Source organism: Pelobates fuscus, chromosome 7, assembly GCF_036172605.1.
Source record: "Pelobates fuscus isolate aPelFus1 chromosome 7, aPelFus1.pri, whole genome shotgun sequence".
Taxonomy (NCBI): Eukaryota; Metazoa; Chordata; class Amphibia; order Anura; family Pelobatidae; genus Pelobates; species Pelobates fuscus.
The window spans coordinates 1,068,632-1,356,989 of NC_086323.1; the positions used below are offsets into that span (position 1 = coordinate 1,068,632).

A 288,358-nucleotide genomic window follows, 5' to 3' on the forward strand; every position below is an offset into this window, starting at 1 on the left:
AATTTGAACAAAGAATGAATTTGGCATTTCATCTTTATTTCTCGGAAAAAGGATTTGTATAAAATCCTTTTTGCTGGAAAAATACTGATTTCGAAATGTTCTTGTTAATTGTCCAATATATCGGTATTTGTAAATATCTGGTTTTAATCAAATATGTGATACGTTATATGACGAAAGATTATAACTAGAAACAGCTGTTTATAACTTGTGAAAAACAAATGATGTCACTAATGCTCATGGCCCCCACCGACATGAAAATGGGGTATAAATGCATATGACTGTATAATACATTTTGAATTGGTTATTGAACAAGTCTCTGCTATTCATTTCCAATTTCCAGAGCTCTGAATGAGTTGGCAAATATCCATCATCCACAAAGGGTCCGGGCTGATTTTATCCCCAACAGTACCCAGTCGGGGTGCCAGGCGATCCGTTACATTGGTGGCAAGCGGTGGGATGGCGTCCTAGTGCGAGGTAAAGCAGCTCGGAGACACAGTTCGTTTGGAGTTACAAAGTGAGGGCGACGCTAGTGTTCATACAGCGTCCCTGTCTACATAAAGATTTGGGAAAATGGGGTTTGTGGACCCCTGGGCAACACACACACCTGAGGAAGAGAGTGAATTAGAATGGAGAGATATTGCCCAGAAAGAACTATGGTACGATGCCCTGGAGGAAGTCCAGTATCAACGGCAGCAGCGCCTTCCGGGTGTCACATACCAGTTGGAGGAACAAATGGCCTGGCGGATGCCGCTTCTGGGAGACCAACCCGGAGGAGAGCGGGTAAGACAACTTGAATACCTCGTGGAAAGGGAACTGAGCCTGGACGCCTAATACCGGGCACTGTGGTGGTGCACTGTCCAGCCAGAAACATGGAGGGCAGAGGGCATCCAGCCGGAAGGGGAGAACTACACTAGCCCTGGCCTGTTGTGGAAGGCCTTAGTGGAAGATGTCGACTTTGGCAGTCCAGCAGAATCACGGTACTGGGCTATTTTGCATTACTGAGGTGAGATGTTACAGGGCCCGAGATCTATTGGACTGGGAGAAGACCTCCGCCGTTTCGCTGCCATGGAACGAGAGCTGGAGATGGACTATGTAGAACTATTAAATTCATGCCAGCCGCAGAGCATGGACGCAGACCGGGAAAACTGGGTGGCGGACCCAGACCTGCTAGCCTACAGCTGGGAAAACGTGGCTGAGGTACCCCCTGCTTCCCTACCAGCTGCAGAAGTAGGGGAACTCATGGACTGGTCCTGGAGAGACCCACAGATGGCAGGTGGAGATGGGACCGAGATCTCTCTACCAGCCCTACAGGGATGCTGGGCAGTCGGCCCAGATCCCCAGCGGCAGAGCACATTATTGGAAGGGGAGACAGTCGGTCCCCCTCTCTACCAGCAGAGAGAGTATCAGGGAGAGGAGCCGGTTACCCCCTCTCCCCAGCAGCTGAAAGCGTGTAAGGGAGAGAAGTTTGTTACCCCCTTTCCCCAGCGGCAGCATAGCCCACCAAGGGGAGACAGTAAATCCCACAACAGTGCAGATGGGACCGTAGTCTCTGCACCTGAACCACTGGGAATATGGACAGTCTGTCCTGGTCCCCAACAACAGGACAATGTATTGGTAGGGGAGGCAGTTTGTTTTCCCCTACAACCAGAGAGGGTGTCGCAGGGAGAGGAGCCTGTTACCCCCTCTCCCCAGCAGCAGCGTAACCCATCAAGGGGAGACACTAAGCCCCTCACCAGCGCAGATGGGACCGTGGTGCTTGGAGTCCTCAGGAAACGCTAGGAGCATCCTTTAATGGAGGTACCCAGTCGGGGTGCCAGGCGATCCGTTACAGACATGACTCTAAACTGGTACAAGCCATACAGGGTGATGAAGGCCGACTTGGGGATAGCCTCCTCGGCCAGGGGGCTCTGCCAATAGCCTTTGCACAAGTCTATGGTGGTCAAATCTAGTAGTTCATCTATCCGGGGCATCGGGTACGCGTCTAACATTCCGGTCGTTTAGTCACCAGTACACACAGAACCGGGAAGTCCCATCTTTCTTAGGTACAAGGACTATCGGCGAGGCCGACGGATTGTCAGAGGGTTCGATGACGCCTAGCTGTAACATTTCCTGTATCTCCTTATGCATTACCTCTCGGACTGCTTCAAGGATACGGTAGGGAGGTTGTCTGAGTGGGGCTTGCTCGGAGGTCTCTACTTTGTGGGTAGCTAGAGTGGTGTACCCGGGCTCTTGGGAGATGGTCTGTCATCAACTTGTAGGGGCCCTGACATGCTGCCTGAAGTTTGTCCTGCCTGGTAGGCTTCAGTACCATGACTTTTTGCCCCACCTGGAACGTACGCTAAAGCGTACCCCGATCGTACCAAACATTCTGTCGCCCCTGGGCCACCTGGAGATTGTCCTTAACCATCTTAGCCAACTGCTCCATGCGGTCCCGGAGTTCCAGTACATACGGCATGATGGGGGTCCCTTGGTGTTCCATTTCCCCTTCCCAGTGTTCCCTAATGAGATCAAGGGGTTCTCACATCCTTCTCCCATAGAGCAACTCGAAAGGGGAAAACCCAGTAGATTCCTGCGGCACCTCTCAATAAGCAAACAAGAGGTGAGGCAGGAACCTCTCCCAAGCATTGGTAAAGGTCCTCAGCATCTGCTTGAGGGTATCGTTGAACCGCTCACAAAGACCGTTAGTCTGGGGGTGGTAAGGCGAGCTAAGTATGGGCTTAATACCACAGACCTTCCACAGCTGTTGGGTTTGGTCTGTGGTGAATTGGGTTCCCAGATCAGAAATGATCTCTTTGGGAAACCCCACCCTAGCGAATATCCTAACCAGAGCCTCGGCAATGGTCTCTGCATGGATATTCAAGAGGGCAATCGCTTCAGGGTAGCGGGTGGCGTAGTCCACCACGGTATGGATGTACTTCTTAGCGGATGGACTAGATCTAGCCAGGGGTCCCACTAGGTCGACTGCTATCCGGCTGAAGGGTTCCTCCATAATGGGCATAGATAGCAGTCAAGCTTTAGGGTGGTCACAGGTGTCAAGTGTCACAGGTCTTGCATGTCCCTAGAGACTCCTGGCCAAAAGAAGTTCTTGGTCACCTTATGGGACGTGCAGATACTCTCAAATGTCCTGCCAAGGGTATGCCTAATCCTAAAAAGCTCCAACCGGTAGTTCCTGGGAACTACCAGTTGGTGATTTCGGGATGGGGCTGCCCCATCACTGTGGATTTTGGTGAGTCGGTATAGCCTATCCAGTTCCCAGGCAAATCTCTCACCCCCTAATCCTCCTTGCTCAGTGTCTGCCTTAACTCTGAATTTATGCAATGTGGGATATCCCAGGATAACGGTGCTGAGTCTAGAGTCACAGTCAGGGTTTGGTCTCTTACCTGGGTCTCTCTGGCATGTGAGTCGTCTTCCGGAGTCCTGGCTTACAGGCGAGTGGCGACATGGTGGGCTTCAGCAGGTTCGCTGGGGATGTAGGCAGAAGTTAGGGGACCCAAGTCATTCCCCAATAAGACCTCAGCGGGCAAATCCTTCATAACCCCCACGTTCATGTGCCGGATCCAGCTCCCCAATCTAGATGAATGTGGGCAGTAGGTAGGCGGTACACAGCTCCCCCAGCTACCCAGGCGGCCAGGGTGTGTCCAGTGTGTCCCTGTTTTTTTACAAGGTGTCGCTGGACCAAAGTAAGGGTAGCTCCAGTGTCTCTTAATCCATGTGCCGATTGTACCCCAGCCGGTGGTGTTGTCGGGTGTCCCCGGTGGCTGCTTGCACCAGATCAGCCTCATGCAGTACTCCCCAATATTCCGCTGTGTTAACCTCAGTTTCCAAGCAATGGGCTGCTGGAGCTGGGGCATGGGGTGGTGCAGTGCTGGGGCGTCCCCATTTAGGTCTGGGGGGCTATAGGGGAAATCACTCTGAACATGTCCCAACTGTTTGCAACAGTAACACCACACCCCATTCCTCGGGGATGACTGCATACCGGACAAGCAAGGCTTTTTTGACTGTAGGGTATCTCGGTGTCGGGTATAGCCCTAAATGCTTCAGCAGCTCTACCCGATAGCTTCCGGGCCAGAATAATGACCCATTCGTCAGTGGGTACTTTGTGTAAGGCACATTGTATTTTAAAATCTGCAAGGTAGCCAGATTTCCCTGGTTTCCTGGAAATTTTTAAAAGCTGAGAATGGTACCTTCTTCCGCTCTATTGGGGCTGAGGCACTTTCTACTGCTGGGCTCGCTGGACACTGGATCTCCATCAGGCATAGCTGGTACTGTCGCTTCTTCCGAGCCTCAGCATCTGTGGAGGCCACCACCTGGCAAATGATGTCTGCATGGGGATTGGGTCCATACAACGCCAATCGCAGCTGAATGGTTCACAGCAATTCGTCCTCCGGATTCAGGACCACTGGTTCTGGCATAGCGTTGGTTCGGTCCATTTACAGCAGTTCGGCAAGTAGTTCTCTTTTCGTACGGTTGTTCGCTGTTTGACTGTGGCTCTCCAACAGATCCTTCAGGGTTGATTGCTTCAATCGTGGCTGTGGCTCTCCAACAGATCCTTCAGGGTTGATTGCTTCAATTGTTTGTAGCGATTCTCCATCCGCTTATTCCATTCTCGGATCCAGTTGCAGCATCTTCTCTAGGGAAAAAGAACCATCCCACCTTAGCCACCAGATGTGGCGACCACCCCGATGGGAAGAGGGGTTTTGCCGCCAGTGATGTTCTTTTTCCCCTAGTGTGAGGGATACTGTAATACAAAGCAGGAACAGCTCTTAGAAAAGCTAGTGATTTAGCACTCTAAGCAGAAGAGAGACATCTGTTAAAGCTTTCTCACACAAACATGCTGTGGGACAACTGGTTTTAACGGAGCCACACAGCCTTTTATGTCAGTCCCCATGCAAGGGGTTTCCTATTACATATTCCAGGGGCATTCCCCACTGGACCTGAGAGTAGACTACAGTTAAACGTACACATGATTACATTGCCTGTCAGGTCCAGGACACTCCCATTCAAAACAGGTATGATAAGGTGAATGGTGTTGTTTGTGAGGGTGTTTATATTTCTGCTAATTTCTTCAGAGAGGCATATGACATTTTACCCCCAGGGTAGTATGCAACATAAATTAATGTTTAGATATGGGTCCCTGGGGTGGAGCATTTGGAGAGTAGGGCGGGCCGGTGCTCCACTCCTCAGTTTACAAGCAACTGGGAGACATAAGGTCCAGGCCAGGAATTCAGGCTGTCTCCAACCCATTGCTCAACCGCAGGTAATCAGCTGCAGCAGTGGGAATAAAGCCCTCTCTGCTAGGCAGGTAAAGGGGGATTTTTGGTTTCTCCTTTGGAGGTTGGAAGCAGCAGGCTGACTGAGCCCTGGGGTGCAGAACGTTTACAGTCAAGGTGACTGAGCGCTGGGGTGCAGAAGTATAGCAGTCAAGGTGACTAAGCGCTGGGGTGCAGAAGTATAGCAGTCAAGGTGACGCAGCGCTGGGGTGCAGAAGTATAGCAGTCAAGGTGACGCAGCGCTGGGGTGCAGAAGTTGGCAGTCAAGGTGACTGAGCGCTGGAGTGCAGAAGGATAGCAGTCAAGGTGACTGAGCACTGGAGTGCAGAAGTATAGCAGTTGAGGTGACTGAGCGCTGGGGTGCAGAAGGATAGCAGTCAAGGAGACTGAGCGCTGGGGTGCAGAAGGATAGCAGTCAAGGTGACTGAGCGCTGGGGTGCAGAGAGTTGCTAATAAATAAGGTTGGTGAAACCGGTATTTTGTTGAAGTTTAATTCTCGCTAGAGAGGGAAATTGAATGTTAGTAAGCGCTCAGATGAGCTAGGATTTTGTTTGCAGGGATTTCTGTTACATTATTATTTCTTTCATTTGCTGCTGTCTCCTGAGTGAATTACAACAATAAAGTTCCTGGATTTATATTAGATCAAAAGACTGCGCATGTTTATACCCTAGAGGACCGTGCTAATTGCAATACAGGATCACACAGGGTAATCTCTCCCCTGTGCCTGAGAGATAATTGAGTCAGGAACTGTACTAAACTCAATTATCTCCAGGCACATAAAACATACATTTTTACAGTATCTTGAAAGTACCCCCAAAGCTCCTGGAAACCCCACAAAAGTCACATCCCCGATAGCCCCGATCTGGGTGACCAACATATCCAAAAATCACCCAGATCGGTTCGGGATTTCCACGTAGGTTATATTTGAACTGACTGCACACGGGGCTCCTGCCCAAAAGAGTTCCATAAAATCAGGTTGTGTGGTCGGTCTCTTTTGGGAACATGAAATATAGTAAAAAGTACCGAATGTAGCGGAACGTGGGTATTCTCAGTCTATGTCTCTCGTTTGGCCGTCGCTCCCACTGAACGTCTTTCAAGTTCCAAATGTTTTACCGAACTTTGATGGAAGTTCTAGCGGTGTTCGCGCCATCAAGTGTCCGATTTGAGTTCCATACACTCGACGGCCAAACCCTGCTCTGTTTGTTCACGGCTAAAGATGGCCACCGCCACGTGTTTGTATGCCAAATGGCGACCACCCTTAGAACGCTTGCAGTTTAGGAGTGTTAATGAGGGACACACTTCGTATCCAGGTGGTCTTGTTGTTCTGGAGTTTGTTCGGTAGGTGAACGAAATAACAATAAAACGAAGAGGAATGCAATGTCCTGAACATATAGGAGAGTGAAACAAAGTAGTTATAATCCAGGGACCGGCTCACCCGTCACAGACGCCATTCTCACCCCCTGCCAAGATCAATCTATATTGTCCTGTGCGGGAGGCTCTGAGAATGATGACTGTACAGGGAGCAGTCACTAGCAGCTCTAAAATGAATCAAGAGGGTGAAGTTCCTCTGATTTCATTTTTGGAATGACTATCACTGTATGACATGGTTCCTATTTGTAACACATTTATGGACCATTCACCAATTACGTGAATGGAATTATTGCAAGACAACAGACTAAGATTCTTACTGATACAGGAGCTTCAGTAAAATGTACTGACCTACCACTAAGTCCCCCTTCATGGTCAAAACAAACATTTCTTGTAGGACTTGGGGGATCCCAGACCCAGGCTTTTCTCACGCCACAAGCGACTTTGATTTTAAGTGCTCAGTGGAATAAGAAAATTCCCATATAGCAAAGTAAGAATACTGAACATAATATGCTGGGTACAAATATAATGAGAACAGAAGGGATACTGATAGAGAAAGCCTGTTTTCAAATGCAATGCTACCTCAAGACTTTCATAGCTCTCCAACATATTTCCACAAGACCTTAGCAATGGATTCAGAAGCATTCTCTTCTCCTTCCAGTATAATGCAATATGTTTATAATATCTTGCAAAAAAAAAAAAACTGAATGGCTGCGTCTCAAATGTGCCCCTTCAAAATCCACATATACCTGGCAAAGGTACATACGGGGATATTGCTGTACTCAGCCGACATAGCTGAGCAACATATGAAGTATTATACAGTCATAGCACACATAAAGTTTGCAAAATATACTGCGCAAGCTCACTTTGTGTGTCAAAAAGGCAGAAAAAATTACCACTACACCTGGTACAAGCTAGCGGAAAAATGATCCCACGCTAAGGTTCAAAATATGCCTTTTGAAATACCCTGGGATGTCTTCTTTAACCCCTTAAGGACCAAACTTCTGGAATAAAATGGAATCATGACGTGTCAGACATGTCATGTGTCCTTAAGGGGTTAAGAAATGGTATGGCTTTATGGTGTAGTTGGATTATATAGCCTGGTAAAATACTCTAAAATAGCACATGGGCACAGCGTAAAAATGTAAAGTTTGAAAAAAACTGGAAGGGCTGTGTCCCAAATGTGCCCCTCCGATGTCCACATATACCTGGCAAAGATACATAAGGGGGTATTGCTGTACTCAGCAGACATAGCTGAGCAACATATGAAGTATTATACAGTCATAGCACACATAAGGTTTGCAAAATATATTGATACCGGAGAAACTGACGGAAGCCAAGCACAGAGAGATGGACACAGGTTTCTTCAGGAAGGAAGAGATTCTTTATTCGGTTCACCGATCGGGACTCAGAGGGACTAATGTCACCAAAATACAACAGGTTCTGAGCCCCGGACAATAGTGCAGGCTCCTTATATAGGCACATAACTCCTCCCATATTAAGCTCCACCCGCACATTCTCATAACCAATCAAAACGAACAAGAACTAACTTCCTGCTTGACCGCATGGCTTGTCCAGCACAATGGAGGAGGGGAATACTACATCCGGTATTCTTGCACATGCTCCGTACACTACTGATCGTATCTTGCCACGTGCTACCAACCGACCGATACGTCAGCATATGCACGTACACATGCCACGTGGTAATCTCGGCCTACTAAATTTATTTTTACCGAGATTACACCACATTCCCCCTTTTGATGCCTCTGATATTTCACAATTACTTGAGGCATCACTTAACCTTGGTTTGCATACACCTCAGGTTACCATGAACCAGACCAGACTTTTCTATGATGTGAATCCCTCAACACTCCTCTTCCTGCATTGGTTCTCCCTGATTTAGAGCCTCATATTTATATATGGCCATTATCTGCGCTGCAGCCTTTCTCTCTGCTATATTTTCTATCAGGCTCTGCACAGACCTAACTACTAAAGGAATAAGACATGGCAGGAGTTGACACAACATTAAAATCAGCATGACTCCGCCTACCAATGCCTTAAGCCCTCCAAACTGCTCATACCAGTTACCAAACCAACTACTTGGATTATACCCTTTCCATATCTGAGTAGGCACATGCGCTAGTTTAACCATATGGCTAGTAAGCTCAGCTATTGCTTGCCCTTCGTCATCTATTTGAAGACAGCAATTGCTCAGGTTAAACTTCCCACATACACCTCCCTCTACTGCCAATAGGTAATCCAAGGCCAATCTATTTTGGTAAACTGCTGTCCTCATTCTGGTATTATGCTTCGCTAGAAGATTGAGCGCTTGTGAGGTCTCATTAGTAATTATCTCAACCACCGCCTGTAACCTTATAATGCGGTTGAGCATATATATTGGGGTCCTATACCCGAAAGTACCATCCTCTGCCCAAGTGGCTGGCCCATAATAATCTATAATATGCTGGGGAGGCCATTCATCATCTTCCCAGGCGCCTATCTCTATGGGTCCTCTTTTCTTCCTATGATTCACATCATACACTTTAACTCCCAAAGTCTCACCTGTTTCAATAGGTAACAAGAAGAAGGATAGTTTGAGCATACCTAACACACATGTCCCTTCCCAGTCCTGTGGCAACTCCGAATAGGACTTCTTACCACAGATCCAGTACAAATTTGCTGGGGCTTTCCAACTAGATGTGATGGATAAGTCAAACCATACGTCCCTTAAATTGGCATATCTTGCAAACGGGTTAGATGGTTCTGAGACATTTGAAGCTGACCACCAAGTTGTATTCTTTGTATCAACATCATAAGCTTTTTGCCCTAGACAAGTTAGTTCTCCTACAGAAGTATTAAACATAATTCCTTTCCTTGCTATGCAAACATAACCTATGATGGAGGTTTTTAATCTCCACTCAGATTTACCTCTAACACTCATCTGATAATCGGCTTGTGAAGATATTAATTGTTCAACTGCCTCAGAACCGGACATTACCTCCTTTGCTTCCCAAGGCCATTGGTCTCCCATGTTAGTACCTCCACACACATAGCAGTTGGTTATATTAAGACTACCAGCAATACTCTCAGCTAAATCTATGAACAGGTTTTTAGCGTTATGGGGGATCTTATTATCTACACTCATCTCTTCATAAAAAGAATGGAATACCTGATGAGTTTGGGATGTTACAGTCTCTATCCCTATAAACAATATTGTCCCAGGGTCTAAACCCGTCCCATATATTTGAAACCCAAATAAGTTACCATATCTATCTAAGAATTGGTCAGGATTATTTATAAGAATATGGACTGGGTTGCATTCCATAGACTTACAGTATGGTTTGGTAGGTGTAACGGATCACCTGGCACCCCGACTTGGTACCTCCGTTAATGGATGCTCCTAGTGCTTCCTGAGGACTCCAAGCACTGCAGCAGACACCACAATCAGCAAATCCGAGAAACCTTTTAAATTCTCCCAAGCATATGAATGCTGTAGACCATTGAATAGGAACCATACGAATAGGCTTGTACTCCTAGCAGTCAACTGGAACAGCATGCAATAAATCCTTCCCCCCAATAATGAGACGACACATCACTTTGAGGGTAAAACAGGAACTCTAGACTGGCTCATCCAGCCTGGCTTTTATTACACTTGTACACTTACAGGCCACACCCAGGGGGAGGCATAAAATAACCAATCACATACATGGTACAACCCACACATCCCCTCCCCTCAGATAACAGTAAACCCAATTATACGGCACACCTTTTCAGCCAAGTTCTGGATGTACCCCAAAACCCGGGGGTACACCTTTAAATCCAGCATCGCTGGATAGCCCTTATTCAGGGGGACAACATATCCAAAATTCAAGTCATTCGGATGAATGGTTCGGGAGATATGGGGTTCCAAAGATTTGACCGACCGCATGGGTAAAGTATCCGAAAACAGTTCCATGCATTTTGGCCCTGCGGTCGGTCACAAACAAGGGAATGAAAACAGGCGAATTGCCTGTGTTATAGAGCCTGGAGAGGGTTTGAATGAATTCCCTTGTTTGAGGGGTTCTTTCTACCGAACGGCGGGCCATTCGGTAGTTTTTATACGAATTTCTGGAAGTATGGAGGTCTCAGCGGTGTTTGCCTAGTCAAGTGTCCGATTTTAGTTCCAGACACTCGACGGCAAAACACCGCTGTTCGGTAGTTTAAGATGGCCGCCGCCACGTGTTTGTTTCCCGAATGGCGGCCACCCAGAGGACAAAGAATACATTACACTGATTGCCAATTACCCGTTTGCAACATTGTTGCAAACTGTGATTGGAGGCACACTTATTCCTGGGTGGACTGGTTGTTCGGTAGTTTCACTCAATATAATGAATGGAGTGATTCTACCGAACAATCAGGTGAATGCTGCATACATATCCCAGGTTAAGCTTAACACACAAATACACATATAATATTACAGGCAGTACACTAGAATATGTAGCACAGTCTTAAAGGGACAGTAGTCCCAAAAGTCCCAATATGTCCATAGATGCTGTTAAAAGGGCCAGTAGCAGCAATATACAGTACAATATGCCCCAAATAACCCAGGGGCCATAGTCAGTAGGTAGGAGGCTAGCAAACAGGCTTCTCCAGGGCCCAGTGGCGAGGTTGGTTTCGCCACAGTAGGCAACTTAGTAACAATCATATCCTGGTCTGCTGTCTGTCCCCAAGTTGCCCACCCCACACAAGACCAATATGGGCAATAATTATATTCCCTATCTGGGCATCTAGGACTTACATACTTGTTTTTACTACTGGGACAAATATATTTATCGTTAGACCCATACGTTCTCTCCCACCGAAGATCCCCACATACATTCCACGGCTTTCTACCACTTGATATCGCTTTACATGCATCAAATAGCAGAACACCCCCGAAGAATGTACGGTTTCTAACTCAGTTTTATTTATTAGGGTTCCCTGAGGATCTCCATTCCCGAGGGTCAACCAAATTGTACGAGGTTGATACTCCGGATTGAAGCACTTAGGTTCTCCTACTCCTAAATGGCATACACTATATTCTATATTTAGGTATCTACACCTAGACACATCACCTTTACACTCATATTGTGAATGCCAAATTAGGGTCTGGGAAATATGATTACCTGTTCTAGTAGTCTTAATGCAAACCTCACAGCTAGGAGTGTCGGTACCTCTACCTTTCTGAATATATAAAGACATATAAATAAACATTATCATTAGCACATCTTTCGTCGGCTGCATCCTCAGTCTTCGTCCGTGCGATGGCACCTCAGCTTCCAGGATGTAAGGGCTGCAGGGAATGGAGTTCTGCTCGTCTTCACAGGGGTCCCTTCGAGACTTTCCTGACTTTTAATAACACGTTGGTGAGCGGACAGGCGTTATTATGGCCATCTAAACACTCACTTACCAATCTCTGTAACAACAATAATTGTAATCCACAAGTTTTCCTCGTCACTCCGACTGAGTCGTGCGCTTTAACCGGATCTTGCAGGGATTCTCTGGATCTGTTGTAGCTTGCCAAGAATCTACTGCTGCTGGTTTAACCCTGGAGTGATGAATCCACAGAGACACTTCGGCCACTTTTATTGCTGTAGGGGTAGACAAAAGAACAACATAAGGACCCCTCCACTTAGGCCCTAACGGTATATTATTCCACTCTTTAATCCACACTTGGTCTCCTGGATGGTAACTATGAACAGGGGGATAAATATTCACAGGTAATCTATCTTGTACCCATTTCTGTACCTCCTCCATAGTCTTACCCAACTCTACAACCTGCTGCCGAGTAATTCCTTCTCCCAACTGACTCAAATCCCCCCTTAAGTTACCAAGTACGGGAGGTGGACGCCCATACATGATTTCAAAAGGAGAGAGACCCATCCTTCTGGTAGGTGTACTTCGAATACGCAACAGAGCTATAGGCAAAAGCACATTCCACTTAAGTTGGGTTTCCTGACACATCTTTGCCAACTGATTCTTAATAGTTCTATTCATTCTTTCTACTTTACCAGAACTCTGAGGTCTATATGCTGTATGAAGTCTCCACTTAATACCAAGCATATGAGTCAGTTGTTGTAGGCACTGATGAACAAAGGCTGGACCATTGTCCGATCCTATAGAGCAGGGTAGTCCATATCTAGGTATTATTTCTCGTAGCAGGAATCGCACAACTTACATAGAAACATAGAATGTGACGGCAGATAAGAACCATTCGGCCCATCTAGTCTGCCCAGTTTTCTAAATACTTTCATTAGTCCCTGGCATTATCTTATAGTTAGGATAGCCTTATGCCTATCCCACGCATGCTTAAACTCCTTTACTGTGTTAACCTCTACCACTCCAGCTGGAAGGCTATTCCATGCATCCACTACCCTCTCAGTAAAGTAATACTTCCTGATATTATTTTTAAACCTTTGTCCCTCTAATTTTAGACTATGTCTTCTTGTTGTGGTAGTTTTTCTTCTTTTAAATATAGTCTCCTCCTTTACTGTGTTGATTCCCTTTATGTATTTAAATGTTTCTATCATATCCCCCCTGTCTCGTCTTTCCACCAAGCTATACATGTTAAGATCCTTTAACCTTTCCTGGTAAGTTTTATCCTGCAATCCATGAACCAGTTTAGTAGCCCTTCTTTGAACTCTCTCTAAGGTATCAATATCCTTCTGAAGATATGGTCTCCAGTACTGTGTACAGTACTCCAAGTGAGGTCTCACCAGTGTTCTGTACAATGGCATGAGCACTTCCCTCTTTCTACTGCTAATACCTCTCCCTATACAACCAAGCATTCTGCTAGCATTTCCTGCTGCTCTATTACATTGTCTGCCTACCTTTAAGTCCTCAGAAATAATCACCCCTAAATCCCTTTCCTCAGATGTTGAGGTTAGGACTCTATCAAATATTCTGTACTCTGCCCTTGGGTTTTTACATCCAAGATGCATTATCTTGCACTTATCCACATTAAATGTCAGTTGCCACAACTCTGACCATTTTTCTAGTTTACCTAAATCATTTGCCATTTGGCTTATCCCTCCTGGAACATCAACCCTTTTACATATCTTAGTATCATCCGCAAAAGACACACCTTACCATCAAGACCTTCTGCAATATCACTAATAAAAATATTAAAGAGAATGGGTCCAAGTACAGATCCCTGAGGTACCCCACTGGTGACAAGCCCAAGCTTCGAATATAATCAAAGATTGCAGTTTATTGATAAGCCTTTTATGTGCAACAGTGTCAAAAGCCTTACTGAAATCTAGGTAAGCAATGTCTACTGCACCACCCTGATCTATAATTTTAGTTACCCAATCAAAAAAATCAATAAGATTAGTTTGGCATGATCTCCCTGAAGTAAACCCATGTTGTCTCTGATCTTGAAATCCATGTGTTTTTAGATGTTCAACAATCCTATCCTTTAACATGGTTTCCATTACTTTCCCCACTACTGAAGTAAGGCTTACTGGCCTATAGTTGCCCGACTCCTCCCTATTACCTTTCTTGTGAATGGGCACAACATTCGCTAACTTCCAATCTTCTGGGACTACTCCTGTTAACAATGATTGGTTAAATAAATCTGTTAATGGTTTTGCTAGTACACCACTAAGCTCTTTTAATAGCTTTGGGTGTATTCCATCAGGTCCCATTGACTTTTTTGTCTTTTCTTTTGAGAGTTGAAATAGAACCTCTTCCTCTGTAAACTCAAGTGTAATAAATGACTAATTTATCCTTTTTTTTAACGGAGGTCCCTTTCCTTCATTTTCAGCTGTAAATACCGAACAAAAATATTCATTGAGGCAGTCAGCTAGACCTTTATCCTCTTCTACATACCTTCCTTCTTTTGTTTTTAATCTAACTAATCCTTGTTTTACTTTTCTTTTCTCATTTATGTATCTAAAAAAGGTTTTGTCCCCCTTTTTTACTGCCTGTGCTATTTTCTCTTCTGTGTGTGATTTGGAAGCTCTTATAACTTGCTTAGCCTCTTTCTGCCTAATCTTATAGGTCATTCTGTCTTCCTTACTCTGTTTTTTTTTTATAATTACTAAATGCTAACTTTTTGTTTTTTACTATTTTGGCCACATCTGCGGAGTACCACAGTGGTTTCTAGAATTTTTTGCTTTTACTGACAAGCCTAATGCAATTTTCTGTTGCCTTCAGTAGTGCAACTTTTAAATAATCCCATTTCTTTTGGACTCCATTTAAGTTGCTCCAGTCTGATAATGACTCCTTTACACATATTCTAATTTTAGAAAAGTCTGTTTTTCTAAAGTCTAAATTTTTTGTTTTTGTGTGGTGTGACTCAGTCACTGTTCTTATATTAAACCACACTGACTGATGATCCCTGGATCCTAAACTTTCACCTACAGTAATATCTGATACCAAATCTCCATTTGTTAACACTAAATCTAGTATGGCCTCTTTACGAGTTGGCTCCTCAACGACTTGTTTTAGAGACAATCCCAGTAGGGAGTTTAGAATATGTGTGCTTCTGGCACAAGTAGCTATTTTTGTTTTCCAATTCACATCAGGAAGATTAAAGTCACCCATGATGATAACTTCCCCCTTCATTGTCATTTTAGCTATTTCTTCAACTAGTAGATTATCTAACTCTTCAATTTGTCCTGGGGGCCTATAAATCACACCTACACGAATTACTGTGTGATTACCAAATTCTAACGTAACCCAAATGGACTCTATGTTCGTCTCACTAACCTTTATTAGGCTAGATTTTATGCTATCCCTCACATACAGGGCCACCCCTCCCCCTTTCTTGCCTTCCCTGTCTTTTCTATATAAAGAGTACCCTGGTATTGCTATGTCCCAGTCATTTTTTTCATTATACCATGTCTCAGTAACAGCGACTAAATCTACACTATCAGTTGGCATTATTGCCACAAGTTCATGGATCTTATTCCCTAAACTGCGAGCATTTGTAGACATGAGTCTAAGCTTCTCCTGCTTTCTCTGTACGAGTAGGACATGCTTCTACCCACACAACTACTAGTAGGTAGCGATGTCCACCAGATTTAGGCATAACTGTATAGTCAATTTGTAGATCGGACATAGGGAGTCCCCCCATATACTGAACTCCTGGTGGTTTTACTGGTCCTTGCCTTGCATTATTTTTAGCACATGTTACACATCTTCGTACAATGGCTTGAGTTAAGTTGGACAATCTTGGTATGTAGAAATGTTTTCTGAGAGATTCTTCTGTACTATCTCTTCCAGAATGCGTCCCGTTGTGATAATTTTGGACAATTTCTACCGCTAGTGATGCTGGAATAACTATTCTCCCATCTTCTAACTGATACCATTTGTTCTCCAGGTACTCCAGGTTCAGTCTTTAACCACTCTTCTTCTTGGGCTGTATAAACTGGAGTCCATTGAGACAGTGGAGTCGGTATAAGAGCAGCTATATGTTCCACATATTCCTGTCTTCCTGATTCAGCGGCACGCTTAGCTGCATTATCTGCCATCCGATTTCCTTTGGTTACATCACCATCGCCTCTCAGATGCGCTCGACAATGTATAATACCAACTTCTTTTGGTTCCCATACTGCTTCCAATAGTTGTAGTATTTCAGCTGCGTACTTGATTTCTTTGCCCTCTGAATTCAATAGTCCTCTTTCTTTATACAAAGCTCCGTGGGCATGAGTGGTTAAAAACGCATACTTGGAGTCCGTGTAGATGTTCACTCTTAAACCTTCAGCCAATTGTAACACTCGTGTTAGTGCTATCAATTCTGCCTTTTGTGCTGATGTTCCTTTTGACAGTGGCCGAGCTTCTATCACCTTGTCTATCGTTGTTACTGCATATCCTGCATAGCGAATCCCTTCTTTCACATAACTACTGCCGTCTGTATAATATTGGACATCAGGGTTCTGGATGGGAAAGTCACGAAGATCTGGTCTACTTGAAAATACTTCATCCATCACCTCCAAACAATCGTGTTGACTTTCAGTAGGTTGCGGCAAAAGGGTAGCTGGATTTAAGGTATTGACAGTCTCTAAATGCACTCTTGGGTTTTCACACAACATTGCTTGATACTTGGTCATACGGCTGTTACTGAACCAATGATTGCCTTTGTAATCCAACAACGTCTGTACTGGGTGTGGGACTCGTACATAAAGTTCTTGACCCAGAGTGAGTTTGTCGGCTTCAGCTACCAGCAGGGCGGCTGCAGCTACGGCTCTTAGACAAGGTGGTAGACCACTGGCCACTGCATCCAGTTGCTTAGACATATAGGCAACAGGTCTTTGCCATGATCCCAAGTACTGTGTCAATACTCCCACAGCCATTCTTCTTTGCTCATGTACATACAGGTAGAATGGTCGTGTGTGATCAGGTAGACCTAATGCTGGGGCACTCATCAAAGCCTTCTTCACATCTTCAAATGCCTTTTGCTGTTCTGGGGTCCATAAGAAGGGGTCGTGTTCTGTACCCTTGATAGCTGCATACAGTGGTTTCGCCAGTATCGCATAACTGGGAATCCATATCCTACAGAAGCCTGCTGCCCCCAAGAACTCCCGCACTTGTCTTCTATTCTTGGGCAGGGGAGGGCTGGCAGCCTTAGGCCTGGGGGGCAAAACCAGTCAAGTGGCCCATTGCGCCACCAAATCAGTTCACCATCCATGCCCACCTTTTTCTGGTTTTATAACGGATATTGATGTTATGCTAATCAGTAGCTCTTTGCCATACCCGCTCCTTCATGGCTCTGACTTTCAATGTTGTCAGAGCACAGGCTGAGAATCTCTGAGCCTGTGCTCTGACTCACTAACTGAGCGCCGAAACCACGAGGGAGAGGATATGATCTGACTGCACCTACTGCTGGTGCGCACCAGTGGACCACCAGCGAATCGTTTAAATTAAATATGCTGGTGTACCCAACTTGTGAGCTGTGTTGGCCGCCGGGCGCCTCTGTTGTCATGGCACCCTGCGTGACCGCACAGCTTGCCCACCCCAACGGCTGGCCCTGCTGACACACACTGATGTTACTACTTAGACATCCCTCAATATTAATACAGAGATGAGAGTAAACACCAATAAACTGTGGAAACAGAGCTGATCCCCCCAAATTTATAAAGGTTTGCTTAGAGGATTTATTCAAGATTAAATCATGCCTCCTCCTCTCTCCCCCATGCGCTGCTCTGTAGGCTGGGAGGAAGTGAAGAGTAATCACAGTCTCCCAGCACAACGCCACCTGTGGCTGCATGGGGAACAGCTGTTTAATGTAATGCTTGCAGGACGGCCAGCTGCCGCAGAACCTCTTTGTTTCTGTCTCTGCAAAGGGCTCCAGGCACTGCTTGTTTTGAGTGTGAGCCACTGTAAATTAGGGGCAGAGGGCACTTGCACTGCGGTCAAGACGGGTCTGGGCAGGAGGAGAGTGCAGTGCAATCAGTGCACTCCCCTCCTGTGGGTCACCAGTAGACTGCCCGGTGCAAGGATTTTTGCCGCCCTAGACAAAATATAAATTTGCCGCCCCCCCCCCATGTGACATCACAATGCCCCACCCATATGATCTGCCATATGAACTAACGCCAGTGCTGCACACAGTGTGTGTTTACATTAAAAAGCCTGCAGGGACCAGCTATAGACACCAGAACCACTTCATTAAGCTATAGTGTCCCTTTAATGTGAGGTAAATTATAGATTAGTGTCAGTAATAATATACTAGATTGCCTACTTACAATTAGATGAGGATGATGATGGGCTGCAGTTTGGCTCCACTGGTCTGGTGTAGAACAGGACCTCTGGAGGCTGTTTGCAACTGTGGTCACAAAATTCAACGTTCTGGAAGAATTGGAAGCAGCTGCATTTTTTGGGGGCCTCTTACACAGCTCAAGGTCTGGGCCCCAGTGCCTGACGGTGAGTATGCCCATAAGGCCCACTCATAAGTCCACTTATATGTTCCACCCACCCATGAGCTCGCTCACAGGGAGTGGAGTGTGTAGGGGATGTGTTATGTGTTATCTAATGTGTGTGCTTATGGTATGTAGTGTATAGGGATACCAGTTTGTGCAGGTGATGCAGTGTGTTTGTGTGTAGTGGAAGCAGTGTGTATTTGTGTATGAGGGATGTATTATGTTTTTATGGTTGTGTGTGAGGGATGCATTGTGTGAATCTGTGTTTGTATGCATAAGGGATGCAAGGTGTGTGTCTGTATGTGTGTGCATTGAGTGTAAGAGATGCATTGTGTTTCTGTGTGTATGTAAGAAAAACAGTGTGTGTGTTTGCATGTGTGTGTAAGGGTTTGCATTGTATGTTTCTGTGTATGTGTGCAAATGATGCATTGTCTTTGTGTGTAAGGGTTACATTGTGTGTGTGTGTAAGGGAAGCATGTTCTGTTTCTGTGTATGTATAGGGATGCATTGTGTGTTTCTGTGTATGTATAGGGATGCATTGTGTGTTTCTGTGTATGTATAGGGATGCATTGTGTGTTTCTGTGTATGTATAGGGGTGCATTGTGTGTTTCTGTGTATGTATAGGGATGCATTGTGTGTGTGTGTGTGCGCGTAGTGTTAAAGAGCTTCCTGTCTTGCCCCCTGTCCTATAGAGCTGTCCCTTCTGTCCCTTAGAGCTCTCCCCTGCCCCTTAGTGGTCTCTTCTCACACTCACCCACCCTCCCTGTGCTCTTCTCATCCCCTCTCCACCCTCCCTGTGTTCTTCTCACTCCTCCCTCTGTGTGTTCTCACCCCCCTGTGTTCTTCTTACCCCCTCCTCCCTGTGTTCTTCTTACTCCCCCCTTGTTCTTCTTACCCCCTTCTTATTACTCCCCCTTCTTCTTACCCCCTCTTCTTCTTCTTACCCCCTCCTTCTTCTTACCCCTTCCTTCTTCTTCTTACCCCATTCTTCTTCTTACCCCCTTCTTCTTCTTACCCCCTCTTTTTCTTATCTCCCCTCATTCTTACTTCCCCCTTCTTCTTACTCCCCCCTCTTATTATCCCCCCTCCCCTCTTCTTACTCCCTCTCTTCCCTCTTCTTACTCCCCCCTCCCCTCTTACTCCCCCCTCTTCTTACTCCCCCTCACCTCTTCTTACTCTCCCCCCTCCCCTCTTCTTACTCTCCCCCCTCCCCTCTTCTTACTCTCCCCCTCCCCTCTTCTTACTCTCCCCCCTCCCCTCTTCTTACTCTCCCCCCTCCCCTCTTCTTACTCTCCCCCCCTCCCCTCTTCTTACTCTCCCCCCTCTTCTTACTCTCCCCCCTCTTCTTACTCTCCCCCCTCCCCTCTTCTTACTCTCCCCCCTCCCCTCCTCTTACTCTCCCCCCCTCCCCTCTTCTTACTCTCCCCCCCTCTGCTTACTCTCCCCCCTCCCCTCTTCTTACTCTCCCCCCCTCTTCTTACTCTCCCCCCTCCCCTCTTCTTACTCTCCCCCCTCCCCTCTTCTTACTCTCCCCCCTCCCCTCTTCTTACTCTCCCCCCCTCCCCTCTTCTTACTCTCCCCCCTCCCCTCTTCTTACTCTCCCCCCCCTCTTCTTACTCTCCCCCCTCTTCTTACTCCCCCTCCCCTCTTCTTACTCTCCCCCCTCCCCTCCTCTTACTCTCCCCCCTCCCCTCTTCTTACTCTCCCCCCTCCCCTCCTCTTACTCTCCCCCCCTCTGCTTACTCTCCCCCCTCCCCTCTTCTTACTCTCCCCCCCTCCCCTCTTCTTACTCTCCCCCCTCCCCTCTTCTTACTCTCCCCCCTCTTCTTACTCTCCCCCCTCCCCTCTTCTTACTCTCCCCCCTCCCCTCTTCTTACTCTCCCCCTCCCCTTACTCTCCCCCCCTCTGCTTACTCTCCCCCCTCCCCTCTTCTTACTCTCCCCCCCTCCCCTCTTCTTACTCTCCCCCCTCCCCTTTAACTTACTCTCCCCCCTCTGCTTACTCTCCCCCCTCTGCTTACTCTCCCCCCTCCCCCTCTTCTTACTCTCCCCCCTCCCCTCTTCTTACTCTCCCCCCCTCCCCTTTAACTTACTCTCCCCCTCCCCTTTAACTTACTCTCCCCCTCCCCTCTTCTTACTCCCCCCCTCCCCTCTTCTTACTCTCCCCCCCCATCTTCTTACTCTCCCCCCTCCCCTCTTCTTACTCTCCCCCCTCCCCTCTTCTTACTCTTCCCCCCTCTTCTTACTCTTCCCCCCTCTTCTTACTCTCCCCCCTCCCCTCTTCTTACTCTCCCCCCCTCCCCTCCTCTTACTCTCCCCCCTCCCCTCCTCTTACTCTCCCCCCTCCCCTCTTCTTACCCCCTCCCCTGTAGGTGGCCGAGCTGCACTCCAGTCCGCGGTCCCGGCCGGAGTGATAGGAAGGTGCTCAGTGTGCACCTTCCTGTCAGTCCGGCCGGGTACAGGAAACAGAAACTCCTGTTCCGCGCGGAACAGGAGTTTCTGTTTCCTGTACCCGGCCGGACTGACAGGAAGGGCACACTCAGTGTGCACCTTCCCATCACTCCGGCCGGGAACGCGGACCGGAGTGCAGCTTGGCCACCTACAGGGGAGGGGAGGGAGGGAAAAGCAGCTGCAGCCGTCTGAGCGCTCTTTACAGAGCGCTCGGCGGCTGCAGCATTTACAGGGCCGGCCCGCCGCGGCCGGTCCTAAAATAATTTCGGGCGGCCTGGGGGGCAATTGCCTCCCTGCCCCCCGGCCCAGCCCGCCCCTGTAATATTGGTATTTGGCACACAGCTTCTTTTCTCTCTGGCCCCATTATTCTTTGACCTTCAGAGATATGGAATCCCAGATATTTGACAGTTGGCAGACACAACTGAGCCTTCTTCCTAGACACCTTGTATCCTGCCTTCCAGAGAAAGTGTAGATCGTGTGTTGCTTGCTGACATATTTCCCTTGTAACTGCGGCTATCAACAAGTCATCTACATATTGTAATAGTACACACTCTCCTGGGATGGACTTGAAATCCAGTAAGTCTTGACTTAAAGCTGAACCAAATAGGGTAGGTGAATTTTTAAACCCTTGGGGCAGTCTCGTCCAAGTCATCTGGCGTTTCGAGCCCGTTACAGCATTTTCCCATTGGAAAGCAAAGATACATTGGCTTTCTGCAGCAATTCAGAGGCAAAAGAAGGCATCTTTGAGGTCTAAGACTGTAAAATAGGTAGCCCCGCCCGGAATTAAAGCAAGCAGGTTATACGGATTGGGCACAACTGGATGTATACTTACAACCGCATCATTGACTGCTCTCAAGTCCTGCACAGGGCGATACTCATCTGTACCGGGCTTTTGAACAGGCAGCAATGGGGTGTTCCAGGGGGAAGTACAGAATTTTAGGATACCATACCGTATGAACTTATCCAGATAAGATTGAATATTCTTCTTAGCCTTCTGCGGGATATGATATTGCCGTAGGCTCACTGGATAAACCCCAAGCTTTAGTTCAATTCGAATGGGTGGAATATTGCGGGCCAGTTCTGGTGGGTTGTTCTCTGCCCAAACTCCTGGTATGTTGAATAAGGATTCATCACTCTTAGGGTTTTGGTTAGTCAACGCTGTATAAAGTCGCCACTCTTCTTCCTTTGGCACGGATAATGTCATAATACCTGAGGGTCCATTAAACTTTAAGGATGTTGTTCCATTTGGTAGGAACGTTATTTGCGCTTGTAATTTTGATAGCAAATCACGTCCCAGCAATTGGACTGGACATTCAGGCATATAAAGGAATTGATGTTTCACTACGTGGCCTCCCAATGCACATTGTCGACTTTTAAGAACCGGTTTTGCAGCACTTCTTCCAGTTGCTCCTATTACGGTGATAGTTCTTCCAGATGGAGGAGCAACTAGATCAGTCACCACCGAATGTTCAGCACCAGTATCAATCATGAATGCACTCCTTTTTCCCCCTATTGATACTTCGACCATAGGCTCCGCTCGGCCAAGGGGGATGGAGCCCGGTCGGTATCAATAGTCATCCATGACCGTGTCAGCCAATCCTACAAAGTCCCTATCTTCTCTATCGCGGGACCTTTGCGCTGCGGGATAATATCTATCTTCCCTAACACTACCTCTGTTATTACCATTACTCCCTCCGGGACCTCCTCTACCTCTAAAGTTTCCATATCCTGCCCTTGGTTGGTCTCTCTCGTACTGCTCTCTTTTTGGACACTCGCTTCTCCAATGCCCTTCTTCTCTACAGTATGTGCACTGATTCCTACTCAGGGGTTCCCTATTCCACTTGCTATCGCCTCTATCCGGGCCCCGTCTATCTACGCCTGCGATCGCTACCGCTAACATATCAACCTTTTTACGCATCTTGCGCTCTTCCTCTTTCTTACTCTCTGATTCCCTATTCATGTAAACCTTGTTAGCTACCTCCATTAGTTGGGTGATGGACATTCCTACGAACCCTTCTAACTTTTGAAGCTTACGCTTAATATCTCCATAGGCTTGGCTGACAAAGGCAGAGTTTACCATTCAGGAATTCTCAGGGGCTTCCGGATTAAAGGGGGTATACAAGCGGTATGCCTCCAATAATCGGTCATAAAAGACACTGGGCGGTTCATCACTTTTCTGTATCACCTCAGCCGTCTTAGACATATTTATAGCTTTCTTCCCTCCGGCTTTCATGCCAGCAATTATAGCGTCTCTATAAGCTTTTAAATGTACCATATCTGCACCATTAACATTCCACTCGGGATCAGCGTTAGGATAATGGGCTGTGGCCCACGCTGCTGGATTAGCTTGGTTTAATGTACGGGCTTCTTCTTCCAGCGCTTTAATGGCAGCTTGGTTTATCCTAGTCCTCTCCTCGTTGTTAAACAATGTCATTAGTAATTGCTGGCAATCAGCCCAAGTAGGATTATGCGTCTGGACTATTGAGGTGAACAGGTCGGTCATGGCTTGTGGTTTGTCGGTGTACGAGGAATTATGGGTTTTCCAATTTAAGAGATCGGTAGTTGTGAACAGGACATATACGAAGACTGAGTCAGCATATACCATTTGACCTTCATCATTAAGGTATGCTGAGCCGGGAGCCAAACGAAGTGGCATTTGATAATGTTTAGGCTTTTGGGTACCGGTCAGTTGTCGGGTTAGTACAGGGCTTCGTTGAGGGGCGTCGGTTAAGGGTTCCAGTCGAGGGGTAGTGAGGCATGGGGATGTAGAAGCTTTATTGTGGGGAAGGTCGGTGAATAAAATATTCCGAGCCGGGCTAGAGGAAGCCTGACCGGAAGCTTGATATGGCGCCAAATCAGGATATGTGGTTTTAACGGGGGTTGGTACCGGAAGGGGAGGTTTAGTAATGAGGGGGATGGACTCTGAACTAGAGGAGGAAGTAGATGGGGACAACGGGGAAAGGGGTGTAGAACTTCCTGTATCACTTCCTCTTCCTCTTGAGGAGGAGTAAGGGGGCGGCATAGGGATCTCGGACTCAGGGGGCGTGTCCAAAATGGGCGTAACCATGGCCCTAGTGGACAAACGAGTCCTGGCCACCATGAGGCGACATTGCTCCTCGTGGCATATTCGGATCCATCTTGGCGAGTCGTATACGGCCTGCCTCCAACAATCAATGTATGGAAACTGTCCGTAAAGTTCAGGCCTACCTGATACAGCCACATGTACACGCTGTACCAGATTAGGATCTAAACTGCCACGTGGCGGCCATGCGGCAACCAAAGTAGGCCATTCCCTATTACACAAAGTGATCAAACGTGCAGGAGACATTTTAACCCCAAAATCACATTTTGTAAATCCCTTTTTAAAATTCTTTAACATGCATCCTAAGGGATCCAAAATCGTCGAGTCCGACGCGCCCATACTTAGCAATGGAGCGTCGTTTCCAACGAATACTACACACGCACTCTATTCAATGGTCACACCCGTTCCCTCGGCAACAGCACCACGTGGTACAGTTACTAAGTGAAGCGCACACAACAAAACACTCAGGGAATTCCCGTACACACACAGCTGTTACACCAGTCACTAAATAATAGATACTATGCCCTTTGGCGAAACTATACCGTCACCCACGCTATAATTCCTATATATGAATTACCCGTCTATAACATACCCCAGTAACATCGTCTTTACAAACAGCAGTTACAGTACGGTTAGCATAGGTCAAGTACAATTTAAGGTCACAGTACAATTAATAGTGGTTATGGTGTTAGACATGCAATAGACGACAATTATTAGTATTCATATACAGTGTCAGTAAATATACAGGGTTATGGTACCGTGCACTATAATACAGCTACACACTATTAACACTCTCGCTAGACGGCAGAGCTCACGCTATCTAACAAGATATACACGCTACTAAACAATCTTTAACACATATACAATCCCAACTAATCTATTGGCCAGTACCTTGATGGACTACCTAAAACTATCTACATCTGTTTTGGTTAGCCACACTGCCCAAGCACCACACATAGCGAACTAGAGGGCGGAATTTACAACAGAACCCTCTTAGTCTATCTACTCTATCAAAAGTCTAGTGGGTTCCAAATTTACACGCCTTCCCACTTAGCCAAGATAGGTTGAGAGCTAGCGGACCGAATTTACACAGACGCCGCTTAGTCTCCCGGTCCCTCCGACCTAGCGAACAAAATGTACACCCTAGAACGCTAGTCTAGACAAGACACCGGTGTCCGGCTAGGGCTATTTACACAGAACCCCGCCTGACTCCAAACCAAATTAAACGGTCTTACTAAAGAGCGTTCAATTGAGCGGTGCGCCTTCGCTCCTTCCCTCCGCTAGAGGGGGCAGATTCCGTACACAAATAACCCCTTATGGGCCTACCGCACAATCGGTATACCCCTAGTGGGTCCACCGTCTAAAACAGCGGTCGTCTTACCTCCTCGTTCCTGAACCTGAGTTCACACTCATCGACGGGGACACCCCAGCACTTACTACGTAGAGGGCGATGATCTCCTGGACAACAGACCAGTGGCGCCGAGACGAAGGGAGGTCCACGCAGAAGTTCAGGGGTGCAGCCGTAGAGAACGTGGGCAAAGATAGACTGTCTCACGCCTCTGCTTCTCAGCTACCGTTGAACGATGAGCTTCCCGGCCAATGCACCAAATGATACCGGAGAAACTGACGGAAGCCAAGCACAGGGAGATGGACACAGGTTTCTTCAGGAAGGAAGAGATTCTTTATTCGGTTCACTGATCGGGACTCAGAGGGACTAATGTCACCAAAATACAACAGGTTCTGAGCCCCGGACAATAGTGCAGGCTCCTTATATAGGCACATAACTCCTCCCATATTAAGCTCCACCCGCACATTCTCATAACCAATCAAAACGAACAAGAACTAACTTCCTGCTTGACCGCATGGCTTGTCCAGCACAATGGAGGAGGGGAATACTACATCCGGTATTCTTGCACATGCTCCGTACACTACTGATCGTATCTTGCCACGTGCTACCAACCGACCGATACGTCAGCATATGCACGTACACATGCCACGTGGTAATCTCGGCCTACTAAATTTATTTTTACCGAGATTCCACCACAATACTGTGCAAACTCACTTTGTGTGTAAAAAAAAAAAAACGCTTATTACCACTACACTTGGTACAAGCTAGCTGAAAAATGATCCCACGCTAAGCTTCAAAATATACCTTTTGAAATACTCTGGGATGTGTTCTTTAAGAAATGGTGTGCCTTTGTGGTGTAGTTGTAATATGTAGCATGTTCAAGTGCTCCAAAGTGGAACACGGACGCATCAAAACCCTCCATGAAAATTCACACTTAAAAACCTGAACTTGTTACGTCTCTTACAGCAGTGTAACTTCACAAAATAGTGTCTAGGTCATACATTGGGCATATTGTTTTACTCAGAAGACTTAGTTGAGCATAATTTGGGGGGTTTGAACTTAATGGCACATATGAAATATACAAAATGCCCAGCAAAAATGTAATCTGTAAGTAAAAAATGCCCCAAATTACTTTTTACCTCATACTTTGGCATACATTGGTGAAAAAATGGGGGCATGTTAAGGCACAATATGCACCATATGAGATACGCTGGAGTGTCTACTTTTACAAATGGTTGGCCTTTGTGTTCCTTTTTTTTTTAACAGTCAAACTGCCATAATACCCCAAATTAAAGCATAGGCCCATTAAATCCGTCTCTCAAAATTCTACTGTAAATACTGAAAAGGACAGGTCTCCTATATGGCACTGTAGCTTCACGAAATAGTGCCAAAGACATACAATGGGGGTACCGTTGTACTCAGGAATAGCACTTTTGTACAGGAATAGCACACACCAACTTACAAAATACACGAGAAGTTCTTTGTTATAAGTTTGTGTGCCAAAAAAAAAACAAAACACGATTTTACTCCAATATTTAGCAGAGATTGGCGGTTGAAATGGCTACGTAGAAAGTGTCAAAAGAGCCGTAGGACAATAGCCTGTGATGTCTACTTTATATAAATATATACTTTTGTGTGGCAATTTTGTTTTCTTTTATGGCTATTAAGCTTACAAGACAAACATACCAAATTCTAAAATCGCTCAATTTATTTTCCTCCTTATGCTTTGTGACCTGTAACTACCAAAAAAAACTTAAAATCCCAGACACATTATATATTCTGTAAATCAGAACAACTAAATGAATTTATTTTTAATTACTTTCTTTAACCTGCACTAATTATGCACACATTATGATTGCAAAAACTGTAAAAATAAAAATTTTTCTATATATTTTTTTTTTATAATAAATAAGCATTTATATATATATATATATATATATATATATTTTATTTTATTATTGCCATTTATATAGCGCCAACAGATTCCGTAGCGCTTTACAATATTATGAGAGGGGGATTTAACTATAAATAGGACAATTACAAATAAACTTACAGGAACAATAGGTTGAAGAGGACCCTGCTCAAACGAGCTTACATTCTATAGGAGGTGGGGTGTAAAACACATTAGGACAGGAGTTTACAATCAAATAGGTGGGCTGCCCTTTAGGAGAGGGCAAGAGACAGGTATGTGAGGTAAGGGTTAGTCTTGGAGGCCATAAGCTTTCCTAAAGAGATGGGTTTTAAGGCACTTCTTAAAAGATGCAAGACTAGGGGAGAGTCTGATGGCGGTAGGCAGGCTATTCCATAGGAAGGGAGCCGCCCGCGAGAAGTCCTGCAAGCGCGAGTTGGCCGTACGAGTGCGGACAACGGACAGGAGGTGGTCACGTGCAGAACGGAGAGACCGAGAAGGGACATACCTATGGATCTGTGAGGAGATATAAGAGGGGCTAGAGTTGTTCAGTGCTTTATAGGTGTGAGTTAGTACCTTGAATTGACTCCTATAGCATACAGGAAGCCAATGTAAGGACTGGCAGAGGGGTGAGGTGTGAGAGAAACGACTAGAGAGGAAAATCAATCTAGCAGCAGCATTCATTACGGACTGTAAGGGTGCAGTACGGCTATTGGGGAGACCAATCAGGAGAGGGTTACAATAATCCATGCGTGAAATTACTAGAGCATGGACAAGCTCCTTGGTAGTATCTGGTGCAAGAAAGGGGCGGATGCGGGCTATGTTTTTAAGATGGAATCTACAGGATTTGGCAACATGCTGGATGTGAGGCTCAAAGGTGAGACCAGAGTCAAGTATGACGCCAAGACAGCGCGCTTGCAAGGATGGACTGATGTTGGTACCACAAACTTGGAGGGAGAGCGAAAGAGGAGGATCAGTATTAGGAGGAGGAAAGACAAGGAGCTCAGTTTTTGAGAGATTGAGTTTCAGAAAGCGAGAGGACATCCAGTCAGAGATGGAAGAAAGGCAAGCAGTGACACGTTGCAGGACGGCAGGGGAGAGGTCCGGGGAGGAGAGATATAGCTGGGTGTCATCAGCGTACAGGTGGTAGTGAAATCCAAAAGAGGTAATAAGTTTGCCAAGAGAGGCAGTATAAAGAGAAAATAGAAGGGGACCAAGGACGGAGCCTTGGGGAACTCCAACCGAGACAGGGCAAGGGGAGGAGGTATCATTAGAAAAGGAGACACTGAATGAGCGTTGGGAGAGATAAGAGGAAAACCATGAGAGGACAGAGTCACAGAGACCAAGCGATTGAAGAGTTTGAAGAAGGAGAGCGTGATCAACGGTGTCAAAGGCCGCTGAGAGGTCAAGAAGAATTAGTATGGAGTAGTGGCCTTTGGATTTAGCTGCGATTAGGTCGTTAGTAACTTTGATAAGGGCAGTCTCTGTAGAGTGGAGAGGGCGGAAGCCAGATTGAAGGGGGTCAAGGAGAGAGTTGGAATTGAGGAAATGAGACACACGGGTAAAGACAAGTCTTTCCAGAAGCTTTGAGGAAAAAGGGAGCAGGGATATGGGACGGTAGTTAGAGGGGGTGGATGGGTCGAGGGATGGTTTTTTTAGTATAGGTACTACAGTGGCATGTTTAAGGTCAGCAGGGACGATGCCAGAGGAGAGCGAGCAGTTGAAGATGTGTGTTAGAGAAGGCACGAGACAAGTGGAGAGAGATCTAATAAGGTGAGATGGGACAGGATCGAGCGGGCAAGTGGTGGGGCGAGAGGAGCAAAGAAGAGCAGCCACCTCTTGGTCAGTAGCTGGGGAGAATGTCTGAAGGGTAGGAAAGGCATGATCTATGTGTGATTGAGAAACAGAAAGGCAAGTGTTACGGTTACCCTTAGGCTAGCTGAGAGCTGGACCGTTTAGTTGTCTGGATTCCTAGTTGCTGAAGAGGGGAGAGCCGAGTTCCATAGTATTCCATATGAGTCCTGTAAGTGTGGAATCATCCCACCAGCTATAGCATAGCTAGGATACCTTTTCTACCCACAAAACGAGTCAAAGCAGCGATTTGAGGGTCAAGTAAGAACTGAGGACTGGGTTGACCAGCCTGCTTTTTATTGTGGTTACATGTAAACAGGATACTCCCAGGGGGAGGCATAAAATCACCAATCACATATTGGATACCTCCCACACATCTCCTCCCCTCAGATAAACAGTTAACCCAATTATACAGTACATATTTTCAACCAAGTTCTGGATGTACCCCGAAACCAGGGGGTACCCCTTTAAATCCTACACCGCTGTACAGGTCTTGTTTAGGGGAGCAACATATCCGAAAACCAACCCGTTCGGATGAACGGTTCAGGAGTTAGGGGTTTTCAAAGTTTTGACCGACCGCACAGACCTTCTGGCCGAAAATAGTTCCACACGTTTAGGCCTTGCGGTCGGTCTCCGTTCGTACGGGAAAACTCCACGAACCCATGGTCATCCATAGTTATCCTGGAGGTCGCTGTACTCCCCATGCGGAGAGTAATCGTCCTACCGAACGGTGGGCTGTTCGGTAGGTCCAGCACGAAGTTATGCTATCCTGGAGGTCTCAGCGGTGTTCGCCTGGGTGCGTTTCCGTTTTTAGTTCCAGACGATTGCTGGCAAACACCGCTGTTCGTACGTAAGATGGCCGCGAACACGTGCAAAGTCCCGAAATGGCGGCCACCTATACGCTTACACAGGGGATTCGTGCTGAACCATACCAGCGACTGCACATAAGTCAGAAAGGCGAAAATAGCATTTAAAAGTACACAGTGCAATAAGGTTTTTGTAACAGTTTTTGTAACAGTGCTCCCTTTTTGTGGAACACTCTGGCAGACACCGTCTGACCCCTTTTCGGGGCAGACTAAGGCTGTCCAGACCGCTGGTTATGCTGGGCTGAGGTCCGTTTGTCTGGACAACCCGTCCGCATTGCCATTCTGTTTCCCGGGTCGGTAGGAAATGGTGAAATTGAAGGGTTGTAATGATAAGCTCCAACGTAATAACCTGCCGTTATCTCCAGAGACCCGGTTTAGCCACACCAACGGGTTATGGTCGGTGACCAGAGTGAACTCTTGTCCATATAAATAGGGAGTCAATTTCTTTAATGCCCACACCAAGGCCAAACACTCCTTTTCAATCGCTGCATAGCTGACTTCGCGGGGCAGGAGCTTCCGGCTGATGTAGGCCACTGGGTGCTCCCCTCCATCTTCACCTACTTGGCTAAGGACGGCTCCCAGCCCGAACATGGAAGCGTCTGTATGGACGATAAAACGTTTGTTAAGGGCTGGGGCCGCCAAGACAGGAGCATTAACCAAAGCATTTTTGAGGGCCTGAAAAGCCGTTTCACAGTGGGGAGACCACAGGACCTGTCGAGGTAAGTTTTTCTTGGTCAAGTCAGTCAAGGGTTTGGCAAGTGTGCTGTAGTCGGGTACAAATCGTCTATAGTACCCTGCTGTGCCCAGAAAGGCTAAAACCTGGGTTTTTGTGATGGGGGTGGGCCAGTTGGCAACAGCTTCTATCTTGGCCGGCTCTGGTCGCTGTTTTCCGCACCCCACCCGATGACCCAGGTACTGTACCTCGGCCATCCCAAAGTGACATTTTTCTGGTTTCAGAGTCAGGCCAGCCGCCCGGATCTGATCCAGAACCATTCCTACGTGAGCTAAGTGGTCCTCCCAGGACTCACTGTGAATCGCTATGTCGTCCAGGTATGCACAGGCAAAACCCTGGAAGCCATCCAGGAGTCTATCCACCAAGCGCTGGAATGTAGCGGGGGCGTTCTTCATCCCAAACGGCATGACCTTAAACTGGTATAGGCCGAAGGGGGTGACGAAGGCCGACTTGGGGATAGCCTCCGGGGCCAGGGGAATCTGCCAGTAACCCTTACAGAGGTCGATAGTGGTCAGGTAATTTCCCCTGGCTATGCGATCAAGTAGCTCGTCTACCCTGGGCATAGGGTAGGCGTCTGTTACTGTTTTTTCATTGAGTCTCCTATAGTCTACACAGAACCGGGTTGTCCCATCTTTCTTGGGTACCAGGACAACCGGGGAGGCCCAGGGACTATCGGAGGGCTCAATCACCCTGAGTTGGAGCATCTCATCTATCTCCTTCTTCATTCCGGCTCTAACTGCCTCGGGGATGCGATACGGGGGTTGGCGTAAGGGTGTTTGTCCGGGGGTATCGACCTGGTGGGTAGTTAAGGTGGTGTACCCTGGTTTCTGGGAGAACGTGAGGTGCTTGGCCTGGAGGAGTGTATTGAGCTGCTCCCTTTCAGTGGGGCTAAGTCGGTCTCCTATCTGAACCTGGGTCACTACCCCTGTGGGTGGACTCTTTTCCAGTAAGTCGGGAATGGGTAGACTGTCGGGGTCTTCCTGGGGAGGACAACATACGGCGGTCACGTTCTCGGGTCGCTCCAAGTATTCCTTGAGCATGTTTACATGGAATGTCTTCCTGAGGTTGTTGTCGTGACAACTGGCTATAACATAAGTGGTGTCGCCCCTTTTTTCTACGATCTGGTATGGGCCCTGCCATGATGCTTGTAACTTGTCGGTCTTTACCGGCTTAAGTACTAACACCTTTTGTCCTACGGTGAAGATTCTCCTTCGGGCCCCCCTATCGTACCATACCTTCTGTCTTTTCTGGGCCGACTGGAGGTTAGCCTGCACTGATTTGGCTAGCTGCTCCATGCGGTCCCTGAGTTCCAATACGTATGGCACAATAGGGACACCGTCCGTTTCCGTCTCTCCTTCCCAGTGTTCTCGGATCAGGTTTAGGGGGCCCCGTACCTTTCGTCCGTAGAGCAACTCAAAGGGAGAGAACCCTGTCGTTTCCTGGGGCACCTCCCGATACGCAAATAGGAGATGCGGCAGAAAGCGTTCCCAATCTCGGTACTCCTGTGTGAACGTTTTGAGCATTTGCTTGAGGGTTCCGTTAAACCTCTCACAAAGTCCGTTCGTTTGGGGGTGATAGGGTGAACTCAGGAGGGATTTAATTTTGCACACCTGCCAGAGTTGTTGGGTCAATTCTGCTGTGAATTGGGTGCCCCGGTCGGATAGAATTTCTTTTGGAAATCCTACCCGGGAGAACACTTGTACCAGGGCAGTCGCTACCGTATCCGCTTGGATGTTGGACAGGGCGACTGCCTCGGGGTACCGGGTAGCGTAGTCTACTACGGTAAGGATGTAGCGCTTACCGGAGGGACTAGGGGTGGCCAGTGGTCCTACTATGTCAATAGCAACCCTGCTAAAGGGTTCCTCTACAATGGGCATATTGACTAGATGCGCTTTAGGGTGATCGCCTCGCCTTCCCACTCGTTGACATACATCGCAAGTATTACAGTAATTCTTAACGTCAGCGTGTACTCCTGGCCAAAAGAATGTGTGGGTAATGCGGTGTAGCGTACGTGTTATAGCTAAGTGACCTGCCAAGGGGATGTCGTGTCCTATTTTGAGGATTTCCCGACGGTATTTGTGGGGTACTACCAGCTGTCGCCTACGTTGTCCCTTTTTCTCTGTCAAGCGGTATAGTTTCCCTTTTTCCCATAGAAAAGTTTCGTTATCTGCCCCGCTCCCCCCTGTCTCTGCTCGTTCCCGGTATTTTTGTAAGGTCGGGTCAGTCCTAGACTCGGTCTCAAAGGTAACTGGGGTGTCCCAGGGTATGGGGTCTAACAGGTCAAGAGAAGTCGGGGTTGGTCTTACCTGGGTCTCCCGCACTGGTGAGGGTTCTCGGTCCGTCCGGGCTTGTGCTCGTGTAGTCACTGGGTTCGCTTCATTGTTATATACTGGTGCATAGGCAGAAGTCATGGGGCCCAAATCGTTGCCCAGTAGTACTTCAGCAGGTAAATGGTCCATTATACCCACGTTCACAGCTCCTTTCCCCGCTCCCCAATCAAGATGTACTTTAGCGGTCGGGACTTTGTACACATCCCCTCCCGCCACTCTAACGGCTACGGTCTGCCCTGACCGCTTGTGTTCTGGCACCAAATGACTTTGTACCAGTGTTATGGTAGCCCCTGTGTCTCTCAACCCCTCGGTAGATCGCCCTTCGAGCCATACCTTCTGCCGATGGTGCTGTCGGTTATCCGAAGCCGCATATACCGGGTCTGCCTCGTGAAGCGGCCCCAAATATTCCTCCATAGGGGTCTCCTGGTTAACACAGAGGGCTCGGGCAGGACGGTAGGGCCCAGAGGGGTAATTGTAATTCCTGGGCGTCTGGTGTGTGCCAAGCGGGCAGTTGGCCATGAAATGTCCTGGTTGCTTGCATCGGTGGCAAGTGGGCCTAGGACGATCAAAATTGTTATTGGATGACCCTGAGTGTCTGGGGGGTCCGGCGGGTACTGGGGCCCGGAACTCCGTACGAGGAGGTGCACGGTAAACCTCTCTGGGCTCAACCCGTGCTGGAGCCCGGTAGTTTGTGGACTCGTGAAGACGTGAATCATAATGTTCATCAGCTAATTTGGCCGCTTCTTCTAGAGTGGAAGGTCGCCTGTCTCGCAGCCACTCCTTCCCTTTTTGTTCCATGCCATCGTAAAAATGTTCTAAGAGGAATAATTGTAAAATTTCCTCACCAGTCACAGCTTTACTTCCGCTCATCCAGTGATTTACCGCTCTCCGCATTCGGTGCGCCCATTCCATATGTGTATCGTTAGGCTTCTTTTTCGTGCCCCGAAACTGCCGGCGATACGTGTCTGGAGTCACCGCGTATCTTTTTAGCAGAGTCTCTTTAACTCGTTCATACTGTGTCACTTCCTCAGCACCCAAGGTACGAAAAGCTTCCAGGGCTCGCCCGGATAGCTTCCCAGACAAGATCGTGGGCCACTCTCTGGTGGAAATCTGGTGCAGGGCGCATTGCCTTTCGAAGTCTGCCAAGTACTCATCAATTCCTGTCTCGTTCTCCAGGAAGGATCGGAATGCCGCAAAGGGTATTTTAGGCTTCCCAGCAGTTTCAACAGGAACGATTACTTGTGGGGCTTCAGCAGTGCGTTGTGCGTTGGCCATTTCAACGTTGTAGGCTCGGGTCTTTTGTAAATCCGCGTCTGCCTCCACCATCAATTGTTGTATCAGTTCTATAGATGGGTTTGGCCCGTATAAGGGAAGCCTCCCCCGAACAATTCTTGCCTTTGCATCATCATCCGTGATTGGTGTTTCCGCCATTGTGGAGCTTTGATCCAGTTCTGTCAATTCTGCGATCAGTTCCCTCTTTGGCCGGTTGCTGGCGTGCCTTCCTCTGCTTTCCAATAAATCTTTCAGGGTTGTACGTTTCAATTTTGCGTAGGTGCTCTCCATCCGTTCCGTGCCTCTCCTAGGATATCCAGAATCATCCCACCGCTGCCACCAAATGTTACGGTTACCCTTAGGCTAGCTGAGAGCTGGACCGTTTAGTTGTCTGGATTCCTAGTTGCTGAAGAGGGGAGAGCCGAGTTCCATAGTATTCCATATGAGTCCTGTAAGTGTGGAATCATCCCACTAGCTATAGCATAGCTAGGATACCTTTTCTACCCACAAAACGAGTCAAAGCAGCGATTTGAGGGTCAAGTAAGAACTGAGGACTGGGTTGACCAGCCTGCTTTTTATTGTGGTTACATGTAAACAGGATACTCCCAGGGGGAGGCATAAAATCACCAATCACATATTGGATACCTCCCACACATCTCCTCCCCTCAGATAAACAGTTAACCCAATTATACAGTACATATTTTCAACCAAGTTCTGGATGTACCCCGAAACCAGGGGGTACCCCTTTAAATCCTACACCGCTGTACAGGTCTTGTTTAGGGGAGCAACATATCCGAAAACCAACCCGTTCGGATGAACGGTTCAGGAGTTAGGGGTTTTCAAAGTTTTGACCGACCGCACAGACCTTCTGGCCGAAAATAGTTCCACACGTTTAGGCCTTGCGGTCGGTCTCCGTTCGTACGGGAAAACTCCACGAACCCATGGTCATCCATAGTTATCCTGGAGGTCGCTGTACTCCCCATGCGGAGAGTAATCGTCCTACCGAACGGTGGGCTGTTCGGTAGGTCCAGCACGAAGTTATGCTATCCTGGAGGTCTCAGCGGTGTTCGCCTGGGTGCGTTTCCGTTTTTAGTTCCAGACGATTGCTGGCAAACACCGCTGTTCGTACGTAAGATGGCCGCGAACACGTGCAAAGTCCCGAAATGGCGGCCACCTATACGCTTACACAGGGGATTCGTGCTGAACCATACCAGCGACTGCACATAAGTCAGAAAGGCGAAAATAGCATTTAAAAGTACACAGTGCAATAAGGTTTTTGTAACAGTTTTTGTAACAGCAAGGAGGGGAGAATTCTTTCCTTAGCTGTTCAATCTTGTCAGTGAAGTAACATGCGAAGTTATCAGCAGTAAGGTTAGTTTTGGGGGTGGCCACAGCAGGGCGAAGAAGAGAATTAAAGGTGTGAAAGAGACGCCTGGGGTTGCGGGAACATGAACTAATGAGAGTGGAAAAATAGGACTGCTTGGCAAGGGCAAGGGCTGCACTGTATGAACACAATATGAATCTATAATGGAGAAAGTCTGACTGGGTGCGAGACTTCCTCCAGGAGCGTTCAGCACAACGGGAGCATCTTTGCAGGTAGCGCGTTGATTTAGTATGCCATGGTTGGGGGCGGGTCCTCCTCGAGGTGCTTGTTTGGAGTGGCGCTGCAGTGTTCAAGGCAGATGTAAGAGTAGAGTTATATATGGAGATGGCCAGTGAAGGACAGGAGAGGGAAGGGATGGACAGCAGTTGTGAATCAATATCAGCTGACAACTGTTGGAGATCAAGAGAATTAAGGTCCCTCCTGAGTTGAGGGGGGTTAGGCTGAGGTTTTTGGGTGAGGGGGTATGTGAGAGCAAATGATAAGAGGTGGTGATCAGAGAGTGGATATGGAGTGTTGCAGATATTAGATACTGTACATGCATAAGTGAAGATTAGGTCAAGGGTATTGCCAGCTACATGGGTGGGAGAATCTGCCCACTGTGATAGCCCGAGGGAGGAAGTCATTGAAAGTAGTTTGGTGGCTGCAGAGGTCAAAGGTGGGTTTATAGGAATATTGAAGTCCCCGAGAATTAGGGATGGAATGTTAGAAGAGAGGAAATAGGGTAGCCAGGCAGCAAAGTGGTCAAGGAAGAGAAGAGGGGAACCAGGGGGGCGGTAAATAACAGCAATGTTAGCAGAGAAGGGTTTGAAAAGGCGAATTGAGTGTATTTCAAATGATGGGAAAGAGAGAGAAGGGGGGGTGGGAAGTGGTCTAAAAGAGCAGTGAGGGGAGAGGAGAAACCCAACACCACCACCTTTACATTCAGAGTTTCTTGGGTTGTGGGTAAGTTGGAGACCACCGAAGGACAAAGATGCAGGGGTGGCAGTGTCAGAGGGGGAGAGCCATGTTTCTGTTATGGCTAGTAAATCTATAGAACGAGAGATGAAGAAGTCATGGACAGCAGTGGATTTAGTTATATTGCAAACAGAGCGTGCGTTCCAGAGGGCAGTATTGAAGGAGGATTTAGAGGAACATGAGATGGGTATGAGATTAGTGTGGATCCTTGGGTTAGTATGTGCGGAGTTTGTTGCGAGGGGGCCGGGGTTAGGAGAGACATCACCAGCAGCTAGGAGCAGAAGGATAGAAAGGAAGTGAAGGTGGGAGTAGGATTTGAAAGTTTTGTAGGAGGGTATTTATGTAGAGGATTTGGGAGGAGTTGGTAGTTGGTGGAGATAGGCTGGAAAGGTATGTGTAGAGTGCATGGGATGAATAGAGAGGGGAGGGGAGTAAGGTGGAAGTAATAATTATGGTGTTGCTAGGGACAGGTGAGTGAAAGGATAGGGATATTTTAGTGATGGGAGAAGTTAGTGTTAAAGTGAAAAATAGAAGGGAGAACATTAGAAAAAATGTGTATTATATAGATATGTAGATCATATATACAAACACACAAATATCAATGAGTGATTAAACCAATGTAAGGATGCAGTGTGTTAAATAAATTCAGGTGAGGAGAGGTTTAGTGATTTGATTGGTGTGTTAAGGAAACCAGCTGATGTGCACTATCTATAAGTAAGTTGTCGACCATGGGGTGGGATGGTGTGGGTGGGCAATCTTCCAGAGATGATACCTCTGCTCTGAAGATTCAGCAGGACTTGGTATATATATGTGACGAAGTGCCCTTCGCCACTTGTGCCTGGAGGGGACTACTGGCTAGCCTCCTGCCTTCCGACTATGGCCCCTGTTCTGATAGCTGTATTTTACCCTGCAGAAAGGTTTATTTGTGTATTTCTGCCGGGGTGTTCGGGACTTTCAGTATGTGAGAAGTGCTACCCCAGATAGCTATGCCATGGAGCCTATTCGTGTAACGAAAGACTGTGGAAAAGACTTTGGCTCCATGGCAATTGAACTGTATGTAGGTGATCTGAGCGCCATTCAATAATAATGTGTGCTCAGATCTAAGCTATCTGGGGATATGTTGCATGTATATGTTTTATGTAGTAATTGTAACATTGTGTAATTGTATGTATTTTTGTAACCATGTGGTTAATGGAGTCTTGCCTCATGTTTGGGGGAAGGGATACCTACACTCTGGGGATTGCTATAATCACTTACTCCCCAGAGTAAGCTCTCGCAATGGCTTGATTTGTTCCTGCTACGCTCTCTGGATTTAGGAGAGGTTCACCCACTGGGAGCTGGATCCTGGTCGTGGATTCAGGGTGGGTGGAGACGGCGAGACCCCGGCGCAGCTGTATCGCTGGAAGTGGGGTCTGCAGTGCTGATGGTGCCGGTTGGAGTGCTTGGAGTCCTCAGCGAGCACTAGGAGCATCGATTGGCGGAGGTACTCAGTCGGAGTGCCAGCGTTCCGTCACAATATATATATATATGTTACATCACATTAAAGCCCTTTCTGTCCTTTAAAAAACCGTATATAATATGTCGGTGCAATAAACGAGAGAGATGCGAATTGCAGTTGAACGCAAACAGCAAGAAAATGAAAAAATTACTTGTCATTAAGCGTAAGACAAGCTTCTGAAGCTGTGTCCTTAAGGGGTTAAAAGCAGAACTGAATAGGAATCCTAATCTTTATCTTTTATTACAGAACCATCAACCACTTCAAAGTGGTTATTCTATAAAAGAAGGGTTGTTATGTTACAGTAATCCTAATGGCCAACAACCAAGGCTACTTCCCCACACCATTTACAGAGGCCAATTACACAACAAACACATGCTTTTATGTGTCACATTGGACAGAGTGCATTAGACGATCACCTTAGACTGAAATCTTATTGTCCTAACATAAATTCAGCTCTACATTGGATTCGGGATTGCCTTATTTGCTCCCAAGTATATCCATGCCCTAAAGGGGAAAGGCCTATGCATCAGAGAGTGCCAGTTGCAGACTACACTGTCCAAGGGGGTCTCAAATATGGCCCTACCAAATTGTAAAATTGTATCTACTCTACTCTCTGTTTGAGGAGGCGGGAGTTTGAAATTTTTAGCAAAATTCGCCATGTGATGCAAATTCAGAAGAGCCCTATGTAATCATAGAAACATTGAGCATAACAGTTATAGAAATTCAGAGTGCTATATACGTGGGTCCATGTAGACCAATGTAAATTATACAACAGGGCTTGTTCCCCAGATAGAGAGTTATCTACTAAGAACTGATGCTCCTTCTTGATCTCTTACAGATTTTCCCAAAAGTACCGAGATATGGATGTCACTTAACGTGCTGCTACTCACCTGGAAATTGATGGAACAGCTTGTCACAGGCCAAGGCAACAGCAGCTTTATCTATGCAAATACAGCTCCATCGACCAACGACATAAAGAGTGGTTCCTAATTAAACACCATACAGGGAACAATAAACCTCATACATCGGGATGGACTAGGATTTGGAGCAGTGACAATCTACAAGTTCCATGTGTAGATGTGATATTTGATTTTGAGTGGGTGATCAAGATGTTTTTGGTTTAAACAACCTGATTCTATCAAGGGATTCTGGAAAAGACAATAAGGGAAATGAAGAACATTTGGAATGTATATGGACTGGTTGAGGAAATGGGAGGAAATATTAATATCAAATGCAATGTGTTTAAACAGCAAGAGAGTATCATGTAAAACTAATTATAGTGGGGACATTTAATCAAAATGGAATAAATTGGGAAAACAAAATAGGACACAACAAGGGTGGGAAGGTGAAGGTCTCGTTGAATGTAGAGGAAGAGATAGAGCCTACAATGCTGACTCCTCCTTTCACCTATATTCATACAACACCTTCTAATGGATAATGGGAGCAGACCTGAATGTCAGGAGACTAGAGTGGTCATTTCCAAATACGTTCACTGAGACCTATCCCTATAGTCAGGAATGTTACTTTCTAATCGATTAGACTAACAGATTGGCTAGTTTCATCCCACTTTCAGAACTGTTCTAGGGTCACATGCACTATTACTTAGGCTTTAGTCAGATGGGTGACAAGAAGCAGGACTAGGAATAGGAGGGTTGTCTTGGGTACGGTTCTGGGAGGTGTGGGCACCTAGTTGGGTTTTGTAAATACAATTGATATATCTAGTATGACTGCAACACTCCAGTCTGAGGGTGTTATAGTCCAAAGGGATATAAAGTCAGAGAACCATCAATACTTTAATGGAGGATTGGACACAAAAGGTAATAAAGACACATAGTACAGCAACACTACACACAGAAGAAATATTGTCATGGGATTTTGTACGTTAGTCTATGTAAACTGATCTAAGATCACGGCGTAAACCTTAGATGAAATAGGTTTTCCTATGATAATAGCGATCTGTGGATTAACAGTTGGATGGGATGTCAGGGTAATACCTGTAGGGCCATTTCAATGGAGCCATCTAGTGGTGTTTGTAATTAATACACATCACTTTAACTTGTCCGTACCTTTATTACTTACCATCAACATAACTCTGGGCCCCCCATTAATAGAGCATGGTATAACTGAGGACACCCTTTGGCAAGAATAGGTTGTTCATTAAAAGTAATACAACATTTACAAACATATTCATAATGAGTTCTCCCACCAACAACAAGACATTTAACTGAACATTTATTTACTGACATGGCTAGTTCTACCTGGTGAAAAGAAAACAAAGCAACTCATTTTCAAAGCAATAATCATGGAGTACTGCTGTGGAAAATGTATTAATTCACCCATTTATTATTGTATTGTGTATTTCGATAGCATGCATTGTTATTCAGGTTGGTATGTGTTGTTACTTGAAGTCATTGATTGTTAAATATATTATCTCCAATATGATATGCACATGGTAGAGCTCTATTGAGGTAGTGGGCCGGGCATCCACATAAGTAGATACACTGCAGGAGGCATTCTGTCTCTGACGTTTTCCTGTCCGCCAATCAATGGATTGAATAGTGTGACGCCAGTAGCTCCACCCTAAGCGTACCGTTTCCTATGGACCTACATCTAAAGGGGGCCCAGGAATGGCGCAGTTTGGTTAGGTTGTATGGGCCACTTTCATAATGGAAACACTCAAAATAGCATAGCAGACCGTACTGCTCAGTGGGGGGACTGATTAACAGCCAAACTGTATGCCAATAAAGTGTTATTGTATACAGGTATTCAAGCCCCATGCTACCCTTAGGCAATAATAGAGTCATCTGTGGGCACATGGCCTTTCACCAGACAAAACCAGACATTCCCATCCAATGCAATCCCTTTCCCCCAGAAGGCACTCTGGTTCTGTTACATCCTAAGGGATTGACCGAGGAAGGTGTGCCCAGCAGAAGGAAGGGCTAACCTGTTAAAAGCCCTGGGAATACCACAAGCTCTCTCTTACTCTCTCCTGGAGGGCCCGCAGCACACACTTACCTTCCCAGCAGCCCCCCTGTGTAAATCTCGAGAGTCCTGCGGCTGTCAGAGCATTGCCACGGGTTACCATGGCAACGCTCCGCACAGCACACAGGCCGGGAGATTTACACAGGGGAGCTGGTGGGAAGGTAAGTAAGCGCCTGCTGGGCAGGTAAGTAAGCGCTTGCTGGGGCCCCTCTGTACTGTCCATGTCACAGGACCACCAGGGAATACTAGACCCCTCCTCCCTGACCAAGTAACATACAGGGAGGGGGAACAAAAAAAAAAAAAAAAAAAAAAGTAATGAACATATTTCACTAGTGCGGATTTAGATGATTTAGTTTTAAAGTGCAGGTGTCATGCAAATATGAGACAACAAATGTTCATACCTCATCATTTGCTTTGTTTTGTATATTGCATATTTCATGGTTGGATGCATGTTTAGATCATAACTCCATCACTTCATACATAATGGTGTAACAAGCAATTAGAATGTGTTTCCTATGTTACCATTTTTTATTAAGCACTCCACTTTTCATTGTACTGTTTGTCTTTTTGTTGTTTGGTGTTTATTTTAATTTTAAAAAAGGCCCGCCCTCCCCTGAAATTACATACCTACCTACAGAAACACTCTACACCAACACACTCTGCATTCATTATATACACACACACTACACAAACACACACACTCTGCATTCATTATATAATCACACACACACACACACTCTGCATTCATTATATACACACACACTGCACAAACACTCACTGCATTCACTATACACACACACACTAAATAAACACACTCTGCATACATTTTATACACACACTACAGAAATACACACACACACAGCGCCCCTGTCTAAACACACTGCATCCACTACATGTGGCATGTATATCTTGTGCATTTACCTTTAGAAAAAGTTTATTTTTTCAAAATGGTAAATGTACAGAATATCGGCAAGTTATTGGGTATCGGCCTGAAAGTTCACAAATTATTGGCTCTAAAAAAATCAATATTGGTCGATCCCTAGTACTAACAGAGCAATGAGAATGTATATGTTACACACAGATAGTAACAGAGCAATGAGAATGTATATGTTACACACAGATAGTACTAACAGAGCAATGAGAATGTATGTTACACACACAGATAGTACTAACAGAGCAACGAGAATGTATATGTTACATACAGGCCGTACTAACAGAGCAATGAGAATGTATATGTTACACACAGATTGTACTAACAGAGCAATGAGAATGTATATGTTACACACAGATAGTACTAACAGAGCAATGAGAATGTATATGTTACACACAGATAGTACTAACAGAGCAATGAGAATGTATATGTTACATACAGGCCGTACTAACAGAGCAATGAGAATGTATATGTTACACACAGATAGTACTAACAGAGCAATGAGAATGTATGTTACACACACAGATAGTACTAAGAGAGCAACGAGAATGTATATGTTACACACAGATAGTAATAACAGAGCAATGAGAATGTATATGTTACACACAGATTGTACTAACAGAGCAATGAGAATGTATAAGTTACACACAGATAGTACTAACAGAGCAATGAGAATGTATATGTTACACACAGATAGTACTATAAGAGAAGGTGACAGTTTGGGATACAGTGCCGACCCTTAACATAGTGCTATTATTTTGCAATGGACAGAAAAGGCTCTTTAATTATAATGACCAGGCAGGGTATACATTGAGGTACCAGAAAGACGATTTAATCTCATGGCAATAACTCTGATGAGATGTTGTATTTGCTCAATCAAATCCAGAATTTTCTTTGTAAGCCCTTGTTGAGAAAGGAAGGTGTGAAACGCGTCCCGGAATTTCACACTTTTTTGGGAGATAGTCTTCTGGATTGTCTCTCCCCTGTGTGACAGTTGCAGGTAGTACAGCAAATTGAGATTTTCCAAACATTTTCTTTTTTTCTTTTGCTGGAAAATGAGTGTCATCTACTACAATCTTTTGATGTGATATGCCTGTACTACCTTTAGCACTTATGAGGGGTGCAGTGACAGCATGATACCATGACTTTTTGATATGCATACTTTATCAATAAATGTGCACTCTTTTCGTATAGATAATTTTTCTGTGGATTATCAATGCGTGCGGACTTACATGCACCTATTGTCACACATTATATTTGCTCAACGCATAATCCAGCGAAAAGCTTGATCCTCCCTGATAACCCAGCAAAAATATTGATCCCCCGATGAACCAGGCAAGGCTTGGACACCCACCCCCGATAAACTCTGAAAATATTGACACCCCCCCCCCCCCCAAATAAATGCGGGAAAAGCTTCACCCCACTATTGATAACCTGGAGAAAAGTTTAGACTCCCCTAACCCCCGATAAAACAGCGAAAAGCTTTATTTGTGCAATAACACAGTGAAAAGCTTGATCCCCGATAAACTGGCGAAAGGTTTGATCTATTTCCGCTAATAACCCAGTGAGAAGCTCCATTCACCCCCTATAGCCCGGTGAGAGCCAGTTGGATTGGAGTGCCGACCTTATGTTTGGTGCCAAAATCACGGTTGGTTGCCACTTGTGTGAAAATGTGTGCCATTCACATTGGCTAATTACCAATGTGGCCATATTAGGAGCAAGGCTCTGGTCTCCATTTATTTTCCCCCGATGACGGTGTGCTCATACTCGGGCTTTTGCTTCCCACTATTTTTACCCATGGGTAGCACTTTTTTTCTTTTTTGCACTTCTGTAAATCAGATTAGAATTTTAGGGCCAGTGGTTTTGGTAAGCACTAATTGTAATACTATGGTGCTGAGGTACACTAGGGGCATTTGAGAGTTCTATTTTGTGACATACACCTTTTCATTTTTCTGGGGGTATTGGCGTTTGTGTTTTCTTTCCGCCTTTTTTGGTTGGTGGTGGGGGAGTTTGTCCATTAGTATATTTTTTCTATTGTTTTTAGTACCTATATCTCTACCTATTGTGACTTACCATTTATTCCAGTTAGGGGATGTGGTTTACATAGGGATTGGTCTAAGAGAGAAGATAAAGTGGTACCCCTGCCGAGATATTACCAGACTAGCCCACTATTGTGCACTGAGCTTTTTAGCATTACCTTAGATTCAATAAACCATACAGTTTCTTTCTAGTTTTGATCTGCCTCCCCTGGGCCCCTTGTGGGACCCTTCTTAGAGGCTCCGTTCCCCTGATACCTCTGTAATATACAGTTTTCAGAGAGAGTGAATGAACGTCTTTCTGTTGGGTTTATAGTGTATAGAAGATCCCTTATAATGTTTGCACCAATATTTTAGAATTGATGTTTTAAATCTTTTAAAAGGACACACGATTTGTCATACATTTCTTTCATTCTGTTCATTTAATTCAACCATCAGCTACTTGTTCATTTATGTATTTTATGCGATAAACGTACAGCTTAGACATAGGATAGATTATCTGAGCCAAGTGAGTTAACGGAACAATGACATGTAAAGTGCTGTTGGATTATTGAAGAATATCTGTGAACACAGCTCATTGAGAATAAGAAAATTAGGGCAGTTTCCACAAATCCTTTACAAAACAGGAAGATATCAGTTAAAGGGACACTATAGTCATCTGAACAACTTTAGCTTAATGAAGCCGTTTTGGTGTATAGAACATGCCCCTGCAGCCTCACTGCTCAATCCTCTGCCATTTAGGAGTTAAATCCCTTTGTTTATGAACCCTAGTCACACCTCCCTGCATGTGACTTGCACAGCCTTCCATAAACACTTCCTGTAAAGAGAGCCCTATTTTGGCTTTCTTTATTGCAAGTTCTGTTTAATTAAGATTTTCTTATCCCCTGCTATGTTAATAGCTTGCTAGACCCTGCAAGAGCCTCCTGTATGTGATTAAAGTTCAATTTAGAGATTGAGATACAATTATTTAAGGTAAATTACATCTGTTTGAAAGTGAAACCAGTTGTTTTTTTTCATGCAGGCTCTGTCAATCATAGCCAGGGGATGTGTGGCTAGGGCTGCATAAACAGAAACAAAGTGATTTAACTCCTAAATGACTGTGAATTGAGCAGTGAAATTGCAGGGGAATGATCTATACACTAAAACTGCTTTATTTAGCTAAAGTAATTTAGGTGACTAGAGTGTTCCTTTAAACTAAGTGCATACGAGGTGGATTGTCAGCTAAATGAACATTGAATTCTTTCTGGGCAGCCAGACTTTGGCACCTCACTCATTGCTTGGTTTGTTAATGAGTAGGGAGCAGCAGGTCAGCGCGCCATCCACTTTCGCCAATTCGCTATTTGCCACGGGAATCAACATGTGGTCCTTCAGTTTTTCGAAAACCTTGAAAATAAAATGAAAAATTAAGTTATCTTGTGGTTAATTACGGTCCATATGTTTTGGTTCATCCAAATCAAATTCCCTGTAATCCATTGGGCGAATCGCTTTAATGAAAATCTCGCTAAATATTTCCCCACAATAAAACTATGGAAGTGAGATTATGTCATGCTGCTACTTCCCATTGTTGGGTCAGGTGTTCCAGTTGTCAGACGTGTTTCAAGGTTTAGGTAGTGACTATACGGATTATCGGTGGTTTTGGAGAGATACCTTGACACTCTCTGGGAACTCCTCAGGGGCGCGGTGAAGAAGGACATGTCCTTTACTTGGTATGTTTAAATAAATGCAGTTTGCAGCCGCGTCATCTGGGACGGTCAGTTTATCATACCGGTGATCACTCATCTGCTGCATGGTCTACAAAAACCAAACATTTTAACACAATCAGAAACCGCATATTTCTTCTGCCTCATGTAGGAATCTAAATACAATACGACATTGGTCTGGGTGAAAAATATACTTTATTTTTGTTAATGGCTTTCTGTAAATAGTAGTCCCTCTGTTCTTAGCTGCAATTTACCTTGCTACTGCATATAAAAATAATTTTAACATGTCACTCTATCCTACACAAGAGTGTAATAGAAACTAAACTAACAAAATAGCTAGCACTTTATGTGAAATGGCCGAGACGCGACATCAGAATAAGTGAGGTATTACTTTGTGACCTTTATTCACCCAGTTGTGCGGTTTTCAGGTTTAGAACTTCAGAAGTGGTTTTTGCCATTTCTAAGCTTTGCCTCCATCTAGCGGCCAGTCTTTTTTAGTACCACTTGAATAAAAAGTATTTCCTGTATAAATATAAATTCATGTTTCATAAACACAGGTAGGCAATTTTTATTTTAAATCTTGCTTCCCTTGCATATTTTATTTTTGTTACCCTTAGGACCAGTTTGTAGCCACATTTCCATTGGAACAGGAAGCACAGTAGCCGATATGGAGGGGTTTGATGTTCCTTGTGATTTCCAGAGTGGGTAGAATGGCAATTAACCATATTTCGGTTTACCCATGCAGTACGATATCACTCTATCACTAGAAATGTTACATACAACGCTGTGTCAGCTGCACTGGGACCCTGTCTGCAATCCTCTTTGTGAATAGTTACAAAGTATTAGATCTATTGTAAATAGTTACAAAGTATTGGATCTATAGTAAATAGTTACAAAGTATTGGATCAGTTGTAAATAGTTACAAAGTATTGGATCAGTTGTAAATAGTTACAAAGTATTGGATCAGTTGTAAATAGTTACAAAGTATTGGATCAGTTGTAAATAGTTACAAAGTATTGGATCAGTTGTAAATAGTTACAAAGTATTGGATCTTTTGTAAATAGTTACAAAGTATTGGATCAGTTGTAAATAGTTACAAAGTATTGGATCAGTTGTAAATAGTTACAAAGTATTGGATCTTTTGTAAATAGTTACAAAGTATTGGATCAGTTGTAAATAGTTACAAAGTATTGGATCAGTTGTAAATAGTTACAAAGTATTGGATCAGTTGTAAATAGTTACAAAGTATTGGATCAGTTGTAAATAGTTACAAAGTATTGGATCAGTTGTAAATAGTTACAAAGTATTGGATCAGTTGTAAATAGTTACAAAGTATTGGATCAGTTGTAAATAGTTACAAAGTATTGGATCAGTTGTAAATAGTTACAAAGTATTAGATTTATTGTAAATAGTTACAAAGTATTGGATCAGTTGTAAATAGTTACAAAGTATTGGATCAGTTGTAAATAGTTACAAAGTATTGGATCAGTTGTAAATAGTTACAAAGTATTGGATCAGTTGTAAATAGTTACAAAGTATTGGATCAGTTGTAAATAGTTACAAAGTATTGGATCAGTTGTAAATAGTTACAAAGTATTGGATCAGTTGTAAATAGTTACAAAGTATTGGATCAGTTGTAAATAGTTTCAAAGTATTGGATCAGTTGTAAATAGTTACAAAGTATTGGATTTATAGTAAATAGTTACAAAGTATTGGATCAGTTGTAAATAGTTACAATTAAAAATAATAGATATACCTTAAGGTCAGTTCCATTTTGTGAATGTGATTTCGACCTAGACAATACATTTACAACGAGTAGCCATTTAGCTCCAGAAAGTATGAGTAAGTGAGCATGTGAGCCGGTTTACTGAACAAGTATCACCTATTTGTGACCTCAACTCCCAATTTAGAACTGTGCTCCATATAGCTAGTTCAAGGGTGGATCCGGGGGGGAACCAGGGCAAGTTTCCCCCCTACCCTCTGAGAAGTAATAGCGGAGATGGCCATGAGCAGACAGTGGACAGCAAGGGATCTCTGCACAGCCAGGTAGGAGGAATCCAGAGAACCTGCCACAGTCAATATGTTTTGGTTGCTCTGCTAACCCCAGAGCATTGTTGGGGTTACCAGAGCAACATTTGGAAAACCTTGCAGGTGCCATTCGGAAGAGGCATTCTGCACCCGATAAGGGGGCAGGCAAATGGAATATCCCGCCGGGCCACAAGAGATCAGGATTTCCCCTCTCCCTGGACCAAGGTAAGCCTTTTTACTTTCCCCTTATCACCACCGCACCACACTGCATCCCCTCTGCCCACACCACAGCCCTTTGTCCACACCACAGCTACTATCCCCCAGATTGCAGCACCTCTGCGCACACTACAGTCCCTGTCCCCCTCCCACCCCCACCCATTGCACAGCGAAGAACTTGTGTGTACCAATGAGATTGCCTGTCAGGAAGCTCAGTTGTACATGTGAGTATACTTGCATTTTCCCTTAAAGTACCAACATGTTAAATTATATATATATATATTAAAACTGATTTTCTCACCCCTCCTGGGTGGCATGTTTATTCCTCATTCTAAGGTCCTCTACCAGAGGCCTGGGAGTTTTGAGGGTTCTGCGCAGTATCTTTGCTGTTCCTAGAACTGCACTCTTCTGGACAGTGATCTCAGATGTCCCACCTGGAATCTGTTGAAGCCACTCCCCCAAATTGGGAGTCACAGCCCCGAGTGCTCCTATCACAAATGGGACTACTACTGCCTTCACTTTCCACATCCTTTCTAGCTCTTCTTTCAGTCCTTGGTATTTGTCCACCTTCTCATGTTCCTTCTTCCTGATGTTATTGCCACATCCAACATGACTACAGTCTTTCGTTCCTTGTCTACCACCACGATGTCGGGTTAGTTGGCCAGCACTTGCTTGTCTGTCTGGATCTTGAAGTCCCACAGGATCTTAGCCCTGTCATTCTCAACTACCCTCAACTACCCTTGGTGGTATCTCCCATCTGGACTTAGGCAAGTCCAATCTATATTCTGTGCAGATGTTTCGGTACACAATCCCAGCAACATGGTTTTGTCTCTCTCCGTGCATGCTGTTCCTGCTTACATCTTGCATCCGGCTACTAGGTGCTGTACTGTCTCAGAGGTCTTTTTGCACAGTCTGCACCTTGGGTCTTGCCTGGCGTGGTAGACTCCAGCTTCTATTGATCTGGTGCTGAGTGCCTGCTCCTGTGCTGCTAGGATTAGCCTCAGTGCTGTCTTTCAGTCCTGCCTTTTCCAATCACTGGTAGGATTTTGTCATGTCAGCCACATCCACTATCTGCCGGTGGTACACCCCATGTAGAGGTTTGTCTTGCCAAGGAACCTCCTCTTTTTCTGCATCCTCAAACTGTGGAAGTCTCAGACATTCTCTGGGTTTCATCCAGGACTGTGGCCTTGACACTCATCAGGCCCCGACCTCCTTCCTTCCGGTATGTGTACAGTCTCTGGGTGCTGGATTTCGGTGGAATCCTCCATTCATAGTGAGTATTTTCATGGTCTTGACATCCATGTTGACCAGTTCTTCTCTTGGCCAGGTTATTGTTCCAGCTGGGTACCTGATGACCGGTAGGGCATATGGGTTGATGGCTTGGATCTTGTTCTTGCCATTGAGCTGGGACTTCAGGACCTGTCTGACTCTTTGAAGGTACTTGGATTTTGCTACCCTCCTTGGTTCTTCCTCATGGTTGCCATGTGTTTGTGGCACCCCCAGGTACTTGTAGCTGTTCTATACATCTTCTATTTGGCCTTCTGGAACTTCAACTCCTTCTGTCCTGATCATCTTCCCTCTTGCTATCATCCGCCCGCACTTCTCTAGCTCGAAATAACATTCCAATGTACTTACTGTATATCCTAATTCCTAGCTAAGTTGTCAAACTGTCCTATAACGATCTAAAACTATTATGAGGTTGGAAAATAAAGTATTTTGGGTGTGAAGCTTGCAGTATTTAAAGATCGATAACCGTGGATGTATTTACTCTGACCATATGCTTTGCTTCATTGCGCGGTTTTAACTGCTCGTCAAGAGTGTGTTCTAGCAGACTGACAACAAACAAGTGTTCGAAGCCAGAACACATTCTGATTCTGTCAATCTGCCAAATTAAAGCTTCCTCATTAAACATACATCCTGGCAACGATTACAGATGTCATCATAAAATTTAACTTGGGAAACTAATTGATGCAGAACCTTAGAGAAAACTTGTTCTCCTGTCCAAGAAAACACAATGCATTAACCCACAGAAACTGCACTCTGGCAATGAAATAGTTACCTTCAAGGCTTTCTGAGCCCCTTCACTGGAGCCAATCACAATGAGGTTTGGTCCGGCCATGCTACAGAAACTCTTCAAATGAAGTGTGTCACACACAGGAACTGTGGACACAGCGTAATCCTACGCAAAAAAAAAATAAAAAATTGATTAATACCGTTAATTGGTAATTAAAAGAGGAATGGGCAATGGTAATCTCTTCTAGCTGACCAGTTGCACAGTGGCAATAAGGCAGGATGGGGGCATTTGGGCAATTAATATGCACCGCACACACCTTGCTGTGCCACATAGCGTGATACCATGTGTACCGGTATATTGCAGGTGTAACTCAATGAGGATCTGATTCATTCCAATCACATTACAAATTTGAAAAAATATGCTAAGTTTGTTACTATTTTAAAGTTGGACAGACTAACCTTGAAGGTATCTGCTAGAATCTCTGCCCCTCTCTGATTGGTCCTTTTCGACAAACCCACAAAGAACTCCTTTCCTGGAAAAAGCAACAATAAAAAAAAAATGAGACATTTCGGGGCTTCCGCCAATAACAAGAGACTATAGCTGTAGCGATTTTACATATTGCAGTATTTGTAGTAAAGGAAGTGCCTATACCATGGACATTGGTTAATATAGAGCAGGACGTGTCAAATAAACAGAACTCTGCGGATCTCGTGGTTTTCAATGGATTTACTGACCAATAACAAGGAGAATAAAGAAAGCACAGTGTAGGTACCTGTAAACAGCACGTCGCCCCCATCCAGGGTTGCATTTTCATCAGTCATCTCAACAACATTTAGCTGAAGGTCTTGAAGAGCCTTTTTCACGGCTTCAACCTGGACAGAAAATGCCTGCTGTTAGAAACACACTCTCCATCCTGCCAGGAATGTCTTGATTTAGTCTCCTGATAATTAAACTGATGGATCACCCAACTCTATTAGATACTGGAAGTGCCTCCTCCCCTCTAAAGTTTATTTTACAGATAATACATTAAAAATATACAAAACTTAATTGTATGCCGATGACCTGATTCTGACCCTAACCGACCCTGTCGAATTATTGGACACCTTAATAGAAGAAGTGAATAGTTACAGTTCAATTTCAAACTATAAAATACATTTAAATAAATCAACCTTCCTAGCTATTAACATCTCAAGGGCCAGTAGACTCGGTATAAAGGAACAACATAATTTTAACTGGGCTAAAAACCAACTATCACATTTGGGAATAATAATCACTGATGACTCGGCAGACACTATGCAAACGAATTTTTAGATCAACTCATGATTCTTTAAAAAAAAAAATGGAGTCAGATCTGTTCGCACTTTGGCTTTTGCATAAGCCCACACAATACCTTTTGTGCAACATTTATGTACCTGTCAATTCTGTCAATCGTAAAATAAAGAATTTAAAAAAATAAAAATAAAAAATGGAGTCAGATCGAACTATCATGGTGGGGAAGAATTAATCTGGTCAATTCGTATCTACTCCACAAATGGTCCTACCTCTTTCGCATGATCCCACTATGAATCCCCCAACCATGGCTGGATATGATACAGCGTGATATAGTCAACTTCATATGGAAGGGAAAAAGACCAAGAGTTAACAAAAAATTATTGATGCAAAAGAGTAGGAATGGGGGTATAAATTTTCCAAACGTGAATATCGCCTATCTCGCCAATATGGTGTTCCATATTTATAAGACGCAACTCTTAAGTTCTGAGGAAGAGGTGTGGTATCAATTAGAAATGGAGATGTCCGAAGCGGAAAACCTGTACCAATTGATCTTGGTGACCAAAAGGGACAAAAGAGAGTTAAGAAAGCGTGCTCTTTAAATAATTGTTTGAAATCAATCTTGTCAGAATGGGACAGGCTGAGAAATAGCAGCGGTATTGGTAATAAAATACTAGGAAACTTTAACTTCACAGTTATAAAGACAAGGATGAGGGATATAGATATGAATTCATGGACAGGAAAATGCATTAATTATATTAACCAGATAATCGTAGAGGATAGGATCAAGCCTTTTGAGGCGTTAACACAAGAATTTTCTTTACCTCAGAAGGAGTGGTTTAATTATCTAAGGATTAGGGGTTTTATCAAGCAATATTTGCTAGCTCGACCCACAGAGGGTTTAGAAAAATTGGTCGCACTATTAAAAAATGGAAAAGTGGGGGCGGAGCTAAGCCACGGAGCTGAATGGCCGCATGCTGTCTGAGCTCCGCACAAAACAGCCATTTACACCATATTTCCAGCGTCCAAACTCTGCACAACGACCACCAAATAGCAGTGCTGGCTGTGGCAGACGAGATGGGGCGAAAAACTAAAAAGTCCAAACCGGACAGGCCACGGCAAAACCCTAGCATCGGAGATCTCTGGAGACAGGCCCGGATTGCGGGGAGCCCAAACATGGCGGTCCTCAACGACGACAGCTCCGACATGTCCGATGATTTTACAACTGGAACGGAGGTAGAGCCCCCACCCGCACCAAAGACCCATCTCTCCACTCCCCCGCGACCCGACTCACCCCCGGTCACCATAGGGTTCAACACGCTATCCAGGCGGATATGGCGAAAATATGCACTGACCTGCAGAGCCTGACTGGCCGCAGGGATCCTTGCACACCAGCACGCACACCAAGCAACTACAGCAACTGGTTACTGATCTGCAACACCAGAATCTTAAATTTGAGCACCAATTTGCAGTCCTGGAGGACCAGAGGCACAGCCAAAACATTAAGATCCGAGGGATCGCGGAGGAGATACCGGTGGAAGAATTACCTCATTTCATAAGACGGCTACTCACGACCCTACTTACAACCAAACAGGCTAAGCAGATAACCCCAGAAGGGATGTTCCGATGTTCCGACTCCCAAGGCCTACCACAGCCCCTACCACACAACCTAGGGACCTACTGGTACGGCTTCCGAACAGTAGAGATAAAACAGCAGTGCTGAGCGCAACACGAAACCGTTCTCCCTCCCTAGAATCAGTCGCCCTCATTTTACTCAGACCTCTCACGGTCCACAATGGCCTGGCGCCGTTCCCTCCAGCCCTACACGGCACTCCTCCGCACGCAGAACATCGCGTACAAGTGGAGGGGCTCGCGCGCATTACAACTCTCACACGGAGACTCCCGGTACACTATCCAAGATATGCAGGGCGTGAGAGACCTACTTCCCACACTGGGCCTCAGACAGGACTCCATACCAGTGACGGGACAACTCACCATACCCGCTACACCCGGGATCAGGGACCCAGCAACGACTCTACCATTTGTCCCCCGACGGCTTGAATCACAGAAAGGCACAGCAGCCGCAACCTGACGGGACTTTGATGGCTAATAAGACCGCTTCTCGTTCTTCACGGGTCTCCAGGCCCAAAGACTTGCCCCGAGGGCATACACTGAGGAACTCTAAAAGCACAATAGTTTTCAGTGCAAAAGTGGTTTCCTTATATTTTATTTTCTATCGTTATTATTTTTATTTTAGACACATTATATTGACACAGGCTATACTTCATTTTTAAAGCCTGAGGGAACGGTGTCCCGATGCAGCAGTCATACCCACAACCACATATCTGCCCGACAGAAACAGGGCCATTGAGAGAACTCTACTTTCATGTCCCGCAGTAACACTAAGCTTCGACAAGACACAATAGCAAGATAAGTCCACACTCTAGTCCTACGCTAACTTATCCTCTAATTCACGACCGCAGCTAGTGAATATCTACGTTTATATTCTCACTTAAATATAAAAATGTGCTGACTTACTATAGCCATGTAACTGTCATATGTTAATTGTTTATGTTGTGCTTGATACAGCTATCGTGGCGTTTCAAGCCTGTTTGTCACTCTTTGCACGTGAAAAAAAAAAAAAAGAAAAAAAAAAAAATGGAAAAGTGGCTCAAATAGCTTCCAAAGCAAGAAGTGCACTTTTAAAAATTGGAGCACCATCCATTAATGTAAACGTTCAGAAGTGGGAGAAAGAGCTTAACATCAAGATCTCTAAGACAGAATGGGACCAAGTGTTAATACAAACTGGTAAAATTTATTCATTGTTTGAGTATTCTGGAGGTACTTTTTAAATTGATGAATCGATGGTACCTGGTCCCCACAAGAATGGCTAAAATGTACACCTCCAGCCCCTCAATCTGTTGGAGATGCAAAAAAATGGATGGGACCTTTGTGCATACGTGGTGGGAGTGTGGAAAAGTGAAAAGGTTGTGGTATATGGCCTTTGAGGTATTAGAGTATATGACAGAGAGAGGTATTCCCAGAGGTCCATATAATGGCCTGTTTCACCTCAATTTACAATCATTTAATTTTAAAGACAGATTTATATATGTGCATTTTGTGGCGGCAGTAAAAATAATAATAGCAAGGAGTTGGAAGAGTTCAGAAAACTTTGTGCAGGCCCAACTGTATTCACAAGTCCGCTACCAACTAACAATGGAGGCCTTAGGGTACCAGACAACAAAAATCAGGGACACTAGCAAGTGTTGGGAAAAAAGAATGGAGAGTTTAGCTATTTAACTGCCCTGAACGAGGCAGTCTCTTTTTCTGTTTATTTCATCATATCATTAACATCTAACGGGGAGTAATATAACCGAGGGTGCACTGTAACCCCCAAGGAGGATTGAGCAACGCATTATGTGATGTTTTGTAGTACATGGTACAATGCTGCTAATGTTAAGTTTGAATTGTCACTTATCTGTTTAAAAAGCAGAAAGAGTAGGTTTATGCAATATATAGAGATGAATAATATAGATTTTTGTACATTATATTTGGATTCAAGAAAGAGGTGACTATGTAAGGTTCTAGTCTGAATAGTAGCATATGGTATTATGTTGTTTATGTCAAGTTTGAGGGATCACATATCTGTTCAATAAGCAGAACGAGTCGGATTATTTATTGTATAAATATGTATAATATTAGTTATTGTATGTGATATTTAGTATCATGTAAGCGGTGACTCTCAATGTAATTGTAAATCTTTTTTTTTATATGTTGAATTAAAAATAAAATATATATATAAAAAAAAATTAAATATCCAAAACTTAGCTTTCCAACAGTCCCAATGCCATTGGGATAGCCCTCATTTTAGGGTCCTGTACAAACTTTGTTCTCTGGTGTCCAGGGAACCGCCCTCAGGCAGTACAGCGTGTGCGCATCAGATGCGCTTTAGGACGCAGAGAGAGCTACAGCCGTGTCACCTGAACGGACTTCCGTATTGGTGGCCATCCAAAAAAGTGGTTAGTCAGTCTAACGTGCCCAGTAGGTGTGCCAAGCCACAAGTTTCTACACTAGCGTTGCCTCCTTTATGCCCTGCCCACCTGTATGGGGAGATCTTTTTGGCTTTTAGTTTGTCAACGGTGAAGGGCAGTCCACGATAACCATTTATAGATCAGTCATCGCAGCAGGAATGTCATGGAAACATCTGATAAAAGGTAAAATAATGATTGAGATTTACACATGGTCTGTACTGGAGTCCAGCGATACATAGGATTAACCTTTCAAACAAACCTCAGGTACAACATTAATGTAAACTAATAGAATTTTTAAAGTCCCAGTCGTAGACATCAATGAAAATCTTCACTGTTCCCAATAGGAGACACAATTCAGTCGTGTCTCTTTTATTATATATATTGTGCCACAACCCAGTATAATTCTCCTTGTTGATGAAAATACAGGCATTCACTTAATCAGCCAAAGCAAACAGCTTCATTAGACAGCAAATTCCACAGCATATTATTATTAATAACTTCCTGAAACCCAGCCTGAAGCAGCCGCGTTATGTGCCACCAATGACGTTAGTCGCACCTTGAGAATGTCAGACCTGCTTGTCCAAGTCTAGTGTCTGTCCTAGGGCTGTATGTGACATATAAATTGTACTTTGTCAAAACACCGCAGTAAATCTTACATATCCTTTTATTGAGGGCATCAGAAAACAAGAATTTCTGTACGTATATGCGGGCATGTAAGAAGTGTAAAGCACATTTTTAACCAATGATAACCCCAATATTGTCCTCCGACCTCCAACCCTAATAAAGACAAAGGGACATTTCCCCATTAACCCCTTCCCTACCAAACACTTTGTTTGAAAATGATTAGCATAGCATTCATTCCAGTCAAGGGATGCAGAGCCGGCACATATCCAATTTGTGTACAGATTGCTTTTTAGACAAACGTAAAAAAGTCAATTTACATCATTGCTATTTCTATGTGATCACCCTTCATAGAACTTTCGGGAAATGAAAAGCGTTAAAAAGTATACAGTGCCCTTTATCTTGCAGTATTTCACACAGGTCTGAAATGTTCGTATAGAAGCAGACATTTTATTTTTCTGACTTATGGCAGATGTCCCAAAAAATGGTCAAATACCGTAACGTAACGTGTAAAGCCCCTGTCTGGCACAGCTTACTGAAAATGGTAACAGAATGTAATTTAAGTATAATGTCCACATACCTTAAAGACAGTTAAAGCGGCACTAATAGAATCTTTATGGAAAACTAATCTGACTGTGTAGGAAATTCACTGAATTCGAACCCAAGCAAGAGAAATACAGACACAGTAGGGACTACTTTCTCCTCCGCCTGACTTTCTCAGACTCAGCTAGTGAAGGCTGCAGGGAATTGGCTGTACAGAGGCGCGAGAGTACAGCAGTGATGTCAGAGTTGGATCAAGATGGATGTGCCTGCAAACCCAAACCTATATCTCACCTTTACCTAGCCGCCAGTCCCCCAGCGGCAAGGTCACCCAGGCAGTGATAGTGCCGCTTTAAATCATATTTCTATAAAAAAAAAACAAAAAAACAATATATATATAAATATTTACAACTGCTATAGCAATCTGTATCAATCTCTGAACAGCTAATGTAATGGTAACAATAAAATGCTAGAGTCCATTCATTTCCTCACACTCCCTGACTGGGCTGTTTGGAAGCTTATGTGCATGTAGTGGTTTTGGTGTATAGACCACGTTCCTGCAGTTTCACTACTCAATTCTCTGCCATAAAGGAGCTGAAGTGGCATTATTTATTGGGTTTTCCTTGTATATTGAGTCTAAATACTGTAGTTTATGCAGATGGCAGAGATAGGAGAGGTTTGTGCGCTGAGCTAATAATATTTGCTCCAAATAAAATATTTGACTGCCCAATGGCTTGTTTTATCCTGTGGGTTTTAATGGAATATATGCTTGGACTGGACTGCTTTGTTCTTTCCTACTTGCAATTGGACTTTTTGAAATATGGCAAAAACCTGATGAGATAGCCTTTATTTTATCCCCTCTTTGTCACTGCTGAACCGTTTTCCAGTTTTGTAAGATGGGATTGTTCAAGAATTGCCCTTTAGAGATCACTAAGCTCAGAGCAGCCATGTGTAGCTTTCAGGTTTCAGTGTGCCAGAACCAGTAGAGATTTATTTATTTAATGGCTGGACGAAGTAAGAATTTCTGTAACATTGCATTCCTAATTCGGAACGGCAATGACACGTACAAACTCGCTGAGAAAGTAGCTTACCGATTTGCAATGACAAAATGATTGTTACACATTACACGGAGAAGCAATTACTACTGAATTGACACAGTCAGCCAGCCAAGAGCATGTTATCGCAGGATGCGAGATCCCTGCAGAGCGTGCTCGGCGCTGACCACATGCCACGGCTCCTGTTTTCCACTGAAAACTATTTAAAATTCATGAAGCTTGTTGAAGGCTTGACTGTCACATTCTGATCATTCCACATGTTATGGGAACTAGAAAGGGAAGGGAACCTCAGCCAAGTTCATTATTGCAGCTCAATAGAAGTAGCAATGCCATTAAACTGCTAATAAAGCAGGCCGCACATTCATGGCGCGCATTTTAAACAGCAAGCTGCGTGGAAATGTCTAAAAGATTTGGTTAAAGGAAGCTCAGCCGTTCCATCAAAACACAAGACAAAGGCCTGACCTAAATGGCACAAAGACAAATGTCATAGTAACACTGTGTCTGAGAAAGGCACCGCGTGATTAGCGCCAACATGGGGAGGGTCACATTGAAAGATCCTCATCCAGGAAGGACAAAAGTGGAACTGATGGACAATTGTCAGCAACCAGCGCTGAACAGACAAGTGACCAATGCAACCAGGATTTCCTTAATGCTTGCCCTCTCCTCACAGACCATCACTGTGAATAAACAGCAACACAGGGTTACTCTATGAAAGAAAGGTTTTCACAAATGCCAAGTGCAATTTACCGATGGCAAGAGAACGAGGATTTGAAGGAGAGTCCAATATTATTATTTAGATTATATAAGCAGCAAGTGTTTAGGTCAAGGGGTGTCAGACAGCCAACTCCCATTACACAACCTACAATGCATATATTATATAACTTGCTCCCATCACACACAGCCTACATCCCACAGTGCTCCCATCACACAGCCTACATCGCACAGTGCTCCCATCACACACAGCCTACATCGCACAGTGCTCCCATCACACACAGCCTACATCGCACAGTGCTCCCATCACACACAGCCTACATCGCACAGTGCTCCCATCACACACAGCCTACATCGCACAGTGCTCCCATCACACACAGCCTACATCGCACAGTGCTCCCATCACACACAGCCTACATCGCACAGTGCTCCCATCACACACAGCCTACATCCCGCAGTGCTCCCATCACACACAGCTTACATCCCACAGTGCTCCCATCACACACAGCCTACATCCCACAGTGCTCCCATCACACACAGCCTACATCGCACAGTACTCCCATCACACACAGCCTACATCCCACAGAGCTCCCATCACAAACAGCCTACATCCCACAGTGCTCCCATCACACACAGCCTACATCGCACAGTACTCCCATCACACACAGCCTACATCCCACAGTGCTCCCATCACACACAGCCTACATCGCACAGTGCTCCCATCACACACAGCCTACATCGCACAGTGCTCCCATCACACACAGCCTACATCGCACAGTGCTCCCATGACACACAGCCTACATCCCACAGTACTCCCATGACACACAGCCTACATCCCACAGTACTCCCATGACACACAGCCTACATCCCACAGTACTCCCATGACACACAGCCTACATCCCACAGTACTCCCATCACACACAGCCTACATCGCACAGTGCTACCATCACACACAGCCTACATCGCAGTGCTCCCATCACACACAGCCTACATCGCACAGTGCTCCCATCACACACAGCCTACATCGCACAGTGCTCCCATCACACACAGCCTACATCCCACAGTGCTCCCATCACACAGCCTACATCCCACAGTGCTCCCATCACACACAGCCTACATCCAAAAGTGCTCCCATCCCACACAGCCTACATCCCACAGTGCTCCCATCACACACAGCCTACATCCCACAGTGCTCCCATCGCACACAGCCTACATCCCACACAGCCTACATCGCACAGAGCTCCCATCACACACAGCCTACATCGCACAGAGCTCCCATCACACACAGCCTACATCGCACATTGCTCCCATCACACACAGCCTACATCGCACAGTGCTCCCATCACACACAGCCTACATCGCACAGTGCTCCCATCACACACAGCCTACATCGCACAGTGCTCCCATCACACACAGCCTACATCGCACAGTGCTCCCATCACACACAGCCTACATCGCACAGTGCTCCCATCACACAGCCTACATCGCACAGTGCTCCCATCACACACAGCCTACATCGCACAGTGCTCCCATCACACACAGCCTACATCCCACAGTGCTCCCATCACACACAGCCTACATCGCACAGAGCTCCCATCACACACAGCCTACATCCCACAGAGCTTCCATCACACAGCCTACATCCCACAGTGCTCCCATCACACAGCCTACATCGCACAGTGCTCCCATCACACACAGCCTACATCCCACAGTGCTCCCATCACACACAGCCTACATCCCACAGTGCTCCCATCACACACAGCCTACATCCCACAGTGCTCACATCACACACAGCCTACATCCCACAGTGCTCCCATCACACACAGCCTACATCCCACAGTGCTCCTATCACACACAGCCTACATCCCACAGTGCTCCCATCACACACAGCCTACATCCCACAGTGCTCCCATCACACACAGCCTACATCGCACAGTGCTCCCATCACACACAGCCTACATCCCACAGTGCTCCCATCACACACAGCCTACATCGCACAGTGCTCCCATCACACACAGCCTACATCGCACAGTGCTCCCATCACACACAGCCTACATCGCACAGTGCTACCATCACACACAGCCTACATCGCACAGTGCTCCCATCACACCCAGCCTACATCGCGCAGTGCTCCCATCACACACAGCCTACATCCCACAGTGCTCCCATCACACACAGCCTACATCCCACAGTGCTCCCATCACACACAGCCTACATCCCACAGTGCTCCCATCACACACAGCCTACATCCCACAGTGCTCCCATCACACACAGCCTACATCCCACAGTGCTCCCATCACACACAGCCTACATCCCACAGTGCTCCCATCACACACAGCCTACATCCCACAGTGCTCCCATCACACACAGCCTACATCCCACAGTGCTCCCATCACACACAGCCTACATCCCACAGTGCTCCCATCACACACAGCCTACATCCCACAGTGCTCCCATCACACACAGCCTACATCCCACAGTGCTCCCATCACACACAGCCTACATCCCACAGTGCTCCCATCACACACAGCCTACATCGCACAGTGCTCCCATCACACACAGCCTACACCCCACTGTGCTCCCATCACACACAGCCTACATCGCACAGTGCTCCCATCACACACAGCCTACATCCCACAGTACTCCCATCACACCCAGCCTACATCGCACAGTGCTCCCATCTCACACACAGCCTACATCTCACATTGCTCCCATCACACCCAGCCTACATCGCACAGTGCTCCCATCACACACAGCCTACATCGCACAGTGCTCCCATCACACACAGCCTACATCCCACAGTGTTCCCATCACACACAGCCTACATCCCACAGAGCTCCCATCACACACAGCCTACATCCCACAGAGCTCCCATCACACACAGCCTACATCCCACAGTGCTCCCATCACACACAGCCTACATCGCACAGTGCTCCCATCACACACAGCCTACATCCCACAGTGCTCCCATCACACACAGCCTACATCCCACAGTGCTCCCATCACACACAGCCTACATCCCACAGTGCTCCCATCACACACAGCCTACATCCCACAGTGCTCCCATCACACACAGCCTACATCCCACAGTGCTCCCATCACACACAGCCTACATACCACAGTGCTCCCATCACACACAGCCTACATCCCACAGTGCTCCCATCACACACAGCCTACATCGCACAGTGCTCCCATCACACACAGCCTACACCCCACTGTGCTCCCATCACACACAGCCTACATCGCACAGTGCTCCCATCACACACAGCCTACATCCCACAGTACTCCCATCACACACAGCCTACATCGCACAGTGCTCCCATCTCACACACAGCCTACATCTCACATTGCTCCCATCACACCCAGCCTACATCGCACAGTGCTCCCATCACACACAGCCTACATCGCACAGTGCTCCCATCACACACAGCCTACATCCCACAGTGCTCCCATGACACACAGCCTACATCGCACAGTGCTCCCATCACACACAGCCTACATCCCACAGAGCTCCCATCACACACAGCCTACATCCCACAGAGGTCCCATCACACACAGCCTACATCCCACAGAGCTCCCATCACACACAGCCTACATCCCACAGAGCTCCCATCACACAGCCTACATCCCACAGTGCTCCCATCACACAGCCTACATCGCACAGTGCTCCCATCACACACAGCTCCCATCACAAACAGCCTACATCGCACAGAGCTCCCATCACACACAGCCTACATCGCACAGAGCTCCCATCACACACAGCCTACATCGCACAGTGCTCCCATCACACACAGCCTACATCCCACAGTGCTCCCATCACACACAGCCTACATCCCACAGTGCTCCCATCACACACAGCCTACATCCCACAGTGCTACCATCACACACAGCCTACATCGCACAGTGCTACCATCACACACAGCCTACATCCCACAGTGCTCCCATCACACACAGCCTACATCGCACAGTGCTCCCATCACACACAGCCTACATCCCACAGTGCTCCCATCACACACTGCCTACATCCCACAGTACTCCCATGACACACAGCGTACATCGCACAGTGCTCCCATCACACACAGCCTACATCGCACAGTGCTCCCATCACACACAGCCTACATCCCACAGTACTCCCATGACACACAGCCTACATCCCACAGTACTCCCATGACACACAGCCTACATCCCACAGTACTCCCATGACACACAGCCTACATCCCACAGTGCTCCCATCACACACAGCCTACATCGCACAGTGCTACCATCACACACAGCCTACATCGCACAGTGCTACCATCACACACAGCCTACATCGCACAGTGCTCCCATCACACACAGCCTACATCCCACAGTGCTCCCATCACACACAGCCTACATCCCACAGTGCTCCCATCACACACAGCCTACATCCCACAGAGCTCCCATCACACACAGCCTACATCCCACAGAGCTTCCATCACACAGCCTACATCGCAGTGCTCCCATCACACACAGCCTACATCGCACAGTGCTTCCATCACACACAGCCTACATCGCACAGTGCTCCCATCACACACAGCCTACATCCCACAGTGCTCCCATCACACACAGCCTACATCCCACAGTGCTCCCATCACACACAGCCTACATCGCACAGTGCTCCCATCACACACAGCCTACATCCCACAGAGCTCCCATCACACACAGCCTACATCCCACAGAGCTCCCATCACACACAGCCTACATCCCACAGTGCTCCCATCACACACAGCCTACATCCCACAGTGCTCCCATCACACACAGCTTAGATCACACTGTGCTCCCATCACACACAGCCTACATCCCACAGTGCTCCCATCACACACAGCCTACATCCCACAGTGCCCCCATCACACACAGCCTACATCGCACAGAGCTCCCATCACACACAGCCTACATCCCACAGTGCTCCCATCACACACAGCCTACATCCCACAGTGCTCCCATCACACACAGCCTACATCGCACAGTGCTCCCATCACACACAGCCTACATCGCACAGTGCTCCCATCACACACAGCCTACATCTAACAGTGCTCCCATCACACACAGCCTACATCCCACAGTACTCCCATGACACACAGCCTACATCCCACAGTACTCCCATGACACACAGCCTACATCCCACAGTACTCCCATCACACACAGCCTACATCGCACAGTGCTACCATCACACACAGCCTACATCGCAGTGCTCCCATCACACACAGCCTACATCGCACAGTGCTCCCATCACACACAGCCTACATCGCACAGTGCTCCCATCACACACAGCCTACATCCCACAGTGCTCCCATCACACAGCCTACATCCCACAGTGCTCCCATCACACACAGCCTACATCCAAAAGTGCTCCCATCACACACAGCCTACATCCCACAGTGCTCCCATCGCACACAGCCTACATCCCACAGTGCTCCCATCGCACACAGCCTACATCCCACACAGCCTACATCGCACAGAGCTCCCATCACACACAGCCTACATCCCACAGTGCTCCCATCACACACAGCCTACATCCCACAGTGCTCCCATCACACACAGCCTACATCACACACAGCCTACATCGCACAGTGCTCCCATCACACCCAGCCTACATCCCACAGTGCTCCCATCACACACAGCCTACATCGCACAGTGCTCCCATCACACACAGCCTACATCGCACAGTGCTACCATCACACACAGCCTACATCGCAGTGCTCCCATCACACACAGCCTACATCGCACAGTGCTACAATCACACACAGCCTACATCGCACAGTGCTCCCATCACACACAGCCTACATCGCACAGTGCTCCCATCACACACAGCCTACATCCCACAGTACTCCCATGACACACAGCCTACATCCCACAGTACTCCCATGACACACAGCCTACATCCCACAGTACTCCCATGACACACAGCCTACATCCCACAGTACTCCCATGACACACAGCCTACATCCCACAGTACTCCCATGACACACAGCCTACATCCCACAGTGCTCCCATCACACACAGCCTACATCGCACAGTGCTCCCATCACACACAGCCTACATCCCACAGTGCTCCCATCACACACAGCCTACATCCCACAGTGCTCCCATCACACACAGCCTACATCGCACAGAGCTCCCATCACACACAGCCTACATCCCACAGAGCTTCCATCACACAGCCTACATCCCACAGTGCTCCCATCACACAGCCTACATCCCACAGTGCTCCCATCACACACAGCCTACATCCCACAGTGCTCCCATCACACACAGCCTACATCCCACAGTGCTCCCATCACACATAGCCTACATCCCACAGTGCTCCTATCACACACAGCCTACATCCCACAGTGCTCCCATCACACATAGCCTACATCCCACAGTGCTCCTATCACACACAGCCTACATCCCACAGTGCTCCTATCACACACAGCCTACATCCCACAGTGCTCCCATCACACACAGCCTACATCCCACAGTGCTCCCATCACACACAGCCTACATCGCACAGTGCTCCCATCACACACAGCCTACATCCCACAGTGCTCCCATCACACACAGCCTACATCGCACAGTGCTCCCATCACACACAGCCTACATCGCACAGTGCTCCCATCACACACAGCCTACATCGCACAGTGCTCCCATCACACACAGCCTACATCGCACAGTGCTCCCATCACACACAGCCTACATCGCACAGTGCTCCCATCACACAGCCTACATCGCACAGTGCTCCCATCACACACAGCCTACATCGCACAGTGCTCCCATCACACACAGCCTACATCCCACAGTGCTCCCATCACACACAGCCTACATCGCACAGAGCTCCCATCACACACAGCCTACATCCCACAGAGCTTCCATCACACAGCCTACATCCCACAGTGCTCCCATCACACAGCCTACATCGCACAGTGCTCCCATCACACACAGCCTACATCCCACAGTGCTCCCATCACACACAGCCTACATCCCACAGTGCTCCCATCACACACAGCCTACATCCCACAGTGCTCCCATCACACACAGCCTACATCCCACAGTGCTCCCATCACACATAGCCTACATCCCACAGTGCTCCTATCACACACAGCCTACATCCCACAGTGCTCCCATCACACATAGCCTACATCCCACAGTGCTCCTATCACACACAGCCTACATCCCACAGTGCTCCTATCACACACAGCCTACATCCCACAGTGCTCCCATCACACACAGCCTACATCCCACAGTGCTCCCATCACACACAGCCTACATCGCACAGTGCTCCCATCACACACAGCCTACATCCCACAGTGCTCCCATCACACACAGCCTACATCGCACAGTGCTCCCATCACACACAGCCTACATCGCACAGTGCTCCCATCACACACAGCCTACATCGCACAGTGCTACCATCACACACAGCCTACATCGCACAGTGCTCCCATCACACACAGCCTACATCGCACAGTGCTACCATCACACACAGCCTACATCCCGCAGTGCTCCCATCACACACAGCCTACATCCCACAGTGCTCCCATCACACACAGCCTACATCCCACAGTGCTCCCATCACACACAGCCTACATCCCACAGTGCTCCCATCACACACAGCCTACATCCCACAGTGCTCCCATCACACACAGCCTACATCCCACAGTGCTCCCATCACACACAGCCTACATCCCACAGTGCTCCCATCACACACAGCCTACATCCCACAGTGCTCCCATCACACACAGCCTACATCCCACAGTGCTCCCATCACACACAGCCTACATCCCACAGTGCTCCCATCACACACAGCCTACATCGCACAGTGCTCCCATCACACACAGCCTACACCCCACTGTGCTCCCATCACACACAGCCTACACCCCACTGTGCTCCCATCACACACAGCCTACATCGCACAGTGCTCCCATCACACACAGCCTACATCCCACAGTACTCCCATCACACACAGCCTACATCGCACAGTGCTCCCATCTCACACACAGCCTACATCTCACATTGCTCCCATCACACCCAGCCTACATCGCACAGTGCTCCCATCACACACAGCCTACATCGCACAGTGCTCCCATCACACACAGCCTACATCCCACAGTGTTCCCATCACACACAGCCTACATCCCACAGAGCTCCCATCACACACAGCCTACATCCCACAGAGCTCCCATCACACACAGCCTACATCCCACAGTGCTCCCATCACACACAGCCTACATCGCACAGTGCTCCCATCACACACAGCCTACATCCCACAGTGCTCCCATCACACACAGCCTACATCACACAGTGCTCCCATCACACACAGCCTACATCCCACAGTGCTCCCATCACACACAGCCTACATCCCACAGTGCTCCCATCACACACAGCCTACATCCCACAGTGCTCCCATCACACACAGCCTACATCCCACAGTGCTCCCATCACACACAGCCTACATCCCACAGTGCTCCCATCACACACAGCCTACATCCCACAGTGCTCCCATCACACACAGCCTACATCGCACAGTGCTCCCATCACACACAGCCTACATCGCACAGTGCTCCCATCACACACAGCCTACACCCCACTGTGCTCCCATCACACACAGCCTACATCGCACAGTGCTCCCATCACACACAGCCTACATCGCACAGTGCTCCCATCACACACAGCCTACATCCCACAGTACTCCCATCACACACAGCCTACATCGCACAGTGCTCCCATCTCACACACAGCCTACATCTCAAATTGCTCCCATCACACCCAGCCTACATCGCACAGTGCTCCCATCACACACAGCCTACATCGCACAGTGCTCCCATCACACACAGCCTACATCCCACAGTGCTCCCATGACACACAGCCTACATCGCACAGTGCTCCCATCACACACAGCCTACATCCCACAGTGCTCCCATGACACACAGCCTACATCGCACAGTGCTCCCATCACAAACAGCCTACATCCCACAGAGCTCCCATCACACACAGCCTACATCCCACAGAGGTCCCATCACACACAGCCTACATCCCACAGAGCTCCCATCACACACAGCCTACATCCCACAGAGCTCCCATCACACAGCCTACATCCCACAGTGCTCCCATCACACAGCCTACATCGTACAGTGCTCCCATCACACACAGCTCCCATCACAAACAGCCTACATCGCACAGAGCTCCCATCACACACAGCCTACATCGCACAGAGCTCCCATCACACACAGCCTACATCCCACAGTGCTCCCATCACACACAGCCTACATCCCACAGTGCTCCCATCACACACAGCCTACATCCCACAGTGCTACCATCACACACAGCCTACATCGCACAGTGCTACCATCACACACAGCCTACATCCCACAGTGCTCCCATCACACACAGCCTACATCGCACAGTGCTCCCATCACACACAGCCTACATCCCACAGTGCTCCCATCACACACAGCCTACATCCCACAGTACTCCCATGACACACAGCGTACATCGCACAGTGCTCCCATCACACACAGCCTACATCGCACAGTGCTCCCATCACACACAGCCTACATCGCACAGTACTCCCATGACACACAGCCTACATCCCACAGTACTCCCATGACACACAGCCTACATCCCACAGTACTCCCATCACACACAGCCTACATCGCACAGTGCTCCCATCACACACAGCCTACATCGCACAGTGCTACCATCACACACAGCCTACATCGCACAGTGCTACCATCACACACAGCCTACATCGCACAGTGCTCCCATCACACACAGCCTACATCCCACAGTGCTCCCATCACACACAGCGCTCCCATCACACACAGCCTACATCCCACAGAGCTCCCATCACACACAGCCTACATCCCACAGAGCTTCCATCACACAGCCTACATCGCAGTGCTCCCATCACACACAGCCTACATCGCACAGTGCTCCCATCACACACAGCCTACATCGCACAGTGCTCCCATCACACACAGCCTACATCCCACAGTGCTCCCATCACACACAGCCTACATCCCACAGTGCTCCCATCACACACAGCCTACATCGCACAGTGCTCCCATCACACACAGCCTACATCCCACAGAGCTCCCATCACACACAGCCTACATCCCACAGAGCTCCCATCACACACAGCCTACATCCCACAGTGCTCCCATCACAAACAGCCTACATCCCACAGTGCTCCCATCACACACAGCTTAGATCACACTGTGCTCCCATCACACACAGCCTACATCCCACAGTGCTCCCATTACACACAGCCTACATCCCACAGTGCTCCCATCACACACAGCTTAGATCACACAGTGCTCCCATCACACACAGCCTACATCCCACAGTGCTCCCATCACACACAGCCTACATCCCACAGTGCTCCCATCACACACAGCCTACATCCCACAGTACTCCCATCACACACAGCCTACATCGCACATTGCTCCCATCACACACAGCCTACATCGCACAGTGCTCCCATCACACACAGCCTACATCCCACAGTGCTCCCATCACACACAGCCTACATCCCACAGTGCTCCCATCACACACAGCCTACATCCCACAATGCTCCCATCACACACAGCCTACATCGCACAGTGCTACCATCACACACAGCCTACACCCCACAGTGCTCCCATCACACACAGCCTACATCGCACAGTGCTCCCATCACACACAGCCTACATCGCCACAGTGCTCTCATCACACACAGCCTACATCCCACAGTGCTCCCATCACACACAGCCTACATCCCACAGTGCTCCCATCACACACAGCCTACATTGCACAGTGCTCCCATCACACACAGCCTACATCGCACAGTGCTCCCATCACACACAGCCTACATCCCACAGTGCTCCCATCACACACAGCCTACACCCCACAGTGCTCCCATGACACACAGCCTACACCCCACAGTGCTCCCATCACACACAGCCTACACCCCACAGTGCTCCCATCACACACAGCCTACACCCCACAGTGCTCCCATCACACACAGCCTACACCGCACAGTGCTCCCATCACACACAGCCTACATCGCACAGAGCTCCCATCACACACAGCCTACATCCCACAGTGCTCCCATCACACACAGCCTACATCCCACAGTGCTCCCATCACACACAGCCTACATCCCAGTGCTCCCATCACACACAGCCTACACCCCACAGTGCTCCCATCACACACAGCCTACACCCCACAGTGCTCCCATCACACACAGCCTACATCCCACAGTGCTCCCATCACACACAGCCTACACCCCACAGTGCTCCCATCACACACAGCCTACATCCCACAGTGCTCCCATCACACACAGCCTACATCGCACAGTGCTCCCATCACACACAGCCTCCATCACACACAGCCTACACCCCACTGTGCTCCCATCACACACAGCCTACATCCCACAGTGCTCCCATCACACACAGCCTACATCCCACAGAGCTCCCATCACACACAGCCTACATCCCACAGAGCTTCCATCACACAGCCTACATCACAGTGCTCCCATCACACACAGCCTACATCGCACAGTGCTCCCATCACACACAGCCTACATCGCACAGTGCTCCCATCACACACAGCCTACATCCCACAGTGCTCCCATCACACACAGCCTACATCCCACAGTGCTCCCATCACACACAGCCTACATCGCACAGTGCTCCCATCACACACAGCCTACATCCCACAGAGCTCCCATCACACACAGCCTACATCCCACAGAGCTCCCATCACACACAGCCTACATCCCACAGTGCTCCCATCACACACAGCCTACATCCCACAGTGCTCCCATCACACACAGCTTAGATCACACTGTGCTCCCATCACACACAGCCTACATCCCACAGTGCTCCCATCACACACAGCCTACATCCCACAGTGCTCCCATCACACACAGCTTAGATCACACAGTGCTCCCATCACACACAGCCTACATCCCACAGTGCTCCCATCACACACAGCCTACATCCCACAGTGCTCCCATCACACACAGCCTACATCGCACATTGCTCCCATCACACACAGCCTACATCGCACAGTGCTCCCATCACACACAGCCTACATCCCACAGTGCTCCCATCACACACAGCCTACATCCCACAGTGCTCCCATCACACACAGCCTACATCGCACATTGCTCCCATCACACACAGCCTACATCGCACAGTGCTCCCATCACACACAGCCTACATCCCACAGTGCTCCCATCACACACAGCCTACATCCCACAGTGCTCCCATCACACACAGCCTACATCCCACAATGCTCCCATCACACACAGCCTACATCGCACAGTGCTACCATCACACACAGCCTACACCCCACAGTGCTCCCATCACACACAGCCTACATCGCACAGTGCTCCCATCACACACAGCCTACATCGCCACAGTGCTCTCATCACACACAGCCTACATCCCACAGTGCTCCCATCACACAAAGCCTACATCCCACAGTGCTTCCATCACACACAGCCTACATCCCACAGTGCTTCCATCACACACAGCCTACATCCCACAGTGCTCCCATCACACACAGCCTACATCCCACAGTGCTCCCATCACACACAGCTTAGATCACACTGTGCTCCCATCACACACAGCCTACATCCCACAGTGCTCCCATCACACACAGCCTACATCCCACAGTGCTCCCATCACACACAGCTTAGATCACACAGTGCTCCCATCACACACAGCCTACATCCCACAGTGCTCCCATCACAAACAGCCTACATCCCACAGTGCTCCCATCACACACAGCCTACATCGCACATTGCTCCCATCACACACAGCCTACACCGCACAGTGCTCCCATCACACACAGCCTACATCGCACAGAGCTCCCATCAGACACAGCCTACATCCCACAGTGCTCCCATCACACACAGCCTACATCCCACAGTGCTCCCATCACACACAGCCTACATCCCAGTGCTCCCATCACACACAGCCTACACCCCACAGTGCTCCCATCACACACAGCCTACACCCCACAGTGCTCCCATCACACACAGCCTACATCCCACAGTGCTCCCATCACACACAGCCTACATCCCACAGTGCTCCCATCACACACAGCCTACATCGCACAGTGCTCCCATCACACACAGCCTACATCCCACAGAGCTCCCATCACACACAGCCTACATCCCACAGAGCTCCCATCACACACAGCCTACATCCCACAGTGCTCCCATCACACACAGCCTACATCCCACAGTGCTCCCATCACACACAGCTTAGATCACACTGTGCTCCCATCACACACAGCCTACATCCCACAGTGCTCCCATCACACACAGCCTACATCCCACAGTGCTCCCATCACACACAGCTTAGATCACACAGTGCTCCCATCACACACAGCCTACATCCCACAGTGCTCCCATCACACACAGCCTACATCCCACAGTGCTCCCATCACACACAGCCTACATCGCACATTGCTCCCATCACACATAGCCTACATCGCACAGTGCTCCCATCACACACAGCCTACATCCCACAGTGCTCCCATCACACACAGCCTACATCGCACATTGCTCCCATCACACACAGCCTACATCGCACAGTGCTCCCATCACACACAGCCTACATCCCACAGTGCTCCCATCACACACAGCCTACATCCCACAGTGCTCCCATCACACACAGCCTACATCCCACAATGCTCCCATCACACACAGCCTACATCGCACAGTGCTACCATCACACACAGCCTACACCCCACAGTGCTCCCATCACACACAGCCTACATCGCACAGTGCTCCCATCACACACAGCCTACATCGCCACAGTGCTCTCATCACACACAGCCTACATCCCACAGTGCTCCCATCACACAAAGCCTACATCCCACAGTGATTCCATCACACACAGCCTACATCGCACAGTGCTCCCATCACACACAGCCTACATCCCACAGTGCTCCCATCACACACAGCCTACACCCCACAGTGCTCCCATCACACACAGCCTACACCCCACAGTGCTCCCATCACACACAGCCTACACCCCACAGTGCTCCCATCACACACAGCCTACACCCCACAGTGCTCCCATCACACACAGCCTACACCGCACAGTGCTCCCATCACACACAGCCTACATCGCACAGAGCTCCCATCACACACAGCCTACATCCCACAGTGCTCCCATCACACACAGCCTACATCCCACAGTGCTCCCATCACACACAGCCTACATCCCAGTGCTCCCATCACACACAGCCTACACCCCACAGTGCTCCCATCACACACAGCCTACACCCCACAGTGCTCCCATCACACACAGCCTACATCCCACAGTGCTCCCATCACACACAGCCTACATCCCACAGTGCTCCCATCACACACAGCCTACATCGCACAGTGCTCCCATCACACACAGCCTACACCCCACTGTGCTCCCATCACACACAGCCTACACCCCACTGTGCTCCCATCACACACAGCCTACATCGCACAGTGCTCCCATCACACACAGCCTACATCCCACAGTACTCCCATCACACACAGCCTACATCGCACAGTGCTCCCATCTCACACACAGCCTACATCTCACATTGCTCCCATCACACCCAGCCTACATCGCACAGTGCTCCCATCACACACAGCCTACATCGCACAGTGCTCCCATCACACACAGCCTACATCCCACAGTGTTCCCATCACACACAGCCTACATCCCACAGAGCTCCCATCACACACAGCCTACATCCCACAGAGCTCCCATCACACACAGCCTACATCCCACAGTGCTCCCATCACACACAGCCTACATCCCACAGTGCTCCCATCACACACAGCCTACATCACACAGTGCTCCCATCACACACAGCCTACATCACACAGTGCTCCCATCACACACAGCCTACATCCCACAGTGCTCCCATCACACACAGCCTACATCCCACAGTGCTCCCATCACACACAGCCTACATCCCACAGTGCTCCCATCACACACAGCCTACATCCCACAGTGCTCCCATCACACACAGCCTACATCCCACAGTGCTCCCATCACACACAGCCTACATCCCACAGTGCTCCCATCACACACAGCCTACATCGCACAGTGCTCCCATCACACACAGCCTACATCGCACAGTGCTCCCATCACACACAGCCTACACCCCACTGTGCTCCCATCACACACAGCCTACATCGCACAGTGCTCCCATCACACACAGCCTACACCCCACTGTGCTCCCATCACACACAGCCTACATCGCACAGTGCTCCCATCACACACAGCCTACATCGCACAGTGCTCCCATCACACACAGCCTACATCCCACAGTACTCCCATCACACACAGCCTACATCGCACAGTGCTCCCATCTCACACACAGCCTACATCTCAAATTGCTCCCATCACACCCAGCCTACATCGCACAGTGCTCCCATCACACACAGCCTACATCGCACAGTGCTCCCATCACACACAGCCTACATCCCACAGTGCTCCCATGACACACAGCCTACATCGCACAGTGCTCCCATCACACACAGCCTACATCGCACAGTGCTCCCATCACACACAGCCTACACCCCACTGTGCTCCCATCACACACAGCCTACACCCCACTGTGCTCCCATCACACACAGCCTACATCGCACAGTGCTCCCATCACACACAGCCTACATCCCACAGTACTCCCATCACACACAGCCTACATCGCACAGTGCTCCCATCTCACACACAGCCTACATCTCACATTGCTCCCATCACACCCAGCCTACATCGCACAGTGCTCCCATCACACACAGCCTACATCGCACAGTGCTCCCATCACACACAGCCTACATCCCACAGTGTTCCCATCACACACAGCCTACATCCCACAGAGCTCCCATCACACACAGCCTACATCCCACAGAGCTCCCATCACACACAGCCTACATCCCACAGTGCTCCCATCACACACAGCCTACATCGCACAGTGCTCCCATCACACACAGCCTACATCCCACAGTGCTCCCATCACACACAGCCTACATCACACAGTGCTCCCATCACACACAGCCTACATCCCACAGTGCTCCCATCACACACAGCCTACATCCCACAGTGCTCCCATCACACACAGCCTACATCCCACAGTGCTCCCATCACACACAGCCTACATCCCACAGTGCTCCCATCACACACAGCCTACATCCCACAGTGCTCCCATCACACACAGCCTACATCCCACAGTGCTCCCATCACACACAGCCTACATCGCACAGTGCTCCCATCACACACAGCCTACATCGCACAGTGCTCCCATCACACACAGCCTACACCCCACTGTGCTCCCATCACACACAGCCTACATCGCACAGTGCTCCCATCACACACAGCCTACATCGCACAGTGCTCCCATCACACACAGCCTACATCCCACAGTACTCCCATCACACACAGCCTACATCGCACAGTGCTCCCATCTCACACACAGCCTACATCTCAAATTGCTCCCATCACACCCAGCCTACATCGCACAGTGCTCCCATCACACACAGCCTACATCGCACAGTGCTCCCATCACACACAGCCTACATCCCACAGTGCTCCCATGACACACAGCCTACATCGCACAGTGCTCCCATCACACACAGCCTACATCCCACAGTGCTCCCATGACACACAGCCTACATCGCACAGTGCTCCCATCACAAACAGCCTACATCCCACAGAGCTCCCATCACACACAGCCTACATCCCACAGAGGTCCCATCACACACAGCCTACATCCCACAGAGCTCCCATCACACACAGCCTACATCCCACAGAGCTCCCATCACACAGCCTACATCCCACAGTGCTCCCATCACACAGCCTACATCGTACAGTGCTCCCATCACACACAGCTCCCATCACAAACAGCCTACATCGCACAGAGCTCCCATCACACACAGCCTACATCGCACAGAGCTCCCATCACACACAGCCTACATCGCACAGTGCTCCCATCACACACAGCCTACATCCCACAGTGCTCCCATCACACACAGCCTACATCCCACAGTGCTCCCATCACACACAGCCTACATCCCACAGTGCTACCATCACACACAGCCTACATCGCACAGTGCTACCATCACACACAGCCTACATCCCACAGTGCTCCCATCACACACAGCCTACATCGCACAGTGCTCCCATCACACACAGCCTACATCCCACAGTGCTCCCATCACACACAGCCTACATCCCACAGTACTCCCATGACACACAGCGTACATCGCACAGTGCTCCCATCACACACAGCCTACATCGCACAGTGCTCCCATCACACACAGCCTACATCGCACAGTACTCCCATGACACACAGCCTACATCCCACAGTACTCCCATGACACACAGCCTACATCCCACAGTACTCCCATCACACACAGCCTACATCGCACAGTGCTCCCATCACACACAGCCTACATCGCACAGTGCTACCATCACACACAGCCTACATCGCACAGTGCTAAAATCACACACAGCCTACATCGCACAGTGCTCCCATCACACACAGCCTACATCCCACAGTGCTCCCATCACACACAGCGCTCCCATCACACACAGCCTACATCCCACAGAGCTCCCATCACACACAGCCTACATCCCACAGAGCTTCCATCACACAGCCTACATCGCAGTGCTCCCATCACACACAGCCTACATCGCACAGTGCTCCCATCACACACAGCCTACATCGCACAGTGCTCCCATCACACACAGCCTACATCCCACAGTGCTCCCATCACACACAGCCTACATCCCACAGTGCTCCCATCACACACAGCCTACATCGCACAGTGCTCCCATCACACACAGCCTACATCCCACAGAGCTCCCATCACACACAGCCTACATCCCACAGAGCTCCCATCACACACAGCCTACATCCCACAGTGCTCCCATCACAAACAGCCTACATCCCACAGTGCTCCCATCACACACAGCTTAGATCACACTGTGCTCCCATCACACACAGCCTACATCCCACAGTGCTCCCATCACACACAGCCTACATCCCACAGTGCTCCCATCACACACAGCTTAGATCACACAGTGCTCCCATCACACACAGCCTACATCCCACAGTGCTCCCATCACACACAGCCTACATCCCACAGTGCTCCCATCACACACAGCCTACATCCCACAGTACTCCCATCACACACAGCCTACATCGCACATTGCTCCCATCACACACAGCCTACATCGCACAGTGCTCCCATCACACACAGCCTACATCCCACAGTGCTCCCATCACACACAGCCTACATCCCACAGTGCTCCCATCACACACAGCCTACATCCCACAATGCTCCCATCACACACAGCCTACATCGCACAGTGCTACCATCACACACAGCCTACACCCCACAGTGCTCCCATCACACACAGCCTACATCGCACAGTGCTCCCATCACACACAGCCTACATCGCCACAGTGCTCTCATCACACACAGCCTACATCCCACAGTGCTCCCATCACACAAAGCCTACATCCCACAGTGCTTCCATCACACACAGCCTACATCCCACAGTGCTTCCATCACACACAGCCTACATCCCACAGTGCTCCCATCACACACAGCCTACATCCCACAGTGCTCCCATCACACACAGCCTACATTGCACAGTGCTCCCATCACACACAGCCTACATCGCACAGTGCTCCCATCACACACAGCCTACATCCCACAGTGCTCCCATCACACACAGCCTACACCCCACAGTGCTCCCATGACACACAGCCTACACCCCACAGTGCTCCCATCACACACAGCCTACACCCCACAGTGCTCCCATCACACACAGCCTACACCCCACAGTGCTCCCATCACACACAGCCTACACCGCACAGTGCTCCCATCACACACAGCCTACATCGCACAGAGCTCCCATCACACACAGCCTACATCCCACAGTGCTCCCATCACACACAGCCTACATCCCACAGTGCTCCCATCACACACAGCCTACATCCCAGTGCTCCCATCACACACAGCCTACACCCCACAGTGCTCCCATCACACACAGCCTACACCCCACAGTGCTCCCATCACACACAGCCTACATCCCACAGTGCTCCCATCACACACAGCCTACATCCCACAGTGCTCCCATCACACACAGCCTACATCCCAGTGCTCCCATCACACACAGCCTACACCCCACAGTGCTCCCATCACACACAGCCTACACCCCACAGTGCTCCCATCACACACAGCCTACATCCCACAGTGCTCCCATCACACACAGCCTACATCCCACAGTGCTCCCATCACACACAGCCTACATCCCAGTGCTCCCATCACACACAGCCTACACCCCACAGTGCTCCCATCACACACAGCCTACACCCCACAGTGCTCCCATCACACACAGCCTACATCCCACAGTGCTCCCATCACACACAGCCTACATCCCACAGTGCTCCCATCACACACAGCCTACATCCCAGTGCTCCCATCACACACAGCCTACACCCCACAGTGCTCCCATCACACACAGCCTACACCCCACAGTGCTCCCATCACACACAGCCTACATCCCACAGTGCTCCCATCACACACAGCCTACATCCCACAGTGCTCCCATCACACACAGCCTACATCGCACAGTGCTCCCATCACACACAGCCTCCATCACACACAGCCTACACCCCACTGTGCTCCCATCACACACAGCCTACATCCCACAGTGCTCCCATCACACACAGCCTACATCCCACAGAGCTCCCATCACACACAGCCTACATCCCACAGAGCTTCCATCACACAGCCTACATCACAGTGCTCCCATCACACACAGCCTACATCGCACAGTGCTCCCATCACACACAGCCTACATCGCACAGTGCTCCCATCACACACAGCCTACATCCCACAGTGCTCCCATCACACACAGCCTACATCCCACAGTGCTCCCATCACACACAGCCTACATCGCACAGTGCTCCCATCACACACAGCCTACATCCCACAGAGCTCCCATCACACACAGCCTACATCCCACAGAGCTCCCATCACACACAGCCTACATCCCACAGTGCTCCCATCACACACAGCCTACATCCCACAGTGCTCCCATCACACACAGCTTAGATCACACTGTGCTCCCATCACACACAGCCTACATCCCACAGTGCTCCCATCACACACAGCCTACATCCCACAGTGCTCCCATCACACACAGCTTAGATCACACAGTGCTCCCATCACACACAGCCTACATCCCACAGTGCTCCCATCACACACAGCCTACATCCCACAGTGCTCCCATCACACACAGCCTACATCGCACATTGCTCCCATCACACACAGCCTACATCGCACAGTGCTCCCATCACACACAGCCTACATCGCACAGTGCTCCCATCACACACAGCCTACATCCCACAGTGCTCCCATCACACACAGCCTACATCCCACAGTGCTCCCATCACACACAGCCTACATCGCACATTGCTCCCATCACACACAGCCTACATCGCACAGTGCTCCCATCACACACAGCCTACATCCCACAGTGCTCCCATCACACACAGCCTACATCCCACAGTGCTCCCATCACACACAGCCTACATCCCACAATGCTCCCATCACACACAGCCTACATCGCACAGTGCTACCATCACACACAGCCTACACCCCACAGTGCTCCCATCACACACAGCCTACATCGCACAGTGCTCCCATCACACACAGCCTACATCGCCACAGTGCTCTCATCACACACAGCCTACATCCCACAGTGCTCCCATCACACAAAGCCTACATCCCACAGTGCTTCCATCACACACAGCCTACATCCCACAGTGCTTCCATCACACACAGCCTACATCCCACAGTGCTCCCATCACACACAGCCTACATCCCACAGTGCTCCCATCACACACAGCTTAGATCACACTGTGCTCCCATCACACACAGCCTACATCCCACAGTGCTCCCATCACACACAGCCTACATCCCACAGTGCTCCCATCACACACAGCTTAGATCACACAGTGCTCCCATCACACACAGCCTACATCCCACAGTGCTCCCATCACAAACAGCCTACATCCCACAGTGCTCCCATCACACACAGCCTACATCGCACATTGCTCCCATCACACACAGCCTACACCGCACAGTGCTCCCATCACACACAGCCTACATCGCACAGAGCTCCCATCACACACAGCCTACATCCCACAGTGCTCCCATCACACACAGCCTACATCCCACAGTGCTCCCATCACACACAGCCTACATCCCAGTGCTCCCATCACACACAGCCTACACCCCACAGTGCTCCCATCACACACAGCCTACACCCCACAGTGCTCCCATCACACACAGCCTACATCCCACAGTGCTCCCATAACACACAGCCTACATCGCACAGTGCTCCCATCACACACAGCCTACATCCCACAGAGCTCCCATCACACACAGCCTACATCCCACAGAGCTCCCATCACACACAGCCTACATCCCACAGTGCTCCCATCACACACAGCCTACATCCCACAGTGCTCCCATCACACACAGCTTAGATCACACTGTGCTCCCATCACACACAGCCTACATCCCACAGTGCTCCCATCACACACAGCCTACATCCCACAGTGCTCCCATCACACACAGCTTAGATCACACAGTGCTCCCATCACACACAGCCTACATCCCACAGTGCTCCCATCACACACAGCCTACATCCCACAGTGCTCCCATCACACACAGCCTACATCGCACATTGCTCCCATCACACACAGCCTACATCGCACAGTGCTCCCATCACACACAGCCTACATCCCACAGTGCTCCCATCACACACAGCCTACATCGCACATTGCTCCCATCACACACAGCCTACATCGCACAGTGCTCCCATCACACACAGCCTACATCCCACAGTGCTCCCATCACACACAGCCTACATCCCACAGTGCTCCCATCACACACAGCCTACATCCCACAATGCTCCCATCACACACAGCCTACATCGCACAGTGCTACCATCACACACAGCCTACACCCCACAGTGCTCCCATCACACACAGCCTACATCGCACAGTGCTCCCATCACACACAGCCTACATCGCCACAGTGCTCTCATCACACACAGCCTACATCCCACAGTGCTCCCATCACACAAAGCCTACATCCCACAGTGATTCCATCACACACAGCCTACATCGCACAGTGCTCCCATCACACACAGCCTACATCCCACAGTGCTCCCATCACACACAGCCTACACCCCACAGTGCTCCCATCACACACAGCCTACACCCCACAGTGCTCCCATCACACACAGCCTACACCCCACAGTGCTCCCATCACACACAGCCTACACCCCACAGTGCTCCCATCACACACAGCCTACACCGCACAGTGCTCCCATCACACACAGCCTACATCGCACAGAGCTCCCATCACACACAGCCTACATCCCACAGTGCTCCCATCACACACAGCCTACATCCCACAGTGCTCCCATCACACACAGCCTACATCCCAGTGCTCCCATCACACACAGCCTACACCCCACAGTGCTCCCATCACACACAGCCTACACCCCACAGTGCTCCCATCACACACAGCCTACATCCCACAGTGCTCCCATCACACACAGCCTACACCCCACAGTGCTCCCATCACACACAGCCTACATCCCACAGTGCTCCCATCACACACAGCCTACATCGCACAGTGCTCCCATCACACACAGCCTACACCCCACTGTGCTCCCATCACACACAGCCTACATCCCACAGTGCTCCCATCACACACAGCCTACATCCCACAGAGCTCCCATCACACACAGCCTACATCCCACAGAGCTTCCATCACACAGCCTACATCGCACAGTGCTCCCATCACACACAGCCTACATCGCACAGTGCTCCCATCACACACAGCCTACATCGCACAGTGCTCCCATCACACACAGCCTACATCGCACAGTGCTCCCATCACACACAGCCTACATCGCACAGTGCTCCCATCACACACAACCTACATTGCACAGTGCTACCATCACACACAGCCTACATCGCACAGTGCTCCCATCACACACAGCCTACATCGCACAGTGCTCCCATCACACACAGCCTACATCGCACAGTGCTCCCATCACACACAGCCTACATCGCACAGTGCTCCCATCACACACAGCCTACATCGCACAGTGCTCCCATCACACACAGCCTACATCGCACAGTGCTCCCATCACACACAGCCTACATCCCACAGTGTTCCCATCACACAGCCTACATCGCACAGTGCTCCCATCACACACAGCCTACATCGCACAGTGCTCCCATCACACACAGCCTACATCGCACAGTGCTCCCATCACACACAGCCTACATCGCACAGTGCTCCCATCACACACAGCCTACATCCCACAGTGCTCCCATCACACACAGCCTACATCCCACAGTGCTCCCATCACACACAGCCTACATCGCACAGTGCTCCCATCACACACAGCCTACATCCCACAGAGCTCCCATCACACACAGCCTACATCCCACAGAGCTCCCATCACACACAGCCTACATCCCACAGTGCTCCCATCACACACAGCCTACATCCCACAGTGCTCCCATCACACACAGCTTAGATCACACTGTGCTCCCATCACACACAGCCTACATCCCACAGTGCTCCCATCACACACAGCCTACATCCCACAGTGCTCCCATCACACACAGCTTAGATCACACAGTGCTCCCATCACACACAGCCTACATCCCACAGTGCTCCCATCACACACAGCCTACATCCCACAGTGCTCCCATCACACACAGCCTACATCGCACATTGCTCCCATCACACACAGCCTACATCGCACAGTGCTCCCATCACACACAGCCTACATCCCACAGTGCTCCCATCACACACAGCCTACATCCCACAGTGCTCCCATCACACACAGCCTACATCGCACATTGCTCCCATCACACACAGCCTACATCGCACAGTGCTCCCATCACACACAGCCTACATCCCACAGTGCTCCCATCACACACAGCCTACATCCCACAGTGCTCCCATCACACACAGCCTACATCCCACAAGGCTCCCATCACACACAGCCTACATCGCACAGTGCTACCATCACACACAGCCTACACCCCACAGTGCTCCCATCACACACAGCCTACATCGCACAGTGCTCCCATCACACACAGCCTACATCGCCACAGTGCTCTCATCACACACAGCCTACATCCCACAGTGCTCCCATCACACAAAGCCTACATCCCACAGTGCTTCCATCACACACAGCCTACATCCCACAGTGCTTCCATCACACACAGCCTACATCCCACAGTGCTCCCATCACACACAGCCTACATCCCACAGTGCTCCCATCACACACAGCTTAGATCACACTGTGCTCCCATCACACACAGCCTACATCCCACAGTGCTCCCATCACACACAGCCTACATCCCACAGTGCTCCCATCACACACAGCTTAGATCACACAGTGCTCCCATCACACACAGCCTACATCCCACAGTGCTCCCATCACACACAGCCTACATCCCACAGTGCTCCCATCACACACAGCCTACATCGCACATTGCTCCCATCACACACAGCCTACACCGCACAGTGCTCCCATCACACACAGCCTACATCGCACAGAGCTCCCATCACACACAGCCTACATCCCACAGTGCTCCCATCACACACAGCCTACATCCCACAGTGCTCCCATCACACACAGCCTACATCCCAGTGCTCCCATCACACACAGCCTACACCCCACAGTGCTCCCATCACACACAGCCTACACCCCACAGTGCTCCCATCACACACAGCCTACATCCCACAGTGCTCCCATCACACACAGCCTACACCCCACAGTGCTCCCATCACACACAGCCTACATCCCACAGTGCTCCCATCACACACAGCCTACATCGCACAGTGCTCCCATCACACACAGCCTCCATCACACACAGCCTACACCCCACTGTGCTCCCATCACACACAGCCTACATCCCACAGTGCTCCCATCACACACAGCCTACATCCCACAGAGCTCCCATCACACACAGCCTACATCCCACAGAGCTTCCATCACACAGCCTACATCACAGTGCTCCCATCACACACAGCCTACATCGCACAGTGCTCCCATCACACACAGCCTACATCGCACAGTGCTCCCATCACACACAGCCTACATCCCACAGTGCTCCCATCACACACAGCCTACATCCCACAGTGCTCCCATCACACACAGCCTACATCGCACAGTGCTCCCATCACACACAGCCTACATCCCACAGAGCTCCCATCACACACAGCCTACATCCCACAGAGCTCCCATCACACACAGCCTACATCCCACAGTGCTCCCATCACACACAGCCTACATCCCACAGTGCTCCCATCACACACAGCTTAGATCACACTGTGCTCCCATCACACACAGCCTACATCCCACAGTGCTCCCATCACACACAGCCTACATCCCACAGTGCTCCCATCACACACAGCTTAGATCACACAGTGCTCCCATCACACACAGCCTACATCCCACAGTGCTCCCATCACACACAGCCTACATCCCACAGTGCTCCCATCACACACAGCCTACATCGCACATTGCTCCCATCACACACAGCCTACATCGCACAGTGCTCCCATCACACACAGCCTACATCCCACAGTGCTCCCATCACACACAGCCTACATCCCACAGTGCTCCCATCACACACAGCCTACATCGCACATTGCTCCCATCACACACAGCCTACATCGCACAGTGCTCCCATCACACACAGCCTACATCCCACAGTGCTCCCATCACACACAGCCTACATCCCACAGTGCTCCCATCACACACAGCCTACATCCCACAATGCTCCCATCACACACAGCCTACATCGCACAGTGCTACCATCACACACAGCCTACACCCCACAGTGCTCCCATCACACACAGCCTACATCCCACAGTGCTCCCATCACACACAGCCTACATCGCACAGTGCTCCCATCACACACAGCCTACATCGCCACAGTGCTCTCATCACACACAGCCTACATCCCACAGTGCTCCCATCACACAAAGCCTACATCCCACAGTGATTCCATCACACACAGCCTACATCGCACAGTGCTCCCATCACACACAGCTTACATCCCACAGTGCTCCCATCACACACAGCCTACACCCCACAGTGCTCCCATCACACACAGCCTACACCCCACAGTGCTCCCATCACACACAGCCTACACCCCACAGTGCTCCCATCACACACAGCCTACACCCCACAGTGCTCCCATCACACACAGCCTACACCGCACAGTGCTCCCATCACACACAGCCTACATCGCACAGAGCTCCCATCACACACAGCCTACATCCCACAGTGCTCCCATCACACACAGCCTACATCCCACAGTGCTCCCATCACACACAGCCTACATCCCAGTGCTCCCATCACACACAGCCTACACCCCACAGTGCTCCCATCACACACAGCCTACACCCCACAGTGCTCCCATCACACACAGCCTACATCCCACAGTGCTCCCATCACACACAGCCTACACCCCACAGTGCTCCCATCACACACAGCCTACATCCCACAGTGCTCCCATCACACACAGCCTACATCCCACAGTGCTCCCATCACACACAGCTTAGATCACACAGTGCTCCCATCACACACAGCCTACATCCCACAGTGCTCCCATCACACACAGCCTACATCCCACAGTGCTCCCATCACACACAGCCTACATCCCACAGTACTCCCATCACACACAGCCTACATCGCACATTGCTCCCATCACACACAGCCTACATCGCACAGTGCTCCCATCACACACAGCCTACATCCCACAGTGCTCCCATCACACACAGCCTACATCCCACAGTGCTCCCATCACACACAGCCTACATCCCACAATGCTCCCATCACACACAGCCTACATCGCACAGTGCTACCATCACACACAGCCTACACCCCACAGTGCTCCCATCACACACAGCCTACATCGCACAGTGCTCCCATCACACACAGCCTACATCGCCACAGTGCTCTCATCACACACAGCCTACATCCCACAGTGCTCCCATCACACAAAGCCTACATCCCACAGTGCTTCCATCACACACAGCCTACATCCCACAGTGCTTCCATCACACACAGCCTACATCCCACAGTGCTCCCATCACACACAGCCTACATTGCACAGTGCTCCCATCACACACAGCCTACATCGCACAGTGCTCCCATCACACACAGCCTACATCCCACAGTGCTCCCATCACACACAGCCTACACCCCACAGTGCTCCCATCACACACAGCCTACACCCCACAGTGCTCCCATCACACACAGCCTACACCCCACAGTGCTCCCATCACACACAGCCTACACCCCACAGTGCTCCCATCACACACAGCCTACACCGCACAGTGCTCCCATCACACACAGCCTACATCGCACAGAGCTCCCATCACACACAGCCTACATCCCACAGTGCTCCCATCACACACAGCCTACATCCCACAGTGCTCCCATCACACACAGCCTACATCCCAGTGCTCCCATCACACACAGCCTACACCCCACAGTGCTCCCATCACACACAGCCTACACCCCACAGTGCTCCCATCACACACAGCCTACATCCCACAGTGCTCCCATCACACACAGCCTACACCCCACAGTGCTCCCATCACACACAGCCTACATCCCACAGTGCTCCCATCACACACAGCCTACATCGCACAGTGCTCCCATCACACACAGCCTCCATCACACACAGCCTACACCCCACTGTGCTCCCATCACACACAGCCTACATCACATACTGTTCCCGTTACACAGCCTACAAAGCATATATTATATAACTCCCATCACACACAGCCTACATCGCACAGTGCTCCCATCACACACAGCCTACATCGCACAGTGCTCCCATCACACACAGCCTACATCGCACAATGCTCCCATTACACACAGCCTACACCCCACAGTGCTCCCATCACACACAGCCTACATCGCACAGTGCTCCCATCACACACAACCTACATTGCACAGTGCTACCATCACACACAGCCTACATCGCACAGTGCTCCCATCACACACAGCCTACATCGCACAGTGCTCCCATCACACACAGCCTACATCGCACAGTGCTCCCATCACACACAGCCTACATCGCACAGTGCTCCCATCACACACAGCCTACATCGCACAGTGCTCCCATCACACACAGCCTACATCGCACAGTGCTCCCATCACACACAGCCTACATCGCACAGTGCTCCCATCACACACAGCCTACATCCCACAGTGCTCCCATCACACAGCCTACATCGCACAGTGCTCCCATCACACACAGCCTACATCGCACAGTGCTCCCATCACACACAGCCTACATCGCACAGTGCTCCCATCACACACAGCCTACATCGCACAGTGCTCCCATCACACACAGCCTACATCGCACAGTGCTCCCATCACACACAGCCTACATCGCACAGTGCTCCCATCACACAGCCTACATCGCACAGTGCTCCCATCACACACAGCCTACATCGCACAGTGCTCCCATCACACACAGCCTACATCGCACAGTGCTCCCATCACACACAGCCTACATCGCACAGTGCTCCCATCACACACAGCCTACATCGCACAGTGCTCCCATCACACACAGCCTACATCGCACAGTGCTCCCATCACACACAGCCTACATCGCACAGTGGAGAATGAGGATTTGAAAGAGAGTCCAATATTATTAGATAATATAAGCAGCATATTATAGAATACAGGCCAAGGTGTGTCAGACAGCTTACGCCCATTACACACAGCCTGCATCACATACTGTTCACCTTACACACAGCCTACAAAGCATATATTATATGACTTGCTCCCAATACACACAGCCAACACCCTACAGTGCTCCCATCACACACAGCCTACATGGCACAGAGCTCCCATTACACACAGCCTACATCGCAAAGTGCCCTCATCACACACAGCCTACATCGCAAAGTTCCCTCATCACACACAACCTACATTGCACAGTGCTCCCATTACGCACAGCCTACATTGCACCCATCACACACAGCCTACACTGCAGTGCTCCCATTACACACAGGCTACATTGCAGAGCTCCCATCACGCACAGCCTACATTGCACAGTGCTCCCATCACACACAGCCTAAACTGCACAGTGCCCCCATCACACACAGCCTAAACTGCACAGTGCCCCCATCACACACAGCCTAAACTGCACAGTGCCCCCATCACACACAGCCTACATTGCACAGTGCCCCCATCACACACAGCCTAAACTGCACAGTGCCCCCATCACACACAGCCTACATTGCACAGTGCCCCCATCACACACAGCCTAAACTGCACAGTGCCCCCATCACACACAGCCTAAACTGCACAGTGCCCCCATCATACACAGCCTAAACTGCACAGTGCCCCCATCATACACAGCCTAAACTGCACAGTGCCCCCATCATACACAGCCTAAACTGCACAGTGCCCCCATCATACACAGCCTAAACTGCACAGTGCCCCCATCATACACAGCCTAAACTGCACAGTGCCCCCATCACACACAGCCTACATTGCACAGTGCTCCCATCGCACACAGCCTACATTGCACAGTGCTCCCATCGCACACAGCCTACACTGCACAGTGTCCCCATCACACACAGCCTTCATTGCACAGTGCTCCCATCGCACACAGCCTACACTGCACAGTGCTACCATTACACACAGGCTACATCTCACTGTGCTCCCATCAAATACAGCCTACAAAGCATCTATTATATAGCTTCCTCCCATTACACACATCCCACTACCATCACACGCAGACAGTGACCATTAAAACTTATAACAAGGGCTTGTCTGATGGCACAGACGGTCGCATGTGTCCAAGATCGGCCCATAAAGTGACTTATACAGCAATAATCATTAGCACAAACCTCTCAACCTATCCTCACTGATGGCTCAGAACAAGGGGAAGAAGCACCCTGAAAAAGGGGAGAAAAGTAGGTTCTTCTCGGCCCTGTATTAGCCACCGAAACTTTCCAGCTCACAAGACGAAGAGCAAGATGGCGACGGCGATGATACATTGCCACCTCCAGGCACACTGGCGGCCAGAGGCCTACTTGTCACACAAGACATAATACAAGCCTGTTTGGAGGAAACGTCAGACAAGATACTCAGAAACTTTAATAGGTCGATTTCAGACCTCAGAAGGGACGTGCAGGACCTAGGGGATTGGATCCCAAGCATGGAACACCGCATGGGTGAATATGCAGAGGCCCACAACGAACAACAGTTAGTGACATACCAAACCAAATTAATGGATCTTGAAGACAAAGCTGGGAGGCATTTCGGAAGACGTAAAGCAACCTGACCTCATGGAATTTCTAACAAGGTACTTTAAGGTTTTAGTCCCTGATTTTTCTACTGAGCTCCTGCTGATGGACCGAGCACACAGGGTGGCGAAACTGAAGTTTCTACCGAAGGAAGCACCCAGACACGTACTTACACACGTTAAGGAAGCAGTCGTGCACAAGGACTTACCTGATCGATACCACTCCATACAGCTCTTCACTGTCCTTTCTGCGATTACCCTTTAGAAACGGCGAGGATAAAGGAAGTAACCAACGCACTCTATATGCAGAAAATGCCTTACCATTGGCGACACCCTGTTCGCTTACTTACCCATAGGAATGGGACATTAAACACCATACCATCCCCCTAAGAGCGCCACGTACATAGTTCTAGATATTTCACCTATTATTAATCACCGGGTCCCGTGATCGTAAATTACAACAGGGAGTCTCCGTTATGCTGCGTCTGACCCTTAATGCCAAATAATGCGCAGCCCCTTGAGCAGGGCTTCCACTTAGCTACAAACACGCATTTTCCTTTGATTGGGTATGGCCACCTTCACCTCATGTTAACGAACAAGCCTTTATTAAGGCTTAAGTACCGGGATTAGCTGGGTCTCCAGTTTAGATCCCCCTGCGGGCATGGACAACCGGTGTAATACATGGAGCAATTCATATATACGCTGTGCTCCCTAGGGGTTTCTCATTTTGGGTTACCTTACTCCCCGATACACTTCAACCCCTGCCAATACATCAAATCAGATCCACACGGCGGGTCACTGCCTTACAAGTTAACAAGACAAAAAACATTTTGACACCCGTTGCGGTTAATGTGCACTCAGCACCACTGCGAGCTTTGCGGCGTCAGACATGCTGGTGGAATTCCCCCTATAACACCCAAACCGGTTCATTATAGCCAGCGGACAATTAGGGGCTGGGTACTCGTAAAGTAATTATACACACAGAGATACAACAATAACCAAATTATTTAGGGCTTCTTCAAATTGACAACTGTTAGATAAAATGTTACTATATGTTGATGGTTTAATGTTCTAATTTCCTTGTTTATACTAGGAGTTAAAATCACTATATGGGATAATCACGATCATTATTATGCATAAGACGAAGTGAAAAGCTGGTAAATTGTCATAGACGTAATCATTGGGCCGATAAATCCCCAATATCAACCCAGTACAAAGAGTTATCAAGCTCCAACATGGTACCTACCTTGAGGTACGACACCCATATTTGGGTCACAGTAGTGCAAACTACATGAATTCTTAAAGGACCACTATAGTGCCAGGAAAACAAACTCGTAGGTTTCCCTCCCGCCGGGCTAAGGGGGAGGAAGGGGTTAAAATCTTACCTTTCTCCAGCGCTGGGCTCCCTCGGCGCTGGGGACTCTCCTCCTCCTTTGGACATCATCGGCTGAATGCGCATGCGCGGAGAGAGCCAAGAGCGCATTCAACCAGTCCATAGGAAAGCATTCTCAATGTTTTCCTATGGACGCTGGTGTCTTCTCACTGTGAAAATCACAGTGAGAAGTGCGTTAACGCCTCTAGCGGCTGTCAATGAGACTAGAGGCTGGATTAACCCTAAAGTAAACATGTTTACAGCAGGCAGGGTTAACCCTAGATGAACCTGGCACCCAGACCACTTCATTAAGCTGAAGTGGTCTGGGTGCCTATAGTGGTCCTTTAATTCCTGTTCACTCACCACCCATTTTCCCCCTATGTCGAAACTAAAGGCCATAGTCTATTCACAGGTTACTTTCTCCACCGAATACTACACACTGATCGTAAATCCACTTCTGAATTTCCATATGCAATTCCGAATGTCACCTCTAGATGGCAAATGGATCACACCAAACCTAAATATATACAGTGCGTCTGGTTTCTCACCTCCTCTTCAATCAAGGGAGGGCGCAATGGCCCACCTTTGGCAGAGAAATACAAGTAATTGTACCCTGGTTTCTAAGCAGCAAGTGTGGTACCCCCACTACAGTGTGAAAATACAATGTCATAACGTACAGGGTCTGAATACCACCTTTAAAAGACACTGCCTTTTCCGCGACTTAAAACGCACACAACCAGACATAATCTGCCTCCACACACATTTCAAAACACGTTCCGGAACTCAAACTTTCTCTTTACTCATTTCAATATCATGCAACATCGGAGGAGTGGAGTAGAGGAGTCAGCCATAACGTATCGTTCCAACATCACAACTCTCATCTGGACCCTGAGGGTAGATATTTAATACTAGTCTGCACAATAAACAATACCAAATACATGTTTGTCAAAGTATATGCCCCTAACGCAAAACAGAGAAACGTTTTGCATAGGATATTTACTAAGCTCTCGCCAGTCCAGGAAGGGATGCTCATTCTATGTGGGAATTTTAACCACATACTAGAACCCTGCTGGGACACAGCTGCCCATTTTCCACGGATAAAACGCCAACAGAAAGCATGCACTACGTACACTAAGCTACTGGACACGGACGTCTGGAGAGTGCTTCACCCACAGGACTATACATACTTCTATACCAGAATAGATAGTTTCCATGTCGAGGGACCATAGGCAACCTTTCGGCACTCCAAATGTTTTGGACTACACTTCCCATGATGCTTTGCCAATATTATGGGTGTAAGAAACATTCTAGATCTGTTACACAGTATGGGAGTTGGAGGCCTCATGTCCCTAGACGCGGAAAAAAAGGCTTCAACAGACTGAATTGGACGTTCCTGCGGCGGTACTGAGGAATTTCCAGTTTCCTACTGTGACGAAAGACTCATCACTGACTCTTGGAGGGGCCTGTTTGCCAGCCTCCTGCCCTGTGACTATGGCCCTGTGGTAGCCTATGTTTAAAAACACTATTGGCGCCAGTTGGGACTTGTAACAGAAACCATTCGAACTTTCGAAGTGGCCTTTGAACATGTGACGGGGGCCATCTTGTTTAGTCGTACGCATCCAGCAGTGTTTGGTTGTTGAGTGCATGGAACTCAAACCGGATACCTGACGGCATGAACACCGCTAAAACTTTACCTTTCATGGAAGTTCGGCTATTCGAATGGTCGGCGTTCGGTTAGAAGATGCCCCAGAACAAGAGACATACACTAATTATATCCATGAACAGCTTCGTACGGTAATTCTAACGAATCTTTGAACAATTAAAGTAGACCGGCTGCACAGCCTGATTCTCTGGAACTGTTTTGGGCATTAAACCATGCGTGCGGTCGGTCAAGTTGGAACTTCCACAGAATTCCTGAACCCCTGAACGGATATGGGTAATTTTTTGATATGTTGGTAACCCAGATCAGGGCTATCAGGGGAAGTAATAATTGTGGGGATTTTTATGTATTTTTGGGGTACTTTTGGAGTTTTGTAAAATATGTGTTTTTTTCTGCCTGGAGATAATTGGGTAACTACAGTAAATACACATCTATATACTGTGCCATTGGAGTTCCTCTTGTTTTTTTTCTCCACATATTACTTCACTGGATTTCAAGGACACCCCATTTTACGCCTCAGGATCCCTGTTCTTATACATGGCATCTACCATTATGGACTTATGATAAGTGTTTTGGACTATTGCCAATTATCCATTTATATTTAATTTAATATTTAATATTAAATTGTATTATTTTATATTATTTATTATATACACTCATATGTTTTACTGTATATTTTGGGCGCAACCTTTTTTTGTTCTATTTTGCATCAAATACAGTATCTGCCTCAATTAACGCCCAGGCGGAGAGGAGGGGGTGTATGTTTGTATTGGATTTGTCACACTTTGTAACCGTATTGTTATTGGTTGTTAAGTTTGTGTCCCTGTCCCCAACAAGGTCCATGTGGGCGTACACCTTGCTTGGGGACTTGCATAAAAGGCCAGCTGTAGCTTCCATTAAACAGAATGCTTTACCCCTTCATGAAGTCTTGGCTTATGTGTGGGGGATTGGAGAACTACATACACTCTGGGGATTGCTATATCACAATACTCCCCGAGTACAATCACTAGCTCTAAGAGCAGTTCCTGCTACGCTCTCTGGACTAGGAGAGGTCTACCCACTGGAAGCTGGATCCTGGTCTTGGGTCCAGGGTGGGTGTAGGACGGCGAGACCCCAACCAAGCTGTGGCGGATCGTGGGGTTTTGCGGTGGTTATGGTGTCCGGTGCGGTACTTATGGTACTCAATGAATATTAAGAAGCAGCGATTGACGGAGGTATCCAGTCGGGGTGCAAGGCGGTCTGTCACATCTTCCCAAATCATAAATACCATAGAAGCTCTATAGAGCCATCCCTCAGCCTGAGTCTTGACCGTTTCTGCAGTTTCTGCTTTAAACAGTTCAATATAGCAAATGGCTCATCAGGGATGCCCTCTTTCCCCACTTTTGTACGCCTTGGCACTCTAACCCCTGGTGGCCAGGATACTTGCAGAGTCATCCATACATGGATTGACCCTGGGACAGAGAAAGTACAAACTCAGCCTTTTTGCTGATGAGGTCTTCTTAACCCTGACGCAACCATACATATTCACCTTGCTTCCTTGAGCCTCTGGCAAAAATCTCTAATGAGACAGAAAGGGGTATTTTTTATATACACCCCTATACATTATTAACCCTTAATAGGGAACACATGGGATGGGCGGCTGCATTGTAACAAGGCTGAGTAATACAAAAATTGGATACAAATGCAGAAAGAAAAGTCCTGCGCTCAACTCCCATCACTACTGGGCGGCTGCAATGACTACAGTACACATAAGCCCCAATACATAGTAAAAACCAAAGAAAAACATGTTACTTGCGCTCTCTCCTTTATCCCTATGTATTTTTAAAACAAATGGAGGTCTTTTAGTTACCTCCAATGGCCATGAGAGGTTGAGCCCACCTGCCACATCAAGGCAGACCCCCCTAGGTGGGTCCTAACTCTAACCATTCACCTTGCTTCCTTGAGCCTCTGGCAAAAATCTCTAATGAGACAGAAAGGGGTATTTTTTATATACACCCATATACATTATTAACCCTTAATAGGGTGGCAGGTGGGCTCAACCTCTCATGGCCATTGGAGGTAACTAAAAGACCTCCATTTGTTTTAAAAATACATAGGGATAAAGGAGAGAGCGCAAGTAACATGTTTTTCTTTGGGTTTTACTATGTATTGGGGCTTATGTGTACTGTAGTCATTGCAGCCGCCCAGTAGTGATGGGAGTTGAGCGCAGGACTTTTCTTTCTGCATTTGTATCCAATTTTTGTATTACTCAGCCTTGTTACAATGCAGCCGCCCATCCCATGTGTTCCCTATTAAGGGTTAATAATGTATAGGGGTGTATATAAAAAATACCCCTTTCTGTCTCATTAGAGATTTTTGCCAGAGGCTCAAGGAAGCAAGGTGAATGGTTAGAGTTAGGACCCACCTAGGGGGGTCTGCCTTGATGTGGCAGGTGGGCTCAATCCTCTCATGGCCATTGGAGGTAACTAAAAGACCTCCATTTGTTTTAAAAATACATAGGGATAAAGGATAGAGCGCAAGTAACATGTTTTTCTTTGGTTTTTACTATGTATTGGGGCTGATGTGTACTGTAGTCATTGCAGCCGCCCAGTAGTGATGGGAGTTGAGCGCAGGACTTTTCTTTCTGCATTTGCAACCATACATATCCCTACCCAACCTGATTAAACATATTGACACATATGGACGCCTCTCATACTATAAGCTCAATGTTACTAAATCGCAAGCTCTGGGTCTCAATATACCCAGCGTACAAATGGAAAACTTATAAAGGGGCCTTCCGCCTGGAGACGATAGGACTTCCCGACGTTCCTTGGTATTAAGATGACCGAGAATCAAGGGCAACTACGCTACCCTAATTGTGTTCAAAACAACTCTAATGTCTTGGTAGGGGAAAATGTATCTTGGGTGGGTCGCATTGCAGCGATCAAAATGTCCCTCCTATCAAAACTACAGTATCTATATAGAACACTCCAGATTCCCCATCCACAGGGATTTCTAAAAAACATTTTTGCAATTGCTGGTTAAATTCACCTGGCAAAATAAAAAAGCAAGAGTAGCCATGAAGGTTATACAAGGTATATAATACAAGTTAATTTTTATTTTATTTTATGTATTACTTGAGAGTTACATTGGGACTCTATAAATATGGTAAAAGGAAGAAGCGCTTTTCCGACCTGCCTGTTAATGGAACGCAGGCGCCTGACGCGCACAGGGCCAGGCGGCACATGGAAGTGAAACCTGAAGCGCATTACAGACGGGACCACTTGATACGATAGGCTGACAACAACCGCGGGAGTGGCGTCTTCTTATTTAACCCCTTAAGGACACATGACATGTGTGACACGTCATGATTCCCTTTTATTCCAGAAGTTTGGTCCTTAAGGGGTTAAGGACCAAACTTCTGGAATAAAAGGGAATCATTACGAGTCACACATGTCATGTGTCCTTAAGGGGTTAAAACAGTGCCAGATCATACATAATGAATTATACCACACCGGAGATTGGACTGTGACTATCACCTCTGAGGAAGTCGGACCTTTTGGCAGACGAAACGCGTAGGGTTAGGCCACTGTAGGGGATTTTGTTGTATCTGTTTTTTTTTATTTTGTGGATTTGTTTTTATATACAATAAATTGTCCTGAGAACAAAAGAAGTAGAACTCCTTATCCTTCACGGCGAAAACCCTTGGATGTTCACTGGGGATTACACCTGTTGGATATGATATGCTTATATATCACTTCAAGTCTGTAAGTGTTACTTAGTGAAGCTCAAAGTTAAGTGTTCAACAGTCTGCACTTATTGTGTATTTTTATTCTATCCTACATGCCCATTTTTGTGTTGTGAATTCCATACCATCTTTAATCATTTGATATGCCTACAATCAAAATACTAATCATGAGTGCAACCTCAAACACAAGTATATTAGTGCAATTAACTTTACTACTGTAACGGATCACCTGGCACCCTGACTTGGTACCTCCGTTAAAGGATGCTCCTAGTGCTTCCTGAGGACTCCAAGCACTCTGGCAGACACCATAATCACCGAATCCAAGAAACCTTTAAATTCTCCCAAGCGTATGAATGCTGTAGACCATTGAATAGGAACCATACGAATAGGCTTGTACCCCTAGCAGTCAACTGGAACAGCATACAATAAATCCTTCCCCCAATAATGAGACGACACATCACTTTGAGGTTAAAACAGGAACTCAGGACTGGCTCATCCAGCCTGGCTTTTATTACACTAATCCACATACAGGCCACACCCAGGGGGAGGCATAAACTAACCAATCACATACATGGTTCAGCCCACACATCCCCTCCCCTCAGATAACATTAAACTCAATTATCCGGTACACTTTTTCAGCCAAGTTCTGGATGTACCCCAAAACCCGGGGGTACACCTTTAAATCCAGCATCGCTGGATAGCCCTTATTCAGGGGGACAACATATCCAAAATTCAAGTAATTCGGATGAATGGTTCGTGAGATATGGGGTTCCAAAGATTTGACCGACCGCATGGGTAAAGTATCCGAAAACAGTTCCATGCATTTTGGCCCTGCGGTCGGTCACAAACAAGGGAATGAAAACAGGCGAATTGCCTGTGTTATAGAGCCTGGAGAGGGTTTGAATGAATTCCCTTGTTTATGGGGTTCTTTCTACCGAACGGCGGGTCATTCGGTAGTTTCCATACGAATTTCTGGAAGTATGGAGGTCTCAGCGGTGTTTGCCTAGTCAAGTGTCCGATTTTAGTTCCAGACACTCGACGGCAAAACACCGCTGTTCGGTAGTTTAAGATGGCCGCCGCCACGTGTTTGTTTCCCGAATGGCGGCCACCCAGAGGACAAAGAATACATTACACTGATTGCCAATTACCCGTTCGCAACATTGTTGCAAACTGTAATTGGAGGCACACTTATTCCTGGGTGGTCTGGTTGTTCGGTAGTTTCACTCAATATAAATGCTGCATACATATCCCAGGTTAAACTTAATACACATATAATATTACAGGCAGTACACTAGAATATGTATCACAGTCTTAAAGGGACAGTAGTCCCAAAAGTCCCAATATGTCCATAGATGCTGTTAAAAGGGCCAGTAGCAGCAATATACAGTACAATATGCCCCAAATAACCCAGGGGCCATAGTCAGCAGGTAGGAGGCTAGCAAACAGGCTTCTCCAGGGCCCAGTGGCGAGGTTGGTTTCGCCACAACTACTCTACGAGTTTCATTTTTCTTTTACTGTAGAAGCTCTTTATATAGTTTATACAAGGTGGTTTAGGATTCCCAGACTTACTGGCATACCAGAGAGTAGCAGCTCTAACCATAGTACCACAACTTTGTTCATAAACCGCCTCACCCCAATAGTTATACAGTAAAACTTTCTGGTCAAACCAAAAGACCTACATGCCCTATTTTTGACTCCTCAACCACATTGCCCCAATACACACCAGTTCCTACCCACAACACAATTTATTTTACGCATTTAGTGCCAGCCAGGATACACAGCAAATGGCCACAATCCACAGATCAATGTTGGAGTTGTGGGAATCACATAGGCACCATGACGCACATCTTGTGGTCTTGCGAGATTCTCAAACCATTTTGGCAAGAAGTGGGTAACATCCTAAATGCTGTAACGTGCACACAGGTCTCATTGACTTTAGAACTATGTATCTTCTTAATACCCCTAGAGAGGTTGCCCAAAGGCTTCTCAGGGGTCCCTAGGACAAGCGACGGGACAAGCCCATAAGCTTCAGAATTAACACCTGAATCCCCCTAACGCATAGTTTACATAGTTAGCACAAGAGAGTATTCCTGAAAACTTTATATCTACTCCCATACAAATACTCAAAAGTAAAACAGACAATGTACCCCTCTCCACCCTGAATGCCCCTTCCCGCCTCTCCTCCTAATCCCCCCATCTTTGTTCCCCCTTAAGTGACAAAATCTCAGTTAATGTATATTATGACATGTTTCTCAGTGTATTAGACGGTTCAGCAACGCTTATATATAATCGAAAGGTCAACTAGGTCAATCTGCATCAATATCTTTACCTCATTGACATGTCACCAGTTACAACTCATTGTACCTTACTCTAACATTGTGTATTTTGACTTGCTATAGTATCATTGATGAAGCTGAACCCATACAAATGGTCAAAAAATACTTATAACACCCGAGACTTAAAAACTCAAAATCCCTATTATACAAACACATTCATCATGCATACCTGCCAAGTGTCCCCATTTAGGAAGGACAGTCCTTATTTTGGTCCAAATCCTTCTTTTCTATTCCGATAGCCACCCCCTCCATCTCCTTACAGAAAAACATTATAGCTGCAGTTATAATACACTGTATGCGGGAAGAGAGGGACAGGGGACCTCCTTAAACCATAAAATTATAGCTGCAGTTATAATACACTGCGTGCAGGGAGGCAGGGGACCTCCTTACACCATAACCTTATAGCTGCCGTTATAATACACAGTGTGCGGGGAGAGAGGGACAGGGGACCTCCTTACACCATAACATTATAGCTGCAGTTATAATACACTGTGTGCGGGGAGACAGAGGACCTCCTTACACCATAACCTTATAGCTGCAGTTATAATACACTGTGTGCGGGGAGAGAGGGACAGGGGACCTCCTTAAACCATAATATTATAGCTGCAGTTATAATACACTGTGTGCGGGGAGACAGGGGACCTCCTTACACCATAACCTTATAGCTGCAATTATACATTGTGTGCGGGGAGACAGGGGACCTCCTTATACCATAACCTTATAGCTGCCGTTATAATACACTGTGTGCAGGGAGACAGGGGACCTCCTTACACCATAACCTTGTGGCTGCAGTTATAATACACTGTGTGCGGGGAGACAGGGGACCTCCTTACACCATAACCTTATAGCTGCCGTTATAATACGCTGTGTGCGGGGAGACAGGGGACCTCCTTACACCATAACCTTATAGCTGCCGTTATAATACGCTGTGTGCCGGGAGACAGGGGACCTCCTTACACCATAACCTTATAGCTGCAATTATACATTGTGTGTGGGGAGACAGGGGACCTCCTTACACCATAACCTTATAGCTGCAGTTATAATACACTGTGTGCGGGGAGAGAGGGACAGGGGACCTCCTTAAACCATAACATTATAGCTGCAGTTATAATACACTGTGTGCAGGGAGACAGGGGACCTCCTTACACCATAACCTTATAGCTGCCGTTATAATACACTGTGTGCAGGGAGACAGGGGACCTCCTTACACCATAACCTTATAGCTGCAGTTATAATACACTGTGTGCGGGGAGACAGGGGACCTCCTTACACCATAACCTTATAGCTGCCGTTATAATACACTGTGCCGGGAGACAGGGGACCTCCTCACACCATACCCTTATAGCTGCCTCACACCATACCCTTATAATACACTGTGTGCGGGAAGAGAGGGACAGGGGACCTCCTTAAACCATAAAATTATAGCTGCAGTTATAATACACTGTGTGTGGGGAGACAGGGGGCCTCCTTACACCATAACCTTATAGCTGCCGTTATAATACACAGTGTGCGGGAAGAGAGGGACAGGGGACCTCCTTAAACCATAACATTATAGCTGCAGTTATAATACACTGTGTGCAGGGAGACAGGGGACCTCCTTACACCATAACCTTATAGCTGCAATTATACATTGTGTGCGGGGAGACAGGGGACCTCCTTACACCATAACCTTATAGCTGCAGTTATAATACACTGTGCGCGGGGAGACAGGGGACCTCCTTACACCATTACCTTATAGCTGCAGTTATAATACACTGTGCGGGGAGACAGGGGACCTCCTTACACCATAACCTTATAACTGCAGTTATAATACACTCTGTGCAGGGAGACAGGGGCCTCCTTACACCATAACCTTATAGCTGCAGTTATAATACACTGTGTGCCGGGAGACAGGGGACCTCCTTACACCATAACCTTATAGCTGCCGTTATAATACACTGTGTGCAGGGAGACAGGGGACCTCCTTACACCATACCCTTATAGCTGCAGTTATAATATACTGTGTGCGGGGAGACAGGGGACCTCCTTACAGCTGCAGTTATAATACACTGTGTGCGGGGAGACAGGGGACCTCCTTACACCATAACCTTATAGCTGCAGTTATAATACACTGTGTGCGGGGAAACAGGGGACCTCCTTACACCATAACCTTATAGCTGCAGTTATAATACACTGTTTGCGAGTAGACAGGGGACCTCCTTACACCATAGCCTTATAGCTGCAGTTATAATACACTGTGTGCGGGGAGTCAGTGGACCTCCTTACACCATAACCTTATAGCTGCAGTTATAATACACTGTGTGCAGGGAGACAGGGGACCTCCTTACACCATAACCTTATAGCTGCAGTTATAATACACTGTGTGCGGGGAGACAGGGGACCTCCTTACACCATAACCTTATAGCTGCAGTTATAATACACTGTGTGCTGGGAGACAGGGGACCTCCTTACACCATAACCTTATAGCTGCAGTTATAATACGCTGTGTGCGGGGAGACAGGGGACCTCCTTACACCATAACCTTATAGCTGCAGTTATAATACGCTGTGTGCGGGGAGACAGGGGACCTCCTTACACCATAACCTTATAGCTGCAGTTATAATACACTGTGTGCGGGGAGACAGGGGACCTCCTTACACCATAACCTTATAGCTGCAGTTATAATACGCTGTGTGCGGGGAGACAGGGGACCTCCTTACACCATAACCTTATAGCTGCAGTTATAATACACTGTGTGCGGGGAGACAGGGGACCTCCTTACACCATAACCTTATAGCTGCAGTTATAATACACTATGTGCAGGGAGACAGGGGACCTCCTTACACCATAACCTTATAGCTGCAGTTATAATACACTGTGTGCAGGGAGACAGGGGACCTCCTTACACCATACCCTTATAGCTGCCGTTATAATACACTGTGTGCAGGGAGACAGGGGACCTCCTTACACCATAGCCTTATAGCTGCAGTTATAATACACTGTGTGCGGGGAGTCAGTGGACCTCCTTACACCATAACCTTATAGCTGCAGTTATAATACACTGTGTGCAGGGAGACAGGGGACCTCCTTACACCATAACCTTATAGCTGTAGTTATAATACACTATGTGCGGGGAGACAGGGGGCTTCCTTACACCATAACCTTATAGCTGCAGTTATAATACACTGTGTGCGGGGAGACAGGGGACCTCCTTACACCATAACCTTATAGCTGCAGTTATAATACACTGTGTGCTGGGAGACAAGGGACCTCCTTACACCATAACCTTATAGCTGCAGTTATAATACACTGTGTGCGGGGAGACAGGGGACCTCCTTACACCATAACCTTATAGCTGCAGTTATAATACACTGTGTGCGGGGAGACAGGGGACCTCCTTACACCATAACCTTATAGCTGCAGTTATAATACACTGTGTGCGGGGAGACAGGGGACCTCCTTACACCATAACCTTATAGCTGCAGTTATAATACACTGTGTGCTGGGAGACAGGGGACCTCCTTACACCATAACCTTATAGCTGCAGTTATAATACACTGTGTGCAGGGAGACAGGGGACCTCCTTACACCATAACCTTATAGCTGCAGTTATAATACACTGTGTGCAGGGAGACAGGGGACCTCCTTACACCATACCCTTATAGCTGCCGTTATAATACACTGTGTGCAGGGAGACAGGGGACCTCCTTACACCATAGCCTTATAGCTGCAGTTATAATACACTGTGTGCGGGGAAACAGGGGACCTCCTCACACCATACCCTTATAGCTGCAGTTATACATTGTGTGCAGTGAGCTCATTACTTTATAGTTTATGCAATGATTATAAGATTTTATGGTGCAATCCTTTAAAAATGTCTCAGGACTACAGGATCTGGTCAATGTTGGCTTTTTTCAGATGTTCTAGCATTTGGCGGAGTCATGTTGTTAAAAGATTTGGACTCTCCTTAAAACATACATTTTTTTCTGCTCTAAGAATGAGGTTCCCCTCGCCCTATGAGGTTATTTTCTCCAATCCACATTTAAAAACATTATTCCATAGCAACATCCCGGCAGGAAGCAATTTCCAAAAAAGGTGTCCAGTTGGATATTTCCGAGATGACCACATTGTAAAGTGATGTTGTGGAAAAAATGACGCTGGGTGAGCAGTAAGGGGGGTCTACGTGAAGACGTTACAGGAAGAGAGGCCATTCTCAGGCCAGGATCAGGTTTCCCCTCTGAGGGAATGTCTTGGAATTTCTTTGCCATGAAAAACAAAACATCCAGTGTTCACTTGCATCAAAACTCAGGCTTTCAAAACAAGGCCTGCAGAGAAATCCTTGTTACCCACACAGCAACAGCAGCTGCCATTCTGTGAGACAGCCCCAGCAACTGACCTAAGAGACATGCAAGAGATAATCCCCAACAACAGCAATTGCCCAAAGACATCCTAGAGAATCCCCCACAACATCAACCGACCTGAGACCCAGCCCCAGGTACCGACCCAAGACATTCAAGAGAATCCCCAGCAACAACCAACCCAAGACATCCTAGAGCAGGGTTCCCAACCCAATCTTCATGTACCCTCTAACAGTCCAGGATTTAGGGGTTACCCAGTTGTGTCTAAGGGTAATCCATAAATCCTGGACTGGTAGGGGGGTACTTGGTGACTGGGTTGGGAACCTCTGTCCTACAGAATCTCCAGCAAGAACTGACCTCAGAGCCAGCCCCAGGAACCGACCTGAGACATCCTAGAGAATCCCTAGCAACAACAATCGATCCCAGAGACATGACAGAGGTAATAATAAGGAAGACAGAGACAGCTTCAGAAAGGACCTTCAGCAACACCAGCCAGTCGAGGAGATAATCAAATATCCCAGGAGCAGCCCTAAAACACAGCCCCAGTCATAATTTTAGCATTGTGCAAAAAGATACAGTTATACCTCCAGAAGAAGGCACCCATTAATAAAGGTCTATATAAGAAAAAGCCCAATTAAGTTTTGCAAACCCCATCATGGCGTGGATCACGGAAGTGTAAACCCAGCTGAGCTGAAAAGAAACCTCCATTTCTCATAATACAAGAGTAGAAGGTGAGGTGGTGGTTGCAGCATTAAAATACAGGATTAAGAAGTGTTTGGGGTAGCATTGGGGCAAATTGGGTCCTGGGATGCTTAGCTTAGAGAATTGGAACATCTAATTCAATGCCGAATTACCCAGGTTAAATGGAAACCAGGCAGATTTGCCATGTTATACGTCGGCCCGGTCTCCATCAAACATGGTGAATCAATTAATCATGTTAATATGGAGACCAGTGCAATGGATGGATTCCGTGCAGCATAGCAAATTACATTTTAATGGCTCAACGGACGGTAAATGAGCAGAGTTTGAAGATTGGTTTGTGTGTGTGTTTTGATTAAGTCCTTTTGAATTGACAAACTGTTTTGTTCAAATTTTTATAGTTTTTTCTGTTGTCACAATGAGCGGTTATTTTTGCTTTATTACAATATTACTTGTCTTGGCTCTAACTATATCACATTTTCCACTTTAGGTACAATTCGTTTTTCACAATTTGCTAAAAATTTAGCGGCTTAACAAGAATAGACTGTGTGTCCGGGTCAAGTTGACACCCACATAATTTAATTTGGGGTAACCTGGTGCCGGTCAGTGGGAATGCTTAGTGAATGTTTAGTGGCTGCATTCAATTAACCACTTCCTGCCCACTCTCTCCCTCCTCCTGATTACGGCAGTCTGGACTGGAAAATTCTCTCCAACTAAAATGGGAAATACAAAAACGGTCAGATTATTAAGATACTGGATACACTCCTTTTCATCTAAACCAAAAACGGTCAGATTATTAAGATACTGGATACACTCCTTTTCATCTAAACCAAAAGCGGTCAGATTATTAAGATACTGGATACACTCCTTTTCATCTAAACCAAAAACGGTCAGATTATTAAGATACTGGATACACTCCTTTTCATCGAAACCAAAAGCGATCAGATTATTAAGATACTGGATACACTCCTTTTCATCTAAACCAAAAGCGGTCAGATTATTAAGATACTGGATACACTCCTTTTCATCTAAACCAAAAGCGGTCAGATTATTAAGATACTGGATACACTCCTTTTCATCTAAACCAAAAACGGTCAGATTATTAAGATACTGGATACACTCCTTTTCATCTAAACCAAAAACGGTCAGCTTATTAAGATACTGGATACACTCCTTTTCATCTAAACCAAAAACGGTCAGCTTATTAAGATACTGGATACACTCCTTTTCATCTAAACCAAAAACTGTCAAATTATGAAGATACTGGATACACTCCTTTTCATCTAAACCAAAAAGCGGTCAGCTTATTAAGATACTGGATACACTCCTTTTTATCTAAACCAAAAAGCGGTCAGCTTATTAAGATACTGGATACACTCCTTTTCATCTAAACCAAAAACGGGCTGTTTAGTGTGACGTTTTCACAGATGGAAAGGATCCACCTGTCTGACAAAATAATGACAAATGCAGACAGAATGCGAGTGGCGTCCCAGACTCACCAGGGACTGTTAATACGCCTGGCCCCCCTTCTACTCGTCTAATAGTATTTCCAGCCGCATTAAGGGAGCCATGTGTTCGTTACCTACACACGCAAAAATGTTTGCCTGTCTGAAACAGCAAAAGGAAAACGCCTGGGTCACATGAAGGCCCTCCCAATGATACACGCATGTAGCAAACATACTTCCTGCACATTCCAACATGACAGCACATAGAGTTTATACCAGGCAACCCATGGACACTACAGGCAACGTTATCACAGAGCCTTTATTTCTAGAGACGGAGATCCAGAATGTAATCACACAGCCTTTATTTCTATAGACGGAGATCCAGAATGTAACCACACAGCCTGTATTTCTAGAGGCGGAGATCCAGAATGTAATCACACAGCCTTTATTTCGAGAGACGGAGATCCAGAATGTAATCACAGAGCCTTTATTTCTAGAGACGGAGATCCAGAATGTAATCACACAGCCTGTATTTCTATAGACGGAGATCCAGAATGTAACCACACAGCCTGTATTTCTAGAGACGGAGATCCAGAATGTAACCACACAGCCTGTATTTCTAGAGACGGAGATCCAGAATGTAACCACACAGCCTGTATTTCTAGAGACGGAGATCCAGAATGTAGCCACAGAGCCTTTATTTCTAGAGACGGAGATCCAGAATGTAATCACAGAGCCTTTATTTCTAGAGGCGGAGATCCAGAATGTAATCACAGAGCCTTTATTTCTAGAGGCGGAGATCCAGAATGTAATCACACAGCCTTTATTTCTAGAGACGGAGATCCAGAACGTAACCACACAGCCTTATTTCTAGAGACGGAGATCCAGAATGTAGCCACAGAGCCTTTATTTCTAGAGGCGGAGATCCAGAATGTAACCACACAGCCTGTATTTCTAGAGACGGAGATCCAGAATGTAATCACACAGCCTTTATTTCTAGAGACGGAGATCCAGAATGTAATCACAGAGCCTTATTTCTAGAGACGGAGATCCAGAATGTAATCACACAGCCTTTATTTCTAGAGGCGGAGATCCAGAATGTTATCACAGAGCCTTATTTCTAGAGGCGGAGATCCAGAATGTAATCACACAGCCTTTATTTCTAGAAAACAGAGATCCAAAATGTAATCACTGAGCCTTTATTTCTAGAGACGGAGATCCAGAACGTAATCACAGAGCCTTATTTCTAGAGACGGAGATCCAGAATGTAATCACAGAGCCTTATTTCTAGAGACGGAGATCCAGAATGTAATCACAGAGCCTTATTTCTAGAGACGGAGATCCAGAATGTAATCACAGAGCCTTATTTCTAGAGACGGAGATCCAGAATGTAATCACAGAGCCTTATTTCTAGAGACGGAGATCCAGAATGTAATCACAGAGCCTTATTTCTAGAGACGGAGATCCAGAATGTAATCACAGAGCCTTATTTCTAGAGACGGAGATCCAGAATGTAACCACACAGCCTTTATTTCTAGAGACGGAGATCCAGAATGTAATCACACAGCCTGTATTTCTAGAGACGGAGATCCAGAATGTAATCACAGAGCCTTTATTTCTAGAGACGGAGATCCAGAATGTAACCACATAGCCTTTATTTCTAGAGGCGGAGATCCAGAATGTAATCACACAGCCTTTATTTCTAGAGACGGAGATCCAGAATGTAACCACACAGCCTTTATTTCTAGAGGCGGAGATCCAGAATGTAATCACACAGCCTTTATTTCTAGAGACGGAGATCCAGAATGTAACCACACAGCCTTTATTTCTAGAGACGGAGATCCAGAATGTAATCACAGAGCCTTATTTCTAGAGACGGAGATCCAGAATGTAATCACAGAGCCTTTATTTCTAGAGGCGGAGATCCAGAATGTAATCACAGAGCCTTATTTCTAGAGACGGAGATCCAGAATGTAATCACAGAGCCTTATTTCTAGAGACGGAGATCCAGAATGTAATCACAGAGCCTTTATTTCTAGAGACGGAGATCCAGAATGTAATCACACAGCCTTTATTTCTAGAGACGGAGATCCAGAATGTAATCACACAGCCTGTATTTCTAGAGGCGGAGATCCAGAATGTAACCACACAGCCTGTATTTCTAGAGACGGAGATCCAGAATGTAGCCACAGAGCCTTTATTTCTAGAGGCGGAGATCCAGAATGTAATCACACAGCCTTTATTTCTAGAGACGGAGATCCAGAATGTAACCACAGAGCCTTATTTCTAGAAAACAGAGATCCAAAATGTAACCACAGAGCCTTTATTTCTAGAGGCGGAGATCCAGAATGTAATCACAGAGCCTGTATTTCTAGAGACGGAGATCCAGAATGTAACCACACAGCCTTATTTCTAGAGACGGAGATCCAGAATGTAATCACACAGCCTTTATTTCTAGAGACGGAGATCCAGAACGTAACCACAGAGCCCTTATTTCTAGAGGCGGAGATCCAGAATGTAACCACAGAGCCTTTATTTCTAGAGACGGAGATCCAGAACGTAACCACAGAGCCCTTATTTCTATAGACGGAGATCCAGAATGTAATCACAGAGCCTGTATTTCTAGAGGCGGAGATCCAGAATGTAATCACAGAGCCTTTATTTCTAGAGGCGGAGATCCAGAATGTAACCACAGAGCCCTTATTTCTAGAGGCGGAGATCCAGAATGTAATCACAGAGCCTTTATTTCTAGAGGTGGAGATCCAGAATGTAATCACACAGCCTGTATTTCTAGAGACGGAGATCCAGAATGTAACCACACAGCCTGTATTTCTAGAGGCGGAGATCCAGAATGTAATCACAGAGCCTTTATTTCTAGAGGCGGAGATCCAGAATGTAATCACACAGCCTGTATTTCTAGAGACGGAGATCCAGAATGTAACCACACAGCCTGTATTTCTAGAGACGGAGATCCAGAATGTAATCACACAGCCTTTATTTCTAGAGACGGAGATCCAGAATGTAATCACAGAGCCTTATTTCTAGAGACAGAGATCCAGAATGTAACCACACAGCCTGTATTTCTAGAGACGGAGATCCAGAATGTAATCACACAGCCTTTATTTCTAGAGACGGAGATCCAGAATGTAATCACAGAGCCTTATTTCTAGAGACGGAGATCCAGAATGTAATCACAGAGCCTTATTTCTAGAGACGGAGATCCAGAATGTAATCACAGAGCCTTATTTCTAGAGACGGAGATCCAGAATGTAACCACACAGCCTTTATTTCTAGAGACGGAGATCCAGAATGTAATCACACAGCCTGTATTTCTAGAGACGGAGATCCAGAATGTAATCACAGAGCCTTTATTTCTATAGACGGAGATCCAGAATGTAATCACAGAGCCTTATTTCTAGAGACGGAGATCCAGAATGTAATCACACAGCCTTTATTTCTAGAGACGGAGATCCAGAATGTAATCACAGAGCCTGTATTTCTATAGACGGAGATCCAGAATGTAATCACAGAGCCTTATTTCTAGAGACGGAGATCCAGAATGTAATCACACAGCCTTTATTTCTAGAGACGGAGATCCAGAATGTAATCACAGAGCCTGTATTTCTATAGACGGAGATCCAGAATGTAATCACACAGCCTGTATTTCTAGAGACGGAGATCCAGAATGTAATCACAGAGCCTGTATTTCTAGAGACGGAGATCCAGAATGTAATCACAGAGCCTTATTTCTAGAGACGGAGATCCAGAATGTAATCACAGAGCCTGTATTTCTAGAGACGGAGATCCAGAATGTAATCACAGAGCCTTTATTTCTAGAGACGGAGATCCAGAATGTAACCACACAGCCTTTATTTCTAGAGGCGGAGATCCAGAATGTAATCACAGAGCCTTTATTTCTAGAGACGGAGATCCAGAATGTAATCACACAGCCTTTATTTCTAGAGACGGAGATCCAGAATGTCATAAAAGATCTTTTATTTCTAGAGATGGATGTAGATCTAGAATGTAATTTAAGAGCCTTTATAGATAGTTGAGAATGCCTTTAAAAGTCAGATAATTCAATTGAACCCGTTAGATATTGGTAAATTCTGGTCTATAATATATAACTATTATATTATTATAAATAACTATTTTCCATATATGGCTTAGAGTATCAGACATTATACTGCCAGATATATCCGCCTATAGGGGAATCCTGAAAACGCCTGCACAGCTGGGCACACAATAGAATATTTCTGCTCTAAAGGATGTTACTGTCCGAGTGACACAGCAAGATGGGAGACAGGCAGCGGACTTTAACCATATATGGGGAAAATCATGACTTTCACAAATGGACGCCTTTACACATATTACTTGCAGCTGTTAAAACAAGCAGAGATGGACTTTAAAACATTTGGATTCCAATGTGTTGTGATTATCAGTCCCAGAATATTTTTAACAATTTCACATCTGGAACAGTATGCATCAGGAACAATATGAGCTGAGATTAAGGGAAGCTCTCCCCCCATGGTGGACGGAAGAGCGCCACACTCACTCTCGCTGTGAGTGAAAGGGAAACTCTCCCCCCATGGTGGTTGGAAGAGCGCCGCACTCACTCTCGCTGTGAGTGGGAGTAAGGGAAGTGCCCCCACCCCCCCTCCCTGGTGGTTGGCAGAGGGCCGCACTCACTCTCGCTGTGAGTGGGAGTAAGGGAAGTGCTCCCCCCATGGTGGGTGGAAGAGGGCCGCACTCACTCTCGATGTGAGTGAAAGGGAAACTCTCCCCCCATGGTGGTTGGAAGAGCGCCGCACTCACTCTCGCTGTGAGTGGGAGTATTGGAAGTGCTCCCCCCATGGTGGTTGGCAGAGGGCCATACACTCTTGCTGTGAGTGGGAGTAAGGGAAGTGCCCCCACCCCTCCCCCCTCCCTGGTGGGTGGAAGAGCACCGCACTCACTCTCGCTGTGAGTGGGAGTATTGGAAGTGCTCCCCCCATGGTGGTTGGCAGAGGGCCACACACTCTCGCTGTGAGTGGGAGTAAGGGAAGTGCCCCCAACCCCCCTCCCTGGTGGTTGGCAGAGGGCCGCACTCACTCTCGCTGTGAGTGGGAGTAAGGGAAGTGCTCCCCCCATGGTGGGTGGAAGAGGGCCGCACTCACTCTCGCTGTGAGTAAGGGAAGTGCTCCTCCCCGGTGGCTGGAAGGGGACGCTCTCTCGCTGTGAGTGGGAGTTTAGAAATGTGCCTTTCATTCTCGAATGCATATTCCAGATAAAGCAGATTTCTCTCGATTTCCAGGCTATGAATGTTTCTATTCTGCTATTAAATCGGACCATTATTGCCGTGTTGCTTTGGATAAGTGGTTAGTGTGGCGCTGCTCTGATAATAGCAACCAAGACTCTATAATATTTAGTATAACCTCATGGTTACAATATGGGGCTGGAAGGCCAAAGGCAATATAAATAGCTCCCAAGACTTCTATACTCTTACTGGAGAGTCACTAACACTTCGCACACTTACCTTCAGGGTTTAGAATCCAGAGCAGCCACACATTGGGTGAAGTCTTAGTTAAGCCTCACAGCTCCACTCATTGGGTCTTACACCAGAAAGTTAGAACGCGCTGAGCGATGATAAAACATAAGGGGCAGAACATACAGAGCAACAGAATGGGCAGAATCCTACAGCAGAGAGCATGGCAGCATTGAGGAAGGAGAATATTACAGTTTACTAGTCTCCCACCAGATTCCCCCAATATGAGCAGACAGGAAACCTTGGTAAAAAAAAAACTAAAAAATGCCAGAAGGGTGGGTTTAGATGAGCAGTGAGACAGGGTTAGCGGAGCGCTGGTCGGATATAGAATGCCATAATCTGATTAGTAGCCACACGCCTGTGATGATATTCCATTAGTCAGTGTGAAAGAATCTTGTTCTGTGGGGTCACATTGTATTTTATATAAGAATTAAAATAAAATTAAAAAAAATGATCTTTTCTTTATATTTTATCCACGCTGAGTGGAACATTCCTCATCCTCAAATTCCTGAGCCATGTGGTATTTCTCCACCATAAACTGTACGAGGACAGGATGTCTCGCACTCGCAGCCTCACTAACTCTGGAAAAATAAACTCATTCAACACGAGCCACAAAAAAAGGGGGGAAACCAACCGTTCTGAGAGCAAATGTGACTGCTCAGGGAGAGATCGTGCAGCCAGTGTGAGAGAGGGGGGCTCAAGGTGAGAGATTGCTGGCGAGAGAGAGAGAGAGAGAGAGAGACTGCTCAGGGAGAGATCGCGCAGCCAGTGAGAGAGAGAGAGACTGCTCAGGGAGAGATCGCGCAGCCAGTGAGAGAGAGAGACTGCTCAGGGAGAGATCGCGCAGCCAGTGAGAGAGAGAGAGACTGCTCAGGGAGAGATCGCGCGGCCGGTGAGAGAGGGGGGGCTCGAGGTGAGAGAGGGGGGGGCTCGAGGTGAGAGAGGGGGGGGCTCGAGGTGAGAGAGGGGGGGGCTCGAGGTGAGAGAGGGGGGAGCTCGAGGTGAGAGAGCTCGAGGTGAGAGAGGGGGGGCTCGAGGTGAGAGAGGGGGGGGCTCGAGGTGAGAGAGGGGGGGGCTCGAGGTGAGAGAGGGGGGGCTCGAGGTGAGAGAGGGGGGGCTCGAGGTGAGAGAGGGGGGGCTCGAGGTGAGAGAGAGGGGCTCAAGGTGAGAGATCGCGCAGCTGGTGAGAGAGCGGGGCTCAAGGTGAGAGATCGCGCGGCCGGTGAGAGAGGGGCTCAAGGTGAGAGATTGAGGGGCTCAAGGTGAGAGATTGAGGGGCTCAAGGTGAGAGATTGAGGGGCTCAAGGTGAGAGAGGGAGGGATTCAAAGTGAGAGATCACGCAACCAGTGAGAGAGGGGCTCAAAGGGAGAGATTGCGTGGCCCGTGAGAGACTCCCAGAACAGACATTGCAACAGGTAAAAACATGCAGTCACACACCACACAGAGGTTGGCTCAGGGGAATGAATAGGGCAGGTAGTTTGAAACATCCCCAGGTTGGGGTTTGTCCAGTGTTTAAGGATTTATTTTGTAGCACGGGGTAAAGTGTGTATAAATGGGTGACACATGACCATCATTAAACTGAACGCCAAAGGATGACACACTGTTCACACACTGATTAGAAACATCAACAGGAACAAACCTCCAGTGTTAAATGTACAGTACGCTGAAGTGCTTTAGGAGTTAATTGCACACACCTCCCCTCTTAATTAATAAAGGAACTTTTACACATCGATTTGGAACAATTTGGGAACACTCCTGATTGAGAGTTTCCTGATGCGCTCTAAATAATCGCTCAAGCAGAAGTGAAGAGCTTATATAGGCAGACAGTCAATGCTTCTCTAGGAGAATCGTTCTAGGATTGCAGCATTGGTTGTAATAACGGCGCATGCACCAATTTTCTTCAGACATGGACACAGACGGTCTCTCCAAGGCAAAGCGGAGGACCAGCAAGAGTGGATTCACTACTTGATAAAATGTATAAGGTTGGTGTGGTCCTTTAACAAGATATCTTGTGATGCCTTTTTTTTTTTTGTATAAGTACATTCCCCCACCAGCCCACAAAAAAAATAAAAAAAAATAAAAATACCTGCTTTAGTATGAAGGAATTTGGTCAACAGAAACACTGTGCTCATTTCAGCCACGGAAAAAGCATTCCTTATTAAATATTTCTCTAAACCTGAAAAACATCAGTAGGATACAGGATACAAGTTTAGGAGGCAGGACGGCAGGCACACGAGAGAATGAAGGGAGATTTGTTCTCCTGTTATTTTTCTTGGATACGGAATGGGAGACTGCCGCTTTAAAAGCCCCAACTGGAAAAGGCCTCTCTTGTCCTCGGTACGCTGAACAAGTGCAGCGACAAGGTAATAATTATAACAGAAATCTGGAGTTATGCCAGTCGCATTGCCAGTAAATGGGGAAACCAGCCAGATTTACTCAAAAGGAACTTTCAAAGTGTGTTTTTATTCCATTTCTGGGTTTCTTTTTCAAAGTATATGTTGAATATAACCATATAGTGAATCCAAAGGGTTCACATACTTTTTCTTGCAACTGTGTGTATATATATTTATATATATTTATTCGGTATTTCTCAAGCGCACATGTTGTAGATCAAACCAAGTGTTTGCTTATTCGAATATCTGCCCCTTGTCCAAATTGTTTAAAACACACAGTGCAGGTGACATTTAATCCGGGTGAGCATTGCACGCATTTTTTCAGTATAAAACCTTTGCTCACTGCATTGCAATTTAATAGAAAGCACAGTTAAAGACAAAGTAGGGATTGCTCTGTCTTATGGTCAAGTGTGACGGACCGCTGGCACTCCAACTGAGTACCTCCGCCAATTGATGAACCTAGCGCTTGCCGAGGACTCAGAGCACTCCAACCGACACCATCAGCACTGCAGACCCCACTTCCAGTGATGCAGCTGCGCCGGGGTCTCGCCGTCTCTTACCCACCCTGTATCCACGACCAGGATCCAGCTCCCAGTGGGTGAACCTCTCCTAAATCCAGAGAGCGTTGCAGGAACAAATCAAGCTCTTACAAGAGCTTACTCTGGTGAGTAAGTGATTATAGCAATCCCCAGAGTGTAGGTATCCCTTCCCCCAAGCATGAGCCAAGGCTTCCAGAAAGGTGCAAGTAGGTCTGCTTTATTGAGGGCTACCTGCCTGGTATTTATGCAAGTGTCCACCAGGTGGACACTCCCCTAGAGGGCCTGATGGAACAATGGGACACATATTGGATATTAGCCAATCACAGACAATACAAACAAAACACTCCCACAGTGACATCACAATCCCTCCTCTCTATCCTGGAGATAATTGGGAAGTAATCAAATTATCTCCCAGGACAGAGGCAAGACTCCATTAACCACATGGTTACAAAAAGACATAAAATTACACAATGTTACAATTACTACATAAAAAATATACATGCAACATATCCCCAGATAGCTTAGATCTGAGCGCACATTATTACTGAATGGCGCTCAGATCACCTACATACAGTTCAATCGCCATGGAGCCAAATTCTTTTCCATAGTCTTTCATTACATGAATGGGCTCCATGGCATAGCTATCTGGGGTAGCACTTCTCACATACTGAAAGTCCCGAACACTCCGGCAGAAATACACAAATAAACCTTTCTGCAGGGTAAAATACAGCTATCAGCACAGAGGCCATAGTCGGAAGGCAGGAGGCTAGCCAGTAGTCCCCTCCAGGCACAAGTGGCGAAGGGCACTTCGTCACATCAAGTATGAGGAGTTTCCTCCATCATGTTTTGTCATTCCTTATAGCTATCAATAGGGAAATGAATAGGACACCTTAATCGGAAGAAGAGCACCTATCTCCCGGAGGTAAAGAAAGCGGATTACTTATTGTGCTCGTTGGCAATGACTACCTTCAGCTGTGACCCCATGCCACTGCACACCAAGCTCAGAGGTCTCTTTCAAGGGTCTTTCAAAAGACCCCTAAAGGTGAGTGAGGTGAAAAGCCAGCTCTTTGCCAACATGCACACAATTAAGCAGTGATCAGGTTCCCTATGTGTGGCGATGCCAGCTTGTTTGGAACGGCACAGTACAGAGATACTGATCTGACAGCTCTCATAACAGATTCCTCCCTCTGGGCTAGTAACAGAGCCGATGTCACTTCACAAGCCTCTGACGTCCCTTTTAACTTTTAAAACTGGAATTGTCAGATGCCAAGCTCAAACCGATGTAACCACCATTCCTCAAGAACCTGTTCCATCTCAATTGTCCACCGAGAAGAAGTACCTATAATAGGTTTACAAAGTAGGGAACAGTGAAAGACTGCATCACTAGAACATCAGATCACAGATTTGAGCTCAGTATAATAACTTAGAATATCCCAGCATGCATCTGGCCTCTTCCTGATTGCCTGCACATTAACTCTGCCTTTTGAACAGGTGGGTGAAAAGTTTTGTGCATGTTACACAGTACCTGCCAGAAGTCATTCAAAGCAGGAAAATCGAACACAGTATGAAAGCAATAGAGTATGGACTTCCTATAATAATCCCAACAAAATTTACAACCTATTAAAATACATGTACCTACTGCTAAATAAGCACTGTAACTCCCTCTAGTGTAATGTAACCTGTAAAGTGCTGAGTACACCTGTTAGCGCTATATAAATAAAATATACATACACTATATACTTACTGTACCTCCCTCTACTGTAATGTAACCTGTAAAGTGCTGAGTACAACTGTTAGCGCTATATAATTAAAATATACATACACTGTATACCTACTGCACTTACTGTACCTCCCTCTACTGTAATGTAACCTGTAACGTGCTGAGTACACCTGTTAGCGCTATATAATTAAAATATACATACACTGTATACCTACTGCACTTACTGTACCTCCCTCTACTGTAATGTAACCTGTAACGTGCTGAGTACACCTGTTAGCTCTATATAAATATAATATACATACACTGTATACCTACTGCATTTACTGTACCTCCCTCTACTGTAATGTAACCTGTAAAGTGCTGAGTATACCTGTTCGCGCTATATAAATAAAATATACATACACTGTATACCTACTGCACTTACTGTACCTCCCTCTACTGTAATGTAACCTGTAACGTGCTGAGTACACCTGTTAGCGCTATATAAATATAATATACATACACTGTATACCTACTGCACTTACTGTACCTCCCTCTACTGTAATGTAACCTGTGAAGTGCTGAGTACACCTGTTAGCGCTATATAAATAAAATATACATACACTGTATATACATACACTGCACTTACTGTACCTCCCTCTACTGTAATGTAACCTGTAACATGCTGAGTACACCTGTTAGTGCTATATAAATATAATATACATACACTGTATACCTACTGCACTTACTGTACCTCCCTCTACTGTAATGTAACCTGTAAAGTGCTGAGTACACCTGTTAGCGCTATATAAATAAAATATACATACACTGTATACCTACTGTACCTCCCTCTACTGTAATGTAGCACGTAAAGTGCTGAGTACACCTGTTAGTGCTATATAATATACATACACTGTATACCTACTGCACTTACTGTACCTCCCTCTACTGTAATGTAACCTGCAAAGTGCTGAGTACACCTGTTAGTGCTATATAAGTAAAATGTACATACACTGTATACCTACTGCACTTACTGTACCTCCCTCTACTGTAATGTAACCTGTAAAGTGCTGAGTACACCTGTTAGCGCTATATAAATAAAATATACATGCACTGTATACCTACTGCACTTACTGTACCTCCCTCTACTGTAATGTAACCTGTAAAGTGCTGAGTACACCTGCTAGCACTATATAAATAAAATATACATACACTGTATACCTACTGCACTTACTGTACCTCCCTCTACTGTAATGTAACCTGTAAAGTGCTGAGTACACCTGTTAGCGCTATATAAATATAATATACATACACTGTATACCTACTGCACTTACTGTACCTCCCTCTACTGTAATGTAACCTGTAAAGTGCTGAGTACACCTGCTAGCACTATATAAATATAATATACATACACTGTATACCTACTGCACTTACTGTACCTCCCTCTACTGTAATGTAACCTGTAAAGTGCTGAGTACAACTGTTAGCACTATATAAATAAAATATACATACACTGTATACCTACTGCACTTACTGTACCTCCCTCTACTGTAATGTAACCTGTAAAGTGCAGAGTACACCTGTTAATGCTATATAAATAAAATATATACACTGTATACCTACTGCACTTACTGTACCTCCCTCTACTGTAATGTAACCTGTAAAGTGCTGAGTACACCTGTTAGCGCTATATAAATATAATATACATGCACTGTATACCTACTGCACTTACTGTACCTCCCTCTACTGTAATGTAACCTGTAAAGTGCAGAGTACACCTGTTAGCGCTATATAAATAAAATATACATACACAGTATACCTACTGCACTTACTGTACCTCCCTCTACTGTAATGTAACCTGTAAAGTGCTGAGTACTCCTGTTAGTGCTATATAAATAAAATATACATACACTGTATACCTACTGCACTTACTGTACCTCCCTCTACTGTAATGTAACCTGTAAAGTGCTGAGTACACCTGTTAGCGTTATATAAATACAATATACATACACTGTATACCTACTGCACTTACTGTACCTCCCTCTACTGTAATGTAACCTGTAAAGTGCTGAGTACACCTGTTAGCGCTATATAAATAAAATATACATACACTGTATACCTACTGCACTCACTGTACCTCCCTCTACTGTAATGTAACCTGTAACGTGCTGAGTACACCTGTTAGCGCTATATAAATATAATATACATACACTGTATACCTACTGCACTCACTGTACCTCCCTCTACTGTAATGTAACCTGTAACGTGCTGAGTACACCTGTTAGCGCTATATAAATAAAATATACATACACTGTATACCTACTGCACTTACTGTACCTCCCTCTACTGTAATGCAACCTGTAAAGTGACGAGTACACCTGTTAGCGCTATATAAATAAAATATACATACACTGTATACCTACTGCACTTACTGTACCTCCCTCTACTGTAATGTAACCTGTAAAGTGCTGAGTACTCCTGTTAGTGCTATATAAAAAAAATATACATACACTGTATACCTACTGCACTTACTGTACCTCCCTCTACTGTAATATAACCTGTAAAGTGCTGAGTACACCTGTTAGCGCTATATACATAAAATATACATACACTGTATACCTACTGCACTTACTGTACCTCCCTCTACTGTAATGTAACCTGTAACGTGCTGAATACACCTGTTAGTGCTATATAAATATAATATACATACACTGTATACCTACTGCACTTACTGTACCTCCCTCTACTGTAATATAACCTGTAAAGTGCTGAGTACACCTGTTAGCGCTATATAAATAAAACATACATACAATGTATACCTACTGCACTTACTGTACCTCCCTCTACTGTAATGTAACCTGTAAAGTGCTGAGTACACCTGTTAGCGCTATATAAATAAAATGTACATACACTGTATACCTACTGCACTTACTGTACCTCCCTCTACTGTAATGTAACCTGTAACGTGCTGAGTACACCTGTTAGCGCTATATAAATAAAATATACATACACTGTATACCTACTGCATTTACTGTACCTCCCTCTACTGTAATGTAACCTGTAAAGTGCTGAGTACACCTGTTAATGCTATATAAATAAAATATACATACACTGTATACCTACTGCACTTACTGTACCTCCCTCTACTGTAATATAACCTGTAAAGTGCTGAGTACACCTGTTAGCGCTATATAAATAAAATATACATACACTGTATACCTACTGCACTTACTGTACCTCCCTCTACTGTAATATAACCTGTAAAGTGCTGAGTACACCTGTTAGCGCTATATAAATAAAATATACATACACTGTATACCTACTGCACTTACTGTACCTCCCTCTACCGTAATGTAACCTGTAAAGTGACGAGTACACCTGTTAGCGCTATATAAATATAATATACATACACTGTATACCTACTGCACTTACTGTACCTCCCTCTACTGTAATGTAACCTGTAACGTGCTGAGTACACCTGTTAGTGCTATATAAATATAATATACATACACTGTATACCTACTGCACTTACTGTACCTCCCTCTACTGTAATGTAACCTGTAACGTGCTGAATACACCTGTTAGTGCTATATGAATAAAATATACATACACTGTATACCTACTGCACTTACTGTACCTCCCTCTACCGTAATGTAACCTGTAAAGTGCAGAGTACACCTGTTAGCGCTATATAAATATAATATACATACACTGTATACCTACTGCACTTACTGTACCTCCCTCTACTGTAATGTAACCTGTAAAGCACTGAGTACACCTGTTAGCGCTATATAAATATAATATACATACACTGTATACCTACTGCACTTACTGTACCTCCCTCTACTGTAATGTAACCTGTAAAGTGCAGAGTACACCTGTTAATGCTATATACATTTGTGCTCAAAAGTTTGCTCACCCTGGCAAAAAATGTAAAATTTTGGAAGTGATTTTGAAAATATGACTGATCATGCAAAACAATGTCTTTTATTGAAGGATAGTGATCATATAAAGCCATATATTATCGCATAGTTGTTTGGCTCCTATTTAAATCATAATGATCACAGAAATCACCTGTGACGAAAGCAACGTCGCCACTGGTTTTTGGAGGGGCCTGTTTGCCAGCCTCCTACCCTGTGACTATGGCCCCTGTGATAAACCTGGCTAAAATACTTTAAACAGGCTCTGTTCATGTGAGTTATGTACTTTTGTACTCCAGACAGAGAGACCGACCGTTAGCCCTGATTCTATGTAACTGTTTTGAACATGGGGCCATGCTTGCGGTCGGTCAAAACTATCACTTCCAGGAAATTCCTGAACCGATCTGGGTGATTTTCGGATATGTTGTTCACCCAGATCAGGGCTATCCGGGGTTATGTTGTATTTGGATTTATTATGTAGTTGTATTTTGCGGTATTTTTGGGGGTTTGTAAAAATTTAAGTTTTTTCTGCTTAGAGTTAATTGAGTTAGTCCATTGTCTTAGTTAATTATGGCACCCCGACTGGGTACCTCCGTTACTGGATGCTCCTAGCACTTCCAGAGGGCTCCAAGTGCTCCGCCAGACACCACAACCACCGCAGCTTGGTTGGGGTCTCGCCGTCTCCTGCCCACCCTGGACCCCCGACAAGGCTCCAGGTTCCAGTGGGCGAACCTCTCCTAGAAGAGAGTGAAGCAGGAACAAGCTCTTAAAAGAGCTTAGAAGTGATTAGCCAAGGGAGCATGCAGAGCATAGCAATTCCTTGTAGTGATATAGCAATTCCCCCAATAAGAGACAGGGAGACAGATTGAGGGTGAAGAAAAACTAAAGCTTTTAATCAAACACTCTACTTTTATGCACATTCTACACACATAGTACTGCCCACGGGGTTTTGCAGAACAACCAATCAATATGTACAATACACTCAGACACTAACAGCAATTACACACAAAATCCTCCCCTCTGCCTGTGATATAATTACTGAACACAATGGGTTAAATTAATTATCACAGGCAGAGAAATACAGTTTTTACACAATATTCATAACTTTAAAAGTATACATCGCTGTAAGGAAACCTAGTATATCCAATCCGCATTCGGTAGTTTCCTTCCAAACCGCCAGAGCATCAGTGAGTATAGCTCTCCGTTCGGTAGATGGAATAGACGAAATCCATATGAATACAAATAATTTTACAAGATGATTCCCTTAATAAAGCATACGAATCCCCAAACATCAGCCAAAGTCAAGAAAAAGGGTACAACAGAACTGGCTTTAATGACCACACACAGGCTTTTATGCAAGTCCCCATGCAAGGGGACATCCCACAGGGAGGGACACAGTATAACCAATCAGTTACAGGAAAACAGGAAAACACACAATTTCCTCCCCTAGCCCTGGAGATAATCAAGTCTGATAAAGTAATAACTTGATTATCTCCAGGCAGAAAAATCACAATTTTCCCCAATATTCAGAACACCCCTTTAGACATGGGGTATCCCCACAAATAATATGTCACCTGATAGCCCCGATCTGGGTGACCAACATATTTAAATTTCACCCAGATCGGTTCAGGGGTTCTCAAAAAGTGTCCTTTGTGACCGGCTAACCGCGAGGTGGCTGCCCAAAATAGTTCCAGGAGTTTGGGTGGTTTTGCCGGTCTATTCAGTTAAGTGGCAAAAAACGAATAATTCCACAAATGGATTCCCCTGGCTCTTAGCAGTGATTGTTCCTGTAACAAAAATATACCCCAACACGCAGGATTCAGCTAAACAGAAGACAACACAGAGGGGAGATACGTCTACCGGACCTTAGAGTGGCCGGACTCGACGTATATAGGAGAAGTACAGAGTCAGGAACAATCCGAGGTCAAGGGCACAAAGAGACAGCGTAAACTAGGACTAGCCGGGGTCTGGTACACAGTAAACAGCAAGCCGGCAAACAGAACAGATAAGGATAAAGAGATAACGTAGTCAGAAAACAAAGCCAAGGTCAAGTACAAAGAACACAACTGAACACAACAAGCGCTAAAGGGAACTGAAACAGAAACCACGATAGGGCAAGGAACCAAGGGAAAAAGGGGAGTATAAATAACTAAATATCTATTTTGATTGGTCCCTGTCATCTCCACGCCCCCAAAAGGTAAGTGTATGGGGAGTGTGGCATGACAGGGACCAATGGGAGGCCTTTTCCAATTTAGGCTCCCACTGTCCCTTTAAGAGCGCGCCCGAGACCCGCTCTTAGAGTCAGGCGGGATACGTGACCGCTTCTCGCGGTCACTGCCCGCCTTCCTCTTCCTGCCTTCGGATGAGCCGCGCGCGGCTCGAACCGAGGACCCCGGTCGGCCCCTGGAAAGGGCAAGTACCGCTACAGTTCCCCCTCATTCGAATGCACAAAAGTGCCGAATAGCGATCTTCTAGCTATTTGGGAAATAGAGATCCAGCGTTTGCTTGTTGAGACCGGTGTTCGGGAAGTCTAGTGTCCGATTTTAGTTCCAGACACTCGCCGACCAAGTCCCCCTGCCTTTGTTCGCCTGAAAAAAGATGGCCGCCGTTTTCTCAGCCACATGGCGTTCGGTAGTACGAACGCTGGCCACACAGAGGGTTCAATTGAAGCATTCTTTGAAGTTTAACGAGCCAAGGGGTGGTCTCTGTTTGGTAGTTATATCTACCGAATGAATATGGAAGAAATATTACACATAAAGAGGGATTTCTTCACAATCACATTCACATAAATTTTACATTTTCAGAATCAGCATACTTTTTGGAAGAGAAAGGAACAAAGTGAATACAGAATGGTCTCTGTATATAGAAAAAGATATTTAGAGAAAGAGGGAAGAGAGGAGGAAGACACCTACAGAAGAAAGAAAGGTATTAGAAGAACCCACAGAACAAGATATTTTCAACTTAAGTAACAAGGACCTGAAAAATAGTTCAGATCAGTATTCTGATTAAAGGCCTTACATATGCCTATGGCCACCACCTAAATCATTTCCAGATGTACATCAATTTAAACAGATTCACAATGCATTCATAAAAATACAAATAGTAAGAGAAATAATAGAAACCAATACAAACACATTTAAAAGAAAACTATACAACAACATGATTTCTACACAAATGACATTTGAGACAATAGTTATGAATGATATAAAAAGAGATTGAAAATCAAAATAAGGTTAAAGGAGATTTAACAATGAAAGAAAAAAGAAGCCCTGAGAGACTTGCAAGAAGATGATGATCTAATAAATAAACTAGCCAATAAAGGGGGTGGGGGGAGGAGGGTATGTGTTTTATGATCCTCTACGATAAAGAAACTTATAAAACAATCCAAAAAACATACCACAGATGAAACGCAAAAAGATCTCTTAAACATTTAGATAAGGGTTTTATGAACAAGGATATAAATAAAAAGGAATTTGAATATTTTATATAAAAAAAAATAAAAAAAAATCAGAATATTAAAGTTTTTTTTATTTCTTACCGAAAATTCATAATAATGAAAAAAGCCTCCATGAAGACCTTAAATAGCAGGGATAGACTCTCTACCCTGCCATCTCTGCCATCTATCAGAATATATAGAACTGCAATTACAACAAACTACTTTGTATATTAGGATACAACTACTATTTTAAATATTCTATATTTTTTTTTGGCAGGGTACTATAGGAAGTTTGTGCCCAATTATAGTGCCCTGGCCAAACCCCTTACCGACCTGACCTGTTTGGATTAGGGGCAGTACTGAGCCAAGTCAGACACGATGGCGGAGAACATCCCGTGGCTTACATCAGTCGCAAGTTGTTACCCAGAGAAGTAAGCTACACCGCCATTGAGAAGGAATGCCTGGCCGTGGTGTGGGCCCTGAAAAAGTTGCAATGCTATTTGTACGGACAGCCCTTCTCTTTGCTCACGGATCACACGGTTGGCAGGAGACAGCGACAAGCTGTTGCGCTGGAGTCTGGCGCTATAGCCTTTTGATTTTACCATCCATTACCGCCCCAGGAAGCAGAATGGAAATGCTGATGGTTGTCTAGACAGACTGAACTTGAAAAATTATCCGAGTGTAGCGGACTGGACCCTGCACCATAGTCTGCCCCAGTTTCCTGGAGGGGACTGCTTGCTCGCCTCCTGCCCTGTGATTATGGTCCCTGGGAGATATGGCCCTTCAAGTACAATATTTGGGCATAATGGATTATGTATGACCTTACTGGCCCTTTAAGAACCATCTGGGGACATACTGTGGAGTTACTGAGTGACCACCATTTCATGTATCAGAGGCACATGGTGAGAACAATGGATGGCGGCCATTTTAACTCACAGACATTGTTGTGACTTTTCTACACGGTGCCATCTCGCCGGTATTTGGTGCACAAAGACATCGTGCAGTAGTTTTAAACTATACAACAGGGGACACATTATACAGTAATTATTTTTTATATAATCTGTATATGTTCTGCGGAATCTGCATTAAACTGTATCTTCCAAACTACTGAATGGATCTGGTTGAATTTTGGATATGTGGTTCACCCAGATCCCCTGGTTCTGATGATATACTTATATTTATATGGGGTTATTGCATGTTTTGGGGTCCCTGTGATATTTTTTATAAAACTGTATTCTTCTGCCTGTGATAATGAGATTACCCATTGTGTTCAGTAATCCTATTACAGGCAGAGGGGAGGATTTTGTGTGGGAGTGTCTGTGTGTATTGTACTGATTGATTGGTTGTTTTGTCCCTCCCTGTGGGCGGACCTGTATTCTCAACAACTGTAATAAAAACCAGGCTGGGAGTGCCAGCCTCAGTTCCTGCTTAACCCTCAAAGTGAAGTGTCGTCTCATTATTGGGGGAGGATTTATTGTATGCTGTTCTAGTTTGACTGCTAGGAGTGTAAACCTATTCGTATGGTTTCCTATTCAACTGTCTACAGCATTCATATGCTTGAGAGGATTTATACGCTTCTCTGATTCGGTGGTTGTGGTGTCTGCTGCAGTGCTTGGAGTCTTCAGGAAACGCTAGGAGCATCCATTAACGGAGGTACCCAGTCGGGGTGCCAGGCGATCCGTTACAGTGAGCATCCCTGGACATCCCCAAGCCGATCCGTGGAGGAGCAGACTGTATGACAGCTTGTGGTCACGGGGGAGCAGTGTAGCGGAATGGACCTTGCTACAGTACCCTTATGCCTGTTCTGGGTTGTACGTGACGCTTTTCTCCCTCCCCGTTGTCCCCTATGTTTGGGGCTTGCAGCCCATGTGTGAGGCATATTCACCTCTCATTGAAAACCTTTGCATTTCCCCTGTTTCGTCAGGTTGTTCCCACGGTTCTAGTCGACAACCGAACAAACTACCGAACGGCAGGCCACCCAGATGTGGAGTGTGCAGCTCATTAACACCAATAAAACCGTTCACACCTCCACAAACCGCAACTACATGAACATTCCAAGTGATCGCCTGGGTGGCCACCGTTCGTATGTGCAAACACGTGGCGGTGGCCATCTTGGAACACGAACTAAGACAGCAGTGTGGAACTAAAAATCGGCCAGTTGACGGTGCGAACACCCTGGGACTTTCACCTTCTGTCCCATTCACGGAAAAGCATTCGAACAGAGCGAACTAGATATTAACGCGAACAGACGCACGAACAGTTATCATGCTATTGTATATGTCAGGGGTAGGCAACCTACGGCACTAGTGCCATGCACGGCACTCGAGGTGTCTTTGCACGGCACTCAAGGCTGCTAGAGCCAAACAGGCTCTGGCCTATCAGGAGTCCCAGTAAAACTTCAGATATCTGCTAATCCAAAAAGGTGGTGAAGGACAATACTCAATTTATGCATTGCAGCACGTAGAAGAAGTGATCTCAGATCACTTCCTCCCAGCACTAGTGAATGGGAAACCACACAGTAGTAGAGCAGCACGCAGTTGCAGCTCCTGTCTTTGACATGTACCCGGCCGGCCTGGTCCCCACTGGAACCCAAGGAAGTCACCCACACTGTTAGATATACACAGAAATGCAGAATAACCCTTCCCACCATACAAATAATACAGACAGCCCACACACAAACATACACACAATCCGAACGCAACACCACTAACAATCCACATACATGCACACAACCCCACGACTCCACCAAAGTGGATGTGACATATCCATCCACACACACACAATTCCACAAGCAGCCCCCATACACAGCTTACATTCATTTGTATCATACACAATACCATAAACTACTCATGAACATATAACAATATAATAGCTCATATAAGAAGGGCCGTCTTTAACACGGGGCAAACGGGGCAGCTGCACCGTGAGCCCCGCTGGCCTTGTTGTAGAATTATTAACCCCTTATAACTTATATCCATTATTAGGCCCCTTATAAACTATATAATCCTTACTGGGCCCCTTTTAATACTATATTCTCATATTCAGCTCTCATGCCTCGTAGTTTAAACTTTACAAGATTCCTTTGTTCATAGAAACAGCATGTCAGCAGAAAATGCTAGAATCTTCTGATTCAAAGAACACACTGTAGCAAATAGTATTGATAGAGTGTATAATTGCCAAAGAGGCCTTGAGAATACTGAGGATACTAACCTTGAAAGACTAAAGGTACCAGCTACTCTTTATGGATAGCTGCCAAAATGCCCCCTCCCATCGAGAGAACTCCTCGTGCTAGCAAGATGGCGCTGAAATCTGGAGGAGAACTTTATGACGTCAGTTATGATGTAAGACGTAACACCCAACAGGGAGGGCATTTAACTAGCCACTTCTTCTCTTAGCCAATTGACAATGTTTCCTCACTTTTTATCTTGATTTTACAATGATGTAATTTTATCTTTAAAAAGGACTTGCAAGCCTGCTTTGTTCAGATGCTAATAAATTTCCTGAAGTGCTTTTAACCTGAACTCCGTGTGTCAGTGTGAACTTACTTCTGCGTATACGCAATTTAAACATCTCTAATTTGGACAGGAACAGATAGTCATTCAAACTTCTTTGTTTGCTTAAAAGATTCCCTTATCAGCCTCAACTATTTCTCACCCCCCGGCCGGTAATCCGCACACTAAGGAGGCCCACCGGCTGGCCCATGCACAAAGGGCCACCCGGTGGGCTTCTGTCAGCAGAGGTCTGGTTGTGCTTTTCGGAAGCAGGCTGGGAGGAAGGGACGGCCGTGCATCACTTCCTCCCACAAAGAGAGGAGCGCGCGGCAAAGAAGAGTAGGCAGAGTGGAGGGGGGCTGGCCGAGAAAGCCAGACCCCAACTCCCAACACCTTCAGCCACCAGCAGGAAAGGCAGGAAACTGGAGGGTGGGTTTAAAAGTGTAAATTTTGTGTGTGTTAGTATGCTTGTGTGTGTGTGTGTGTGTGTCATTATATCTGTGTGTGTCAGTATTTCTGTGTATGTAAGTATGTCTGTGTCTGTCAGTATGTGTGTGTCAGCATATCTGTGTGTCTGTGTGTGTCAGCGTGTCTGTGTGTGTCAGCGTGTCTGTGTGTGTCAGCGTGTCTGTGTGTGTCAGCGTGTCTGTGTGTGTCAGCGTGTCTGTGTGTGTCAGCGTGTCTGTGTGTGTCAGCGTGTCTGTGTGTGTCAGCGTTGGGGTGGAGGACGTGATTGCACACCTGGGGAGGGGGGACAGGGTCCAGGGGGCCCCAAGCAAATGCTTTTCCCAGGGTCCAGTCAATATTAAAGACGGCCCTGCATATACGCACATATACAACGATACAAAGCAATTACAGTAAAAATAACAAGCAGAATACGGCAGCATACACACCTCAATTTAAAAAAAAAAATAGGACCGCAAGGGACATCACAATCCTATATCGCAACAGTGCTGCTAAAAGGTTGCCTACCCCTGGTATATGTATTTTGTACTCCCGGAAGAGACCGACCGCACAGCCTATTTTAATGGAACCTTTTTGGGCAGGCACCTCGTGTGTGGTCGGTCTAAACTATACCCCAGTGGTGTTTCGGCTGCGTAAATGAGATCTGAACGCTTTTTGGATAACTTGGGTGCTCAGACCCAGGCCATCGGGGGATATAGTACTTGAGGGGGTACCTTATGGGGGAAATGCATATTTTGGGTTGTTAAAGATTTTACATGTCCTGGGCCTGAGAGGTAATGTAATTATATTGTGTACTTTGCTTCAGTTTACTCTCAGGTCCAGTGGGGAATGCCCCTCGAATATGTATCTGGAAACCCCTTGCCCCCAGAGCTGAGTGTCGCCCAGTTGCTGGGGAGGTGTTGGGAGATTCTTGGAGTATTTTCCTGTATTTGGCCGTTTCCTTGGAGTATTCTACTTGTTCCTGAGCGAGTCTTGGAGTAACCAGCGGAGGAGAGGCCCTGCTAGGACTGGGGCTCCGCTACAACGACCTTTGAATTTTCATAGTAATACATTTTTTATGTTACTGATCTGTAACGGACATTGAAGCAAAGACGATATTATAGTAATATGGATAAAGATGCAAGCGCTAACAGACGAGTTGAATGAAATGCAAGTGCTGGAACACAGATACAAAATATAGGAAATATGACTGATGATGGCGGCCGCAAATGAAAACAAGGTTTGGAAGGTGGCTGCGATCAAAAATGAGGCTTGGAACACGGTGAGCTCCCTAATAAGGTGGGAGAACATGCCGATGTCCCAGCTGACCTCAATGCAGTAATTCAAATATTTAACAGCAGGAAGAAACACAGAGGACCACGCATCACGCATTCTTACAGGACTGAGGAAGCCAGAAGAACTGGTGAAACGCGTGTCTGGATATTTAATTGATCTTAAGACAAGTATTATTTTAATTTTTGTTTGTTTTACATAATTTTTATTACCGTAAGTTAAATAAAGTATATACTTTTTAATATATCAATGGTGATCCAGTGTTCCTGCATTTTATCAAGAGGGTGTATGGTCCCTCACCATACAAGGCTGTTAAAGTGAGCCAATCTATAGGCTCCACACTTGTGGGTATAATATATCTGATTACAAAGTATATCTGTTTTTTAACAATATATACTATATACACTTTATGTATTTTTCAAGTGACCTCGACAAGATAACGTCTACACCTTATTTAAAAAGGGAGGGTCGCCTAAACGGACCCACAGGCCTGTCATACCAGAGCTAGGCATATTAGAGCTGAAAACTGTGAGTGTTCCAGTTTTGGGGATTTTTTCCGAATATAATTTACATTTTCACACTATTTTTCTGTTTTTCCTAAGGTGGATAGAAGAATCCACCTATTCTATAACTTAAGATAAGTATTTATTCTCTACCTTTTAGCAGTTCTTACACTTTATACATGGCATTAAGACACCTTATATGACACAGTAAGTTTTATTTAAGCGCTTCACTACTTTTTAAAGTGTTGGCCAACGGGCCACACTGACCACCGGCAGCCCAAAGGGCCACACTGACCACCGGCAGCCCAACTATACACACTGACCACCAGCATCTATATGGCTGCCAGTTAAGTAGGAGCTCCTCTTTTGTTCTTTCGTGGTTTATTAGTTTCTTCTCATATTTGCCAACTTCGGAATAAATTGAGCTTTTAAATAAACATTTTAGGAAATCCAGGTTATTTAAGGTCCGTTCTCGCACATGCGCAGTGGATCACCTGATGAGATCACATGCTTGCCCAACTTTGAATTATTGCATTTAAAAAAAATTCCATGTATTGTTGAAACTCCCCAAATGTAAGAAACTAGATTTTGATCCTAATAGAGATATCAGAACTTATCGACAGCAAGGGATTGGCCAATGAAATATTTTCTGGCATCTTCGCCTTTATAGTGAAAACATTATGCACACACTCACGTCCTATGAATGTCTGATTTGTCGCAACCACAGAAACGTCAGCCCTCATTTCAGCATTGTACAACGCTGTGGAATATGTTGGCATATGAATAGTAAAAATATCTAAATGTTAAATGTTATTAGCATTCATATAGCACTAGGACACTTACTGGTGAGAAGGTCTGACCTGAGTTTCCCAATTCTAAAGGCAATGATTGAATGTGCCAGAGGGGAGGCACAGGGTGCTAGACACAGTGTGTCAAAGGGGCGGGAGAGGATGCTGGATACGACGTGCCAGAGGGGATGCTGGATACGACGCGCCAGCGGGGCGGGACGGATGCTGGATACGACGCGCCGGCGGGGCGGAGGAGGTTGCTGGATACAACGCGCCGGCAGGGGAGGGTGCTGGATACGACGCGCCGGCAGGGGAGGGTGCTGGATACGACGCGCCGGCAGGGGAGGGTGCTGGATACGACGCGCCGGCAGGGGAGGGTGCTGGATACGACGCGCCGGCAGGGGAGGGTGCTGGATAGGACGCGCCAGCAGGGGAGGGTGCTGGATACAACGCACCGGCGGGATTGGGTGCTGGATACAACGCACCGGCGGGATTGGGTGCTGGATACAACGCACCGGCGGGATTGGGTGCTGGATACAACGCACCGGCGGGATTGGGTGCTGGATACAACGCACCGGCGGGATTGGGTGCTGGATACAACGCACCGGCGGGATTGGGTGCTGGATACAACGCACCGGCGGGATTGGGTGCTGGATACAACGCACCGGCGGGATTGGGTGCTGGATACAATGCACCGGCGGGATTGGGTGCTGGATACAACGCACCGGCGGGATTGGGTGCTGGATACAACGCACCGGCGGGATTGGGTGCTGGATACAACGCACCGGCGGGATTGGGTGCTGGATACAACGCACCGGCGGGATTGGGTGCTGGATACAACGCACCGGCGGGATTGGGTGCTGGATACAACGCACCGGCGGGATTGGGTGCTGGATACAACGCGCCAGAGTGGAGAAGAGGGTGCTGGATACGACGCGCCAGAGTAGAGGAGAGGATGATGGATACGACGCAAAATCATTAGTCTGGATGAGGGGAACAAGCTCCAAGGTAAGACAATTGACTCTGTTCGGTAGTTTGTTCGTTTTCAATCTAACGAACTAGACTGACTACAAACCCTCTTTGGAACTGTTTTGGCCATGGGACCATGCCTGCGGTTGGTCAAATATGTGACTTCCATAGAATTCCTGAACTGATCTGGGTGATTTTTGGATATGTAAGTCACCCAGATCAGGGCTATCAGGGGATGTAACATTTGTGGGGATTTTGCGTGTTTTAAGGTACTTTTGGGCTTTTATAAAAAATTGTTTTTTCTGCCTGGAGATAATGGAGTTTCACAGGCCGAGGGGAGAGATGGTATGTTTGTATATGGGAGTGTCATGCATTTAAACTGTATTGTCATTTGTCTGTGACTTTATACTGTAGTTCCCCACAAGGTCCAGGGGGGAGTGCCCCTTGCATGGCGACTTGCATAAAAGGCCAGTGTGGCTACCATTAAAGTGAGATTTGTTTTACCCTTCATGAAGTCTAGGCTCATGTTTGGGGGGATTGGAAATCTATATTCGCCCTGGGGATTGCTATATCACAATACTCCCCATGGTATAATCACTAGCTCTTATAAGAGATGTGCCTGCTATACTCTCTGGAGTAAGAGAGGTCCACCCACTGGAAGCTGGATCCTGGTCTTGGGGGCAGGGTAGGTGGAGGATAGCGACATCTCCAACCAAGCTGCAGCGGTTTGTGGGCTGGACGGTGGTTATAGTGTTCCAGTACAGTGCTTCTGGTGCTCACAAGTATTAGGAAGCAGCGATTGACGGAGGTCAGGGTGCCAGGTGGTCCGTCACAGTGCTAGATACGATACACAGGGCATGCAATCCTGTAGAACGGAGTTAGAGAAGGAGACAGGAATATGCCATCAGGTAATAATACCAAGCCATAAACACTTACCGTATATACTCGAGTATAAGCAGAGTTTTTCAGCACATTTTTTGTGCTGAAAAACCCCAACTCGGCTTATACTCGAGTCAATGTCTGTATTATGGCAATTTGCATTGCCATAATACAGACAGGGGGCTGTGGGGGCTGCAGAGCGGCTACTTACCTCTCCTGCAGCTCCTGTCAGCTCTCTCCTCCTCCGCGCCGGTCCGTTCAGCACCTCGGTCAGCTCCCAGTGTAAGTTTCGCGAGAGCCGCGGGGTCATAGTGCGGCTCTCGCGAGACTTACACTGTGAGCTGACAGAGAAGCTGCACGGACCGGCGCGGAGGAGAAGGGAGCTGACAGGAGCTGCAGGAGAGGTAAGTGCTCTCTGCCAGCTCCCTCCCCCCCACTGAACTGCCAATGCCACTGGACCACCAGGGAAGGAGAGCCCCCCTCCCTGCCATGTATCAAGCAGGGAGGTGGGGACGAAAAAAAAATAAAAAAATAATAATAAGAATTAAACTAAAAAAAATAATAAAAAATAATAATAATGAAAAATTATTAAAATTATTATAAAAAAAAATAATAAAATTGCCCACCCCTCACCAAGGCTCAGCTACACACTGCATTCATTATATACACACACTGTAAATAAATATTCAATTAATATACATTTTTTAGGATCTAATTTTATTTAGAAATTTACCAGTAGCTGCTGCATTTCCCACCCTAGTCTTATACTCGAGTCAATAATTTTTCCCATTTTTGGGGGGTAAAATTAGGGGCCTCGGCTTATACTCGAGTATATACGGTATATTATGCCACGGGCACAAGCTGAGCTATGGCAGTCATTCAGCAAAACGGACACACCTTGTTTAAACAATACAATATACCAGACAGGCATTTAACACACCAAAGGAGTGTCACAATGCAGGGGGCTAGTCACGCGGCGCCTGTCACAATGCAGGGGGCGAGTCACGCGGCGCCTGTCACAATGCAGGGGGCGAGTCACGCGGCGCCTGTCACAATGCAGGGGGCGAGTCACGCGGCGCCTGTCACAATGCAGGGGGCGAGTCACGCGGCGCCTGTCACAATGCAGGGGGCGAGTCACGCGGCGCCTGTCACAATGCAGGGGGCGAGTCACGCGGCGCCTGTCACAATGCAGGGGGCGAGTCACGCGGCGCCTGTCACAATGCAGGGGGCGAGTCACGCGGCGCCTGTCATATTGAATGGCGCGTCACACGTCGCCTATCAATGCATGGCGCGGCACGCAGCACATGTCACTGCATGGCATGTCACAAGACGCTTATCACATTCCATTGCGCGTCACGCAGCGCCTGTCACACTGCATGGCACGTCACGCAGCGCCTGTCACATTGTAAACTAGCAGAAAAAAACAATTGTCATGAACCCAATCTATAGTTGACCCTTTCACTTCCAGAAAGACCACTAAAACATTTCAGTGCACAATGTGTGTTTAACCCTTGCACGGACACTTACTGAATAATATCAATGCAGCCTGTTAACCTTTGTATTGGCAGTGATAACCTAAATGTATTATATTGTAAGAAGGCAGCTTATAAGATCCAGAAAGGAAAAGGTTCAGGTGGTGAGGGTAGATGTGGCAGCAATTTATTATGTTAATATTTATATAGCGCCAACAAATTCCGCAGCGCTTTACAGTGGGTGGACAAACATGTACCGTATATACTCGAGTATAAGTCGAGTTTTTCGGCACATTTTTTGTGCTGAAAAACCCCAACTCGACTTATACTCGAGTCACTGTCTGTATTATGGCAATTTACATTGCCATAATACAGACAGGGGGCTGTGTAGGAGGGGGGCTGGCAGAGAGCTGTTACTTACCTCTCCTGCAGCTCCTGTCAACTCCCTTCTCCTCCGCGCCGGACCGGTCAGCTCCCTCTGCAAGTCCCAGTATAAGTATAAGCTCTTATAAGAGATGTGCCTGCTATACTCTCTGGAGTAAGAGAGGTTCACCCACTGGAAGCTGGATCCTGGTCTTGGGGGGTAGGTGGAGGATGGCAACATCCCCAACCAAGCTGCAGCGGTTTGTGGGGTGGAAGGTGGTTATAGTGTTCCAGTACAGTGCTTCTGGTGCTCACAAGTATTAGGAAGCAGCGATTGACGGAGGTCAGGGTGCCAGGTGGTCCGTCACAGTGCTAGATACGATACACAGGGCATGCAATCCTGTAGAACGGAGTTAGAGAAGGAGAAAGGAATATGCCATCAGGTAATAATACCAAGCCATAAACACTTACCGTATCTACTCGAGTATAAGCAGAGTTTTTCGGCACATTTTTTGTGCTGAAAACCCCCAACTCGGCTTATACTCTAGTCAATGTCTGTATTATGGCAATTTGCATTGCCATAATACAGACAGGGGCTGTGGGGGCTGCAGAGCGGCTACTTACCTCTCCTGCAGCTCCTGTCAGCTCTCTCCTCCTCCGCGGCGGTCCATTCAGCACCTCGGTCAGCTCCCAGTGTAAGTTTCGCGAGAGCCGCAGTGTCATAGTGCGGCTCTCGCGAGACTTACAGTGTGAGCTGACAGAGAAGCTGCACGGACCGGCGCGGAGGAGAAGGGAGCTGACAGGAGCTGCAGGAGAGGTAAGTAACAGCTCTCTGCCAGCCCCCTCCCCTCCACACTGAACTGCCAATGCCACTGGACCACCAGGGAAGGAGAGCCCCCCTCCCTGCCATGTATCAAGCAGGGAGGGGGGACGAAAAAAAATTAAATAAAATAAAAAATTATAAAAAATAATAAGAATAAAAAAATATTAAAATAATAAAATTGCCCACCCCCCACCAAGGCTCAGCTACACACCACACACACACACTGCACTCATACTCATACACACACACACACTGCACTCATACTCATACACACACACACACTGCACTCATACTCATACACACACACACACTGCACTCATACTCATACACACACTGCACTCATACTCATACACACACTGCACTCATACTCATACACACACTGCACTCATACTCATACACACACTGCACTCATACTCATACACACACTGCACTCATACTCATACACACACTGCACTCATACTCATACACACACTGCACTCATACTCATACACACACTGCACTCATACTCATACACACACTGCACTCATACTCATACACACACTGCACTCATACTCATACACACACTGCACTCATACTCATACACACACTGCACTCATACTCATACACACACTGCACTCATACTCATACACACACTGCACTCATACTCATACACACACTGCACTCATACTCATACATCACTCATACTCATACATCACTCATACATAAACACACATCACTCATACATAAACACACATCACTCATACATAAACACACATCACTCATACACACACACACACACTGCATTCATACACACACACACACACTGTAAATCAATATTCAATTAATATAAATTTTTTAGGATCTAATTTTATTTAGAAATTTACCAGTAGCTGCTGCATTTCCCACCCTAGTCTTATACTCGAGTCAATAAGTTTTCCCAGTTTTTTGGGGTAAAATTCGGGGCCTCGGCTTATATTCGGGTCGGCTTATACTCTAGTATATACGGTATATTATGCCACGGGCACAAGCTGAGCTATGGCAGTCATTCAGCAAAACGGACACACCTTGTTTAAACAATACAATATACCAGACAGGCATTTAACACACCAAAGTAGTGTCACAATGCAGGGGGCGAGTCACGCGGCGCCTGCAACAATGCAGGGGGCGAGTCACGCGGCGCCTGCAACAATGCAGGGGGCGAGTCACGCGGCGCCTGCAACAATGCAGGGGGCGAGTCACGCGGCGCCTGCAACAATGCAGGGGGCGAGTCACGCGGCGCCTGCAACAATGCAGGGGGCGAGTCACGCGGCGCCTGCAACAATGCAGGGGGCGAGTCACGCGGCGCCTGCAACAATGCAGGGGGCGAGTCACGCGGCGCCTGCAACAATGCAGGGGGCGAGTCACGCGGCGCCTGCAACAATGCAGGGGGCGAGTCACGCGGCGCCTGCAACAATGCAGGGGGCGAGTCACGCGGCGCCTGCAACAATGCAGGGGGCGAGTCACGCGGCGCCTGCAACAATGCAGGGGGCGAGTCACGCGGCGCCTGCAACAATGCAGGGGGCGAGTCACGCGGCGCCTGCAACAATGCAGGGGGCGAGTCACGCGGCGCCTGCAACAATGCAGGGGGCGAGTCACGCGGCGCCTGCAACAATGCAGGGGGCGAGTCACGCGGCGCCTGCAACAATGCAGGGGGCGAGTCACGCGGCGCCTGCAACAATGCAGGGGGCGAGTCACGCGGCGCCTGCAACAATGCAGGGGGCGAGTCACGCGGCGCCTGCAACAATGCAGGGGGCGAGTCACGCGGCGCCTGCAACAATGCAGGGGGCGAGTCACGCGGCGCCTGCAACAATGCAGGGGGCGAGTCACGCGGCGCCTGCAACAATGCAGGGGGCGAGTCACGCGGCGCCTGCAACAATGCAGGGGGCGAGTCACGCGGCGCCTGCAACAATGCAGGGGGCGAGTCACGCGGCGCCTGCCACAATGCAGGGGGCGAGTCACGCGGCGCCTGCCACAATGCAGGGGGCGAGTCACGCGGCGCCTGCCACAATGCAGGGGGCGAGTCACGCGGCGCCTGCCACAATGCAGGGGGCGAGTCACGCGGCGCCTGCCACAATGCAGGGGGCGAGTCACGCGGCGCCTGCCACAATGCAGGGGGCGAGTCACGCGGCGCCTGCAACAATGCAGGGGGAGAGTCACGCGGCGCCTGCAACAATGCAGGGGGAGAGTCACGCGGCGCCTGCAACAATGCAGGGGGAGAGTCACGCGGCGCCTGCAACAATGCAGGGGGAGAGTCACGCGGCGCCTGTCACAATGCAGGGGGAGAGTCACGCGGCGCCTGTCACAATGCAGGGGGCGAGTCACGCGGCGCCTGTCACAATGCAGGGGGCGAGTCACGCGGCGCCTGTCACAATGCAGGGGGCGAGTCACGCGGCGCCTGTCACAATGCAGGGGGCGAGTCACGCGGCGCCTGTCACAATGCAGGGGGCGAGTCACGCGGCGCCTGTCACAATGCAGGGGGCGAGTCACGCGGCGCCTGTCACAATGCAGGGGGAGAGTCACGCGGCGCCTGTCACAATGCAGGGGGCGAGTCACGCGGCGCCTGTCACAATGCAGGGGGCGAGTCACGCGGCGCCTGTCATATTGAATGGCGCGTCACACGTCGCCTATCAATGCATGGCGCGGCACCTGTCACTGCATGGCACGTCACAAGACGCTTATCACATTCCATTGCGCGTCACGCAGCGCCTGTCACATTGTAAACTAGCAGAAAAAAACAATTGTCATGAACCCAATCTATAGTTGACCCTTTCACTTCCAGAAAGACCACTAAAACATTTCAGTGCACAATGTGTGTTTAACCCTTGCACGGACACTTACTGAATAATATCAATGCAGCCTGTTAACCTTTGTATTGGCAGTGATAACCTAAATGTATTGTATTGTAAGAAGGCAGCTTATAAGATCCAGAAAGGAAAAGGTTCAGGTGGTGAGGGTAGATGTGGCAGCAATTTATTATGTTAATATTTATATAGCGCCAACAAATTCCGCAGCGCTTTACAGTGGGTGGACAAACATGTACCGTATATACTCAAGTATAAGTTTTTGTGCTGAAAAACCCCAACTCGACTTATACTCGAGTCACTGTCTGTATTATGGCAATTTACATTGCCATAATACAGACAGGGGGCTGTGTAGTAGGGGGGCTGGCAGAGAGCTGTTACTTACCTCTCCTGCAGCTCCTGTCAACTCCCTTCTCCTCCGCGCCGGACCGGTCAGCTCCCTCTGCAAGTCCCAGTATAAGTCTCGCAGCCGCACTATGACCCCGCGGCTCACGCGAGACTTACACTGGGACTTGCAGAGGGAGCTGACCGGACCGGCGCGGAGGAGAAGGGAGCTGACAGGAGCTGCAGGAGAGGTAAGCGCTCTCTGCCAGCCCCCCTCCACTGAACTGCCAATGCCACTGGACCACCAGGGAGTGAGAGCCCCCCTCCCTGCCATGTATCAAGCAGGGAGGGGGGACGAAAAAAAAAAATATATATATATATATATATATATATATATATATAAATAATAATAAAATAATAATTAATAAAATAAATAATATAACAAAAAAAATGATTAAAATAATAATTAAAAAGTAATCAAAATGCCCACCCCCCACCAAGGCTCTGCAACACAAACACACACACTGCACGCATATACGCACACACTGCACTCATTACATACACACACTGTAAATAAATATTAAATTAATATAATTTTTTTAAGATCTAATTTTATTTAGAAATTTACCAGTAGCTCTAGCATTTCCCACCCTAGTCTTATACTCGAGTCAATAAGTTTTCCCATTTTTGGGGGGTAAAATTAGGGGCCTCGGCTTATATTCGGGTCGGCTTATACTCGAGTATATACGGAAGTTGTAACCGGACAAGTTGGACACAGGAACAGAGGGGTTGAGGGCCCTGCTCAATGAGTTTACATGCTAGAGGGAGTGGGGTAAAGTGACACAAAAGGTAAGGATAGTATTAGACTAATGACAGTTGCACTTACCTCTCTCCTCCTGCTCGGCGCCCCGGGTCTGGTTATCAACGCCGTTTCATCCAGAATTACAGACACATCTTCGACAAAGGAACAGTCTGGCATGAGATGATCCGCTCCCAGCTCCAGCACCTGCAGCCCCAGCTTGTCCTTTAACACTCGCACGTACAGTTCATGCTCCCTGTGAGCCCTGGCCAAATCCACTTCTCCACAGTCCCGAGACCTGAGAGCCTGCTGGCTGAAAGAATCAGGGATACCCCTGACCACAGCGTGTGTACATCTTCCCAACCCAGACACAGCCTGCTCAGCCATACTGCCAGACAGGAGGAGGCTCAGTGCCTTCACTGCATGCTGCTCCCAAGCAAGGGATGTAATGCAGCTTCCAATTGGTCACTTATTGCTGGCACCCGATTGGGCAGAGAGAGCTCATTCATTGTGACTTAATGTTCCCAATCAAGAAACACAGAGACTTGAATGATACAGTGTAACAACCTGAGGGAAAACAGCAACAACAAAAAATTGTAAAAAAAGAAGAAAATTCCCCCCCCCCCCACCAGCTTCAGAGACTAAAGCGATTAGTTAATATTATATAGAACGAGCTGCCTGTATCCCTATACACAGGAGAGATAGAGGGGCACAGTGTGAATGTAGAGGGGTACAAAGTACCCACTGTTTAAAGGACTGCAGCCACCTGTAAAAAGCTTTACATAGTATAGAGGGCAACTTACAACCACAGGATATAGGTGTCCAAGATATTCCCCTGCTAAGTTTGGCAATATGTTCCCGAATCCCATTCCTGTTTTCTCCGTTCGGGAGCTACAAACTACCAAGCACCTGCCACCCCCCGCTCATTAAACATCACAGAAATCACACACTCAAGTCCTCTTTCTGTGTAGCGACCGTTCGTATAACTGGACAACACGTGCGCTGGAAAACGGCGGCCCTCTTGTCGTACGAAAGCAGGCAGCAGGACCTGGTTGTCAAGACAGGAGAGCACTGTTCGGTAGGATTGTTCGTCTTTTTGTTCATTTTGGAACTCCCGAAAATGACCGACCGCTACCACTGAATCTCTGTAACGATTTGGGCAGACACCACGTGTCGCTCGGATCCAGGCTATCCGGATATAATACAAACAGTATGTATGTATATGGTACCTCCAAATAAGTACCAATAGTATCAGAATAAACTTATACTTATCTCATATAGTAATAACAGCCTCTCAAGGTCGTGGCCCAGTTCCCGACCTTTTACAACATATATAGACACAAAAAAGGGATGAGATACGGCTGTATAAAATCTAAAACAGGAACAGAAACAGAAAAAGAAACATAGTGTGATACAGCAAAGTGAGGGACAATGCGCTAATACAGTGTTGCACTCACGAGATCCAGGTGAATAAATCGCCAAAATGAGAGCCTGCCCAAATTGATTTGGGTGGCTATGCGTCTCCACTCTCCACTGGAACTCCAAGCGGACCAAAGATGGAATGAGACTTCAATAGAGGTAGGTTTGATGGATATGCAGATTTATTAATTATAAAAAGGCTATCAATTGGTAGCCGTATTTTAAATAAAGTAAAAACAAAGTAAAAACAAAAACAAGGTCCTACGCGTTTCGTTCCTATACAAAGGAACTTCCTCAGGGACCAAAATACAATTCCATGCATGCAATTTTTGTACTGACTGATTTTATGGAATTGTATTTTGGTCCCTGAGGAAGTTCCTTTGTATAGGAACGAAACGCGTAGGACCTTGTTTTTGTTTTTACTTTGTTTTTACTTTATTTAAAATACGGCTACCAATTGATAGCCTTTTTATAATTAATAAATCTGCATATCCATCAAACCTACCTCTATTGAAGTCTCATTCCATCTTTGGTCCGCTTGGAGTTCCAGTGGAGAGTGGAGACGCATAGCCACCCAAATCAATTTGGGCAGGCTCTCATTTTGGCGATTTATTCACCTGGATCTCGTGAGTGCAACACTGTATTAGCGCATTGTCCCTCACTTTGCTGTATCACACTATGTTTCTTTTTCTGTTTCTGTTCCTGTTTTAGATTTTATACAGCCGTATCTCATCCCTTTTTTGTGTCTATATATCCGGATATAATATTTGTGGGGGTTCCTATATGTGGTATATATTTTTTATTATGTTTTATAGTTTGTAACTCTAGTGCCTGGAAGATAATTAGTTTAAGCAAAGTACACTAAATTATCTTCCAGACACTCCAGGGTGTGTTGTGGGCATGGTTTGCTGTATCCTTGCTGTAGACCCCATGCTGGGGGACTGTGTATATAAGTGGGCCATCTAGTCATAATAAAACAGTTATTTTGTACCCTTAATCAAGTATAGGCTGATGTTTGGGTAGTTTGGAGTTCTAAACACTATTTTACTTGGGACTCGAGAGATTTACAACGGATATACTCAGTCAGAGGTCAGAGGATCTGTTACAATACAGAAAACACAACCAGTTATAACCTGCACTCCAGATTAGTTACGTCCAGGGAGAAATTTAACTTACTGCATCCCGTGCCTCCAAGATCCACTCACACAGCATTCACGCATTATTAACCCTCAATGCATTAACGCTCAGCCGCATTCACGGCGAGGGTGCTTGACGCGACGTGCCGGGGATGGTGGGGGGGCTAGACACGACGTGGGGCTAGACGCGACGTGCCGGAGGGGGTGGGGGGGGGGCTAAATACGACGTGCCGGGGAGGGTGGTCGGAGGGGGGGCTAAACGCGACGTGCCGGGGAGGGCGGTAGGGGGGGGGGATAGACGCGACGTGCCGGGCGGTCTAGACGCGACATGCCGGGCGGTCTAGACGCGACATGCCGGGCGGTCTAGACGCGACATGCCGGGCGGTCTAGACGCGACATGCCGGGCGGTCTAGACGCGACGAGCGAGGTGGGCTAGACGCGACAGGCGGTCGGGGTGGGATGCACGCGACGTGCCGGGAAGGGCTAAACGCGACGTGCCGTGGGAGGGCTAGACCCGACGTGCCGTGGGAGGGCTAGACCCGACGTGCCGTGGGAGGGCTAGACCCGACGTGCCGTGGGAGGGCTAGACCCGACGTGCCGTGGGAGGGCTAGACCCGACGTGCCGTGGGAGGGCTAGACCCGACGTGCCGTGGGAGGGCTAGACCCGACGTGCCGTGGGAGGGCTAGACCCGACGTGCCGTGGGAGGGCGGACGGGGGGGCTAGACGCGACGTGCCGGGGAGGGCTGGAGGCGACGTGCCGGGGAGGGCTGGAGGCGACGTGCCGGGGAGGGCTGGAGGCGACGTGCCGGGGAGGGCTGGAGGCGACGTGCCGGGGAGGGCTGGAGGCGACGTGCCGGGGAGGGCTGGAGGCGACGTGCCGGGGAGGGCTGGAGGCGACGTGCCGGGGAGGGCTGGAGGCGACGTGCCGGGGAGGGCTAGAGGCGACGTGCCGGGGAGGGCTAGACGCGACGTGCCGGGGAGGGCTAGACGCGACGTGCCGGGGAGGGCTAGACGCGACGTGCCGGGGAGGGCTAGACGCGATAGGCGGTCGGGGTGGGCTGCACGCGACGTGCCGGGGAGGGCTAGACCCGACGTGCCGTGGGAGGGCTAGACCCGACGTGCCGTGGGAGGGCTAGACCCGACGTGCCGTGGGAGGGCTAGACCCGACGTGCCGTGGGAGGGCTAGACCCGACGTGCCGTGGGAGGGCTAGACCCGACGTGCCGTGGGAGGGCTAGACCCGACGTGCCGTGGGAGGGCTAGACCCGACGTGCCGTGGGAGGGCGGACGGGGGGGCTAGACGCGACGTGCCGGGGAGGGCTGGAGGCGACGTGCCGGGGAGGGCTGGAGGCGACGTGCCGGGGAGGGCTGGAGGCGACGTGCCGGGGAGGGCTGGAGGCGACGTGCCGGGGAGGGCTGGAGGCGACGTGCCGGGGAGGGCTGGAGGCGACGTGCCGGGGAGGGCTGGAGGCGACGTGCCGGGGAGGGCTGGAGGCGACGTGCCGGGGAGGGCTGGAGGCGACGTGCCGGGGAGGGCTGGAGGCGACGTGCCGGGGAGGGCTAGAGGCGACGTGCCGGGGAGGGCTAGAGGCGACGTGCCGGGGAGGGCTAGAGGCGACGTGCCGGGGAGGGCTGGACGCGACGTGCCGGGGAGGGCTGGACGCGACGTGCCGGGGAGGGCTGGACGCGACGTGCCGGGGAGGGCTGGACGCGACGTGCCGGGGAGGGCTGGACGCGACGTGCCGGGGAGGGCTGGACGCGACGTGCCGGGGAGGGCTGGACGCGACGTGCCGGGGAGGGCTAGAGGCGACGTGCCGGGGAGGGCTGGACGCGACGTGCCGGGGAGGGCTGGACGCGACGTGCCGGGGAGGGCTGGACGCGACGTGCCGGGGAGGGCTAGAGGCGACGTGCCGGGGAGGGCTAGAGGCGACGTGCCGGGGAGGGCTAGAGGCGACGTGCCGGGGAGGGCTGGACGCGACGTGCCGGGGAGGGCTGGACGCGACGTGCCGGGGAGGGCTGGACGCGACGTGCCGGGGAGGGCTGGACGCGACGTGCCGGGGAGGGCTGGACGCGACGTGCCGGGGAGGGCTAGAGGCGACGTGCCGGGGAGGGCTGGACGCGACGTGCCGGGGAGGGCTGGACGCGACGTGCCGGGGAGGGCTAGAGGCGACGTGCCGGGGAGGGCTAGAGGCGACGTGCCGGGGAGGGCTAGAGGCGACGTGCCGGGGAGGGCTGGACGCGACGTGCCGGGGAGGGCTGGACGCGACGTGCCGGGGAGGGCTAGAGGCGACGTGCCGGGGAGGGCTGGACGCGACGTGCCAGGGAGGGCTAGAGGCGACGTGCCGGGGAGGGCTGGACGCGACGTGCCGGGGAGGGCTGGACGCGACGTGCCGGGGAGGGCTAGAGGCGACGTGCCGGGGAGGGCTAGAGGCGACGTGCCGGGGAGGGCTAGAGGCGACGTGCCGGGGAGGGCTAGAGGCGACGTGCCGGGGAGGGCTAGAGGCGACGTGCCGGGGAGGGCTGGACGCGACGTGCCGGGGAGGGCTGGACGAGACGTGCCGGGGAGGGCGGACAGGGGGGGCTAGTCGCGACAGTATACTGGCGGCCACTCTGCTCTTCACACCATGTAACATTATCAGATCAGGTCCACAACTGAGAAACCAGCCAGGCCCCGCCCACATTTCCCCTGGATGACAGCTCCACGCAGGCCCCGCCCAGTTTTAAAGAGACAGTACCTCTCCCCGCCGAGAGGGGGCGCCAGGCCGGGTGAGGAGGGCGGTCTCCCCGCAGATCACAGCCGTGTCCTCCACGAACGGTGCGTCAGGCAGGGATTCCTCCGCCGGGAGCCGGATCACCGTGAGGCCCAGCGTGTCCTGCAGCGCGGAGATATAGTCCCGGTGCTGCCTCACCGAGCCGCCATAATCCACCGCCTGCCCGGGGTCTGAGCGCAGAGCCGCCCGGCACAGAGACTGCGGGACCTCCCGGACCACAGCGTGACTAACCCGGCCGAACAGCTCCGACATGGCGACCAAACGGCGGGAAACTGCCCGTCACGTGACTGACAGGGTCATCCGACTGACCTGCTCTGTGATTGGCTGACACTGACTGACCTGCTCTGTGATTGGCTGACACTGACTGACCTGCTCTGTGATTGGCTGACACTGACTGACCTGCTCTGTGATTGGCTGACACTGACTGACCAGCTCTGTGATTGGCTGACACTGACTGACCAGCTCTGTGATTGTCTGACACTGACTGACCTGCTCTGTGATTGGATGAGACTGACTGACCTGCTCTGTGATTGGCTGAGACTGACTGACCTGCTCTGTGATTGGCTGACACTGACTGACCTGCACTGACTGACCTGCACTGTGATTGGCTGACACTGACTGACCTGCACTGTGATTGGCTGACACTGACTGACCTGCTCTGTGATTGGCTGACACTGACTGACCTGCACTGTGATTGGCTGACCCTGACTGACCAGCTCTGTGATTGGCTGAGACTGACTGACCTGCTCTGTGATTGGCTGACACTGACTGACATGCTTTGTGATTGGCTGACACTGACTGACCTGCTCTGTGATTGGCTGACACTGACTGACCAGCTCTGTGATTGGCTGACCCTGACTGACCAGCTCTGTGATTGGCTGACACTGACTGACCTGCTCTGTGATTGGCTGAGACTGACTGACCAGCTCTGTGATCGGCTGAGACTGACTGACCAGCTCTGTGATTGGCTGACACTGACTGACCAGCTCTGTGATTGGCTGACACTGACTGACCTGCTCTGTGATTGGCTGACACTGACTGACCTGCTCTGTGATTGGCTGACACTGACTGACCAGCTCTGTGATTGGCTGAGACTGACTGACCTGCACTGTGATTGGCTGAGACTGACTGACCTGCTCTGTGATTGGCTGAGACTGACTGACCTGCTCTGTGATTGGCTGAGACTGACTGACCTGCTCTGTGATTGGCTGAGACTGACTGACCTGCTCTGTGATTGGCTGACACTGACTGACCAGCTCTGTGATTGGCTGACACTGACTGACCAGCTCTGTGATTGGCTGACACTGACTGACCAGCTCTGTGATTGGCTGACACTGACTGACCTGCTCTGTGATTGGCTGAGACTGACTGACCTGCACTGTGATTGGCTGAGACTGACTGACCTGCTCTGTGATTGGCTGAGACTGACTGACCTGCTCTGTGATTGGCTGACACTGACTGACCTGCTCTGTGATTGGCTGACACTGACTGACCAGCTCTGTGATTGGCTGACACTGACTGACCAGCTCTGTGATTGGCTGACACTGACTGACCTGCACTGTGATTGGCTGACACTGACTGACCAGCTCTGTGATTGGCTGACACTGACTGACCTGCTCTGTGATTGGCTGACACTGACTGACCTGCACTGTGATTGGCTGACACTGACTGACCTGCACTGTGATTGGCTGAGACTGACTGACCTGCTCTGTGATTGGCTGAGACTGACTGACCTGCTCTGTGATTGGCTGAGACTGACTGACCAGCTCTGTGATTGGCTGAGACTGACTGACCTGCTCTGTTATTGGCTGAGACTGACTGACCAGCTCTGTGATTGGCTGACACTGACTGACATGCTTTGTGATTGGCTGAGACTGACTGACCTGCTCTGTGATTGGCTGACACTGACTGACCTGCTCTGTGATTGGCTGACACTGACTGACCAGCTCTGTGATTGGCTGACACTGACTGACATGCTTTGTGATTGGCTGACACTGACTGACCTGCTCTGTGATTGGCTGAGACTGACTGACCAGCTCTGTGATTGGCTGAGACTGACTGACCTGCTCTGTGATTGGCTGAGACTGACTGACCTGCACTGTGATTAGCTGACACTGACTGACCTGCACTGTGATTGGCTGAGACTGACTGACCTGCACTGTGATTGGCTGACACTGACTGACCTGCTCTGTGATTGGCTGAGACTGACTGACCTGCTCTGTGATTGGCTGACCCTGACTGACCTGCTCTGTGATTGGCTGACACTGACTGACCAGCTCTGTGATTGGCTTACACTGACTGACCAGCTCTGTGATTGGCTGACACTGACTGACCAGCTCTGTGATTGGCTGACACTGACTGACCTGCTCTGTGATTGGCTGAGACTGACTGACCTGCACTGTGATTGGCTGAGACTGACTGACCTGCTCTGTGATTGGCTGAGACTGACTGACCTGCTCTGTGATTGGCTGACACTGACTGACCTGCTCTGTGATTGGCTGACACTGACTGACCAGCTCTGTGATTGGCTGACACTGACTGACCAGCTCTGTGATTGTCTGACACTGACTGACCTGCTCTGTGATTGGATGAGACTGACTGACCTGCACTGTGATTGGCTGAGACTGACTGACCTGCTCTGTGATTGGCTGAGACTGACTGACCTGCTCTGTGATTGGCTGACACTGACTGACCTGCACTGACTGACCTGCACTGTGATTGGCTGACACTGACTGACCTGCACTGTGATTGGCTGACACTGACTGACCTGCTCTGTGATTGGCTGACACTGACTGACCTGCACTGTGATTGGCTGACCCTGACTGACCAGCTCTGTGATTGGCTGAGACTGACTGACCTGCTCTGTGATTGGCTGAGACTGACTGACCTGCTCTGTGATTGGCTGACCCTGACTGACCAGCTCTGTGATTGGCTGAGACTGACTGACCTGCTCTGTGATTGGCTGACACTGACTGACCTGCTCTGTGATTGGCTGACACTGACTGACCTGCACTGTGATTAGCTGAGACTGACTGACCTGCACTGTGATTGGCTGTCACTGACTGACCTGCACTGTGATTGGCTGACACTGACTGACCTGCTCTGTGATTGGCTGAGACTGACTGACCTGCACTGTGATTGGCTGAGACTGACTGACCTGCACTGTGATTGGCTGAGACTGACTGACCTGCTCTGTGATTGGCTGAGACTGACTGACCTGCTCTGTGATTGGCTGAGACTGACTGACCAGCTCTGTGATTGGCTGAGACTGACTGACCTGCTCTGTGATTGGCTGAGACTGACTGACCTGCACTGTGATTAGCTGACACTGACTGACCTGATCTGTGATTGGCTGACACTGACTGACCTACTCTGTGATTGGCTGAGACTGGCTGACCTGCACTGTGATTGGCTGACACTGACTGACCAGCTCTGTGATTGGCTGAGACTGACTGACCAGCTCTGTGATTGGCTGACACTGACTGACCTGCACTGTGATTGGCTGACACTGACTGACCTGCACTGTGATTGGCTGACACTGACTGACCTGCTCTGTGATTGGCTGACACTGACTGACCTGCTCTGTGATTGGCTGAGACTGACTGACCTGCACTGTGATTGGCTGACACTGACTGACCTGCTCTGTGATTGGCTGACACTGACTAACTGACCTTCACTGTGATTGGCTGAGACTGACTGACTGACCTGTACTGTGATTGGCTGACACTGACTGACCAGCTCCGTCAGAGCGTTGCCACGGGTTACCATGGCAACACTCCGCGCGGCACACAGACCGCGAGAGTTAGACTGGGGAGCTGCTGGGAAGGGAAGTAAGAGTCCATGCCACCGGACCACCAGGGAATGCCATCTCCCCCCTTCCTGGCCACACCCGCATCCATTATACACACACACACTACACAAACACACCCTGCATCCATTATATACACACACTACACAAACACACACTGCATTCATTATATACACACACACACCCTGCATTCATTATATACACACACTACACAAACACACACTGCATTCATTATATACACACACTACACAAACACACCCTGCATCCATTATATACACACACTACACACACACACCCTGCATTCATTATATACACACACTACACAAACACACCCTGCATCCATTATATACACACACTACACAAACACACACCGCATTCATCATATACACACACTTCACAAACACACACTGCATTCATTATATACACACACACACCCTGCATCCATTATATACACACACTACACAAACACACACTGCATTCATTATATACACACACTACACAAACACACCCTGCATCCATTATATACACACACTACACAAACACACACCGCATTCATTATATACACACACTACACAAACACACCCTGCATTCATTATATACACACACACTACACAAACACACCCTGCATTCATTATACACACACACTACACAAACACACCCTGCATCCATTATATACACACACTACACAAACACACCCTGCATTCATTATATACACACACTACACAAACACACCCTGCATCCATTATATACACACACTACACAAACACACACTGCATTCATTATATACACACACTACACAAACACACCCTGCATTCATTATATACACACACTACACAAACACACCCTGCATTCATTATATACACACACTACACAAACACACACTGCATTCATTATATACACACACTACACAAACACACCCTGCATTCATTATATACACACACTACACAAACACACCCTGCATTCATTATATACACACACTACACAAACACACCCTGCATTCATTATATACACACACACTACACAAACACACCCTGCATTCATTATATACACACACTACACAAACACACCCTGCATTCATTATATACACACACTACACAAACACACCCTGCATCCATTATATACACACACTACACAAACACACCCTGCATCCATTATATACACACACTACACAAACACACCCTGCATTCATTATACACACACACTACACAAACACACCCTGCATTCATTATATACACACACTACACAAACACACCCTGCATTCATTATATACACACACTACACAAACACACCCTGCATTCATTATATACACACACTACACAAACACACCCTGCATTCATTATATACACACACTACACAAACACACCCTGCATTCATTATATACACACACTACACAAACACACCCTGCATTCATTATATACACACACACTACACAAACACACCCTGCATCCATTATATACACACACTACACAAACACACCCTGCATTCATTATGTACACACACTACACAAACACACCCTGCATTCATTATATACACAAACACACCCTGCATTCATTATATACACACACTACACAAACACACCCTGCATTCATTATATACACACACTACACAAACACACCCTGCATTCATTATATACACACACTACACAAACACACCCTGCATTCATTATATACACACACTACACAAACACACCCTGCATTCATTATATACACACACACTACACACACACCCTGCATCCATTATATACACACACTACACAAACACACCCTGCATTCATTATATACACACACTACACAAACACACCCTGCATTCATTATATACACACACTACACAAACACACCCTGCATTCATTATATACACACACTACACAAACACACCCTGCATCCATTATATACACACACTACACAAACACACCCTGCATCCATTATATACACACACTACACAAACACACCCTGCATTCATTATATACACACACTACACAAACACACCCTGCATTCATTATATACACACACTACACAAACACACCCTGCATTCATTATATACACACACACTACACAAACACACCCTGCATCCATTATATACACACACTACACAAACACACCCTGCATTCATTATGTACACACACTACACAAACACACCCTGCATTCATTATATACACACACTACACAAACACACCCTGCATTCATTATATACACACACTACACAAACACACCCTGCATTCATTATATACACACACTACACAAACACACCCTGCATTCATTATATACACACACTACACAAACACACCCTGCATTCATTATATACACACACTACACAAACACACCCTGCATTCATTATATACACACACACTACACAAACACACCCTGCATCCATTATATACACACACTACACAAACACACCCTGCATTCATTATGTACACACACTACACAAACACACCCTGCATTCATTATATACACACACACTACACAAACACACCCTGCATTCATTATATACACACACTACACAAACACACCCTGCATCCATTATATACACACACTACACAAACACACCCTGCATTCATTATATACACACACTACACAAACACACCCTGCATTCATTATGTACACACACACACTACAAAAACACACTGCATTCATTATATACACACACACTACAAAAACACACTGCATTCATTATATACACACACACTACAAAAACACACTGCATTCACTATGCACACTACACAAACACACTGCATTAACTTTACACACTACACAAACACACTGCATTCACTATGTACAGGTGATACTCGAAAAATTAGAATATCGTGCAAAAGTTAATTTATTTCAGTAATACAACGTAAAAGGGGAAACTAATACATGAGATAGACGCATTACATGCAAAGCAAGATAGTTCAAGCCATGATTTGTCATAAGTGCGATGAATATGGCTTACAGCTCATGAAAACCCCAAATCCACAATCTCAGTCAATTAGAATATTGTGTGTGACGAGACCAATCTCGCCACTGTGCATTGGAGGAAGCTGGTTGCCTGCCTGCTGCCTTTAGACTATGGCCCCATGTTGAAGCGCTTGATTTTCCCGTGCAAAGACACGAAAGCCGGGTCATTCAGTGCTTGCCCTGTTTGAGCAGTGATACCCCAGATAGCTATGCCATGGAGCCCATTCGTATAACGAAAGGCAATGAGAAAGACTTTGGCTTCATGGCACTTGAACTGTATGTATTTGATCTGAGCGCCATTCAGTAATAATGTGCGCTCAGATCTAAGCTATTTGGGTATTTGTTGAATGTACCTGTTTTTTGCAATAGCTGCACAGTTATATATTTTTATGTATTTTATTGTCTTTTGCTACCATGTGTTCAATGGAGTTTTGCCTCTTTCCTTGGAGATAATTGGATTACTTCCCAATTATCTCCAGGATAGAAGACTCCGTGGAACTGGTTTGGGGCAGAAAAGCCATGCTTCATTTGGTCACAAAGGACTTCGATCTATCTGTTGAACCACTGGACCAATTTGGATGATTGGGACTTATATTTGTATTTGGAGTATGCTGATTCTGAAAATGTAAGTTTTATGTGAATGTGATGTATACTTTTAAAGTTATGAATAATGTGGAAAAACTGTATTTCTCTGCCTGTGATAATTACATTAACCCATTGTGTAAGGTAATTGTATCACAGGCAGAGGGGAGGATTTTGTGTGGGAGTGTCTGAGTGTATTGTACGTGTTTATTGGTTGTTTTACAAAACCCTGTGGGTGGTACTAATGTGTATATAAGAACAATAAACCCACAGCTCTGTCTATTCCTGCTTGACTCTCAAAACGGAGACTTGTCTCGTTCTTGGGGGGATTTATTGTATGCTGTTCCAGTTTGACTGCTAGGAGTGTAAACTTATTCGTATGGTTTTTCCTATTCGGCTGTTTACGGGATCATATGGTTCCGGTTCGGCTGTTTACGGCATTCATGTGATTTCCTGTTCGGCAGATTGGTGTCTTTGGTAGCTGCCTGTGTATCTGGAAGGGGAATATCCTCTAAATGGCGTTTAACATGTTTTATGCCCGGGGTGCCGTTACATTATGAAAAGGTGCAATATTCTAGGCTCACAGTGTCCCACTCTAGTCAGCTAAGTAAGCCATAACACCTGCAAAGGGTTTCTGAGCCTTTAAATGGTCTCTCAGTCTGGTTCAGTAGGAATCACAATCATGGGGAAGACTGCTGACCTGACAGTTGTGCAGAAAACCATAATTGACACCCTCCATAAAGAGGGAAAGCCTCAAAAGGTAATTGCGAAGGCAGTTGAATGTTCCCAAAGTGCTGCATCAAAGCACATTAATAGAAAGTTATGTGGAAGGGAAAAGTGTGGAAGAAAAAGGTGCACAAGCAGCAGGGATGACCACAGCCTGGAGAGGATTGTCAGGAAAAGGATATTTAAAAGTATTGGGGACTTTCACAAGGAGTGGACTGAGGCTGGAGTCAGTGCATCAGGAGCCACCACACACAGATGATGTATCCTGGACATGGGCTTCAGATGTCGTATTCCTCTTGTCAAGCCGCTCGTGAACAACAAACCACGTCAGAAGTGTCTTACCTGGGCTAAAGAAAAACAGACCTGGTCTGTTGCTCAGTGGTCCAAAGTTCTCTTTTCTGATGAGAGCAACTTTTGCATCTCATTTGGAAACCAAGGACCCAGAGTCTGGAGGAAGAATGGAGAGGCACACTGCAAGATGCTTGAAGTCCAGTGTGAGGTTTCCACAGTCTGTGTTGATTTGGGGAGCCATGTCATCCTCTGGTGTTAGTCCACTGTGCTTCATTAAGTCCAGGGTCAATGCAGCCGTCTACCAGGAGATTTTTGGAGCACTTCATGCTTCCTTCTGCAGACGAGCTTTATGGGGATGCTGACTTCATTGTCCAGCAGGACTTGGCACCTGCCCACACTGCCAAAAGCACCAAAGCCTGGTTCAATGACCGTGGGATTACTGTGCTTGATTGGACAGCAAACTCCCCTGACCTGAACCCCATAGAGAATCTATGGGGCATAGCCAAGAGAAAGATGAGAGACATGAGACCGAACAATGCAGAAGAGCTGAAGGCCGCTATTGAAGCATCCTGGTCTTCCATAACACCTCAGCAGTGCCACAGGCTGATAGCTTCCATGCCACGGCGCATTGAGGCAGTAATTTCTGCAAAATGGGCCCAAACCAAGTACTGAGTCCATATACATGCTTATACTATTCAGAGGTGCGATATTTTTCTATGTACACTCCTTGTTTTATTGATTGCATGTGATATTCTAATTTACTGAGATTGTGGATTTGGAGTTTTCATGAGCTGTAAGCCATAATCATCGCACTTATGACAAATCACGGCAGAGGCGGCTCTAGACTTTATGAGGCCTTAGGTGAAACTCAAACATGAGGCCCCACTAACTAAAAAAGTGTCACATATACACATTGATGCACAGTTTACCTGTGTATGTGCCTGAGAGTGTGTCTGACAGAGTATCCTTGTGTGTGAAGGCTGAGGGTGGTGTGGGGTAGTGAGGCTCAGGGTGGTGGGGGGTGGTGAGACTGAGGGTGGTGGGGGGGTGGTGATGCTGAGGGTGGTGTGGGGGGTAGTGAGGCTGAGGGTGGTGTGGGGTAGTGAGGCTCAGGGTCGTGGGGGGTGGTGAGACTGAGGGTGGTGGGGGGGTGGTGATGCTGAGGGTGGTGTTGGGAGGTAGTGAGGCTGAGGGTGGTGGGGGGTAAGGCTGAGGATGGTGTGGGGGTAAGGCTGAGGGTGGTGTGGGGGGTAGTAAGGCTGAGGGTGGTGTGGGGGGTAGTAAGGCTGAGGGTGGTGTGGGAGGTGCTGAGGGTGGTGGGGGGGGTAAGGCTGAGGGTGGTGTGGGGGTATGGCTGAGGGTGGTGAGGCTGAGGGTGGTGTGGGGGGGGTGGTGTGGGGGGTAGTGAGGTTGAGGGTGGTGTGGGGGTGGTGAGGCTGAAGGTGGTGTGGGGGTGGTGAGGGTGAGGGTGGTGTGGGGGGTGATGCTGAGGGTGGTGTGGGAGGTAGTGAGGCTGAGGGTGGTGTGGGAGGTAGTGAGGCTGAGGGTGGTGGGGGGTAAGGCTGAGGGTGGTGTGGGGGTAAGGCTGAGGGTGGTGTGGGGGGTAGTGAGGCTGAGGGTGGTGTGGGGGGTGGTGAGGCTGAGGGTGGTGTGGGGGTGATGCTAAGGGTGGTGTGGGGGGGTGATGCTGAGGGCGGTGTGGGGGGTAATGAGGCTGAGGGTGGTGGGGGGGTGAGGCTGAGGGTTGTATGGGGGATAGTGAGGCTGTGGGAGGTAGTGAGGCTGAGGGTGGTGTGGGGTAAGGCTGAGGGTGGTGTGGGGGGTAGTGAAGGGTGGTGGGGGTAAGGCTGAGGATGGTGTGGGGGTAGTGAGGCTGAGGGTGGTGTGGGAGGTAGTGAGGCTGAGGGTGGTGGGGGTAAGGCTGAGGATGGTGTGGGGGTAGTGAGGCTGAGGGTCGTGTGGGGGGTGGTGAGGCTGAGGGGTGGTATGGGTGGGTGATGCTGAGGGTGGTGTGGGAGGTAGTGAGGCTGAGGGTGGTGGGGGGAAGGCTGAGGATGGTGTGGGGGTGGTGAGGCTGAGGGTGGTGTGGGGGGTGGTAAGGCTGAGGGTGGTGTGGGGGGTGATGCTGAGGGTGGTGTGGGAGGTAGTGAGGCTGAGGGTGATGGGGGGGTAAGGCTGAGGGACGTGTGGGGGTAAGGCTGAGGGTGGTTTGGGGGGTATTGAGGCTGAGGGTGGTGTGGGGGGTGGTGAGGCTGAGGGTGGTGTGGGGGGATGATGCTAAGGATGGGGGGTGATGCTGAGTGTGGTGTGGGGGGTAGTGAGGCTGAGGGTGGTGGGGGGGTGAGGCTGAGGGTGGTGTGGGGGATAGTGAGGCTGTGGGAGGTAGTGAGGCTGAGGGTGGTGTGGGCGGGTGATGCTGAGGGTGGTGGGGGGTGAGGCTGAGGGTGGTGTGGGGGATAGTGAGGCTGTGGGAGGTAGTGAGGCTGAGGGTGGTGTGGGGTAAGGCTGAGGGTGGTGTGGGGGGGTAGTGAGGCTGGGGGTGGTGTGGGGGGTGGTGAGGCTGAGGGTGGTGTGGGGGGTAGTGAGGCTGAGGGTGGTGGGGGGGTTAGGCTGAGGGTGGTGTGGGGGTTAGTGAGGCTGAGGGGGGTGAGAGAGAGCCTACCTTAATTTCCCTGGTGATCCAGTGGGCTCCCTGGTGGTCCGGTGGCCATTGCTCCCGGTCTGCAGCTCGGCAGAGCTGCAGACCATGTAATCTCGCGAGATGTCAGAGCATTGCCGTGGTAACCCGCGGCAACGCTCTGATTGGCCGGGTTGCGCGAGACACATGATCTGCAGCTCTGTTTACTGCTGAGCTGCAGACCGGTGTCTGCGGTGGCTGGCCGGGCAGCCAGGAGGGGTCTCGCACCCGGCGGCATACCGGGCAAGCCGCCGGGCCCCCTCCTGGTGTCGGGTCCTCGGTCACTGACCGAGGACCCGACATGTCAGTCTGCCCACACTGCCAAAAGCACCAAAGCCTGGTTCAATGACCGTGGGATTACTGTGCTTGATTGGCCAGCAAACTCGCCTGACCTGAACCACATAGATAATCTATGGGGCATAGCCAAGAGAAAGATGAGAGACATGAGACCGAACAATGCAGAAGAGCTGAAGGCCGCTATTGAAGCATCCTGGTCTTCCATAACACCTCAGCAGTGCCACAGGCTGATAGCTTCCATGCCACGGCGCATTGAGGCAGTAATTTCTGCAAAATGGGCCCAAACCAAGTACTGAGTCCATATACATGCTTATACTATTCAGAGGTCAAATATTTTTCTATGTACACTCCTTGTTTTATTGATTGCATGTGATATTCTAATTTACTGAGATTGTGGATTTGGAGTTTTCATGAGCTGTAAGCCATAATCATCGCACTTATGACAAATCACGGCAGAGGCGGCTCTAGACTTTATGAGGCCTTAGGTGAAACTCAAACATGAGGCCCCACTAACTAAAAAAGTGTCACATATACACATTGATGCACAGTTTACCTGTGTATGTGCCTGAGAGTGTGTCTGACAGAGTATCCTTGTGTGTGAAGGCTGAGGGTGGTGTGGGGTAGTGAGGCTCAGGGTGGTGGGGGGTGGTGAGACCGAGGGTGGTGTGGGTGGGTGATGCTGAGGGTGGTGTGGGAGGTAGTGAGGCTGAGGGTGGTGGGGGGGTAAGGCTGAGGATGGTGTGGGGGGTGGTGAGGCTGAGGGTGGTGTGGGAGGTGCTGAGGGTGGTGTGGGGTAAGGCTGAGGGTGGTGTGGGGGTATGGCTGAGGGTGGTGAGGCTGAGGGTGGTGTGGGGGGTAGTGAGGCTGAGGGTGGTGGGGGGTGAGGCTGATAATGGTGTGGGGGGTTGTGACGAACCCATCTGTATAGACTTATATTGCTGGTTCCTCTGTTTGCCTTGATTTCATGGATTTCCTGTCCGTATACCCTTGTTCGTATGTTTTCCCTAATACCGATTGAAACTACCGAACAAACGTCCACCCAGGAGAGGAGTGTGCTGCTTGTTAACACCTTGACCACAATTAGAACGTTGCGGTTAACCGCAGACACCTCTCCATTCCATTCGTACGGGTGGTCGTCGTTCGTATGCCGACCACGAGGCGGCGGCCATTTTGGGACACGAGGAGAATCAGCGGTGTTCGGTGCAAAGCCTATGGAACTAAAAACGGATACTTTATCTGCCGAACACTGCTGGAGGCTGCCGCCCGCCTTCTATTTCGTTGAGGCGTACGAACACCGGCTAGTTCGGGAGTTTCTATCTTTCGTATGGACTTTACTTTGATAGCCGTCCCATGGAGTCATTCGTATACCGAAGGACTTGTGAGAGACTTTGACTCCATGGCGATCGAACTATGTACATCAGATCTGAGCGCTATTCGGTAGGAATATGCACTCAGATCCAGGCTACCTGGGGATACGTTACACGAACCATATGCAATCGGTATTTCTGACTTTATGTATTTTATTGTATTTTTCGTATTATGTTTTAAAATGGCGATGGTCTCTATCCGTGGAGATAATTAGGTTTCTTCCTAATTATCTCCGGGATAGAGAAGAAGGATTTATGGGTAAAATGGGTAGGGCTTATATTGAAGCCACTGCGATTGGCTACTGTCCAATATGTTTTACAGTCTTCCACAAGATCCCCTAGGGGAGTGTCCACCTTTTGGAGACCCGCATAAATACCAGGCAGGTAGCCCCCATTAAACACATTCCTGTTTGACCGTCAAGACGGAGCTTTGTCTCGTTTGTGGAGGGATTTACTATTGGGACAGCGTTTTCGTTTATTTCTAGCTGTGAAAGGATTTCGGATGGATTGCTGATCGGGAGTTGCCGTATTTGTATACTCCGTTCGGGAGTTTGACGACCGGCTGGACTAAAACTGCATTTCTGGAGAAAGGGGATTATTTACTAAACGGCGGCTTTGTCCCCCTGGCGGTGAGTGTCGTAACAGGGGTAGTGAGGCTGAGGGTGGTGGGGGGTAAGGCTGAGGGTGGTGGGGGGGTAAGGCTGAGAGTGGTGTGGGGGGTAGTGAGGCTGAGGGTGGTGTGGGGGTGGTGAGGCTGAGGGTGGTGTGGGGGGTGATGCTGAGGGTGGTGTGGGGGTTAGTGAGGCTGAGGGTGGTTGGGGGTGAGGCTGAGGGTGGTGTGGGGGGTAGTGAGGCTGAGGGGGGTGAGAGAGAGAATACCTTAATTTCCCTGGTGGTCCACTGGGCTCCCTGGTGGTCCGGTGGCCATTGCTCCGCAGAGCTGCAGACCATGTAATCTCGCGAGATGTCAGAGCGTTGCCGTGGTAACCCGCGACAACGCTCTGATTGGCCGGGTTGCGCGAGACACATGGTCTGCAGCTCTGCTCACTGCGGAGCTGCAGACCGGTGTCTGCGGTGGCTGGCCGGGCAGCCAGGAGGGGTCTCGCACCCGGCGGCATACCGGGCAAGTATGCCGGGCCCCCTCCTGGTGTCGGGTCCTCGGTCACTGACCGAGGACCCGACATGTCAGTCTGCCCAAAGCTAGCGCGAGGCCTTATGCGGCCGCCTAAACTGCCTAATTAGAGAGCCACCTCTGAATCACGGCTTGAACTATCTTGCTTTGCATGTAATGCGTCTATCTCATATATTAGTTTCCCCTTTTACGTTGCATTACTGAAATAAATGAACTTTTGCACGATATTCTAATTTTTTGAGTATCACCTGTACACACTACACAAACACACTGCATTCACTGTACACACACACTGCATTCACTATACACACACACACACACTTTGCATTCATTATATACACACTACACAAACACACACTCTGCATTCATTATATACACACTACATCCACTACACAAACTCACACTGCATTCATTATATACACACTACACAAACACACACTCTGCATTCATTATATACACACTACACAAACACACACTCTGCATTCATTATATACACACTACATCTACTACACAAACACACGCTGCATTCATTATATACACACTACATCTACTACACAAACTCGCTGCATTCATTATATACACACTACATCTACTACACAAACACACGCTGCATTCATTATATTCACACTACATCTACTACACAAACTCGCTGCATTCATTATATACACACTACATCTACTACACAAACACACGCTGCATTCATTATATTCACACTACATCTACTACACAAACTCGCTGCATTCATTATATACACACTACATCTACTACACAAACACACACTCTGCATTCATTATATACACACTACATCTGTAACGGCTATCCTAGTAGTGAGAGGGTATCAGCCGTTGGAGACGTCCTTTTTCCCGGCAAGTTGCTGTATAGTAGTGGAGTTACTTCTGGAGTGATTCTGCCCATGCAAGGGAGACACCCACATAATTAAAGGAACACTATAGTCACCTAAATTACTTTAGCTAAATAAAGCAGTTTTAGTGTATAGATTATTCCCCTGCAATTTCACTGCTCAATTCACTGTCATTTAGGAGTTAAATAACTTTGTTTCTGTTTATGCAGCCCTAGCCACACCTCCCCTGGCTATGATTGACAGAGCCTGCATGAAAAAAAAACTGGTTTCACTTTCAAACAGATGCAATTTACCTTAAATAATTGCATCTCAATCTCTAAATTGAACTTTAATCACATACAGGAGGCTCTTGAAGGGTCTAGCAAGCTATTAACATAGCAGGGGATAAGAAAATCTTAATTAAACAGAACTTGCAATAAAGAAAGCCTAAATAGGGCTCTCTTTACAGGAAGTGTTTATGGAAGGCTGTGCAAGTCACATGCAGGGAGGTGTGACTAGGGTTTATAAACAAAGGGATTTAACTCCTAAATGGCAGAGGATTGAGCAGTGAGGCTGCAGGGGCATGTTCTATATACCAAAACGGCTTCATTAAGCTAAAGTTGTTCAGGTGACTATAGTGTCCCTTTAACACAACCCATAAAACATAAGGTACATCCCACACATCTCCTCCCCTCAGATAAGCTTGTAACCCAATTAACAGAGACACATTTTTCCCCAAGTTTTGGATGTACCCCAAATACCTGGGGTACATACATAAATCCGGTGTCCAACATATAAAAAAATCAGCCCATTCGGTTCAGTGGTTCGGGAGATATGGGACTTTAAAGTTTTGACCGACCGCACAGGCAAAGTAGCCAAAAATAGTTCCATGAATTTTTGCCTTGCGGTCGGTCTTTGTTCGTGTGTTAAAAGTCACAGAAAGGCTTGCCATCCGTGCGTAACTTGACGTTCGCTAGCATCCCCATAGGCTATTAAGTCTTTCTACCGAACGCCAGAGTGTTCGGTAGTTTTGGCACAAAGTTCCGGTGTTATGGAGGTCTCAGCGGTGTTTGCCTACTCGAGTGTCCGATTTTAGTTCCAGACGCTCGACGGCAAAACACCGCTGTTCAGGAGTTAAGATGGCCGCGAACACGTGTAAAAGTCCCGAAATGTATCAGTCTGTCAGTGTGTGTGTGTGTATCAGTCTGTCAGTGAGTGTGTTCATATCAGTCTGTCAGTAAGTGTGTGTGTATCAGTCTGTCAGTGTGTGTGTGTGTGTGTCAGTCTGTCAGTGAGTGTGTGTATTAGTCTGTCAGTGAGTGTGTGTGTACATGTCAGTCTGTAAGTGAGTGTGTGTGTATCAGTCTGTCAGTTAGTGTGTGTATCAGTCTGTCAGTGAGTGTGCGTATATGTGAGTCTGTCAGTGAGTGTGTGTGTATCAGTCTGTCAGTGAGAGTGTGTGTTTATGTGAGTCTGTCAGTGAGTGTATGTGTATCAGTCTGTCAGTGAGTGTATGTGTATCAGTCTGTGAGTGAGTGTGTGTGTGTGTATCAGTCTGTGAGTGATTGTGTGTATCAGTTTGTCAGAGTGTGTGTGTGTGTGTATCAGTCTGTCAGTGTGTGTGTATGAATCAGTATGTCAGTGAGTTTGTGTATCAGTCTGTCATTGAGTGTGTATGTTTGTCACCAGCTTCCCTCTGATCGTATGGGAACAGTGTTTTTACTCGCCTTTGTTCCAATGCTGTGCTGGTTTTGTCGTGGCTGGCCCGCCTCCATAGCCAAAATTATCAATCTTGATTATCTCCGCTAATCCAATGCTTTCCCGTAGGAAGCTATTGAGAATGTGCTTCAAAATGCAGCACCTCTCTAATAGAGATGCATGAAATCAATGAATCTATATGGGGAATGTTAAGCGCGTTGGAAACGCTGAATTTAGGTGCCGCACATTGTGCAGTTCTGAGATAGGAGACACTTTAGTGGCCGTTTGAGTATCGACCACTAGAGGTGTTACTAGGCAGCAATGTAAACACTGAATTTTCTCTGAAAAGGCAGAATTTACATTGAAAAGCCTGCAGGCACAGGCTATAGACACCATAACAACTACATTTTCTGTAACGGTTCTGGTGACTATAGTATTCCTTTAAGAATTATATTTTTGTCTTAGATTCAAAGCACATTTGTCAAACCCTGGATCAGGGAAATGCAAATATGTCCTGCTCCAAACAGCCACTACGCCACCAGGAATATCACCTTGAAATCACATAGTACGGCTTGCAATGAGACACAGATGGAGGGTTACAGGATGAGAGAGACCCAGATGGAGGATTACAGGACGAGAGAAACTCAGATGGAGGGTTACAGGATGAGAGAGACCCAGATGGAGGATTACAGGACGAGAGAAACTCAGATGGAGGATTACAGGACGAGAGAGACCCAGATGGAGGGTTACAGGATGAGAGAGACCCAGATGGAGGGTTACAGGACGAGAGAGACACAGGAGGGTTACGGGAGGAGAGAGACCCAGATGGAGGATTACAGGATGACAGAGACCCAGATGGATGGGTACAGGATGGCAGAGACCCAGATGGAGGCACAGAAGGGTTACGGGATGAGAGAGACCCAGATGGAGGGTTACAGGACAAGAGAGACACAGGAGGGTTACAGGATGGATTCCAATATTGTTGAATGAGTGGCTGAGTGACCGGCAACAGAGGGTTGTAGTCAATGGAGTATATTCGATGCAAGGTCTAGTTACCAGTAGGGTACCTCAGGGATCTGTACTTGGACCCATTCTCTTTAATATTTTTATTAGTGCTATTGCAGAAGGTCTTGATGGTAAGGTATGTCTTTTTGCTGATGATACTAAGATATGTAACAGGGTTGATGTTCCAGGAGGGATAAGGCAAATGATTTAGGTAAACTAGAAAAATGGTCAGAGTTGTGGCAACTTACATTTAATGTGGATAAGTGCAAGATAATGCATCTTGGACGTAAAAACCCAAGGGCAGAGTACAGAATATTTGATAGAGTCCTAACCTCAACATCTGAGGAAAGGGATTTCGGGGTAATTATTTCAGATGTCTTAAAGGTAGGCAGACAATGTAATAGAGCAGCAGGAAATGCTAGCAGAATGCTTGGTAGTATAGGGAGAGGTTGTGGCGAAAGTAACCTGGTTTTTGGAGGGGCCTGCCTTTTGCCAGCCTTCTACCCTGTGACTATGGCCCCTGTGATAAAACTTGGTTAAAACAACTGTTGGTGCCTTTTTGGAATGTTACAGTAACACTTCAAGCTCTCAAAGTGGTTCGAAGCGGCATCCGAACACGTGGCAACGTCTATCTTAAGCCCCGAGCACAATGAGCTGTGTTTGTTTGTCGAGTACATGGAACTCAAATCGGACACTTGACGGCACAAACACCGCTAACTATTTACCTTCCACGGATGTTCGTCTATTTGAACCGCGTTCGGTAAGAATAAACTCCTGAACGAGAGACATAAACTGACTTTACTCACTGTGACAAACTGCCATTTGCCACTGGGCATTGGAGAGGACTGATCGCTAGCCCCTGCACTGCGACTATGGCCCTGGAATGTATTGCCCTTTAAGAACTGCATTTGGGCATAATGGATTTTTGTATACTGTTTCAAGCCCTTTAACTGTGTTGTACAAAGAAAGGGTTTGTACTTTTAAACTGGCACTTCGGATGCAGTCGAAGTGCCGAAGCAGTCGAAGTGGCCGCCATTAGACAGTCGAACACGTGGCGGCGGCCATTTTAATCCAGTCGAACGCGGTCAGCGGTGTGTGCCGTCAAATGCCTGGAACGGAAATCGGCCACACATTTGAACGAACACCGCTGACCTGTATCTTCCCCTGCCCTTCGACACTGCGGCTGGAGACTAAGTCCCGTTCGAAGATTCGAACACACGTTCGAACGGGACTTTGTCATTTTCGGTGTAAAATAGACCTCCAGTAGACAATTGAACCCCGCGGAAACACAACCCCGGTTTAACATCGACAATTCGACAGAAGTCGAAGTGAGTTCGACGATTCGAACGCCGCTTTCGGATGGGACTTTGTTATTTTCAGGGCAGAAATAGACCGACCACACAGCCTGAATCTGTGGAACTATTTTGGGCATGCCAACGCGCTTAACATTCCCCATATATTTCTGGAACCACTGAATAGATTTTCACAAATTTTGGATATGTTGTTCCACAAGTTGTGTTGTTCATAATAAAAAAAAAATGTAAGTTTTATTCATGTACGATGTAAAATGCGAAAGTTATAAAAATGAATCAAAAGTATAAGTTTTAGCTTGGAGATAATTGAGTAGATACAGTAAGAAACTCAATTATCTCCCAAGGAGAGGGGAGGGAATCTGTGGGGTACTTTGGGGGGTTTTATAGAAATGTGTTTTTTCTGCCTGGAGATAATCGAGTTAATACAGTTTCTGACTCAATTATCTCCCAGGCAGAGGGGAGGAATTGTGTGCTGTGTGTGGGAGTGTCATGCCTTGTAACCTTATAGTTATTGGTCTGTGACATTGTAAATCAGTCAGGTCCATGTGGGCGTACCCCTTGCATGGGGATTGTCAAATAAGGCCAAGTGTTGCACCATTAAAATCAGTTCCTCTTCTTCCTCAACATAGAGCCTTGTCTCATGTATGGAGGAGACCGCTATATTCACTCTGTGGATTGCTATACTCCCCTGGGTTCTAATCACTTGCTCTTAGAGCTATACTCTCTGGAATAGGAGAGGTTCACCCACTGGAAGCTGGATCCTGGTCTTGGGTCCAGGGTGGGTGGAGGACGGCGAGACCCCAACCAAGCTGCGGCGGTTTGTGGGGTCTACGGTGCTTATGGTGTCTGGTGGAGTGCTTGGAGTCCTCGGTGAGCACTAGGAGCATCGATTGCCAGGCGGTCCGTCACAGAGGTATTAGCAGTAGAAAGAAGTAAGTGCTCATGCCATTGTACAGAACACTGGTGAGACCTCACTTGGAGTATTGTACACAGTAATGGAGACCGTATCTCCAGAAGGATATTGATATTTTAGAGAGAGTTCACAGAAGGGCTACTAAACTGGTTAATGGATTGTAGGATAAAACACACAAGGAAAAGTTAAAGGAACATAACATGTATAGCTTGGAGGAAAGACGAGTCAGGGGGTGTAATGGCCACCCTGTATATCAGAGGGGTGTATGCTGTTGGAGACGTCCTTTTTCCTTGAGGGAAGCTGTGCTGCAGTATTCTCCAGATGTCCCATTAGTCGAACTAGTAGAGAAAGAATAGCAGAGCTCTTATAAGAGCTAGTGATTAGCTGGAAGCAGGTTCCCTACAAACATGAGACGAGGGTTAAGTAGATCTGAGAGTTTAATGTGCCAGGCTGGCCTTTTATGCAACTTTTCCCACAAGGTTACCACCCAGGTGGACCTTGTGGGGCACCGGAAAAAATACATTTAACAGCCAATGGTGTACAATCGCAAAGTTAAACGCTCCCATTCATTACATGAAATTCCTCCCCTCTGCTTAGGAGATAATTGAGTTGATACAGTAATTAATTACTGTATCAACTCGATTATCTCCAAGTGAAAAAATTCAACTTTATACACATTTTCAGAAATATTATAAATACACATCCAATCCCCATAAAACTTATAGATTCTGGTAGGGCATAATTATGGGACCAACATATTAAAAAATCATACGAATCGGTTCAGGGGTTCGGGAGATAGGTGGAAGTCCCATTTCTGCCTGGCCGCACACGAGGCTCCTGTACAAAATAGTTCAATGCATTCAGCTGGTGCGGCTGGTCCCTTTCGTATGTTTAAAAATACAGAACAACCATCCACATAAGTGTTCGTGAGTTTAATAGTTGTGTGTCGCCTCCTTCGTATAGTGTTTTTACCGAACGCCGCCTCCTTCAGACGAATTAGCACGAATCTAAGTGGTCCTAGAAGTCTCAGCAGTGTTCGGGAGTTTGAGTGCCCGAAAACAGTTCCAGACACTTGACGACCAAATCCCGCTGGAAAGGTGGCAACCGTATACGGATACGGTGAGTTTCATTACTAACACGAATTTACCCTATTTCCATCATACATAGCATGATACCTCCATTCGGTTCATGCATTCTGCTTACTGTTTTCTGCCCTCATTCGGATATGGCGAGTTTCACTACTAATGTGAATTCACCCTATTTCAATCATACATAGCGACACAGTGATACCTCGATTCGGTTCATGTATTCTGCTTACTGTATTCGGCCCTCATTCGGATATGGCGAGTTTCACTGCTAACACGAATTCAGCCTATTTCAATCATACATAGCTGTTACGGTTAGTCCTAGGCTAGCTGGAAGCCGATGTAGAGAGAGAGAAGAGCCGCTCCAGCTAATAGACCATAAGAATCCTGTAAGTGTAGAACAATCCCACTAGCTATGGTACAGCTATGATACCCTTTTGCCCACAAAACGAGTCGAGGCTGCGATTTGAGGGTCAAGCAAGAACTGGCTTTAATGGCACACAGGTATCAGTATTTATGCAAAATTTAAGGTCCAGGGACAGCCCCCTCTGGACCTGATGGGATACAGTGACAATGCAAGTGGTTAACCAATAAGAACACAATGTATCTTTTGAAATTGTTACCGCCCATCTTGGAGATAATTGTGACGAGACCAATCTCGCCACATTGCATTGGAGGAGCCTGGTTGCCCGCCTCTTGCCCTGTGACTATGGCCCTGGGAGATTTGGCCCGTTCAATTCAGTATGATAGGAGTTATGTATTTTTGTATCCTTTTGTGTTTTACTGGTAACATGTGCTCAATGGAGTCTGCCTCTATCCCTGGATATACTTGGATTATTTTCCCCATTGTCTCCAGGATAGAGGGCTCTGTAAAACCGGTTTGGGCCAGATAGCCATGCTGCCAGCCAGGCCCCAAAAGATACTTTACTAACTTCTGAACCCCTGGTCTGATTCATGCCATTTTTTGTCAATATTTCTTTTATTGAGACATACGAGATGGGATACAAAATAAAGAGAGGGAAATGCAAGAACGTTTTACAGTATAGGGTTAGTACATAATTAACTTGGAAGAATTACATTTCCTGAATAGTGATGCCTAATTTTTTGTTGTTTTGTTATGTCGTGTAGCAAAAACATATTCAAGTCCAACAGTGTAGTAATACATAATAAGAGTCAGGTAGTTCTGCGCTGAATACACCATTCAGTCTAGATAACAGGGTGTGCTATGAGATTTTATGCTATATGAACTGAGGAATAGCGTTATTGTGCTTCTAGTGGGTCAGTGGGAGCAAAGTTAAACGTCAGGCATGCCATGTACTATATAAAAGTTGCGGTGGTAAGCAGTAACAAAGCGATACATCACGTGACATTTAAAATAGCACTTAATAGTAGTGTACAGGTTAGTATGGTTACGCACGTTATGGTACCTCATGACTAGTAAACAATTATATAACATATAAGAGTCAGGTGTGACGGGTAACGCTTGGACGGGCTTGCTTAAGCTCAGTTTAAATGGTAAGAAGCATGCTAGCCCAGGCACTCCCTCATGTGCTTTTATGGGTACCATTCAGGTACATGTTAATTGTGTGCAGGAGTGTATTGTGGTATTAGATAAGCTCTGCCAGTACAACAATGCTGCCCAAGCTATAAGATTAGTCACATGGCTAAGATTTGTCTCACAAGGTAAACTTAAGGTAAACAGCACGTCTATGTGGTGCGACATACCAGGAGAAAACAGTGCAATTATAACGTAGGCTGCGTTAAAGGCAATAATTATAAACATAGCGTTTCATTGTTTGCAAGTAGGATATAGAGGAATAAAAAAAAAAAAAGAAAGTGAGAGGAGAGAGTTAGAAATCGCTGCGTGTCTGCAAATCAGTCTTGTTCAGCCCATGCCGGTTCGCGGCAGGATGTCATCAGGGATGGGAAGGCAAAGGGTGTTGGAGCGGCAATTGCGGGGCGAGGACCCCCTCCAGCCTTATAGAGGGTGGCATCGTCTGACCACTGACTCAAGGGCTCTGTGAGTTCGAGGCATTCCCATATCAGGTGCAGGTGGAGCCGGTTTTCCGTCGCCGCCTGCGGCGGGCATTCCTCCTGCAGGGTGGTCGATGCTGTGGAGACAGTCTTCTCACGGCCTGGGTGGGGTGCGTGCTTGCGTGGTTAGCTTGGGGATAGTCGCTGTGCCCGGAGTGGGGCGCCTCTTCCCCCCAACCCCAGCTCCAGTCTTGCAGTCTGGCTGCAATTGCGGTGGTATCTTTCTCCGCTCCCCGTGGGCACGGTCTAGCTTGCACTTATCTGGCAGGGAATGCAGGTTTGCTTGAGTTGCTTGCAGCCGTTTTCCTAGCCTGTGCCAGAATCGGGCAAAAGCAGCATCTATTCGCCGCTGGATGTTGCTGTGATCCTCTGTCTCAGGTAGGCATTTTGGCTCGCTTGGTGTGCGTGTCGCCGCCATTTTGGGTGCGCCATGTGCTCGGCTGTCCTGGCGTTGCGGTTCGTCGAGTTGTATGGTTGGCTCTTTACTGCCACTCCAGTCGCTTGATGTGGACCGAGATGACCCCCATCGGTCCAGAGGGGGGGGGTGTGTAGGAGGTGACAATCTCGAGGGATCCATGTCCAGGTCAGTCAGCATGGGGAGTGGCCGTCTCCCCGCTGCCCGATCCCCGGTAGGCCTCAGTGCAGATTGTTGGGTTCCCAGGGGGTTACAGGTTGATTTTGGTATCGGGTGTTACCCCCGGGTGTCCCCTTCATGGTAGCTCCTCTCCAGTGTGCGATTGCGCTGATTTGTTGGGGGATTACCCCCAAAAAGTGCAGAGTGAAGCTGGAGCTGAGGTTCAGCACAACCACTCTGCCTGGATGCTAGGCCCAGCCCCCCTTCATGCCATTTTTTGATATGTTGTTCCCCTGAATGGATTGATTGTGAATATATAATTTTTATGTGAATGTGATGTATATTTTAGAAGTTATGAATATGCTGTAAAAACTGTATTTTTCCTGCCTGTGATAAATTACATTAACCCATTGTGTTCAGTAATTATATCACAGGCAGAGGGGAGGATTTTATGTTTTACTGTACGGGATTGGTTACATGTTGTCCCTCCCTGTGGGATGTCCCCTTGCATGGGGACTTGCATAAAAGTCTGTGAGTGTTAATTAAAACAGACCACTGCTTGACCCTCAACACGGAGCCTTGTCTCGTTCTTGGGGGGATTTACTGTATGCTGTTAGAGACTGATGGCCAGGAGTGTAAGCTGATTGTCTGCTTTTCCTGTTCGTCTGCTAGCAGCTATTAGTGAGGTTCCAGTTCGGGAGTTGGAGTGCTATTTTGTATCCAGTTCGGGAGTTTGGTGTTCTGCAGTAGCTATGCCTGTATCTCTGGAAGGAGAAGATCTACTAAACGGCTTTTAACCCCTTTTACGCCTGGGGGTGCCGTTACAATAATGAATCCTACGGTTATGACAATACAATTATCTCCAAGCGCCCAAAATACCGCGTTTTCTTACAACATACAAAACAGGATAAAAATACATAACTTTAACAGTTTCATATATAATTTGTGCATTCTACCATTCATTATGTACCCCCGGTCTGAGCGAAACAGTTAACCGAAGAGCGCTCAGAACCCACGAACTGTACGCTTAATTTCCTCGTTAGAAAGTCTGTTCGGGTCTTTTGTCCCGGGCTTGAGATGGCGGCCATGTTTTTAAGTGTGTTAATAGGCAGCGGGACCTCAACCTCAAACTCGTGGAACGAGTAACGGCTAGGGGTTTGCACGAATCTCCGCTCTGTTGCTGGTTGTCCCAGCTGTTTGGGAGACGAACGGAGACCGCCGGGAAGGGGTGCTTAACCTGTGGTTAACCGCAAAAGCCAACGTTCTAATTGAGACCACACGCCAGTCCGTAGGTGGTCATTGTTCGTGAACCTTTCGGTAGTTTTGAGTTCGGTAGATGGTGTAACGGCTACCCAGATAGAGAGAGGGTTTCTGCCGTTGGAGACGTCCTTTTTCCCTGCAAGCTGCTGTGGAGAAGTAGGCTGATGTAATCCCATCCACGATATCCAGAGCGAGAATCAGGTTCAGCTGCAACAGGAACAGAATAACCTTCCCAAACAATCCCCTTTCAAGAACGAGACGAGGCTACGTTATGAAGGGTCAAGATGAACTGAGGACTGGGACACCCAGCCTGCTTTTTATTAGAAAAGGGTACACACAGGACACTCCCAGGGGGAGGATAAAAACAACCAATTATGCACAGGGTAACACCCCCACGTCTCCTCCCCTCAGATAACCACATAATACAATTAGAACATACAATATTTTACCCCAGTTCTGGATGTACCCCAAAAACAGGGGGTACACCCTTAAATCCGGCACCGCTTGATAGATCTTCGTTAGGGGAACACTCTGTCCAAAAATCAGCCCGATTGGATGAACGGTTCGGGAGTTACAGAGTTTCAAAGTTTTGACCGACCGCACAGACCAACTAGCCGAAAATAGTTCCATGAGTTTTGGCCTTGCGGTCGGTCTCTGTTCGCACGGTAAAACGGTATGAAAATCTTGTCATCCATCCGAATCGCGGGGTTAGCTGAAATCCCCATAGATGACTGAGTGTAACTACCGAATGGTGGAGTGTTCGGTAGTTTCTGTGCGAACTTATGGAGGTCTGGAGGACTCAGCGGTGTTCGCCTGTTTGCGTATCCGTTTTTAGTTCCATGCGGTTACAGGCAAACACCGCTGTTCGTACACAAGATGGCCGCGAACACGTGTAAAGTCCCGAAATGGCGGCCACCTATATTTCACATACGGACTTCGCACGAAATCAGGCGAACAGAGGCATGAACCGAACAAAAGACTAAGTTGGAAGGATCTGTTACACTGCTCCCCTTTTGTGGAACACTCCGGCAGACCCGGATTGATCCTTTTCGGGTCAACTTGGGGCTGTCCGGTCCCTTGTTAGGGTAATAGTTCTGTTTGTCTGGACAGACCATCGGCATTCCCGTTAAACCTGCCCGGGCGGTATTGAATGGAAAAGTTGTAGGGTTGCAGTGCTAGGCTCCATCTCAACAAGCGTCCATTATCTCCAGCTACTCTGTTTAACCACACCAGGGGGTTATGGTCGGTGATTAGTGTAAATTCCTGTCCGTACAAATATGGGGTGAGTTTCTTTAATGCCCAGACCAGGGCTAAGCATTCCTTTTCCACTGCCGCGTAGCTCACTTCTCTAGGTAACAGTTTCCTACTGAGATACGCGACAGGGTGCTCGCCTCCATCTTCTCCGACCTGGCTTAGAACTGCCCCCAGTCCATACATGGATGCATCTGTATGAACGACAAATCTTTTGTTAGGGACGGGGGCAGACAGGACAGGTGCATGAATCAGAGCATTCTTTAGGGCCTGAAAGGCTGTTTCACAGGCGGGAGACCACAGGACTATCCTAGGCAAGTTCTTTTTGGTTAGGTCTGTTAATGGTTTTGCGATGGTACTATAGTCAGGGACAAACCTCCTATAATATCCTGCGGTCCCCAAAAATGCTAATACTTGAGTTTTGGTGTGGGGTGTGGGCCAGTTAGCTACAGCTTCAATTTTAGCGGGTTCTGGGCGCTGCTTCCCACATCCCACTCGATGTCCCAGGTACTGGACTTCTGCCATGCCGAAGTTACACTTTTCTGGTTTCAGAGTCAAGCCTGCGGCCCGAATCTGATCCAGTACGGCCTCTACATGCCTTAAGTGCTCTCCCCAGGTTTCGCTATAAATCGCAATGTCATCCAGGTACGCGCAGGCGAAATCCTGGAAGCCATCAAGGAGGCGGTCCACTAAGCGCTGAAATGTAGCCGGGGCGTTTTTCATCCCAAATGGCATGACCTTAAATTGGTACAAGCCAAATGGGGTGACAAAGGCCGACTTAGGGATAGCCTCCTTGGCCAGGGGAATCTGCCAATACCCTTTACACAAATCGATGGTGGTCAGATAACGTCCCCTGGCAATACGATCTAATAGCTCGTCTACTCGGGGCATGGGATATGCGTCTGTCAGGGTTTTGTCATTGAGACGTCGATAATCGACACAGAACCGGGTAGTCCCATCCTTTTTGGGGACTAGGACCACCGGTGAGGCCCACGGGCTGTCAGATGGCTCTATCACTCCTAGTCTTAGCATCTCCTGGATTTCCTTCCTCATCTCATCTTTTACTGCCTCAGGGATCCTATAGGGAGTTTGCCGGAGAGGAGTTTGACCTGGGGTCTCTACATAGTGAGTTGCTAAGGGGGTGTATCCGGGCTCTTGGGAAAACGTCAACCTCTTTTCAGTCAGCAGTTGTCGGATCTGTCCCTTTTCAGCGGGGGTTAACCGCTCCCCTAGCTGTATGGTATTGAGCAGGGTCTTAGGTTCCGAGTTAGCTAAAAGGTCGGGTATGGGTAAGCTGTCAGGGTCTTCAGTGGCTGGTATACATATGGCTGCTATATCCTCGGGCCTTTCTTGATATTCTTTTAATAAATTTACGTGAAAGGACTTCTGAATCCTTTCATCTTTGCTGCTGGCAATTACATAGGTGGTGTCACATACCTGTGCTACCACTTTGTAAGGGCCCTGCCAGGAGGTCTGGAGCTTATTCCCTTTGACAGGTCTAAGCACCAGCACCTTCTGGCCTACTTGGAACGTTCGCTGGCGGGCGCCCTGATCGTACCAACGTTTCTGCCGTCCCTGGGCCGCATGGAGATGGTCCCGTGCCATCCGGGCTAACTGTTCCATACGGTCCCGCATTTCTAGCACATATGGCACGATGGGGATACCCTCATGTTCTGTCTCTCCCTCCCAGTGCTCTCGGATGAGGTCGAGAGGGCCTCGTACTCTCCGGCCATAGAGCAGTTCAAAGGGAGAGAACCCTGTGGATTCCTGTGGCACCTCCCGATAAGCGAACAGGAGGTGCGGCAAGAATCGTTCCCAATCTTTGTATTCCGCTGTAAAGGTCCGTAGCAATTGCTTTAGGGTACCGTTAAAACGTTCACAGAGACCGTTAGTCTGAGGGTGGTACGGGGAACTAAGTAGGGGTTTAATACTACAAACCTTCCATAGCTGCTGGGTTAGGTCTGCGGTAAACTGGGTCCCTCTATCGGACAAGATTTCCTGAGGAAATCCCACTCGGGTGAATATCCCGACTAGAGCACTGGCGACAGTGTCAGCCTGGATATTCGTCAGAGCGACAGCTTCCGGGTAGCGAGTAGCATAGTCCACTACGGTAAGGATGTATTTCTTACCAGAGGGACTGGGGTTAGGTAGGGGTCCCACTAGGTCGACTGCCACCCTGCTAAATGGTTCCTCGATCACAGGCATAGGTAACAGTCGAGCTTTAGGGTGATCTCCTCTCTTCCCTACCCGTTGGCATACGTCACAAGTGCTGCAGTAACGTCGTACATCCTTTGAGATCCCCGGCCAAAAGAAGGTCTGGGTGATCCGGAAGGTGGTACGGTTACCCCCTAGATGCCCTGCCAACGGAATGTCGTGGCCGATTCGGAGAAGCTCCAACCGGTACTTTCTGGGTACCACTAGTTGGCGCTTCTGCGAAGGGGGACAGCCTCTCTTTTTCCCTTCCGTCAGTCTGTACAACCTGTCCCCATCCCATAGAAAACGTTCCTGTTTGCCCTCCCTACTGTCTGCTAATTCTCGATACTTTTGGAGGGTGGGGTCCTCTCTAGTTTCCCTCCCAAACTCCTCTGGGGTGTCCCAAGCTATGGGCCTGCTTGTTGGAGTAGGGTTACATGTGGGTGCTTGGCTTACCTGGGTCTCCCGGCCTGTATTAGGGTCATCTGTGACACGGGCCTGTGAGCGGGTGGTTACGGGACAAGCGGCAGCAGGTGTGGGCAAATATGCTGAGGTCAAGGGGCCAATGTCATTTCCCAAGACGACCTCGGCAGGCAAGTTGTCCATAATGCCAACTGTGGTTTTTCCCGATCCGACTCCCCAGTCTAAGTGTACTCGGGCAGTGGGCAAGCGAAAAACAGCGCCCCCTGCGACCCGAACAGCAACAGTGCGGGTAGACACATTCTCTGGCTTTACTAGGTGTTTTTGGATCAACGTGATGGTAGCCCCGGTGTCTCTTAGGCCTTGTGCTGTTTGTCCATTCACCCGAACTTCCTGCCGATGATGCTGTCGGTTATCTGGCGAAGCAGCTTGTATGGGATCTGCTTCATACAAAATCCCCAGGCATTCCTCAGGGCCCATTTCAGCTTCCACACAGTGAGCCGCAGAGGGTCGTGATGCAGGGGCCTCTGTGTTGGGAGTTGTGCGTCTCCAATTGTTGCTATTGGATCTTAGGGGACAATATCGAGCAATATGTCCGAGGTTGCCGCAGTGATGGCACGTCACTTTCGACAAATCTCGGGGGTAGTTGGTAGGTCCCTGAGGACGGGGTGGTCCTGGTGGGACTGGAGCTCGAAACTCTGGGCGTGAGACAGCGGCTGGGGTACGTGGCTCTACCTTATGAGCTGGTCGTGGAGTACCCTGGCTTACTCTCCTTGTCTCGGCGTATTCATCGGCCAGCCGAGCCGCCTCATTTAAATTAGCGGGGCGCCGGTCTCGTACCCAGTCTTGTAGGTCCGCAGCCAAATTTTGGAAGAAATGTTCCATTAAGAACAATTGCAATATCTCCTCTCCGGTGTTGGCCTTACACCCTTGGACCCAATGTGATGCCACTCTTTGTAGTCGGTTGGCCCATTCCATGTGGGAGTCCACAGCTTTCTTTTTGGACTCCCGGAAGCGGCGACGGTAGGCTTCTGGGGTTACCGCATACCTGGTGAGCAGTGCCTCTTTTACTGTTTGGTACTGCGTGATCTCCTCTGTAGTGAGCGCTCGAAAAGCCTCACTAGCTTTTCCTGATAGTTTTCCCGCCAGGATAGTGACCCATTGCCCTGGCGGTATTTGATGTAGCGAGCACTGTCTTTCAAAGTCCGCCAAATACCCATCAATTTCCTCTTCATTTTCCACAAAGGTTTTAAATGCATTGAAGGGAATTTTCTTTACTGTAGTAGTGGGTAGCGGGGTAGGAACTGTCTGTGTAGTGAGCTGTCTGGCTCTTACCAGTTCCATTTCTTGATCCCTCTTGGTTTGGATCTCTTCCCTTGTTTCCCGGAGCAGTTGGGTTATTAGCTCTGTAGACGTGACTGGATACAACGCTAACCTCCGCTGCACAATTGCCGTAATCACATCGTCCTCACTGATGGGTGCCATGGGTTCCGTTACCTCCATGGACCTATCCATCTCGTCCAGCTCCAGTAGGTCAGCTATCAGCTCCCTCCGTGGTCTGTTGCTGGCACTCCTACCACGATTCTCCAATAAATCCTTTAGTGTGGGTCTTTTCAGCTTGGCATACTGAGACTCCATTCAGCACTTGCTCCTTGGATAAAAGGACCATCCCACCGCTTGCCACCAATGTAACGGCTACCCAGATAGAGAGAGGGTTTCTGCCGTTGGAGACGTCCTTTTTCCCTGCAAGCTGCTGTGGAGAAGTAGGCTGATGTAATCCCATCCACGATATCCAGAGCGAGAATCAGGTTCAGCTGCAACAGGAACAGAATAACCTTCCCAAACAATCCCCTTTCAAGAACGAGACGAGGCTACGTTATGAAGGGTCAAGATGAACTGAGGACTGGGACACCCAGCCTGCTTTTTATTAGAAAAGGGTACACACAGGACACTCCCAGGGGGAGGATAAAAACAACCAATTATGCACAGGGTAACACCCCCACGTCTCCTCCCCTCAGATAACCACATAATACAATTAGAACATACAATATTTTACCCCAGTTCTGGATGTACCCCAAAAACAGGGGGTACACCCTTAAATCCGGCACCGCTTGATAGATCTTCGTTAGGGGAACACTCTGTCCAAAAATCAGCCCGATTGGATGAACGGTTCGGGAGTTACAGAGTTTCAAAGTTTTGACCGACCGCACAGACCAACTAGCCGAAAATAGTTCCATGAGTTTTGGCCTTGCGGTCGGTCTCTGTTCGCACGGTAAAACGGTATGAAAATCTTGTCATCCATCCGAATCGCGGGGTTCGCTGAAATCCCCATAGATGACTGAGTGTAACTACCGAATGGTGGAGTGTTCGGTAGTTTCTGTGCGAACTTATGGAGGTCTGGAGGACTCAGCGGTGTTCGCCTGTTTGCGTATCCGTTTTTAGTTCCATGCGGTTACAGGCAAACACCGCTGTTCGTACACAAGATGGCCGCGAACACGTGTAAAGTCCCGAAATGGCGGCCACCTATATTTCACATACGGACTTCGCACGAAATCAGGCGAACAGAGGCATGAACCGAACAAAAGACTAAGTTGGAAGGATCTGTTACAGATGGGGCACAAGCGTAAATGCCCTGAGGCCGTCAATTAGGTTGCGGTTAACCGCAGACCGCAACTCTCTGGGTGATTAATTAGGGACACGTCCCGCTTGTAGGGTGGTCGGCCATTCGGTTATTAGAAAGGTGACCGGGGTTAAGTGGCGGCACACGCCAGGGGCCGGGTGGTCCGTTGTTCGTATAATGAATGAGTAGCAGGCAATCAGTTCGGGAGCTGGGTACAAAATTATAGTACCGAAGCAAGGTTCTGTATGAAACATAGGGAAAAGCAACGTTGTAACTGTCTGTAGCGATTTCGTAACATTAGCGTCACAGTGATACCTCCATTCAGTTCATGCATTCTGCTTACTGTATTCTGCCCTTATTCGGATATAGCGAGTTTCACTACTAACGTGAATTCACCCTATTTTAATCATACATAGCATCACAGTGATACCTCGATTTGGTTCATGCATTCTGCTTACTGTATTCGGCCCTCATTCGGATATAGCGAGTTTCACTACTAACGTGAATTCAGACTATTTCAATCATACATAGCATCACAGTGATACCTCCATTCGGTTCATGCATTCTGCTTATTCGTCCCTCATTCGGATATGGCAAGTGTAATGGCACCCCGGGCATAAAGGGGTTAAACCGCCGTTTAGAAGATCTTCCCCTTCCAGAGATACAGGCACAGCTACTGCAGAACACCAAACTCCCGAACCGAATACAAGGGAATGCTCCAAACTCCCGAACTGCATACAAAATAGCACTCCAAACTCCCGAACTGGAACCTAACGAATAGCTGCTAGCAGACTAACAGGAAAAGCATCCAAGCGGCTTACACTCCTGGCAATCAGTCTCTAACAGCATACAGTAAATCCCCCCAAAGACGAGACAAAGCTCCGTGTTGTGGGTCAAGCAGTGATCTGGTTTAATGTGGGCTACCTGCCCGGTATTTATGCAGGTCTTCCACCTGGTGGACACTCCCCTAGGGGACCAGATGGAAGACTGGGACACAAATGGTAAAATGACCAATCACAGGCATACAGGGTTAAAACACTCCCACAGTACATTACAATCCCTCCCCTCTATCCTGGAGATAATTGGGAAGTAATCCAATTATCTCCAAGGACAGAGGCAAAACTCTATTCACCACATGGTTACAATAAAACACTAAAATACAATAAAATACATAATGTTACAGCTGGGATCTGAGTGCACAAAAGTACCGAATAGCGCTCAGATCCTATGCACACAGTCCAATCGGATGGCTATCTGGGGTATTGCTGTTCATGCGGTTAAACTACCGAATGAACAGGCATCCGGTTAAATGACCGAATGCAGAAGCAAGGAGGCTGACGGCTCAGCGGTGTTCGCGCAAATAAGTGTCCGTTTCCAGTTCCATAGTTTGGGTGCTGAACACCGCTGGCGTTCGGGACTTTAAAATGGACGCCGCCACGTGTTCGTCAAACGAACGAAGGTCACCCAGCATTCGTCAATTAAGCTGCGGTTAACCGCAGCTTCTGGGAGGTAAATTGCCGACACACTCCCAATACAGGTGGTCCAGTCATTCGGTTGTTTGTTCGGTAGATTGAATCTACCGAACGCCGGGCAGAAACGCACGAACAAGCCTTTTCTGCAGGGGAAAAGAAGGCTTTTTAACATGGGGCCATAGTCCAAGGGTAACAGGCGAGCAACCAGGCTTCTCCAATGCTTCGTGCCGAAGTTGGTTTCGCCACAGCAAGTTTCACTACTAACGTGAATTCAGCCTATTTCAATCATACATAGCATCACAGTGATACCTCGATTCGGTTCATGTATTCTGTTTACTAAATTCTGCCCTCATTTGGCCTTATCGTATTTAATTATGTATAATTCAGTTAGTCACCCTGCATTTTAATGTATATAAACGCTATCCCATATTCAGTTTTTCATATTTGCAGATTATTATTGTCAGCCTCACGGCCGTGGTTATACTAGTCAGCTTTGAGCAGATCAACTTTGTTCCTTATGTTCACCCGGCCCCTTCAAGTCTCAGTACCTATATGTATATGTATTGTGTATGTCTGCCTTCAAAGTATTCAGGCATTCACTGGGCCTACATTGTTTGTACATTTGTAATTATATGGCTAGGTGTTGTAACTGACTGTTGTAGTGGAGTGCTAGACAAGGACTTTTCCTCCGCTGGATCCGTAAAAAAAAGGAACTCAGGAACAAGGCACTCTATCCCCCCCCCCCCCCCCCCCCCGGACTAAACACAGTTCTGGGAGTACAACTGATTTATTCAGCTCACACTCAGCCTTTTACTCACAGACCCCCAGCATGGGGTCTCCATTCAAAACTACACAAACCCCTAACAATCATCTCTGTGTCTGGGAGATAATTGAGTCAAAACTGAGTGTAACGGACCGTTTCAGCAGACAAGGGGTTGAAATCCGTTTAGGCGATATGCCCCTTTCTGAGAGACAGGCACAGCTACTGCAGAACACCAAACTCCAGAACTGGATACAAAATAGCACTCCAAACTGGAACCTCACGAATAGCTGCTAGCAGACGAACAGGAAAAGCAGACATCAGCTTACACTCCTAGCAATCGATCTCCAGCAGCATACAGTGAATCCCCCCAAGAACGAGACAAGGCTCCGTGTTGAGGGTCAAGCAGTGGTCTGAGGTGCTGGCACACCCAGCCTGGTTTTTATTACAAGTGAACACATACAGGCCACACCCAGGGGGAGGCATAAAATAACCAATAGTATCACGGGTGCAACCCACACATCCCCTCCCCTTAGTGTGACACATAATCCCATTATACAAACAGTTAAAACATACTTTTTACCCAACTTTCATAACTCTAAAACCATACATCACATTCACATAAAAATCCATATCCACAATCAATCCATTCAGGGGAACAACATATTAAAAATTGGCATGAATCAGACCAGGGGTTCAAAAGTTAGTAAAGTATCTTTTAAAACCCCTGGCAGCATGGCAAAAAAACATCCCCACAATGCATCCTGGTTTCATCCCTTCTGCCCTGGAGATAATTGGAGAAGTAATCCAATTATCCAGGACTAGAGGCAGACTCCATTAACCACATGGTTGCAAAACAACATAAAACACTTTAAAATACATAAAGTCACATTTTACACATTTTACACAGACATTTCACATATCCCCAGATAGCTCAGGTCTGAGTGCACATTATTAGGTGAATGGCACTCAGACCAACCGAATACAGTTTAATCGCCATAGAGTCAAAGTCTTTAATCACACGAATAGGCTCCATGGCATAACTATCTGGGTTACCACAGCTCACACAGGGCAAGTACCAAATGACCCCACTGTATTTAAAGGGCCAGAATGAGTGACATACACTCTGGTATGGCCAAATACTGTTTTTAAAGGGCCCAATCTCCCAGGGCCATAGTCCAAAGGCAGCAGGCGGGCAGCCAGGCTTCTCCAATGCAATGTGGCGAGATTGCTCTCGTCACACTGAGTAACTCAAATTATCTCTTAGTTACAGGGAAATATAGGAAACATACATAAAACAACCCAAAACATAATCATATAGGCAATCCACAAATTGCCTAGATCTGAGCACCCAACATATCCAAATAGCGCTCAGATCCGTTCAGTAGAACGGAATCGCTATTCGGGTAAAGTTTCGATTGGCCGGCCCAAAACCGTTCCAAAGAAATTAGGAAACCATCCAGAAAGGGAATGATCTCAGACCTGTATCTATCGCTAATGGCGCAGGTTAATGATCTCAGACCTGTATCTATCGCTAATGGCGCAGGTTAATGATCTCAGACCTGTATCTATCGCTAATGGCTCAGGTTAATGATCTCAGACCTGTATCTATCACTAATGGCGCAGGTTAATGATCTCAGACCTGTATCTATCACTAATGGCTCAGGTTAATGATCTCAGACCTGTATCTATCGCTAATGGCGCAGGTTAATGATCTCAGACCTGTATCTATCGCTAATGGCTCAGGTTAATGATCTCAGACCTGTATCTATCGCTAATGGCGCAGGTTAATGATCTCAGACCTGTATCTATCCCTAATGGCGCAGGTTAATGATCTCAGACCTGTATCTATCGCTAATGGCGCAGGTTAATGATCTCAGACCTGTATCTATCGCTAATGGCTCAGGTTAATGATCTCAGACCTGTATCTATCCCTAATGGCGCAGGTTAATGATCTCAGACCTGTATCTATCGCTAATGGCGCAGGTTAATGATCTCAGACCTGTATCTATCGCTAATGGCGCAGGTTAATGATCTCAGACCTGTATCTATCCCTAATGGCGCAGGTTAATGATCTCAGACCTGTATCTATCTCTAATGGCGCAGGTTAATGATCTCAGACCTGTATCTATCGCTAATGGCACAGGTTAATGATCTCAGACCTGTATCTATCCCTAATGGCGCAGGTTAATGATCTCAGACCTGTATCTATCGCTAATGGCGCAGGTTAATGATCTCAGACCTGTATCTATCCCTAATGGCGCAGGTTAATGATCTCAGACCTGTATCTATCGCTAATGGCGCAGGTTAATGATCTCAGACCTGTATCTATCGCTAATGGCGCAGGTTAATGATCTCAGACCTGTATCTATCGCTAATGGCGCAGGTTAATGATCTCAGACCTGTATCTATCGCTAATGGTGCAGGTTAATGATCTCAGACCTGTATCTATCGCTAATGGCGCAGGTTAATGATCTCAGACCTGTATCTATCGCTAATGGCGCAGGTTAATGATCTCAGACCTGTATCTATCCCTAATGGTGCAGGTTAATGATCTCAGACCTGTATCTATCGCTAATGGCGCAGGTTAATGATCTCAGACCTGTATCTATCGCTAATGGCGCAGGTTAATGATCTCAGACCTGTATCTATCGCTAATGGCGCAGGTTAATGATCTCAGACCTGTATCTATCGCTAATGGCGCAGGTTAATGATCTCAGACCTGTATCTATCGCTAATGGCACAGGTTAATGATCTCAGACCTGTATCTATCCCTAATGGCGCAGGTTAATGATCTCAGACCTGTATCTATCGCTAATGGCGGAGGTTAATGATCTCACACCTGTATCTATCGCTAATGGCGCAGGTTAATGATCTCAGACCTGTATCTATCGCTAATGGCGCAGGTTAATGATCTCAGACCTGTATCTATCGCTAATGGCGCAGGTTAATGATCTCAGACCTGTATCTATCGCTAATGGCGCAGGTTAATGATCTCAGACCTGTATCTATCGCTAATGGTGCAGGTTAATGATCTCAGACCTGTATCTATCGCTAATGGCTCAGGTTAATGATCTCAGACCTGTATCTATCGCTAATGGCTCAGGTTAATGATCTCAGACCTGTATCTATCGCTAATGGCTCAGGTTAATGATCTCAGACCTGTATCTATCCCTAATGGCGCAGGTTAATGATCTCAGACCTGTATCTATCCCTAATGGCGCAGGTTAATGATCTCAGACCTGTATCTATCGCTAATGGCTCAGGTTAATGATCTCAGACCTGTATCTATCCCTAATGGCGCAGGTTAATGATCTCAGACCTGTATCTATCGCTAATGGCGCAGGTTAATGATCTCAGACCTGTATCTATCGCTAATGGCGCAGGTTAATGATCTCAGACCTGTATCTATCGCTAATGGCGCAGGTTAATGATCTCAGACCTGTATCTATCGCTAATGGCGCAGGTTAATGATCTCAGACCTGTATCTATCGCTAATGGCGCAGGTTAATGATCTCAGACCTGTATCTATCGCTAATGGCGCAGGTTAATGATCTCAGACCTGTATCTATCGCTAATGGTGCAGGTTAATGATCTCAGACCTGTATCTATCGCTAATGGCGCAGGTTAATGATCTCAGACCTGTATCTATCGCTAATGGCGCAGGTTAATGATCTCAGACCTGTATCTATCCCTAATGGTGCAGGTTAATGATCTCAGACCTGTATCTATCGCTAATGGCGCAGGTTAATGATCTCAGACCTGTATCTATCGCTAATGGCGCAGGTTAATGATCTCAGACCTGTATCTATCGCTAATGGCGCAGGTTAATGATCTCAGACCTGTATCTATCGCTAATGGCGCAGGTTAATGATCTCAGACCTGTATCTATCGCTAATGGCACAGGTTAATGATCTCAGACCTGTATCTATCCCTAATGGCGCAGGTTAATGATCTCAGACCTGTATCTATCGCTAATGGCGGAGGTTAATGATCTCACACCTGTATCTATCGCTAATGGCGCAGGTTAATGATCTCAGACCTGTATCTATCGCTAATGGCGCAGGTTAATGATCTCAGACCTGTATCTATCGCTAATGGCGCAGGTTAATGATCTCAGACCTGTATCTATCGCTAATGGCGCAGGTTAATGATCTCAGACCTGTATCTATCGCTAATGGTGCAGGTTAATGATCTCAGACCTGTATCTATCGCTAATGGCTCAGGTTAATGATCTCAGACCTGTATCTATCGCTAATGGCTCAGGTTAATGATCTCAGACCTGTATCTATCGCTAATGGCTCAGGTTAATGATCTCAGACCTGTATCTATCCCTAATGGCGCAGGTTAATGATCTCAGACCTGTATCTATCCCTAATGGCGCAGGTTAATGATCTCAGACCTGTATCTATCGCTAATGGCTCAGGTTAATGATCTCAGACCTGTATCTATCCCTAATGGCGCAGGTTAATGATCTCAGACCTGTATCTATCGCTAATGGCGCAGGTTAATGATCTCAGACCTGTATCTATCGCTAATGGCGCAGGTTAATGATCTCAGACCTGTATCTATCGCTAATGGCGCAGGTTAATGATCTCAGACCTGTATCTATCGCTAATGGCGCAGGTTAATGATCTCAGACCTGTATCTATCGCTAATGGTGCAGGTTAATGATCTCAGACCTGTATCTATCGCTAATGGCTCAGGTTAATGATCTCAGACCTGTATCTATCGCTAATGGCTCAGGTTAATGATCTCAGACCTGTATCTATCGCTAATGGCTCAGGTTAATGATCTCAGACCTGTATCTATCCCTAATGGCGCAGGTTAATGATCTCAGACCTGTATCTATCCCTAATGGCGCAGGTTAATGATCTCAGACCTGTATCTATCGCTAATGGCTCAGGTTAATGATCTCAGACCTGTATCTATCCCTAATGGCGCAGGTTAATGATCTCAGACCTGTATCTATCGCTAATGGCGCAGGTTAATGATCTCAGACCTGTATCTATCGCTAATGGCGCAGGTTAATGATCTCAGACCTGTATCTATCGCTAATGGCGCAGGTTAATGATCTCAGACCTGTATCTATCGCTAATGGTGCAGGTTAATGATCTCAGACCTGTATCTATCGCTAATGGCTCGGGTTAATGATCTCAGACCTGTATCTATCGCTAATGGCGCAGGTTAATGATCTCAGACCTGTATCTATCCCTAATGGCGCAGGTTAATGATCTCAGACCTGTATCTATCGCTAATGGCGCAGGTTAATGATCTCAGACCTGTATCTATCGCTAATGGCGCAGGTTAATGATCTCAGACCTGTATCTATCGCTAATGGCACAGGTTAATGATCTCAGACCTGTATCTATCGCTAATGGCGCAGGTTAATGATCTCAGACCTGTATCTATCGCTAATGGTGCAGGTTAATGATCTCAGACCTGTATCTATCGCTAATGGCTCAGGTTAATGATCTCAGACCTGTATCTATCGCTAATGGCTCAGGTTAATGATCTCAGACCTGTATCTATCGCTAATGGCTCAGGTTAATGATCTCAGACCTGTATCTATCCCTAATGGCGCAGGTTAATGATCTCAGACCTGTATCTATCCCTAAAGGCGCAGGTTAATGATCTCAGACCTGTATCTATCGCTAATGGCTCAGGTTAATGATCTCAGACCTGTATCTATCCCTAATGGCGCAGGTTAATGATCTCAGACCTGTATCTATCGCTAATGGCGCAGGTTAATGATCTCAGACCTGTATCTATCGCTAATGGCGCAGGTTAATGATCTCAGACCTGTATCTATCGCTAATGGCGCAGGTTAATGATCTCAGACCTGTATCTATCGCTAATGGTGCAGGTTAATGATCTCAGACCTGTATCTATCGCTAATGGCTCGGGTTAATGATCTCAGACCTGTATCTATCGCTAATGGCTCGGGTTAATGATCTCAGACCTGTATCTATCGCTAATGGCTCAGGTTAATGATCTCAGACCTGTATCTATCGCTAATGGCGCAGGTTAATGATCTCAGACCTGTATCTATCCCTAATGGCGCAGGTTAATGATCTCAGACCTGTATCTATCGCTAATGGCGCAGGTTAATGATCTCAGACCTGTATCTATCCCTAATGGCGCAGGTTAATGATCTCAGACCTGTATCTATCGCTAATGGCGCAGGTTAATGATCTCAGACCTGTATCTATCGCTAATGGCACAGGTTAATGATCTCAGACCTGTATCTATCGCTAATGGCGCAGGTTAATGATCTCAGACCTGTATCTATCCCTAATGGCGCAGGTTAATGATCTCAGACCTGTATCTATCCCTAATGGCGCAGGTTAATGATCTCAGACCTGTATCTATCCCTAATGGCGCAGGTTAATGATCTCAGACCTGTATCTATCCCTAATGGCGCAGGTTAATGATCTCAGACCTGTATCTATATCGCTAATGGCTCAGGTTAATGATCTCAGACCTGTATCTATCACTAATGGCGCAGGTTAATGATCTCAGACCTGTATCTATCCCTAATGGCGCAGGTTAATGATCTCAGACCTGTATCTATCGCTAATGGCGCAGGTTAATGATCTCAGACCTGTATCTATCGCTAATGGCGCAGGTTAATGATCTCAGACCTGTATCTATATCGCTAATGGCTCAGGTTAATGATCTCAGACCTGTATCTATCGCTAATGGCGCAGGTTAATGGTCTCAGACCTGTATCTATCGCTAATGGTGCAGGTTAATGATCTCAGACCTGTATCTATCCCTAATGGCGCAGGTTAATGATCTCAGACCTGTATCTATCCCCAATGGCGCAGGTTAATGATCTCAGACCTGTATCTATCGCTAATGGCGCAGGTTAATGATCTCAGACCTGTATCTATCGCTAATGGCGCAGGTTAATGATCTCAGACCTGTATCTATCACTAATGGCGCAGGTTAATGATCTCAGACCTGTATCTATCCCTAATGGCGCAGGTTAATGATCTCAGACCTGTATCTATCGCTAATGGCGCAGGTTAATGATCTCAGACCTGTATCTATCGCTAATGGCGCAGGTTAATGATCTCAGACCTGTATATATCGCTAATGGCGCAGGTTAATGATCTCAGACCTGTATCTATCGCTAATGGCGCAGGTTAATGATCTCAGACCTGTATCTATCGCTAATGGTGCAGGTTAATGATCTCAGACCTGTATCTATCGCTAATGGCGCAGGTTAATGATCTCAGACCTGTATCTATCGCTAATGGTGCAGGTTAATGATCTCAGACCTGTATATATCGCTAATGGCGCAGGTTAATGATCTCAGACCTGTATCTATCCCTAATGGCGCAGGTTAATGATCTCAGACCTGTATCTATCGCTAATGGTGCAGGTTAATGATCTCAGACCTGTATCTATCGCTAATGGCGCAGGTTAATGATCTCAGACCTGTATCTATCGCTAATGGCTCAGGTTAATGATCTCAGACCTGTATCTATCGCTAATGGCGCAGGTTAATGATCTCAGACCTGTATCTATCGCTAATGGCACAGGTTAATGATCTCAGACCTGTATCTATCCCTAATGGCGCAGGTTAATGATCTCAGACCTGTATCTATCGCTAATGGCTCAGGTTAATGATCTCAGACCTGTATCTATCGCTAATGGCGCAGGTTAATGATCTCAGACCTGTATCTATCGCTAATGGCACAGGTTAATGATCTCAGACCTGTATCTATCCCTAATGGCGCAGGTTAATGATCTCAGACCTGTATCTATCACTAATGGCTCAGGTTAATGATCTCAGACCTGTATCTATCCCTAATGGCGCAGGTTAATGATCTCAGACCTGTATCTATCGCTAATGGCGCAGGTTAATGATCTCAGACCTGTATCTATCCCTAATGGCGCAGGTTAATGATCTCAGACCTGTATCTATCGCTAATGGCTCAGGTTAATGATCTCAGACCTGTATCTATCGCTAATGGCGCAGGTTAATGATCTCAGACCTGTATCTATCGCTAATGGCTCAGGTTAATGATCTCAGACCTGTATCTATCCCTAATGGCGCAGGTTAATGATCTCAGACCTGTATCTATCGCTAATGGCGCAGGTTAATGATCTCAGACCTGTATCTATCCCTAATGGCGCAGGTTAATGATCTCAGACCTGTATCTATCGCTAATGGCTCAGGTTAATGATCTCAGACCTGTATCTATCCCTAATGGCGCAGGTTAATGATCTCAGACCTGTATCTATCGCTAATGGCTCAGGTTAATGATCTCAGACCTGTATCTATCCCTAATGGCGCAGGTTAATGATCTCAGACCTGTATCTATCGCTAATGGCGCAGGTTAATGATCTCAGACCTGTATCTATCGCTAATGGCACAGGTTAATGATCTCAGACCTGTATCTATCGCTAATGGCGCAGGTTAATGATCTCAGACCTGTATCTATCGCTAATGGCGCAGGTTAATGATCTCAGACCTGTATCTATCACTAATGGCTCAGGTTAATGATCTCAGACCTGTATCTATCGCTAATGGCGAAGGTTAATGATCTCAGACCTGTATCTATCGCTAATGGCGCAGGTTAATGATCTCAGACCTGTATCTATCGCTAATGGTGCAGGTTAAGGATCTCAGACCTGTATCTATCGCTAATGGCGCAGGTTAATGATCTCAGACCTGTATCTATCGCTAATGGCTCAGGTTAATGATCTCAGACCTGTATCTATCGCTAATGGTGCAGGTTAATGATCTCAGACCTGTATCTATCGCTAATGGCGCAGGTTAATGATCTCAGACCTGTATCTATCGCTAATGGCTCAGGTTAATGATCTCAGACCTGTATCTATCGCTAATGGCTCAGGTTAATGATCTCAGACCTGTATCTATCGCCAATGGCGCAGGTTAATGATCTCAGACCTGTATCTATCACTAATGGCTCAGGTTAATGATCTCAGACCTGTATCTATCGCTAATGGTGAAGGTTAATGATCTCAGACCTGTATCTATCGCTAATGGCACAGGTTAATGATCTCAGACCTGTATCTATCGCTAATGGCGCAGGTTAAGGATCTCAGACCTGTATCTATCGCTAATGGCGCAGGTTAATGATCTCAGACCTGTATCTATCGCTAATGGCTCAGGTTAATGATCTCAGACCTGTATCTATCGCTAATGGTGCAGGTTAATGATCTCAGACCTGTATCTATCACTAATGGCGCAGGTTAATGATCTCAGACCTGTATCTATCGCTAATGGTGCAGGTTAATGATCTCAGACCTGTATCTATCACTAATGGCGCAGGTTAATGATCTCAGACCTGTATCTATCCCTAATGGCACAGGTTAATGATCTCAGACCTGTATCTATCGCTAATGGCGCAGGTTAATGATCTCAGACCTGTATCTATCGCTAATGGCGCAGGTTAATGATCTCAGACCTGTATCTATCGCTAATGGCTCAGGTTAATGATCTCAGACCTGTATCTATCACTAATGGTGCAGGTTAATGATCTCAGACCTGTATCTATCGCTAATGGCACAGGTTAATGATCTCAGACCTGTATCTATCGCTAATGGTGCAGGTTAATGATCTCAGACCTGTATCTATCCCTAATGGTGCAGGTTAATGATCTCAGACCTGTATCTATCCCTAATGGCGCAGGTTAATGATCTCAGACCTGTATCTATCCCTAATGGTGCAGGTTAATGATCTCAGACCTGTATCTATCGCTAATGGCTCAGGTTAATGATCTCAGACCTGTATCTATCCCTAATGGCGCAGGTTAATGATCTCAGACCTGTATCTATCGCTATAGGCGCAGGTTAATGATCTCAGACCTGTATCTATCCCTAATGGCGCAGGTTAATGATCTCAGACCTGTATCTATCCCTAATGGCGCAGGTTAATGATCTCAGACCTGTATCTATCGCTAATGGCGCAGGTTAATTATCTCAGACCTGCATCTATCCCTAATGGCGCAGGTTAATGATCTCAGACCTGTATCTATCGCTAATGGCTCAGGTTAATGATCTCAGAACTGTATCTATCGCTAATGGCGCAGGTTAATGATCTCAGACCTGTATCTATCGCTAATGGTGCAGGTTAATGATCTCAGACCTGTATCTATCCCTAATGGCGCAGGTTAATGATCTCAGACCTGTATCTATCGCTAATGGCGCAGGTTAATTATCTCAGACCTGTATCTATCCCTAATGGCGCAGGTTAATGATCTCAGACCTGTATCTATCACTAATGGCGCAGGTTAATGATCTCAGACCTGTATCTATCCCTAATGGCGCAGGTTAATGATCTCAGACCTGTATCTATCGCTAATGGCGCAGGTTAATGATCTCAGACCTGTATCTATCGCTAATGGCGCAGGTTAATGATCTCAGACCTGTATCTATCGCTAATGGCGCAGGTTAATGATCTCAGACCTGTATCTATCGCTAATGGCGCAGGTTAATGATCTCAGACCTGTATCTATCGCTAATGGCGCAGGTTAATGATCTCAGACCTGTATCTATCCCTAATGGCGCAGGTTAATGATCTCAGACCTGTATCTATCGCTAATGGCTCAGGTTAATGATCTCAGACCTGTATCTATCCCTAATGGCGCAGGTTAATGATCTCAGACCTGTATCTATCGCTAATGGCGCAGGTTAATGATCTCAGACCTGTATCTATCCCTAATGGTGCAGGTTAATGATCTCAGACCTGTATCTATCGCTAATGGCTCAGGTTAATGATCTCAGACCTGTATCTATCGCTAATGGCGCAGGTTAATGATCTCAGACCTGTATCTATCGCTAATGGTGCAGGTTAATGATCTCAGACCTGTATCTATCCCTAATGGCGCAGGTTAATGATCTCAGACCTGTATCTATCCCCAATGGCGCAGGTTAATGATCTCAGACCTGTATCTATCGCTAATGGCGCAGGTTAATGATCTCAGACCTGTATCTATCGCTAATGGCGCAGGTTAATGATCTCAGACCTGTATCTATCACTAATGGCGCAGGTTAATGATCTCAGACCTGTATCTATCGCTAATGGCTCAGGTTAATGATCTCAGACCTGTATCTATCCCTAATGGCGCAGGTTAATGATCTCAGACCTGTATCTATCCCTAATGGCGTAGGTTAATGATCTCAGACCTGTATCTATCGCTAATGGCGCAGGTTAATGATCTCAGACCTGTATCTATCACTAATGGCGCAGGTTAATGATCTCAGACCTGTATCTATCGCTAATGGCTCAGGTTAATGATCTCAGACCTGTATCTATCCCTAATGGCGCAGGTTAATGATCTCAGACCTGTATCTATCGCTAATGGCGCAGGTTAATGATCTCAGACCTGTATCTATCCCTAATGGCGCAGGTTAATGATCTCAGACCTGTATCTATCGCTAATGGCGCAGGTTAATGATCTCAGACCTGTATCTATCCCTAATGGCGCAGGTTAATGATCTCAGACCTGTATCTATCGCTAATGGCGCAGGTTAATGATCTCAGACCTGTATCTATCGCTAATGGCGCAGGTTAATGATCTCAGACCTGTATCTATCGCTAATGGCGCAGGTTAATGATCTCAGACCTGTATCTATCCCTAATGGCGCAGGTTAATGATCTCAGACCTGTATCTATCGCTAATGGCGCAGGTTAATGATCTCAGACCTGTATCTATCCCTAATGGCGCAGGTTAATGATCTCAGACCTGTATCTATCGCTAATGGCGCAGGTTAATGATCTCAGACCTGTATCTATCGCTAATGGCGCAGGTTAATGATCTCAGACCTGTATCTATCGCTAATGGCGCAGGTTAATGATCTCAGACCTGTATCTATCGCTAATGGCGCAGGTTAATGATCTCAGACCTGTATCTATCCCTAATGGCGCAGGTTAATGATCTCAGACCTGTATCTATCCCTAATGGCGTAGGTTAATGATCTCAGACCTGTATCTATCGCTAATGGCGCAGGTTAATGATCTCAGACCTGTATCTATCACTAATGGCGCAGGTTAATGATCTCAGACCTGTATCTATCGCTAATGGCGCAGGTTAATGATCTCAGACCTGTATCTATCCCTAATGGCGCAGGTTAATGATCTCAGACCTGTATCTATCCCTAATGGCGCAGGTTAATGATCTCAGACCTGTATCTATCGCTAATGGCGCAGGTTAATTATCTCAGACCTGTATCTATCCCTAATGGCGCAGGTTAATGATCTCAGACCTGTATCTATCGCTAATGGCGCAGGTTAATGATCTCAGACCTGTATCTATCCCTAATGGCGCAGGTTAATGATCTCAGACCTGTATCTATCGCTAATGGCTCAGGTTAATGATCTCAGACCTGTATCTATCCCTAATGGCGCAGGTTAATGATCTCAGACCTGTATCTATCGCTAATGGCGCAGGTTAATGATCTCAGACCTGTATCTATCCCTAATGGTGCAGGTTAATGATCTCAGACCTGTATCTATCGCTAATGGCTCAGGTTAATGATCTCAGACCTGTATCTATCGCTAATGGCGCAGGTTAATTATCTCAGACCTGTATCTATCACTAATGGCGCAGGTTAATGATCTCAGACCTGTATCTATCGCTAATGGCGCAGGTTAATGATCTCAGACCTGTATCTATCGCTAATGGCGCAGGTTAATGATCTCAGACCTGTATCTATCGCTAATGGCGCAGGTTAATGATCTCAGACCTGTATCTATCCCTAATGGCGCAGGTTAATGATCTCAGACCTGTATCTATCCCTAATGGCGCAGGTTAATGATCTCAGACCTGTATCTATCGCTAATGGCGCAGGTTAATGATCTCAGACCTGTATCTATCGCTAATGGCGCAGGTTAATGATCTCAGACCTGTATCTATCGCTAATGGCACAGGTTAATGATCTCAGACCTGTATCTATCCCTAATGGCGCAGGTTAATGATCTCAGACCTGTATCTATCACTAATGGCGCAGGTTAATGATCTCAGACCTGTATCTATCCCAAATGGTGCAGGTTAATGATCTCAGACCTGTATCTATCGCTAATGGCGCAGGTTAATGATCTCAGACCTATATCTATCGCTAATGGCGCAGGTTAATGATCTCAGACCTGTATCTATCCCTAATGGCGCAGGTTAATGATCTCAGACCTGTATCTATCACTAATGGCGCAGGTTAATGATCTCAGACCTGTATCTATCGCTAATGGCGCAGGTTAATGATCTCAGACCTGTATCTATCGCTAATGGCGCAGGTTAATGATCTCAGACCTGTATCTATCGCTAATGGTGCAGGTTAATGATCTCAGACCTGTATCTATCGCTAATGGTGCAGGTTAATGATCTCAGACCTGTATCTATCACTAATGGCGCAGGTTAATGATCTCAGACCTGTATCTATCGCTAATGGCGCAGGTTAATGATCTCAGACCTGTATCTATCGCTAATGGTGCAGGTTAATGATCTCAGACCTGTATCTATCGCTAATGGTGCAGGTTAATGATCTCAGACCTGTATCTATCCCTAATGGCGCAGGTTAATGATCTCAGACCTGTATCTATCACTAATGGCGCAGGTTAATGATCTCAGACCTGTATCTATCGCTAATGGTGCAGGTTAATGATCTCAGACCTGTATCTATCGCTAATGGTGCAGGTTAATGATCTCAGACCTGTATCTATCCCTAATGGCGCAGGTTAATTATCTCAGACCTGTATCTATCACTAATGGCGCAGGTTAATGATCTCAGACCTGTATCTATCGCTAATGGCTCGGGTTAATGATCTCAGACCTGTATCTATCGCTAATGGCTCGGGTTAATGATCTCAGACCTGTATCTATCACTAATGGCGCAGGTTAATGATCTCAGACCTGTATCTATCGCTAATGGCGCAGGTTAATGATCTCAGACCTGTATCTATCGCTAATGGCGCAGGTTAATGATCTCAGACCTGTATCTATCGCTAATGGCGCAGGTTAATGATCTCAGACCTGTATCTATCCCTAATGGCGCAGGTTAATGATCTCAGACCTGTATCTATCGCTAATGGCTCGGGTTAATGATCTCAGACCTGTATCTATCGCTAATGGCGCAGGTTAATGATCTCAGACCTGTATCTATCCCTAATGGCACAGGTTAATGATCTCAGACCTGTATCTATCGCTACTGGCGCAGGTTAATGATGTGAGACCTGTATCTATCGCTAATGGCGCAGGTTAATGATCTCAGACCTGTATCTATCGCTAATGGCGCAGGTTAATGATCTCAGACCTGTATCTATCGCTAATGGTGCAGGTTAATGATCTCAGACCTGTATCTATCGCTAATGGCTCGGGTTAATGATCTCAGACCTGTATCTATCGCTAATGGCGCAGGTTAATGATCTCAGACCTGTATCTATCGCTAATGGCTCGGGTTAATGATCTCAGACCTGTATCTATCGCTAATGGCGCAGGTTAATGATCTCAGACCTGTATCTATCCCTAATGGCACAGGTTAATGATCTCAGACCTGTATCTATCGCTACTGGCGCAGGTTAATGATGTGAGACCTGTATCTATCGCTAATGGCGCAGGTTAATGATCTCAGACCTGTATCTATCGCTAATGGCGCAGGTTAATGATCTCAGACCTGTATCTATCGCTAATGGCGCAGGTTAATGATCTCAGACCTGTATCTATCGCTAATGGCTCGGGTTAATGATCTCAGACCTGTATCTATCGCTAATGGCGCAGGTTAATGATCTCAGACCTGTATCTATCGCTAATGGCGCAGGTTAATGATCTCAGACCTGTATCTATCGCTAATGGCTCGGGTTAATGATCTCAGACCTGTATCTATCGCTACTGGCGCAGGTTAATGATCTCAGACCTGTATCTATCGCTAATGGCGCAGGTTAATGATCTCAGACCTGTATCTATCGCTAATGGCTCGGGTTAATGATCTCAGACCTGTATCTATCGCTAATGGCGCAGGTTAATGATCTCAGACCTGTATCTATCGCTAATGGCGCAGGTTAATGATCTCAGACCTGTATCTATCGCTAATGGCTCGGGTTAATGATCTCAGACCTGTATCTATCGCTAATGGCTCGGGTTAATGATCTCAGACCTGTATCTATCCCTAATGGCACAGGTTAATGATCTCAGACCTGTATCTATCGCTAATGGCGCAGGTTAATGATCTCAGACCTGTATCTATCGCTAATGGCTCGGGTTAATGATCTCAGACCTGTATCTATCGCTACTGGCGCAGGTTAATGATGTGAGACCTGTATCTATCCCTAATGGCGCAGGTTAATGATGTGAGACCTGTGTTACCGGGCGTAGTTTCCAATGTCCATGGGACCCAGGTAAGTTCTCAAACCATTAGAAAACTGTTTGATTAGTTACACTGGGGAGGGGCATCATAACCATCATAGCATGCTGCCATAGTTATGGTGTTTTTAGTGATCCTACGATTCCTCTTTTAAGTTGGTTTTAGAATGGAGCTTGCTGTATTAACATTATTTGCGCCAGCGACTCTGTTGTGAACAGAAACATATGGAATTGTGTATATTTTTATCGCCGCGGCTCATGCTGTAACAATGAATTGTTTTTCCAGAATCCGTAGGGGGCGTGCGTGGAATCTCAGTCTGTTTTGCAGGACACGGCCATCTGGGCTTTGCATTGCTGCTGTTCATGGAAAGTCTTTCTCAGACTGCAAGAATGTGCAGTTTCCACTTCGATATTTAACTGCCATTATTGTCAAAGACATTCCAGCGAAAAACTCATCAGGAATCAGACTAAATATTTATGTGTTCTGGGGATTACGTAATTCCACGCATTCTCTCCTTTTATTTGATTTTCCTGCTATTTATAACAAGGTTACATAGAACAAAAACCATCCTAGTTTTCATTTACATTTTGGCCATTTTTACAGAACGTCCAAGCCTGATCTGTTAGTTTGAGAGCAACACAGGAGCTTATAATTAAGGAAGACTTTAAACAAAGCAGTGAATGCCATTGGAGATGCAGGGTTACTCGGTAATGACAGTGCTAACTTGGTTAAGGTGCAGGAATAAGTCACCAAGTCACGTAAAGGAATCAGAGATCCCTCAATCAATCCATGTTCAATATGTGGCGACAAAATACTGCTCTTCATGACACAATGTCGGCAGGCTGCCTTCCTCTGTGCCAGGTACATTTGTTGGCATGGGTCCTGTGCCACCATGTATGTCAGGCATTGCACGGAGTGTGCCACAACGTCTAACATTATTCAAAATTCTTGTGCAGTAAAATAAATCATCAATAAAGCTACTGTTTCTGGCTTACACAGATTAAGTTACAGCGCACTCATAAAATACATATCTAATTTCTATAAGGACACTTAAAATCACATATCTTAGCAAACTGATATAGGGATTCAGTTCCACCGTATGGTGTTAAGACACCACTACATCACAGTACCCCAATTTTGGTGGATCCTACACTAATTCCATCGTGGAGACATGTGAAAGCGATACTATAGTGCCAGGAATACTGCCACTATTGCTCCCCCCTCCCCGTTAAATAAAGGGTTTTTAACCCTTTATTTACTTACCTGATCCCAGTGCTAATGTACCTCTGTGCTGGGTGGACGCTCTTCCCCCTTCAACGTCCCGCGACAAGCGGATGCTCATGCGCGGCAAGTGCTCCGTTCTCATTGGACCTCGCCATAGGAAAGCATTGAATCAATGCTTTTATATGTGGAAAAATCTGGTGCTGAATGTCCTCATGCAGAGGTCCGTTTCGATCCAGGAAGCGCCCCCAGTGGCTGTCTGGTAGACGTACACTGAGGGCAGACTTAGTGCTTCAATGTAAACATGTACTCTGTGCATGCTATAGAGGGAGAGGTGTGCATCTGTTGACTCTGCTAAACTTTACCAGCCGCAGCTCACCGGTACAGAGCACAGGTAGCGGTGGTGAGAAAAACAAATTTTTATAGTGTGACGAAGTGCCCTTCGCCACTTTGTCCTGGAGAGGCATGCTTGCCTGCCTCCTCCCCTGCGACTATGGTCCTGGACTATATTGCACTGTAAACCCTGTATTCAGGCATATGGATTTGTATTAGACTGTCTTTTACCCTTTATCTATGCTGTAGGTTTGGACTGCTAATATAACCTAACAGCCAGGGGATTTAGGCGAATATATTGCATGAGAATCCCATTACTGGAGAATACAGCCGTTCGTATGATTTCATGCGAATTCTTTGTGCTCTGAATAGGTGGCCGCCATTTCGGGACTTTTACACGTGTTCGCGGCCATCTTGCGTGCGAACAGCGGTGTTTGCCTGTGAACGCATGGAACTGAAATCGGAAGCGCAAACAGGCGAATACCGCTAAGACCTCCAGACCTCCAGAACTACGTACGGAAACTACCGAACGACCGGCCGTTCGGTAGTTATACTTAACTTAGTATGGGGATTCTAGCGATCACAAAGATGCGAATGGATGGCAAGAATTTCGTCTATTTTACCGTGCGAACGGAGACCGACCGCAAGGCCAAAACTCATGGAACTATTTTCGGCTAGTTGGTCTGTGCGGTCGGTCAAAACTTTGGAGCTCTGTATCTCCCGAACCATCCATCCGAATGGGCTGATTTTTGGACAGACTGTTCCCCTGAACAAGGGCTATTTGGGGATACCAGATTTAAAGCTGTACCCCCTGTTTTTGGGGTACATCCAGAACTTGGGTAAAATAATGTATGTTTTAATTGGGTTATGTGTTTATCTGAGGGGAGGAGACGTGGGGGTGTTACCATGCATGTGATTGGTCAAATTCATCCTCCCCCTGGGAGTGTCCTGTATGTACCTGATCCTAATAAAAAGCAGGCTGGGTGTTCCAGTCCTGAGACCTCTTCTGACCCTCAATACGTAGCCTTGTCTCGTTATTGGAGGGAACTGCTATATCACACTGGGGATTGCTATGCGCTGCATATTCCCCTGAGCTCTTAATCACTTAGCTCCTTTAAGAGCTTGTTCCTGTTACGCTCTCCTGGAGGAGAGGTCTTCCCCACACGTTCCTGAATGCTGAAGGTTCATTCCAGGGTGGACGGAAGACGGCGCGGCTCCAGTTAAGCTACGGCGGTTGTGGAGCCTGCGGTGGTTGTGGTGTCGTCTGCAGTGCTTGGAGTCCTCTGAGAGCGCTAGGAGCATCCATCAACGGAGGGTACTCGGTCGGGGTACACGGAGCTCCGTTACATATAGTATGCATGTTATCGCTGTGTCTCTGTAGTCTGAGTGGTACTATTTATGTATGCCTGTTCCTGTTTTTGTAACCGCGTGTGTTCCTGTACGTCTGTGAGCTCCTGTTTGTGTGTGTTCCTGTTTGTGTATGTGTGTGAATGTATTACTGTCTGTGTTTGACAATGTATGTCTGTTTATTTTGTGTGTTCCTGTTTGTGTATGTCTGTGTTCTTGTCTGTGTATTCTGTGTTCCTCTCTGTGCCTGCTTGTGTGTGTTGCTGTGGATGCCTGTGTAGCCAGTATTGTGTGTGCTTATGTATGCATCTGTAAACGTATTTTACCATATGTGTGTGGTTGTGTGTCTTTTTATGTGTATCCACATATTGCAGGTGTAAACGTGTGGAGGACTAATTGTAAGGCTTTGAGGTGGCTTGTTTGTTTAGGACTTAGCCTCGGGACCTGTTTGATCCAGTAATTTATTAATACAATGGGGGGAGACTCTAGTTGTGATGCAATTTATTTAATTTTTACGTCAACAGTTTGTTACTGAGAATAATACAATAGTACATTAACTCCTGCAAGACATCCAGGCGGATGTGAATTGCTAACGGGTGCAGTAATGGCAGAGTGATATTTAATAAAGACTGCTTGCTGAGGCCTTAACTTCTCGCCCATCATTACCAGTCTGTGCCGGTATTGCTTCCTGGGTTAATGACAGCAGTGACTTTAATCATTTTTACCAGGAAAAATTCAAAACGCTCTAAAGATGAATTGTCTGATTCTGGAGGAAGCCCCCCTCTCTCCCTCCCCCTAGTCTACACATTTTGCTGGCAAGGCCCCCTGGTTTGGGGGAAGTGGAATATGGAAAACCCATTGATGGAAAGTTCAGCTTTCTCTCTGTGAATGGGATAGTTTGTGTGACACTGCCGAAATATAGAAACAAAACATTTTAGTGGAACTGAATACACTATTACAGCCGCATGTGGACAGAAAACCCATGTCCACGTTTCACTCCCAGTGAAAGACCACGATCACTTTGTGCAACTTTCATAACAGCAAGCCACGTACAAAAGGGAAAATTCTGGGAAAATAACTGAACAGCAACCAGAGTTGCAATTCTAGGATTTATTAAAGACAAATTGGGGTTATTCTAACCAAATGTGCCTTAGTCATTGGGAACCATCCGGTGTCTGGTTTCAATATGTGAAATCTACATAGAAACTAAACACTGAATTTCATCTGGGTTCGCAAAAAATACATTTACTTGCATTTTGCAGGCCTATCTATTGAAATCCAGGCTATTTGCAAGTTGGCACACTAAGAGACATCAAGAAAAACCTTAAAAACCCCTTGGCATCACAATTGCTGGCTGGACAGTCTTCAATAGGCAGCCACCACAAACAAAGCAAGAAAAATAGGCTTAAAGCCTATGAGTTATTATCCCCACATAAAGCTGCAGACGTCAGAATTTGCATAAACCCCCGAAGGTGACATGGTGGTGCGGGGGAAGGGGGGGGGAGAGGGAGGGCGGGTGATGGCAGGCAAAAGTGAGTTCTACTTACCTAAACCGATCCCTCACAGGCAGCGACAACTTCTCCCGGCGGGCCCTCTTCCGCAGCACCAGGAGCGGACATCATTGCTGAGCTCCTGCGCATGTGTCAATGTAGAGCATTGAGGTTGTGGAGAAAGTATCCTCGCCACTGGTACTTGGAGGGGCCTGCTTGCTAGCCTCTTGCCCCAGTACTATGGCCTCTATATTAGACCTTGGTTCAGGACGGTGGAAAGGCTTTTGTTCATGCCTTTTTCCTTCTACAGTTCAATATATGGGACTACCGAATGGATTGTGCCTATGGTGTTCGTTTACCAAACAACCGAACAGACGGACCACACGCCAGTGGAGTGTGCAGCCCATTTACCTCCCAGGCTGGTAGTTAATCTCAGCCAAATTGACGAACGGCTGGGTGGTCGCTGTTCGGATAGTCAAACACGTGGCGGTGGCCATCTTGTTTAGTCGAACGTGTTCAGCAGTGTTTTGTCGTCGGGTTCATGGAACTCAAATTGAACACTCGACGTCACGAACACCGCTGGGACTTTCACCTCCAGCTAGGTTCGACTAGAACTGCACGAACGGAGCGCCGTTCGGTAGAAATAATTTACCGAACCAGATACACTCACTGACTCTGTGTATGAATGTCTCAGTTCAACTATTTGAACTTTACTCCGACTTTTTTAAATAGACCGGCCGCACAGCCTAATTCTCTGGAATGGTTTTGTACAAGAAACCATGCGTGCGGTCGGTCACAAAAGACTTCCAGGAATTTCCTGAACCCCTGCTCTTATCTGGGTGATTTTTGGATATGTTGTTCACCCAGATCAGGGCTATCAGTGGATGTTTATGGGGATATGTTATGTTTTGGGGTGTTTTCTGTACTTTGAGGAAAATGTTTTTTCTGCTGTGGATAATTAGGTTATTGTGTTAGCTACTTTAATTATATCACAGGCAGAGGGGAGGGATTGTGTGCTGTAGGTGGGTGTGTTGGACCTTGTTGTATTGTCCTTATTGGTCTGTACAGTTGGTAATGTGGTGCTCCATCAGGTCCAGGGGGTGGCATCTGGCCTGGGGAATTGTATATAAAGCAACCTGAACCATTAAAGCTCAGATCATATTGCACCTTCATTAAATTTTGTCTCATGTTTAGGGGATTGGATAACTACACTCTGGGGGATTGCTATAATCACAATACTCCCCTGAGTATAAGCTCTTGTAAGAGCTTGTTCCTGCTACGCTCTCTGAAGTAGGAGAGGTCTACCCACAGGAAGCTGGATCCTGGTCATAGGTCCAGGGTGGGTGAAGAACGGCGAGACCTCGGCGCAGCTGCATCGCTGGAAGTGGGGTGCTTATGGTGTCTGGTGGAGTGCTTGGAGCCCTCGGAAAGCACTCGTTACATCGATTGACGGAGGTATCCGGGTTGGGGTGCCAGGTGGTCCGTCACAGAGGTCTATGGAGGATTCTGGATCCATAGTTAAAGCCAATTCCCTGCAGCCATCGCTGGTGAAAGCTGGGATGATTAACAGTTGTAGAGGATTAACACTTGGCGGTAGCTCCACTCAGTGTATAGAAGTTTCAGGTGGAGGAAATATACACAGACAAAGAAGTCCCTACTTTGTCTCAGTTTGTCTCTTGACAGGGTTGGAATTTCAGTCAAGATTTTTTTTGGTGTGGGGGGGGGGGTGACAGTGCCATTTTATATCTCGCTTGACATGTGAGTCAGCTGCCCCATACTTAACCCTCACATTGCCGAAGAGTTGTAACTATTTCCCACTGGCTGCTAGTACTGCCAGTAAGTAGTCTGGATTTTAACAAGCTGATCCCAAATTCTCCAGATCTCCGTTGCATCTGGACAGTCTGAAATGCGGTACACATTCAAGTCCATTTGAAAGCCGCTTTGCAAGATCCGGATATTAATCAATCTTTTGAACAAAGTCATGAGTTTGCAGTCTAAATTCCACCGGGCAGATTCGGATTACAATTTATTAATCTGGTTTGGGGGCAATTGGACGCATAGGCTGTGCTGGATAGTGTCCAAATGATAGTGGCCCAGAGCAGATTACAAAAACCTTTAAACTATGCGCAGAATTTAGGGATAAACTATAATATGTGTTCATTTTGAAAAATAACATTTGGCGATAAATTGAAAACAAAGCTTAGTAATGGGCCAGGTGACCTGCGCCTACACAAGCTCTGTATTCTGGCTACAACATGGAAAATGGCTAGCCAAGCGCCACATCCTGAGGCCTTCTTCAAAAAGAACAAGACGCTTACTCTGGAACCTGAAACAGCACAGCTCCCAATTCTATGGAGATAGGAAAATTCGAAACCGTTTCCTTACATATTTCGACAAATACATCATGACTGTACGTTCAGTTACACTGGCTTCAGGCAAAATCTATGTAAATTCTGATTATTAACTAGGTGAAGGTAATGGGAGCATATGGAAAAGGATGCATGTAGGGGGTGGGAAGCCAAACGTGTACAAGGCACTTTAAACAACATGTGTCAAAAAACTGCAATTAATGATCCGAAAATATGTGGCGGACATGAAATTACACATAGGGAAAAGGAATGCAGCCCAGACAGCTGGAAATATTAAGGGGATCGGGTACAAATAGCAAGTGTTTCATTTCTTCTAAAACAAACTTTTATTTAAAATTGTGATTCCATCAACAAAGCTCCCCTTGTCTGTGAAGAGTTAGATTATCTGAGCCACTGTGGAAATAGTGGTAAAAAGGATTACAGTTGTTTGGTTTTCATACTGTATAGTTTACTAAAATCTTAAAAGAGCCCCCTTAGCAGGGATTCCCCCCAAAGCACTAGCACTATAGAGATGCAGAAGCTTTGGGCCTCTTACCACAGAAAGGAATGTAAATGTGAAATATTATCTAATGGTAGAGATAAGAAATCAGACATAATTCAATTCAATTAGAAACAAAGGAAACCATTACTGACCCTCTACTGATACTTGGTGTCTAAGACATTGCCTTTCTCAACCACACTTTCTTTACTTCATGTTTCCCATGTCCCCCATTCCCTCTAGATTGTAAGCTTGTGAGCCAAACTCTCTCTACACCTTGTGTGTCCCGTCCCCATTCTCTATAGATTGTAAGCTTGTGAGCCAAACTCTCTCTACACCTTGTGTGTCCCCTTCCCATCCTCTATAGATTGTAAGCTTGTGAGCCAAGCTCAATCTATACCTTGTGTGTCCCGTCCCCATTCTCTATAGATTGCATGCTTGTAAGCCGAGCTCTCTCTATACCTTGTGTTTCCCCGTCACCATTCTCTATAGATTGTAAGCTTGTGTGCCAAGCTCTCTCTATACTTTGTGTTTCTCTGTCCCCATTCTCTATAGATTGTAAGCTTGTGAGCCGAGCACTCTCTATACTTTGTGTTTCTCTGTCCCCATTCTCTATAGATTGTAAGCTTGTGAGCCGAGCACTCTCTATACTTTGTGTTTCTCTGTCCCCATTCCCTCTAGATTGTAAGCTTGTGAGCCGAGCACTCTCTATACTTTGTGTTTCTCTGTCCCCATTCCCTCTAGATTGTAAGCTTGTGAGCCGAGCACTCTCTATACTTTGTGTTTCTCTGTCCCCATTCCCTCTAAATTGTGAGCCGAGCACTATCTATACTTTGTGTTTCCCTGTCCCCATTCCCTCTAGATTGTAAGCTTTTGAGCCGAGCTTGTGGAAATTAGGACTTTGTTAACTGTGATAATATTGTTGCTCTTATGCTCGCTGTAGGTGAATATTGTTCTGGATGTGGGATGTTTTTACAGCCTGAGACTGGGAAAAGCCGGCACATGGCTGCGAAAAGGATGTTTACTCCGCTGATTGACAAACTTTGTAAAAATCTAATGTGGCCTAAAATCCTGGCAGGGAACGAACGGTCAGATAGAAAGCAAACAGTGTGTAAGACTAGAGGATCAGAGCTCAGCCCCTATTAGCCATGAACAGGACAAAGAATCTTTCTCTGCCTGAGCCACGCATTCCTAAGGCCTGACGCAAGTTACTTCCTTGCTGTAAGACGCTCTGGCCACCTACAGGACTCCTATGAAAAGGCTGCATTCATCCTGCCCCCAGCACGGTGACGGTTAAATAGCTAATTGCATCTCCAGCTTACCTTTGCCAAACAGAATTACAGTTTGTTAGATTTAGCCACTCAAGGCCCTACGGTTACAACGTGTCCTTGAGATGCCATAGAATAAAATACAACCATTATTACTCTGCAGAGAAAGCACCAGACTGGCGAACTTATTGCTTTAGACATTTTATATCAGTTTATTGAGCTCCATTGTCTGCGTTACAATGAGGCCGCGCAGGGGCGTATCGTGTGCGTCCTACAATGCGATTGGCCCGTTTTACCCAGTCACATACAACGATACATCAAGGTTAAACTAACAGCACGGAATACAGACTAAATGAGCTTCTGTGATTGGAAAAATTTCCAGGTAGGCTAATGATTTAAATTAGAAAGTTGCTGTAAATTCTCAGTTTAGTAAATAACTGGGCTGGGATTGTCCACTAGTTCTTACTACAGAGAACATTTACACTCACTTCACTTGGTAAATATTCTTAGTTTGGCGATTTGGCCTTAAATTTGAAACTGGAGGTAGATCTATTCTCCCGTTACTAGGGGTGGAGGTTGATCTATTCTCCCGTTACTAGGGGTGGAGGTAGATCTATTCTCCCGTTACTAGGGGTGGAGGTTGATCTATTCTCCCGTTACTAGGGGTGGAGGTAGATCTATTCTCCCGTTACTAGGGGTGGAGGTAGATCTATTCTCCCGTTACTAGGGGTGGAGGTAGATCTTTTCTCCCGTTACTAGGGGTGGAGGTAGATCTATTCTCCCGTTACTAGGGGTGGAGGTAGATCTATTCTCCCGTTACTAGGGGTGGAGGTAGATCTATTCTCCCGTTACTAGGGGTGGAGGTTGATCTATTCTCCCGTTACTAGGGGTGGAGGTAGATCTATTCTCCCGTTACTAGGGGTGGAGGTAGATCTATTCTCCCGTTACTAGGGGTGGAGGTAGATCTATTCTCCCGTTACTAGGGGTGGAGGTAGATCTATTCTCCCGTTACTAGGGGGGGGTAGATCTTTTCTCCCGTTACTACGGAGGAGGTAGATCTATTCTCCCGTTACTAGGGGTGGAGGTAGATCTATTCTCCCGTTACTAGGGGTGGAGGTAGATCTATTCTTCTGTTACTAGGGGGGGAGGTAGATCTATTCTCCCGTTACTAGGGGTGGAGGTAGATCTATTCTCCTGTTACTAGGGGAGGAGGTAGATCTATTCTCCCGTTACTAGGGGTGGAGGTAGATCTATTCTCCTGTTACTAGGGGTGGAGGTAGATCTATTCTCCCGTTACTAGGGGTGGAGGTAGATCTATTCTCCCGTTACTAGGGGTGGAGGTAGATCTATTCTCCCGTTACTAGGGGAGGAGGTAGATCTATTCTCCCGTTACTAGGGATGGAGGTAGATCTATTCTCCCGTTACTAGGGGTGGAGGTAGATCTTTTCTCCCGTTACTAGGGATGGAGGTAGATCTATTCTCCTGTTACTAGGGGTGGAGGTAGATCTTTTCTCCCGTTACTAGGGGTGGAGGTAGATCTATTCTCCCGTTACTAGGGGTGGAGGTTGATCGATTCTCCCGTTACTAAGGGTGGAGGTAGATCTATTCTCCCGTTACTAGGGGGGAGGTAGATATTTTCTCCCGTTACTACGGAAGGAGGTAGATCTATTCTCCCATTACTAGGGGTGGAGGTAGATCTATTCTCCCGTTACTAGGGGTGGAGGTAGATCTATTCTCCCGTTACTAGGGGTGGAGGTAGATCTATTCTCCCGTTACTAGAGGAGGAGGTAGATCTATTCTTCCATTACTAGGGGAGGAGGTAGATCTATTCTCTCATTACTAGGGGTGGAGGTAGATCTATTCTCCCGTTACTAGGGGTGGAGGTAGATCTTTTCTCCCGTTACTAGGGGTGGAGGTAGATCTATTTTCCCGTTACTAGGGGTGGAGGCAGATCTATTCTCCCGTTACTAGGGGTGGAGGTAGATCTATTCTCAGATAGAAAGCAAACAGTGTGTAAGACTAGAGGATCAGAGCTCAGCCCCTATTAGCCATGAACAGGACAAAGAATCTTTCTCTGCCTGAGCCACGCATTCCTAAGGCCTGACGCAAGTTACTTCCTTGCTGTAAGACGCTCTGGCCACCTACAGGACTCCTATGAAAAGGCTGCATTCATCCTGCCCCCAGCACGGTGACGGTTAAATAGCTAATTGCATCTCCAGCTTACCTTTGCCAAACAGAATTACAGTTTGTTAGATTTAGCCACTCAAGGCCCTACGGTTACAACGTGTCCTTGAGATGCCATAGAATAAAATACAACCATTATTACTCTGCAGAGAAAGCACCAGACTGGCGAACTTATTGCTTTAGACATTTTATATCAGTTTATTGAGCTCCATTGTCTGCGTTACAATGAGGCCGCGCAGGGGCGTATCGTGTGCGTCCTACAATGCGATTGGCCCGTTTTACCCAGTCACATACAACGATACATCAAGGTTAAACTAACAGCACGGAATACAGACTAAATGAGCTTCTGTGATTGGAAAAATTTCCAGGTAGGCTAATGATTTAAATTAGAAAGTTGCTGTAAATTCTCAGTTTAGTAAATAACTGGGCTGGGATTGTCCACTAGTTCTTACTACAGAGAACATTTACACTCACTTCACTTGGTAAATATTCTTAGTTTGGCGATTTGGCCTTAAATTTGAAACTGGAGGTAGATCTATTCTCCCGTTACTAGGGGTGGAGGTAGATCTATTCTCCCGTTACTAGGGGTGGAGGTTCATCTATTCTCCCGTTACTAGGGGTGGAGGTAGATCTATTCTCCCGTTACTAGGGGTGGAGGTAGATCTATTCTCCTGTTACTAGGGGAGGAGGTAGATCTATTCTCCCGTTACTAGGGGTGGAGGTAGATCTATTCTCCCGTTACTAGGGGTGGAGGTTGATCTATTCTCCCGTTACTAGGGGTGGAGGTAGATCTATTCTCCCGTTACTAGGGGTGGAGGTAGATCTATTCTCCCGTTACTAGGGGTGGAGGTAGATCTATTCTCCCGTTACTAGGGGTGGAGGTAGATCTATTCTCCCGTTACTAGGGGTGGAGGTAGATCTATTCTTCTGTTACTAGGGGTGGAGGTAGATCTATTCTCCCGTTACTAGGGGTGGAGGTAGATCTATTCTCTCGTTACTAGGGGTGGAGGTAGATCTATTCTTCAATTTCTAGGGGTGGAGGTAGATCTATTCTCCCGTTACTAGGGGTGGAGGTAGATCTATTCTACTGTTACTAGGGTGGAGGTAGATCTATTCTCCCATTACTAGAGGTGGAGGTAGATCTATTCTCCCGTTACTAGGGGTGGAGGTAGATCTATTCTCCCATTACTAGGGGTGGAGGTAGATCTATTCTCCCGTTACTAGGGGTGGAGGTAGATCTATTCTTCCATTTCTAGGGGTGGAGGTAGATCTATTCTCCCGTTACTAGGGGTGGAGGTAGATCTATTCTCCCGTTACTAGGGGTGGAGGTAGATCTATTCTCCCGTTACTAGAGGAGGAGGTAGATCTATTCTTCCATTACTAGGGGAGGAGGTAGATCTATTCTCTCATTACTAGGGGTGGAGGTAGATCTATTCTCCCGTTACTAGGGGGGAGGAGGTAGATCTATTCTCCCGTTACTGGAGGGGAGAGGGGTAGATCTATTCTCCCGTTACTTGGGGTGGAGATAGATCTCTGGGTTTCATTCATACTGTGCTGGGGCTCAAGACGATTGCATCATTCAGATTGCAGTCAAGGTGAGAGAGGATGGACCAGCACCTTAGCCGTGTCTGGCGTTAAGTAGGGGCAGATGCGCGCAATGTTTTTGAGATAGAAGCTGCATGATTTGGCGATCGACTGACCATGAGGGGTAAAAGAGAGGTTGCATTCAAAGAGAACACCTATGCAGCGAGCCTGCGAGGTAGAGGGTTTATTCATGCATACTGTACTGGGGATCTTTCATTCATACTGTATTGGGTTATTCATTCTGTATTTGATCATTCATATTGTACTGGGATTATTCATTCTTATACTGTATTGGATCATTCATATTGTACTGGGGATCATTCATTCATACTGTGCTGGATCATTCCTACTGTGCTGGGGATCATTCATTCATTCATACTGTATTGGATCATTCGTTCATACTGTATTGGATCATTCATATTGTACTGCGGATCATTCATTCATACTGTATTGGATCATTCATATTGTACAGGGGATAATTCATTTATACTGTATTGGGGTCATTCATTCATACTGTATTGGATCATACATATTATACTAGGGATCATTCATTCATATTGTATTGGATCATTCATATTGTATTGGATCATTCATACTGTGCTGGATCGTTCATATTGTACTGGTGATCATTCATTCATACTGTAGTGGACCATTTATATTGTACTGGGGATCATTCATTCATTCATACTGTATTGGATTGTGACGAGACCAATCTCGCCACATTGCATTGGAGAAGCCTGGTTGCCCGCCTGTTGCCTCTGGACTATGGCCCCATGTTAAAAAGCTTGATTTTCCCCTGCAAAGACCTGAAAGCCGGGTCGTTTGGTACTTGCCCTATTTGAATAGTGATACCCCAGATAGCTATGCCATGGAGCCCATTCGTATAATGAAAGACTATGTGAAAGACTTTGGCTCCATGGCAATTGAACTGTATGTATGAGATCTGAGCGCCATTCAGTAATAATGTGCGCTCAGATCTAAAAACCAGATTTTGCCCCTAGTCATGCCCACCATATATAAACAAATTTTCCCAAAAGGCCATAAACAGGTTGGCATAACTGGGGGCAAACTTTGTCCCCATAGCCGTCCTGTTAATTTGTAAAAAATAATTATCATTATACCAAAAAAAGTTATTTCTTAAAATCCGTTCTATTCTAAAATATATTCTGCTTGTTCCGTTAAAAAATCGTCAGACTGGTTTAAAAATATTTTTACCGCTCTACATCTATAAGTATGGGGTATGTTGCTGTAGAGGGCCGCTACGTCACATGTCACTAAAATACAATTAGAGTCCCAGATCACATTTTCTAAAGAATTAAGAACTGTAGTCGTGTCTTTAATATGAGACTTAGTTTTAAATACTAGAGGTTGAAGCTGGACATCTATATATTGTGATAATCTACTAGAAATAAAATCAATGATAATCTACTAGAAATAGAATCAATTCTATCCAATTTCTTGTTTTACTAGGAGCGTAAACCTATTCGTATGGTTTTTCCTATTCGGCTGTTTACATCATTCATATGGTTCCAGTTCAGCTGTTTATGGCATTCAAATGCTTCTCTGGTTCGGTGGATTGGTGCCTACAGTAGCTGTGCCTGTGTCTCTGGAAGGGGAAGATCTACTAAATGGCGGTTTAACCCTTTTATGCCTGGGGGTGCCGTTACAATTGGTGGCAAGCGGCAGGATCGTTCCTACAGCCAGAAGGACAGCTACAGGAGACACCATTTCTTTGGATTTTACAATTTGAGGGCAACGCATGTCCCATTACAGCGACCCTAACAGCACCAGGATGGAACCTGCAGTGGTCGTACTCCACTGCAGGTTCCATCCTGGTGCTGTTAGGGTCGCTGAGGGGGTCATGGATGACCGAGATACAGTAAGCAAAGGCATCTGGTACCAGGCACTGGGTATCATGGAGTGCCAGCGGGACGAGAGATTCCCCAAGGAAGACCAGCGGTTACAGAAGCGAGTAGCCCTGCGGATGCCCTTCCTGGGATAGCAGCCCCGGGAGGAATGGGTGAAGAAATTGGAATGCCTAGTATGGAAGGAGATGGCTACCAGGCGCTCTGGTGGTATGGGGCACAGTACTTGCCCTGGACAGCCGAACATGACAAGCCAGAGGGAGAGGAGTTTGATGGTCCTGGCTTGTTATGGGAGTTTTTTTCAGAACCCGAGTTTGGGAGCCCTACACAAGCCCGGTTCAGTGATCTCTTTGAGTGGAGGGAGAGCAGGTAGGACTGGGACGACACTCACGAAATTGAGCAAGACCTGGTCCACCTGGTGACCCGGGAGATGGAGCTGGAACAGGGCTACCAGCAGCTGTTCCAATGCAGTGAGAAGGCTCAGCAGGAGAGCAGAGTGACAGACCCAGAGACCGACCAATTCAGCTGGGACGAAATAGTAAAGTTTTACTGGGAAGAACCCCGGGTGGCTGGTGGAGATGGGCCGAGGTCTCTCCACAGGTCCGGCAGGGAATTGGGAGCCCAGTCTCCATTCCTCAGCGGCAGTATGATTTATTGGGAATTGGGAGCCCAGTCTCCATTCCCCAGCGGCAGGCTGAGTTACAGAGAGCAGAGATAGTTGCTCCTGTCCCCCAGCAGCAGAGTGAATTGCAGGGAATTGGGAGCCCAGTCTCCATTCCCCAACGGCAGGCTGAGTTACAGGGGGCAGAGATAGTTGCTCCTGTCCCCCAGCAGCAGAGTGAATTGCAGGGAATTGGGAGCCCAGTCTCCATTCCCCAGCGCCAGGCTGAGTTACAGGGGGCAGAGATAGTTGCTCCTGTCCCCCAGCAGCAGAGTGAATTGCAGGGAATTGGGAGCCCAGTCTCCATTCTCCACCGGCAGGCTGAGTTACAGGGGGCAGAGATAGTTGCTCCTGTCCCCCAGCAGCAGAGTGAATTGCAGGGAATTGGGAGCCCAGTCTCCATTCCCCAGCGGCAGTATGATTTATTGGGAATTGGGAGCCCAGTCTCCATTCCCCAGCGGCAGTGTGATCTGCAGGGAATTGGGAGCCCAGTCTCCATTCCCCAGCGGCAGAGTGTCCTACAGGGAATAGAGAGCCCAGTCTCCTTTCCCCAGCAGCAGGACTCTGTATTGGGAGCAGAGACAGTCGGTCTCCCCTCCCTAGCTGCTGAAAGTGTGTAAGGGAGAGGAGCTTGTTACCCCCTCTCCCCAGCGGCAACTTAGCCCACCAAGGGGAGACAGTAAGTTCCCCACCGGCGCAGATGGGACCAACTTTTCATTGTGGGTGGGCTGCACTACTGACTATGTTTTGTGGGTGGGTTGCTGGACTAACCAAGGCACTGACCGACAGGAGGCCAGATACCTTGTTAGTCTTTTTGGGAAAGGGGAGAAATGTGGCGGAACCAACCTCGCCACTCGGCATTGGAGAAGCCTGTTTGCCCGCCTCCTGTCTGCTGACTATGGCCCCTGGGAGATTTGACCCTTAAAATACAGGATTTGGGCATGTTGTATTGTATTATGCTGCTACTGGCCCTTTAAGAACCATCTGGGGACATACTGTGGAGTTACTGGGTGACCACCATTTCATGTATCAGAGGCACATTGTGAGAACAATGGATGAAGCACATGGTGAGAACAATGGATGAAGCACATGGTGAGAACAATGGATGGCGGCCATTTTAACTCACAGACACTGTTCTACACGGTGCCATCTCGCCGGTATTTGGTGCCCAAAGACATTGTGCAGTAGTTTTAAACTATACAACAGGGGACACATTATACAGTAATTATTTTTCATATAATCTGTATATGTTCTGCAGAATCAGCATTAAACTGTATCTTCCAAACTACTGAACGGATCTGGGTGAATTTTGGATATGTGGTTCACCCAGATCTCCCGGTTCTGAGGATATATTTATAGGGTTATTGCATGTTTTGGGGTCCCTGTGATATGTTTTATAAAACTGTATTTCTCTGTCTGTGATAATTATATTACCCATTGTGTTCAGTAATCATATCACAGGCAGAGGGGAGGATTTTGTGTGGGAGTATCTGTGTGTATTGTACGTATTGATTGGTTGTTCTGTAAAACCCTGTGGGCAGTGCTATGTTTGTGGATTGGGAATAAAAGAGGCTGTATGTGCCAGTACAGTCAGTTCTGCTTGACCTCAAAACGAAGTGTTGTCTCGTTATTGGGGGAATTGGATTGTATGCTGATTGCCAGGAGTGTAAGCTGATTGTATGCTTTTTCCTGTTCAGCTGTTTACAGCATTCATATGCTTGATAGCATTCGTATGCTTCTCTGGTTCGGTGGCTGTGGTGTCTGCTGCAGTGCTTGGAGTCCTCAGGAAGCGCTAGGAGCATCCTTCAACGGAGGTACCCAGTCGGGGTGCCCGTCGATCCGTTACAATGAAAGACTATGTGAAAGACTTTGGCTCCATGGCAATTGAACTGTATGTATGAGATCTGAGAGCCATTCAGTAATAATGTACGCTCAGATCTAAGCTATCTGGGAATGTACCTGTTTTATGCAATGGCTGCAGTTATATATTTTTATGTATTTTATTGTCTTTTGCTGCCATGTGTTCAATGGAGTTTTGCCTCTGTCCTTGGAGATAATTGGATTACTTCCCAATTATCTTCTCCAGGATAGAAGACTCTGTGGAACTGGTTTTGGGCAGAAAAGCCATGCTTCATTTGGTCACAGAGGACTACAATCTATCTTTTGAACCACTGGACCAATTTGTATGATTTTGGCGTATGTTTGTATTTGGAGTATGCTGATTCTGAATTTATGTGAATGTGATGCATACTTTTAAAGTAATGAATAATGTGGAAAAACTGTATTTCTCTGCTCGTGATAATTACATTAACCCATTGTGTAAGGTAATTGTATCACAGGCAGAGGGGAGGATTTTGTGTGGGAGTGTCTGAGTGTATTGTACATGTTTATTGGTTGTTTTACAAAACCCTGTGGGTGGTACTAATGTGTATATAAGAACAATAAACCCACAGCTCTGTCTGTTCACTGCTTGACCTTCAACACGGAGCCTTGTCTCGTTCTTGGGGGAATTTATTGTATGCTGTTCCAGTTTGACTGCTAGGAGTGTAAACCTATTCGTATGGTTTTTCCTATTCGGCTGTTTACAGCATTCATATGGTTCCAGTTCAGCTGTTTACGGCATTCAAATGCTTCTCTGGTTCGGTGGATTGGTGCCTACAGTAGCTGTGCCTGTGTCTCTGGAAGGGGAAGATCTACTAAATGGCGGTTTAACCCTTTTATGCCTGGGGGTGCCGTTACATGGATCATTTATATTGTACGGGGGATCATTCATTCATACTGTATTGGATCATTCATTAATACTGTGCTGGTTCATTCATACTGTGCTGTGAATCATTGATTCATACTGTATTGGATCATTCATATTGTACTGGGGATCATTAATTCATACTGTATTGGATCATTCATACTGTGCTGGATCATTCATACTGTGCTGGGGATCATTCATTCATTCATGCTGTATTGGATAATTCATTCATACTGTATTGGATCATTCATATTGTACTGGGGATAATTCATTCATACTGTATTGGATCATTCATATTGTACAGGGGATAATTCATTTATACTGTATTGGGGTCATTCATTCATACTGTATTGGATCATACATATTATACTGGGGATCATTCATTCATATTGTATTGGATCATTCATATTGTATTGGATCATTCATACTGTATTGGATCGTTCATATTGTACTGGTGATCATTCATTCATACTGTAGTGGATCATGTATATTGTACGGGGGATAATTTATTCATACTGTATTGGATCATATATATTGTACTGGGGATAATGCATTCATACTGTATTGGATCATTCATTCATACTGTGCTGGTTCATTCATACTGTGCTGTGAATCATTGTTTCATACTGTATTGGATCATTCATATTGTACTGGGGATCATTCATTCATACTGTGCTGGATCATCCATCCTGTGCTAGGGATCATTCATTTGTGCTGTATTGGATCATTCATTCATACTGTATTGGATCATACATATTATACTGGGGATCATTCATTCATATTGTATTGGATAATTCATATTGTACTGGGGATCATTCATTCATACTTTGCTGGATCGTTCATATTGTACTGGGATCATTCATTCATACTGTGCTGGGGTCATTCATTCATACTGTATTGGATCATACATATTATGCTGGGGATCATTCATTCACATTGTATTGGATCATTCATACTGTATTGCATTGTTCATATTGTACTGGGATCATTCATATTGTACTGGGGATCATTCATTTATATTGTATTGGATCATTCATACTGTATTAGATAATTCATATTGTACTGGGATCATTCATTCACACTGTGCTGCATCGTTCATATTGTACTGGGATCATTCATTCATACTGTATTGGATCATTCATATTGTACTGGGATCATTCATTCATACTGTGCTGGATCGTTCATATTGTACTGGGATCATTCATTCATACTGTATTGGATCATTCATATTGTACTGGGATCATTCATTCATACTGTGCTGGATTGTTCATATTGTACTGGGGATCATTCATATTGTACTGGGATCATTCATTCATACTGTGCTGGATCGTTCATATTGTACTGGGATCATTCATTCACACTGTGCTGGATCGTTCATATTGTACTGGGGATCATTCATATTGTACTGGGATCATTCATTCATACTGTATTGGATCGTTCATATTGTACTGGGGATCATTCATTCATACTGTACTGGGGATCGTTCATATTGTACTGGGGATCATTCATTCATACTGTATTGGACTATTCATACTGTGCTGGGGATTATTTATTCATACTGCACTGGGGCATTCATACTGTGCTGGATCATTCATACTGTATTTGATCATTCATATTGTACTTGGGATCATTCATTAATACTGTATTGGGAATCATCCATAGTGTGCTGAGGTTCATTCATTCATACTGTGCTTTGATTAGAGATGAAGCTGTTTCATGGCTTTTTTTGAAGATTGATAGTGGGGTCTCTGTATGGTTTTCCCTGCACATGTTGGTAAGGAGGGTGGGAATGCCTGGTCCCACTGCTCTCACCCAGCCTTTCTGGCCCATTAGTGGGTGCTGCAATGAGACTCCATGAAATGCCCAGTGACCTCCTCCCAGCTAATGCAACATTTTGTGGTTTCCTTACCTCACCTTCAGCTTCCCCGGGGCTGTGTCTATGTATCTATCTGTGTGTGTGTGTGTGTGTCTATGTATCTGCATGTATATCTATGTGTAAGCATATCAGTTTGTGCATCTGTGTGTTTGTGTGTATCTGTGTGTGGTATATGTCTATGTGTATACATCTCAGCATTGAAACTCCAACACTACACACAAATGCACACCTGCATTCAAACGTCCTAACTACACACAAATACACCCCTGCATTCAAACATCCTAACTACACACAAATACACCCCTGCATTCAAACATCCTAACTACACACAAATACACCCCTGCATTCAAACATCCTAACTACACACAAATACACCCCTGCATTCAAACATCCTAACTACACACAAATACACCCCTTCATTCACACGTCCTAACTACACACAAATACACCCCTGCATTCACACGTCCTAACTACACACAAATACACCCCTGAATTCACACATCCTAACTACACACAAATACACCCCTGCATTCACACGTCCTAATTACACACAAATACACCCCTGCATTCAAACATCCTAACTACACACAAATACACCCCTGCATTCACACGTCCTAACTACACACAAATACACCCCTGAATTCACACATCCTAACTACACACAAATACACCCCTGCATTCACACGTCCTAATTACACACAAATACACCCCTGCATTCAAACATCCTAACTACACACAAATACACCCCTGCATTCACACGTCCTAACTACACACAAATACACCCCTGCATTCAAACATCCTAACTACACACAAATACACCCCTGCATTCACACGTCCTAACTACACACAAATACGCACCTGCATTCACACATCCTAACTACACACAAATACACCCCTGCATTCACACATCCTAACTACACACAAATACACCCCTGCATTCACACATCCTAACTACACACAAATACACCCCTGCATTCAAACATCCTAACTACACACAAATACACCCCTGCATTCACACGTCCTAACTACACACAAATACACCCCTGCATTCACACATCCTAACTACACACAAATACACCCCTGCATTCACACGTCCTAACTACACACAAATACACCCCTGCATACACACATCCTAACTACACACAAATACACCCCTGCATACACACATCCTAACTACACACAAATACACCCCTGCATTCACACATCCTAACTACACACAAATACACCCCTGCATTCACACATCCTAACTACACACAAATACACCCCTGCATACACACGTCCTAACTACACACAAATACACCCCTGCATTCAAACATCCTAACTACACACAAATACACCCCTGCATTCACACGTCCTAACTACACACAAATACACCCCTGCATACACACATCCTAATTACACACAAATACACCCCTGCATTCAAACATCCTAACTACACACAAATACACCCCTTCATTCAAACGTCCTAACTACACACAAATACACCCCTGCATTCACACGTCCTAACTACACACAAATACACCCCTGCATTCACACGTCCTAACTACACACAAATACACCCCTGCATTCACACGTCCTAACTACACACAAATACACCCCTGCATTCAAACGTCCTAACTACACACAAATACACCCCTTCATTCAAACGTCCTAACTACACACAAATACACCCCTGCATTCACACGTCCTAACTACACACAAATACACCCCTGCATTCACACGTCCTAACTACACACAAATACACCCCTGCATTCAAACATCCTAACTACACACAAATACACCCCTGCATTCAAACATCCTAACTACACACAAATACACCCCTGCATTCACACGTCCTAACTACACACAAATACACCCCTGCATTCACACATCCTAACTACACACAAATACACCCCTGCATTCACACGTCCTAACTACACACAAATACACCCCTGCATTCACACATCCTAACTACACACAAATACACCCCTGCATACACACGTCCTAACTACACACAAATACACCCCTGCATTCACACATCCTAACTACACACAAATACACCCCTGCATACACACGTCCTAACTACACACAAATACACCCCTGCATTCACACGTCCTAACTACACACAAATACACCCCTGCATACACACATCCTAATTACACACAAATACACCCCTGCATTCAAACATCCTAACTACACACAAATACACCCCTGCATTCACACTTCCTAACTACACACAAATACACCCCTGCATACACACATCCTAACTACACACAAATACACCCCTGCATTCACACGTCCTAACTACACACAAATACACCCCTGCATTCAAACATCCTAACTACACACAAATACACCCCTGCATTCAAACATCCTAACTACACACAAATACACCCCTGCATTCACACGTCCTAACTACACACAAATACACCCCTGCATTCACACGTCCTAACTACACACAAATACACCCCTGCATTCACACGTCCTAACTACACACAAATACACCCCTGCATACACACATCCTAATTACACACAAATACACCCCTGCATTCAAACATCCTAACTACACACAAATACACCCCTGCATTCACACGTCCTAACTACACACAAATACACCCCTGCATTCACACGTCCTTACTACACACAAATACACCCCTGCATTCACACGTCCTAACTACACACAAATACACCCCTGCATTCACACGTCCTAACTACACACAAATACACCCCTGCATTCAAACGTCCTAACTACACACAAATACACCCCTGCATTCACACGTCCTAACTACACACAAATACACCCCTGCATTCACACATCCTAACTACACACAAATACACCCCTGCATACACACATCCTAACTACACACAAATACACCACTGCATTCACACGTCCTAACTACACACAAATACACCCCTGCATTCACACGTCCTAACTACACACAAATACACCCCTGCATACACACATCCTAATTACACACAAATACACCCCTGCATACACACATCCTAATTACACACAAATACACCCCTGCATACACACGTCCTAACTACACACAAATACACCCCTGCATTCACACGTCCTAACTACACACAAATACACCCCTGCATACACACATCCTAACTACACACAAATACACCCCTGCATTCAAACATCCTAACTACACACAAATACACCCCTGCATTCACACGTCCTAACTACACACAAATACACCCCTGCATACACACATCCTAACTACACACAAATACACCCCTGCATTCAAACATCCTAACTACACACAAATACACCCCTGCATTCACACATCCTAACTACACACAAATACACCCCTGCATTCACACATCCTAACTACACACAAATACACCCCTGCATTCACACGTCCTAACTACACACAAATACACCCCTGCATTCAAACATCCTAACTACACACAAATACACCCCTGCATTCACACGTCCTAACTACACACAAATACACCCCTGCATTCACACGTCCTAACTACACACAAATACACCCCGGCATTAACACGTCCTAACTACACACAAATACACCGCCGCATTAACACATCCTAACTACACACAAATACACCCCTGCATACACACATCCTAACTACACACAAATACACCCCTGCATTCACACGTCCTAACTACACACAAATACACCCCTGCATTCACACGTCCTAACTACACACAAATACACCCCTGCATTCACACGTCCTAACTACACACAAATACACCCCTTCATTCACACATCCTTACTACACACAAATACACCCCTGCATTCACACGTCCTAACTACACACAAATACACCCCTGCATTCAAACATCCTAACTACACACAAATACACCCCTGCATTCACACGTCCTAACTACACACAAATACACCCCTGCATTCACACGTCCTAACTACACACAAATACACCCCGGCATTAACACGTCCTAACTACACACAAATACACCGCCGCATTAACACATCCTAACTACACACAAATACACCCCTGCATACACACATCCTAACTACACACAAATACACCCCTGCATTCACACGTCCTAACTACACACAAATACACCCCTGCATTCACACGTCCTAACTACACACAAATACACCCCTTCATTCACACATCCTAACTACACACAAATACACCCCTGCATTCACACATCCTAACTACACACAAATACACCCCTGCATTCACACGTCCTAACTACACACAAATACACCCCTGCATTCACACGTCCTAACTACACACAAATACACCCCTGCATTCACACGTCCTAACTACACACAAATACACCCCTGCATTCACACGTCCTAACTACACACAAATACACCCCTGCATTCACACGTCCTAACTACACACAAATACACCCCTTCATTCACACATCCTAACTACACACAAATACACCCCTGCATTCACACATCCTAACTACACACAAATACACCCCTGCATTCACACGTCCTAACTACACACAAATACACCCCTGCATTCACACGTCCTAACTACACACAAATACACCCCTGCATTCACACATCCTAACTACACACAAATACACCCCTGCATTCACACGTCCTAACTACACACAAATACACCCCTGCATTCACACATCCTAACTACACACAAATACACCCCTGAATTCAAAGGCAAACACTACAAGTCTCATTTTACTGTTCAAGTAAACCACTGCTTTCAATTGACAACACACACACACATACACCATTCAAACACTGCTCCGTACTAAATTCAAAGCTGCAAGGATGGACACATGTTAGATCCCCAGCTGGCAAAGCATTGTGGGAGCTGTATGACAGACAGGGATCTGCCTTTTTTTTTGTTTCATCCTTACAATAGGTTGGCCCCCCAAAAGAATTCTTGCGCCTCTGCTTGCCTTATTCAATTAAAAGTCATTATATATTTTGTGTCAGCACAAACAGTGCCTAAAGAACTAACATTGAAGTAAATAAAATCTCTGACCCAATCCCTCCAAAAATGATGTGAATATCACATAAATCGCATATAAGAGCTGCCATGTCTACAAATATTATACACTCAATAATATGCTCTGATGAGTAATATTTCACTCTGGTTTCTACATTTAGAGCTCAAGACTAGTTTCATGAGCTTTTTAGACCGGTATTAGGAGGTACGCACAGATTATAGGAGGTATGAATAGTTAATAGGTGGTACAGACAGGTTCTAGGAGATGCTTACAGGATCTAGAAGGTATGGACAGGTGCTAGGAAGTTCAGACAAATACTAGGAAAGATGGGGATATTCTAGGAGGTACGGATAAATACTAGGACATATAGACAGGTTCTAGGAAGAACCACTCAATATTAGGAAGTACAGACAGGCACTAGAAGTTACTGACAGGTACTTGGATGTACAGACAAATACTAGGACATAAGGACAGGTTCAAGATAGAACCGCTAGACATTAGAAGGTACGGACAGGTACTAGGAGGTACAGACAAATACTAGGACATACGGACAGGTATGGACAGATTCTAGGAGGTACGGACAGATAATGGCAGGTATGTACAGGTTCTAGGAGATGCTTACAGGATTTAGAAGGTATGGACAGGTGCTAGGAAGTTCAGACAAATACTAGTAAATATAGGCAGATTCTAGGAGGTAAGGATAAATACTAGGATATATGGACAGGTTCTATGAATAACCGCTGGATTTTAGGAGGTACAGACAGGTACTAGGAGGCACAGACAAATACTAGGATATACGGACAGGTTCTAGGAGGTACGGACAGTTAATAGGAGATATGGACAGATAATAGGAGTTATGGACAGGTTCTAGGAGATACAGTATCTAGAAGCTATGGACAGGTGCTAGGAGGTTCAGACAAATACTAGGAAATACTGGCAGGTTCTAGGAGGTACAGACAGTAGAAGCTACGGATGGGTACTAGGAGGTGCGGACAGGGTCCAGAAGTTATGTACAGGTTCTAGGAGGTATAGACAGGTACTAGGAGGTACGGACAGGTTCCAGGTGGTATGAACTGGTGCTAGGAGGCACTGATTCTAGTTTAGTTGCCAGTGAGAAATCAGACTGCTGTACAATGATATAGGATATGGGTAACTTACCATTGTGATCACCATAGTCTTTCACTGAAGTGATATATTGATGAGTATAGATATTCATCTTGTACCTCGCTCTGCCGCCTCCTCAAGATACAGGACATGTCACTTGGATTGAAGAGAAAGTTATCCTTATCCCATGCCACGATCAATACCGTAACCTCCAGTACTGGCTCTGTCTGTCATAGTGAATGGTGTAGATTCGACTTAAAAGGTTTTTACAATCATACATTGACTAGTGGCTGAGAAATGTCTAGTATGCGACTTCTTTGGTGCTGGGGCGGCTGGGAGCCGGTTTCCTATGTGAGCAAGTCATAAGGCCAATAGCTTTGTCTGTACAGTCTGATACACAACATTCCACAGAATTTCCTGAACATAACTCAGCTCTATATTTAACAGCATCTAAAACTGTCAGGAATGTTTTGTGGTTAGGTAACAGGAGCACAAAAATGCAAAAAACGCAGAGCTCTCGCTATACCAAATATGGAAATATTCCCCCTGCTAGCATCTGGAATTAGTTATTTCTGAGCAAAGAGAGCCTCCACGATCATTAGATGTGCAGGGAAATGGACAATTCAAGGGTCTGACACCATAACTACCACACTGATTTATATGTACCCAATGACTCCATCTAGCCTGGCATTCTGGCACATAATGAGCTCTACCGATGGATGTGTGGCCAGTGACTGCAAACACTATTTGGAAATTTATCTGATTTATGCATTAGCTGTTACTGTTCCTGGCTCTTTCATACCAGTTAATGTTACCAAGCACACAATGAGTTACAGGGACATTGCAAATACTATCAATCAGTGAGTAATGACTCCTAATTACAGCATAATGATCCCACCTACACCAAACTGGATCTTCCTTTAAACAGAATTGTAATGTGTCCCTATTAGAAATTCTAAAACTGCTAATTAGACAAAACTCCAAATTTAAATATCCATTTCCCTGGCCAAAAAAAACAAAAACAAAACACTTAAAAGGATTTTCAAAATATTCCATAGTGACAATTCAAACTTTTCTATCTCAGTGACATCATACTGAGCGCCTTCCCTCTCTGTATTTGTGACATCATACTGAGCGCCTTCCCTCTCTGTATTTGTGACATCATACTGAGCGCCTTCTCTCTCTGTATCTGTGACATCATACTGAGCGCCTTCTCTCTCTGTATCCGCATAACATCATACTGAGCGCCTTCCCTCTCTGTATTTGTGACATCATACTGAGCGCCTTCTCTCTCTGTATCTGTGACATCATACTGAGCGCCTTCCCTCTCTGTATCTGTGACATCATACTGAGCGCCTTCCCTCTCTGTATTTGTGACATCATACTGAGCGCCTTCCCTCTCTGTATTTGTGACATCATACTGAGCGCCTTCTCTCTCTGTATTTGTGACATCATACTGAGCGCCTTCTCTCTCTGTATTTGTGACATCATACTGAGCGCCTTCCCTCTCTGTATTTGTGACATCATACTGAGCGCCTTCTCTCTCTGTATCCGCATGACATCATACTGAGCGCCTTCTCTCTCTGTATCTGTGACATCATACTGAGCGCCTTCCCTCTCTGTATTTGTGACATCATACTGAGCGCCTTCCCTCTCTGTATCCGCATGACATCATACTGAGCGCCTTCCCTCTCTGTATCTGTGACATCATACTGAGCGCCTTCTCTCTCTGTATCCGCATGACATCATACTGAGCGCCTTCCCTCTCTGTATTTGTGACATCATACTGAGCGCCTTCCCTCTCTGTATTTGTGACATCATACTGAGCGCCTTCCCTCTCTGTATCTGTGACATCATACTGAGCGCCTTCTCTCTCTGTATTTGTGACATCATACTGAGCGCCTTCTCTCTCTGTATCCGCATGACATCATACTGAGCGCCTTCCCTCTCTGTATTTGTGACATCATACTGAGCGCCTTCCCTCTCTGTATTTGTGACATCATACTGAGCGCCTTCTCTCTCTGTATCTGTGACATCATACTGAGCGCCTTCTCTCTCTGTATCTGTGACATCATACTGAGCGCCTTCTCTCTCTGTATCTGTGACATCATACTGAGCGCCTTCTCTCTCTGTATCTGTGACATCATACTGAGCGCCTTCTCTCTCTGTATCTGTGACATCATACTGAGCGCCTTCTCTCTCTGTATCTGTGACATCATACTGAGCGCCTTCTCTCTCTGTATCCGCATAACATCATACTGAGCGCCTTCCCTCTCTGTATTTGTGACATCATACTGAGCGCCTTCTCTCTCTGTATTTGTGACATCATACTGAGCGCCTTCTCTCTCTGTATTTGTGACATCATACTGTCTTCATATAAAGAGTTCTATTGTTGTTTTGAACGTTTTTGAATGTTAATAATGTTGTGAAACATAAATCGCAGGAATTTAAAGGTATATTGAGGTCACTCTGTATTACTTGCTGGGGTCTGTGTGTCTCCCCTTTTATCTTTAAGTGAGGTCTATCTCTGTATTACATACGGTGTGGCACTGCTCTGTATATTACACACAGTGTTGTCTTTCTTTATAAGGTATAAAGGGGTACACTCTCTGTATAAGGTATATTGGGGTACACTCTCTGTGAAAGGTATATTGGGGTACACTCTTTATGTAAGGTATAAGAGGATACACGCTGTATAAGGTACACTCTCTGTATAAGATATAAAGGGGGACACTCTATATAAGGTACACTCTATGTGTAAGTTATAATGGGGTACACTCTCTGAATAAGGTATATTAAGGTTCACTCTCTAAGGTATAATGGGGTACATTTTGTATAAGATATAATGGTGTACACTAACTAAATAAGGTATAATGGAGTACACTCTTTCTATAAGGTATATTGGTGTACACTCTCTGTATAAGATCTAATGGGGTACACGCTTTGTATATGGTAAATTTTTTATAAGATATAATGGGGTACACTCATTTTATAAGGTATAATGGGGTACACTCTCTGTATTAGGTATAATGGGGTACACTCTCTGTATAAGGTATAATGGGGTACACACTCTGTATAAGGTATATTCTCTGTATAAGGTATAATGGGGTACACTCTCTGTATAAGGTATAATGGGGTACACACTCTGTATAAGGTATAATGGGGTACACACTCTGTATAAGGTACATTCTCTGTATAAGATATAATGGGGTACACACTCTGTATAAGGTACATTCTCTGTATAAGATATAATGGGGTACACACTCTGTATAAGGTTTAATGGGGTACACACTCTGTATAAGGTATATTCTCTGTATAAGATATAATGGGGTACACTCTCTGTATAAGGTATAATGGGGTACACACTCTGTATAAGGTATATTCTCTGTATAAGATATAATGGGGTACACTCACTGTATAAGGTATAATGGGGTACATACTCTGTATAAGGCATATGCTCTGTATAAGGTATAATGGGGTACACACTCTGTATAAGGTATATGCTCTGTATAAGGTATAATGGGGTACACACTCTGTATAAGGTATATGCTCTGTATAAGGTATAATGGGGTACACTCTCTGTATAAGGTATAATGGGGTACACACTCTGTATAAGGTATAATGGGGTACACACTCTGTATAAGGTACATTCTCTGTATAAGATATAATGGGGTACACACTCTGTATAAGGTACATTCTCTGTATAAGATATAATGGGGTACACACTCTGTATAAGGTTTAATGGGGTACACACTCTGTATAAGGTACATTCTCTGTATAAGATATAATGGGGTACACACTCTGTATAAGGTTTAATGGGGTACACACTCTGTATAAGGTATATTCTCTGTATAAGATATAATGGGGTACACTCTCTGTATAAGGTATAATGGGGTACACACTCTGTATAAGGTATATTCTCTGTATAAGATATAATGGGGTACACTCACTGTATAAGGTATAATGGGGTACATACTCTGTATAAGGTATATGCTCTGTATAAGGTATAATGGGGTACACACTCTGTATAAGGTATATGCTCTGTATAAGGTATAATGGGGTACACACTCTGTATAATGTATATGCTCTGTATAAGGTATAATGGGGTACACACTCTGTATAAGGTATATGCTCTGTATAAGGTATAATGGGGTACACACTCTGTATAAGGTATAATGGGGTACACTCTCTTGCTGTTACATACAATGTGCTCCCTCCCCCCTCTCTGACCGTCTGGCTCCTGGCTGTTACATACAATGTGCTCCCTCCTCCCTCTCTGACTGTCTGGCTCCTGGCTGTTACATACAGTGTGCTCCCTCCCCCCTCTCTGACTGTCTTACTCCTGGCTGTTACACACATTGTGCTCCCTCCCCCCCTCTCTGACTGTCTTACTCCTGGCTGTTACACACAGTGTGCTCCACCCCCCCTCTCTGACTGTCTGGCTCCTGGCTGTTACACACAGTGTGCTCCCACCCCCCTCTGTTTTAGTCTGGCTCCTGGCTGTTCTCCCAGCCCGCTCCCTCCCCCTCCCCTCATTCCAGTCATTCTTTCTCAGCGCTGGAACCCGGGAGCAGTGACGTCACGCGATGCCGCGGGTTATATAAAGGGAGTGAGCAGAGGGAGAGACACACAGACAGCAGCAACAGCAGGAGAGAGAGCTCAGACTGAGAGAGAGAGACAGCAACAGGAGAGAGAGCTCAGACTGAGAGAGAGCAGCAACAGCAGGAGAGAGAGCTCAGACTGAGAGAGAGAGACAGCAACAGCAGGAGAGAGACAGCAGCAACAGCAGGAGAGAGAGCTCAGACTGAGAGAGAGAGACAGCAACAGGAGAGAGAGCTCAGACTGAGAGAGAGCAGCAACAGCAGGAGAGAGAGCTCAGACTGAGAGAGAGAGACAGCAACAGCAGGAGAGAGACAGCAGCAACAGCAGGAGAGAGAGCTCAGACTGAGAGAGAGAGACAGCAACAGCAGGAGAGAGCTCAGACTGAGAGAGACACACAGACAGCAGCAACAGCAGGAGAGAGAGCTCAGACTGAGAGAGAGAGCAGCAACAGCAGGAGAGAGACAGCAGCAACAGCAGGAGAGAGAGCTCAGACTGAGAGAGAGAGCAGCAACAGCAGGAGAGAGACAGCAGCAACAGCAGGAGAGAGAGCTCAGACTGAGAGAGAGAGACAGCAACAGCAGGAGAGAGCTCAGACTGAGAGAGACACACAGACAGCAGCAACAGCAGGAGAGAGAGCTCAGACTGAGAGAGAGAGCAGCAACAGCAGGAGAGAGAGCTCAGACTGAGAGAGAGCAACAGCAGGAGAGAGAGAGCTCAGACTGAGAGAGAGCAGCAACAGCAGGAGAGAGAGCTCAGACTGAGAGAGAGCAGCAACAGGAGAGAGAGCTCAGACTGAGAGAGAGAGAGCAGCAACAGCAGGAGAGAGAGCTCAGACTGAGAGAGACACACAGACAGCAGCAACAGCAGGAGAGAGACAGCAGCAACAGCAGGAGAGAGACAGCAGCAGGAGAGAGAGCTCAGACTGAGAGAGAGAGACAGCAACAGGAGAGAGAGCTCAGACTGAGAGAGAGCAGCAACAGCAGGAGAGAGAGCTCAGACTGAGAGAGAGAGAGCAGCAACAGGAGAGAGAGCTCAGACTGAGAGAGAGAGACAGCAACAGGAGAGAGAGCTCAGACTGAGAGAGAGAGAGACAGCAACAGGAGAGAGAGCTCAGACTGAGAGAGAGAGAGACAGCAGCAACAACAGGAGAGAGCGCTCAGAGCTTATACAGAGCATACTGACAGCTTATACAGAGCATATACTGAGTGCAGAGCTTATACAGAGCATACTGACAGACCGCTTATACAGAGCATATACTGAGTGCAGAGCTTATACAGAGCTTATACTGAGTGCAAAGCTTATACAGAGTTTATACTGAGTGCAGAGCTTATACAGAGCACACAGATATCCAGAACCAGCAGAGCTCCCATGGCTCCCCCGGTCAGTGTTGTGGTGGTGGTGGTGGTGGTTCTCGGCGCTGTGCTGCACACGGTAGGTATCCCTGGTCTCACTTGCTGTCTGACTTACCTGCCTTTGTACAGTTTCAGCCCCCGCTCACTCTCTCTCCCCACTCCACAGGTGATGTCCTCGTGCCCTGCCCAGTGTCAGTGCTCCGCGGCCAGGTGCGCTCCGGGAGTGGGATTGGTACTGGACGGCTGCGGCTGCTGCAAAGTCTGCGCCAAACAGCTCAATGAGGACTGCAGCCAGAGCCAACCATGCGACCACACCAAGGGACTGGAGTGCAACTTTGGGGCCAGTGCCAGGGCCACCAGGGGCATCTGTAGGGGTAAGTGGATATGACCAATAGTGCTGTGCATTCAGACACTGCCAGATAGCCCTGTGTATTGCTCATATTGCCAGATATTTCTATATTATACTGGTAGCTTTGGAAGATTAGCTCCCCGTAGCACATAGCAGTGAGCTGTAGTCAATGAGTTTAGTAAATACTAGTCCCTTCTTTGGTTACTGCTTGGCTGGGGCTGTGATCTCACTTGTCTGGAATGTAATTCCTTTATACCCCATTCGTACCCCATTCTCCTTTCTCTGGGGGCATTCTTACTGCGCAATGGAAATGACCTTTCAATTAAAACCATATGTTTTTTTTTCTCTACAGCAAAATCTGAAGGCAGACCTTGTGAATATAATTCTAGAATTTACCAAAATGGGGAAAGTTTTCAGCCAAACTGCAAGCACCAGTGCACATGTATAGACGGAGCAGTAGGGTGCCTTCCTCTCTGCCCACAAGAACTTTCACTGCCCAACCTAGGTTGCCCAAACCCACGACTGGTGAAGGTGCCTGGCCAGTGCTGTGAGGAATGGGTGTGTGATGACCTGGAAGATTTATTTAACAAAGAATTTGGATTGGATACTAATGAGGGCGATCTCACTAGCAAGAATGAGCTGGTGGCCGTGGTGAAAGGAGGATTGAAAATGCTACCTGGTACGTATTGCGTGTATCTGCTGTGGACTTGGAGAGGTGGTTGGTTGTGGGCGAATAATTGACTCTTACTAGCTTCACATGTCTTAGTATGTTAATCTAATAGTTAATTTACTAGCCCTGTGTTTGGCGTGCACTCTGGGAGATCTAAACTTTACATCCCAGAATCCAATGACTTAGTTTTTTTTTTGTTTTGTTTTTTTGTTTCTTCCAGTTTTTGGATCTGTCCCACAGAGCCATATGGTTGAGAACCAGAAGTGCATAGTTCAAACCACATCGTGGTCTCAGTGTTCGAAGACTTGCGGAAGTGGAATTTCCACAAGAGTCACCAATGATAACAGCAACTGCAGGCTGGTGAGGGAAACCCGAATCTGTGAGGTTCGGCCGTGTGGGCAACCAAGTTACAGCAGTTTAAAGGTAAGGGCCTTTATTTATTTTCAGGTCAGCCGGTGTTTGTCTTGTTTTATCATGAATATATCCATAGAGCTTGATATTAGTTATGAAGGTCTCCGTACAGCTTGATATTAGTTATGAAGGTCTCTATACAGCTTGATATTGGTCATGAAGGTCTCCGTACATCTTGATATTAGTTATGAAGGTCTCCGTACAGCTTGATATTAGTTATGAAGGTCTCTATACAGCTTGATGCTAGTTATGAAGGTCTCCGTACAGCTTGATGTTAGTTATGAAGGTCTCAGTACAGCTTGATTTTAGTTATAAGGGTCTCCATACAGCTTGATATTAGTTATGAAGGTCTCCGTACAGCTTGATATTAGTTATGAAGGTCTCCGTACAGCTTGATATTAGTTATGAAGGTCTCCGTACAGCTTGAGATTAGTAATGAAGGTCTCCGTACAGCTTGATATTAGTTATAAAGGTGTCCATACAGCTTGATATTCGTTATGAAGGTCTCCATACAGCTTGATATTCGTTATGAAGGTCTCCTCATAAAGCTTGATATTGGTTATGATGGTCTCCATACTGCTTAATATTAGTTGCTAATCAGAAACCTGTTTCTTCTCCTAGAAGGGAAAGAAATGCACAAAAACAAAGAAATCTCACGCTCCAGTAAGATACACATACGCTGGTTGCTCCAGTGTTAAGAAATACCGTCCTAAATATTGTGGATCTTGTGTGGATGGAAGGTGCTGCGCCCCTCAGCAGACCAGGACTGTAAAGATCAGGTTCCACTGTAATGATGGAGAAACCTTCACCAAAAACGTCATGATGATCCAGTCTTGCAGATGTAATTACAACTGTCCTCATACAAACGAGGCGTATCCGTACTACAGATTATACAATGATATCCACAAATTCCGAGATTAAGTAAAACTAACAAATGAACAGTTGCCTAAACTTGAGAAAAACATATAGGGAATTTTTACTGTTGTGAAAACATTGGTCTTCTGTGGTGGCACTTCCTGGACAGTTTGTGGTGGCCCTTCCTGGATAGTTTGAGGTGGCCCTTCCTGGACAGTTTGAGGTGGCCCTTCCTGGATAGTTTGAGGTGGCCTTTCCTGGATAGTTTGAGGTGGCCCTTCCTGGATAGTTTGAGGTGGCCCTTCCTGGACAGTTTGAGGTGGCCTTTCCTGGACAGTTTGAGGTGGCCTTTCCTGGACAGTTTGAGGTGGCCCTTCCTGGACAGTTTGAGGTGGCCCTTCCTGGACAGTTTGAGGTGGCTCTTCCTGGACAGTTTGAGGTGGCCCTTCCTGGACAGTTTGAGGTGGCCCTTCCTGGACAGTTTGAGGTGGCCCTTCCTGGATAGTTTGAGGTGGCCCTTCCTGGACAGTTTGTGGTGGCCCTCATTGGGCAGCAAGAGAAGGACAATCCGAGAACTTTTCATGAGACTTTCCACATTCCGCATGAAATGATGGCCGGTCACGGACAGTTAGAGATAGTGAGCATTAAAGTCTGGACTTCCTGATAACAGACTAAAACATTTTAAGTGCTTCATATTATTGGAGCCAACTAACTGCTTCTTTTTTTGGAGCATATTATTTAATTTTCCCTTTTCCGTTAGTAAATTATGTGCTTAGTGTTTGATGTTTGTGCATGGGGAAAGACCAAAACAAGTTGAATACATTCCTTGTGGCAGCTATTACTGGCCGGCAATTTCACCGCAAACAAAACCCAGCCGTGTCTCTATTTTTCCTAATTGTTTTATTTATCAAAATGTAGCTTTTTGCGCCAATTGTAATACTGGAATAAATTGTAAATTGTTAATTTTTTATATTCATTGAATTAAAAGATTTATTTATGGAATTAATCATTAAATAAAATATTTACATATTTTCCTACGTATCTTTTCTGTTTCATTTTGTGGAAAAATATGGCATTCAATTAACCCCTGAGATCTTGCTGCTTCCCAATTTCGTAAAGCGCTACGGAATCTGTTAGCGCTATATAAATGGCAATAATAATAAATAATAATAGTGAAGCTGGGGGAGGGGCGGCGGAGGGGACCTGGTATTTAAAGCTTCAGCTATTTGCCTTGTAGAATTGGTTTCAGATATAAACTATTGCTTTGGTTGGCTAAATTCTTAATGTCGGGTTTGATAGACCTGCGAGTGTAGGTGACCTGCGAGTGTAGGTGACAGAGACCGATACCATCATTTGTAAGGCAACCCAGCAATGTGCTGGGTTGCCTTACAAATGATGGTATCGGTCTCTGGCCGATGATTAATACATGCAAGACAGAATGGGTTAGCCCATAAACTGGGAAATGTGGCAAAATCTTAATGAAAATTGAGATATTTGGGCAAAACATAAGGGTGTGGAAACGGCTTAGTTCGAGAGTGTCCCAGTGTTGCTGCCTTTAAAACCTGCAATTCTGCTAATTTTTTTTACATGCTAGATTGCTGCAGACTGTTTTGATTTCTCACTTCCTTCCATTAACCTTAATGCATTTTTTTACTCTTCCCTCACTATGCCAGTCTCATCAGCGCAGCCACTTATCTCTTGGCTGAGATCAGTAATGTGATCAGAGCGCGATCTCCTTAACACCTTATATTATACATTATATCACATGTATAACAAAGCGCTGAGTCTGCCGGCAAACCAAAATGGCTGCCCTATTTATCACATTTACTAATATTTATCCATGAATAAGAATTGCTTTGGTTGGCTACCTTGCATCACCCTATCTGATCGGTTATAGGATTTCATGGTGAATTCTCAGGGAATAACTGCAGAATGTGTCAAACAGACTATCAATATAATATAACCAATAACATGGACTACCAATATATCCAATAACATGGACTACCAATATAATGTAACCCATAACATGCCAATATAACCAATAACATGGACTACCAATATAATGTAACCCATAAGATACCAATATAACCAATAACATAGACTACCAATATAATGTAACCCATAACATGCCAATATAACCAATAACATAGACTACCAATATAATGTAACCCATAACATGCCAATATAACCAATAACATGGACTACCAATATAATATAACCAATAACATACCAATATAACCAATAACATGGACTACCAATATAATGTAACCCATAACATGGACTACCAATATAATGTAACAAATAACATACCAATATAACCAATAACATAGACTACCAATATAATATAACCAATAACATGGACTACCAATATAATGTAACCCATAACATGCCAATATAACCAATAACATGGACTACCAATATAATGTAACCCATAACATACCAATATAACCAATAACATGGACTACCAATATAATGTAACCCATAACATGGACTACCAATATAATGTAACAAATAACATACCAATATAACCAATAACATAGACTACCAATATAATATAACCAATAACATGGACTACCAATATAATGTAACCCATAACATACCAATATAACCAATGACATGGACTACCAATATAATATAACCAATAACATGCCAATATAACCAATAACATAGACTACCAATATAATGTAACCCATAACATGCCAATATAACCAATAACATAGACTACCAATATAATGTAACCCATAACATGCCAATATAACCAATAACATGGACTACCAATATAATATAACCAATAACATACCAATATAACCAATAACATGGACTACCAATATAATGTAACCCATAACATGGACTACCAATATAATGTAACAAATAACATACCAATATAACCAATAACATAGACTACCAATATAATATAACCAATAACATGGACTACCAATATAATGTAACCCATAACATGCCAATATAACCAATAACATGGACTACCAATATAATGTAACCCATGACATGGACTACCAATATAATATAACCCATAACATGCCAATATAACCAATGACATGGACTACCAATATAATGTAACCAATAACATGCCAATATAACCAATAACATGGACTACCAATATAATATAACCAATAACATGGACTACCAATATAATGTAACCCATAACATGCCAATATAACCAATAACATGGACTACCAATATAATGTAACCAATAACATGGACTACCAATATAATGTAACCCATAACATGCCAATATAACCAATAACATGGACTACCAATATAATGTAACCCATAACATGCCAATATAACCAATAACATGGACTACCAATATAATGTAACCCATAACATGCCAATATAACCAATAACATGGACTACCAATATAATGTAACCATAACATACCAATATAACCAATAACATAGACTACCAATATAATGTAACCCATAACATGCCAATATAACCAATAACATGGACTACCAATATGATGTAATCCATAACATGGACTACCAATATAATGTAACCCATAACATGCCAATATAACCAATGACATGGACTACCAATACAATGTAACCCATAACATGCCAATATAACCAATAACATGGACTACCAATATAATGTAACCCATAACATGCCAATATAACCAATAACATGGACTACCAATATAATGTAACCATAACATACCAATATAACCAATAACATAGACTACCAATATAATGTAACCCATAACATGCCAATATAACCAATAACATGGACTACCAATATAATGTAACCCATAACATGCCAATATAACCAATAACATGGACTACCAATATAATGTAACCCATAACATGCCAATATAACCAATAACATGGACTACCAATATAATGTAACCCATAACATGGGCTACCAATATAATGTAACCAATAACATGCCAATATAACCAATGACATGGACTACCAATATAATGTAACCCATAACATGCCAATATAACCAATAACATGGACTACCAATATAATGTAACCATAACATACCAATATAACCAATAACATAGACTACCAATATAATGTAACCCATAACATGCCAATATAACCAATAACATGGACTACCAATATAATATAACCAATAACATACCAATATAACCAATAACATGGACTACCAATATAATGTAACCCATAACATACCAATATAACCAATGACATGGACTACCAATATAATGTAACCCATAACATACCAATATAACCAATAACATGGACTACCAATATAATGTAACCCATAACATACCAATATAATATAACCAATAACATACACTACCAATATAATGTAACCCATAACATGCCAATATAATGTAACCCATAACATGCCAATATAATGTAACCCATAACATACCAATATAACCAATAACATAGACTACCAATATAATGTAACCCATAACATGCCAATATAACCAATAACATGGACTACCAATATAATGTAACCATAACATACCAATATAACCAGTAACATAGACTACCAATATAATGTAACCCATAACATGCCAATATAACCAATAACATGGACTACCAATATGATGTAACCCATAACATGCCAATATAACCCATAACATGGACTACCAATATAATGTAACCCATAACATGCCAATATAACCAATGACATGGACTACCAATATAATGTAACCAATAACATGCCAATATAACCAATAACATGGACTACCAATATAATATAACCAATAACATGCCAATATAACCAATGACATAGACTACCAATATAATGTAACCCATAACATGCCAATATAACCAATAACATGGACTACCAATATAATGTAACCCATAACATGCCAATATAACCAATGACATGGACTACCAATATAATGTAACCAATAACATGCCAATATAACCAATAACATGGACTACCAATATAATGTAACCCATAACATGGCAATATAACCAATAACATGGACTACCAATATAATGTAACCCATGACATGGACTACCAATATAATGTAACCCATAACATGCCAATATAACCAATAACATGGACTACCAATATAATGTAACCCATAACATGTCAATATAACCAATAACATGGACTACCAATATAATGTAACCCATAACATGCCAATATAACCAATGACATAGACTACCAATATAATATAACCCATAACATACCAATATAACAAATAACATGGACTACCAATATAATGTAACCCATAACATACCAATATAACCAATGACATGGACTACCAATATAATGTAACCCATAACATACCAATATAACCAATGACATAGACTACCAATATAATATAACCAATAACATACCAAAATAACCAATAACATAGACTACCAATATAATATAACCCATAACGTACCAATATAACCAATGACATAGACTACCAATATAATGTAAACCATAACATACCAATATAACCAATAACATGGACTACCAATATAATGTAACCCATAACATGCCAATATAACCAATGACATAGACTACCAATATAATATAACCCATAACATGCCAATATAAGAAATAACATAGACTACCAATATAATGTAACCCATATCATGCCAATATAACCAATAACATGGACTACCAATATAATGTAACCCATAACATACCAATATAACCAATGGCATGGACTACCAATATAATGTAACCCATAACATACCAATATAACCAATGACATAGACTACCAATATAATATAACCAATAACATACCAATATAACCAATAACATAGACTACCAATATAATATAACCCATAACATACCAATATAACCAATGACATGGACTACCAATATAATGTAACCCATAACATACCAATATAACCAATAACATGGACTACCAATATAATGTAACCCATAACATGGACTACCAATATAATGTAACCAATAACATGGACTACCAATATAATATAACCCATAACATACCAATATAACCAATAACATAGACTACCAATATAATGTGACCTATAACATACCAATATAACCAATAACATGGACTACCAATATAATGTAACCCATAACATGCCAATATAATATAACCACTAACATAGACTACCAATATAATGTAACCCATAACATGCCAATATAATGTAACCCATAACATACCAATATAATATAACCAATAACATAGACTACCAATATAATGTAACCCATAACATGCCAATATAACCAATAACATGGACTACCAATATAATGTAACCATAACATACCAATATAACCAATAACATAGACTACCAATATAATGTAACCCATAACATGCCAATATAACCAATAACATGGACTACCAATATGATGTAACGCATAACATGCCAATATAACCCATAACATGGACTACCAATATAATGTAACCCATAACATGCCAATATAACCAATGACATGGACTACCAATATAATGTAACCAATAACATGCCAATATAACCAATAACATGGACTGCCAATATAATATAACCAATAACATGCCAATATAACCAATGACATAGACTACCAATATAATGTAACCCATAACATGCCAATATAACCAATAACATGGACTACCAATATAATGTAACCCATGACATGGACTACCAATATAATATAACCCATAACATGCCAATATAACCAATGACATGGACTACCAATATAATGTAACCAATAACATGCCAATATAACCAATAACATGGACTACCAATATAATATAACCAATAACATGGACTACCAATATAATGTAACCCATAACATGCCAATATAACCAATAACATGGACTACCAATATAATGTAACCAATAACATGGACTACCAATATAATGTAACCCATAACATGCCAATATAACCAATAACATGGACTACCAATATAATGTAACCCATAACATGCCAATATAACCAATAACATGGACTACCAATATAATGTAACCCATAACATGCCAATATAACCAATAACATGGACTACCAATATAATGTAACCATAACATACCAATATAACCAATAACATAGACTACCAATATAATGTAACCCATAACATGCCAATTTAACCAATAACATGGACTACCAATATGATGTAATCCATAACATGGACTACCAATATAATGTAACCCATAACATGCCAATATAACCAATGACATGGACTACCAATACAATGTAACCCATAACATGCCAATATAACCAATAACATGGACTACCAATATAATGTAACCCATAACATGCCAATATAACCAATAACATGGACTACCAATATAATGTAACCATAACATACCAATATAACCAATAACATAGACTACCAATATAATGTAACCCATAACATGCCAATATAACCAATAACATGGACTACCAATATAATGTAACCCATAACATGCCAATATAACCAATAACATGGACTACCAATATAATGTAACCCATAACATGCCAATATAACCAATAACATGGACTACCAATATAATGTAACCCATAACATACCAATTTAACCAATGACATGGACTACCAATATAATGTAACCCATAACATACCAATATAACCAATGACATAGACTACCAATATAATATAACCAATAACATACCAATATAACCAATAACATAGACAACCAATATAATATAACCCATAACATACCAATATAACCAATGACATGGACTACCAATATAATGTAACCCATAACATACCAATATAACCAATGACATAGACTACCAATATAATATAACCAATAACATGCCAATATAACCAATGACATAGACTACCAATATAATGTAACCCATAACATGCCAATATAACCAATAACATGGACTACCAATATAATGTAACCCATAACATGCCAATATAACCAATAACATGGACTACCAATATAATGTAACCCATGACATAGACTACCATTATAAAATAACCCATAACATGCCAATGTAACCAATGACATGGACTACCAATATAATGTAACCAATAACATGCCAATATAACCAATAACATGGACTACCAATATAATGTAACCCATATCATGCCAATATAACCAATAACATGGACTACCAATATAATGTAACCCATAACATGCCAATATAACCAATAACATGGACTACCAATATAATGTAACCCATAACATGCCAATATAACCAATAACATGGACTACCAATATAATGTAACCATAATATACCAATATAACCAATAACATGGACTACCAATATAATGTAACCCATAACATACCAATATAACTAATAACATGGACTACCAATATAATGTAACCAATAACATGCCAATATAACCAATAACATGGACTACCAATATAATATAACCCATAACATGCCAATATAACCAATGACATGGACTACCAATATAATGTAACCAATAACATGCCAATATAACCAATAACATGGACTACCAATATAATATAACCCATAACATACCAATATAACCAATAACATGGACTACCAATATAATGTAACCATAATATACCAATATAACCAATAACATGGACTACCAATATAATGTAACCCATAACATACCAATATAACTAATAACATGGACTACCAATATAATGTAACCCATAACATGCCAATATAACCAATAACATGGACTACCAATATAATGTAACCATAACATACCAATATAACCAATAACATAGACTACCAATATAATGTAACCCATAACATGCCAATATAACCAATAACATGGACTACCAATATAATGTAACCCATAACATGCCAATATAACCAATAACATGGACTACCAATATAATGTAACCCATAACATGTCAATATAACCAATAACATGGACTACCAATATAATGTAACCCATAACATGCCAATATAACCAATGACATAGACTACCAATATAATATAACCCATAACATACCAATATAACAAATAACATGGACTACCAATATAATGTAACCAATAACATGCCAATATAACCAATAACATGGACTACCAATATAATATAACCCATAACATGCCAATATAACCAATGACATGGACTACCAATATAATGTAACCAATAACATGCCAATATAACCAATAACATGGACTACCAATATAATATAACCCATAACATACCAATATAACCAATAACATGGACTACCAATATAATGTAACCATAATATACCAATATAACCAATAACATGGACTACCAATATAATGTAACCCATAACATACCAATATAACTAATAACATGGACTACCAATATAATGTAACCCATAACATGCCAATATAACCAATAACATGGACTACCAATATAATGTAACCATAACATACCAATATAACCAATAACATAGACTACCAATATAATGTAACCCATAACATGCCAATATAACCAATAACATGGACTACCAATATGATGTAATCCATAACATGCCAATATAACCCATAACATGGACTACCAATATAATGTAACCCATAACATGCCAATATAACCAATGACATGGACTACCAATATAATGTAACCCATAACATACCAATATAACCAATAACATAGACTACCAATATAATGTAACCCATATCATGCCAATATAACCAATAACATGGACTACCAATATAATGTAACCCATAACATGCCAATATAACCAATAACATGGACTACCAATATAATGTAACCCATAACATGCCAATATAACCAATAACATGGACTACCAATATAATGTAACCATAACATACCAATATAACCAATAACATAGACTACCAATATAATGTAACCCATAACATGCCAATATAACCAATAACATGGACTACCAATATAATGTAACCCATAACATGCCAATATAAGTAATAACATGGACTACCAATATAATGTAACCCATAACATGCCAATATAACCAATAACAAGGACTACCAATATAATGTAACCCATAACATACCAATATAACCAATGACATAGACTACCAATATAATATAACCAATAACATGCCAATATAACCAATGACATAGACTACCAATATAATGTAACCCATAACATGCCAATATAACCAATAACATGGACTACCAATATAATGTAACCCATAACATGGCAATATAACCAATAACATGGACTACCAATATAATGTAACCCATGACATGGACTACCAATATAATATAACCCATAACATGCCAATATAACCAATGACATGGACTACCAATATAATGTAACCAATAACATGCCAATATGACCAATAACATGGACTACCAATATAATGTAACCCATAACATGCCAATATAACCAATAACATGGACTACCAATATAATGTAACCCATAACATGCCAATATAACCAATAACATGGACTACCAATATAATGTAACCCATAACATGCCAATATAACCAATAACATGGACTACCAATATAATGTAACCATAACATACCAATATAACCAATAACATAGACTACCAATATAATGTAACCCATAACATGCCAATATAACCAATAACATGGACTACCAATATAATGTAACCCATAACATGCCAATATAACCAATAACATGGACTACCAATATAATATAACCCATAACATGCCAATATAACCGATAACATGGACTACCAATATAATATAACCCATAACATGCCAATATAACCAATAACATGGACTACCAATATAATGTAACCCATAACATGCCAATATAACCAATAACATGGACTACCAATATAATGTAACCCATAACATGCCAATATAACCAATAACATGGACTACCAATATAATGTAACCCATAACATACCAATATAACCAATGACATGGACTACCAATATAATGTAACCCATAACATACCAATATAACCAATGACATAGACTACCAATATAATATAACCAATAACATACCAATATAACCAATAACATAGACAACCAATATAATATAACCCATAACATACCAATATAACCAATGACATGGACTACCAATATAATGTAACCCATAACATACCAATATAACCAATGACATAGACTACCAATATAATATAACCAATAACATGCCAATATAACCAATGACATAGACTACCAATATAATGTAACCCATAACATGCCAATATAACCAATAACATGGACTACCAATATAATGTAACCCATAACATGCCAATATAACCAATAACATGGACTACCAATATAATGTAACCCATGACATAGACTACCATTATAAAATAACCCATAACATGCCAATGTAACCAATGACATGGACTACCAATATAATGTAACCAATAACATGCCAATATAACCAATAACATGGACTACCAATATAATGTAACCCATAACATGCCAATATAACCAATAACATGGACTACCAATATAATGTAACCCATAACATGCCAATATAACCAATAACATGGACTACCAATATAATGTAACCCATAACATGCCAATATAACCAATAACATGGACTACCAATATAATGTAACCATAATATACCAATATAACCAATAACATGGACTACCAATATAATGTAACCCATAACATACCAATATAACTAATAACATGGACTACCAATATAATGTAACCAATAACATGCCAATATAACCAATAACATGGACTACCAATATAATATAACCCATAACATGCCAATATAACCAATGACATGGACTACCAATATAATGTAACCAATAACATGCCAATATAACCAATAACATGGACTACCAATATAATATAACCCATAACATACCAATATAACCAATAACATGGACTACCAATATAATGTAACCATAATATACCAATATAACCAATAACATGGACTACCAATATAATGTAACCCATAACATACCAATATAACTAATAACATGGACTACCAATATAATGTAACCCATAACATGCCAATATAACCAATAACATGGACTACCAATATAATGTAACCATAACATACCAATATAACCAATAACATAGACTACCAATATAATGTAACCCATAACATGCCAATATAACCAATAACATGGACTACCAATATGATGTAATCCATAACATGCCAATATAACCCATAACATGGACTACCAATATAATGTAACCCATAACATGCCAATATAACCAATGACATGGACTACCAATATAATGTAACCCATAACATACCAATATAACCAATAACATAGACTACCAATATAATGTAACCCATATCATGCCAATATAACCAATAACATGGACTACCAATATAATGTAACCCATAACATGCCAATATAACCAATAACATGGACTACCAATATAATGTAACCCATAACATGCCAATATAACCAATAACATGGACTACCAATATAATGTAACCATAACATACCAATATAACCAATAACATAGACTACCAATATAATGTAACCCATAACATGCCAATATAACCAATAACATGGACTACCAATATAATGTAACCCATAACATGCCAATATAAGTAATAACATGGACTACCAATATAATGTAACCCATAACATGCCAATATAACCAATAACATGGACTACCAATATAATGTAACCCATAACATACCAATATAACCAATGACATAGACTACCAATATAATATAACCAATAACATGCCAATATAACCAATGACATAGACTACCAATATAATGTAACCCATAACATGCCAATATAACCAATAACATGGACTACCAATATAATGTAACCCATAACATGGCAATATAACCAATAACATGGACTACCAATATAATGTAACCCATGACATGGACTACCAATATAATATAACCCATAACATGCCAATATAACCAATGACATGGACTACCAATATAATGTAACCAATAACATGCCAATATAACCAATAACATGGACTACCAATATAATGTAACCCATAACATGCCAATATAACCAATAACATGGACTACCAATATAATGTAACCCATAACATGCCAATATAACCAATAACATGGACTACCAATATAATGTAACCAATAACATGCCAATATAACCAATAACATGGACTACCAATATAATATAACCCATAACATGCCAATATAACCAATGACATGGACTACCAATATAATGTAACCAATAACATGCCAATATAACCAATAACATGGACTACCAATATAATATAACCCATAACATACCAATATAACCAATAACATGGACTACCAATATAATGTAACCATAATATACCAATATAACCAATAACATGGACTACCAATATAATGTAACCCATAACATACCAATATAACTAATAACATGGACTACCAATATAATGTAACCCATAACATGCCAATATAACCAATAACATGGACTACCAATATAATGTAACCATAACATACCAATATAACCAATAACATAGACTACCAATATAATGTAACCCATAACATGCCAATATAACCAATAACATGGACTACCAATATGATGTAATCCATAACATGCCAATATAACCCATAACATGGACTACCAATATAATGTAACCCATAACATGCCAATATAACCAATGACATGGACTACCAATATAATGTAACCCATAACATACCAATATAACCAATAACATAGACTACCAATATAATGTAACCCATATCATGCCAATATAACCAATAACATGGACTACCAATATAATGTAACCCATAACATGCCAATATAACCAATAACATGGACTACCAATATAATGTAACCCATAACATGCCAATATAACCAATAACATGGACTACCAATATAATGTAACCATAACATACCAATATAACCAATAACATAGACTACCAATATAATGTAACCCATAACATGCCAATATAACCAATAACATGGACTACCAATATAATGTAACCCATAACATGCCAATATAAGTAATAACATGGACTACCAATATAATGTAACCCATAACATGCCAATATAACCAATAACATGGACTACCAATATAATGTAACCCATAACATACCAATATAACCAATGACATAGACTACCAATATAATATAACCAATAACATGCCAATATAACCAATGACATAGACTACCAATATAATGTAACCCATAACATGCCAATATAACCAATAACATGGACTACCAATATAATGTAACCCATAACATGGCAATATAACCAATAACATGGACTACCAATATAATGTAACCCATGACATGGACTACCAATATAATATAACCCATAACATGCCAATATAACCAATGACATGGACTACCAATATAATGTAACCAATAACATGCCAATATAACCAATAACATGGACTACCAATATAATGTAACCCATAACATGCCAATATAACCAATAACATGGACTACCAATATAATGTAACCCATAACATGCCAATATAACCAATAACATGGACTACCAATATAATGTAACCCATAACATGCCAATATAACCAATAACATGGACTACCAATATAATGTAACCATAACATACCAATATAACCAATAACATAGACTACCAATATAATGTAACCCATAACATGCCAATATAACCAATAACATGGACTACCAATATAATGTAACCCATAACATGCCAATATAACCAATAACATGGACTACCAATATAATATAACCCATAACATGCCAATATAACCGATAACATGGACTACCAATATAATATAACCCATAACATGCCAATATAACCAATAACATGGACTACCTATATAATGTAACCATAACATACCAATATAACCAATGACATAGACTACCAATATAATGTAACCTATAACATGCCAATATAACCAATAACATGGACTACCAATATGATGTAATCCATAACATGCCAATATAACCCATAACATGGACTACCAATATAATGTAACCCATAACATGCCAATATAACCAATGACATGGACTACCAATATAATGTAACCAATAACATGCCAATATAACCAATAACATGGACTACCAATATAATATAACCAATAACATGCCAATATAACCAATGACATAGACTACCAATATAATGTAACCCATAACATGCCAATATAACCAATAACATGGACTACCAATATAATGTAACCAATAACATGCCAATATAACCAATAACATGGACTACCAATATAATATAACCAATAACATGCCAATATAACCAATGACATAGACTACCAATATAATGTAACCCATAACATGCCAATATAACCAATAACATGGACTACCAATATAATGTAACCCATAACATGGCAATATAACCAATAACATGGACTACCAATATAATGTAACCCATGACATGGACTACCAATATAATATAACCCATAACATGCCAATATAACCAATGACATGGACTACCAATATAATGTAACCAATAACATGCCAATATAACCAATAACATGGACTACCAATATAATATAACCAATAACATAGACTACCAATATAATGTAACCCATAACATACCAATTTAACCAATAACATAGACTACCAATATAATGTAACCCATAACATGCCAATATAACCAATAACATGGACTACCAATATAACCAATAACATGGACTACCAATATAATGTAACCCATAACATGCCAATATAACCAATAACATGGACTACCAATATAATGTAACCCATAACATGCCAATATAACCAATAACATAGACTACCAATATAATGTAACCCATAACATGCCAATATAACCAATAACATAGACTACCAATATAATGTAACCCATATCATACCAATATAACCAATGACATGGACTACCAATATAATATAACCCATAACATAACAATATAACCAATAACATGGACTACCAATATAATGTTACCCATAACATGCCAATATAACCAATAACATGGACTACCAATATAATGTAACCCATAACATACCAATATAACCAATAACATGGACTACCAATATAATGTAACCCATAACATACCAATATAACCAATAACATGGACTACCAATATAATGTAACCCATAACATGCCAATATAACCAATAACATACCAATATAACCAGTAACATAGACTATCAATATAATATAGCCCATAACATACCAATATAACCAATAACATGGACTACCAATATAATGTAACCCATAACATGGACTACCAATATAATGTAACCCATAACATGCCAATGTAACCAATGACATGGACTACCAATATAATGTAACCCATAACATGCCAATATAACCAATAACATGGACTACCAATATAATGTAACCATAACATACCAATATAACCAATAACATAGACTACCAATATAATGTAACCCATAACATGCCAATATAACCAATAACATGGACTACCAATATAATATAACCAATAACATACCAATATAACCAATAACATGGACTACCAATATAATGTAACCCATAACATACCAATGTAACCAATGACATGGACTACCAATATAATGTAACCCATAACATACCAATATAACCAATATCATGGACTACCAATATAATGTAACCCATAACATACCAATATAATATAACCAATAACATAGACTACCAATATAATGTAACCCATAACATGCCAATATAATGTAACCCATAACATGCCAATATAATGTAACCCATAACATACCAATATAATATAACCAATAACATAGACTACCAATATAATGTAACCCATAACATGCCAATATAACCAATAACATGGACTACCAATATGATGTAACCCATAACATGCCAATATAACCCATAACATGGACTACCAATATAATGTAACCCATAACATGCCAATATAACCAATGACATGGACTACCAATATAATGTAACCAATAACATGCAAATATAACCAATAACATGGACTACCAATATAATATAACCAATAACATGCCAATATAACCAATGACATAGACTACCAATATAATGTAACCCATAACATGCCAATATAACCAATAACATGGACTACCAATATAATGTAACCCATAACATGGCAATATAACCAATAACATGGACTACCAATATAATGTAACCCATGACATGGACTACCAATATAATATAACCCATAACATGCCAATATAACCAATGACATGGACTACCAATATAATGTAACCAATAACATGCCAATATAACCAATAACATGGACTACCAATATAATATAACCAATAACATGGACTACCAATATAATGTAACCCATAACAAACCAATATAACCAATAACATAGACTACCAATATAATGTAACCCATAACATGCCAATATAACCAATAACATGGACTACCAATATAATGTAACCCATAACATGGCAATATAACCAATAACATGGACTACCAATATAATGTAACCCATGACATGGACTACCAATATAATATAACCCATAACATGCCAATATAACCAATGACATGGACTACCAATATAATGTAACCAATAACATGCCAATATGACCAATAACATGGACTACCAATATAATGTAACCCATAACATGCCAATATAACCAATAACATGGACTACCAATATAATGTAACCCATAACATGCCAATATAACCAATAACATGGACTACCAATATAATGTAACCATAACATACCAATATAACCAATAACATAGACTACCAATATAATGTAACCCATAACATGCCAATATAACCAATAACATGGACTACCAATATAATGTAACCCATAACATGCCAATATAACCAATAACATGGACTACCAATATAATATAACCCATAACATGCCAATATAACCGATAACATGGACTACCAATATAATATAACCCATAACATGCCAATATAACCAATAACATGGACTACCAATATAATGTAACCCATAACATGCCAATATAACCAATAACATGGACTACCAATATAATGTAACCCATAACATGCCAATATAACCAATAACATGGACTACCAATATAATGTAACCCATAACATACCAATATAACCAATGACATGGACTACCAATATAATGTAACCCATAACATACCAATATAACCAATGACATAGACTACCAATATAATATAACCAATAACATACCAATATAACCAATAACATAGACAACCAATATAATATAACCCATAACATACCAATATAACCAATGACATGGACTACCAATATAATGTAACCCATAACATACCAATATAACCAATGACATAGACTACCAATATAATATAACCAATAACATGCCAATATAACCAATGACATAGACTACCAATATAATGTAACCCATAACATGCCAATATAACCAATAACATGGACTACCAATATAATGTAACCCATAACATGCCAATATAACCAATAACATGGACTACCAATATAATGTAACCCATGACATAGACTACCATTATAAAATAACCCATAACATGCCAATGTAACCAATGACATGGACTACCAATATAATGTAACCAATAACATGCCAATATAACCAATAACATGGACTACCAATATAATGTAACCCATAACATGCCAATATAACCAATAACATGGACTACCAATATAATGTAACCCATAACATGCCAATATAACCAATAACATGGACTACCAATATAATGTAACCCATAACATGCCAATATAACCAATAACATGGACTACCAATATAATGTAACCATAATATGCCAATATAACCAATAACATGGACTACCAATATAATGTAACCCATAACATACCAATATAACTAATAACATGGACTACCAATATAATGTAACCAATAACATGCCAATATAACCAATAACATGGACTACCAATATAATATAACCCATAACATGCCAATATAACCAATGACATGGACTACCAATATAATGTAACCAATAACATGCCAATATAACCAATAACATGGACTACCAATATAATATAACCCATAACATACCAATATAACCAATAACATGGACTACCAATATAATGTAACCATAATATACCAATATAACCAATAACATGGACTACCAATATAATGTAACCCATAACATACCAATATAACTAATAACATGGACTACCAATATAATGTAACCCATAACATGCCAATATAACCAATAACATGGACTACCAATATAATGTAACCATAACATACCAATATAACCAATAACATAGACTACCAATATAATGTAACCCATAACATGCCAATATAACCAATAACATGGACTACCAATATGATGTAATCCATAACATGCCAATATAACCCATAACATGGACTACCAATATAATGTAACCCATAACATGCCAATATAACCAATGACATGGACTACCAATATAATGTAACCCATAACATACCAATATAACCAATAACATAGACTACCAATATAATGTAACCCATATCATGCCAATATAACCAATAACATGGACTACCAATATAATGTAACCCATAACATGCCAATATAACCAATAACATGGACTACCAATATAATGTAACCCATAACATGCCAATATAACCAATAACATGGACTACCAATATAATGTAACCATAACATACCAATATAACCAATAACATAGACTACCAATATAATGTAACCCATAACATGCCAATATAACCAATAACATGGACTACCAATATAATGTAACCCATAACATGCCAATATAAGTAATAACATGGACTACCAATATAATGTAACCCATAACATGCCAATATAACCAATAACATGGACTACCAATATAATGTAACCCATAACATACCAATATAACCAATGACATAGACTACCAATATAATATAACCAATAACATGCCAATATAACCAATGACATAGACTACCAATATAATGTAACCCATAACATGCCAATATAACCAATAACATGGACTACCAATATAATGTAACCCATAACATGGCAATATAACCAATAACATGGACTACCAATATAATGTAACCCATGACATGGACTACCAATATAATATAACCCATAACATGCCAATATAACCAATGACATGGACTACCAATATAATGTAACCAATAACATGCCAATATAACCAATAACATGGACTACCAATATAATGTAACCCATAACATGCCAATATAACCAATAACATGGACTACCAATATAATGTAACCCATAACATGCCAATATAACCAATAACATGGACTACCAATATAATGTAACCCATAACATGCCAATATAACCAATAACATGGACTACCAATATAATGTAACCATAACATACCAATATAACCAATAACATAGACTACCAATATAATGTAACCCATAACATGCCAATATAACCAATAACATGGACTACCAATATAATGTAACCCATAACATGCCAATATAACCAATAACATGGACTACCAATATAATATAACCCATAACATGCCAATATAACCGATAACATGGACTACCAATATAATATAACCCATAACATGCCAATATAACCAATAACATGGACTACCTATATAATGTAACCATAACATACCAATATAACCAATGACATAGACTACCAATATAATGTAACCTATAACATGCCAATATAACCAATAACATGGACTACCAATATGATGTAATCCATAACATGCCAATATAACCCATAACATGGACTACCAATATAATGTAACCCATAACATGCCAATATAACCAATGACATGGACTACCAATATAATGTAACCAATAACATGCCAATATAACCAATAACATGGACTACCAATATAATATAACCAATAACATGCCAATATAACCAATGACATAGACTACCAATATAATGTAACCCATAACATGCCAATATAACCAATAACATGGACTACCAATATAATGTAACCAATAACATGCCAATATAACCAATAACATGGACTACCAATATAATATAACCAATAACATGCCAATATAACCAATGACATAGACTACCAATATAATGTAACCCATAACATGCCAATATAACCAATAACATGGACTACCAATATAATGTAACCCATAACATGGCAATATAACCAATAACATGGACTACCAATATAATGTAACCCATGACATGGACTACCAATATAATATAACCCATAACATGCCAATATAACCAATGACATGGACTACCAATATAATGTAACCAATAACATGCCAATATAACCAATAACATGGACTACCAATATAATATAACCAATAACATAGACTACCAATATAATGTAACCCATAACATACCAATTTAACCAATAACATAGACTACCAATATAATGTAACCCATAACATGCCAATATAACCAATAACATGGACTACCAATATAACCAATAACATGGACTACCAATATAATGTAACCCATAACATGCCAATATAACCAATAACATGGACTACCAATATAATGTAACCCATAACATGCCAATATAACCAATAACATAGACTACCAATATAATGTAACCCATAACATGCCAATATAACCAATAACATAGACTACCAATATAATGTAACCCATATCATACCAATATAACCAATGACATGGACTACCAATATAATATAACCCATAACATAACAATATAACCAATAACATGGACTACCAATATAATGTTACCCATAACATGCCAATATAACCAATAACATGGACTACCAATATAATGTAACCCATAACATACCAATATAACCAATAACATGGACTACCAATATAATGTAACCCATAACATACCAATATAACCAATAACATGGACTACCAATATAATGTAACCCATAACATGCCAATATAACCAATAACATACCAATATAACCAGTAACATAGACTATCAATATAATATAGCCCATAACATACCAATATAACCAATAACATGGACTACCAATATAATGTAACCCATAACATGGACTACCAATATAATGTAACCCATAACATGCCAATGTAACCAATGACATGGACTACCAATATAATGTAACCCATAACATGCCAATATAACCAATAACATGGACTACCAATATAATGTAACCATAACATACCAATATAACCAATAACATAGACTACCAATATAATGTAACCCATAACATGCCAATATAACCAATAACATGGACTACCAATATAATATAACCAATAACATACCAATATAACCAATAACATGGACTACCAATATAATGTAACCCATAACATACCAATGTAACCAATGACATGGACTACCAATATAATGTAACCCATAACATACCAATATAACCAATATCATGGACTACCAATATAATGTAACCCATAACATACCAATATAATATAACCAATAACATAGACTACCAATATAATGTAACCCATAACATGCCAATATAATGTAACCCATAACATGCCAATATAATGTAACCCATAACATACCAATATAATATAACCAATAACATAGACTACCAATATAATGTAACCCATAACATGCCAATATAACCAATAACATGGACTACCAATATGATGTAACCCATAACATGCCAATATAACCCATAACATGGACTACCAATATAATGTAACCCATAACATGCCAATATAACCAATGACATGGACTACCAATATAATGTAACCAATAACATGCAAATATAACCAATAACATGGACTACCAATATAATATAACCAATAACATGCCAATATAACCAATGACATAGACTACCAATATAATGTAACCCATAACATGCCAATATAACCAATAACATGGACTACCAATATAATGTAACCCATAACATGGCAATATAACCAATAACATGGACTACCAATATAATGTAACCCATGACATGGACTACCAATATAATATAACCCATAACATGCCAATATAACCAATGACACGGACTACCAATATAATGTAACCAATAACATGCCAATATAACCAATAACATGGACTACCAATATAATATAACCAATAACATGGACTACCAATATAATGTAACCCATAACAAACCAATATAACCAATAACATAGACTACCAATATAATGTAACCCATAACCTGCCAATATAACCAATAACATGGACTACCAATATAATGTAACAAATAACATGGACTACCAATATAATGTAACCCATAACATGCCAATATAACCAATAACATGGACTACCAATATAATGCAACCCATAACATGCCAATATAACCAATAACATGGACTACCAATATAATGTAACCCATAACATGCCAATATAACCAATAACATGGACTACCAATATAATGTAACCATAACATACCAATATAACCAATAACATAGACTACCAATATAATGTAACCCATAACATGCCAATATAACCAATAACATGGACTACCAATATGATGTAATCCATAACATGGACTACCAATATAATGTAACCCATAACATGCCAATATAACCAATGACATAGACTACCAATATAATGTAACCCATAACATGCCAATATAACCAATAACATGGACTACCAATATAATGTAACCCATAACATGCCAATATAACCAATAACATGGACTACCAATATAATGTAACCATAACATACCAATATAACCAATAACATAGACTACCAATATAATGTAACCCATAACATGCCAATATAACCAATAACATGGACTACCAATATAATGTAACCCATAACATGCCAATATAACCAATAACATGGACTACCAATATAATGTAACCCATAACATGCCAATATAAACAATAACATGGACTACCAATATAATGTAACCCATAACATACCAATATAACCAATGACATGGACTACCAATATAATGTAACCCATAACATACCGATATAACCAATGACATAGACTACCAATATAATATAACCAATAACATACCAATATAACCAATAACATAGACTACCAATATAATATAACCCATAACATACCAATATAACCAATGACACGGACTACCAATATAATGTAACCATAACATACCAATATAACCAATAACATAGACTACCAATATAATGTAACCCATAACATGCCAATATAACCAATAACATGGACTACCAATATGATGTATTCCATAACATGCCAATATAACCCATAACATGGACTACCAATATAATGTAACCCATAACATGCCAATATAACCAATAACATGGACTACCAATATAATGTAACCCATAACATGCCAATATAACCAATAACATGGACTACCAATATAATGTAACCCATAACATGCCAATATAACCAATAACATGGACTACCAATATAATGTAACCAATAACATGCCAATATAACCAATAACATAGACTACCAATATAATGTAACCCATAACATGCCAATATAACCAATAACATGGACTACCAATATAATGTAACCCATAACATGGCAATATAACCAATAACATGGACTACCAATATAATGCAACCCATGATATGGACTACCAATATAATATAACCCATAACATGCCAATATAACCAATGACATGGACTACCAATATAATGTAACCAATAACATGCCAATATAACCAATAACATGGACTACCAATATAATATAACCAATAACATGGACTACCAATATAATGTAACCCATAACATACCAATATAACCAATAACATAGACTACCAATATAATGTAACCCATAACATGCCAATATAACCAATAACATGGACTACCAATATAATGTAACCCATAACATGCCAATATAACCAATAACATGGACTACCAATATAATGTAACCCATAACATGCCAATATAACCAATAACATGGACTACCAATATAATGTAACCATAACATACCAATATAACCAATAACATAGACTACCAATATAATGTAACCCATAACATGCCAATATAACCAATAACATGGACTACCAATATGATGTAACCCATAACATGCCAATATAACTATAACATGGACTACCAATATAATGTAACCCATAACATGCCAATATAACCAATGACATGGACTACCAATATAATGTAACCAATAACATGCCAATATAACCAATAACATGGACTACCAATATAATATAACCAATAACATGCCAATATAACCAATGACATAGACTACCAATATAATGTAACCCATAACATGCCAATATAACCAATAACATGGACTACCAATATAATGTAACCCATTACATGCCAATATAACCAATGACATGGACTACCAATATAATGTAACCAATAACATGCCAATATAACAAATAACATGGACTACCAATATAATATAACCAATAACATGCCAATATAACCAATGACATAGACTACCAATATAATGTAACCCATAACATGCCAATATAACCAATAACATGGACTACCAATATAATGTAACCCATAACATGGCAATATAACCAATAACATGGACTACCAATATAATGTAACCCATAACATACCAATATAACCAATAACATTGGACTACTAATATAATGTAACCCATAACATACCAATATATCCAATAACATGGACTACCAATATAATGTAACCCATAACATGCCAATATAACCAATGACATAGACTACCAATATAATGTAACCCATAACATGCCAATATAACAAATAACATAGACTACCAATATAATGTAACCCATAACATGCCAATATAACCAATAACATGGACTACCAATATAATGTAACCCATAACATGCCAATATAACCAATAACATGGACTACCAATATAATGTAACCCATAACATGGCAATATAACCAATAACATGGACTACCAATATAATGTAACCCATAACATACCAATATAACCAATAACATTGGACTACTAATATAATGTAACCCATAACATACCAATATAACCAATAACATGGACTACCAATATAATGTAACCCATAACATGCCAATATAACCAATGACATAGACTACCAATATAATGTAACCCATAACATGCCAATATAACAAATAACATAGACTACCAATATAATGTAACCCATAACATGCCAATATAACCAATAACATGGACTACCAATATAATGTAACCCATAACATACCAATATAACCAATGACATAGACTACCAATATAATATAACCAATAACATACCAAAATAACCAATAACATAGACTACCAATATAATATAACCCATAACATACCAATATAACCAATGACATGGACTACCAATATAATGTAACCCATAACATACCAATATAACCAATAACATGGACTACCAATATAATGTAACCCATAACATGGACTACCAATATAATGTAACCAATAACATGGACTACCAATATAATATAACCCATAACATACCAATATAACCAATAACATAGACTACCAATATAATGTGACCTATAACATACCAATATAACCAATAACATGGACTACCAATATAATGTAACCCATAACATGCCAATATAATGTAACCCATAACATACCAATATAATATAACCAATAACATGGACTACCAATATAATGTAACCCATAACATGGACTACCAATATAATGTAACCAATAACATGGACTACCAATATAATATAACCCATAACATACCAATATAACCAATAACATAGACTACCAATATAATGTGACCTATAACATACCAATATACCCAATAACATGGACTACCAATATAATGTAACCCATAACATGCCAATATAATATAACCAATAACATAGACTACCAATATAATGTAACCCATAACATGCCAATATAATGTAACCCAAAACATACCAATATAATATAAACAATAACATAGACTACCAATATAATGTAACCCATAACATGCCAATATAATGTAACCCATAACATACCAATATAATATAACCAATAACATGGACTACCAATATAATGTAACCCATAACATACCAATACAAACAATAACATGGACTACCAATATAATGTAACCCATAACATGCCAATATAACCAATAACATGGACTACCAATATAATGTAACCCATAACATACCAATATAATATAAACAATAACATGGACTACCAATATAATGTAACCCATAACATGCCAATATAATGTAACCCATAACATACCAATATAATATAACCAATAACATAGACTACCAATATAATGTAACCCATAACATACCAATATAACCAATAACATGGACTACCAATATGATGTAATCCATAACATGCCAATATAACCCATAACATATACTACCAATATAATGTAACCCATAACATGCCAATATAACCAATGACATGGACTACCAATATAATGTAACCAATAACATGCCAATATAACCAATAACATGGACTACCAATATAATGTAACCATAACATACCAATATAACCAATGACATAGACTACCAATATAATGTAACCTATAACATGCCAATATAACCAATAACATGGACTACCAATATGATGTAATCCATAACATGCCAATATAACCCATAACATGGACTACCAATATAATGTAACCCATAACATGCCAATATAACCAATGACATGGACTACCAATATAATGTAACCAATAACATGCCAATATAACCAATAACATGGACTACCAATATAATATAACCAATAACATGCCAATATAACCAATGACATAGACTACCAATATAATGTAACCCATAACATGCCAATATAACCAATAACATGGACTACCAATATAATGTAACCAATAACATGCCAATATAACCAATAACATGGACTACCAATATAATATAACCAATAACATGCCAATATAACCAATGACATAGACTACCAATATAATGTAACCCATAACATGCCAATATAACCAATAACATGGACTACCAATATAATGTAACCCATAACATGGCAATATAACCAATAACATGGACTACCAATATAATGTAACCCATGACATGGACTACCAATATAATATAACCCATAACATGCCAATATAACCAATGACATGGACTACCAATATAATGTAACCAATAACATGCCAATATAACCAATAACATGGACTACCAATATAATATAACCAATAACATAGACTACCAATATAATGTAACCCATAACATACCAATTTAACCAATAACATAGACTACCAATATAATGTAACCCATAACATGCCAATATAACCAATAACATGGACTACCAATATAACCAATAACATGGACTACCAATATAATGTAACCCATAACATGCCAATATAACCAATAACATGGACTACCAATATAATGTAACCCATAACATGCCAATATAACCAATAACATAGACTACCAATATAATGTAACCCATAACATGCCAATATAACCAATAACATAGACTACCAATATAATGTAACCCATATCATACCAATATAACCAATGACATGGACTACCAATATAATATAACCCATAACATAACAATATAACCAATAACATGGACTACCAATATAATGTTACCCATAACATGCCAATATAACCAATAACATGGACTACCAATATAATGTAACCCATAACATACCAATATAACCAATAACATGGACTACCAATATAATGTAACCCATAACATACCAATATAACCAATAACATGGACTACCAATATAATGTAACCCATAACATGCCAATATAACCAATAACATACCAATATAACCAGTAACATAGACTATCAATATAATATAGCCCATAACATACCAATATAACCAATAACATGGACTACCAATATAATGTAACCCATAACATGGACTACCAATATAATGTAACCCATAACATGCCAATATAACCAATGACATGGACTACCAATATAATGTAACCCATAACATGCCAATATAACCAATAACATGGACTACCAATATAATGTAACCATAACATACCAATATAACCAATAACATAGACTACCAATATAATGTAACCCATAACATGCCAATATAACCAATAACATGGACTACCAATATAATATAACCAATAACATACCAATATAACCAATAACATGGACTACCAATATAATGTAACCCATAACATACCAATGTAACCAATGACATGGACTACCAATATAATGTAACCCATAACATACCAATATAACCAATATCATGGACTACCAATATAATGTAACCCATAACATACCAATATAATATAACCAATAACATAGACTACCAATATAATGTAACCCATAACATGCCAATATAATGTAACCCATAACATGCCAATATAATGTAACCCATAACATACCAATATAATATAACCAATAACATAGACTACCAATATAATGTAACCCATAACATGCCAATATAACCAATAACATGGACTACCAATATGATGTAACCCATAACATGCCAATATAACCCATAACATGGACTACCAATATAATGTAACCCATAACATGCCAATATAACCAATGACATGGACTACCAATATAATGTAACCAATAACATGCAAATATAACCAATAACATGGACTACCAATATAATATAACCAATAACATGCCAATATAACCAATGACATAGACTACCAATATAATGTAACCCATAACATGCCAATATAACCAATAACATGGACTACCAATATAATGTAACCCATAACATGGCAATATAACCAATAACATGGACTACCAATGTAATGTAACCCATGACATGGACTACCAATATAATATAACCCATAACATGCCAATATAACCAATGACATGGACTACCAATATAATGTAACCAATAACATGCCAATATAACCAATAACATGGACTACCAATATAATATAACCAATAACATGGACTACCAATATAATGTAACCCATAACAAACCAATATAACCAATAACATAGACTACCAATATAATGTAACCCATAACCTGCCAATATAACCAATAACATGGACTACCAATATAATGTAACAAATAACATGGACTACCAATATAATGTAACCCATAACATGCCAATATAACCAATAACATGGACTACCAATATAATGCAACCCATAACATGGACTACCAATATAATGTAACCCATAACATGCCAATATAACCAATAACATGGACTACCAATATAATGTAACCATAACATACCAATATAACCAATAACATAGACTACCAATATAATGTAACCCATAACATGCCAATATAACCAATAACATGGACTACCAATATGATGTAATCCATAACATGGACTACCAATATAATGTAACCCATAACATGCCAATATAACCAATGACATAGACTACCAATATAATGTAACCCATAACATGCCAATATAACCAATAACATGGACTACCAATATAATGTAACCCATAACATGCCAATATAACCAATAACATGGACTACCAATATAATGTAACCATAACATACCAATATAACCAATAACATAGACTACCAATATAATGTAACCCATAACATGCCAATATAACCAATAACATGGACTACCAATATAATGTAACCCATAACATGCCAATATAACCAATAACATGGACTACCAATATAATGTAACCCATAACATGCCAATATAAACAATAACATGGACTACCAATATAATGTAACCCATAACATGCCAATATAACCAATAACATGGACTACCAATATAATGTAACCATAACATACCAATATAACCAATAACATAGACTACCAATATAATGTAACCCATAACATGCCAATATAACCAATAACATGGACTACCAATATAATATAACCAATAACATACCAATATAACCAATAACATGGACTACCAATATAATGTAACCCATAACATACCAATGTAACCAATGACATGGACTACCAATATAATGTAACCCATAACATACCAATATAACCAATATCATGGACTACCAATATAATGTAACCCATAACATACCAATATAATATAACCAATAACATAGACTACCAATATAATGTAACCCATAACATGCCAATATAATGTAACCCATAACATGCCAATATAATGTAACCCATAACATACCAATATAATATAACCAATAACATAGACTACCAATATAATGTAACCCATAACATGCCAATATAACCAATAACATGGACTACCAATATGATGTAACCCATAACATGCCAATATAACCCATAACATGGACTACCAATATAATGTAACCCATAACATGCCAATATAACCAATGACATGGACTACCAATATAATGTAACCAATAACATGCAAATATAACCAATAACATGGACTACCAATATAATATAACCAATAACATGCCAATATAACCAATGACATAGACTACCAATATAATGTAACCCATAACATGCCAATATAACCAATAACATGGACTACCAATATAATGTAACCCATAACATGGCAATATAACCAATAACATGGACTACCAATGTAATGTAACCCATGACATGGACTACCAATATAATATAACCCATAACATGCCAATATAACCAATGACATGGACTACCAATATAATGTAACCAATAACATGCCAATATAACCAATAACATGGACTACCAATATAATATAACCAATAACATGGACTACCAATATAATGTAACCCATAACAAACCAATATAACCAATAACATAGACTACCAATATAATGTAACCCATAACCTGCCAATATAACCAATAACATGGACTACCAATATAATGTAACAAATAACATGGACTACCAATATAATGTAACCCATAACATGCCAATATAACCAATAACATGGACTACCAATATAATGCAACCCATAACATGCCAATATAACCAATAACATGGACTACCAATATAATGTAACCCATAACATGCCAATATAACCAATAACATGGACTACCAATATAATGTAACCATAACATACCAATATAACCAATAACATAGACTACCAATATAATGTAACCCATAACATGCCAATATAACCAATAACATGGACTACCAATATGATGTAATCCATAACATGGACTACCAATATAATGTAACCCATAACATGCCAATATAACCAATGACATAGACTACCAATATAATGTAACCCATAACATGCCAATATAACCAATAACATGGACTACCAATATAATGTAACCCATAACATGCCAATATAACCAATAACATGGACTACCAATATAATGTAACCATAACATACCAATATAACCAATAACATAGACTACCAATATAATGTAACCCATAACATGCCAATATAACCAATAACATGGACTACCAATATAATGTAACCCATAACATGCCAATATAACCAATAACATGGACTACCAATATAATGTAACCCATAACATGCCAATATAAACAATAACATGGACTACCAATATAATGTAACCCATAACATACCAATATAACCAATGACATGGACTACCAATATAATGTAACCCATAACATACCGATATAACCAATGACATAGACTACCAATATAATATAACCAATAACATACCAATATAACCAATAACATAGACTACCAATATAATATAACCCATAACATACCAATATAACCAATGACACGGACTACCAATATAATGTAACCATAACATACCAATATAACCAATAACATAGACTACCAATATAATGTAACCCATAACATGCCAATATAACCAATAACATGGACTACCAATATGATGTATTCCATAACATGCCAATATAACCCATAACATGGACTACCAATATAATGTAACCCATAACATGCCAATATAACCAATAACATGGACTACCAATATAATGTAACCCATAACATGCCAATATAACCAATAACATGGACTACCAATATAATGTAACCCATAACATGCCAATATAACCAATAACATGGACTACCAATATAATGTAACCAATAACATGCCAATATAACCAATAACATAGACTACCAATATAATGTAACCCATAACATGCCAATATAACCAATAACATGGACTACCAATATAATGTAACCCATAACATGGCAATATAACCAATAACATGGACTACCAATATAATGTAACCCATGATATGGACTACCAATATAATATAACCCATAACATGCCAATATAACCAATGACATGGACTACCAATATAATGTAACCAATAACATGCCAATATAACCAATAACATGGACTACCAATATAATATAACCAATAACATGGACTACCAATATAATGTAACCTATAACATACCAATATAACCAATAACATAGACTACCAATATAATGTAACCCATAACATGCCAATATAACCAATAACATGGACTACCAATATAATGTAACCCATAACATGCCAATATAACCAATAACATGGACTACCAATATAATGTAACCCATAACATGCCAATATAACCAATAACATGGACTACCAATATAATGTAACCATAACATACCAATATAACCAATAACATAGACTACCAATATAATGTAACCCATAACATGCCAATATAACCAATAACATGGACTACCAATATGATGTAACCCATAACATGCCAATATAACTATAACATGGACTACCAATATAATGTAACCCATAACATGCCAATATAACCAATGACATGGACTACCAATATAATGTAACCAATAACATGCCAATATAACCAATAACATGGACTACCAATATAATATAACCAATAACATGCCAATATAACCAATGACATAGACTACCAATATAATGTAACCCATAACATGCCAATATAACCAATAACATGGACTACCAATATAATGTAACCCATTACATGCCAATATAACCAATGACATGGACTACCAATATAATGTAACCAATAACATGCCAATATAACAAATAACATGGACTACCAATATAATATAACCAATAACATGCCAATATAACCAATGACATAGACTACCAATATAATGTAACCCATAACATGCCAATATAACCAATAACATGGACTACCAATATAATGTAACCCATAACATGGCAATATAACCAATAACATGGACTACCAATATAATGTAACCCATAACATACCAATATAACCAATAACATTGGACTACTAATATAATGTAACCCATAACATACCAATATAACCAATAACATGGACTACCAATATAATGTAACCCATAACATGCCAATATAACCAATGACATAGACTACCAATATAATATAACCCATAACCTGCCAATATAACAAATAACATAGACTACCAATATAATGTAACCCATAACATGCCAATATAACCAATAACATGGACTACCAATATAATGTAACCCATAACATACCAATATAACCAATGACATAGACTACCAATATAATATAACCAATAACATACCAAAATAACCAATAACATAGACTACCAATATAATATAACCCATAACATACCAATATAACCAATGACATGGACTACCAATATAATGTAACCCATAACATACCAATATAACCAATAACATGGACTACCAATATAATGTAACCCATAACATGGACTACCAATATAATGTAACCAATAACATGGACTACCAATATAATATAACCCATAACATACCAATATAACCAATAACATAGACTACCAATATAATGTGACCTATAACATACCAATATAACCAATAACATGGACTACCAATATAATGTAACCCATAACATGCCAATATAATATAACCAATAACATAGACTACCAATATAATGTAACCCATAACATGCCAATATAATGTAACCCATAACATACCAATATAATATAACCAATAACATGGACTACCAATATAATGTAACCCATAACATGGACTACCAATATAATGTAACCAATAACATGGACTACCAATATAATATAACCCATAACATACCAATATAACCAATAACATAGACTACCAATATAATGTGACCTATAACATACCAATATACCCAATAACATGGACTACCAATATAATGTAACCCATAACATGCCAATATAATATAACCAATAACATAGACTACCAATATAATGTAACCCATAACATGCCAATATAATGTAACCCAAAACATACCAATATAATATAAACAATAACATAGACTACCAATATAATGTAACCCATAACATGCCAATATAATGTAACCCATAACATACCAATATAATATAACCAATAACATGGACTACCAATATAATGTAACCCATAACATACCAATACAAACAATAACATGGACTACCAATATAATGTAACCCATAACATGCCAATATAACCAATAACATGGACTACCAATATAATGTAACCCATAACATACCAATATAATATAACCAATAACATGGACTACCAATATAATGTAACCCATAACATGCCAATATAATGTAACCCATAACATACCAATATAATATAACCAATAACATAGACTACCAATATAATGTAACCCATAACATACCAATATAACCAATAACATGGACTACCAATATGATGTAATCCATAACATGCCAATATAACCCATAACATGGACTACCAATATAATGTAACCCATAACATGCCAATATAACCAATGACATGGACTACCAATATAATGTAACCAATAACATGCCATTATAACCAATAACATGGACTACCAATATAATATAACCAATAACATGCCAATATAACCATTGACATAGACTACCAATATAATGTAACCCATAACATGCCAATATAACCAATAACATGGACTACCAATATAATGTAACCAATAACATGCCAATATAACCAATAACATGGACTACCAATATAACATAACCAATAACATGCCAATATAACCAATGACATAGACTACCAATATAATGTAACCCATAACATGCCAATATAACCAATAACATGGACTACCAATATAATGTAACCCATAACATGGCAATATAACCAATAACATGGACTACCAATATAATGTAACCTATGATATGGACTACCAATATAATATAACCCATAACATGCCAATATAACCAATCACATGGACTACCAATATAATGTAACCAATAACATGCCAATATAACAAATAACATGTACTACCAATATAATATAACCAATAACATGGACTACCAATATAATGTAACCCATAACATACCAATATAACCAATAACATAGACTACCAATATAATGTAACCCATAACATGCCAATATAACCAATAACATGGACTACCAATATAATGTAACCCATAACATGCCAATATAACCAATAACATGGACTACCAATATAATGTAACCCATAACATGCCAATATAACCAATAACATGGACTACCAATATAATGTAACCATAACATACCAATATAACCAATAACATAGACTACCAATATAATGTAACCCATAACATGCCAATATAACCAATAACATGGACTACCAATATGATGTAACCCATAACATGCCAATATAACTATAACATGGACTACCAATATAATGTAACCCATAACATGCCAATATAACCAATGACATGGACAACCAATATAATGTAACCAATAACATGCCAATATAACCAATAACATGGACTACTAATATAATATAACCAATAACATGCCAATATAACCAATGACATAGACTACCAATATAATGTAACCCATAACATGCCAATATAACCAATAACATGGACTACCAATATAATGTAACCCATTACATGCCAATATAACCAATGACATGGACTACCAATATAATGTAACCAATAACATGCCAATATAACCAATAACATGGACTACCAATATAATATAACCAATAACATGCCAATATAACCAATGACATAGACTACCAATATAATGTAACCCATAACATGCCAATATAACCAATAACATGGACTACCAATATAATGTAACCCATAACATACCAATATAACCAATAACATTGGACTACTAATATAATGTAACCCATAACATACCAATATAACCAATAACATGGACTACCAATATAATGTAACCCATAACATGCCAATATAACCAATGACATAGACTACCAATATAATATAACCCATAACATGCCAATATAACAAATAACATAGACTACCAATATAATGTAACCCATAACATGCCAATATAACCAATAACATGGACTACCAATATAATGTAACCCATAACATACCAATATAACCAATGACATAGACTACCAATATAATATAACCAATAACATACCAAAATAACCAATAACATAGACTACCAATATAATATAACCCATAACATACCAATATAACCAATGACATGGACTACCAATATAATGTAACCCATAACATACCAATATAACCAATAACATGGACTACCAATATAATGTAACCAATAACATGGACTACCAATATAATATAACCCATAACATACCAATATAACCAATAACATAGACTACCAATATAATGTGACCTATAACATACCAATATAACCAATAACATGGACTACCAATATAATGTAACCCATAACATGCCAATATAATATAACCAATAACATAGACTGCCAATATAATGTAACCCATAACATGCCAATATAATGTAACCCATAACATACCAATATAATATAACCAATAACATGGACTACCAATATAATGTAGCCCATAACATGGACTACCAATATAATGTAACCAATAACATGGACTACCAATATAATATAACCCGTAACATACCAATATAACCAATAACATAGACTACCAATATAATGTGACCTATAACATACCAATATAACCAATAACATGGACTACCAATATAATGTAACCCATAACATGCCAATATAATATAACCAATAACATAGACTACCAATATAATGTAACCCATAACATGCCAATATAATGTAACCCATATCATACCAATATAATATAGCCAATAACATAGACTACAAATATAATGTAACCCATAACATGCCAATATAATGTAACCCATAACATACCAATATAATATAACCAATAACATGGACTACCAATATAATGTAACCCATATCATACCAATATAACCAATAACATGGACTACCAATATAATGTAACCCATAACATGCCAATATAACCAATAACATGGACTACCAATATAATGTAACCCATAACATACCAATATAATATAACCAATAACATGGACTACCAATATAATATAACCCATAACATGCCAATATAACCAATAACATGGACTACCAATATAATGTAACCCATAACATGCCAATATAACCAATAACATGGACTACCAATATAATGTAACCCATAACATGCCAATATAACCAATAACATGGACTACCAATATAATGTAACCCATAACATGCCAATATAACCAATAACATGGACTACCAATATGATGTAATCCATAACATGCCAATATAACCAATAACATGGACTACCAATATAATGTAACCCATAACATGCCAATATAACCAATAACATGGACTACCAATATGATGTAATCCATAACATGGACTACCAATATAATGTAACCCATAACATGCCAATATAACCAATGACATGGACTACCAATATAATGTAACCAATAACATGCCAATATAACCAATAACATGGACTACCAATATAATATAACCCATAACATGCCAATATAACCAATAACATGGACTACCAATATAATATAACCCATAACATGCCAATATAACCAATAACATGGACTACCAATATAATGTAACCATAACATACCAATATAACCAATAACATAGACTACCAATATAATGTAACCCATAACATGCCAATATAACCAATAACATGGACTACCAATATAATGTAACAATAACATACAAATATAACCAATAACATAGACTACCAATATAATGTAACCCATAACATGCCAATATAACCAATAACTTGGACTACCAATATGATGTAACCCATAACATGCCAATATAACTATAATATGGACTACCAATATAATGTAACCCATAACATGCCAATATAACCAATGACATGGACAACCAATATAATGTAATTAATAACATGCCAATATAACCAATAACATGGACTACCAATATAATATAACCAATAACATGCCAATATAACCAATGACATAGACTACCAATATAATGTAACCCATAACATGCCAATATAACCAATAACATGGACTACCAATATAATGTAACCCGTTACATGCCAATATAACCAATGACATGGACTACCAATATAATGTAACCAATAACATGCCAATATAACCAATAACATGGACTACCAATATAATATAACCAATAACATGCCAATATAACCAATGACATAGACTACCAGTATAATGTAACCCATAACATGCCAATATAACCAATAACATGGACTACCAATATAATGTAACCCATAACATACCAATATAACCAATAACATTGGACTACTAATATAATGTAACCCATAACATACCAATATAACCAATAACATGGACTACCAATATAATGTAACCCATAACATGCCAATATAACCAATGACATGGACTACCAATATAATGTAACCCATAACATACCAAAATAACCAATAACATAGACTACCAATATAATATAACCCATAACATACCAATATAACCAATGACATGGACTACCAATATAATGTAACCCATAACATACCAATATAACCAATAACATGGACCACCAATATAATGTAACCCATAACATGGACTACCAATATAATGTAACCAATAACATGGACTACCAATATAATATAACCCATAACATACCAATATAACCAATAACATAGACTACCAATATAATGTGACCTATAACATACCAATATAACCAATAACATGGACTACCAATATAATGTAACCCATAACATGCCAATATAATATAACCAATAACATAGACTACCAATATAATGTAACCCATAACATGCCAATATAATGTAACCCATATCATACCAATATAATATAGCCAATAACATAGACTACAAATATAATGTAACCCATAACATGCCAATATAATGTAACCCATAACATACCAATATAATATAACCAATAACATGGACTACCAATATAATGTAACCCATATCATACCAATATAACCAATAACATGGACTACCAATATAATGTAACCCATAACATGCCAATATAACCAATAACATGGACTACCAATATAATGTAACCCATAACATACCAATATAATATAACCAATAACATGGACTACCAATATAATATAACCCATAACATGCCAATATAACCAATAACATGGACTACCAATATAATGTAACCCATAACATGCCAATATAACCAATAACATGGACTACCAATATAATGTAACCCATAACATGCCAATATAACCAATAACATGGACTACCAATATAATGTAACCCATAACATGCCAATATAACCAATAACATGGACTACCAATATGATGTAATCCATAACATGCCAATATAACCAATAACATGGACTACCAATATAATGTAACCCATAACATGCCAATATAACCAATAACATGGACTACCAATATGATGTAATCCATAACATGGACTACCAATATAATGTAACCCATAACATGCCAATATAACCAATGACATGGACTACCAATATAATGTAACCAATAACATGCCAATATAACCAATAACATGGACTACCAATATAATATAACCCATAACATGCCAATATAACCAATAACATGGACTACCAATATAATATAACCCATAACATGCCAATATAACCAATAACATGGACTACCAATATAATGTAACCATAACATACCAATATAACCAATAACATAGACTACCAATATAATGTAACCCATAACATGCCAATATAACCAATAACATGGACTACCAATATAATGTAACAATAACATACAAATATAACCAATAACATAGACTACCAATATAATGTAACCCATAACATGCCAATATAACCAATAACTTGGACTACCAATATGATGTAACCCATAACATGCCAATATAACTATAATATGGACTACCAATATAATGTAACCCATAACATGCCAATATAACCAATGACATGGACAACCAATATAATGTAACCAATAACATGCCAATATAACCAATAACATGGACTACCAATATAATATAACCAATAACATGCCAATATAACCAATGACATAGACTACCAATATAATGTAACCCATAACATGCCAATATAACCAATAACATGGACTACCAATATAATGTAACCCGTTACATGCCAATATAACCAATGACATGGACTACCAATATAATGTAACCAATAACATGCCAATATAACCAATAACATGGACTACCAATATAATATAACCAATAACATGCCAATATAACCAATGACATAGACTACCAGTATAATGTAACCCATAACATGCCAATATAACCAATAACATGGACTACCAATATAATGTAACCCATAACATACCAATATAACCAATAACATTGGACTACTAATATAATGTAACCCATAACATACCAATATAACCAATAACATGGACTACCAATATAATGTAACCCATAACATGCCAATATAACCAATGACATGGACTACCAATATAATGTAACCCATAACATACCAAAATAACCAATAACATAGACTACCAATATAATATAACCCATAACATACCAATATAACCAATGACATGGACTACCAATATAATGTAACCCATAACATACCAATATAACCAATAACATGGACCACCAATATAATGTAACCCATAACATGGACTACCAATATAATGTAACCAATAACATGGACTACCAATATAATATAACCCATAACATACCAATATAACCAATAACATAGACTACCAATATAATGTGACCTATAACATACCAATATAACCAATAACATGGACTACCAATATAATGTAACCCATAACATGCCAATATAATGTAACCCATAACATACCAATATAATATAACCAATAACATTGACTACCAATATAATGTAACCCATAACATGGACTACCAATATAATGTAACCAATAACATGGACTACCAATATAATATAACCCATAACATACCAATATAACCAATAACATAGACTACCAATATAATGTGACCTATAACATACCAATATAACCAATAACATGGACTACCAATATAATGTAACCCATAACATGCCAATATAATATAACCAATAACATAGACTACCAATATAATGTAACCCATAACATGCCAATATAATGTAACCCATATCATACCAATATAATATAACCAATAACATGGACTACCAATATAATGTAACCCATAACATGCCAATATAACCAATGACATGGACTACCAATATAATGTAACCAATAACATGCCAATATAACCAATAACATGGACTACCAATATAATGTAACCCATTACATGCCAATATAACCAATGACATGGACTACCAATATAATGTAACCAATAACATGCCAATATAACCAATAACATGGACTACCAATATAATATAACCAATAACATACCAATATAACCAATGACATAGACTACCAATATAATGTAACCCATAACATGCCAATATAACCAATAACATGGACTACCATTATAATGTAACCCATAACATGGCAATATAACCAATAACATGGACTACCAATATAATGTAACCCATAACATACCAATATAACCAATAACATTGGACTACTAATATAATGTAACCCATAACATACCAATATAACCAATAACATGGACTACCAATGTAATGTAACCCATAACATGCCAATATATCCAATGACATAGACTACCAATATAATATAACCCATAACATACCAATATAACCAATAACATTGGACTACTAATATAATGTAACCCATAACATACCAATATAACCAATAACATGGACTACCAATATAATGTAACCCATAACATGCCAATATAACCAATGACATGGACTACCAATATAATGTAACCCATAACATACCAAAATAACCAATAACATAGACTACCAATATAATATAACCCATAACATACCAATATAACCAATGACATGGACTACCAATATAATGTAACCCATAACATACCAATATAACCAATAACATGGACCACCAATATAATGTAACCCATAACATGGACTACCAATATAATGTAACCAATAACATGGACTACCAATATAATATAACCCATAACATACCAATATAACCAATAACATAGACTACCAATATAATGTGACCTATAACATACCAATATAACCAATAACATGGACTACCAATATAATGTAACCCATAACATGCCAATATAATGTAACCCATAACATACCAATATAATATAACCAATAACATTGACTACCAATATAATATAACCAATAACATGGACTACCAATATAATGTAACCCATAACATGGACTACCAATATAATATAACCAATAACATGGACTACCAATATAATGTAACCCATAACATACCAATATAACCAATAACATGGACTACCAATATAATGTAACCCATAACATGCCAATATAACCAATAACATGGACTACCCATATAATGTAACCCATAACATAACAATATAATATAACCAATAACATGGACTACCAATATAATATAACCCATAACATACCAATATAACCAATAACATGGACTACCAATATAATGTAACCCATAACATGCCAATATAACCAATAACATGGACTACCAATATAATGTAACCCATAACATGCCAATATAACCAATAACATGGACTACCAATATAATATAACCCATAACATACCAATATAATATAACCAATAACATTGACTACCAATATAATATAACCCATAACATACCAATATAACCAATAACATGGACTACCAATATAATGTAACCCATAACATGCCAATATAACCAATAACATGGACTACCAATATAATGTAACCCATAACATGCCAATATAACCAATAACATGGACTACCAATATAATATAACCCATAACATGCCAATATAACCAATGACATGGACTACCAATATATTGTAACCCATAGCATACCAATATAACCAATGACATGGACTACCAATATAATGTAACCCATAACATGCCAATATAATATAACCAATAACATAGACTACCAATATAATATAACCCATAACATACCAATATAACCAATAACATGGACTACCAATATAATGTAACCCATAACATACCAATATAACCAATAACATGGACTACCAATATAATGTAACCCATAACATGCCAATATAATATAACCAATAACATAGACTACCAATATAATGTAACCCATAACATGCCAATATAATGTAACCCATAACATACCAATATAATATAACCAATAACATAGACTACCAATATAATGTAACCCATAACATGCCAATACAATGTAACCAATAACATACCAATATAATATAACCAATAACATAGACTACCAATATAATGTAACCCATAACATACCAATATAACCAATAACATGGACTACCAATATAATGTAACCCATAACATGCCAATATAACCAATAACATGGACTACCAATATAATGTAACCCATAACATGCCAATATAATGTAACCCATAACATGCCAATATAACCAATGACATGGACTACCAATATAATGTAACCCATAGCATAACAATATAACCAATGACATGGACTACCAATATAATGTAACCCATAACATACCAATATAACCAATAACATAGACTACCAATATAATGTAACCCATAACATACCAATATAACCAATAACATGGACTACCAATATAATGTAACCCATAACATACCAATATAACCAATAACATGGACTACCAATATAATGTAACCCATAACATGCCAATATAATATAACCAATAACATAGACTACCAATATAGTGTAACCCATAACATACCAATATAACCAAAAACATGGACTACCAATATAATGTAACCCATAACATACCAATATAACCAATAACATGGACTACCAATATAATGTAACCCATAACATACCAATATAACCAATAACATGGACTACCAATATAATGTAACCCATAACATGCCAAATATAACCAATAACATGGACTACCAATATAATGTAACCCATAACATACCAATATAACCAATAACACGGACTACCAATATAATGTAACCCATAACATGCCAATATAATATAACCAATAACATGGACTACCAATATAATATAACCAATAACATGCCAATATAATATAACCAATAACATAGACTACCAATATAATGTAACCCATAACATGCCAATATAATGTAACCCATAACATACCAATATAATATAACCAATAACATAGACTACCAATATAATGTAACCCATAACATACCAATATAACCAATAACATGGACTACCAATATAATGTAACCAATAACATACCAATATAACCAATAACATGGACTACCAATATAATATAACCCATAACATACCAATATAACCAATAACATGGACTACCAATATAATGTAACCCATAACATGCCAATATAATGTAACCCATAACATACCAATATAATATAACCAATAACATGGACTACCAATATAATGTAACCCATAACATGCCAATATAACCAATAACATGGACTACCAATATAATGTAACCCATAACATGCCAATATAACCAATAACATGGACTACCAATATAATGTAACCCATAACATGCCAATATAACCAATAACATGGACTACCAATATAATATAACCCATAACATGCCAATATAACCAATAACATGGACTACCAATATAATGTAACCCATAACATGCCAATATAACCAATAACATGAACTACCAATATAATGTAACCCATAACATGCCAATATAGCCAATAACATGGACTACCAATATAATGTAACCCATAACATAACAATATAACCAATAACATGGACTACCAATTTAATGTAACCCATTACATGCCAATATAACCAATAACATAGACTACCAATATAATGTAACCATAACATACGAATATAACCAATAACATGGACTACCAATATAATGTAACCCATAACATACCAATATAACCAATAACATGGACTACCAATATAATGTAACCCATAACATACCAATATAACCAATAACATGGACTACCAATATAATGTAACCCATAACATGCCAAATATAACCAATAACATGGACTACCAATATAATGTAACCCATAACATACCAATATAACCAATAACACGGACTACCAATATAATGTAACCCATAACATGCCAATATCATATAACCAATAACATGGACTACCAATATAATATAACCAATAACATGCCAATATAATATAACCAATAACATAGACTACCAATATAATGTAACCCATAACATGCCAATATAATGTAACCCATAACATACCAATATAATATAACCAATAACATAGACTACCAATATAATATAACCAATAACATGCCAATATAATATAACCAATAACACGGACTACCAATATAATGTAACCCATAACATGCCAATATAATATAACCAATAACATGGACTACCAATATAATATAACCAATAACATGCCAATATAATATAACCAATAACATAGACTACCAATATAATGTAACCCATAACATGCCAATATAATGTAACCCATAACATACCAATATAACCAATAACATGGACTACCAATATAATATAACCCATAACATACCAATATAACCAATAACATGGACTACCAATATAATGTAACCCATAACATGCCAATATAATGTAGCCCATAACATGCCAATATAACCAATGACATAGACTACCAATATAATATAACCCATAACATGCCAATATAACAAATAACATAGACTACCAATATAATGTAACCCATAACATGCCAATATAACCAATAACATGGACTACCAATATAATGTAACCCATAACATACCAATATAACCAATGACATAGACTACCAATATAATATAACCAATAACATACCAAAATAACCAATAACATAGACTACCAATATAATATAACCCATAACATACCAATATAACCAATGACATGGACTACCAATATAATGTAACCCATAACATACCAATATAACCAATAACATGGACTACCAATATAATGTAACCCATAACATGGACTACCAATATAATGTAACCAATAACATGGACTACCAATATAATATAACCCATAACATACCAATATAACCAATAACATAGACTACCAATATAATGTGACCTATAACATACCAATATAACCAATAACATGGACTACCAATATAATGTAACCCATAACATGCCAATATAATATAACCAATAACATAGACTGCCAATATAATGTAACCCATAACATGCCAATATAATGTAACCCATAACATACCAATATAATATAACCAATAACATGGACTACCAATATAATGTAGCCCATAACATGGACTACCAATATAATGTAACCAATAACATGGACTACCAATATAATATAACCCGTAACATACCAATATAACCAATAACATAGACTACCAATATAATGTGACCTATAACATACCAATATAACCAATAACATGGACTACCAATATAATGTAACCCATAACATGCCAATATAATATAACCAATAACATAGACTACCAATATAATGTAACCCATAACATGCCAATATAATGTAACCCATATCATACCAATATAATATAGCCAATAACATAGACTACAAATATAATGTAACCCATAACATGCCAATATAATGTAACCCATAACATACCAATATAATATAACCAATAACATGGACTACCAATATAATGTAACCCATATCATACCAATATAACCAATAACATGGACTACCAATATAATGTAACCCATAACATGCCAATATAACCAATAACATGGACTACCAATATAATGTAACCCATAACATACCAATATAATATAACCAATAACATGGACTACCAATATAATATAACCCATAACATGCCAATATAACCAATAACATGGACTACCAATATAATGTAACCCATAACATGCCAATATAACCAATAACATGGACTACCAATATAATGTTACCCATAACATGCCAATATAACCAATAACATGGACTACCAATATAATGTAACACATAACATGCCAATATAACCAATAACATGGACTACCAATATGATGTAATCCATAACATGCCAATATAACCAATAACATGGACTACCAATATAATGTAACCCATAACATGCCAATATAACCAATAACATGGACTACCAATATGATGTAATCCATAACATGGACTACCAATATAATGTAACCCATAACATGCCAATATAACCAATGACAAGGACTACCAATATAATGTAACCAATAACATGCCAATATAACCAATAACATGGACTACCAATATAATATAACCCATAACATGCCAATATAACCAATAACATGGACTACCAATATAATATAACCCATAACATGCCAATATAACCAATAACATGTACTACCAATATAATGTAACCATAACATACCAATATAACCAATAACATAGACTACCAATATAATGTAACCCATAACATGCCAATATAACCAATAACATGGACTACCAATATAATGTAACCATAACATACCAATATAACCAATAACATAGACTACCAATATAATGTAACCCATAACATGCCAATATAACCAATAACTTGGACTACCAATATGATGTAACCCATAACATGCCAATATAACTATAACATGGACTACCAATATAATGTAACCCATAACATGCCAATATAACCAATAACATGGACTACCAATATAATATAACCAATAACATGCCAATATAACCAATGACATAGACTACCAATATAATGTAACCCATAACATGCCAATATAACCAATAACATGGACTACCAATATAATGTAACTGGTTACATGCCAATATAACCAATGACATGGACTACCAATATAATGTAACCAATAACATGCCAATATAACCAATAACATGGACTACCAATATAATATAACCAATAACATGCCAATATAACCAATGACATAGACTACCAATATAATGTAACCCATAACATGCCAATATAACCAATAACATGGACTACCAATATAATGTAACCCATAACATACCAATATAACCAATAACATTGGACTACTAATATAATGTAACCCATAACATACCAATATAACCAATAACATGGACTACCAATATAATGTAACCCATAACATGCCAATATAACCAATGACATGGACTACCAATATAATGTAACCCATAACATACCAAAATAACCAATAACATAGACTACCAATATAATATAACCCATAACATACCAATATAACCAATGACATGGACTACCAATATAATGTAACCCATAACATACCAATATAACCAATAACATGGACCACCAATATAATGTAACCCATAACATGGACTACCAATATAATGTAACCAATAACATGGACTACCAATATAATATAACCCATAACATACCAATATAACCAATAACATAGACTACCAATATAATGTGACCTATAACATACCAATATAACCAATAACATGGACTACCAATATAATGTAACCCATAACATGCCAATATAATGTAACCCATAACATACCAATATAATATAACCAATAACATTGACTACCAATATAATGTAACCCATAACATGGACTACCAATATAATGTAACCAATAACATGGACTACCAATATAATATAACCCATAACATACCAATATAACCAATAACATAGACTACCAATATAATGTGACCTATAACATACCAATATAACCAATAACATGGACTACCAATATAATGTAACCCATAACATGCCAATATAATATAACCAATAACATAGACTACCAATATAATGTAACCCATAACATGCCAATATAATGTAACCCATATCATACCAATATAATATAACCAATAACATAGACTACAAATATAATGTAACCCATAAAATGCCAATATAATTTAACCTATAACATACCAATATAATATAACCAATAACATGGACTACCAATATAATGTAACCCATAACATACCAATATAACCAATAACATGGACTACCAATATAATGTAACCCATAACATGCCAATATAACCAATAACATGGACTACCAATATAATGTAACCCATAACATACCAATATAATATAACCAATAACATGGACTACCAATATAATGTAACCCATAACATGCCAATATAACCAATAACATGGACTACCAATATGATGTAATCCATAACATGCCAATATAACCAATAACATGGACTACCAATATAATGTAACCCATAACATGCCAATATAACCAATAACATGGACTACCAATATGATGTAATCCATAACATGGACTACCAATATAATGTAACCCATAACATGCCAATATAACCAATGACATGGACTACCAATATAATGTAACCAATAACATGCCAATATAACCAATAACATGGACTACCAATATAATATAACCCATAACATGCCAATATAACCAATAACATGGACTACCAATATAATATAACCCATAACATGCCAATATAACCAATAACATGGACTACCAATATAATGTAACCATAACATACCAATATAACCAATAACATAGACTACCAATATAATGTAACCCATAACATGCCAATATAACCAATAACATGGACTACCAATATGATGTAATCCATAAAATGCCAATATAACCCATAACATGGACTACCAATATAATGTAACCCATAACATGCCAATATAACCAATGACATGGACTACCAAGATAATGTAACCAATAACATGCCAATATAACCAATAACATGGACTAACAATATAATATAACCAATAACATGCCAATATAACCAATGACATAGACTACCAATATAATGTAACCCATAACATGCCAATATAACCAATAACATGGACTACCAATATAATGTAACCCATAACATGCCAATATAACCAATGACATGGACTACCAATATAATGTAACCAATAACATGCCAATATAACCAATAACATGGACTACCAATATAATGTAACCCATTACATGCCAATATAACCAATGACATGGACTACCAATATAATGTAACCAATAACATGCCAATATAACCAATAACATGGACTACCAATATAATATAACCAATAACATACCAATATAACCAATGACATAGACTACCAATATAATGTAACCCATAACATGCCAATATAACCAATAACATGGACTACCATTATAATGTAACCCATAACATGGCAATATAACCAATAACATGGACTACCAATATAATGTAACCCATAACATACCAATATAACCAATAACATTGGACTACTAATATAATGTAACCCATAACATACCAATATAACCAATAACATGGACTACCAATGTAATGTAACCCATAACATGCCAATATAACCAATGACATAGACTACCAATATAATATAACCCATAACATGCCAATATAACCAATGACATAGACTACCAATATAATGTAACCCATAACATACCAATATAACCAATGACATAGACTACCAATATAATATAACCAATAACATACCAAAATAACCAATAACATAGACTACCAATATAATATAACCCATAACATACCAATATAACCAATGACATGGACTACCAATATAATGTAACCCATAACATACCAATATAACCAATAACATGGACTACCAATATAATGTAACCCATAACATGGACTACCAATATAATGTAACCAATAACATGGACTACCAATATAATATAACCCATAACATACCAATATAACCAATAACATAGACTACCAATATAATGTGACCTATAACATACCAATATAACCAATAACATGGACTACCAATATAATGTAACCCATAACATGCCAATATAATATAACCAATAACATAGACTGCCAATATAATGTAACCCATAACATGCCAATATAATGTAACCCATAACATACCAATATAATATAACCAATAACATGGACTACCAATATAATGTAGCCCATAACATGGACTACCAATATAATGTAACCAATAACATGGACTACCAATATAATATAACCCGTAACATACCAATATAACCAATAACATAGACTACCAATATAATGTGACCTATAACATACCAATATAACCAATAACATGGACTACCAATATAATGTAACCCATAACATGCCAATATAATATAACCAATAACATAGACTACCAATATAATGTAACCCATAACATGCCAATATAATGTAACCCATATCATACCAATATAATATAGCCAATAACATAGACTACAAATATAATGTAACCCATAACATGCCAATATAATGTAACCCATAACATACCAATATAATATAACCAATAACATGGACTACCAATATAATGTAACCCATATCATACCAATATAACCAATAACATGGACTACCAATATAATGTAACCCATAACATGCCAATATAACCAATAACATGGACTACCAATATAATGTAACCCATAACATACCAATATAATATAACCAATAACATGGACTACCAATATAATATAACCCATAACATGCCAATATAACCAATAACATGGACTACCAATATAATGTAACCCATAACATGCCAATATAACCAATAACATGGACTACCAATATAATGTTACCCATAACATGCCAATATAACCAATAACATGGACTACCAATATAATGTAACACATAACATGCCAATATAACCAATAACATGGACTACCAATATGATGTAATCCATAACATGCCAATATAACCAATAACATGGACTACCAATATAATGTAACCCATAACATGCCAATATAACCAATAACATGGACTACCAATATGATGTAATCCATAACATGGACTACCAATATAATGTAACCCATAACATGCCAATATAACCAATGACAAGGACTACCAATATAATGTAACCAATAACATGCCAATATAACCAATAACATGGACTACCAATATAATATAACCCATAACATGCCAATATAACCAATAACATGGACTACCAATATAATATAACCCATAACATGCCAATATAACCAATAACATGTACTACCAATATAATGTAACCATAACATACCAATATAACCAATAACATAGACTACCAATATAATGTAACCCATAACATGCCAATATAACCAATAACATGGACTACCAATATAATGTAACCATAACATACCAATATAACCAATAACATAGACTACCAATATAATGTAACCCATAACATGCCAATATAACCAATAACTTGGACTACCAATATGATGTAACCCATAACATGCCAATATAACTATAACATGGACTACCAATATAATGTAACCCATAACATGCCAATATAACCAATAACATGGACTACCAATATAATATAACCAATAACATGCCAATATAACCAATGACATAGACTACCAATATAATGTAACCCATAACATGCCAATATAACCAATAACATGGACTACCAATATAATGTAACTGGTTACATGCCAATATAACCAATGACATGGACTACCAATATAATGTAACCAATAACATGCCAATATAACCAATAACATGGACTACCAATATAATATAACCAATAACATGCCAATATAACCAATGACATAGACTACCAATATAATGTAACCCATAACATGCCAATATAACCAATAACATGGACTACCAATATAATGTAACCCATAACATACCAATATAACCAATAACATTGGACTACTAATATAATGTAACCCATAACATACCAATATAACCAATAACATGGACTACCAATATAATGTAACCCATAACATGCCAATATAACCAATGACATGGACTACCAATATAATGTAACCCATAACATACCAAAATAACCAATAACATAGACTACCAATATAATATAACCCATAACATACCAATATAACCAATGACATGGACTACCAATATAATGTAACCCATAACATACCAATATAACCAATAACATGGACCACCAATATAATGTAACCCATAACATGGACTACCAATATAATGTAACCAATAACATGGACTACCAATATAATATAACCCATAACATACCAATATAACCAATAACATAGACTACCAATATAATGTGACCTATAACATACCAATATAACCAATAACATGGACTACCAATATAATGTAACCCATAACATGCCAATATAATGTAACCCATAACATACCAATATAATATAACCAATAACATTGACTACCAATATAATGTAACCCATAACATGGACTACCAATATAATGTAACCAATAACATGGACTACCAATATAATATAACCCATAACATACCAATATAACCAATAACATAGACTACCAATATAATGTGACCTATAACATACCAATATAACCAATAACATGGACTACCAATATAATGTAACCCATAACATGCCAATATAATATAACCAATAACATAGACTACCAATATAATGTAACCCATAACATGCCAATATAATGTAACCCATATCATACCAATATAATATAACCAATAACATAGACTACAAATATAATGTAACCCATAAAATGCCAATATAATTTAACCTATAACATACCAATATAATATAACCAATAACATGGACTACCAATATAATGTAACCCATAACATACCAATATAACCAATAACATGGACTACCAATATAATGTAACCCATAACATGCCAATATAACCAATAACATGGACTACCAATATAATGTAACCCATAACATACCAATATAATATAACCAATAACATGGACTACCAATATAATGTAACCCATAACATGCCAATATAACCAATAACATGGACTACCAATATGATGTAATCCATAACATGCCAATATAACCAATAACATGGACTACCAATATAATGTAACCCATAACATGCCAATATAACCAATAACATGGACTACCAATATGATGTAATCCATAACATGGACTACCAATATAATGTAACCCATAACATGCCAATATAACCAATGACATGGACTACCAATATAATGTAACCAATAACATGCCAATATAACCAATAACATGGACTACCAATATAATATAACCCATAACATGCCAATATAACCAATAACATGGACTACCAATATAATATAACCCATAACATGCCAATATAACCAATAACATGGACTACCAATATAATGTAACCATAACATACCAATATAACCAATAACATAGACTACCAATATAATGTAACCCATAACATGCCAATATAACCAATAACATGGACTACCAATATGATGTAATCCATAAAATGCCAATATAACCCATAACATGGACTACCAATATAATGTAACCCATAACATGCCAATATAACCAATGACATGGACTACCAAGATAATGTAACCAATAACATGCCAATATAACCAATAACATGGACTAACAATATAATATAACCAATAACATGCCAATATAACCAATGACATAGACTACCAATATAATGTAACCCATAACATGCCAATATAACCAATAACATGGACTACCAATATAATGTAACCCATAACATGCCAATATAACCAATGACATGGACTACCAATATAATGTAACCAATAACATGCCAATATAACCAATAACATGGACTACCAATATAATGTAACCCATTACATGCCAATATAACCAATGACATGGACTACCAATATAATGTAACCAATAACATGCCAATATAACCAATAACATGGACTACCAATATAATATAACCAATAACATACCAATATAACCAATGACATAGACTACCAATATAATGTAACCCATAACATGCCAATATAACCAATAACATGGACTACCATTATAATGTAACCCATAACATGGCAATATAACCAATAACATGGACTACCAATATAATGTAACCCATAACATACCAATATAACCAATAACATTGGACTACTAATATAATGTAACCCATAACATACCAATATAACCAATAACATGGACTACCAATGTAATGTAACCCATAACATGCCAATATAACCAATGACATAGACTACCAATATAATATAACCCATAACATGCCAATATAACAAATAACATAGACTACCAATATAATGTAACCCATAACATGCCAATATAACCAAAAACATGGACTACCAATATAATGTAACCCATAACATACCAATTTAACCAATGACATAGACTACCAATATAATATAACCAATAACATACCAAAATAACCAATAACATAGACTACCAATATAATATAACCCATAACATACCAATATAACCAATGACATTGACTACCAATATAATGTAACCCATAACATACAAATATAACCAATAACATGGACTACCAATATAATGTAACCCATAACATGGACTACCAATATAATGTAACCAATAACATGGACTACCAATATAATATAACCCATAACATACCAATATAACCAATAACATAGACTACCAATATAATGTGACCTATAACATACCAATATAACCAATAACATGGACTACCAATATAATGTAACCCATAACATGCCAATATAATGTAACCAATAACATAGACTACCAATATAATGTAACCCATAACATGTCAATATAATGTAACCCATAACATACCAATATAATATAACCAATAACATGGACTACCAATATAATGTAACCCATAACATGGACTACCAATATAATGTAACCAATAACATGGACTACCAATATAATATAACCCATAAAATACCAATATAACCAATAACATAGACTACCAATATAATGTGACCTATAACATACCAATATAACCAATAACATGGACTACCAATATAATGTAACCCATAACATGCCAATATAATATAACCAATAACATAGACTACCAATATAATATAACCCATAACATGCCAATATAATGTAACCCATAACATACCAGTATAATATAACCAATAACATAGACTACCAATATAATGTAACCCATAACATGCCAATATAATGTAACCCATAACATATCAATATAATATAACCAATAACATGGACTACCAATATAATGTAACCCATAACATGGACTACCAATATAATATAACCAATAACATGGACTACCAATATAATGTAACCCATAACATACCAATATAACCAATAACATGGACTACCAATATAATGTAACCCATAACATGCCAATATAACCAATAACATGGACTACCAATATAATGTAACCCATAACATGCCAATATAACCAATAACATGGACTACCAATATAATATAACCCATAACATACCAATATAATATAACCAATAACATGGACTACCAATATAATATAACCCATAACATACCAATATAACCAATAACATGGACTACCAATATAATGTAACCCATAACATGCCAATATAACCAATAACATGGACTACCAATATAATGTAACCCATAACATGCCAATATAACCAATAACATGGACTACCAATATAATATAACCCATAACATGCCAATATAACCAATGACATGGACTACCAATATAATGTAACCCATAGCATACCAATATAACCAATGACATGGACTACCAATATAATGTAACCCATAACATGCCAATATAATATAACCAATAACATAGACTACCAATATAATGTAACCCATAACATACCAATATAACCAATAACATGGACTACTAATATAATGTAACCCATAACATACCAATATAACCAATAACATGGACTACCAATATAATGTAACCCATAACATGCCAATATAATATAACCAATAACATAGACTACCAATATAATGTAACCCATAACATGCCAATATAATGTAACCCATAACATACCAATATAATATAACCAATAACATAGACTACCAATATAATGTAACCCATAACATACCAATATAACCAATAACATGGTCTACCAATATAATGTAACCCATAACATGCCAATATAACCAATAACATGGACTACCAATATAATGTAACCCATAACATGCCAATATAATGTAACCCATAACATGCCAATATAACCAATGACATGGACTACCAATATAATGTAACCCATAGCATAACAATATAACCAATGACATGGACTACCAATATAATGTAACCCATAACATACCAATATAACCAATAACATAGACTACCAATATAATGTAACCCATAACATACCAATATAACCAATAACATGGACTACCAATATAATGTAACCCATAACATACCAATATAACCAATAACATGGACTACCAATATAATGTAACCCATAACATGCCAATATAATATAACCAATAACATAGACTACCAATATAATGTAACCCATAACATACCAATATAACCAATAACATGGACTACCAATATAATGTAACCCATAACATACCAATATAACCAATAACATGGACTACCAATATAATGTAACCCATAACATACCAATATAACCAATAACATGGACTACCAATATAATGTAACCCATAACATGCCAAATATAACCAATAACATGGACTACCAATATAATGTAACCCATAACATACCAATATAACCAATAACACGGACTACCAATATAATGTAACCCATAACATGCCAATATAATATAACCAATAACATGGACTACCAATATAATATAACCAATAACATGCCAATATAATATAACCAATAACATAGACTACCAATATAATGTAACCCATAACATGCCAATATAATGTAACCCATAACATACCAATATAATATAACCAATAACATAGACTACCAATATAATGTAACCCATAACATACCAATATAACCAATAACATGGACTACCAATATAATGTAACCAATAACATACCAATATAACCAATAACATGGACTACCAATATAATATAACCCATAACATACCAATATAACCAATAACATGGACTACCAATATAATGTAACCCATAACATGCCAATATAATGTAACCCATAACATACCAATATAATATAACCAATAACATAGACTAGCAATATAATGTAACCCATGACATACCAATATAACCAATAACATGGACTACCAATATAATGTAACCCATAACATGCCAATATAACCAATAACATGGACTACCAATATAATGTAACCCATAACATGCCAATATAACCAATAACATGGACTACCAATATAATGTAACCCATAACATGCCAATATAACCAATAACATGGACTACCAATATAATGTAACCCATAACATGCCAATATAACCAATAACATGGACTACCAATATAATATAACCCATAACATGCCAATATAACCAATAACATGGACTACCAATATAATGTAACCCATAACATGCCAATATAACCAATAACATGGACTACCAATATAATGTAACCCATAACATGCCAATATAGCCAATAACATGGACTACCAATATAATGTAACCCATAACATAACAATATAACCAATAACATGGACTACCAATATAATGTAACCCATTACATGCCAATATAACCAATAACATAGACTACCAATATAATGTAACCCTTAACATACGAATATAACCGATAACATGGACTACCAATATAATGTAACCCATAACATACCAATATAACCAATAACATGGACTACCAATATAATGTAACCCATAACATACCAATATAACCAATAACATGGACTACCAATATAATGTAACCCATAACATGCCAAATATAACCAATAACATGGACTACCAATATAATGTAACCCATAACATACCAATATAACCAATAACACGGACTACCAATATAATGTAACCCATAACATGCCAATATCATATAACCAATAACATGGACTACCAATATAATATAACCAATAACATGCCAATATAATATAACCAATAACATAGACTACCAATATAATGTAACCCATAACATACCAATATAACCAATAACATGGACTACCAATATAATGTAACCAATAACATACCAATATAACCAATAACATGGACTACCAATATAATATAACCCATAACATACCAATATAACCAATAACATGGACTACCAATATAATGTAACCCATAACATGCCAATATAATGTAACCCATAACATACCAATATAATATAACCAATAACATAGACTAGCAATATAATGTAACCCATGACATACCAATATAACCAATAACATGGACTACCAATATAATGTAACCCATAACATGCCAATATAACCAATAACATGGACTACCAATATAATGTAACCCATAACATGCCAATATAACCAATAACATGGACTACCAATATAATGTAACCCATAACATGCCAATATAACCAATAACATGGACTACCAATATAATGTAACCCATAACATGCCAATATAACCAATAACATGGACTACCAATATAATATAACCCATAACATGCCAATATAACCAATAACATGGACTACCAATATAATGTAACCCATAACATGCCAATATAACCAATAACATGGACTACCAATATAATGTAACCCATAACATGCCAATATAGCCAATAACATGGACTACCAATATAATGTAACCCATAACATAACAATATAACCAATAACATGGACTACCAATATAATGTAACCCATTACATGCCAATATAACCAATAACATAGACTACCAATATAATGTAACCCATAACATACGAATATAACCGATAACATGGACTACCAATATAATGTAACCCATAACATACCAATATAACCAATAACATGGACTACCAATATAATGTAACCCATAACATACCAATATAACCAATAACATGGACTACCAATATAATGTAACCCATAACATGCCAAATATAACCAATAACATGGACTACCAATATAATGTAACCCATAACATACCAATATAACCAATAACACGGACTACCAATATAATGTAACCCATAACATGCCAATATCATATAACCAATAACATGGACTACCAATATAATATAACCAATAACATGCCAATATAACCAATAACATGGACTACCAATATAATATAACCCATAACATGCCAATATAACCAATAACATGGACTACCAATATAATGTAACCCATAACATGCCAATATAACCAATAACATGGACTACCAATATAATGTAACCCATAACATGCCAATATAGCCAATAACATGGACTACCAATATAATGTAACCCATAACATAACAATATAACCAATAACATGGACTACCAATATAATGTAACCCATTACATGCCAATATAACCAATAACATAGACTACCAATATAATGTAACCCATAACATACGAATATAACCGATAACATGGACTACCAATATAATGTAACCCATAACATACCAATATAACCAATAACATGGACTACCAATATAATGTAACCCATAACATACCAATATAACCAATAACATGGACTACCAATATAATGTAACCCATAACATGCCAAATATAACCAATAACATGGACTACCAATATAATGTAACCCATAACATACCAATATAACCAATAACACGGACTACCAATATAATGTAACCCATAACATGCCAATATCATATAACCAATAACATGGACTACCAATATAATATAACCAATAACATGCCAATATAATATAACCAATAACATAGACTACCAATATAATGTAACCCATAACATGCCAATATAATGTAACCCATAACATACCAATATAATATAACCAATAACATAGACTACCAATATAATATAACCAATAACATGCCAATATAATATAACCAATAACACGGACTAACAATATAATGTAACCCATAACATGCCAATATAATATAACCAATAACATGGACTACCAATATAATATAACCAATAACATGCCAATATAATATAACCAATAACATAGACTACCAATATAATGTAACCCATAACATGCCAATATAATGTAACCCATAACATACCAATATAACCAATAACATGGACTACCAATATAATATAACCCATAACATACCAATATAACCAATAACATGGACTACCAATATAATGTAACCCATAACATGCCAATATAATGTAGCCCATAACATACCAATATAATATAACCAATAACATAGACTAGCAATATAATGTAACCCATGACATACCAATATAACCAATAACATGGACTACCAATATAATGTAACTCATAACATGCCAATATAACCAATAACATGGACTACCAATATAATGTAACCCATAACATGCCAATATAACCAATAACATGGACTACCAATATAATGTAACCCATAACATGCCAATATAACCAATAACATGGACTACCAATATAATGTAACCCATAACATACCAATATAACCAATAACATGGACTACCAATATAATGTAACCCATAACATGCCAATATAACCAATGACATAGACTACCAATATAATATAACCCATAACATGCCAATATAACCAATGACATGGACTACCAATATAATGTAACCAATAACATTCCAATATAACCAATAACATGGACTACCAATATAATATAACCAATAACATGCCAATATAATCAATTACATAGACTACCAATATAATGTAACCCATAACATGCCAATATAACCAATAACATGGACTACCAATATAATGTAACCCATAACATGGCAATATAACCAATAACATGGACTACCAATATAATGTAACCCATAACATACCAATATAACCAATAACATGGACTACCAATATAATGTAACCCATAACATACCAATATTACCAATAACATGGACTACCAATATAATGTAACCCATAACATGCCAATATAACCAATGACATAGACTACCAATATAATATAACCCATAACATGCCAATATAACAAATAACATAGACTACCAATATAATGTAACCCATAACATGCCAATATAACCAATAACATGGACTACCAATATAATGTAACCCATGACATACCAATATAACCAATGACATGGACTACCAATATAATGTAACTCATAACATACCAATATAACCAATGACATAGACTACCAATATAATATAACCAATAACATACCAAAATAACCAATAACATAGACTACCAATATAATATAACCCATAACATACCAATATAACCAATGACATGGACTACCAATATGATGTAATCCATAAAATGCCAATATAACCCATAACATGGACTACCAATATAATGTAACCCATAACATGCCAATATAACCAATAACATGGACTACCAATATGATGTAATCCATAAAATGCCAATATAACCCATAACATGGACTACCAATATAATGTAACCCATAACATGCCAATATAACCAATGACATGGACTACCAAGATAATGTAACCAATAACATGCCAATATAACCAATAACATGGACTAACAATATAATATAACCAATAACATGCCAATATAACCAATGACATAGACTACCAATATAATGTAACCCATAACATGCCAATATAACCAATAAAATGGACTACCAATATAATGTAACCCATAACATGCCAATATAACCAATGACATGGACTACCAATATAATGTAACCAATAACATGCCAATATAACCAATAACATGGACTACCAATATAATGTAACCCATTACATGCCAATATAACCAATGACATGGACTACCAATATAATGTAACCAATAACATGCCAATATAACCAATAACATGGACTACCAATATAATATAACCAATAACATACCAATATAACCAATGACATAGACTACCAATATAATGTAACCCATAACATGCCAATATAACCAATAACATGGACTACCATTATAATGTAACCCATAACATGGCAATATAACCAATAACATGGACTACCAATATAATGTAACCCATAACATACCAATATAACCAATAACATTGGACTACTAATATAATGTAACCCATAACATACCAATATAACCAATAACATGGACTACCAATGTAATGTAACCCATAACATGCCAATATAACCAATGACATAGACTACCAATATAATATAACCCATAACATGCCAATATAACAAATAACATAGACTACCAATATAATGTAACCCATAACATGCCAATATAACCAAAAACATGGACTACCAATATAATGTAACCCATAACATACCAATTTAACCAATGACATAGACTACCAATATAATATAACCAATAACATACCAAAATAACCAATAACATAGACTACCAATATAATATAACCCATAACATACCAATATAACCAATGACATTGACTACCAATATAATGTAACCCATAACATACAAATATAACCAATAACATGGACTACCAATATAATGTAACCCATAACATGGACTACCAATATAATGTAACCAATAACATGGACTACCAATATAATATAACCCATAACATACCAATATAACCAATAACATAGACTACCAATATAATGTGACCTATAACATACCAATATAACCAATAACATGGACTACCAATATAATGTAACCCATAACATGCCAATATAATGTAACCAATAACATAGACTACCAATATAATGTAACCCATAACATGTCAATATAATGTAACCCATAACATACCAATATAATATAACCAATAACATGGACTACCAATATAATGTAACCCATAACATGGACTACCAATATAATGTAACCAATAACATGGACTACCAATATAATATAACCCATAAAATACCAATATAACCAATAACATAGACTACCAATATAATGTGACCTATAACATACCAATATAACCAATAACATGGACTACCAATATAATGTAACCCATAACATGCCAATATAATATAACCAATAACATAGACTACCAATATAATGTAACCCATAACATGCCAATATAATGTAACCCATAACATACCAGTATAATATAACCAATAACATAGACTACCAATATAATGTAACCCATAACATGCCAATATAATGTAACCCATAACATATCAATATAATATAACCAATAACATGGACTACCAATATAATGTAACCCATAACATGGACTACCAATATAATATAACCAATAACATGGACTACCAATATAATGTAACCCATAACATACCAATATAACCAATAACATGGACTACCAATATAATGTAACCCATAACATGCCAATATAACCAATAACATGGACTACCAATATAATGTAACCCATAACATACCAATATAATATAACCAATAACATGGACTACCAATATAATATAACCCATAACATACCAATATAACCAATAACATGGACTACCAATATAATGTAACACATAACATGCCAATATAACCAATAACATGGACTACCAATATAATGTAACCCATAACATGCCAATATAACCAATAACATGGACTACCAATATAATATAACCCATAACATACCAATATAATATAACCAATAACATGGACTACCAATATAATATAACCCATAACATACCAATATAACCAATAACATGGACTACCAATATAATGTAACCCATAACATGCCAATATAACCAATAACATGGACTACCAATATAATGTAACCCATAACATGCCAATATAACCAATAACATGGACTACCAATATAATATAACCCATAACATGCCAATATAACCAATGACATGGACTACCAATATAATGTAACCCATAGCATACCAATATAACCAATGACATGGACTACCAATATAATGTAACCCATAACATGCCAAT

General features: G+C 43.4%; 2 protein-coding genes across 8 annotated transcripts; one reads left to right on the top strand and one right to left on the bottom strand.

The window, feature by feature from the left end:
- Positions 1-44,546: 44,546 nt before the first annotated feature.
- Positions 44,547-216,487, bottom strand: DDAH1 (dimethylarginine dimethylaminohydrolase 1). 4 transcript variants are annotated; one of them, XR_010084069.1, is made up of 7 exons: positions 136,861-137,217; positions 50,874-50,973; positions 50,560-50,633; positions 50,147-50,266; positions 45,791-45,934; positions 45,333-45,526; positions 44,547-44,780 (listed from the first exon to the last, which is right to left on the bottom strand). XR_010084069.1 is itself a non-coding variant. In XM_063427619.1 (6 exons), exons 1-6 carry the CDS (start codon positions 137,158-137,160, stop codon positions 45,410-45,412), a joined length of 855 nt encoding a protein of 284 aa, XP_063283689.1. In that variant the 5' UTR covers positions 137,161-137,217; the 3' UTR covers positions 45,251-45,409. The 4 variants fall into 4 exon arrangements, 3 of the variants coding, with proteins under 3 accessions (XP_063283689.1, XP_063283690.1, XP_063283691.1); XM_063427619.1 differs by lacking the exon at positions 44,547-44,780 and having other exon boundaries at positions 45,251-45,526; XM_063427620.1 differs by lacking the exons at positions 44,547-44,780; positions 136,861-137,217 and adding an exon at positions 142,063-142,388 and having other exon boundaries at positions 45,252-45,526.
- Positions 216,488-221,874: 5,387 nt separating this feature from the next.
- CCN1 (cellular communication network factor 1) lies at positions 221,875-225,391 on the top strand. Of its 4 annotated transcripts, none has more exons than XR_010084070.1 (6): positions 221,875-222,148; positions 222,236-222,443; positions 222,771-223,097; positions 223,309-223,511; positions 224,121-224,505; positions 224,842-225,391. XR_010084070.1 is itself a non-coding variant. In XM_063427622.1 (5 exons), the coding sequence occupies exons 1-5, from the start codon at positions 222,086-222,088 to the stop codon at positions 224,418-224,420; spliced, it is 1,101 nt and encodes a 366-aa protein (XP_063283692.1). In that variant the 5' UTR covers positions 221,875-222,085; the 3' UTR covers positions 224,421-224,565. The 4 variants fall into 4 exon arrangements, 1 of the variants encoding a protein (XP_063283692.1); XR_010084071.1 differs by lacking the exon at positions 224,842-225,391 and adding an exon at positions 224,626-224,666; XR_010084072.1 differs by lacking the exon at positions 224,842-225,391 and adding an exon at positions 224,578-224,601.
- The last annotated feature ends 62,967 nt before the right edge of the window (positions 225,392-288,358 follow it).

Coding starts and splice junctions, on each gene's coding strand:
- CCN1 (XM_063427622.1), top strand. CDS start 222,086: ATGGCTCCCCCGGTCAGTGTTGTGGTGGTGGTGGTGGTGGTTCTCGGC. Junction 222,444..222,770: donor CACCAGGGGCATCTGTAGGG/GTAAGTGGATAT, acceptor TTTTCTCTACAG/CAAAATCTGAAGGCAGACCT. Junction 223,098..223,308: donor AGGATTGAAAATGCTACCTG/GTACGTATTGCG, acceptor TGTTTCTTCCAG/TTTTTGGATCTGTCCCACAG.
- DDAH1 (XM_063427619.1), bottom strand. CDS start 137,160: ATGGCTGAGCAGGCTGTGTCTGGGTTGGGAAGATGTACACACGCTGTG. Junction 50,634..50,873: donor GGGCGACGTGCTGTTTACAG/GTACCTACACTG, acceptor TGCTTTTTCCAG/GAAAGGAGTTCTTTGTGGGT. Junction 45,935..50,146: donor GGGCTCAGAAAGCCTTGAAG/GTAACTATTTCA, acceptor TGGTTTTTGTAG/ACCATGCAGCAGATGAGTGA.